Genomic DNA, 288,358 nt, shown 5'->3' with positions numbered 1-288,358 from the left:
ACTTCTTTGAACATATTTACAATCATCCTTTTGAAATCTTTTTCAGGCATTTCCTACAACTTGTTCTCACTGGAGGTCATCTCTGATGCATTAATACTTTTTGGTGGATTTATATTGTCTTGATTTTTGGTGTTTCTTTTGTTATAATGTATATATTTTTCATCTTGGATTAAGATAATGCTTGGATTTTCTAGTTTGCTGGGTATCCTTAGCTGTATCAATTGATCTGATGTTATATATCTTCAGTGTAGGAGATTAAGATGCTAGGTGTGGCTCTTAACACTCTCACAGTATCTAGAAAAGTGTTCCTAGAGGTTGAGTTTGCCTGCTATGAGAGTATTCAAGTAGGCTGAGTGGAACAAAATACAGGTAGATTCTAAAATTTAACTAAATGCTGTATACATTCAATCAACAATAGCACCGAGTATTTATGCAAGAGTAGGGGCCCTTCCGGTTAAGATGGCAGCGTAGGTACCACGCCAAAGCAGCCTAGGGGGGAAAAAAGACCAAAAAAACTCAGCAAAATATACACTTTTACTAAAAAGTGAGGTGTATAGGAAATTGAAGTGGCAGCGGAGAAGTAGAAGAGATCCAGAGCATCCAGAGCCTGCACAGGCCATCAAAAGCGGCTGCGTCAGCTCGGCAAACTGCTGCGGTGACGGCGGCACACCAGAAAGCCGCCAGACTCGGCTTCAGCTGCAGGAAAAGCCAGGTGCGAGAACTTCCACTCACACCGGCGCTCTCCACAACTCAGGAAACGTGAAGGGAGAGCGGCAGTGAGCAATGGAGGAGACCGCGAGGTAGAAGAACACATGGAGCAGCAAGAGAACCAGAGCAGCTGCGGCTCCCTCCCCTCCCCCGCTGCCTGAGCCCAGCTCCAGCGAACAGAGCAGCAGTCCTGGGACCCAGCCACGCCAACTTGAGCTGACAGCTGGACCCAAACAGGAGCAGAGTTTGGCAGCAACATCAGTGGCTCCGGCACCAGTAACAGTGGCCCCAGCAGTAGCAGCTCCAGTCGCAGCAGCAGCGGCAGACCCAGCAGCAGCAGCTTCTGTGGGAGCAGCGGCAATGGACCCAGCAGCAGCAGCTTCAGCAGCAGTGTGGCTCCAGCAGTGGCAGCTACAGCAGCAGCAGAGGCAGCAGCAGCAGCTACAGACCCAGCAGCGGCAGCTTGAGCAGCAGTTCCAGCAGCAGGGGTGCTGATCTGCAGGGCCACACTTGCCAGGCTCGGTTTGCCCCGCAGGAGAAGCCAGTGCCCAGCTGCAGAAATCAGAACAGCAGCCCGATGACCCAGGCAGCAACTTGACTGAGACCAAAATCATCCAAGGTAACTGGGATTGCACCAGGGAAGGGTCTCACTTGGTTGCAAGCTGACTTGGATCCCTCAACAGACCAGAAATCATAACCTCTTTGTTGATAGAGGATCTGGTCGTTATAATAACTACTCTTGCATACATACTCGGGGCTGTTTTTGATTGAATGTGTACAGAGTTTAGTTAAACTTTAGAATCTACCTGTATTTTATTCCACTCAGCCTGCTTGAATACTCCTATAGTAGGGAAACTCAACCCCTAAGAACATCTTTGTAGATACTCTGAGAGTCTTAAGAGCCACACCTAATACCTTAAGCTCCTACCCTGAAAATATATTACATCAAATCAATTAATACAGCTAAGAATACCCAGCTAGCTAGAAAATCCAAGCATTAACTTAATCCAAGATGCAAAAATATATACATTATAACACAAGAAACACTAAAAAGCAAGATGATATAAATCCACCTAAAAGTATTAATGCATCAGAAATGTCGTCCAGCGAGAATGAGTTAGAGGAAATGCCTGAGAAAGAGTTCAAAAGAGTTATCATAAATATGTTCAAAGAGGTCAAAGAACAAATCAAAAGAAACAAAGAAGAAATCAAAGAGGAAATCAAAGGAATCAAAGAAGACACAGGACACCAATTTAATGAAATAAAGAAGGCAATACAAGACATAAATAAGGAAATAGAAATAATAAAGAAAAACCAGTCAGAATTACTAGCAATGAAGAACACAGTTAATGAAATAAAAAACTCTGTAGAAAATCTCACCAGTAGGATGGATGAGGGAGAGGACAGAATATCTAAGCTAGATGACCAGGTGGCAGATCTAAAACAGTCCAACAAAGAGAAAGACAAGCTTATAGAAAGTATGAGTGGGAATTTCAAGATATTCGGGACACTATGAAAAGATCCAATATAAGAATTCCGGGCATAGTAGAAGGAGAAGAAATCCACTCCAAAGGCATAGTAGGCATCTTCAACAAAATCATAGAAGAAAATTTCCCCCAAATTGGGAAAGAGGTGCCAATGCAGATACAGGAAGCCTTTAGAACCCCAGCCAGACAAAACCTGGAAAGAACCTCTCCTTGCCATATTATAATCAAACGTCCAAACACACACACCAAAGAAAAAATATTGAAAGCAGTTAGAGAGAAAAATCAAGTTACCTACAAAAGCAAACCCATCAGGATTACAGCAGATTATTCAACACAAACTTTTAAAGCCAGAAGGGCTTGGAGTGATATATTCCAAGTTCTCAAAGATAACAACTGTCAACCAAGGTTACTTTACCCCACAAAGTTATCCATTCAAATAGACGGAGAAATAAGGACATTCCATGACAAAAGCAGATTAAAGGAGTATTTGAAGACAAAACCAGCTCTATAGAAAATACTTGATAGAATCCACCATGCTGAAGAAAAGGAAAAGCATACATATAAGGAACCTAGAAAAAACAAGCAATGCTCAAATACTAGTTAACAGAAGAAAGCACAGGTAGAACAGGAACTACACACACAAAAAAAATGGCAAACATAAATACACACCTTTAAAAAATATCTCTTAATATCAACGGCCTCAATGCCCCAACGAAAAGACATAGGTTTGCAGACTGGGTTAAAAAGCAGGATCCTACAATTTGTTGTCTCCAAGAAACTCACCTTTCTACAAAGGATAGACATTATCTTAGGGTGATAGGTTGGAAAACGGTGTTTCAAGCAAATGGGCCTAGAAAACAACCAGGGATTGCTATCCTAATATCAGACAAGGTAGACTTTAGTCCAATGTTAGTCAAGAAAGATAAGGAAGGTCACTTTATATTGATTAAGGGCACACTCCAACAGGAGGACATTACAATCCTTAACATATATGCACCTAACATGGGGGGGTCCCAAATTCGTCAAACAAACACTATTAGAACTAAGGTCACAGATAACACCAAACACAGTGGTGGTGGGTGACTTTGACACTCCACTCTCATCAATTTACAGGTCATCCCAGGAAAAAATAAACAGAGAGGCAACTGGACTAAATGAGGTCATAGAAGGAATGGACCTAACAGATATACACAGGACATTTCATCCAAATGCTGCAGAATATACATTCTTTTCAGCAGCACATGGAACATTCTCTACAATAGACCATATATAGGACACAAAGCAAATATTAACACATTCAGGAAAATTGAAATAATTCCTTGCATTCTATCTGACCACAATGGAATCAAACTACAAATCAGTAGCAAGAAAGGCTATAGAGCATACACAAAATCATGGAAACTAAACAATACATTACTAAATGATGAATGGGTCAACGAAGAAATCACGAAGGAAATCAAAAAATTTATAGAGTCAAATGATAATGAGAACACAACATACCAAAATCTCTGGGACACAATACAAATCTATAAAATTTGTCTCAGTTTGTATTAGATACGGAATATGAGCCTATCTCAGTTGAATTTGTTGGCCTAAGGGTCTTTGTAAGATGGACTTCTTCATAGGGCTTCCAATAATACCATAGCACATAGCTATCAGAGGGAATATAAGTTAGAAACTAGAGCCTTTATATAATCTAATCTGAGAAGTAATACCTCATTGTTTTTCACTATGCTGTGAAGATCGCTCTGTTAAAGAGAGGGGATTCCACCTACGCATGGATAGGTAAATCTCTCTTAAGAAGGGAGGGTTAGATTTGCAAGTGAGTAGGTAGAGAGGCTCACAGTTAACTGAGCAGGCAATGATCATTGAGCATCATCTTAGAAACCATTTAGCACCAGCAGTAAAACTCAGCAAGGATGAGCCCTGTTGAAAACTCCCAACTCTGGTCTGGGGACATTAGAGATAGAGGCTGAGGTTGAAGAAGAGAGCACAGGAGAGAGCACTGAAAGTTGAACCCTCCCATGTAGGCATCAGATACAGAGCAGAAAAGAGAGAAATCCAGAAGCTGGTTAAAAAAAAAAAAAAAAAAAAAAAAAAAGCTGTCAGGATTTTTCTAGAAATATGTACAGCATCTGTTGGGTAAAGAATTTTAATATTAGAATTCCATTGTGTTGCTAAATGACTTATTAATCAGAATTTTTCTGCTCCTTGAACATCCTTGTGTTGAAAACTCTCAGCTGGATGCAAGAAGGCTTACTGACAGTTCGGGACTCTTGGACTCTGATTTAATGATCACAATATTTTTCTGCCTGCAATGTACAGAACTGTTTATGTCTATTCTTACTATAATGGTACCCAGGTAGATATAGTTTAACAATTAGCTTCACCTGATACTTGTACCCATTTGTGCAGCTAACACCATGAGCCCATAGCAGTAACTACTACTGTACATGAAATATTTCCACTTTCCTTCTGGGTACCTAGCATTATTACATTGCCTATCCCATTGGAGTGACTTATAGCTATGTGATTTTCCTGACCAATGAAAGTGAACAGAAGTCATGGGTGTCACTTGGATTAGGGCTGAAACTGAGTGATAGAGCCCTCATGTAACATGTGTGAGAGGCCCTGTCTTCAATTCCCAGCACCAGATAAACAAAATAGCCAGCCTAATAAAAATTAGCTTTATTGAGCTATAATTTATATATTGTAGAATATACTGTCTTTAATTGTACAATTACAATTCAGTATTTTTTCACATTTATAGAGTTGTACAGCTCTTATTACTCTTTAAACAATCTAGCATTACAAATACTTATTCAATATATTCATTGTATGCAGTATTATGAGTAATATAAAGATAATTTAGGGGAGGGGCTAGAGAGATGGCTTAGTGATTAAGGTGCTTGCCTGCAAAGCCAAAGGACCCAGGTTCAATTCCCCAGGACCCATGTAAGCACAAGGTGGCACATGTGTCTGGAGTTCATTTTCAGTGGCTGGAGGCCCTGGAGCACCCATTCTCTCTATCTTTCTCTCTATCTCTTTGTCAAATATATAAATAAATAAAAAATAAAAATATTAAAAGAAGACAATTTACTAATGGGAGGATGTGCCTTGGTTAAGTGCAAATATGCCATTTTATATGAGGGACTTTGAACATCCATGGATTTTGGTATCTTCCGGGGATATAGAGCTATCAGGAGATGACCATATTTTACTATCATTCTCTAACCTAGAAGCAGACTATATATTGAAGTTTGCTTTATTGGATGGCAAAGTCCCAGTACGCTGAATGATTGATGTAGGGTATTGAAATGGTCAGGAACCATACTGAACATGGGTTTTAGTTGTTGGATTCATCAAGCCCTTAAAAACAGACTCCAGAGACAAGTGGTAGAAATTACCAGTGAAGGAAATTGAAGATTCAGCCATCTGAATGTGGCAATCACAAGCCATTTTGAGCAAAAGTTAGCAAATACTTTCCCAACTGTCAATCCTCAGAAACAAGCAAGCAGACTCTGTGAGTGCAGCAGTGAACCTGTGTCTCTGTTAAACCAGAGAAATGAAGTAAGCTGATTTTAAATTTTCTAAAGAGAACTTAAACCACCTGCTAAGTTATAGGATTTAATTTGCAAGATGAATACTTGGAAATGTGACACCTCTTTTCATAGCTTCATTTGCTGTTTTAATAACAATGTTCACAATGCTATGGTTCCATCTGTTTGAGAGAGTGAAAACAGCTAACATATCTTCAAACAACAAAAAATACAGCTTTCTAGAAAACTATATCTAGTGCTGCCAAAATGTAAAGAGGTATTTATAAATTTTAAACTGCCTTGCTTCTAAAAAAATGTTGTAGTAATCGCATTGCATCTTTGACTCAACATATAAATAATTTATGCAAAAATTTTAAATTTAAATTACTCCCTTATACTCCAAGTGCAAACAAATGCTTTCAAAGTTATCATGATCATGAATCTTACTGCAGTAGGCTACAGATTTTCATTAAAACAATTTATAAGCAAATATTTGGTTATTTTTATCAGCCACAAATCTGGCTGAAGGGGAAAATGATGTATAATAAACAAAAACTGTACAAACTACAAAGAATGTTTGTTAGTACATTTCCAGATTGAAAATAACAATAAGCTACAGTACAGCCGTCTTCCTGCCTTAGTGATTGAATTCCTATAGTTTTTTTTTTTTTTTAACTTAAAATAGATCAAGATTGTTATAACTTGCAATAGCTATTTCTCAAAGACCAGCTCTAGGATTTAACACTATCTTGGTATAGTCCCAATCTATTGTTTATTGAGTCAAAGAAGTACAATGATATTTAATGTCACATCAGAGACAATGAGAGGAGAGACATAGAAATGGGAACAAAATGTAGGAAAAAGAAAAGAAAGGTAAGTCACAGAGATACACAAGTAATCCCAACATTTGAGAGGACAAAACAGAGAGCTTGCAAGTTTAAGATCAGCCTGGCTTATAGACCTTACATCAAAATGAGAGAGGTAGATACATGGAGGTGCCTGGGAGCTAGAAGGACCAGGCCCACCCAGCACAGGCCTCTGTTCCAGAGAACCTTCTATTTATATATGGAGGCAAATACCAGGAAGACCCAAGACTCATCAAAATGACAAGAAGAAGAGAAATCCCAGGGCTTAATGCTGGATGAGTTATCTCTATCACACCTTCCGTGCTCAGGGAACACTGCAGAGGAAGTGGAAGAGTGAATCTGAGTGTTGCTCTCACAGTTTTCCAGCAAAGCTTCTTAATGGAGGTGGTATCAGACACTGAGAGACTCGAAACTCATCAACGCAGAAACTAAGAGGCTGTTGAGAGCTCAACACTAAACATCATAACTATAACTGCCCTCAAGGCTCAGGGAACAGTGAGGAAGAGGGGGAAGAAAGAATGTAAGAGTGACAGGGTAGGAATGAGCACATTGGGGCACTGTCATCCTGACCACACTTCTTTGCTGTTAGCCCATTATCCCACCTTCAGGTACATCAAAACAATCTTAGAATGGGCAGCAGATATAAGTGTTATTTTTGACAAGGTGAAAGTAAACATTAGCTTTTCATTTCATTCTTAATTGGAATTTTAAATAGAGTAGAATTATATAGTTTGTATTTTTCCATCTACATGAGATTTCAACTGAATAGTCATTTAACCTGTGGGGTTCCAGCCTCATTAATTTTTTTTTTTTTTTTTTTTTTTTTTTTTGGTTTTCTGAGGTAGGGTCTTACTCTAGCTCAGGCTGACCTGGAATTCACTATGTAGCCTCAGGTGGCCTCAAACTCTCAGTAATCCTCATACCTCTGCCTCCCAAGTGCTGCGATTAAAGGCATGCACCACCACATCCAGCTCAGTCTCATTACCTTTAAAGGGACTACACTTAAACTCAAATTTTTTTTTTGTTTTGTTTTGTTTTGTTTTGTTTTGTTTTTCGAGTTAGGGTCTCACTCTGGTCCAGGCTGACCTGGAATTAACTCTGTAGTCTCAGGGTGGCCTTGAACTCATGGCGATCCTCCTACCTCTACCTCCCGAGTGCTGGGATTAAAGGCGTGCACCACCACGCCCAGCTTCAAATTTCTAAAATAAACTCTCTAGGAGACTCTCAGTACCTATTGAACAATGCCATGTTAATAATATCTTAACATGTATCTTAATAAATACATATTCTGGGCTGGAGAGATGGCTTAGCAGTTAAGCGCTTGCCTGTGAAGCCTAAGGACCCTGGTTCGAGGCTCGGTTTCCCAGGACCCACGTTAGCCAGATGCACAAGGGGGCGCACGCATCTGGAGTTCGTTTGCAGTGGCTGAAAGCCCTGGCGTGCCTGTTCTCAATCTCTCTCTCTGTTTCTTTCTCTCTCTCTCTCTCTCTCTCTCTCTGTCACTCTCAAATAAATAAATAGTTAAATAAAAAATGAACAAAAAATTAAATACATATTCTAACATATATAATATGTATGTAATACATATTAATAAACCTAATAAAGTTCCAGATAGAATCACAAGATGAGCTTCATACCTTAACTTTCTATAGTAAACACAGGTACACAGTTTCTTCTAGGAGGAGATGGCATGAGAAAGATCACAGGGCCTTTTCCACACCCTCTTGTGACTTACTATTAGAAGGTAGTTATATCGGGAGTGCGCACACAGGCACATTCCATGCATTGATCTCATCTACATGAATGGTGCTGAATCATTAATAAGCTTCAGCCATTTTGTATGCTTGGCCGGAAGTCAACCCCATTGAAGGTACATGCCCCTACATTTAAAAAAGTATATATTTACAAAGTACATATGCCTTGTCTATGAATGTATATGGTCTTGGAGTAGGTGGACTGTGATAGAGATAGGGAGAAATGAGTGAACTTAGAGGAAATTTTGGAGGTAGATTTACAACATTTGTTAATCTGGAAGCCGAGGGAATGAGAGGAATCAGGGATAATGCTAAAATTTGTGATGCTTCCATCTCAGGAGACAGCAGTGTCATTTATACAGCAGGTAAAAGTGAAGGGGGAAGCAGATAATTTATGTTAAGATCAATGGGTAGAAAGAGTCTTTAGGTAGGTTTGTGCCATTTTGTGTATCTGGCTCCACATGAACAATGGGGAATCAAACCCAAACCATAGGCTTTGCAAACAAGCACCTACAATCACTGAACCACCTCTCCAGTCTCAGCAAGTTGAAGTACTAGGGATCGTGACAATGACAGTTTCAGAGTGGTAGCACAGCGGAAGCCTAGCCCTTAGTTTACTTCTCAGTTTTGTCAGCAGCTTCTGGGAAGGTTTGAGAGGCTCACTTTGGGCTGGAGAGATAGTCTAGTGGTTAAGGCACTTGCCCCACACATAAAGGGATGATGCAAGCCTTTCTCCAGTTCTATAGCAAGTGAAGATGAGCAAAAATTTGGGTAATAACTCCATAGATCCATGGTCAAGGCCTCATACAAGCCATGCTCTAGAGTACATACGCCATAAGTGACAACAACAAAAGGTATCAAGTATTTTAACATTCTTGATTCATCAACTCTTCATAAAAATAGATTTTCTCCTATTATCTTTAATCTAGAGTTAATTTGATTTACTGATCATCTCATAAGCTTATCTAATTCTTGCTTTCAGGTCTCATCCTCTAATATATTATAAACCAGGTGTTCAACTAAGTGAAGAGAATTGTCAGATGAGGATAATAGGTGATTACTTTGAGCACAGTAAGTCCAAGCTAAGCTAACAGTTCTATATCATGTGCTAGTATTTCTCTGAATTAGCTCTTCAAGTGTAGTTAGATGTATTCAATTATAACATATTTAATCCACCTTAAATGAATTAAGACCACTAACTTTCCAATTTGTGTCAGAAGTTAGCCAAATTTGGGCTAAAAGGAAAGAAAGTAAAACAAAAATGATTACATTAATCTTTATATAATTTAACTCTTTTTTTTTTTCTTTTTTTTTGGTTTTCGGAGGTAGGGCCTCACTCTAGCTCAGGCTGAACTGGAATTCACTGTGTAGTCTCAGGATAGCCTTGAACTCACAATGATCCACCTACCTCTTTCTCCTCAGTGCTGGGATTAAAGGTGTGTACCATATAAAATTTAACTCTTTATACCTTAAAATCATTTTGTTTTACCAGTGGTTATTCTATTGAGCACATAGCCCTCTTTCCTTTTTTTAGTTTTTTTTTTCTTATTAAATAGGGAGAGAGAGAGAAAAAGAGAGAGAGAGAGAAAGAATAGGCATTCCAGGGCCTCCAGCCACTGCAATGGAACTCCAGATGTGGGCACCTCCTTGTGCATCTGGCTAATGTGGGTCGTGGGGAGTTGAACCTGAGTCCTTTTGCAGGCAAATGCTTAAACCACTAAGCCATCTCTCCAGCCCCCAGTTTTAGGTTTTAAGAGAAATTGTATTTAAGTAGATTGCTCTAAGAGGAGCACAGTGTGTGGAAGTTGCTGTTTATGTTCACAAGCTCATGATAAAGAAGAGCAATACTAAGAATAGGTTGTGACAGGAGCTGGAGTGATGGCGCACGGACTGCCTGCAAAACCTTACAACCTGGGTTCAGTTACCCAGTACCCACATAAAGCCAGATGCACAAGGTGGCACATGTGTCTGGAGTTTGTTAACAGTGGCTACAGGCCCTGGCGTATCCATCCTCTCTCTCTTTCTTTACCTGCCTCCTTCTTGATCTCAAATAAGTAAATAACATATTTTTTAAAAGGAGGAAACATGTTTTTAAAAATGACTAGGATGTTACAAACATTTCACAGTCTAGATGGACCAGAGAACCTAATGGCAGTTGGTAAAGGATAGGGATGAGCAGGATATACAATTTATATTAAAGAAACTTTCAAGATTACTTTATTATATAAAGCCATGTGATGGAAAAACAATTCTGATGGGCATCCATGCCCTTGCATGTCATGTGCCGCTCACCAACTTTGTTATAATGTAGGCATATTACCAGTCTGCCTTAAAAGAAAAAGAAAAAAAAGCTTCTGCCGGGCATGGTAGTGCATGCCTTTAATCTCAGCACTTGGGAGGCAGAGGTAGGAGGATCACCATGAGTTCGAGGCCACCCTGAGACTATAGAGTGAATTCCAGCTCAGCCTGGGCTAAAGTAAGACTGTATTAGTCAGGGTTCTCTAGAGGAACAGAATTACTAGAATGAATTATTTTATAAAGGGAATTTATTGGATTAGCTTACAGTAGTCCAATAGCAGTTGCAGGCCTGAGAATCACCGAACCTGGTAGCTGCTCAGTCCACGTGGCCAGATGCCTCAGCAGTCCCGACCGGCACTGCAGATGGTGCCGGAAAACCTGGAGGCCTCCTGAGGAGCCGGAAAGCCTGGAGGCTTCCTGAGGAGCCGCTGGGTTTCGATCCACGTGGGTCTTCAGTTGATGTTGGTCTTTAGTCCGTACTGGTCTTCAATCCACGCTAGAAGGTAGGGAGCAGCTCTGGCAGCCAAGTGGAAGGAAGGAAGGAAAAAAAGGGAACTCTTCTACCCAGAGCTTCCTTATATCAAGTCCCTCTCTGAGCGGGACCGCCCACTCTGGGGGAAGGGCTCACCCTGGGAGAAAGACCTCCTCCTTTAGTTGATCCTTCCTAGAAGCAGCCTGTGGATTACTAAACAGATCAAGTTGACAACACCTTAACTATCACAAAGACCCTACCTTGAAAAACAAAAAAACAAAACCAAAACAAAACAAAACAAAAAAAGCTTCTGACTCCACAGATGGGTGCTATAAAGAGTAATCTACTGATACTATGATGGGGTTCATTATTCTTATCATGGGGTCTGAATGGGGAAAGTTCACTTGTCTCCTGTAGATGAATAACTGCAGCTGAGGGATGAAAAAGCTAATTTAATATTGCCTGAGAAGGTCCTAATAGTTGTTCTCCACCACGGGTGCAGGTGGAGATGCATGTGGCAGGGTAGGAGCTGACCTCCGTACTGGCAGGTTCGCTCCAGTGTGCACTCCACTGGATCAAGATACTTTTCCATCCTCTTTCTCAGAAGCATCAGCATTGCCTCTGAGCCTTCATGATCTCTTCGCAGACCGCCTTGCTCTTGTCTGACTGCTCTTGCTCCCTGTTTAGCCTTGCTGTCGTGGATCGACTCACTTGGAACACAGACCTTGATTTATACCTCAGCCAAGGTCAACAGATATTTATTACAACTAAATTTTTTTTAATTTTTTTGTTCATTTTTATTTATTTGAGAGTGACAGAGAGAGAGAGAGAAAGAGAGAGAGAGAGAGAGAGAGAGAGAGGCAGATAGAGAGAGAGTGGGTGCGCCAGGGCTTCCAGCCACTGCAAACGAACTCCAGGCATGTGTGCCCCCTTGTGCATCTGGCTAGCATGGGTCCTGGGGAATCAAGCCTCGAACCAGTGTCCTTAGGCGTCACAGGCAAGTGCCTAACCACTAAGCCATCTCTCCAGCCCACAACTAAATTTTAATAATAACTTTTACTTCATGGTTGTTAAGTGTTTACTTATTTTCTTATTGATATAATTATCTCTGTTATTTCATCTTGTTATAACAACCTTGGAATTTGTGGATAAATCTCTCTCAATATGACTAGAGGTACAAATGCACTTTTCAAGTTGTAGGCATTTAAGTTTCAAAATAACCTACTTTTATAAATATATACATGATTAAAAAAAGAAAAAAAGGAATATTCAGAAGTGTCCACAGTGGAGAACATGTCTCTAACTCCCTTGGTTTACTAGACACTCATCTTCTTTAAGAAACAACAAATCACTTGTTTTCTCTATAATAATTTTTGCTTTTCTTCCTGAAATTACTTTATTTGGCAGCCTCTCTCCAGAATCATTAGAGTTAATCCATGCATGCTTTTTTTTATTGTTATTATTTGAGAGTGACAGACACAGAGAGAAAGACAGATAGAGGGAGAGAGAGAGAGAATGGGTGCGCCAGGGCTTCCAGCCTCTGCAAACGAACTCCAGACACGTGCGCCCCCTTGTGCATCTGGCTAACGTGGGACCTGGGGAACTGAGCCTCGAACTAGGGTCCTTAGGCTTCACAGGCAAGCGCTGAACTGCTAAGCCATCTCTCCAGCTCCCATGCATGCTTTTAAACATAGTCCACATGCCAGTTAGATAGCCATTAGAGATCATGAATATTGTCAGAAGTGGTAGCTCATGCCTGAATCCCTGCTCTTAGGAGGCTAGGACAGGAGGATTTCTTTAAATTCAAGGTCCACCTAAGCTATATACTGGTGTTCCAGGTCAAACAGACCTGTAGAGTAAGGCACTGTCTCAAAAATAATTTTGTTTTAAAAAAAGAAAAATTTCAGGGACTTCCAGGTAAGATGGCAGCATAGGTACCATGCCAAAGAAACATAGGGGGGAAAAAAACCAAAAAAACTTAGCAAAATACTACTTTTGCTAAAAAGTGAAGTGTATAGGAAATTGAAGTGGCAGTGGGGAAGTAGAAGAGATCCAGGGCATCCAGAGCCTGCACAGGTTGGCAAAAGCGGCCCCGGCAGCTCTGCCAACCACGGCGGTGGCAGCGCACCAGAAAGTGGCCAGGCTCGGCTCTAGCCACAGGAAAAGCCAGCTGTGGGAGCTTCCACTCACACTGGTGCTCTCAGCAACTCAAGAAACGTAAAGGGAGAGCAGCAGTGAGTCACGAAGGAGCAGACCACAAGGTAGAAGGAGACGCGGAACAGCGAGAGAACCAGAGTAGCTGTGGCTCCCTCCCCTCCCCACAGCCTGAGCCCAGCTCCAGGAAACAGAGCAGTGGTTCCAGGACCCGGCCACGCCAACCTGAGCTAACAGCGGGACCCAAACAGGAGCAGAATCCGGCAGCAACATCAGTGGCTCTGGCACCGGTAACAGCGGCCCCAGCAACAGCAGATGCAGTAGTGGCAGCAGTGACAGACCCAACAAAAGCAGACCCAGCAGAGCGGTGGCTCCAGCAGTGGCAGCTACAGCAGCAGCAGCCAAGGCAGCAGCAGCAGTGGACCCAGCAGCAGGTGCTTCAGCAGCAGCGGAGACAGACCCAGCAGAGGCAGCTTTAGTAGCAGCAGTTCCAGCAGTCGGTGTGCTGATCTGCAGGGCCACAGTTGCCAGGCTCAGTTTGTCCCACAGGAAAAGCCAGTGGCCAGCTCCAGAAATCAGAACAGCAGCCCGACGACCCAGGCATCAACTTGACTGAGACAAAATCATCCAAGGTAACTGGGATTGCACCAGGGAAGGATCTCACTTGGTCACAAGCTGTCTTGGATCCCACAACACACCAGAAATCTTAACCTCTTTGTTGATACAGAATCTGGTTGTTGTAATAACTACTCTTGCATACATACTTGGGGCTGTTTTTGATTGAATGTGTACAGCGTTTAGTGCAATTTTAGAATCTACCTGTATTTTATTCCACTCAGCATACTTGAATACTCCCATAGCAGGGAAACTCAACCCCTAGGAGCACTTTTGTAGATACTCTGAGAGTCTTAAGAGCTACACCTAACACCTTAAGCTCCTACCCTAAAATATATAACATCAAATCAATTGATACAGCTAAGAATACCCAGCCAGCTAGAAAATCCTAGCATTAACTTAATCCAAGGTGCAAAAATATATATACATTATAACACAAGAAACACTAAAAAGCAAGACGATATAAATCCACCTAAAAGTATTAATGCATCAGAAATGACCTCCAGTGAGAAGGAGTTAGAGGAAATTCCTGAGAAAGATTTCAAAAGAATGATTGTAAATATGTTCAAAGAAGTCAGAGAACAAATCAAAGGAATCAAAGAAGACGCAGGACACCAATTTAATGAAATAAAGAAGGCAATATAAGACATAAATAAGGAAATAGAAATAATAAAGAAAAACCAGTCAGAATTACTAGCAATGAAGAACACAGTTAATGAAATAAAAAACTCTGTAGAAAATCTCACCAGTAGGATGGATGAGGGAGAGGACAGAATATCTAAGCTAGATGACCAGGTGGCAGATCCAAAACAGTCCAACAAAGAGAAAGACAAGCTTATAGAAAAGTATGAGTGGGAATTTCAAGATATTCGGGACACTATGAAAAGATCCAATATAAGAATTCAGGGCATAGTAGAAGGAGAAGAAATCCACTCCAAAGGCATAGTAGGCATCTTCAACAAAATCATAGAAGAAAATTTCCCCCAAATTGGGAAAGAGGTGCCAATGCAGATACAGGAAGCCTTTAGAACCCCAGCCAGACAAAACCTGGAAAGAACCTCTGCTTGCCATATTATAATCAAACTTCCAAACACACACACCAAAGAAAAAATATTGAAAGCAGTTAGAGAGAAAAATCAAGTTACCTATAAAAGCAAGCCCATCAGGATTACAGCCGATTATTCAACACAAACTTTTAAAGCCAGAAGGGCATGGAGTGATATATTCCAAGTTCTGAAAGATAACAAATGTCAACCAAGGTTACTTTATCCTGCAAAGTTATCCATTCAAATAGATGGAGAAATAAGGACATTCCATGACAAAAGCAGATTAAAGGAGTATTTGAAGACAAAACCAGCTCTACAGAAAATACTTGATAGAATCCACCATGCTGAAGAAAAGGAAAAACATACATATAAGGAACCTAGAAAAAACAAGCAATACTCAATTACTAGTTAATAGAAGAAAGCACAGGTAGAACCAGAACTACACACAAAAAAATGGCAAACATAAATACACACCTTTCAAAAATATCTCTTAATATCAACGGCCTCAATGCCCCAACAAAAAGACATAGGTTTGCAGACTGGGTTAAAGAGCAGGATCCTACAATTTGTTGTCTCCAAGAAACTCACTTTTCTACAAAGGATAGACATTATCTTAGGGTGAAAGGTTGGAAGATGGTGTTTCAAGCAAATGGGCCTAGAAAACAAGCAGTGGTTGCTATCCTAATATCTGACAAGGTAGACTTTAGTCCAACGTTAGTCCAGAAAGATAAGGAAGGTCACTTTATATTAATTAAGGGCACACTCAAACAGGAGGACATTACAATCCTAAACATATATGCACTTAACATGGGGGCTCCCAAATTCATCAAACAAACACTATTAGAACTAAGGTCACAGATAACACCAAACACAGTGGTAGTGGGTGACTTTAACACCCCACTCTCATCAATTGACAGGTCATCCCAGGAAAAAATAAACAGAGAGGCAACTGGACTAAATGAGGTCATAGAAGGAATGGACCTAACAGATATACACAGGACATTTCATCCAAAAGCTGCAGAATATACATTCTTTTCAGCAGCACGTGGAACTTTCTCTAAAATAGACCATATATTAGGACACAAAGCAAATCTTAACAAACAGAGGAAAATTGAAATAATTCCTTGCATTCTATCTGACCACAATGGAAGTAAACTACAAATCAATAGCAAGAAAGGCTATAGAGAATACACAAAACCATGGAAACTAAACAATACACTACTAAATGATGAATGGGTCAATGAAGAAATCTAGAAAGAAATCAAAAAATTTATAGAGTCAGGGCTGGAGAGATGGCTTAGCGGTTAAGCACTTGGCTGTGAAGCCTAAGGACCCCGGTTCGAGGCTCGGTTCCCCAGGTCCCACGTTAGCCAGATACACAAGTGGGCGCATGCGTCTGGAGTTCATTTGCAGAGGCTGGAAGCCCTGGCGCGCCCATTCTCTCTCTCCCTCTATCTGTCTTTCTCTCTGTCTGTCACTCTCAAATAAATGAATAAAAAAAATTTTTTTTTAATTTTTAAAAAAAATTTATAGAGTCAAACGATAATGATAACACAACATATCAAAATCTCTGGGACACAATGAAGGCAGTTCCAAGAGGTAAATTTATAGCTTTAAGTGCCTATATTAAGAAATTAGAAATTCGCAAGTAAATGACCTAATGCTTCACCTTAAAGCCTTGGAAAAAGAAGAACAAGGCAAACCAAAAATCAGTAGACGGGAAGAAATAATAAAGATTAGAGCAGAAATTAATGAAATAGAAACAAAAAAAAAATCCAAGGAATTAATGAAACAAAGAGTTGGTTCTTTGAAAGTATAAACAAGAGTGATAAACCCTTAGCAAATCTGATCAAAAGAAAGAGAGAAGAGACACAAATTAATAAAATCAGAGATGAAAAAGGTAACATCACAACAGATTCCAGAGAAATCAAAAATCATAGGGATATATTATAAAAGCATATACTCTACAAAGTATGAAAATATGAAAGAAATGGATGATTTCCTTGATTTATATGACCTACTTAAATTAAATCAAAATGAGATTAATCACTTAAATAGACCTATAACAAACATGGAGTCTCCAGGCGTGGTGGTGCACACCTTTAATCCCAGCACTTGGGAGGCAGAGGTAGGAGTATTACCATGAGTTTGAGGCCACCCTGAGACTACATAATGAATTCCAGTTCAGCCTGAGCCAGAGTGAGACCCTACCTCGGAAAAAAAAAAAAAAAAAAACCATGGAGATCTGAACAGTTATCAATAATCGCCCAACCAAAAAAAGCCCAGGCCCAGATGGATTCACTGCTGAATTTTACCAAACTTTTAAGGAAGAGCTAACACCATTTCTTCTTAAGCTTTTCCAGGAAATAGGAAAAGAAGGAATTCTACCAAACTCCTTCTATGTGGCCAGCATCACCCTGATACCAAAACCAGGCAATGATAGAACCAAAAAAGAAAATTATAGACCAATCTCCCTCATGAACTTAGATGCAAAAATTGTCAACAAAATATTGGCAAATAGAATACAAGAGTATATCAAAAAGATCATTCACGCTGACCAAGTAGGTTTTATCCCAGAGATGCAGGGATGGTTCAATATATGCAAATCTATAAATGTAATACATTATATAAATGGGTTGAAGGACAAAAATCACATGATCATCTCATTGGATACAGAGCATGCATTTGACAAAATCCAACATCCCTTCATGATAAAAGTCCTACAGAGACTGGGAATAGAAGGAACATATCTCAATATAATAAAAGCTACTTATGACAAACCTACAGCCAACATATTACTAAATGGGGAAAAACTGGAAGCTTTTCCACTAAAGTCAGGAACAAGACAAGGGTGTCCACTGTCCCCACTTTTATTTAATATAGTTTTGGAAGTCTTAGCCATAGCAATAAGGGAAGAGACACACATAAAAGGGATACAAATTGGAAAGGAAGAGATCAAGTTATCATTATTTGCAGATGACATGATTCTATACATAAAGGACCCTAAAGACTCTACTAGCAAAGTGTTAGAGCTGATCAAAACCTACAGCCATGTAGCAGGATACAAAATAAATGCACAGAAATCAGTAGCCTTCATATATGCTAACAACAAACACACAGAGGATGAAATCAGAGAATCACTCTTATTCACAATTGCATCCAAAAAAATAAAGCACCTTGGAATAAACCTAACCAAGGAAGTAAAGAATCTCTACAATGAGAACTTTAAAACACTCAAGTGAGAAACTGCAGAAGACACTAGAAAGTGGAGAAACATCCCTTGTTCCTGGATTGGAAGAATCAATATTGTGAAAATGGCAATCTTACCAAAAGCAATCTACACATTTAATGTAATCCCTATCAAAATTCCAAAAGCATTCTTCATGGACATAGAAAAAACAATCCAAAAATTCATTTGGAATCACAAAAAACCTCGAATATCTAAAATAATACTGAGCAACAAAAATAAGGCTGGTGGTATCACCATACCTGATTTTAACCTATACTACAGAGCCATAGTAACAAAAACAGCATGGTACTGGCACAAAAACAGTCATGTAGATCAGTGGAACAGAATAGAGGACCCAGATATAAGCCCAAGTAGCTATAACCACCTGATATTTGATAAAAATACCAAAAATTCTCATTGGAGAAAAGACAGCCTCTTCAGCAAATGGTGTTTTGAAAACTGGATATATATCTGCAGAAGGATGAAAATAGATTCTTCTCTCTCACCATGCACAAGAATTAAGTCCAAATGGATTAAAGACCTTAACATCAGACCTGAAACTGTGAAACTGCTAGAGGAAAAATTAGGGGAAACCCTTCAACATATTGGTCTTGGCAAAGACTTTCTGAATACAACCCCAATTGCTCAGGCAATAAAACCACAGATTAATCACTGGGACCTCATGAAATTACAAAGATTTTGCACTGCAAAGGACACAGTGAAAAAAGCAAAGAGGCAACCTACAGAATGGGAAAAAATCTTCGCCAGCTATATATCTGAAAGAGGGTTAATATCTAGGATATTCAAAGAACTCAAAAAGTTAACTATTAAGGAATCAAACGAGCCAATCAAAAAATGAACTATGGAGCTAAATAGAGCATTCTCAAGGGAAGAAATACGAATGGTATATAAGCATATAAAAAATGTTCTATGGGCTGGAGAGATGGCTTAGCGGTTAAGCGCTCGCCTGTGAAGCCTAAGGACCCCAGTTCGAGGCTCGGTTCCCCAGGTCCCACGTTAGCCAGATGCACAAAGGGGCGCACGCGTCTGGAGTTCGTTTGCAGAGGCTGGAAGCCCTGGCGCGCCCATTCTCTCTCTCCCTCTTATCTGTCTTTCTCTCTGTGTCTGTCACTCTCAAATAAATAAATAAAATATTTTTAAAAAAATGTTCTATGTCACTAGTCATCAGGGAAATGCAGATTAAAACTACATTGAGATTCCATCTCACTCCTGTCTGATTGGGCACCATCATGAAAACAAATGATCATAAATGTTGGTGGAGAGGTGGAAAAAGAGGAACCCTTCTACACTGCTGGTGGGAATGCAATCTTGTCCTGCCATTGTGGAAATCAGTGTGGAGGTTCCTAAAACAGCTAAATATTGATCTACCATATGACCCAGCTATAGCACTCCTAGGCATATATCCTAAGGACTCATCTCATTTCCTTAGAAGTACATGTTCAACCATGTTTATTGCTGCTCAATTTATAATAGCTGGGAAATGGAACCAGTCTAGATGTCCCTCAACTGACGGGTGGATAATGAAGATGTGGCACATTTATACAATGGAGTTCTATTCAGCAGTAAAGAAAAATGAAGTTATGAAATTTGCATAAAAATGGATGGACCTGGAAAGGATTATACTAAGTGAGGTAACCCAGGCCCAGAAAGCCAAGCACCACATGTTCTCTCTCATATGTGGATCCTAGCTACAGATGATTGGGCTTCTGCATGCGAAGGAAAATATTAGTAGCAGAGGCCAGTAAGTTAACAAGGAGACATAAAGGGAAGAGAAAGGATGGGAGGAGGGTACTTAATAGGTTGATATTGTATATATGCAAGTACAATGATTGAGATGGGGAGATAATATGATAGAGAATGGAATTTCAAAGGGGAAATTGTGGGGGGGAGGGAATTACCATGGGATTTTTTTTTTATAATCATGGAAAATGCTAATAAAAATAAAACAAATTAAAAAAATACCAATAAGAAAAAAAGAGAAAATTTTCTATTAATACATGTAATTCCCTTCTCACATTTTTAAAAATATTTTATATATTTAAGAGAGACAATGGGCACGCCAGGGCCTGCAACCACCTTGTCTATTTGGTTTATGTGGGTACTGGGAAATCAAACTTGGATTCTCAGGCTTTGCAGGCAAATGCCTTTAGCCACTAAGTTATCTCTCCAGCCCCACATTTTTTTATTAACCAAAATAAAATATGTACTGCCTAATCTATAGAAACTTTGATATTTAGGTACTTCTGATAGTTAAGTTCTGGTGTCAACTTTATCACATTAGGAATCAAGTAAGAGACACACCTCTTAGGTGGGCTTGTGAGAGTGTTTCCAGGAAGGATTAACTGAGGGAGGAAGTCCTGCCTCCAGAGCGGGCAGCCCTTCCAGTGGTAGACTACATACAAAAAACGTCCAAGAGAAAACAGCCTTTTTCACCTCACTGCCCTTATTGCTTACTAGTGCATGCATCTACCCTGCTTCATAGATCCTTTGTGGACACTGGAACAAGTGTCATCAGCCTTCTATCTGTCAACTCTCCAGCAATGCTCTAGTCCTGCTTGGGACTACTGAGGCATCAAGGCTTGTGGACTGAGAAGTTACTAGGTTCCTTGATGCTCAAGCCTGCAGACAACTATTACTGGACCGTCTAGCTCATATATATGATAATAAATAAAGCCCTTTAATAATACAAATTCATTCCATTAATTTGTTCCTCTAGAGAATGCTAACTAATACAGCATTTAATCACACTTTAATTATATCTTTTTTGTTTTGTTTTCAGATAGCTTTATTTCTTCAAGTTTTTGTTAGAAGTGACTGAAATAAAAAATGTAATTGAGTCCCATCCTGATTATCATGGAAATGGATTTAGGATAAAGCTGGTCAAATGAAGGTTATTGCTTCCCCTTTTTAGTGGGTAAATGGTCGCCATTAATAGACGGCCCAGACTATCTGTCTAGAATACACACGATATGTTATATAAAAATAAGGGGCTGGAGAGATGGCTTAGTGGTTAAGGTGCTTGCCTGCAAAGCCAAAGGATCTTGGTTCAATTCTCCAGGACTCATGTAGGCCAGATGCACAAGGTGGCACATGCATCTGGAGTTTGTTTGCAATGGCTGGAAGCCGTGGCATGCCCATTCTCCCTCTCAATCTCTCTCTCCATCTTTCTCTCTCAAATAAATAATAAAATCAAACAATAAAAAATGTGGAACACTTCATGAATTTTCATGTCATCCTTGCATAGTGGCCATGCTAATCTTCTCTGTATCATTCCAATTTTAGTATATGTGCTGTTGAAGTGAACACATTTAAATTTTATCTTAATTTCCTCAAAGAAGGAACTTTTATCTGAACTTGAGCTCAAAGTGCAACTCCAACTTGTCTTCTCTTGTTCTTTTTCTTCTTTCCTTTTCTTTGCCTCTCTTCTCCTTTCATCTCCTTTACTTTCCTCCTTTCTTTTCTTTCTTATATTCTTTAGATATAGTAACAGTAACTACCTCCTAGAGTTATTTTTTAAAATACTTTATTTATTTGCAAGAGGATACAGAGCAAGAGAGAAAGGGCATGCCAGGACTTCTTGTCACTCTAAACAAATGCTAGATGTATGCACCACTTTGTATAACTGGCTTCATGTGGATACTGAGGAAGTGAACCTGGAATGTTGGGTTTTGCATGAAAGTTCCTTTATCCACTGTACCATCTCCCTAGTCTCCTAGAGTTATTTTATGTTAAGTTAAATATTCCATAAAGAATTATGTATTGGGGTGGCTGGAGAGATGGCTCAGTGGCTAAAGGTGCTTACTTACCAAGCCTGGCAGCCCATGTTTGATCCTTTAGTACCCAAATAACAAGAGATATACAAAGTGGTACATGCATTTGGAGTTCACTTGCAGTGGCAGGATATGATGATGTGCCCATACTTCGATCTCTGTCTCAAATAAAAAATTAAAAATATTTTTAAAAAATAAAAATTAGCTATTGGCTATATATTGTCAAGAAAATTGATAAATTCTGGTGAGAGTGTGGGTAAATGAGGAACTCTTACTGCTGATGGGAGTGCAAACTAGTACAGTGATTATGGAAATCAATATGGAGATATCTAAAACTTTAGAAATAGAACTTCTACATGACCCATCAATACCATTATTGGGCATATACCCCAAGGACTCCATACTCTGCTGCAGAGATACTTGCATATCCATGTTTATTGGTAGTCTATTTATAATAGCTAAGATATGGAATCAGCCTAAGTGCTCATTGACAGATGAATCGATAATAAAAATGTGGAGCATATACACAGTGAAATTCTATTCAGCAGTATTGAAAAATGAAATTATAACATTTGCAAGAAAATGATTGGACCTGGAGAGAATTATATTAAGTGGCCCCAAATTAGAAAGAGCAAAATCTCATATTTCTCTGATATGCAGATCCTAGCTTGAAATATCTGTATGCATGGACATAAGGGGGGCAAACATGGGTTTAGGGGTTTGAATGTGGATGTATGTCCCCCATAACCTGAGGTATTTTTATTAAGATTGAGCCTGTTTTTAAGTTGCCAGCATCCTGCAGGAAGAAGTATGTCACTGGGGGCAGATCTTGAGTCCAGCCCCAAGGATGTGGTAAGTGAGAGTATGTGCTCTGACTGTTCCTGCTTCTGATGTTGGTTTTCTGTCTCTGCTATGGATGTACAGAAATGAGCCAGAGGCTTCTGCCTTGATGGACCTTCCCTATGAGCTGCTCCTGGTCAGGTGTTTTTCCCAGCAATTATGGTAGCTGCAACAATGGTTAAAACCTGTAAACGTAGAAATATAACCAATAGGATAGAGATGAGTAGGAAGAGGGCGTGGGGAGATAGTGAAAGGTCACAAACCACCACACCCAGCTCATAACTATTACTTAAAAAACCAAATGGGGGGTTGGATATGGTGGTGCATGCCTTCAATCCTAGCACTTGGGAGGCAGAGGTAAGAGGATTGCCATGAGTTTGAGGCCACCCCAAGACTACAGAGTGAATTCCAGGTCAGCTTGTGCTAGGGTGAGCCCTGTGTCCAGAAAGAACAATAACAACAATAAACCCAAATGGTACCGAAAAAATTTCAAAAACTGTGACCTTTGTCTCTTAACATACACAATTAAAAACAGTGCATGCCTTTAATCTCAGCACAAAATGTAGGAGGATAGCTGTGAGGTTGAGGCTAGCCTCAGAAAACAAAGTAAGATCCAGGTCAGCCAAGGCTAGAGTAAGAACCTACCTTGAAAAAACCAAAACAAACAATAAAGAAAAATCCCAGCCCATCGTTGTTTCAAATGAAAGGGCTCAAGCCACGTAATTTATAGAAGAAAATGAAATGGACTTCGGATTAACAAAGATTTTCTTTTATGGACAGACTCAAAAATACTACTCATGGGCTGGAGAAATGGCTTAGCAGTTAAGGCACTTGCCTGGGAAGCCTAAGGACCCAGGTTTGATTCCCCAGTCAGTACACATGTAAGCCAGATGCACAAGATGACACATATGTCTGGAGTTTGCTTGCAGTGGCTTGAGACCTTGGTGTGCCCTTTCTCTCCTCTGCTTCTTTATTTTTTTCTCTCTCTCAAATAAATGAGCAAATAACAAAATAAGTAAATAAATAAGAAGTTGTCCCAGAGGCAGGTGGCAGTGTATTTAGAAAAAAAGTAGCACTCATAAAACATACAAAATAGACATCATAAAATCAATATTTTCTCTGCCTCAAAAGTACATTAAATAAATGCAAAAGCATTTTCAGAAAATATGTTCACATCAGTTTTATCTGATGAAGTGCTCACTCATAATTTATAAAGAACTCCCATAAAATTACAATTAAATGATTGCTAAATTTTAATATTTTTATTTATTTACATGAAAAATAAAGGAGAGAGAGAGAATGGGTGTGCCAGGGCCTCTAGCTATTGCAAACCAATTCCGGATGCTTGTGCCACCTTGTGCATCTGGCTTACAGGGGTCCTGGGGAATCAAACTGAGTCCTTAGGCTTCACAGGCAAGTGCCTTAACTGCTAAGCCATCTCTGCAGCCCAATCACTAAATTTTAAAATAGATGAAAAACAGATATTTCATTAAAGAAGAATATAGATGGCCAATAATCATGTGGGAAAGCACTCAATATTATTAGTCTTCAGAGAAAGGCAAAGGTAATATGCCATAAATGTCCTGTATTGTTGGAGTGTCATTTATGTTGGTGTGCATTTTGACAAAACCCATTGAACATTGTGGATTTTTTTTACTTAAAACTTAAAGATTTACAAGCAACTTGTATTTTTATTGATGATTTATTGCTATATGGTTATTTTTACTTGAGAGCAAATTTATGTTGAAATAATTTACCATTTGGTTAAAAAGAATGAGGGTTTTTTTTTAAGTGTTTAATTGAAAACTGTTTTTAATGAGGCTGGAGAGATGGCTTAGTGGTTACGGTGCTTGCCTGAAAAGCCAAAGGATCCAGGTTCAATTCCCCAGGACCCACATATGCCAGATGCACAAGGTGGCACATGCATCTGGAGTTCGTTTGCAGTGGCTAGCGGCCCTGGCATGCCCATTCCTCTCTCTATCTGTCTCTTTCTCTCTCTCAAATAAAATAAGTATTAAAAAATCATATTTATGAAGAACTTAATAGCTGCATAGGGTACTATTCAGAAGTACATTGTTAATTTTCCTAGTATTTGAGTATATTCTGTGTTTTCTTTTGGAGTTCTAGTTTTATTCAACTGTGATCTGATATATACAATAAACAATTTTAATTATTTTGTGTTTGTTAAGGCTTTTTATGATCTAGAATGTGATATATTTTAGCAAATCTCGAGTGACTGCTGAGCAGAATGTGTTTTGCAAATTTGTTAGACGGAACACTATATAAATATCTGTGAAGACCATTTCATTTATGGTGCAATTTTTTGTTTTGTTTTTTGAGGTAGGGTCTCACTCTAGCTCAGGCTGACCTGGAATTCACTATGTAGTCTCAGGCTGGTCTTGAGCTCACAATGATCCTCTTACCTCTGCCTACCAAGTACTGGGATTAAAGGCATGCACCACCATGCTGGCCTTTTATGGTGCACTTTAACTATGGAGCATGTTCAGTGAATTTTAATTTGGATGATGTATGTAAAGATAAAAATAAGACTTTGAAGTCACCTACTCTATAGTATCAGGACATATTTGACCTTTTATGCTCCTTAGTGTTTGTTTTATGAAACTGGGCACCCCAGTGTTGGATGCACATATATTTACAACTGTCATATCTTCTTGATGAATTCTTCCCTTGGTTAGTATGCTATGGTCTTCTTTATCTCTTCTGACTAATTTTTGTTGGAGATCTACTTTATCATCTACAGGAATAGCTATAAGAATAGTTTTCAGCCTTGGTTGACTTGGAAAATTGACTTCTACTGTTCTTTGGGACAATGGATAATTAAACCTCATTTCTTTTGGTTTATTTTGTTTTTGCATGTGTATTTGGTGTGTGTGTGTGTGTGTGCATATGTGCACGTGGAGGCCAGAGGTCAATGTTGGGTGTCTTCCTTAATCATTCTTCACTGTATTTTTTTTTTTTTTTTTTGCATGAAGATCTCACCAATTTCACTAGACTAGCTAGCCATCAAGCCCAGGCCTCCTCCTGGTCTGCCTCCATAACACTGGGATTACAGACGCATGGTACTACATGTGGCTTTTATGTGGGTGCTGGGAATCTGAACTCAGGTCCTCATGCTTGTGTGGCAAGAACTTTACTGATGAAGTCATTTCCCAAGCCTCTGGATCTTGCTTTTAATCCAGTCTGCTTGCCTGTGTCTTTATTGGTGAGCTCAGACCACTCACAGTTAACAGACCACTCACAGTTAAGACTATTACTGAGAAAGATGTGCTAATTCCTTTGATACTGTTGCTTGTTTTATGTTGGTTGGATTCTTGTTTGTGGTTTTCTTTGTTCATATTATAGACTTCTTGAGTTTGTCATAATGGATTTCTTTCTTGCTGTTTTGTTCATCTAGTCTTTACCTAAAATTTATTTTTTCCTAGGGTTGGAGAGAGAGCTTAGCAGTTAAGGCACTTGCCTGTGAAGTCTAAGGACCCAGGTTCAATTCCCCAGTGCCCAGATCAGCCAGATGCACATGGTGACTCCATGCATCTGGAGTTCATTTGTGGTAGCTAGAGGCCCTTGCGTGCCCATTCTCTGTCTCTGTCTCTTCAATAAATAAATATGATTTTAAAAATTTCCCTGGGTTATTCCCTTTGAGATTGTTTTTCTGATTCATGCTCCCTTGTATCTAGGATTTTTGCATAAGTGTCTTCTGGTAATAGTAAGCAAGAAAATTGAAGCACTCACCTAGCAAGGACGACATCCCCGTGACAACCAGAGGCCAGGACCAGAGACTGGGCGCTGATATGCAAATGAGCTAACCCTAAGGTGGCTATCAGCAGCGAGAGTGACTGAGGAAAAAATGGGAATAAAAACCGCAGCAAAAGCTCAGACCATCGTCACTCAAGTCCGAGGGACAGCCTCCACCGTCCCCCTTTGCGGGGAGAGCCCCGGGCCGAGTCAGACCAGGAGCGGAGCAGGGCGCGGAGGGCTGACCCGGTGGTCGCAGGTGAGCTGCCCTGGGCTGTAGTTGAGGGCAGGGTGTAGACGAGAGGTGCTGACCCAAATAATGCAAATGTGAAGTGACTGAAAGTGTGGCCATTGAATTGACGTATCCGCCTCTCGACTACTTAATTCACTGCTCACGATATGGGTGGAATTGGAAAAAATTAGACTGTGAAGAAACCCAAACCCAGAAAGACAAAAATCACATGTTCTCTTTCATGTGTGAATCCAAGCTTTCAGTGATTATATTTATGGTAATGTGGGACGCGAGGCTGAGTATGGGCTATGTTAAGATGGGAGACGACAAGAGCGAAACAAAGGTGACAAGAAGGGGGGAGGACATGAGTACAGCAGAAAGGAGAGTGAGGGGAGCAGCAAGTGGGGAGGAGAGAGGAAGGAACACAATATTTGTTTGGGGCTGGAGAGATGGCGTAGCCGTTAAGGCGTTTGCCAGCAAAGCCAAAGGATCCAGGTTCGAATCCCCAAGACCCACATAAACCAGATGCACAAGAGGGGAACAAGCATCTGGAGTTTGTTTGCAGTGGCTGGAGGTCCTGGTGTGCCTGTTCTCTCTCTCTCCCTCTCTCTAACTGTCTGTTTCTGTATCTCTCTCTCTCTCTCTCTCAAATTAATGAATAAAAATAAAATATAGAACTTTTCCTCTTAACCAAGATTTCTTTTAGTAGAAAAAAATATTTGTTTGAAAACACTATAATCACACCCAAGTCTTTGCATGCTAATAAAAAAAGAAAAATAAGGTCTGGAAGGATTGCTTAGCAATTAAGGTGTTTGCCTGCAAAGCCAAAGGACCCAGGTTTGATTACCCAGGACTTACGTTAGCCAGATACACAGGGGGACTCATGTGTCTGGAGTTCATTTGCAGTGTCTGGAGGGCTTGGCGTGCCCATTCTCTTTCTTTGTTAAATAAATAAATACATAAATAAATAAATAAATATAAAATATTTAGAAAAGAAAAAGAAGCCAAGCATGGTGGTGCACACCTTTAATCCCAGCACTTATGAGAATCAGCATGAGTTCCAGGCCACCTGGAGACTACAAAGTGAGTTCCAGGTCTGCCTGGGCTAGAGTGAAACCCTACCTTGACAAACCAAATAAGTAAGAAATAAATAAATAAAATTAAATAAGCAAAGTAACTTTGATAGATATAGCAATCTTGGTTAGCATTTATTTACTTTTATGCTTTGAATATATCATTCCATGATTTTCTGGCATTTATGAAAAGATCTGATATTATTCTTACATGTTTGTTTTTGTAGCTGAGGGGGTGTTTGTTTCTGCTTTGAAGTTTTTTTGCTTTTATTTTTTGGTTTTTCTAGTTAGGGTTTCACTCTAGCCCAGGCTGTCCTGGAATTAACTATGTAGTCTCAGGGTGGCTTGAACTCAAGGCAATCCTCCTACCTCTGCCTCCCTAGTGCTGGGATTAAAGGCGTGCACCTCCACGCCTGGCTGCTTTGTAGTTTTTAATATTGTTTTTCTTTTTGCTTAATATATTTGACCTCTCCCCTGTATTATGCCATGGAGAAGTTCTGCTCGTTTCTAGTCTATTTGAGGTTCTAAATACCCCTGAGTTTGAATGTCCAATTTGTTCTGTAGATTTAAGGACATTTCTGCTATTATCTCATATAATAGAGTTTCTTTGCCTTTAGTTTCTATTTTACCTTTTTTTTTTCCTACCACATGGATTCTTGGCTTTGGTCTTTAATCCCATCCCAGACTTCTTGGACACTGTGGTCATGGTCATGGTCATTTATTTAGTTTGTTTTCTTCATTGGTATTCTCCTTCTGGTAGTCTTTCTTCTACTTGGTAAAATCTACGGGTGATATTTTGCACTGTATTTTCTTATTTGATTCATTGAGCTTTTAATTTGCAACATTTTAATTCTTTTCAAAATCTCAATTTCAAGTATTAATTTTTCATCCATTTTGCTGATTTCTTTCATCTATGCTGTTAATTTGCTCATTCATTTTGTTGACTTTCTCTTCTGTGTTGCCGGCTTTAGTCTCTGCATCTTGGGTTGATTTCCTTACTTCATTCTTCTTATTGTATCACATTTCATTATAATTGACTTCAGTGGTCCAGGAGTTATGATCATTTGGCGGATTCTTATTGCCTTGCTTTTTCATGTTTCTTGTGTCTTTGTGTTGCAGCGAGTACATCCATCAGTTTAAGAATCTCCTCTGGTTGTATTTGGAGAATGTTTATCATGAGAAACCTACTCCTGAGGCTTAATCTTCAGTACCACTGCTGAAACAACAGCAAACCATACAAACTATAGAAATACATTCAGAATCAGTTAAAATCCACTAATAGCATCACCAATAATCATAACAGTAAAATGGTACAGCAAATGTAGAGTGTCCTATGAGGTTAAAAATTGTTTGTGGGGGCTGGAAAGATGGCTCAGCAGTTAAGGAGCTTACTTGAAAAACCTAACAACCTGAGTTCAGTTCCCCAGTACCCACATGAAGCCAGATGCACAAAGGGGCTCATGCATGCACCACCTTGTGCATCTGGCTTACGAGGTTCCTAGGGAATCAAACCTGGGTTCTTTGGCTTTGCAGGCAAGCACCTTAATTGCTAAGCCATCTCTCTAGACCAGTAAAAAAAAAAATTTAGAAAATTATTTATGGTAAATGCAGAAATCGTAAATGTGTAAGGTAAAGGAAGGAGGCAGGCAGAGAGAAAATACAACAGAAGGAAGGTTAAATAAATAAAAGGGAAAGGAGGAGTGTTGCAGTCAGGTTCACATTGCTGGTAGAAATCACCCAACCAAGAGCAGCTTGTGGGAAAAAGAGGTTTATTTTGGCTTACAGGCTTGGGGGAGAAGCTCCATGATGGCAGGGGACAATGATGGCATGAGCAGAGGGTGGACATCACCCCCTCCCCAACATGAGTGGACAACAGCAACAGGAGAGTGTGCCAAACACTGGCAAGGGGACACTGGTAATAACACCCATAAACCCACCCCCAATAATAACACTGCCTCCAGGAGGTGTTAGTTCCCAAATCTCCATCAGCTGGGAACCTAGCACTCAGAACACCTAAGTTGATGGGAGACGCCTGAATCAGACCACCACAAGGAGTAAAGAAGAATGTTATGGAGGGGAAGAGAAAAGAGCAAGCAATTAGAAGAAATGAAAAAAGAAACTAAAGCATGACACAATGAAAAAAATCCCAGTAATGAAAGTTCATATCTAAAGTCAGATAGATGAGGGCTTAGGAGATAGCAAGCACTTAAGGGACTTGCCTGCAAAGCCTGCTGGCCTGAGTTTGATTCCCCACTACCCATGTAAAGCCAGGTCCACAATGCATCTGGAGTTTGTCTGCAGCAGCAAGAGCCCTGGCATATTTTCTTCTCTCTCACACAAATAAAATAAAATCAAAATATTATTAAAAGTACATTACAAAGAAGAAAGGGAGAAACTGAGGGGCAAAAGGGAAAGAAATAGAAAATCTGGAGCAATGGCTCAGCAGTTAAAGTTGCATACTTTCCAAGCCCCACAGCCTGGGCTTGATTCCCCAGTACCCATGTAAAGCCAGATACACAAAGTAGTGCATGCATTTAGAGTTTATTTGCAATGGCAAGAGGCCCTGGTGTGCACCCCCTCTACACACACACATGCATGCACACACACATGCTCTCTCTCCTTCCCTCTCTACCTCTCTAAACTAACTAAATATTTACAGAAGAAAAGGATTATCCAAAAATAAGTGCATAAATAGCTGGTCATAGTGGCATGTGCCTTTAATCCCAACACTTGGGAGGCAGATTTAGGATTGCCATAAGGTCAAGGCCACATAGTGAAACTTCCTGAGACTACATAGTGAATTCCAGGTCAGCCTGGGCTAGAGTGAGAGCCTACCTTGAAAAAACAAGAGGAAGGAAGGAAGGAAGGAAGGAAGGAAGGAAGGAAGGGAGGGAGGGAGGGAGGGAGGGAGGGAGGGAGGGAGGGAGGGAGGGAGGAAAAGAAATGCATGAATAAAAAGGGAAGGAAAGAAGGAAGATGAAGTATAGTAGCTTTTGGGATCCTTGAAAATTAGAGCAGTGCAGGCGTATGTGAGGGACAGTCAGTTTAACTTGTGATCACTCGTCTTTCCTATGCTCTGTGCTCTGCTGAGGTTTACTGGAGCCAATGTCCACCAGAACTTCTTCAGTGTAATAGCTTTCCTTCTCTATGTCGGCGGGGAATCTTTTGGCCACACTTAGAGGCTTGGCAGTCTGTGGGCTGGGCAGATTCTCTCACCTTCCTGAGACTCCCCAATTTGTAATTCCTGGTACTCTAGCTAGGGGATGTCGTTCAAGTATGTCGGGAATGAGGAAGCCACATAGCACTGAAATATATAGTGGGGGGTGGACCTGTTCTCTTACTTTAAAAAAGTCCCTAAGAGGCCGGGTGTGGTGGCGCACGCCTTTAATCCCAGCACTTGGGAGGCAGAGGTTGGAGGATCGCCGTGAGTTCACGTCCACCCTGAGACTACAGAGTGAATTCCAGGTCAACCTGGACGGGAGTGAGACCCTACCCCGGAAAAAAAAAAAAAAAAAAGTCGCTAAGAATTAATCACCCTGTGGTTGTCAAGGAGCACATTGATGCTTCAGAGTTCTGGACTCTACAGTATAAATCTCGTATCAAACAGCTGATTCCAAAGGCTGAGCCCACAGACCTCAGGCTTAGCACTGACAAACTCCGTTATTCTCATCTGCTGGGGGCAGGTGACCACCTTTCTCTATAACTTTCATTGCCCGGGCCGTCTCTAATTACTTACATTTTCCTTTAAGCTACATCTGGGCCTCCCACGGTCCGTAACTCCCAGTTCTGCCTCACCTGGGGCTTTGGCAGGCTGGATCCAGGCTCCCTGATGGTTTCTATTTTCAGGCCCCCAGGGCGGCACCATTCACAGCCCTTTGAACCAGAGCTGACCCATCCCCCTGAAGTGGATGTCTCAGCAAGACAGGCCTGTTACTGGATTTGAGGCTTGTTAGAGCTGTGGAATTGTCCTGGGGTAGGGCCATCTGTCTGCTCTCCCCAGGACTACCAGGCTTGCCTTTCAGATGAGGGCAGAGCTTTGTTGGGCACGGCTTTCTTGGTTCCTCACCCTGTTGCTCTGCCCTTCCGCGACCCTGTCACTCCTTCGAGGTGGGTTTCTGAAGCCTTCCTCTTGCTGTGTCTTCGGAGGGGTATTTTTGCTGATTTTTCTTCTCACACAGAGACAGATTTTGGTCCACACACCTACATTGTTGAAGAGACTATGTTCCTTCCTGTGATAACAGCCTTAACAATGCATTAAAAAAAATTCAGTTAACCATGAAGGAATTTTTGCTTCCAGAAACCTGGAGTTTGAAATTCATGCCATAATATTTCAGTTAGGTCCATGTGAGTTATTTTGTTTTAAATATTTTATTTTTATTTATGAGACACACAGAGAGAGACAGAAAGAAGTAGTGCCACCTTCTGCATCTGGCTTACGTGGGTCCTGGGGAATTGAACCTGAGTCCTTTGACTTTGTAGGCAAGTGCCTTATAACCACTATATCATCTTTCCAGCCCTGTGTGATTTGTTTTTAAATTATGTGCAGAGTGCTTATGAGTTGTTTACTTTAATATAAAATTATTTTTCTAATCAATGAACTTATATTATTGTGTTCATAAAATAAAGTAAATGCTCAGTAGCCTTTTTCTCCCCTTGAGTTGAATAAAGTAACAAATTCATATGTTAGTGGTGATCTTCAGATTTTCTAGAGATAGGACTTCCTATTCTCTCTAACATATTTTTTTCTCTGTGTTAACAATATCCAGAGTAATTTATTCTAATAAAAGTTACCCTTACAATCTCACACTGTATATTGTCAATATAAGTACTTTGTAGGACTGCCACTTTCCGGAGTTTACCCAGCTTTCATACCTTGCATATTAGCTTTTCTATCTAGCCCTTAAAATGAACACGGAAGCAAAATTATGCTTTCAACTCTAATACACTTCAATAGAATTAAATTCCTTTGATTGTTTATCTTTACATTTTGTTTGTAGGATATATTATTTATAATACAGGCAGTATTACTTTCACCATCTGATATGAGGTAGAAACCTCACTTTTATGTGGTTCCTGGTTGTCCTGGGACCACTGCACATTGATTTCTCAGGGGTGTCCAGGCATCCTTAGAGCAGGGTTTTGAGTGGCCAAAAGTGTGACCAGAAGAAATACCCAGGATACTGTGTCAGAGGACAGCTCCTTTATTTATTGGGGAAAGGGTTGATAAGTGGTCATGTAGTGGCGGGAAAAGGTACTGGGTCACAGGGGGATTGGCTGTGTGAAGGCTGTTGGCTGATACCTCATTAACATATGGGGACCTTCGGGTGAGGAATTAAAGGTCATATAGCCACACCTAAGTCTTATCAGGACGTCCAGGTGCCCCAGGCAAAGGGAGGTAGCCGGCCCCACTCCTGGGAGTCTCAAGGCCGGATTACTGGGTCTAGGCCTGCTGCAACCTCCTGCAGTCTGCGGCCCTTAGACAGCTCAGGCCTACTTTAGCCTCTAGTGGCCTGGGCCCCATAACGGTGCCCGACACTTCCACAAGAATCACAAGACAAGAAGACCACATTACATTACATCAGGAACACTTTCCAAGGGAAACTAAAATTGTCCATAAATTACATCCAGTTTTTGACATGTTTTGCTTAGCTGAATGGTAATTGGCCATAGTTTCTTTAAAAAGTTCCAATTAACTCACAAAACTTAGAAAAAAAAATCAGTTGATTTTACATAAAATTAGTTTCTACTGTCTTTTGAAAAATTAGGATGTTTGGTGACAACTGGAGGGAGCATTGCTATCTTTGGATAGGACAGATAGAGTCTGCTACAGCTGCAGCATTTCTCCTGTCTCTGACTCCATGTGACATAAGCCACTTCTCATGGCTCTCATGTCATTGCTATCCTTAGCGATGTCATGTCTGACTCAGTCAGGTTTCCTGCTGGCTCCTACAGGCACTGGAACATGCAAGCTTTCTTATAGTCTAGCCCAGGCTGAACTGGACCTCACTGTAGTTCCAGGCTAGCCTTTTCCCCAGTGATCCTTTTACCTCTGCCTCCTGAGTGCTCTAGTGCTGGGTTGAAAGGCATGGACCACTGCGTCTGGCAACCTTCACTTTGATCAGCAATCTGATCACCTGATTGTACTGTAGTTGGGCATGAGATCTTGGGTAATTTTTTTTTTTTTTTTTTTTTTTGGTTTTTCAAGGTGGGGTCTCACTCTGGTCCAGGCTGACCTGGAATTCACTCTGTAGTCTCAGGGTGGCCTCGAACTCACGGTGATCCTCCTAATCCCACCCCCCGAGTGTTGGGGTTAAAGGCGTGTGCCACCACACCCAGCTGAGCTACACTAAATGTTGGTTGGATCCTTATCATCATCCTCTTCAGTAGTCTAAAACTATTCTTGCCACCACTGATGCTTAATCAAAGAATAAGAGAAAGTAGGAGTCTTCTGTTGGCTAAGGGCTAGAGAGGAGTGTGCATGCCTTCATTCTCCTGCTAAATCCTGCCATCCACTGCCAGCAGGGGTGGGGGGGGGCTAACCTTCTGTCATTGTCACATCATGTCATTTACAAAAGGGTCTTGTAGTTGTTCAGGATGCACACGCCCCACTGAGTGCAGGTGGAACATGCTGAAGCCTAAAGTTACAGCATCCACAGCTAGTTCACAACCTTCTGTTTGCTCCTGAATATCCTAGTCCCCCCAAAATAATGACACTGTTGAACTTGAAGGGGGTACCTGTACAGGAAATTCTCCCAGGATCTGCCTTGTGCAGTGCTGCAGGGAGGGGAAACAGAGGTTACAGAGTCAACCAGCCAGGTGCCTTCTGAAGGGAGGCAGATGATCGCCAGGGAACTTCAGGAACTGTTTCTTTGCAATTTCCACTCATATATTCTCCAGTGGCACCAAAATTAAATTTGGTCTACTTGAGAGTTCATTTTGTCCTTGCCACTTTTCCGTAGTTTGGGTGAACAGGACAAGCGAGAGATCTGGTTTCTTACACAAGTCATAGGCCACTAACACTCTCGAGTGTTACAATTTTTGAGTTTCAATGCTATTCCACATCACATTGTTTGGGTATTCATAGCTTTAAACCTTAAGCTTTTGGCCTGTTAAATAGTGTAAACTTCTAGTTTTGAACTGTCCTCTGGGTTTTGAGAATTGTTTGTTAGTCTCACTGTATAGATACCCACTGGGGAAAATATCCAACCTGCCATGGAACAGGGTCGTTAACTGAAGCAGCCACCATGAGAGGAGAAGTGCATAATGTTATAAATGAAGTCACCACCATGAAATAATACAGATGTATTCTTTTCAGTGAATTCTGTACAAACACCCAGTCAAGCTGAGACTTCCCTGATTATGCACAGGGAATGTATTCAGAAAATCACCAGCTGGGTTTTTCAATGGTTTAAAAGCTGCTGTGCTATAGCATTCCAGAATAAAATAAGCAAATACCACCTACCAACCCATCAAGTTTTTTTGAGGCAACATCCCTTTACTTCAAAGCTTATAATGAAATTGATTTTCAGTGCTTTTTCATTTCAACTTGCAAGCCCCATGAATAACTACTCTAAAATAATTTCGACTTAGGAATGTTCAGAAAACTGGTGAGAAATTGATAGTGACTGTTATATGCTTAGCCAAAAGTTATTGCATAAAAATGTAAAGGAAGAGCTTGCTGTGTTTAGATGAGAAGAGCCATGTGATGAGGAAGCAAGGAGCCGGAAATGATTTCCCAGGATAACCAGAGCAATTTAAAACTTTCTTTAATTTTTAGTGGGACGGAACCTCAAACAAATGAGCGTTCACTACCCGGGGAATTGATGGAGGCTGCAGATCAGATTCTTGTATGCTTGTACTTGAAATGCCAGTTATTGATTAGGGCTGTCTGACACTGAATGTTCTAAGATTTTTTTTAAAAAATACAATTCAGCAAGTCATCTAGGTATTTGGAAAATCACCTAATGATTACATGCATTATTAATATATATTATTTTGCATTTTGATCAATTGTAATGATATTTTTGAGGTTTATGCTGGTCTAGGTTTTATGTGTACTGAAAGTGATATGTTTTGGGAGTTGAGCAAAAGGAAGCTTCTTTAAGAAGATAAATACAAAATTACTTAAAATAATTAGTAATGAAGGAAGAACAGGAACAAGATAGCTGTTATTTTTTTAAGGCTCCACAAAACATTTGTTTTTATATTTATTTATTTATTTATTTTTGAGAGGGGGGCAGATAGGGAGAGAGAGAGAAAATGGCACACCAGGGCCTCCAGCTGCTGCAAATGAGCTCCAGACCCATGCACCACCTTATGCATTTGGCTTAAGTGGGTCCTGGAGAATCAAATCTGAGTCCTTGGGCTTTGGAGGCAAGTGCCTTCACCACTAAGCCATCTCTCTAGCCAAGGTAGCTTTTTATAAGCAGTCAGACAGAGACTTAGACAGAACATGGATGCCACCTTGCCTGTCCTGGCAAGACTAAAAGCTGCATCTGATCCAGTCTCATCCAAAACAGCTTCAAGTAATTCCTCAGCAAGTTTCTGCCTCTTCCTCAGGTTAGCACACCTGGGTGGGCTAGGCCTTCATGAGTCAGCCTCCTGAACCCACCAATCAATCCAGTCTCTCCCTTCCAAACCTGAGTCTGATGATGTGGATCATTTTAACTGAATGTTTGGGGGCTGGAGAGATGGCTTAGCAGTTAAGGTGTTTGCCTGTGAAGCCCAATGACCCAGGTCATTTCCCTAGAACCCACGTAAACCAGATGCACTAGGTAGCGCATGCATCTGGAGTTTGCAGTGGTTGGAGGCCCTGGTGCACCCATTTTCTCTTTCTATCTGCCCCTTTCTCTCTTTCAAATGAAGTAAATCAATAGATAAAATAAATATAAATTAGATGTTTGATCCATATGAAGGAGCTCTGATGACATGTGCAATTTTTTTTTTTCTTCTTGCTCTTCATCCTCTGGTTCCATCTGAATATGTCTCTCTCCTGCTTTCCAGCCAAGCTGAGAAAGGGGAGGATTTTCTTTTGCATGGGTATTTTCCTGCTTGCTTGTGGCATGCATTTTGTTTCTGGATGCCTTTTTGTTTCGCTGTATGTGGGATCTCTGAGTCTTTTACTTTCTCTTAGCCTTTTCTAATCACCCATGTGAGTGTGGAGGTGAAGGCACCACTTGGGTTGGGCTCTCATGCTTTGCCCTCCACTTCTGTGGGCCTTTTCCAGCGGCCTTTTCCATCTCCCCTCCTCCTTTCTTGCCCAGAAATGAGAATTCTGTTCTTGCTTGAGCCTTTCAGGTAGCCTTCCCCATGGATCATAATTCTCCTGAAAATAAACTTCAAAATTCATAATTTATCCTTCTTAGAAACCATGTTTTTCAACTCTTTGCTAATACTCATAGGAACTCAAAAGTTGGGGTGTGTGAGCCTAGTATCTCCTGCATCTTTATGAAATTTAATCCTTTCCTTGACCCCAAATCCTTCATTAGTTAGAAAGTGTGAACTGATGTTCCTGGGGGAAAAAAAGCTACACCTATGTTAAAGATTCTACAGGGCTGATGAAACAGAACATCATGATTGTAGAAAGCTGGAATTTTACACATGCAGAGCCAAGTTCTCTTAAGGTATTTTTGGTGGGTTTCTATGCACACATACGTGTGTGTACTGGGGGGGGGGGTATTTGCTCCTGTGTGAGCAGATGAGCGTGCCCATGTGTCCTTCTATGTGTAGGGGCCAGAGAAGAATGTCAGGTGTCTTCCTTTATCACTTAAATTTTTTTTTTTATTAGACACAGAGAGAGGGAGAGAGAGAATGGGCATGCCAGCTACTGGAAACAAATTCCAGACATATATGTCACCTTGTGCATCTGGCTTACGTGGGATCTGGAGAATCAATCCTGGGTCCTTAGGCTTCACAGGCAAGTGCCTTAACCTGCTAAGCCATCTCTCCAGCCCCTTTTATCACTTTTGTTTTTTTCCTTGAGATGGAGTCTCTCACGGAACCTAGACCTGCTATCTTTTTTCTATCAGTCAGTCTGGCTAACCAGCAAGTGCCAGATATGCTCCATTCTCAGCTCTGCACAGGGCTGGGCTGGGCTGGTAGGGCTATGGTGGTATAGCCGTACTCAGCTGTGTCTGTGGGTGCAAGGGAATCAACACAGGGCAAACGACTTTCTTCAGGTCTTCATGCTCTGTGGTAAGCACCTTTACCATCTCTCCACACCCATCCTGAGCTATCTTTTAAACCGCTTAATAACAACCAATGAATGACTCCTCTCAGTGTCTGACCTAACACCCTATGGCTATTAGGCAAAACCTTTAAAATGTATTAACAGACCAGTAGCTTCCATCAACCTGAAAACTAAAAATCCATCAGATGATATGTAACATTTTATAGCAGGGGCCTCAGCTCTGCTGTAGCCTGTCTACCTAGTGTTCTCACCAAAGTACATAGAATATGGCTTGGTCCATGCCTTTCTTTTGTTCGGTGTCTATAAAAGCTCATATAGCTGTTTCCACACTAGACATGTTATCTGATGTGCTGAATCTGTGATCCCAGGGTTGCAGTCAGCTCCATGCTGCTGAGATGAACTTCCAAACTAGACACAATATATGGGAAGAAGGGGTTTATTTCAGCTTACATACCCAGGGGAAGTTCCATAATGGTGGAAGAAGCTAGTTCCCTTCCAAAGATCCAAACACAGAGAGAGACAAAGCCCCACACAGCCTCACAAGGAAGGAAGCACAAAACTGATGGCAAAACAGCAGGGAATGCTCAAGTGCTCTGCATAACTTTAGGGTAGAAATTACAACACAATTTAGGCCTGAACCCCAGGCTCCATCCTCTCTGACACCTCTTTCAACCAGGTAGCTGGAGACAAGCTATAAGCTTTAATAAAACATCTTAGTCTATTGGGAGGCAAACATTCAAACTGCCACATTTACATTTTGCCCCTGGCTCCCAGTATCAGTCTCAAATTGTAAATTGTGTTCAGTCCAACTTTAAAGGTCCCCATAATCTTTACCAATTTAAGACTGTTCTAAAGTCCCAGGTCTCTTCTGAGATTTAAGACTGTCTCTTGAGTGTGAGTCCTGTAAAATCAAACAAGTTACATGCTTTCAATACATAATGGCACAAGAGTAAACATTTTTATTGTTATAAGGCACAGGAAGAAGAGACTGAACCAATGTAAGCTTAATAACCATTAGACAAACATCAACATCTATTTCTAGGAGAAGAAACTAAAGGTCTTTTACTTGATTTGATCAGTTCTCTGGGAAGGGTCCTCTGTGCTCTGAGTGAATACTAGCCTAGCTCCTGTACAGCAGATTAATAACAAATGCCCCTGTATTCCCATAGCCCATTAAGTGACTATTTATGCTTCCTGTGAATGTAACAATGAGAACATGAAATGTTAAAGAAACATATTGTTTAGAAAAGAATAAAAGAAAATGTAGGACTGGAGGGATGGCTTAGTGGTTAAAGTGTTTGCCTGAAAAGTCAAAGGACCCAGGTTTGAATCCCCAGGATCCACGTTAGCCAGATACACAAGGGGGTGCATGTGTCTGGAGTTCATCTGCAGTGGTTGGAGGCCCTGGCACACCCATTCTCTCTCTGTCAAATAACTCAATAAGTAAAAACAAAATATTTAAAAAAAAGAAATTGTAGCATGCTTATTCAATGAAAGATCAATATATTTTTATGTTATAGGTTGTTAAATGTAAGGACAGGTATGCAATTTATATGTGGATTGCAATTACCTATATCAAATGATATTTAATCTTTTAAAACATATTTTTATTAAGCATGCATGGTGGCACACACTTCTAAACCCAGTACTCAGGAGACAGGGGTAGGAGGATCACCGTGAATTTGAGGCCACCCTGAGACTACATAGTGAATTCCAGGTCAGCCTGAGCTACAGCAAGACCCTACTTCAAATAACCAAATTTTTTTTAAATTTTATTATTATTTATTTATTTGAGAGAGAAAAAGAGGCAGAGAGAGAGAGAGAGAGAGAGAATGAGCATTGGGCCTCCAGCTGCTGCAAATGAACTCCAGGCACATGCGCCACCTTGTGCTTTCAAGGGTCCTGGGGATTGAGCTTGGGTCCTTTGGCTTTACAGGCAAGTGCCTAACCTGCCAAGCAATTGATCATCTTTAATATAAAAAAGAAGCTCTGTCATAATCAAATTTGTCTTTTCAAGTCTATTTTTGGCATATGTGTGTGTTCGTATGTGACTGTGGGCAGGTGCATGCTGTAGCTTGCATGTGGAAGTCAGAGGATAATTTTAAATGTCTGTCCTTGCCTTTCACCTTGTTTGTAGCAAGTTCTCTCATTCATATTGCTCATGCCTGCACTGGCCAGGCTAGCCAGCGCAACAGCTTCGGGCGATTCTCCTCTCTCTGTGTCTCTTCTTGCCACAGGTGCACTGGAATTAACAGATGTCTGCCATAATGTCCAGTTTGCATGTGGGTTCCAAGGGTCAGGTATTCATGCTTACACACTAGGTACTTTATCTACTGAGCCATTTCCCTAGCTCCAAGACTATTTTGTTAAATAATGGTTTTAAAAGATGTGATTAATATTATTGGAATCATTTGACAAAATGCTAGTGACCAGTACAATCACCTTTGAAGGACACAGTGACAGAAACTGGTTGAAAATATTCCTATGTGTGGAGAAAGGGATATTTTAGTGGAGGGTTTCATTCTCATATTTGACAATGTAACTTATTTAATTATATGACATTTTTATTATCTTGATTTCTGTAGTAACAAAAATGACTCTTAGAATCAAACAAAATTGAATAGAACACAGTAGAAATAAACATTTGATGGCAGTAGAATTTTTGATCATAAGATGACAGGGCTGGGACATTGTCACAGAAACCAGTTACTGTGGAAAAAAAAATTTTCAATTTCTCAGTCTAACTTGGTAAACATGAAATATGTCAGTGTTTATTTCATGCATTAATTTCTGTGGTTTTACAAAAGGCTTCAGTTGGGAAATAAATTAATCAGTATTTTGGGCTGGAGAGATGGCTTAGCGGTTAAGTGCTTGCCTGTGAAGCCTAAGGACCCCGGTTCAAGGCTCGGTTCCCCAGGTCCCACGTTAGCCAGATGCACAAGGGGGCGCACGCGTCTGGAGTTCGTTTGCAGAGGCTGGAAGCCCTGGCGCACCCATTCTCTCTCTCCCTCTTATCTGTCTTTCTCTCTGTGTCTGTCACTCTCAAATAAATAAATAAATAAAATTAAAAAAAATATTAAAAAAATTAATCAGTATTTTGTCTTTCTTAAATGTTATTTATGTGTGATTTTTAAAATGAAACAGTATCATTCTCTTTAACTAAAAAAGTAGATTGTGGCTAAGGGAATTTGATGAAGTGTATTATATTAAAGAATGAAACTTCTCTAATCTATTGAATTTTTTTGTTTTTGGTTTGAAATCTGCAGAGAAGTACTCAACTGGTAGGAAGTAGAAAATCAGATCAAATGGGCTGAAGCAGGATTGCCTTATGCTACAGATTTCTTTAGGTTTGGCTTGATTTGATTTAGGGACTGAAACAAGTCAGATATTTCTTTCAACTATGTTGCCTGTTGTGGGACATCATTTTAATACACAAACTCATGGCAAAACTAGGAAAAAAGAGAAAACATTTCTAACTCTTACTCCAGATATCCTAGATTTTCTTTACACTTGATTAGCTGAGCTTTTCATCCTAAACACATAATGACCCTTTTGTTTTGTTTTCCCAAGGTAGCTCTGTATCTCCAGGCTGGCTTTGAGCTCATGGTGATCCTTTTACCTCAGCCTCTGCAGTACTAGGATTAAAGGTGTGCACCCCCATGCCCAGCTCACAATGACACATTCACATGCACCTACATCCTCTCTGATGCAGAGACAACTCAGCATCTATTCCTGTTACTACCTCTAGCTCTAAATCTAGGATCTATGGAATATGCATATTTTCAGATAGATATAGATATACCTCTCATGTTTGGTAACCTATGGATAAGTGACCTATCACCCTCATTCAAAATATATGATTTTGAATAACTAATTGGTTTTCAATGGGTTAAAATGGGCCAATATCCATTTAAAACTCTTATAGAGAAGATGATAAAATGGGAAATAGCTCAAAGTGGTCAATGACTCAGTAGTATATACTGTAGAAAAACCTTTGGTCTGGGCAGTAAAGAAAACCAGTGGACAGATAATGTGTCTGCCTCTAGTCCTCTGCTGGGAAGACCTCCCAAATCTAGCATTCTCCGTGGATGTCAAGCACTAGAGAAGCTCTGCTGTAGTTCTTTAGCGTCCCACTTCTGGTTGGGGCAGAGGATACAGGAGTGTGAGGGCTAATTGTGTGTAACTCTTCTGAACTCTCCATTCAGTGGCACAGATAGTAACAAGAAAGGGCCGTGGTGGGAGAATTTATGCCACAGAAATCAGCAAATAGAGTCAAACAAGGAAACCCCACCTGATAGCCAATTTTGCCATTTACCAAGACATCACTCACTGAAAGGCAGTCTAGGGATTACTTGAACCTAGAGGCTGAGTGATTACCAATATTGGCTGAGTAAGCCTAAGGTTTATTTTTTAATTTTTTTTCTTTTTTTTATTTATTAGAGACAGACAGATGGAGGGAGAGAGAGAATGAGTGCTCCAGGGCCTTAGCCACTTCAAGCAAACTCCAGATGCATCTGGCTTATGTGGATGGGGCCTGGAGAATTGAACCTGGGTCCTTAGGCTTCGCAGGCAAGTTTCTTAACCACTAAGCCATCTCTCCAGCCCCTAATATTTCTTTAGCCATGGGTTTTATTTCAATATTTGTTTACTCCAAATCTGTACTCATGAGTTTATTGTTGAAAGAGTCAATCTGGAGAAGTTTGAGTCTTTCATCTGAGAATTAGGACAAGGAATTGCTGCTCTTAGTTACTATCTTCAGTTTCTTCTTCACTTGTCCAGACTCAATTTGAAGGCTTTTATGTTGGCTTTTTGTCTCACAGCACAGGGAACATATGGTCTGCAGATGAGGTGACAATAGCTAATCACTTTTTGGCCCCAGGCTGCATGCCCAATATTTGCAATTAAGATAATTATCCCCTTTTGCAGGGAAGGAATTCATAAGAGATATTAGGTAAGAGACTTACCATCAGAATTATATGTGCCAATTTCATCTCAAGCTAGGTTTCTGTGTCTGCTTTGTTTATGTTTGTCTAGTTTGGCACAGAGACTTTTATAATGCTCCAAACCTTCAGAACATGGAACCTTGGGCACCTTGGATGACACAGAATCAACAAAGAATGCCTCCCTAAACACACACACACACACACACACACACACACACACACACACACACGTACACACACTCTTAACTATTTCCAAGGGGTTAGTTTCTGTGACATTGTTGCCTGTCTTACAGGGGAAAAAATCATAAGAATATGGTGTCTTGCAGGCCACTTGAAGAACGAGGATCAGAGAGAAAAATGGCCTCATCTCTGCTCAGTGTTAATACTGACAGGGCAAAATGGCGAGGGAAGATTGAGCACTAGATTGGCAATGTGCAGGTCTGCGGTGACCTTGATAAGAGCAGTTGCAATGAAGTAATTGGGCTAAAATAGAGTGGCTTAAGTAAGAGTGGGGAAATTGGAGGCTATGACTGACAGTTGGGATCTAGAAAAGAAATCCTGGCATTATTTCTACTTCTTGATAAGCTTTTGATTTTATGCCCCTGAATTTTTCTTATGTTTTTAAATTGTTTTGTTTATTTTTATTTATTTATTTGAGAGCGACAGACATAGAAAGAAAGACAGATAGAGGGAGAGAGAATGGGCGCACCAGGTTCTCCAGCCACTGCAAACAAACTCCAGACGCGTGCTCCCCCTTGTGCATCTGGCTAATGTGGGTCCTGGGGAATCAAGCCTCAAACCGGGGTGCTTAGGCTTCACAGGCAAGTGCTTAACCACTAAGCCATCTCTCTAGCCCCTATGTTCTTTTTTGAGGTAGGGTTGCACTCTAGCCCAGGCTGACCTGGAATTCATTATGTAGTCTCAGGCTGGCCTTAAACTCACAGTTATCCTCCTACTTTAACCTCCCAAGTGCTGGGACTAAAGACGTGTGCCACCACATCTAGCCTGAATATATTTTCTTCACTGAGATCAGCATTTATTGATCACACCTGCCATATTCCTGCAACTACTCTAGTGAGCCCTAACTTAATACTACCTGGAGGTACCTATAGATATTACAAAGATAGCTCAGTTGGTAAAGTGGACCAAGGTTCGATTCTCCAGGAACCACATAAGCCAGAGGCACAGGGTAGCATATGTGTTTGAAGTTTGTGACAACTGGAGGCCCTGGTATGCTCATTCTCTATCTCCCCTTCTTTCTCTATGTATGTCTATCAAATAAATAAATAAAAATAAAATATTTTTTAAAAAGACAAGTATACTGGCAAGTGCTTATAATCCCAGTGCATGCAAGCAGAGACAAGTGGGGCTCTCTAGCCTACTTGATGAGCTCCAGGCCAGTGAGAGACCCTGCTTCAAAAAAAGGTAGATGGGCTGGGCATGGGGGCGCACACCTTTAATCCCAGCACTTGGGAGGCCAAGGATTGCTGTGAATTCAAGGCCAGCCTAAGACCACATAGTGAATTCCAGGTCAGCCTGGACCAGAGCGAGACTCGACCTCGAACAAAATAAAACAAACAAGAAAAGATGACACCTGAAGAATGACACCTGAGGTTGTTCTGACACAATGCATATACAAATACATACATGTGCGCGCACGCGCGCGCACACACACACACACACACACACACACACACACACACTTTGTGTACTTCATAATGTAGTACGTGGCCAGGGTGACTGGTTGACATCTAATACATTTTAGTGACCTGATTTGCTCAGGATCCTGGAGTTATCCTTTAACATATTCAAAATCATGCACAGAAGCAGGCACACATCTGCAGTCCCAGCACTGGAAAGGCTGAGGTAGGTAGATCACTGCAAGCTCAAAGCCGGCCAGGGCTACATAGCAAGACACTGTCTTAAAACAATAGCAAGGGCTGGAGAGATGGCCTAGCGGTTAAGCGCTTGCCTGTGAAGCCTAAGGACCCCGGTTCAAGGCTCGGTTCCCCAGGTCCCACGTTAGCCAGATGCACAAGGGGGCGCACGTGTCTGGAGTTCGTTTGCAGAAGCTGGAAGCCCTGGCGCGCCCATTCTCTCTCTCTCCCTCTCTCTGTCTTTCTCTCTGTGTCTATCGCTCTCAAATAAATAAATAAAAATTTAAAAAAAAAAAACAATAGCAAATTACCAGAAACAGTTGTCTGACTTGCCCCCATATATAGATAGATTTCTTCATTAAAATGAAGGTTAAAGAAATACCCATCCAATGCTGCAAGAAGAACATAAGATGATACTAAATAGTTTCAGATCTGAGGAACAAAAATGATTAGCAAATCAAGGCCTTGTCAATCTCTTTACATTTTAGCCACATTTATATTGAATTCTACTTGTTAATACTTACTAGGAAATCTCATTTTACTTAGTTAAAAGCAGAATAATTAGTGTTTAAGCTATCATCTGCTGGAAGGTCTAAATTTCAAAATGACTGAATTTACTTAGGCTTTCCTAAGAGCCTTGAATTTTAAAAGGCTTACAGTTTATATATACTAAGGATCAAACCCCTCTACTATTTGTAGATAGAACATGTACTTGGAGGCAACACCATACTGGCTATTTGCTTGACATTTCCGCAAAGACCTTAAGCACAAGAAGTGATGGATAACATTGACAGTGGAGGAAAATGCTGGACTGTGTTATTATGCATCCCCACCTCCCACCCTGAATACTGTTTTTAAACAGTAGTAGAGGTTCTTAGAGATTCTCTGCCTTTTTCTCTGAAAAAGTGGGGTATACTTCCAATTTAAGACAAAGAAGTTAGCTTGGAAGAAAGGGACAAAGTTCATTTTTTCAGTATTTCTGAAATACCCTGCAGCTCCCCTGGGAAGGACTGGTGACTTTTCTGTTCTCACAGACGTCGGCTCTTCCTTCATCCACTGCCCTGCATTCAGGACGACTTCAGGCAGTTGTCAGCTCACTATTGCTGTCCAGGGCCATGAATGAGGTTAATTTATTATCGGTCAGTTATCCAGGCTAAATTCTTCCTCAGTACAAGTGGTTTTCAGGCAAAACATCTTGGCTCCTGGCACTCCAGCTGGCGCCATCAGATTCCACATGAAGTTTCCATACCCTTCTGTGGGTGGTGCAGTTCACATAGTTTGTGGCTTTTATGTTTCATGTGAGTCTGTAGATATTTTGGAATTAGTGGCTTTCACTTTTAGTAAGGCTTAAGTGTAATGCTGCTAATATTAAGAAAACACAATCAAAAACTATTTTACCATGGTTATTTCTTTACCATTAATCACTATCTCTAAAAATATTAAATCATTAAAAATATTTTGAACTTTTATAGATAATACAATATATAAATATTTGCTGTAATATATCCCCTTTCCTATCTGGATTTTAGCATATTAATTTAAATGTACTTTTACATCAATAAACATAGCAAGGGAATTTAGTATGATTCATAACTATCATGGTGCTGGTGATCATTCTGACACTTTCAGAATGCCCTGAGAGAGATGAAGGTAATGACATAAATAATATTTTTTTGGAATTTTTATTTGTTAAATATTCTTATTTATTTACCAGCAAAGAAGGAGGCAGACAGAGAGAGTATGGGCACACAGGGCCTCTTGCCACTGCAAATGAACTCCAGATGCATCACCACTTTGTGCATCTGGCTTTACGTAAGTACTGGTGAATAGAACCCAGGCTTTGCAATCAAGCACCTTTGGTTCCTGAGTCATCTCTGCAGCCCATATTTTTAATAATTTTTATCTGTTTTCCATGATGCATTGGAGATTTTTTGACTAATATAAGTATATAAACTTCTTTTAATTTTAAAAGGATAAATATTATTACTAAATTAATATTATCCTAATCTAACATAGAGTAAGCATCAAGTTAATTAGATGAATAGATTTATTACATTTGGGAGTAGCAGGAGCTTGAGTTGATTGCTATCTAACAGAAATGAAAAAATTTAGTCTCATTTAATCTCCACAGCAGCTCTAGCAGAAGGTCCAGACGACAGAGCTCTTGCTGGCATGGTGATGCACCCCAGGTCCAGACAACAGAGCTTTTGCTGGCATGGTGATGCACCCCAGGTCCAGACAACAGAGCTCTTGCTGGCATGGTGATGCACCCCAGGTCCAGGAACAGAGCTCTTGCTGGCGTGGTGATGCACCCCAGGTCTAGGCAACAGAGCTCTTGCTGGTGTGGTGATGCACCCCAGGTCTAGGCAACAGAGCTCTTGCTGGTGTGGTGATGCACCCCAGGTCTGGACAACAGAGCTCTTGCTGGTGTGGTGATGCACCCCAGGTCTAAGCAACAGAGCTCTTGCTGGCGTGGTGATGCACCCCAGGTCTAGACAACAGAGCTCTTGCTGGCATGGTGATGCACCCCAGGTCCAGACAACAGAGCTCTTGCTGGCATGGTGATGCACCCCAGGTCCAGGAACAGAGCTCTTGCTGGCGTGGTGATGCACCCCAGGTCTAGGCAACAGAGCTCTTGCTGGTGTGGTGATGCACCCCAGGTCTAGGCAACAGAGCTCTTGCTGGTGTGGTGATGCACCCCAGGTCTGGACAACAGAGCTCTTGCTGGCATGGTGATGCACCCCAGGTCTAAGCAACAGAGCTCTTGCTGGCGTGGTGATGCACCCCAGGTCTAGACAACAGAGCTCTTGCTGGCATGGTGATGCACCCCAGGTCTGGACAACAGAGCTCTTGCTGGTGTGGTGATGCACCCCAGGTCCAGGCAACAGAGCTCTTGCTGGCGTGGTGATGCACCCCAGGTCTAGGCAACAGAGCTCTTGCTGGCATGGTGATGCACCCCAGGTCTGGACAACAGAGCTCTTGCTGGTGTGGTGATGCACCCATGTGATCCTCAAGAGGCTCAAATGGGAGAATAGTAAGCTTAGGTGAACATGGGCTACATAGTGAGATCATGTCTGGAAAATACAACAGAACACATAGAGGAGACAGTGGTCTCTAACTCCCCAGGCCACACCAAGCTAACTGATAAAAGGATGGAATAATGTCAGTCCCTTCAGACCTCAGAGATGAATGCAGGAACACATTAATGATATCAGTGTGGTATTGTGAGAAACATAAAAAATAGATCTACAAAGTGGCTTGCACAAAATATAGGCAGGAGGCAGCAGATACATCTGGGTAAATGAGGTGAGGATTCAGAGAAGTGATGCGTGGGGCAGAGGGCATGAGTAACAAGCCACCAAGGAGGAGAAGACATTTGCATGGGATGGTAATCATGCAGGTGGGTGCTGGAGTGTAAGGGTGCTTGTGGCAGGAGCAGGGAGTTACATTTGTCAAAGCTCTGAATTTATTCTATTGAATAACTGCACACCAGGATGGCCTATAAGGGTCAGAGAGTGTAAGCTAGGGGTTAAGTGACTAAGACAGGACTTATAACTTGCCCAGTTTTAAGTGAGCTCTCTTTCTCTAGCTATCTTAATTACTTTGTCAGCATCCTTGAGAACACATCCTTTCTGTGGATTTTTTGTTTCAGGTCAACAACTCTGTGTGCATTTCAGCTAATGCCTCATTATTATGCTAACTGTATTTTCTTTGTTGAAACTCTATATTATAGTCTGTTACTATATATGGCAGGGTATGATTTGGCCTTGCCGAACTCTGGACCATTACAGTGGCTCCAGATTGAACGGGGTTTTTTTTTTTAAGGTCATACACTGATGCTACAAAGGACTGAATTATTTATGACTTTAATATTCACCAGTGTTTCTAGCTCAAGATCCAATATACCACTGAATATTATCTGTCAACAAAATACTGCATCTGTTCCATTTGTTGATGACTGATAAAAAAAGAGCAGTTTGAATTGCTGCCTTGAACTCAATATGGACTGAATTCTCACCCCAAGTATTTCAATGATACTGACAACAGGATCCATATCAATGGATATTAGTGGTAATCATGTCTGATACTAATTAGTACCAATCATAATTAATGCAAAAATTAAACCTATATGTTAGCATGTATATGTACAAAATCTTGCTGTACTTTTCTATTTGTTATTTTTGTCTAAAAGAGAGTGGGGCAATGAGGTGTCTTACTTAAATACTGGCTATAGACCCCAGCTACCTTTGTGTGACCAACTAGAGTGTGGCCGAAAATAAATTAAGAGAGGACTGTCTGTATCTTCATTTGATTCATTTTCCCTTTACCTGTTACTGTCACCACTATTTCACTAAAAAGGGTATTAGTTATTATGGAGATAAGGTAGGAGAAATATTTAACATAATGATTAAAATTCTTCTTTTTAAAAGGAATCTGAAAAAGAACTATGTTGTTAATTTTATAGAAGTAAACATTAAAGCAGTTTCAAATTTAATTGCAGGGCTGGAGAGATGGCTTAATGGTTTAGGCACTTGCTTGCAAAGCCAAAGGACCCAGACTCGATTTCTCAGGACCCACATAAGTCAGATGCACAAGGTGGCACATGCATCTGGAGTTCATTTGCAGAGGTTTGTGGCCCTAGTGCACCCATTCTCTCTCTCTTTCTTTCTGTCTCTCTCAAATAAATAAAAAAATTGAAAGAGAGAGAGAGAGAGAGAGAGAGAGAGAGAGAGCAAGCGAGCTGGGTGTGATGGCACACACCTTTAATCTCAGCACTCGTGAGGCAGAGATGGGAGGATTGCCATGAGTTTGAGGCCACCCTGAGACTACGCAGTGAATTCTGGGTCAGCCTGGGATAGAGTGATGAGACTCTATCTCAAAAAAACAAAAACAAAAACAAACAAACAAACAAACAAACAAAAAAAGGAAATAACAGAGCTGGGCTTGATAGGGCAGGCCTTTAATCCCAGCACTTGGGAGGCAGAGGTAGAAGGATCTTTATGAGTTCAAGGCCACCCTGAGACTACAGAGTGAATTCCAGGTTAGCCTGGGCTAGAGGGAGACCCTACTTTGAAAAACCATAAATACATAAAATTTAATTACAATTATCATAAAAACAGATTTTACAGAAATTATCAGTATGTGAACATTTATCTCTAAGCATCTCTTCTGAAGTGATCTTCATTAGCTCATGAAGCCCAGGTCACATAGCAGGGGCCATTTCTTAGAACAGCACTGGAGAGTGCAGCATCTTAAAGAAATGATCATTTTCCCTAAAGGACAAAATTGCCATTAAATAAATTGCACATGCATCCAATGTTAAACCATAAAGAAAACATTGAGGCATGATGTAGATGAAAATAAAGGATGTAACTAAGAGTCCAAGCCAAGTGTGGAGGCACACGGCTTTAATCCCAACACTTGGGAGGCAGAAGTGGGAGGATCCCAGAGTTTGAGGCAAGCCTGGGACTATTGCAGCTCACAGTTTGAGGATGAGGAAGGCATGGCAGCAGGAGATGAAGCAGCTAGTCACATGGCATGCACAGGCAGGAAGCAGAGTGATGAACTGCTTGTGCTCAGCAACTTTCTCCTTTTTATACAGTCCAGGACCTTCGTGTAAGGTATGGTGCTGCCTACAGTTAAGGTGGGGCTTCCTTCTTCAATAACCTGATCTAGAAAATCCTTCACAGACATGCCTAGAAATTTGTTTTCATGGTGATTTGTTTCATGGTGATTGTAACAGCCCAGACCACCCATCACAGGGCCTCTCTGTGTACCCCCGTGGTGCCTGAGACTCACAGCAGGGCTTCTCACTCAACAGTCTTGAAAATTCTGTGGAAAATAGCTTTTGCTCCAGGTCTCTGCTTTCCTATGGTACTAACAAGAAGCTACATAGGACAGTGCTGTTTAAAACAAAAGAAATTAAGCAACCATACTTCTACCACATTCTTATAGTCAATAAAATTAAAGATCCAGAGACCTTTAATCCCAGCTTTTGGGAGGCAGAGGTAAGAGGATCGCCGAGAGTTCGAGGCCACCCTGAGACTACGTAGTTAATTCCAGGTCAGCCTGGACCAGAATGAGACCCTACCTCAAAAAAACAAAAGAAAAAAAAGATCCAGGGACCAGGGAGATGGCTTAGCAGTTAAAGACACTTGCTTACAAAGCCTATTGGCCTAGGTTCAATTCCCCAGCCACCCATGTAAAGTTGGCTGGGAATTTGTTTGTAGAATCAAGAGACCGTGACAAACACACACACACACACACACACACACACACATGCGGTGCACATGAAACTCTCCATCACATACAAAATGAATTATTCCATAAGAAAATTAAAAATTATTAAAACTAATATTGAAGGGGTGGAGAGATGGCTGAGCAGTTAAAGCCACTTTTTTGCAAAGCCTGATGGCCTGGGTTCTATTCCCCAATACTCACGTAAAGTCAGATGCACAAAGTGGAACATGTGTTGGGAATCATTTGCAGTAGGAGGAGGTCCTGGTATGCTTATACTCTTGTTCTCTCCCTGTCTGGCTTTTTCTCAAAAAATTTCTCTCAAATGAACACATAAAGTTAGGGACTAGAATGATGACTTAGCTGTTAAGGCTCTTGCCTGCAAAGCCAAAGGACCCAAGTTTTATTCTCCAAGACCCACATAGCGCCAGATACACAAGGTAGCATATGCATCTGGAGTTTGTTTGCAGTGGCTAGAGGCCCTAGTTTGTCCTTTCTCTCTGTCTCTCTCTTTCTCTGTGCCTCATTTTCTGTCTGTTCAATAAATTTTAAAAAAATAAAAATTTCAAAAAAGAGTTAGGAGTCTGAAGTCAAGACTACCTATGAGATAAAACCCAATATTAGAGGAGAATATTTTCTAGCTGCCATGCCTTTCTCGCCCTCAAACTGGAAGATGAAATAACCCCTTCCATCGTTAGTTGCTTTTGTCAGTAATTTGTCACAACAACAAGAAAAGTTCCTAATGTAGGCCCCATTTAAAGAACAAACATTGTGCAGAAAACACACTACCGTGAGAGACAATGAGGTTACACAGGTATGGGAGCAGCATTGCCAAAGAAACACTGCAGCAATTCTGACGACCCAGTTCTTTCCACTAGTAGGTTATAAGTAGTGGACAGAAGCAAGAGACCCAGACAGAAGGAAGTGGAGAAGTGTTCTGAGCATGTGCTGCCTGGCTCCTGTGGATTCCTGGAGAAACTAATGAATGGTGGGAGGGTGGCAGGTATTAGGAAAGTGATGCTTAAAGCCTGCGGTTATGTTGTGAAGAATGACAACAAAATTTGAGTGTAAATGTCCATAAAGTCTCCTGTGAACCTGTCCTTAGATAAAGCCTGAGAACACTTATGACACACTGATAACTTTTCTATAATTAACATTTAAATTGTCAACAATTTACTTGATTTTTCCAAATTTTGAAAGATATTTGGAGGAGTTATTTGGATAGCTTCTGTCTAAAAATCCAAACTGTCACCTCTCTCCCTTCATTCAGAGACAAGGAGAGGCATTACGAAACTATTCTATCTGTCATCTTTACAAAAACACTTAATGAAGCATCTTTCTGCAAATACCCTTATAAGGTTTTTTTGTTGTTGTTCTTGGTAAAATGTGGAGTTCTTTAGCCTCCTAAATCTGAATGTCCTCTTTCCTTACTTATTCTCTGCTGTTCTAAGAATCTTAATCTCCCATAGCCTCTAAGTCTTCTCCTGCTGCCTAAAATATGATATGGTTTTGAAAGTGTGGAAAGTTCCAAAAGAAAAAGTAATTCAGATGGTGGGTATGAGTGGATGGGGATTACATAGGTAGTGGAAGGCAGGTAATATGTTTCTAAAGTTTAGGTATAAATCCCAGCAGGACCTTGGTCATCTACAAAAATTGGAAACCTAAGGGCTGGAGAGATGGCTTAGTGGTTAAGTGCTTGCCTATGAAGTCTAAGGACCCTGGTTTGAGGCTCGATTCCCCAGGACCCACGTTAGCCAGATGCACAAGGGAGCGCACGTGTCTGGAGTTTATTTGCAGTGGCAGGAGGCCCTGGTGCGCCCATTCTTTCTCTCTCTCTCTCTGCCTCTTTCTCTCTCTGTCTGTTGCTCTCAAATAAATAAATAACAATAAACAAAAAAAAAAAATAAGTCATGTAAAACTTGGAAGCTTAGTTTCCTCATTTGCAAAATAAGGACTTTCACCCACCTATGAGGACACAGACAGAATTTTTTTAATGTATGTGTGTGTTTGTGTGCATGCAGACGCATGTGGAAGTGTGCTCATGTGAAGATTAAATTCAGGTCCTTTTGACTCAGGGCAAGCAGTTTACCAGTTTACCAACTGAGCTATCTTCCCAGCCCTTATGAGATAGGCAAGCATACAGAAACAGTTTAGCAACTTGGGGTACCACTTGGCTTGAGCAATAAACATACTCCCTTCATATATATATGTATATGTATCAGAGAGAGTGAGGGGGAGAGGGAATTGGCACACCAGAGACTCTAGCCACTGCAAAGAACTTCAACTTCAGATGTGTGTGCCACCATTTGTATCTGGCTTACATGGGTTTTAGGGAACTGAACCTGGGTCCTTAGGCTTCACAGGCAAGTGCCTTAACTGTTAAACCATTTCTCCAGCCCTGTGGCAGCTATGTTAAGGGGAACTTTTTATTTTTGAGGTAGGATTTCACTCTAGCCCATGCTGACCTGGAATTCACTATGTAGTCTCAGGCTGTCCTCAAACAGCGATCCTACCTCTACCTCCTGAAAGCTGGGATTAAAGGCATGTGCCACCATGGCCAGCCTTAGTGAACTTTTAAGGATGATCTCCTTTTTATCATCTTATGCCTATGCATAATTGGGTGTATAGATGATTAAAATGAGATGTATCATGGGAAGGGACACATGCAGTAGATTGAAAACTTATATAACTCAAGTCTGTCAGTGAAAACAGAGAACCACCTAACTACACCTCCTAGATTACTGTGTCTCCTTCCCTAGACCCCATGAAAAGAAGCCCTAAACGGTAACTCACTACTCTTGGGCAGTCTAACTCAAGTAGCCTTCCTTGTATCACAATCGCTCTCAATCTGTATTTTTGCTTTCATCTCTAATACAATATCTTGTGTATATCTGTGCGTACTTTTTAAATTCTTTGAATAAAATGATAAAAACCTAGAAACACCCACCAATAACACACATACATAGTACTTTTGTTAAGGTTTAATAAGCTAATACTGCAAAAGATATGAAGCTCATTGGAAAATGGCTAGTATATGAATTATAGAATTATGAATCAATATTTAAAAAACAATGCCAGTTATATAGAGTCATATCTACTCACCATCTCCCTTAATTGCTGGTCACACTGTGCTCTTGTGCTTGAACTAATCTGCATCTAAAGGGTATCTCTCAAGAAATGGTGGTGCAGACCTGTAGCCCCAGCACTGGGAAGGAGGAGACAGGAGGATCAGAGTTCAAGACCAGTCTGGGTTTCATAGGGAATGCAAGGCCAGCTTGGTTTACATGAGACCCTGTCTCAAAACAACAACAAAATGAACATGGATGCTATTGGGCAGTTTCAAAGGAGCAGAAAGCTTTAAAAAATACGGTTTGGTGAAAAGCAATAACCATCACTTATTATAGAGGCATTTTAAGTCATGAAAAGGAATGTAAATCTTGTTTCCTCTGGGTATAGAAAATTTCACTTCTTTTTTTTTTGTTTTTTTTTTAATTCTTATTTATTTGATAGCAACAGAGAGAGAAAGAGTCAGAGAGAGAGAGAAAGAAAGAGAGAGAGAAAATGGGTGCGCCAGGGCTTCCAGCCACTGTAAATGAACTCCAGACACATGCGCCTGCTTGTGCATCTGGCTAACGTGGGTCCTGGGGAACTGAGCCTCGAACCAGGGTCCTTAGGCTTCACAGGCAAGCACTTAGCCACTAAGCCATTTCTCCAGCCTGAAAATTTCAGTTCTGGATCTTTTTACAGCAAAAACTAACAGACTTCTGGCTGTCCATTCAAAAGAATCAGACTGCTAATTGTGAGAAAGCCAGTGAAGAGAGATGGACTATGTTAGCAAGGTCTCAAAGCCCAGCTCAAACTTTTTCTGGCTTACTAACATCAACTGAAGCCCAGGATGTTAGCCTACTGTACTCTGACCGTGAGTAGAGATTAAAAAACAAAGAAAGCAAAATGTCTACTGCATGAGAGAGAATCTTCTGGAAGACATGCCTTAGATCAGTGCTACAGAGTTACAGGGGGCTGGAGAGATGGCTAAGTGGTTAAGGCACTTGCTCTTAAAGCCTAAGGACCTGGGCTCTATTACCCCGTTCCCAAGTAAAGCCAGATTCACACAGTAGTGCAAGCATCTTGAGTTCATTTACAGCAGCTAGAGGCCCTGGTATGTCCATTCTCTGTCTGTCTTTTCTCTGTCCCTCTCTGCTTGAAAATAAATGAATAAAGATATATTTTAAAAAGAAAGAGTTTCAGGGATAGAGGGAGAAAAGTAAATCCCTGACCCTGGTCCCAAGGTTATGGTTGAGGATTTCACAGAAAAGGGAGAGATATCTAACATGATGCTATTTTCCCTAAATTTTAATTATCCACAGCTATTCTTTGCTACAACCACATGCTTTCTATATTGCTGTTTGCTCAATGTATGTGTTCAGTCACTTAAAACCATCTGGTGCAGACATGTTAACAATTGTCTGTAATCCCAGCTACTCTGGAGGCTGATGCAAGAGGATGCAAGTTTGAGGCCTGCCTGGGTAATATTCTATCCCTGGCAACTTAGTCTTTAAAGAAAGAGGCAGGGGTGGAGGTGGTTGGAGGGACTGGGGAGAAAAATCAGTGGTATAGCACTTGCCTAGCCAATGTAGCTATGCAATGCCTAGGTTTAATCTTTAGTATAGGGAGAAAAAGACAATTTATAGTTATAATTGTGTTTCCTCATTTTAATTTGAAAAATAGCACTTTTGATTAACATGATGATGAAAGTCATATGAATATTATTATAAATGTTGGGCTAAGGAAAGGGCTGAAAAAATTCTGCTTTATTATGGCTTGTTGCTATGATGTCAAACAAACACATTTTAACTTAGAAATTTATCTATTTAGAAACACATTTGTATTAGTTATTTCTATTGTCGCTATGATCTGATAAGAAGCAGAAGTGCGATGCAGTGGGTTACATTATGTCTGCTGTCAGGAAGCAGAGAGCTCTGGAAACAGGCCCAGTCTACAAGCCTCACTGAGTAACCCCTTCATTCCAGGGACTTCCTCCTAAAGGCTCCACAGCTTCCCAAAATAGTGCCACCCTCCGAGGACCAAGCATTCAAACACATAAGCCTATGGGAGACATTTTCCATCCAATACATAACACCATTTATGTTATTTGCTCTTCTAATGATCCGTGGCTTCTCTCATTCTTGTGGCTGCTTCCAAGTTTGGCTCACTGTGGTTGTTCCTTACTCTCAATCCTTCAGACACTCCTGGATTTTTACACTACTTATCAGACACTTGTTAACTTTTAAAAATTATTTTTAAAATATTTTATTTATGTATTTTATTTGAGAAAAAGAAAGCAGAGAGAGAGAGAGAGAGAGAGAGAGAGAGAGAGAGAGAGAGAGAGAGAATGAATGAATGTGCATGTCAGGGCCTTGACTACTGCAAATGAACTCCAGATGCATGTGCCACTTTGTGCATCTGACTTGTGTGGATACTGGGGAATCGAATCTGGTTTCTTAGGCCTTACAAATTTGGTGGTTTGATTCAGGTGTCCCTCATAAACCTAGGTGTTCTGACTGCTGGGTTCCCAGCTATGGAGATTTGGGAATTAATGCCTCCTGGAGGCAGTGCATTGCTGGGGGCTGGATTATGAGTATTATAGCCAGTTTCCCCTTTCCAGTATTTGGCACACTGTTGCTATTGTCCACCTTATGTTGGTCCAGGGGGTGATGTCCACCCTCTGCTCATGTCATTGTTTCCCCCTACCATCATGGTGCTTCCCCTCGAATCTGTAAGCCAAAATAAACCTTTTTTTTTAAACCACAAGCTGCTTGCTATTTGTTGGGTGGTTTCTGCCAGCAGTGCAAACTGATTGTAACAGCAGGCCATTAACCATTAGGCCATCTCTCCCGCCCCTGATTTACTAATTTAATGGGAAACTACTCATCACCAAGATGATACATATTCAACATTTTGTAATACTTCAAGTGAGCTGGAGAGTAGATTAAATATTGTATAACAAAATGCAGATGTCATATTTTTTTTACTTTGAATTTCATTATTCACTGGACCATTATAGTTACCATTAGTTGAAAGGACTAAGGTGAAAAAGTATTTATATTTTCTTTAACGTTGTTGTGGGATCTTAGTTCTAATACTAAGTCAAGTTAAACAGAAGTTTCATCAGTGTGCTGCAAAGTGGCTAAGTACCAAACAACAAAGACAATGGCACTGGCTGAGTTCTTGGGACTGTCTGAAGAGGAAGCCATACATTAGGTCGGTGTTAACAATGTGCTTTGAAGAGAAGAAAAATTATCTGTAAAATATTTAGAGAATAGTAATTTTGAGGAAAATGAGAGCATAGCAAAACTAATTTTGCAAATTTCATTAGCTATGATAATTATGGAAAAATCTACAAATATCTTGGGGGTAGACATTTTATATTCTCTCTGAAAACAGATTATCCTGAGCAATGTGTCAGATCATGTGACCAAAAAATGCAGTTCTTGGACCTAAGTAGCTTAAAGGGTAAATTCAGAGATTTTAAGGAATATGGCAAGGTGGTAAGCTGAGTGTTTGAAATGCACTAAAGAACTAAAATAAGTGCAGCCTTATCTTAATGTTGTGAAATCAAACAGTGCCAGATTCTCTATACACTTTTGAAAAGCATGTTGGAAAGCTGTTGGAAAGCTGTTGGAAAGTGATTTTTTTTTATTTAAAGAAAAATGAATATGAGTAAATTGAAGTGAATCTAGAAGATACATTACACCGTGGTGACTGATTTTTATAAGTGGGTGCAACTAGATTCTTAGGTGGTTTAAAATATATAATAAGGTTTTTATTTATATACTTTTAAGAGGAATCCATATATAGTGGTATGTTTTGGAGCCATTGCTTTGGTAAACATTTCCTTTGATTGCCTGTTTCTCTTACTTGGTGGTTATCTGGAAGGTTTGTGTAAATATGATTTCACTTGCTGGACATGCTGACCAAACAGGTGTCAGCTCTTTAGTCACTCAGGCCAGAGTGCTTCCCCTGAAATTCCCCTTCAAAGTCAAGAGTCATTGTCTCTGGAGTGGAAACTTAGAAGTCAGTGGTAAATTCTGCCATGAATGCATGAGGCAACAAGAAGAAAGATGATATCCAGAAGAAGTACAGATGCAGAGATAGAATTGTGCTTAGGAATCAATCCAGTGACTTTCTTGTGTTGATTATGGCTCTCCTCTTTCAACTTCTCCCTCCTCTCCCTTTAAATGTAATTGTAACTATAATTTTTTTTGAGATGAGGGTTTTATTATATGTATCAGGCTAGTCTTGAACTCATGATCCTCCTACTTCAGCTTCCCTAGTGCTGGGATCAGAAGCATGCATCACGAAACCCAGCCAACTCCAGCCTTCTTTAACAACCACTTTTATGTTCTTAGGTTCCATGGAATCCTCTGTTACATATTCTATTTCTCTTTTCAAATTAAGTTAAGTATTGGACTTTTAAAACTTTTTATTGATTACTTCCATGAATACAGACAATATTCCATGATCATAATCCCTTCTCACTACTCTTTCTTTTCCCTCTCTACTAAATTTCTTTTTGTTTCCAGTTAGTCTTCCATCTATTTTGATATCATTATTGTTTTTCCCTCCTGTCATGCAGGGCTTATGAAAGTAGCATCAGTCATTGTGAAGTCATAAATATCATGGCCACTTTGCATCTGGAAGACAGTATTGTAAGCACTTCTCCACTTCCTTTGGCTCTTCCACCCTTTCTGCTACCTCTTCTGCAATGGACTCTGAGCCTTGGAGGGTGTGCTAAAGATGTCTCAGTGCTGAACACCTCACTGTCACTTCTCAACAGTTGGATGACTTTTGAGTCTCCTCAGTGGCCATTACTACTCTAAAAAGAGAAGCTTCTCTAACTAAAAGTGAGAGTTATATTAAGTATTATTGAAACCAAATAATTTAGACAACTTTTGGCTTGCTGTACTTCCAGTTTGATATCTATGACATTCATATAGAATGGGAAATGTTCACTGAACTATGAAAGGTATTTCACATATTTAGGCACATAAAAGAAAGGAGTAAAGTAATAGGATATGTGGAATATCTGATCAAGCAAAGCATCAAGTGAGGAAATACTATTTCACATACATATCACCCATGCCATCTGTAACAAAGAACATGAGGAAGGTTTTAGTGTATTAGGCCAATTCTTAATGAAAATATAGGAATTACACACAGACTTGGTACATGCTTATAACCCCAGCACTTGAGAGGCTGATGCAGGAGTATCTCTTGGAGTTCAAGGCCAGCCTAGGTTACACAGCGAGACATTGCCTCAGAAGTTTTTTTTAAAAGATGAATTTTTGTTTTAAAAATATTTTTATTTATTTTCAAGCAGAGAAAAATAGATGAGGGAGAATGGGCCAGGATCTCCAGCTGCTGCAAATGGAATCCAGATGTATGTGCCACTTTGTGCATCTGGCTTTATGTGGTGTGAGGAATTGAACTCAGGTGATTAGTCTCTGCAGGCAAGTGCTTCAACCACTGAGATATCTCTCCATCTCCAAAAGATGAAGTTTTAAATTGTACATGCATGCAAAACCCTAAGATCCCATAGAATAAAATATATATTGCAGTCAGGTTTGCATTGCTGGCAGAAATCACCTGACCAAGAGAAGCTTATGGGAATAAAGGTTTATTTTGGCTTATAGGCTTGAGAGGAAGCTCCATGATGGCAGGGGAAAATGATGGCATGAGCAGAGGGTAGACATTACACCCTGGCCAACATAAGGCGGACAATAGCAACAGGAGAATGTGCAGAACACTAGCAAGGGGGAGCTGGCTATAACACCCATAAGCCCCCTCCCAACAATACACTACCTCCTGGAGGTGTTAATTCCCAAATCTCCATCAGCTGGGAACCTAACATTCCGAACACCTAAGTTTATGGAGGACACCTGAATCAAACCACCACAGTAGCATCTCTCTGTGGTCCAGGCCCACCTGGAATACACTATGTAGTCTCAGGGTGACCTTGAACTCACAGCAATCCTCCTACTTCGGCATCCTAAGCACTCCTGGCTTTCTTTCAGCATTCTTTATATAAATTTCATGTTAAATTCTATTCATATACTCTTAAATTTTTAATAACTATTTCAAAGTACACTAATCCTATAAACCACATTGATTAATGAGTTTAATACTTAAATTACTAAATATGTGGGTTTTTTTTTTTTGCTTAGTGATTTAAATAAAGTCTCCATGAGTGCCAGGATCCTATTTATCACATTCATTGCTATTTCCTCACGCTTGACACTTGGAAAAAAATTGATAAAATGATTTGGTATAAATGCAAAGTCAACAATCTTATTCAAGGACATACATATAATATACAGTACAGAATCAAGTTAAGTGAAAATGAGTCACATTAATGATGAATATATGATTCTCAGGTTTATAAGATCTCTTCAAAGCATTCAGTATAATTTTAACCAATCATTGCATAAGTGATTCAATATTTTTATCTTCTGATTAAGGGGCAGGTCTCATAACTGCTGATTTTACCACTGTGCCTGGTCATATGAATGGTTCATTGAGTAAAATCAGTAAATCCCCACTGAATGAAAGACTGGCTTAATCATCTAGCTTTGGGCTATTAGAATTTCTTTTCCTCTATTATTTTCTTTTTTAAGCAGAGTCTTGCTCTAGCCTAGCCTAACTTGGAACTCACTCTGTAGCCCTGGCCAGCCTCACAGTGATCATCCCCCTGTAGCCTCTGGGATTAAAGGTATGGGCTACCATTCCTGGCTTTATTTGTTGCATTATATGTTCAAAGTAATTCATTCACCATAATGTGGTGAATAAGATGAGGTTAGTGCTGCCATACTCTGAGTGGTACTTGGGATGCTACACTCCAGCTTGCTGAACTTTTCCTTAACCCACTGTTATTTTGAGGTTGCTCCAAGTGGAGCTGTCGGGCTGTTTACAAAATCCCTTCAATTCCAAGCAAAATGGCAGCATTTTAAAATGGCCATGCCAAAGCAGCCTAGGAAGGGAAATAAGCAGAAAAAGAGCAAAATACACTCTTCTACTGAAAAGTGAAGGCATGTAAGGTATTATCAACCATAGCAGAGAAGCAGGATGGACTCAGATCTTCTATAAAGAAGGAATCCAGCCAGAATCTCACTGAGGTGCCAGTGGCCCCAGTCCACACCTGCCTGTCTGCCTGGCAGAGACGCAGGAGCAGAAACCAGGTGGAGGGATTTTCCACTTGCATCAGCCTTCTCACAAAGTTCAAAAATCCTCAAGAGGAAGATAGCAGGAACCAGCTGAGAGCTGCTGAAGGAGAACACAAACGGGACCAGCTGAGCAGTTATAGTACAACGCCAGGCATCCTGCACAGACTCCCATTCCCAAACCACCAGTGCCCCAAACCACCAGAGAACTCATTCAATCCCCAGCTGCATGGCATCCAGCAAAGCTGATCAGAACACCAGACCCACAGAGAAACAGAGAGGGACTGAGGTGGGCACTCAGTATTGGTGAGATTGGAAGGCATCCCAAAAGGTAACAGGGCATACTTACACAAAGCCATGTACCTAGACCTGCACTGGAAGTGCTGATCTCTCTTTCCATGGCAGGGCAGTTTATGTGTTACATTGGAGAGACATATGCTTGGTAGGTTTTACCTCTTTTAAATAATCTATATTTTTGGGCTGGAGAGATGGCTTAGCAGTTAAGCGCTTGCCTGTGAAGCCTAAGGACCCCGGTTCGAGGCTCAGTTCCCTAGGACCCACGTTAGCCAGATGCACAAGGGGCACATGCGTCTGGAGTTCATTTGCAGTGGCTGGAGGCCCTGGCGCGCCCATTCTCTCTCACACACTCTCTCTCTCTGCCTCTTTCTCTGTCTGTCACTTTCTAATCAATAAATAAACATTAAAACAAACAAAAATCTATATTTTTATGGTGACTATTGTTGCATTTGACATTTCCTGATTTATACAGTCCTTGTCTTTTTATTCTGCCATTTTGTGGGCAGGGTCTGACATGGTCCCAGGCTGACCTGAAACTCATTTCAAACCTGAAATCTCAACCTCTCAGTTGACAGGATTAAGGGTGTGGGACAACACTCTTGAATAAATACTCTGTTCTGGTTTTGATTGAATATGTATATTGCTCAGTTAGATTTTGCCAGTGAATTGCTCCCCTTAGGGTTCTAGAATACTTAAATAGCAGGCAAACTCAATACCTAGGGTCACTTCTGCTGTTTCTCTTGGAGTATAAGAGCTACACCTGGCACCTTAAACTCCTACCCTGAAGATATATAAAGCCAGATTTACATAGCCAAGAACACTGCAGGTAATTAGAAAATCCAAGCATCAAATTAACACAAGATGCAAAAATATCTACATTATAATACAAGAAATACAAAAAAATCAAGACAATACAATCCCAACAATTATAAATCCACCAGAAATGACCTCCAGTGAGACTGTTTTAGATAAAATGCTTGACAAAGATTTTTAAAAAAATGATTAGATGAAAACAAAGGAATCAAAGAACAAAATACACTCTTGAAGGAGAACACAGGAAACCAAGTTAATGAAATAAGGAGGTCAATTCAAGACTTGAGGAAGGAAATAGAAATAATGAAAAAATACCAACCAGAAATACTAGAAATGAAAAACAATAAGTCAAATAGAAAACTCTGTAGAAAGTCTCAACCCAATAGAATAGACCAAGGGGAGGAAAGAATATCTAAACTGGAAGACCAAGTAGCAGATCTAATATAGTTCAACAAAGAGAAAGACAAACTAATAAGAAGGTGTGAGTGGGAATTTCAAGACATTCAGGACACTATAAAGAGATCAAACATAAGAATTTAGGGCATAGTAGAATGAGAAGGATTTTATTGCAAAGAAATGGCAGGTATTTCAACAAAACTATAGAAGAAAATTTCCACCAAATAGGGAAAGTGATGCCAATACAGATACAGGAAGCCTTTAGAATGCCAAACACAGGAAAGAGCCTCTCTCTGTCATATTATAATTAAATAACAAAACACACAAACCAAAGAAAAGCAGTTAGAAAGATAAAGTCACATAGAAAGGCAAGCCCATCAGGATGACAGCAGATTAATGAACAGAAACTTTAAAAGCCAAAAGGGCTTGGGATTATGTATTCTAAATTCTGAAAAATAGCAACTGTTAACCAAGATTACTTTATCCACCAAAGCTATCCATCCAAATTGATGGGGAATTAAGGGTATTCCACATACAAAAAAAGGCTAAAGGAATACATAAACGCTAAACCAGCTCTACAGAAAATACTTGAGAGGATCCTCCATGCTGAAGAGAAAGAAAAGAACACACAAGGAAGCAGGAAAAAATAAACCATACTCAAACAATAGTTAATAGAAGAGACTAAAGGAAAAATGGGAAACACTACAAAACAAGAACAATGACAAGAATAAATACACACTTTTCAATAATCACTCTAAATATCAGTGGGCTCAATGCACCAACCAAAGGACACAGATTTGCAGACTGGATTAAAAAGCAGGATCCTTCTATTTGTTGCCTCCAGGAACCTCACCTTTCCATAAAAAATGGGCACTATCTTAGGGTGAAAGGCTGAAAAACTATATTTCAAGCAAATGGGCCTAAAAACAAGCAGGTGTCAGTATATTACCATTTGACACGGTAGACTTCAAAATAACATTAGTCAGGAAAAATAAAGAAGATCACTTTATATTGATTAAAAGAACACTCCAAGAGGAGGATATCATGATTCTAAACACATATGTACCTAACATAAGGGGCTCCCAATTTCATCAAACAAACACTAATAGAATTAAGGTCACAGATATCACCAAACACAATTGGAGTGGGTGACTTCAGTACCCCACTCTTGTCAATCTTGCCAAAAAATAAACAGAGAAGCATCTGGATTAAACAAGGTCATAGAACAATTGGACCTAACAGATATCTACAGAACATTTCATCCAAAATACATATGCTTTTCAGCAGCACATAGAATATACTCTAGAACAGACCAAATATTAGGATACAAAGCAAACCTTAACAAATACAGGAAAACTGAATTAATTCCTTGCATGCTATCTGATCACCATGGGATTAAACTACAAATCATTAGCAAGAAAAGCTATAAAGCATACACAAAATCATGGAAACTAAACAATACACTACTTAATGATGACTGGGTCAATGAAGAAATCAGGAAGGACATCAAAAAATTCATAGAATAAAATGATAATGGGAACATAACATACCACTGGGACACAATGAAGGCAGTCCTAAGAGGGACTATGTTAAGAAATTAGAGCCGGGCATGGTGGCACATGCCTTTAATCCCAGCTCTCTCTCAGAAGGTGGAGGTAGGAGGGTCGCTGTGAGTTCATGGCTATCCTGAGCCTACATAGTGAATTACAGGTCAGCCTGGACTAGAGTGAGACCCTACTTCAAAAAGCCAAACAAACAATGACAACAACAACAAAAAAAAAAAGAAATTAGAGTGCCAGTTGTGGTGGCACATACCTTTAGTCCCAGCATTTGGGAGGCAGAGGTAGGAAGATCGCTGTGAGTTCAAGGCCACCCTGAGACTATGTAGTGAATTCCAGGTCAGCCTGGGCTACAGTGAGACCCTATCTCGAAAAACAAAACAAAACAAACAAACAAACACACACACACAAAACAACAACAACAAAAGAAATTAGAAAGGTCGAAAGGTCAAAGGAAAGAACTTAATGCTTTACCTTAAGGCCTTGGAAAAAGAAAAATAAGGCAATCTAAAAATCAGAAGATGGGAAGAAATAATAAAGATTAGGGCATAAATTTATGAAATAACCCCCCCCCAATACAAAGAATCAATGAAACAAAGAGTGGGTTCTTTGATAAGATAAACAAAATTGACAAACCCTTCACAAATCTGATCAAAAGAAAGAGATAAGAGACACAAATTAATAATATGAAAGATGAAAAGGTACCATTACAACAGATGCCAAAGGACTTCAGAAAAACATAAAGACATACTTTAAGAACATATACTCCACTAGGTTTGAAAATCTGAAAGAAATGGATGGTTTCCTTGATTTATATGACCTACGAAAATTAAATCAAGATGAGATAAACCACTTAATTACACCTATAGCCATGTAGCAAGATACAAAATAAACACATAGAAATCAGTAGCCTTCCTATATGCTAACAATTAACACTCAGAGGATGAAATCAGGGGATCACTCCCATTCACAATTGGCTCAAAAAAAAAAAAAAAAAAAAAAAAGTAAAGTACTGCTGGGCATGGTGGTACATGCCTTTAATCCCAGCACTTGAGAAACAGGTAGGAGGAACACTGTGAGTTCAAGGCCACTCTGAGACTACCTAGTGAATTCCAGGTCAGCCTTGGTTAGAGTGAGACCCTACCTCAAAAATAAAATAGTACCTTGGAATTAACCTAACTAAGTGAAGGATCTCTATATTTAAAAAAATTAAATGCTCAAGACATAAATTGCAGAAGACACTAAGAAATGGAAAGACATCCCCTGTTCTTATATTGGAAGAATCAATATTGTGAAAATGGCAATCTTACCAAAAGCAATCTACACATTTAATACAATCCCCATCAAAATTCCAATGGCATTCTTCACAGAAATAGAAAAAGAATCCAAACATTCATTTGTAAGCACAGTAAACCTTGACTATTCAAAACAATTTTGAGTGTCAAAATTGAGGCTGGTGGTATCATCATACCTGATTTTAACCTATATTACAAAAACATGCATACATTACATAGAACAACAACAAAAAAATCCATTGTACTGACACAAAAACAGAAAAAGTAGATCAATGGAACAGAATTGAGGGCCCAGTTGTAAGTCCAGGCAACTATAGCCACCTGATATTTGACAAAAATGCCAAAAATACTTATTGGAGAAAAGACAGCCTCTTCAGCCCATGGTGCTGGAAAAACAGGATATCTATATGTAGAAGGGTGACAATAGATCCTTATCTCTCTCCACGCACAAGAATTAAGTCCAAATGGATTAAAAATCTTTATATCAGACCTGAAACTCTGAAACTGCTATAGGAAAAAGTAGGGGGAACCCTTCAACATATTGGCATAGGTAAGGACTTTCTGAAAATAACCCCAGTTGCTCAGGCAATAAAATCACTAATTAACCACTGAGGCCTCATGAAATTACAAAGCTTTTGTACATCAAAGGACACTGTGAAGGATAATATCTTTGCCAGCTATACATATGACAGAGGCTTAATATCCTGGATATACAAAGAACACAAAAATAATAATAAAAAAACCTTATTAAAAATGGGCTATGGGACTAAATGGAGAGTTCTCAAAAGAACAAATACAGATGGCATATACACATCTAAACAAATGTTCTACATCCTTAGCCATCAGGGAAATGAAAACTAAAACTATTTTGAGATTCTTATCGCTACTGTCAGAATGGCTATCATTAAGAAAACAAATGACAATTAATGCTGGTGAAGATGAGGAAAAAGAGAAACCCTTTTACATTGTTGGTGGGGATGTAATCTGGTACAACCATCGTGAAAATCACTGTAGAGGTTCCTGAGACAGCTACAAATATATTTATCACATGATGCAGCTATACCACTCCTAGGCATATATCCTAAGGACTCATCACACTCCTTAGAGATACTTGCACATCCATGTTTATTACTGCTTTATTCACAATAACTAGGAAACAGACCAACCTAGATGTCCCTCAACTGATGAGAGAATAATGAACACTTGGTACATTTATACAATGGAGTTCTATTCAGTGGTAATGAAAAATGAAATTATAAAATTTCCAGGGAAATAGATGGACATGGAAAAGATTATACTTAGTGAGGTAATCCAGGCCCAAAAAGCCAAATGTCATATATTCTCCCTCCTATGTGGATCCTAGCTACATATGTTTGTACTTGTATGTGAGTTGGAAGAAAACTCAATAGTAGCTGTCAGTAAGCTACAAATGGGGCTATAAGAGAGGGAGGAGAGAGGTGGACTTAAGGGGATGGCATTGTATATATGTAAATAGAAGAATAGATTCCTGGGGGTGGAAAGGCCTTAAGTGAGATCAGGGGAAGAGATTGAGTAAAGAAAGGAGGGGTGAGGGGATGGTTAATCAAAATCTAAGAAGGTATTAATAAGTCATATAAAACCTGTTTTGGGCAGTGGCACACCCAACAGCTATAGATTGTTACTAGAAAACTTCCAGGGCCAGGAATGGGATACCTTCCAGTGATTTGTTGGCCAGGGAGGTCCCTGATGACCAGCAAACATTATAGGCCATTGCTGACACTTTTGGTTTCCCAGCAGGAATAGATGGTAAGACCCTACTGCTAGAGTCCACATGTTTGGGCTGCAAATTCCCTGAGAAATCTTGCTGGAGCTGAGCTAAAAACCTCCTCTGTGTAGACTAGCTGACAGAAAGTTGGAAAAAGCTATGTTGCATGCAGCTGCATGGGAGAGAGAGAAATCATCAGTGGAGATAAACAACAATGGACACTGTAAGCCTTAAGTTTGACCAGTCAAGCCCAATGAGCCAATGGGTGTATTAGTGGCATATCTGTTATGGGGGAAACAAACCATTCTCTAATTGGACTGGAGAACTGCTCCACAGGAGGGAATACATGCCTGATACTGAAAACCCTATGATGGGGCAAGTCATGACCTCTATGGGTATAACCCCTGCTGTTGTCTGGCTAAACACTTATATTATGCTCACTAAACTGCCTGGTAATCATTTCTCTTAGCGGTCTTACCCATATGTTAATGCTACTCTTACTTTTGTTAGAAAAGCTTCTCTTTAAAAAATTTTTATTAACAACTTCCATGATTATAAAAAAAGCCCATGGTTATACCCTCCCTTCTCCCACACCCCACTTTCCCCTTTGAAACTCCATTCTCATTCATATCCCCTCCCCCTCTCAATCAGTCTCTCTTTTATTTTGATGTCATGGTCTATTCCTCCTATTATGATGGTCTTGTGTGGTAGTATCAGGCACTGTGTCATGGATATCCAGGCCGTTCTGTGTCTCGGGGGAGCATGTTGTAAGGAGTCCTACCCTTCCTTTGGCTCTTACCTTCTTTTCACCACTTCTTCCATAATAGACCCTGAGCCTTGGAAGGTGTGATAGAGATATTGCAGTGTTGAGTACTCCTGTCACTTCTTTCCAGCACCATGATGTCTTCTGAGTTATCCAAAGGCCACTGCCATCTGAAAAGAGAAGATTCTCTGCCAAAAGTGAGAGTAGCATTAATATAAGGCTATGAACATTAAGAGAAGTGCGTACTGGGCAGTTTGGTGAACATAGTATATACATTTAGTGAGACAGCCACAGACATTACACCCCTAGGGCTCATGACTACCCCTGTTTTAAGTTTTCAGTATCAGGCATGTATTCCCTCCCACAGAGCAGGCCTCCAGTCCAATTAGAGGGCAGTTGGTTTCCACCATGACAGACATGCCACTATTGCACCCATTGGCTCATTTGGCCTGGCTGGCCAAATATAAGGCTTGCAGTGTCCACTGTGGAGTATCTTCACTGGTGATTTCTCTCTCTCCCATTGAAGTGCATGAAGAATGGCTTCTTCTAGCTTTCTGTCAGCTGGTCTACATGGAGGAGGTTATCAACCCAGTTCCAGCAGGATTTCTCAGTGGCCTGGCAGCCCAAGTATGTGTTCTCAAATAAATCAATAAAAATTTAAAAAAGGATCCTTTAGCCAATACATACATTTTAAATATTTTTCCATATCTTCTTCTTTTCCACATTTACATATATACATGTATAAACATATTAATATTTATTATACTCATATATGCAATATATGTTTTATAGCTGGGTGTGGTGGTGCACACCTTTAATCCCAGCACTTGGGAGGCAGAGGTAGGAGGATTGCTGTGGGTTTGAGGCCACCCTGAGACCACAGAGTAAATTCCAGGTGAGCCTGGGCTAGAGACCCTACCTCAAAAAACCAAATATATATATGTATATATGTTTTGTAATATAAGGATATATCAAATCACAAATATAAGTTGTAGATACAACTCTATCAGTAAATGCTTTGGCATAGAAGGACCAAGATCACATTATTAGACCTAATGATAATACCATTAATACACCACAATTCCAATATACTATGTATGTAGTATCTGGTTTATATTCAAATATCTGCAATTGGCCACAAATAATTCATTTAGTTTTTAGACTTTGAATTTAATATTTCCTTTTCCCATGCTTCTCTTTAATTTGGAAGAATTCCCTCTTATTTCACCAGTTCTTTGTGTTCTAATGTTTCTAAGTTGTTCTATTATCTCCTATATGTGTTTCATATTTATGCATCCATCTAGACTTGGATTTCTCATTCTTGTATTATTAACATTTTGCATCAGACAATTCTTTTGTCAGGGTTATGGAAGTGTCCAGTGCCTTATAGGTTGATTATTAATGATCCTGGCCTCTACCTATCCACTCTCAAGTTGTGTTCAGGGAGCTGTCGATCTTGCCTTGGCTGAGAGCCACTGTAGAAGCTTAATTAAGTGAAGGTTAATTGCAGTGAGCACACAGTAACATCAGATTGTGCCACTGTGATCTGAACACTTGTCTAAAATTGAGATTTTGTTCCCTGATACAGTTTTCCTTTTGACTTGATATTTGAGACCATGTGAGGACCCAGTGCTCCTATCTATAATCTTTCCTTCAGTGGCTTTAGTATCTTCTGGTGAACTTTACATCAATCAATCATGACTCATTATGGAAATGGTGATTTTTAAAAATTATTTCTTATAATGTGGAATTCCTTAGAAAGAACAGGGTTCACCCCAGCTCTCATTTTAGTACTGAAATCCAGACATCCTCAAAAATCCAATACGGGCCATCAATTATTGTCATTATTTTGTTTGATGCGCATATTGTACCAAATTTCTCCAGTAGGAGTCACATTTTTGAAATAAAGGGATTTTTTGTGGGACATTTTATTGAAGTTATAGGCAACATGCAATAGCGAGTTTTAATTGCATTATAGTGCTAACGTGTAAAAGATTCTCATTTATCCAGAAAGGAATTCTGATATGTTGGGACAGCATATCATTTTCATAGTTAACAAATTACATAAAAATTCTGGCAAGATGGGCTGGATAGATGGCTCCGTAGTTAAAGGCACTTGTTTGCAAAGCCTAATGGCCTGAGGTCATTCCCAGTACCCACGTAAAGCAGATGCACACAGTAGCAAATGTGTCTTGACTTCTTTTGCAGTGGCAGGTAGTCTTGCCATTGCCCTTACACAAACTCTCCCTCTTTCCCTCCCTCTCCCCCTCTCTCTCTCAGCTTCTGTCTTTGTCAAATAAAAATAAATAGAAATATTTAAAATACTGGCAAGCTAATTTTGAGTCATCTATTTACCCTTAAAATGATAAGCTCCCCCCCCCACCGGATCCTGACAAGGATGACCTGTACATATTAAGAGATATACTTGTATCATATACATCTTATAGTACTGTAAATTGTAAGGACCAGGGTGGATTTGCTCTGATTCTAAAAGTGCTTGGAAACATGTTTCATTAAAATTTATTAAAGCAATATGTTTGGAAATAAATTTGATCTAAAGAAAGCATCGGGACTTTACAAGTATAAATCTCGGTAAGGCCGAACAGAATTCCTCAGCTAAAATGAGAAGTCTGTGTATTGAGGAATTCATTCCCCTTCCCTAAGTAACTACTGGTTTCCTCCTGTCCCAGAAGCGGCTGTCAATTACCAGTCTGTTTTTGAAACGACATCAGCTAGCTGTGGTGATGGCGTTTAAGCCGTGTGCCTGCCCTTGGAATTGGCAGCTGGAAGGCTGAGCCACTCTGGCATATTTCTTCAGGCGGTGAGCCGGCGAGAAGACCAACCCAGAAGCTGGTGCAAAACTTTTCAGCCAACATCTCTGGGACAGCGTTACCCATCCGGATGCTGTTTTCCGATTGGCCCGCGCGAATCCGGACTGCCCAATCATGCTGGAGCGTCCTCACGCCTGCGCACTGGGGGAATCCGCGGAGGGCTTCAGCCCTACGGAGCGCTGGCGAAGGGCGCCGGCCAGAGGGCGCTGGCAGCGCGGCCTTAGTGCCTGGGTTGCAGGTCCGCGCTGGGACCAGGGACCCGCCCTGGAGGGAGCAGGGGGGCGCGGCCTGATAAACCTGCCCCAGCACCGCGGCCCGATTTCCCCAAGTGCAGGTTCTGCAGGGTCGCCCGCTCCCTAGGTCAGAGCCCATGTGCCCGGGCGGACTCCGGAGAAGCCGGCGCTGCTGCGCTTCTCTGGAAGGCGACGGGAGCGGCGCAAGCGTGGGCCGGCCGCTTGAGCCCGGTGCGGCGCGGGCCGCGGTGGACCGTCACACACGGGCCTCGGTAGCGCCGTCCCGCTGCGCCCGCACCACCCGTCCCCTCGGCTTGCAGGTGTGCATCTTCCCAAAGTGACCCCGACACGGCGGCACGGAAGGACGACGCCTTCCGCGGGCGGGCGACGCCCCGCGCTCGCCCTCGCCCACTCCCGGCCCACACCCGGTCGGCCCCGCGGCCGCTCGCAAAACGCGGCGAGCGGAACCGCACGCGGACGCGCCGGCCGCACTGAGCATGCCCAGTGCTGGAGCCGACCGCAGGAGTTTTTTCTTTCTTTCTTTCTTTTTCTTTTTTTTAGGGGGGGGTCTCAAGTAAACGACCTGCCCCCCCACCCCACCTCAGTCCCTCCACCGCCCCCCGGGGGCCCCAGCAGCTACCATGGCCGAGCTGCCCGGCGCGGCGTTGTCCCAGGCGGGTTGGTAAGTGCTCCGTACCGCCGGCCGCCGGGCCTCGGCTCCCGGACGCTCGGGGCGAGGGGCTGCGGGCAGCGTGGCGGGGTACTCGGTCGCCGCCGCCCGCCCGCCCCCTCCCCCTCCCGGCCTCTCCGGGGCCCTCGGGGCCGGCTCCGCCCCCGGCGCCACGCGGAACCCCGCGACTCCCGCTCGTCTCGCCGCGGGGCGGCGGCGGCGGCGGCCTGGGCTCCGGCGGCGAGAGCGAGGCCCAGGCCGGAGCCGCGCAGCCCTCCCGGGGACCTGCAGCGCCGTGAGGCCGGCGCGGCGCGGCGCGGCCCGAGCCCGCGGCTCCGCAGGAAGTTGCCGGGCGTCCGGGATCCCAGCCCAGCCCAGCCCAGCCCGCGCCGCCGCCCCGGGGCCGCCTCGATCGGGGTCCCGGTTTCTAGGCTGCCGCTGTCCTTCCTTCACACGCTACTTGCCAAGCCCAGAGTGACCGCCTTGTCCACTCGTGGGGGCGGCGGAAGAGGGGAAAGGGGTGCTCGCTGCAACTTTTCTTGCAAAGATGGCCTTGTGCTGTGTAAAGACGTTTTCATGTCCGAATGTTTGGGCTCAAAGCAAATGACGAGTGACAGGAGATGAAGCCGTTTGGCGAACTGCGGCCATTTCAAGTTGTAAACATCCAGTTGAATTCACAGCCTCGCACGGGCACTGCCTGGTCTGGTGGGTAGGAGCGAGGAGGAAATATTTGCCCCAGCTTTCTGTAGTGAGAAGGCACTGGGAGGTACCGAGACCACAGCCAGGTAGTGTTGGGAACCTGTAAAGAACAGGTGAAGTGCTGTGGAATTGAAGGAGAGTTAATGTCCCAAGGAAGCAGGCTTTCTGGAAGCAGGAAACTGCTTATGGTTTTGCAGAACTGACCTTGACCCACGGCTCTCTTCTTGGAAGTAGGAATGTGTTCATTCAAGATGAAGTCCGAGAAGAAAGGTACTACCAGTGTTTGCAAGATGTAAATCTGACTTTAATCCTAAATTTTTTCATCAGTAGAGTGTGTTTTAACCCCACCAGTGCTCTTGGATTTTCTTATAGACTAGTGCTTATTCGCTCCATTTCATAGGTGCAAGGAATTGAGGCAAGTAACTGTTAGGTAACTTTCCCTAGTGACGTGGCTAAGAAGTGGTGGGACCACAGTCCTGGTACTTCCTTAATGCATGTTTCCTGCAGATTCCCCCCCCCCCCCACATCATCTGTACAGCAAATAGTAGTTAAAAATTCATCTTGCTCTTTTTTTTTGTTCTTTTAGCTGAAATCTCTCTTCAATTTCTTTACTTCCTAAAGCTGTCCTGAATGATCTTGGAACACTCTTCATTTTATTCTCACTATGTAGTCCAGGCTGGTCTTGAACTTACGGTCCTCCTAACTCGGCCTGTCTAGTGTTTGAGCTAAGGGCTTACGCCACCCTGGCCTTGGGTGACTTCTCTGAGTTTATCCCCAGTCCTCGTTACATTGAGCCCAACTCCTACAAACTGGCAATAGTTGATTTATAAATACGGTCTTTCATGCTTTCCAACATATTCCTACTTCCTCTAAAAATGTTAGTTTTCTTGTTTGGATCACCGAACTATTTAAAATTTGTCGTCTTTGGACTCTTAAGCTCCTTAAGTGCAGGAATCCAGGTCTTCCTTTTTTTCTGTAATATTTTTAATGCTAAGGAGTATACTATGAAGCAGTAAAGTCTGGTAGAGTTGACCTTGGAATGCCCTGTCCCCCTGCTTTGTTAGATTATTATAAAACTCCAGCAGTTAATGTATCATTTGCCACTTTATATTGCAACTTAAGTGTTTCCATGTTTCTGTTTTCCACCAGTCGTCTCCTTCTCTGTGGCAGTGACTCCTAAACAGTTCATATCTATAAAGGCAGAGATGAATAGTTTTTTGTAATCCCTGTGGTTAACAAGGAGTTTTCTTCACTGAAAAGAAAACTAATAAATTAAATAAAAAACAAAAAAACAAGGAGTTTTCTATAACTCTTGACAAAGCTTCCCCCAAGTTTGTGCTCTTCGAGGCTTTCAGGGGGCGTGTATTAGGCCTTTAACTAGAGATGGACTGTGTTAAGACAGAACTCCAGAGGTTAAAGTAAAGAAGAGTAAAATGTGTAGACTGGAGAGAAACTTTTTACCAACTCTTCCAATTCTGACGTCTGGAGTTTCCTCTTGCCCCAAAGGTTTTTTCTTATTTTCACTAAAAAACCTTTAAATTTATTTTTCTTACTCCAAGTCTTCTGTGTACTAGATTGACTTTAGGACTTAAATGATATAACATCTATACTATTAAATCTGTTTTATCACTTCATATAAAGTAGTAGATCAGGGGAATAATTAGTTTTGAGTTCTCTTGTTTCTGATGATGTGATCTTTAGGGAGATGCAAAAGATTTATGGAAATTTATGTGGTTTTGTGAGTACATATTTTTATTTTAAATTTTAAATGTTCAGTAGAACTAAAACATATTTTTCCGTTTTATTTATTTATTTCTTTCAGAGGGAGGGAGAGAGAGGTAGTGGGCGCACTAGGGCCTTCAGTAGCTGCAGATGAACTCCAGATGCATGCACCCCCTTGTGCATCTGGCTTACATGGGTTCTGGGGAATTGAACCTGGGTCCTTTGGCTTTGCAGGCAAGTACCTTAACCTGCTAAGCCATCTCCCCAGCCCCAGTAGATTTATTTTTTTTACCCAGTGTTTAAAAAATATAACTTCAACAGTAGTGTAATTCCTGCTTCTCCATCCTAATGACCTGTAACACACAAAGTATAAGGTTTTGTGGAATGTAATGTTTGTTACAAGGACTTCTACAGTAAAGTAGTTATATTTGAATAATGCAATAATTTAGAATTCTTATTTTTTGTATGCATAGACTAAATTCATAGAAGAGATTTGTGTAGAGAATAATAATAATCTTGTTTTCTTCATTTGTCTTTAGAGAGAATTTAGGTTTCTGTCAGTAGTTCTCAGGGATATTGTGGTGGTTTGATTCAGGTGTCCTCTATAAACTTTTGTGTTCTGAATGCTAGGTCCCCAGCTGGTAGCAATTTGGGAATTGAAGCCTCCTAGTAGTGATATATTCTTGGGGGTGGCATTATGGGTATTAGAGTCAGCTTCCTCTTACTGGTGTTTGGCATGCTTTCCTGCTGCTATTGTCTACCTGATGTCCACCCTCTGCTCATGCCATTGTTTTCCCCTGCCATCATAGAGCTTTTCCTCGAGTCTGTAAGCCAAAATAAACCCTTTCTTCCCACAAGCTGCTCTTGGTTGGGTGTTTTCTGCCAGCTAAGCAAAGCTGACTGCAACAGATAGTAATCTTTTAAATTTATTTTTCTTTAAATTGGAAATGTGTCACCATTATATTTTTTTATTTTTATTTTTTATTTCTTGAAGTAGGGGCTCACTCTAGCCATGCTGACCTGGAATTCACTCTGTCATCTCAGGGTGGCCTTGAATTCCTACTTATGAGTGCTGGGATTAAAGGCTGTATTTGTTTTTGAGATCATTCAGTTAGTTTTGCTTATCTATCCTTGTGCAGATGAGGACGTTGAAGCATTGAGAGTAGCAATGATTTGCCCAGCTATAAGTAGCAACACCAAAAACAGCCCAGTACTTACTTCCACTGAGTTGTTGCAGCCACTTCTTGTTTAAATGGTTGATAAAGCTTAGTGGTATATGCCTGTAGTCCCAGCCTGGGCTTCATAGTGAGATTCTGTGGCTCAAACAAAACAAAACACAACACAACAAAACACAACATAACACAACAAAACAAAACAAAACACAAAAGTAACCAATCTAAATCAACAAATGTAAGCAAGGCAAAAACCAAACCAAACCCACATTTTAGAACAGAACATTGTTATTAAAGCATTTTGTAGTATATACATTTACTCTTTTTTTTGGGAGGGGGGCAGAAGCTTATTCTGAGGGTTGGTTATATATGAATAGTCTAATGGGAGGGGGTAGATCACAGATGAGCCTAAATAATGGTACCAAACTGCCTGTATTCACTGAAATGAAAACTAATAAATTAAATTTAAAAATAAATAAATAAATAAATTTTTGTTTTACATTAGACAACCCAAATTGCTGCATTGGCTTCATTTGTGAAGAATGTCATTATATTGTGTGTTTTGTTTCTTTCAGGAGTTTTGAGTTTAAGACTATGAGGTGGATTTAGAAATTGTGTTTTCATGCTGCACATGGCACCTCACACCTGTAATCCCAGCACTGCTGAGGCTGGAGGATTACTGCAAGTTTGGGCTACAAAATTATTTATCATTTCAAAGTATGTTTCAGAACCCCAAAATATCAAACCACAGAGTACTCTAGGTATCTGTTTTTTGAGGAGTGCAGGATAGAGGGGATAGAGCAAGAGGCCAAGGGTATGCCACTTCCTTGAGTTTCTCCTTTGCTTCTGGTTCCTGGTGCTGCTGGCAGCTTCTGTCCTTCTTCTGTTTTACCTTTGAACCGCTAAGAAACTGCAGCTTATGTACTGTAGTAGACTGTGGAGCCCACCACTGGGGTAAGTCAGGAGATAGAAACATAAGCAGCAGTGCAAATCACAAAGGATTCCTATTCTATCTTTCCACATGTTGCCTTGCAGCAGCTACTCTTCAAAAGAAAAGTGCAATAACTTTTGAGCATTTTGCTGGGGTTTTAAATTCCTAACTTTTGATCTTCCATAGATGGAGCTCTTCCTTTCATGTCCTGTCACTCAGAAGCATCTTCGTAGCCCTAGTGATGATCACATTAAGAATTGTCAGATTGCCATTCTGCTGTCCACCTCCTGCATCTTTCTTGTCCACTTGTTCGGTTTTCTGAGAGATAGGATGCTGCAGGAAAATGCTGGTGAATGAATGAGCTCAGTTTTCAGCTTAAACCACCATTTGAGCTGCACTGATACAGCTTCATCAATATTACTGTACCTTATCAGATACCAATGGTGATAGTTATGTAATAGGAACTTATGAAAATGGTAAGAAAGTTTTTTCTCAATACTGTACAAGAACAACTATTTGGCATAGGTACACTTGTGAGGAATATTGGTAGTTCTTCCTCCTACCTCTTCCCCTCCTTTTTACTTTTATTTTTTTCCATAGCCTCTTTTTGTAGCCCAGGCTGACCTTGAACTCGAACTGCTTCTGCCTCCCCAGTGCTGGTATTATGGCCATGTGGCACGACACTCTGTTACTAGTAGTTCTTTGTAAGGTATTAAGTACATGCTCTTTTTGCTACCTAGAATTAAGAAATTCCTTTTACTAGCACTATACTCTTAGTGCGCTATTTTTGCATGGATCAGGACCATTATAACATCTTCTAGATGCCAAAGAACAGTAGAAGAAAGCAATTACTTTTATTTGGTTTTCAGGGACATGTATTGGGATATCTTTTTATTTTGAATTATTTTCTATTTCTTTAGTGACTGTTTGGAGCTATCTCTAGTTTATGTTGTTTGTCAAATTAAAATGCTCAAAGGTAGTGTTCCTTTGCTGACTTTGTCGTGAAACATGTTATGTATTGCCTTGCTGCTTCTGTTGATAGTATAAACTGCTGAAAATGACTGGGTATTTTGTTAAACTGTTCAGGTTTTAAGGTGCTGTTTGCAGTGATTTTTTGGTGACTAGCCTATAAATCTAGTTTCAACTGCCTGTAGACTTGACTGCCTCAGGCATAAAGAAGGTATAAAAAGAAACTTGCTACCTCAGCAGGTTGACAATAATTTTCTTTTTTCACACAGGCGCATTTGCAAAATCAACTAAAAATTGCATAGTAACATTTCAAGAATCATAAAAATAGGACTACATCAACTTATTTTAGCTTATGTTTTCACTTTATAACCGAAGAATATTTGGCATTTTGATTTACGTTACAATTCATCCTATCAGTCTAAAAGTTCCTCCTTTTTGAAGGTAGGCTCTGTAAGTAGCTGGAGAGCATGTGCCTTCCAAGTAATTTTGGGATAAAGTAGATGCCCAACAACAAAGAAGTTTTCATGTAAAAACTTGTGAACTACTGGTGGAACCATAGAACAAAAAAGACAATGACAGAAGGGGATTAGGAATATCTTTTATCAATGTCAAGAGTTAAAAGGGCATCAAATGTTAAAGGTACAGGTAGCAGAAGAGTAGCACCCTATTGATGGGGAGAAGGAAAAAAGCAGTGTCAGGCTTCAGGCCTGGGCCGAGAGCTTTATGTGTAATGTGACCCTCTACATGTCTCCTGGGTGGGTGGGCCTGTGTCTGGGTGTGTACATGTTCTTCTCATTTGTAGAGGAAATAGCCACCTTCAGTGCACTGCTGTTACTGGCTGGTTGCGTTTATATTATAAGTCAGCACAGAGAAATGTAACTATACAAAAACATGTGTACTGAAATGTATGTAGTCAATATTTAAGGCTCCTGTATACAAGGCATTATGTTTGTTTTTGGAATATAATGATGTGTAGCAGGCAGGATTTAAACATTTTATGTATTGGCATTTTACCTACAGGGTGGTGTTGAAACACATCTGAAAGCCATTAATCCAGACTTAGGAAGTCTAGTATATTTATAAGCAAGGCCTGTTGTATATCTTCTCTTAACATTGTGTCTGGGTTTTGCCTGAGAAATACAGGCAGATTCATCAGTATACTTCTCTAGCAAATGGTTATTGAACATTGTGTTGTGGCCAGGCACTTTTGTTAGAAAGGGGAATTTGAGCTCTAATGGTGGCAAAAATGCTTCCTTGAGATGTGGAAGATGACTGGGAATTTACTGGACTGAGTGAGGGAGAGCAGCCTCTGCAGCCCACATGGTACTATGGAGCATGGTGATGTCAGACACTTGAAGAACCAGGGTGGCTGTAAGAGCATCCAAGAGGATTGGGCAGTAAAGTAAGGCTGGGTGAGATTTGTAACTAGGTCCTGTAGCTTGGACTTGTAGGCCATGTTAAGTTTTGTTTTTACTCTGTAGTTAATGGAAATTGATTGAAAGAAGTTTTAATGAGGGATTGAGAGGATTAAGGTAGGGGTGATACAGGTTTTATAATATCCTTGCACTGCAGAAATTGAAGCTGGGCAGGAGTCAATGGAAATAGGAGGTAGAGCAATAGATTGATTAGAAAGATACTTATGAAATAGGTGGATCAACTTTTCATGGATTGGGTATATTAGTGACAAGGGAAGTATCAAGGAATTGATTTCTAGTTTTCAGGCTTGCATACATGTATCAATATTACAATTCAGTTTTATAGGCATTAGAAGATGGTCATACTTTGTGGGGATGGATTGTGAATCAAAATTAGATATTAATTTGAGTTTTGAGGTGCCTTGGGGTCATTTAAAACGAGATGCCAGCTAGGCAGTTAGACTAGAGATATCAACTTGGAGACATTTGATTATAGCTGGTTATTGAGACCATGCATGGATTAAATCTTCTAAGGCTGTGCTGTCCAGAGTGGTGGCATTAAGCACTGAGTCAGGCAGCTTTCCATTGTGTCACAAACTTAAAGGAAAACAGACATTTTGACTCATGCTTTCTGAGATTTCAATCCATGGTCACTTGGCTGTGGATGGGGAATGGTAGGTAGAAAGGGAGGAGATGGAGAGGAAAAGGGTGAGGGAAGGAGGGGAAGAGAGCACCCAGTGCATAAGATTGCTAGGGAAAAGATACACTCCTGTAAGGCACAACTCTAGTAACTTAACTTCCTCTCACTAGGCCCCACTGCCCAGGTTTCTATACCACGTTCTCACAGTCTGTACAATTATGAACCCATCAGTAAATGAATCCACTGAAGAATCAGAGCCCTCTTCATGTAGTTATTTCCTCAAAGACCCACCTCTGAACACTGCCACAGTGGGTCTCAAGCCTTCAACACATAAACGTGTGGAGACACCCACTTCCAAAACATAATAGCCATATTTAGCTGCTGAATACTTAAAAAGTGTGTAGTCCAAGTTCAGATATAGTAGAAATGAAAATTGTTACTGTATTTGGAAAATTGAGTGTAAAAATACAGTTTTCAATTTTATATATTGGTTATATATTGAAATAGTAATTTCAGTATATTGTACTAAGATTAATTTCATCTGTCTCTTCATTTTTTAGATATATTTTATTTATTTATTTATTTGATACAGACAAAGAGGGAGGGGGAGAGAGAGAGAGAGAGAGAGAGGGGGGGGGGAGAATGGGCGTGCCAGGGCTTCCAACCACTGCAAATGAGCTCCAGATGTGTGTACCCCCTTGTGCATCTGGCTTACGTGGGTCCTAGAGAATCAAACCGGGATCCTTTGGCTTTGCAGGCAGACACCTTAACCACTAAGCCATTTCTCCAGCCCTTTCTTCATTTTTCTTCATTTGTGCATCTGGCTTTATATGGGTACTGGGGAATCGAACTTAGGCTTTGCAGGCAAGTACATTAACCACTGAGCCATCTTGTCAACTCCATTTATAGTTATTTGTAATACTCAGAAGGGTTGAGACAGACACACCCTAGGCCACTAAATACTTGTGGAATATATGTTAATGTCATCTTTATTAGTTGGTATACTTTATCAAATTGATTTTGTGTTCTCCAAGTGCATCAAATTTTACTTTTTTTTGTAGAGAATTTTACTTTTTAAATGACCATTTTAAAATTAAAAACAATGTTTTATGATAACTGATCTCAACAGAAAATACTGAAACTAGGGCTGGAGAGATGGCTTAGCGGTTAAGGTGCTTGCCTCTAAAGCCTAATGACCCAAGTTTGATTTGCCAGTACCCATATAAGCCAGATGCATAGGAGCACATGCATCTAGAGTTCATTTGCAGCATCTGGAGGCCCTGGTGTGCCCATTTTTTTTCTACTCTGTCTCTCTTCTCTCTCTGCTTGCAAATTAATAGAAAAATTAAAAGAAAATACAAAAAATAAGTTGCTAGAAAGCTTTCTCTATTATTGATAATTTCTACTTTTGTTGTTATAATTCAGCTGTTATGAGATTTAACTGTTAATGTGAATGATGATCACATGTATAAGTATTTGTATTTAATTAGAAGTAAAATTTGAAACATTACTAGAAGTTCTTTGCTTGAGATGGCCAACTGTAATCTTTGAAATGTTAATAGAAAGTGGTGAATTCCAGGTTAGCCTGGGCTGGAGCAAGACCCTACCTCAATAAACCAAAAATTAAAAAAATGAATAAAATAAAAATAAAGTATAGCTTAATTTAGTATAGTTTATCCTAGTCCTAATTATTATTCTATACATTTGGTATTTTATAAGATATACTACAAAGAATATATATATAGTAATTTAGGATTGTTCATAACTGTGTATTCCAGAGTAGAAAGGCATTTGGATGAAGCAGTTGCAACTCATTGAGGGTCTTTGATGAGGTATGGAAGCAGGCTTCCAGGCATTGTGCAGCCTAGTAAGCTCACATAGGGTCCAATCCGTAGGGGTTTTACCTGGAGACTCTGCTAAGCATAAGTTGCCCTTTTGTTAACTTTTAATTATGGGCAAGGAAAAGGACATCATGTTGTTGGTTAGGACACAAAGAACGTGTAATAAGCTTCTTTGTATCCCTGCTCAGTTCCCTGAACTCAGAATGACAAGTACAGGCAACCCTTTCTGTCTGTGCTGAAAGCCCAAGTTGGTATGCAGGCTTGCGGTTTCTAGGGGGTTTGTCACCATCTTTTGTCCAGGCTACTTGCTGGATTCCCTCAGTACCATTTATTCTAAATTGAATAATGATACATTACTCCATTTATTTTGCTTATAACACAATACCACAGACTGGGTAAATTTTAAAGATATTTATTTTGGCACATGGTTCTAAATGTGCAAGGTTGAGAATCTGCCTCTGGTGATGTCCTTCTTGCTGGTGGCAGAGTCCTGAAGTGGTATAGGGCCTCACATGGCAACAGTCAGGGAGTGTATGTATTTACGCGTCCTTGTCTTTTTTACCCTCTTCTTATAAAGTTGCTAGTATTCATTTGTGGAGGTCTCCACTGTAATGATTTTGTCTTCCAAAGGTCCATTCCTAAATATCTGTCATATTAAATTTCCACCTTCTTTAATACTTTACAGTGGAGATTAAACTCCATTGTGAATTTTAAAGGGGAAAACTATATTCAAAGCATAGCAAGTAAGATTTCCCCATTATTATTTGACCTGTGAGAAAGAATAAAATGTCGTATAAACTTTAATGCCTATGGGGTACTGAGATCGCATTTCATATTTAAATAATCATGACCACATCATGATAGACATACTGAAGTCCAATTATCTTCAAAGTGCAACAGAGCCTTGAGTTTTAGTAGTACTTGTGTGATAATTTAGTGAAAATAAAGAAACAGATTAAATATAAAGCTGCCCTGAGATATATCTTTCTAATATTATAAAAAAGGTCCATGTATTTCTTAGGTTGCTGTCTCAGGAGAGACCCCATAGAATAGTGGCCTGAATAACATTTTTAGCCATTTTTCCCTCTGTCGGAATAGCCCTGAGTATCGTGACAGTCCTGCCTTGTATTTTTTGCCTCTCTGCCCTTGTTGCTTCCATGCGTGAACAGCATTGGGCTCAGCTGGTAGCTTGTCAGAGCTGTAGCTTCAGTTCTGTCTCGTGAGACCTACTTAGTCATCATCTGCAGTGTAATGAGATTTCCTCAGTGATTCTTGTGTACATTCGAGTGTGAGAGGCACTACTCTAGAATATTCTTTGTCTTCATGGTCAAAGATGGTTAGCTGTCACCTCTCAGTTTATATAGCAGCAAAGGAAAGAAAGGAAAGAACAGAGAATCAGAGTCAGTCTTGATGAAAAGTCTTTGACTTCTAAGAATTTCAGTCTGTGCATCTGAGATTCTACGAACTAGCTCAATGATTCTGTGAATTAAAAAAATTCCAGTTTGTCACAGACCAATGTCTTGTAAATTATACAGCCTTGAGGCCATGTCGGATTGCTCCAAGTTTCTGTATGTCTGCCCCAGTTCCTGTACTTTTTCCATCTTGCAGCAGTAACAAAGTGTATGGATTGACGTTGATCTGTGGGCCCCACGTGAAGGAGTGCTACTCTACCTGGTCACAACTTGAATTTTGAATTGATTGTAATCTTTTTATAGTAAATTTCAGTCAACTGATATGAATAAATGAAACCCTACTTTTTGTCTTTTCTACTTTAAAAAATTTTTTTTTGTTGTTTATTTTGTTTATTTATTTGAGAGCAACAGACACAGAGAGAGAAAAAGGCAGAGAGAGAGAATGGGAGCCCCAGGGCCTCCAGCCACTGCAAGCGAATTCCAGATGCGTGTACCCCCTTGTGCATCTGGCTAACGTGGGTCCTGGGGAATTGAGCCTCGAACCGGGATCCTTAGGCTTCACAGGCAAACGCTTAACCACTTAGTCATCTCTCCAGCCCTGTCTTTTCTACTTTTGATTTAATTTAATAACCTTTAAAAAATGTTTGTGACAATCTTATGTTTATGAAGGACTGTTCAGCTTAATAAAGTCCTTCATAGTACATTGTTTACATTTCATAATAGTAAATAGTAGCTATTATATTTGCTCATAAATGGGTATGTTTGCTTTTAAAAGCTGGGCATTGTGGGATGTGCACATAGCCCTAGCATTTGGGAGGCGAAAGCAGGAGGATCTGGAGTTCAAGGCCAGCCTTGGCTACCTACAAGTAGCTGGATGTAGCCTTGGTTACATGAGACCCTACTTCAAAACTCATCAAATAACTTTGTTATGATGTAATGCCTTTTTGTGTTTCCTAACTTCTTGATGCTTTTAATCATGAATTAATATTAGATCAATTTGCTATTCTGACCCTTATCTGTGCCATTGCATTGGCTAGATGCATTCCTGGTCTTGCTGGTTTGTAGGTCCGTACATTAGCATTAGTTATTAGTTCTGCTTCAGCATGTTTTCATGGAAAACAAAATTGAATTGGATTGTTGGTCATCCTTATGTTAACTTTAATGGATAAATTGAATTGTTTATAATTACTGGTACTGCTTTAATACTTTAAGTGGAAATACATGTATACCTATAGATTGTTGTACTTGAGACATAGTCTTTCAGGGAAAAGTAAGCTTGAGCTTGACTGAATAGCTCATTGCTACCACGTATTCTCTGGTATCCTCTGACAGCACCCTCCTTGCTTGCTCCTCTCTCTCTCTCTCTCTCTTTTTATTTTATTTTGCATTTTTTGCCTAAATACTCAATGCAGTTGAACTAATAGGCTAACCAGAAGTCAGGACTGTAAAAGTGTCATGTAGAAATAGGCTCCAAAACTTAAATCAGCTTTTGTTTGAAAGTAAGATTAACAAATTATTTGAATAAATTTATCTTAGAATGAGTTACTTATAGTTATTTAGAATTCTGTCACAGAACTCAGAAAAAGGAAACAGTGATCTTTAGTTAGGTTCACTTATACTTCTTAAGAAGCAGTGTGGTGGGGGCTAAGAGCTTAGGCTCTGAAGCCTAGCTGTGTTGTGCTGAGGCCAGTGTTGGTTTTGCTGTTAATTAGCTATAATGCTGGCCATTTGTCTTTACTGTCCTTTGCCTCAGTCTGCTCATCCATGAAGTGGTGTCTGTGGTGGTAGTGTCTGCATGGTACACAGTGTGTAGTTAGGAAGAGGAAGGGTTAGTTAGTCCACAGAGAGAGTGCTTGGAGCACTGCTTGGCATTTACTAAGAACATCAAGTCTACACTCTCTTCTTGTTGCCAGTTAAGAAATGTCACATGACTTGCACATATGTAGATTTTTGTGTTACTGTTTTATTAGTATTTATTTATTTGCAAATAGAGAAAGAGTGACAGAGAGAATGAGAGTGGGTACACCAGGGCCTCCAGCCACTGCAAACATACTGTGTTACTTTTGCAAAAAGCAGATACTCTTTATTTCAGAGTACTCTCTATTGTTTGAGAGGACCTTCTTAGGGATTTTGAATCTTCTTTTGAGGTTTTTTTTTTTTTTTTTGATAACTTCTGTACATAGAGACAATATGCCATGATCATAATCCTGTTCTGTCACCTTCCCTTCTCCCCCTCCTGAGTCTCCCCTCCACTGAATTTCTTCTTCTTTCCAACTAGTCTCTTTTATATTTTGATGTAATTTTCCCCCCCTTTTGTAGGTAGTTTCAGCCACTGTAAGGTCATGAGTACTATGGCCACTTTGTATCTTGAAACAGTATTGCAAAGCACTGCTCCTCCTCTTTTGCCTCTTAATAGTCTTTCTATCACCTCTTTTGCAATGGTCCTTGAGCCTCGGAGGGGTGTGATAGAGATGTCTCACTTAGTGCTGAATATACCACTGTCATTTCTTCTCAGCATACCCATACACAGTTGAGGCTAGGACCACATATGAGAGAGAACATGTAGCATTTGGCTTTCTGGGTTTGAGTTACTTCACTTAGTATAATCTTTTCCAGATTCATCCATTTCCCTGCAAATTTCATTTTTCTTCACAGTTGAATAAAACTCCATTTTGTATATCTATCACATCTTTATTATCCCTTTGTCAGTTGAAGGGCATCTAGACTAGTTCCATTTCTTAGCTATTGTGAATAGAGCTGCAATAAACATTGTATGAGCAATATCTCTGTAGTAATGAATAGTCCTCAGGGTATATGTCCAGGAGTGGTATACTGAGTCATATGGTAAGTCTGTTCTTAGCTGTCTCAGAAACCTCCATGCCAATTTCTATAATGGTTATACCAGCTTACTACACTCATATCAGTAATGGAGAAGGGTTTCCCCTTTCCCCAGTATTTATTGTCATTTGATTTCTTAATGATAGCCATTGTGACAGAAGTGAGATGGAATCTCAAAGTAGTTTTCAACTCTGGCCAGAATGGTCCATAAAACTCTGCTTATGACACTGCAAAGCATCTCATAGGTCAAGGTTTCAAATCTTCCCATATTCTTCCCACAAATCTGTTCCAAAAGGCCAAAAGCTACACAAGTTTCTAGCAGCAATGACTACACTCCTGGTATCAATTTTATGTTGTAATTATCTTCTCCTTGCTGGTACACAACACTTGACCAAAAGCAGCTGATGGGAGGAAAGTTTTCATTTTGGCTTATAGTCTTGAGGGGTAGCTTCATGATGGTGGGGGACAGTATGGCATGAGCACAGGCTGGATATCACCTATGTCACAATAGGTGGAATAGCAGTAAGAGAGTGAGCCAAGTTCAGGCGAGGGGGAATTGCCTGTAACACCCCCGAAACTTGCCCCCCTAACAAAACACTGCTTCTAGCAAGGCTCTCCTCCCAAATCAGTTTGGCTCCAAGCATTCAGAACACATGAGATTATGGGGGAGACCACTTTTGAACTGCCACACTGGAATAGTCTTTAGGGTCCTTTATGTATATAATCGTACCATCTGCAAATAACACTAATTTGAAAATACAATTAAAACATTTTTTTTTTTTTTGAGGCAAGCCCAACAGACTGGCCTTTTTTTTTTTTTTTAAATGTGAGAGAATGAGAGCAAAAGAGACAGAATTGTCGTGCTGTGGTCTTAGCCACTGTAATCAAACTCCAGATGTGTGTGCCACCTTGTGTGCATGTGCAAACTTGTGTTATTGCATCACCTTTTTTGTGTATGACTTACGTGGGACCTGCCGAGTCAAACATGGATTCTTAGGCTTTGCAGGCAAATGCCTTAACTGGTAAGCCATCTCTCCATCCCGAAAATAGAGTTTGGTTTTTTTTTTTCTTTTTTTGAGGTAGGGTCTCACTCTAGCCTAGGCTGACCTGGAATTCACTGTGTAATCTCAGGGTGACCTCGAACTCACGGTGATCCTCCTACCTCTGCCTCCTGAATGCTGGGAGTAAAGGCGTGTACCACCATGCCTGGCCCAGAAATACAATTTTTAATATTGGTTCCTGTACTTTTGACAATTTTTTGTTTTTTGGATGTGTGCCTCTCAAACTTACAAAATCACCAGATTTAGCATCTAGAGATCCATATTTGCTGGGGTCCTGTCCACAGCTTCAGTTGTAATATTCTGGTAATAGTGGTAATGTTCTCTTTCATCAGAACTTTTATAGTGTAGCCACTTTGGTATATTAATGTCTCATTTAATGCAATGATAATCACAAATATAACAAATATCAATAATATGCACATATCATGCCTTGAATTTACTAATGTAGCAGAACAATGCAATGTATATGAGAAATTTGGAGGATAATTTTTTAAAATAAAGAGTATGATTAACTTTGCATGTCACATTTTGAGATGTATGCATGTAAATTATTTTTTCAAATGGCCAAACTTTGCATGGACATTTGATGGGTCCAGTGGGAACCATGCTGGTCCCATGGTGCACTGAGAGTTCTCGTTTTTTTTTTTGTAGCTTTTTAAAAAACGATTTATTTATTTATTTATTTATGTACCGAGAGTTCTGAATGGTGCATGATAGACCACCCTGGCTTTTACTTCAGGTAACTGATGAAGAGAGAAATTTTTCAAGGAGAGTTTAACAAAAAATGTCTTTTGGAGATAAACCTAATGAATGAATTTTTTCTTCAGAGAAGTTGAAGGAAGACCTCATTCTGTGTGGCTTTCAGCGCTCTTGACTTGGCTTCCTACCCCCCAATATAAAAATATAATTAAATGGTAATGCTTACTCTTTCAGTGTTAGTGTTGGCCACTTCTTTATGCTCTGTAAGAATTAACTTTGGTGCATACGTCACACATTGCACAGTAAGATTTAATGTAGCTTCATATCAAGTCAGTAAAAATGATCCATTGTAGGATTTCACCAATTCCCTCCAAATAAATATCTCGAAGTGTAAAGATTTTAAGGAATAGATTTCTAATGTAGTTCCTAAGCCAAGATGCCTAAAATGTTACAGGAATTTTTCTTAAAGTAAGTTTTAAGAACATATTGACAAAAAAACAGTTGCTGACACATGGGAATACTTGTTCTCATCTTTCCTCCCCAGTCTTCTGAATTCTTCCTAGGTCTAGAAAAAAAAATTAAATTTAAGCTAACCTTAATTATACCCATCATTTTTTCCCTTTTCTTCCTTCCTTCCTTCCTTCCTCCTCCCTCCCTCCCTCCCTCCCTCCCTCCCTCCCTCCCTCCCTCCCTCCCTCCCTCCCTCCCTTCCTTCTTTCTTTCTTTCTTTTTCTTTTTTTTTTTTTTTTCCGAGGTCAGGTTTCACACTAGCCCAGGCTGTCCTAGAACTCACTATATAGTTTCAGAGTGGCCTTGAATTCATGGAGATCCTCCTTCCTCTGCCTCCATTCTGGGATTAAAGTTGTGTGCCACCATGCCTGATTTAAGAATATCCATCATTTTAAAGAGCCACCAACTATTATAAAAAGTCATCTCTGATGGGATGTATGTCCCCTTCTCCAAGGTTTTTATTTATTTTTTTTTTTTCATTTGGTTTTTTGAGGTAGGCTCTCACTCTAGTCCAGGCCGACCTGGGATTCATGCTGCAGTATCAGATGGCCTCGAACTCACGGCAATCCTCCTACCTCTGCCTCCAAGTGCTGGGATTAAAGTCGTGCGCCACCATGCCCGGCTCAAGCTGTTTTTTTTTTTGTGTGTGTGTGTGGTAGTGGGTATATATATGTGTATATTTATGTGTGTGTATGTGTGTGGTGTGCACTGTGTGTGTACACATGTGTAAATGTGGTAGGCAGAGGTTGATTTTAGGTGTCTTCCTGGGTTGCTCAGGGCCTCTCACTTGAGCCCAGAATTTGCTGATTCAACAAGGCCAGCTAGGTACTTTGCCCCCGGGGATCCTCAGCTCGTCCTAGGGAATCTCTTCTTTTGCTTCCTGGTTTCTGGGATTACAGGAGGCCACCAAGTCCTCCCTGCATTTAAGTGGGTACTGGGAAATTGAACTCTGGCAGTCATTGAGTCATTTCAGCCCTCCAAAGCTCTTAACATCTTTTCTCCACTCATTGTACTGTAGTTGTTTGTGTATCACTGGAAGTTAACCATGCTTCATAGAAATGAAACTTATTTGAGGTGAACTACCACATGTTTTTTCACCTTTGGATTTCCATGCCTACCATAACATCTATCACAGAGTAAGGACTCAACAAATACATATTAAATAAGTAAGCTAGTTGAACTTTAAAAATTTTGGCATGATGACCATACATTAAAATTTATGGCTCTTAACTGTTTAATATGGTAGGTTTTGGTTGAACACACATGTGATCACTATCCGTGGTGGTTTGATTCAGGTGTCTCCCATAAACTTAAGTGTTCTGACTGCTAGGTTCCCAGCTGATAGATATTTGGGAATTAATGCCTCCAGGAGGGAATATATTGTTGGGGATGGGCTTATGGGTGTTATAGCCAGTTTTCCCTTGCCAGTGTTTGGCACACTCCCCTGTTGCTACTGTCCACATTATGTTGGCCAGGGGGTGTTGTCCACCCTCTGCTTATGCCATCGTTTTCCCTGCCATCATGTGTTGTGCCAAGACCCCTGACCAGGACCCAAGACCCCCGGTCACCCAGGAGTCACCTAGAGGACCGCCACAGAAGCCGAGACACTCTAATGTAAAAGCAACAGGTTTCTTTTAATGTCAAGCTTAAGCAGGGACTCAATCCACACAGACCGACGCAGCGGGAGTGGGAGAGAGCCCCGACCTTTCTAAAAGTAGGGGTTTATAAAGGAAAAGAGTGGGAAGGGGGAAAAGGGGTTACATCACATCTTTTAAAATGATTGGTTCCAAGAAGGCACGCGCGGGAACATTTCTAGTTGCTCATCTCTGGTCAGCAGACTGCTTGCAGATCCTATCTTTTGCAAGGGGCCGGAGGCCTCCAGAGCTAAGTATTTCTGGAATGTCCTGTTGAGCAAGCGAGCATGAGTTACAGAAACAAAGGTGAGCACTTTAATCAGTTAGTTCCTTATCTGAGCCGAGCCAGGGATCCTCCTTTGTTCACAATGGTTTGTCCTACAATGGCAGTGTCATTGTTTAATTAGTTACGTGTTATTTCTTTTTGGTCTCTCACATGGAGCTTCCTCTTGAGCTTGTAAGCCAAAATCAACCTCTTTTTCCCACAAGCTGTTCTTGGTTGGGTGAATTTTACCAGCAATGCAAACTGGACTGCAACAGTAAAGTGGTACCAAGGAGTGGGATTGCTGCTAGACACCTGACTGTGTGGCTTTGGCCTTTTGCAGCTGATTTTCAAGAGGAATGTGGGAGGATTTGAAACCTTGGCCTAAGAGATGCCTTGTAATGCTATAAGTACAGCTTGATGGACTATTCTGGTCAGAGTTGCAAGACCTGAATGCAGTAAGAACTATGGACTGTGAAGTTTGGCTTATGAGGGTGAGAAAGAGCTTTGCTTGTACTGGGCTAGCAGTTTGTGTGGTAAGCTTGCTGTTAGGCCTGGGTCCTAAGAAGTTGTGCAGGGTTGCTTCACGTGGAAAGGAACTGGTGTGAGCAGAGGGATATGGCACAGAAAAAAGAAAAATCTTTGGGTGAATTGCTGCCCGTTCATCTGCAATTGAGAGATTACAACCTTTAGGTTTGGGTGAGCTGACCTGCACTGGGGCAATATGAAGAATGTAGACTCTTTTGGAGGGGCCCGAGTGCTTAAGAAGTGTCCTGTTCTTCAAAGTCTGTTTTATTCCCCCCTGGATTAACAAATTGGCACCCTTCCTAGTATTGTGGAGTATAAGAAATTCAGGAAAGAGAGGGTCATTGAGTTTGCAACATGGTCTTTTGTTTTGGAAATGGCCATGGGCAATGTGAAGTAGGTTTGCTGGATGCCTGCATGGAGACCCAATGGGGCCATGAGGATGAACTGTGGGTGCAGTACAGACCCAGTGGAGATGCTGGGACCACAGATGGCTGCTAAGGAAAGCTGCCTGAGACTACATAGTGAATTCCAGGTCAGCCTGGGCTAGAGTGAGACCCTACCAATGAAAACAACAGCAACAACAACAACAACAAAAACTACAGTGTTTGAGGGAGACATTGCATCAAAAATTTCAAGGTTGAAAAACACTGTCCACTATAGCAAAGAGATAAGAAAGGAAAGGCCTTGAAATTATGTCACAGCTAGGAACTAATAATATTTCAGCAAAACTTTTCAGGCTGGATATGGCCACACACATCTTTAATCTGAGCACTTAGGAAGCAGAGGTAGGAGGATTGTTAGGAGGATCGTTGTGAGGTCAGTCTGGGACTACAGAATGAGTTCCACATCAACCTGGGCTAGAGTAAAACCCTACCTTGAAACCCACACCCCCCCCCCCCACACAAAAAAGCGCTTCAGTAGTATAGAAGAAACATAAGCCAGACGGCAGCAGACAGCAGAGGGAAACAGCATAAATGAGAAGGTCAAAAGTGATGTAAAGACTGGTGGAAAGAAATATCCACATGAACTTGTTGAGATCGGTGTTCGACACTGAGCAGCAACTTTCAGACCAAAGACGACTGACCAGAAAATGTTTTCTAGAAAAGCAAATAAATTTTGGAGAAAAAGGTTTAATAAATAATTGTTAAATCACATTTTAAATACAGCTTCATTCATGACCTTACAGTGGCTGATGCTATCAATGCAAGACCTGCATAATAGGAGGAAAAAAGTAATTACATCAAAATAGAAGACAGACTAGTTGGAAAGAAGAAAGGATTCAGTGTAAGGGGTTTTGTGAGGGGAAAAGAGGGTATGGTGAGAGGAGATTATGGTCATGGTATGTTGTATATATTTGTGGAATTTGTCAGTAAAAAGTTAAAAAATAAATACGGCTTTCTTCACATGTTGGTTTGGAAATAGAACTAAAATAATATAATTAGTAGTTGATCATATTATATATGAGTGTTGGCAGATACATGCCTGTGAATTTTTTTTTTAAGTCTGTGATTTTTTTTTTCCTGCAAAATTAAGAGATAAATGACCAAAAGCTTGATCAAGAAGTAGGACTAAGATATACCAACGCAATCCACATACACAAGAAATAAAAATGTTCTTAAATAATTTAAAATGAGGGAGGTGGGAAATAAAGATGATAATGTTACACATGTAACATGAAAGCAGAAAGGGAAATTAACTTGGGGAAGAAAGGGAATCATTTGGGTGAAGGGAGGACTGCGGGGGAGGGGAATGAATGAGAACCAATTATAATGACATGTCTGTCCAGATGCCATTATGAAACTCATTATTTTTTATATTTATATTTTAAATATTATATTTATATTATATTTTAAAATTTAAAATGACACTGAGATATGCTTTTTCACAAGAGTGGCAAAAGTTGTGGTGGGAGGGCCACTCATAAGATATGGATGCAAATTGGTGTAACCATTTTAGTTAAGGCTTTGTATTAGTTACTTTCTTGTTTGTTGTGAACAAATACCAGGCCAGAAGTAACTTAAAGAAGGAAAGCTTATTTTGGCTTACATTTTGTCATAGTGGGGAAACAGCAGTTTATCATTTGTCAGGTAGAAAGCAAAGGGCAAACAGGATATGGGGCTGTCCCCTGTGATCCACTTCCTTCAACAAGGTTCCACAACTTTCCTAAACAGCACCACTAGCTGGGGATCAGGTGTTCAAATACATGAGCCTGTATGGGACATTTCTCATTCAAACTATAATATCCTTTATAATGCAAACACCATAGTCTAGGTAGCTTAACAAAATTTTTCACAGTTCTAGATGCTTAGACGTATAAGAACGTAGCAGATGTAGTTCCCCATGTTGACTGTATTTCTCAGTTGCAAATGGACACTCCTTAATGTGTGCTCACTCAGCCGAGAGGGAGGAAGCAAGCTGTGTATGCAATGGCACCACTCCCCACTCCCACTATGAGGTTTCCACCCTCATGGACTCAGTGCTTTCAAAAGGCCACATTTATACCTATCAGCACACAGGAGACTAGAGTTTCAACATGGGAATCTGGGGAGAACAAAACCATCCAGTTCATAAGTTGTTTAGGGAGATTGTATCTGCTGCTTTTCCTAGCTTGCTTCAAGACCTGCAGTGTCTTAGAGTACTTTCTCTTAGTTCTCTCCAGAACTTTAAGGCTTTGAATGGCAGCCAACTTGAATAGGTCAGAAGACTTCTCTCAAGTCTATGTCCTTACTTTCTGTTTTCAGCAGTTGAAAGCATGGAATATTAAACTCATTAGTATAATTATTGATGCAGCTAATTTTGATCTCATTTAATACAATTATTGATTTGGTTGGTTTTAGTTTCTCATTTAATTAAAATTTTTAAAATTTACTTATTTATTTGAGAGAGAGAAAGAGGCAGATCAAGAGAGAGAGAGAGAGAGAGAGAGAGAGAGAATGTGTGAGAATGAGCGAGAGCCCTTAGCTACTGCAAATGAACTCCAGATGCATGTGCCACTTAGTGCATCTGGCTTTATGTGAGTATCGGGGAATCAAACCTAGCTGAGTATGGTGGTGTATGCCTTTAATTTCAGCACTTGGGAGGCAGAGGTAGGAGGAGTATCGTGAGTTCAAAGCCACCCTGAGACCACAGAGTAAATTCCAGGTCACCCTGGGCTAGAGTTTCCTGGCTAGGGGGTGAGGGTGGTGGTGGGATGGACAAAACAAAACAAAACTGAAACCTTTGGCTTTACTGGCAAGCATTGTAACTGCCAAGCCATCTCTTCATCCCTGGTATTACTTTCTGACTTCAAGTTGTCCATATCTTTATTTTTATACCCAGTGTCATGTCTTTAAATCCTATAGTATTTGTACACTTGAGGTAGAATATTGACCATTTCTATTCTTATTTGGAAACACTACAGCCTAGTTTATTGCCCCAGAGTATCACTAAGCAGAAGTCTTTCCAGTGTCCCTTCAGTCATTGTGATGTGGAACTGTTGAGAGGGAAACCATGTGGTCATGTAGTTACTCCTTTTGTTTTTCTGATAGGGGATTTTGTTATGTCCTAGCTAGCCAGGCTTAATGAGGTTCCCTGTGCTTCTTAGTTGTCTGCAGTAGTTGTGTTTTCATTTGCCTTTTAGCAAAGTGTCTTTATATTTTAGTCTGTGGTGGTTATCTTATTTTTCAGACTTAATTTAAAAATGTTTGGAAAAAAATGATTTTTTTCTCTAGATTGCTAATTACTTGTATTTATTTCTTCTGTGACATAAATTGCACTGTAGCCAAAAATGAGTTTAATGTTATATTGGCACTAACTCAAGCTCTTTTAGTATTGTGAATATAGTGCTTTCTTTAAAGTGCAGATTAGTGCTTATAAGTAATGTTTCTATTTAAAAATTATCATATGCAACAAAATGTGTTTTGTCATAAACTTTGTGATAATTTTTTTCTTTGTTTTTCATTTTTTTATACTAATTATTTTTGAAGTATGGTTTTCCAATGTAATAACTTCAATTTCTATTAAAAATAAGAAGCTAAAAGTTATTTCAGGTATGCAAAAAGCAGTTTGAAAATAAGGGCCAGTCTTTGAGTTGGAGAAACATAAATGGTAGATGTAGTCTTCTAGGAACTGGTTCCAGCATTTAAAAAAATATTTTCATTAATTATTACAAACAAGGGTACAGGAAAAATTTCAAGTTGTCAGGAAGTACTAAAACTTTCTTAGCTGGTGTAGCAGACAGCTTCAGGTTCACTGAGATGAGCTTCCAGACCAGGAACAGTTATAGAGGAAGGGATATTTATTGAAGCTCACAGTTCCAGGGGAAGTTCCATAATGGCAGAAGAAGCTGGCCTGCCTTCACAGGTCCAAGCAGAGACAAAGAGAAGCACAAGCGTAAAAGTCAAAAGCCAAAAGCACACTTCAGGAACTCCTGCTAGGCACACTTTGCATATCTTTAGATTGATACCTGAAATCCACCACCACACCTTAAGATCCACCCAGTGACACTGCCTCCAGCCAGGTGGCTGCAGATGCAAACTATAAACAATAAAAAACTGAATATATTGGGGGCCATCTAGTCAAACCACCACAGCTGGCTAAATGCTAAATTCTGTTACTTTATTTTTGCAATTAAAAGTTAATATTTTCAAATGTAATAAAGAACTAATTGATTTAATAGTTTATTAGAGAACAAGGCCAATTTTTCTCAGTATTTTCTAAGAAATGGTGATTTAGGTATAAGTAGCCACAGATAACTATGGTTTCTTGTTCTTATACAAGGAATTTTGCATTTCTTCATGTTGCTTTTTTTTTTTTTAAAAAATCTGGCAGAAATACAGTAGTGGTTTAAAATTTTCTTCCAGTTTCCTTCTTCCTCTTGCCCACTGTGATGTATTTCCTGTTTCATTCCATGGTAGTATGACGAGGGATAGTCTGCTGTTGAGTCAGTATGGAGCTCTGCATTGTTCCCAAGGCAGGTTCAGAAAGTGTTTACCCCTTCCTTTGGACACTTTTACCAAATCTGCCATTTCTCTCTGATGCCATTCTGTTGCCCTCTAACTGAGTAACTTTGGGTAGGTTGATTAACCTGAATTTTCTTAAATATAAAAAAAAGTAAGGATTTTCTTTATAGAGTTACTACGATGGTTAACTGCAAAAATAATTATCAAATGCTTAGAGTGATACCTGTCACTTAAAGGTATAGTAAATGTTTTCTATTATGTGGTTGTCATAATTATAATTATCATCCTTTCCATCCTGAAAGTGACCATTTCTCCTATTCTGACAGTTACCATCATATTCAGTCTACAAATGCTTCTAATTTCACTTTGCACTTATATTGATGCTGGTGCCTCCACCTCCAATTTCTGGTTTACTTACAGTTTCTATACTAATTTGCCTAGAATATAAATTATTTATTTACTTACTTATTAGGGAGGGAAGGAAGGGGAGAGAGAAAAAAGAGAGGGAGGGAGAAAAGCAGGGAAGAGGGGGAAGAAAATGGATGCACCAGAGCCTACAGCTGCTGCAAATGAACTCCAGATGCATACGCCACTTTGTGCACCTGGCTTTATGTGGGTAATGAGGAATTGAACCTGGGCCATCCGGCTTTACAAGCAAGTGGCTTTTACCACCAAGCCATCTCTCCAGCCTTAAAATAGAACTTTTAATCAATTCAAGAATATTTCTACATTTTCCATGGGTTAAACTTTTCTTTGATATTGAAAGAACTCATTTTGTCTACTCAAAATGGTAGGTTTTTTTCCCACTAAATGTTTGTTGACCAGGTTGAATCAATGCCTTTTTTTTTTTTTTTTTTTTGAGGCAGGGTCTCACTGTAGTCCAGGCTGACCTGGAATTCACTATGAACTGTCAGGGTGGCCTTGAACTCATGGAGCTCCTCCTACCTCTGCCTCAGGAATGCTGGGATTAAAGGTGTGCACCGTCATGCCTGACAGAATCAATGCCTTTTGATAGTACTTATAAAATTAAAATATTGTAAAATTTCATTCAGTATATTGGTAGTTGGTGGTATTGATCTATTTACTATTCTATTTTATATTTATTTATTTATGAGAGAGACAGATGGGTATGCCAAGGCCATCATCCACTGCAAGTGAACTCCAGATGCATGTGCCATCGTGTGCATCAGGCTTATGTGGGACCTGGGGAGTTGAACCTGGTTCCTTAAGCTTTGCAGGCAAGCACCTTAACTGCTAAGCCATTTCTTCAGCCCTTTTTTGTTTTAATTTAATGACTTCTTCCTATAATAAATAATCACTGATTTTGGGCTGGAGGGATGGCTTATCAGTTAAGGCACTTACCTGTAAAGCAAAAGAACCCAGATTTGATTCCGCAGGACCTGTTACCCAGATGCACAAGGTGGCGCATACATTTGAAGTTCCTTTGCTGAGGCTAAAAGCCCCAGTGTGCCCATTTTCTCTCTCTGCCTCTTCCTCTTTCTCTGTATCTGTTTAAAAATTGCTGATTTTGAAAGAATTGCTTTAAAAATATATACAAGTAGGATATGTGTAGTGTTAAAAATATCATACAGGAGGATTTACACTGATAAGCCATACGTCCTTTCCTGTTCTTCTAATCTCTTGCGTTAAACTCTTAAATATTTCTAGTGTTTACCTCCCTTTTTCATAATTATATTCTTAGTATCAGTCAACTTATTACTAGGACAAAATATTCAACATGAAGCAGTTAGCAGTATAAGAAGGAAAGGGCTTATTTTTGGCTAACTCTTCTGAGGGGAAAGCTTAGAAGAAGGAGGACACTAGCCTCACATTGTCACACCAGCAGAGAGGAAGTTCTGTTTCTTATCTACCATTGTAACAGATTACATTATTTTATCACTCATTATTTGCTTTAATTAATTGTTTTCAGAATCAAGGGAGATGGCATGAAACTTCTGTCGTACAGCTGCAATTAAATATTCCATATCTTCCTTACTGGTTGGCATTAGAGTCACAATTAAGGCATTTTTGTTATTAACGCTGTAAATTTTCTTTGTAGGAAATCATGTATATAAATTCTGATTTTATTTTTTAATATAATTTCTTTTATATTTCTAACTGCCTTTTTTCTTTTGCATTGCTTTCTTTACTATAGACATTAGTTCTTCTAAAGGTAGCTGTTTCTAATTGGCAGCTTATGATATCTGGGAACATTTGGTTATTGGTAGAGACATTTTTTGGTTATATAATTTAGAGTGAGGACTGTCATCTCTTGAGTACTTAGTGTCCATAAATGCCACTAAATATCTTACTATGCATAAGCTTTCTATAACAAAGAATTGTCTAACCCAAAATATCAATACTTAATAAAAGGAGAGAATAGCAGAAGAGGACATGAGAAAGTAATGGTGAGTAAAATTGTCAAAATCCATGATTTAGCCATGTGGTAGTGCTTGCCTTCAATCCTAGCACTTGGGAGGCAGAGAGGGTCCACCATAAGTTCAAGGCCACTCAGAGACTACATAGTGACTTCCAGGTCAGTCTGGGCTAGAGTGAGACCTTACCTCAAAAATCAAACACCACCACCACCAAAAACAATAAAAATGGAGGCAGCAGGGAATGGAGGGGTGGATGTTGAGGGCCAGGGTTTGGCCAGCCTGTGGCTCCTGGAGGTCTCATCTGGCCTAGTGGTATGCCACAGCAGAGGCTGTGGTAACTCTAGGCCTCACTGGTGACGCCCACAGAGCTGGTCTTGGTGACTGTGCAGTGCTTGCCCACGCTCAGTGCCACCTCCCCATAAGCCAGTAACAGTGAGCTGGAGGCAGTAGCCATGAAGATGGAAAGTCAACCCTCAGCTTAAGCGAGGGCTTTTTCATGGAGAAAAGAGCAGCCCTCTTCTTGCAGCAGGAAAACATCCCTCAGGGCCAGCAGAGTCTTCAGCAGCCCCATTAGCATGCAGGTGACTTGTCCCAACATCTCCAAGTGATGTTCAGTCTCTTGTGTTGTGAGGACCCAATCAAGTTGGCCTGCAGAGCATCAGGACTGGACCGAGTTCACTATGTGTTGGTGGTGGTGTGGTATACAGCAGTGGGCGCCATGACACTGGGAGTTGACTTCTTCAGTAAGGAAAATAAAAGCTGCACCATTGGGATGGTTCTCCAACCATGGAATGACACCAAAATCCACCTTGATGGAGATGGCGCATTCAGTGTGAGCACAGCAGAAAGGATGGTCATACTTAAACACGTGTCTGTCCATGCCATGAGGTCTATCCTGTGGTGATTCACAAGGCCTGGGAAGTGGCATGCGGGCACAACTACTTTGGGAAGGGGTGGCACTCATCTGGGCCACCTAACCAGGAAAGCTGCATCAGCTCTGAGTAGAGCTACATCAATGTGTGGAATGCCATGCAAGACCTAGAGTGCAAGCTGCCTAACTCCCCAGCACTGTTTTTTGACAAGCCAGCGGAGGGGAAGGAGAAAGGATGGAGTGTCTCATCAAAGTTATACTCCAAAGTATCATGATGAGCTAGGCTCTAGAAACGTGGCCTCCAAAAGAAATCCTTAATTGGAGAAACAAATCTGTAATGAATTGGAGAGACAAATGAACTGTAAATTGAAAGAACTTGAGGAGTTCATAAATAATGAAATGCTCCTCATCTTGGGACAAATGGATAGATAAGCCATCCCTTATCTTCCATCCTCTTTATCTTGTCTCTGAATGGAATGCATCCAATCTGGAAGAACTGCAGGGCTCAGGGGTTGACTACATTTTAAATGTCACCAGAGAATTTTTTTTTTTTTTTCTGTCTGGTTTGTGTACCATAACATGAGGATAGACATTCTTGCCCACTGGGATGGAGCATACAATTGTATAAACAAAGCAAAGAACAATTCCAAGTACCTGGTCTGAAGTAAAATGGGTGTCAGATGGTCTGCATCTAAGGTCATAGCTTATGCCAAGAAGGAGTACTGCTGGCCCCTGGAAAAAGCCTGTAACTATGTGAAGCAGAAGCACAGCAATGCAGGCTTTATGAAGCGGCTGAATATGAAGGCACTGTGGATGCAAGCAAGCTGTGGCACCAGCAGACAGATATCTCCAGCAGCCTAGGGATGACACTGCAGAGCCCAGCACCTTCTTGCCAAAGACCCTCTGTGTTAGTCCTCTGGATACCTGGGCTACCCTGCTTGGGTGATGCCACCCAGTTTAGGATTCCAGGAAGCCAGGCCCCAGGATGATCTTCACTCCCCTGTTGTTTCTGAAGACTTTCAGACCTCCTCCTCAACACCTCATGATGACTTGGATAGTCCTGTCTGCTTGGAGGACCTTGAGACTGCCCTGTTGGAGGAAGGAACTTAGCCAGCAGAAGCGCACACACTGGCCCTGAGTCCCCAGGCTGTGTGAGAAGGACAACAAGAAGAAACTAGAGTTTGGGAGTCCCAAAGCCCAGAGTGGCTCCTTGCTCCATGATTGAGAGGGAAGAGGGCTCCAGAGAAGGGAGGTGGAGGCAGGCCTCCACCAGGCTTGATAGAAACTTGACTGTCCCAGAAAACCTAAATGACCGCAAGAAGAGCTGCCCACATGACTTTGAGCACAATGCAGTGTTTGGGATCCTTAATAAAGCGAAGTCTTCCTGCAAGTCCTGTGCTGACTGCATGTACCCTAGGGCTGGCAGGGCTTCACCAAGCAGTGTGAGGACCCCAGAACTCCTGCTCTCTGCACCCCGCCAGCTTTCCTGTCCGGCATGTCTTCCCCCATGGCCCATGAAAGTAGCAGGTTCCGAGCTCTAGAAAGGCAGTGTCTAGCCCAACCAACACCCCATCATTCCTACCACAAGTAGGCTTGAGGAAGCCAGATGTCAGAAGCTCTGGGTCTGGGTCTAGGACAGGCCACTAGTGAGCCATCTAGAATCTTCCAGAGGAACCTGTAAAGTCCTGCCAAAGTACCTCCTGTTGAAGAAGTCTTACTGTGATAAGAAAACTCCCAGCATGGACATGGTGAAGGAGTACTTGTCACCCAAGAGAGATCTGAAGGAATCAGAGAAACCCACAACCAACAGCTACCTGATGCAACATCAGAAGTCCTTTATCCAACTCCAGAAGGCAGGCCTGGTCCACAGGCATACCAAAGAGTTGGAGAGGCTGAAGTGCCTACCCACTGATACAGCATCTGCCTGAACAGGCAGGGCCACCTACAGGCTGGAGACCAGTAAGGAGAGCTAGGAACCCACACTCTTAAGTGGGGAGTGAGGACAAACCAGAGGCCACCTCTGCCTGTAGAAGGAGCCTTGTTGAAGAGCCCCACTCCCATCTCCTCCTGCCTGGATCACACTAGTAACTTCTCAAAAATGGCCTTTTTGAAGATCATCTGCTATACCTGCACCTTCTCTTTTCCTGAGCTCCAACTTGATTCCACAGCAGTGGTAGCATCCACAGTGTCCTTGGGAACCCTGGGGCTGGTGACGCAACAGACACAGGAGATTGAGACTGTTCTGCCTGGCAGGTCTCACAGTCTCGTCCCCATTGAAGCACCCTCATTGTCTTGCCAAGCTTTGAAGTCTCAACTTCTCAAGAAGACCTGTCCAGTGAGGCTGATACATCCACCATTGCTGACTCCCAAGATGCCAAGTGGAGTGATTATTTCTTCTTGCACGACCCCCGGGCTCCCTTGAAGAACCCCACCACAGTCCCCAAATTATTAGGAAAATCTGCTCCTGGACACTTGAAAAGCCCATCCTGCATGAACAGAAGCTGTCCCTCCTTTTGTTGTAGTGGACCTGATACTTTCCTATTGTCCTTCCTGCAATCTCATTGTGGACTCTGATATACCTTTTCCCCACTCCTGTCACAGGGAGGGGGAGAAACAAAATTGGCCTTGAGCACAAGAAGAGGGTATGTATGATACAAATGTGTGTCCCCAGAGATCTGGAGGCTGTCAGCTAGGAGACATAGAACTGATCCCAAGTCCAGTTTTTGAAAAGAATCATGTTCACATCTGCATCCAACATATTCCATTTGCAACATGCAGAAGAAGAGCTGTGGTCACAGACCATGTTCCTTGCTTGTTCCAGACCTCACAGGAAAACTGTTGATGAAAACATAATTTCTACCTCTGTTCTTTGTTTTTTAAATTAGTTATGTACACAGTCTGTGTACAGTCACATTGGTACCATTGTTAGCCTCCTCCCTGTCCTCCCCCCTTCCTCCTCATTGGGGAATATGCATTGTGCATTGTGGGGTTAGCCATCATTGATGGGTAAGAGGCAATGTCTCTTTGCATAATGACCCAATGTGTGGCTGTAACAATCTTTCCGCCCCCTCTTACGCAAATTTCCCCGAGCCATGTTGGGTACGTTTTAGGTCTACTTCAATGGTGAGGTCTTGGGAGCCTTGGTGTCTCTGGATATCTGGTTTGGTAGAAGTTGAATGTTCTCTGTGTGTGTCTCCTTCACCCTTGTGCTGGATAACAGGTTCACCAAGAAAGCAGCACTCTTGCTCATTTCCCCAATTACTCTTGCTTTCAGCTTGGGCCCTGTTGAGGTGTGATGGGTTGATTCTCTTTTCAGGATCTGCATCCATCTGAAAAAGAGAAGCAAATTCTCCAGTGGGGAGTGAAGTCAGCACCAGATAAATGGGATAACCATTGTTATTTTAGAGAGAAGTTAATAGGTGTAGGCCCTCTTGTAGCCCATGGTTGGTGGAAGCTTGATAATGGAGAGCATGCTCATTTTTTGATATGGTTCTGACTTGTTTCCCAGTTCAGCTATGGGTTCTGTTCCACTGAGCGGATCAGTTACCCAAATCAAGAGAGTTAGCACCCACCATGGCTGTGTGCCACTGTTGCACTTCTGTGAGCACCAGGTCAGGTTGTTTGCTGCTGGGTAGCTTAGACCATGAGTTACTTGGACAGATGTTGGTCATTTTCCCCCAGTTGCTCATATAGCACTTTCTAGCACTAGACAAGCTAACTGTCTGGGGACTGAATTCTCTTCCAGATTCCAGCCAGGTCACTCCATGTTCCATATCAACAGCATATGGTGTCTTCAGCAGTAGGGTCTTTCCACTAACCTTTGGTGGCTCATTAAGTACTATGACAGAAATCTGTCTTCTTTTGGGAAACCTTCCAGCTCTCTGATCAACAGCTCATTGTGGACATTAGGCACATGCTGGCACTGGGAGTTACAGGCCAGTGCCAAGGAAAAGAAGGAAGAAAAAGAGAAGAGGGAAGAAGGGAGGGAGGGAAAAAAAAAAAGAGGGAGGAAAAGAGGAAGAGAGACAGACAGGAGAAGATTAGGATTAGTCTTCATTATGCCCTTTCCAAGGCCTTGTGATTTAGGTATTCTCTCTGAGGGTCTGATGAAGGTTCAACCATTAGTCTGTCTTTTAGGATATAGAATTTTATGGTACCATTGCCATTTGGGTCCAGTTCTGTGTTCCCCACCCCCCCTTACCTTGCCCTCCCACCTCACCATTCCTATTGTCCAGTCCTCGATATGCTTATTAGGTATGTCAGCATCTCAGGCAGATTCAGGTTAGGAGCCACAGATGAGTGAGACCATGCGACGATTATCTTTCTGTTTGCGTAAGTTTGATGAGAAGATTTGTACCAGGTTTGACCATTTTTCTTTGAATTTCATTGTGTTATTTTTCCTTACTGCTGTGTAGAATTCTATTGTACAGGATACACCACATCTTGGTTACCCATTTGTCTAATGATGGACATCTGGATTGATTCCAGCTCTTAGCTATTATGAATTGAGCAGTTATAAAAAACATGGTTGAGCAAATCTCTCTGAACTGAGGCATGGAACTTTTAGGATAAATGCCCAGTAAGGGAATAATTGGGTCTGTTGGTAACTCTATAGTGAACCATTTTAGGAGTCTCCATATTGCTTTTCATAATGATTGTACCATCGAATATTCCTACCAACAGTGGATGAGGGTGTTGGTGGTTATGTCTGTTTTGTTGTCTAGTAGGTTTTGTTTTATGAATTGTGATGCACCTGTGTTTGGTGCATAAAGATTGATGATTGTGATATCCTCTTGTTGGATTGTTCTCTCAATAAGTAGGAAGTGAGCTTCTTTTTCTTTTTTGATTATGTATAGTTTGAAGTCTGTTTTATCTGGTATTAGTATAGCTATGCCTGTTTGTTTTTTATTTCTGTTTGCTTGGCATATCATTTTCCACCCTTTCATCCTGCGGAGGTGTCTGTTTTTAGTGGTGAGGTGAGGTTTCTTGAAGAGAACATATTGAGGGGTTTGATTTTCTGATCCACCCTGTTAGCTTATGTCTCTTGTGTTTCTTATGTCTCTTGGTGGGTGAATTAAGGCCATTAATATTTAGGTAATGACTGTGAGGGTTTGATTTAATCCCTGCAATATTGTGGTGATTTATGTGGCTAGGTGTTTTCTTGGACTTTGTAGTTTTTTGTGCCTTCTCTGAGTTTGGTTCTTTTGATCTTGATTATTTCATTCTTCTGTGTGGAGAATTTCCTGACTTTGTATTCATATAATTGTAAAGCTGATTTGTGTGTGTGTGTGTGTGTGTGTGTGTGTGTGTGGAAAGTTTTTCTTTCTTATGAGAGATACTTTTGCTGGATAGAGTAGTTTGGGTTGGAAGCCATAGGTTCTTAGACTTTGCAGTGTTCCATTCCAGGCCCTTCTGGCTTTCAGAATTGAGAATTCTGATTGGGTTACCTTTATATGTGTTGTGTTGTTTATCCCTAGCTGCTTTTAGGACTTTTTCTTTGGTATGGATATTTAGAGTTGGAATGACAATATGCTCAGAAGAAGGAGCCCATGAGGCTTTGGTAGGTGCCTGGGGACCTGATGTAGGAGCTTGTTGTTCCTTCAGTCAGGGCATGGGACTGCGGGGTCAGGTGGCCTGAGGGGACACGGGGTTGGGGAGAATGGGACAAAGCAGATGGTGTTGCAGCTGGGCTGCCCAGGAGAGAAGGATGAGAATGCATGGTGGTTCTGTGATGCTGAAGGGTGAAGGGATGGGATGGCTGGTCCTTTGAGACCTTGTAGCATGGGGTGGATGGGACTGCTTGCTTCTGGGACAGGGCAGGGCAGGGAAGGGATATGGGACTGCTGTGGGTCAGGTGACACATGCGGGAGTCGTAGAGGTCCCCTGTGGTGGGAGAGACGGGTGGGGGTGTGTGAACCCTACCCTGCTGGCCTGAGTCTGCGCATTCAGGGGCAGTGTAATGTGAAGATCCCTGCTGGCGGCTGGGGCAGTGCTAGCCTGTTGACCTGGGTCTGAATAGAGTGGTGGGGGATGGCAGTGAGTGGGAAGGTGTTAGCATGTGGAGGTCCCCTGGGGAAATGCTTGCCTTCTGGCCTGGGTCAGAGCACTGGGGTGAGGTGCAGCAGTGAGTGGGATGTTGCTCCTGGGTGGAGGTCCCCTGCGGGAACACTAGCCTGCTGGCCTGTTTCTGCACATGGGTGTTGGGGGATGGCATGGTTCTCCGAAGCCCTGCAGTGGTGGGAACACCTGGTAGCCTGCTTGCCTGGATTGGCACATGGGGGGTTGGGAGCTGTAGTGCATGGGAAAGTGTTTGAGGTCCCCTGGGGAATGCTAGCCTGAGTCTGCACACTGGGGTGGGGCAGCAGTGGGTGGGATGGCGTTTGTACCTGCTGGCCTGCTGGATTGGGTACGTGCAAGGGGATGGGGGTCAGTGGCAAGTGGGGTGGCATCCTTGAGCCTGGAGGCGCAGGTGGAGCTATGCTGGCTTGCCCTGGTCTGGGCACTGGGGCAGGGGTTGGCGGTGAGTGGAATGGCGTTCACGCATGTGGAAGTGTGATGGAGCTACACTGATGTGCCTGGGACCGCACACAGGGGTACGGGGCAATGGCAAGTGGGATGGTGTTCATGGGTGTGGAAGCTTGAGTAGAGCTACGCTCACTTGCCTGTGTCCCCTTGCCTGCAGTTAGTTCAGGAGGAACCTGTAGCTGGGACTATGGCTAAGAAGGCTGCTTGAGGGGGTTAGGGGACTGCTGGTCTATCTGAGAGTGTGGGAATCAGCTGATTCCCTTTTTAGCTCCTCCACGCCCTCCCAGTGGACGTCTGTTAAGAGTCTATTCCTCCTTAGAAGACATAATGAACCCTCAATGTCTTGCCTTTCCTTCCGTGGGAGGTGTGGTGTGGTTAGGCAGAAGCCATCTTGATCGGAAGTTGTTCTCTACCTCTGTTCTTGTTGTGCTTTTTTATTTAAAAAATATGGTGACAACCATTGCTCATTCCAGGGAATAAAAAAAAAAAAAGAAAAGCCAGACGTGGTGATGCACGCCTTTAATCCCACCATTAGGGAGGCAGAGGTAGGAGGATCGCTGTGAGTTCGAGGCCACCCTGAGATGACCTGGTGAATTTCAGGTCAGCCTGAGCTAAAGCGAAACCCTACCTTGAAAATACAATACAAAACAAAACAAAAAGAAGAAGGAGAAGGAGAATTCCATGATTTATTTGAACAAAAATGTCATGTGCAGGAAATATAAATAAATAAATAAATAAATAAATAAATAAATAAATAAATATAAAAATAAAATTAAAAACAAAAACAAAAAAATGTCAGTAGGGCACGATTAAAGGAAAAAATCAATTGTGTAAAAGTTCTCTTTCTTTTTAATTTTCTTTAGAAGCTAGGTGTTTTATTACTGAAGCTGCTATTGTCAACACATTAGCAATCTTAAGGAAGATGGCCCAACTGCTTTACATTAAAATAATGGAGAGGATGCCTGTGGAAAGACTATGATATAAATGCAAACTCTTTTGGGAAAGAGTTGACTGGAGAAGGAGCCTTTAATCCTCAAACTTGGGAGGCTGAGGTAGGAGGATTGCTGTGAGTTAAGAGGCCACCTTTGAGACTGCATAGTGAATGCCAGGTCTGCCTGGGGTACAGTGAAACCCTACCTCAAAAACCCCAAAATCAGTAAATTTCTTTAGGATATTTCCCTTTGTGCTTTAGTTCTGCTGTACATGTCTTTTGGAATTTCAATTTATTAGTCTTTTGGATTGGATCCAATTTCTTTTCCCATTCTCTTAGTTTATTTCATTTCCTTGCTAGATAATATCCTCATGTAATTTAATTTCCTTTGAATGAGGGGATAAAAGTAAATGCTTTAGCCAGTTCATATCTGGAACTATGGTCCTTTATTCTTATTTTTTAATGATATTTTAGGTGGCTATGGAAACATGAGAGAAAGTAAATTTCTTTCACACTCTTGAGGGATCAGTTTTTGAAGGTCTGATGTCAGCTTCAGTTTTATTCTAATTTAGTAGTGTTTCTGCTTGTAGAACCTTCTGTAATCCACAGATACTTGCATGGGTATTCCTTTCCTGTTTATTTTATTGGGTATTTAAATTTCTTGCTGGGTTCTTTAAATACTATTAATCTCTTAAAGATTTTGAAAATCTCTTGTATTATTTGCTAATTTCCTTTATGTACTCTTTTTATCTTTTTAGAACTTTTACTAGGTGAATGTAGGACTATTTGGATTATTCATATAAGTTATTCTGTTACTTGTCATGGAGTCATGTTCCATGTGATGACATTTTGGTCAATATTGTATGTATGGTGGTTGTCTCATAGAAGTACAGTGGAGCTGAAGGACATTCACTTGTGGCATCATAGCTGTAGTTTGAATAGTTGGCTCCCAATATATTCACTGTTTTATTACTTTGTAGTTTGGATATGCAGCCACCTGGCTAGAGGAGGTAGGTCTTTGGTTCCAGCCCTGAGGTGTGGTGGTAGATTTGAGATTTCATTCTAAAGATACACAAAGTATCTGAGTTCCTGAAGTGTGTTGTGTGGCTTTTTGCTTCTTTCTTCTTGGACCTGTGAAAACAGGGCCAGCTTCTTCTACCATTATGGAACTTGCCCTGAATCTGTAAGCTTCAATAAATATCCCTTCCTCCATAACTGTGCCTGGTTTGTAAGTTCATCTCTTCAAACCTGAAGCTGTCTGCAACAGAAATTGGTACCAGGTGTGGGGTGAGATGAACTTGACTGTGTGGATTTTGGTGTTTTGGAACTTTTCTTTTGGTGGAACTGTCATGGACTTGGTATTTATAACTGAAGATGCCTTCTGGAGTGGTTAGCCAAGTATTATGGACTATTCTGATGAGAGTTGGAGAATGCTAAATTAAGAGAGGCTTGAACTTAGAGGCTTGTCTTATGAGGTTTCTAAGGGGAAGGAAAGACTGCAGAGGACTTTTTTGGAACTGGCCTACTGGCATAAGGGCTGGCTGTATTCTGCTGCCCAGGCCCAGAGTGTTTGATCAAGGTTAAATTTGTTATGGACTGATGTGCTTGGCTAAAGATACTGGACTGAGAGATTTAAAATTTTAAGTTGTAAAACCTCTAGAAAGTTAAAATTATAGGCACTGAGACTGGTTTTAGCTTACTGAAGCTGCTAGTCAACACATTAGCAACCTTAAGGAAGATGGCCCAACTGCTTTACATTAAAATAATGGAGAGGATGCCTGTGGAAAGACTATGATAGAAATGCAAACTCTTTTGGGAAAGAGTTGACTGGAGAAGGAACCTACTTTTCAAGGTTATGATTTATATCATCCCTGAATTAAGAATATGGCTATGTCCTATACACCTGGTATTAGTTTTGGAAGCATGAAAAATGCAAGGAATGGGGCAAGAAGTGCATACACAGTTCCAGGAGCCACTGCTGAGATGTGGAATGAGGCAGAGCACTCATGACCCTAATAGGCTGGAGAGCCATTGGAAGATGGACCATTGTTTCCATGGAGATCCTAAGACGTTTTGGATATACCAGGACTGTACAAGGGCTACCACAAGGCTAGTAGCTAGGGATGGAAATTATCCCTGGTTACTCTGCCCAGCTGGATGGGCGGAAATGGTAAATCCAGAGACTGCCAGTCACTGGACTTGAACTACAGAAGTTTGATGATTGCTTGATGATTGAGTTTGCATTGTTCTAGTCTGTCCTTGCTTTGCCTTATACCAGTTGAAAATGTTTACTCTGTGCCTTTATATGGTGAAAATATATAACTTGTTTGGTTTTACAGGACTTATAGCTAAGAGACAATCAAATCTCAGAGGACCCTTGGGACTTTGGAACTATCTTAAGTTGGTAGAGACTGTAGTGACCTTTGAAATTAGACTGAATATAGTTTACAATGTGTGATGGTTTTGAATCTATTGGTGGCAAGGGGCAGAATGTGGTAGTTTGAATAGATGGCCCCCAATATATAAAGTGTTTATCTAATTTTTGTTTTATTTAGTTTGTAGTTTGGATCTGTAGCCACCTGGCTGGAGGAGGTGGATCTTTGGGTCCAGCCTTGAGGTGTGGTGGTGGGTTTGAGATCCCAATCTAAAGATACAAAGTGCCTGAGTTCCTTCTGAAGTTCCTGAAGTGGACTGTGTGGCTTTTGGCTTGTGGCTTCTCTCTCTATTTGGACCTGTGAAAACAGGGCCAGCTTCTTCGGCTATTATGGAACTTCCCTGTATCTGTAAGCTTCAATGAATATCCCTTGCTCCATAACTGTGCCTGGTCTGGAAGTTCATCTCAGTGAACCTTTAAGTTATTCTATTACTTGTGGTAGGGTCATGTTCCATGTGTTAACATTTTGGTCAGTATTGCATATATGGTGGTTGTCTCATAAAAGTACAGTAGAGCTGAAGGACATTTACTTGTGACATCATAACCATGTAAATGTCATAGTACAATGCATTACATGCATGTTTGTGGCATTGCTGATATGAACCAGCCTACTTCATTTCTAGCCTAGACAAGTATAATAAATGTGATTAAACTGGTGAGAACAGATACTATACTTGATGTTAGCCAAAAGGCCGAGAAGTGATAATACCATGTGATTATAAATAAAACATAAGATTTGATAATAAAAAATGATCATGTCACTGGTATATTTATTTACTATTTTCTCATTATTTTCCAATATTTCTCATTGTATTTTCAACATCACAAATATAGTTCTATTTATTAAAATAATTACTGTAAAACATCAAGCTAAGTTAAGTAGATGGCATTCTCATAGACTCACGTTTTATATGCATCATTTTTTTCTTGTGTTTCATTTTTGTGGTTTTATTCATTATGGTCCCAGAAGTTTTGTTTTTTTTTTAAATTTTTTTGTTCCTTTTCTTTATTTGAGAGCGACAGACAGAGAAAGAGGCAGAGAGAGAGAGAGAGAGAGAGAGAGAGAGAGAGAGAGAGAGAGAGAGAGAGAATGGGCACGCCAGGGCCTCCAGCCACTGCAAACTAACTGTGCGCCCCCTTATGCATCTACCCAGACTGGGTGCGGCAGAATCCAGACTCACATGTGTCCCTGTGGCCAGATATGAGAGAGGCAGAGCAGAGCCAAAAACAACAACCACAACAAAAAACCTGAGTGAAGCAGGGTAGAGTTAGTGACAGGAAGATGACAGGAGCCTTTATAGGCAAGGGGAAGACCCAGTTGATTGGTAAGTTTGTAGGTCAGATCCCAGAGCCAGACCACTGTCTGCCCAGGTAACATGCTAGACTGTGGGCAAAAGGGGGCGCTGTAGATCAGTCTCGATCAGTCATAAGTTTTATTTCTGCTAGGTATTCCATTTTTGTGTCAGGGCAAGGTGGCATAAAGGTGGCATCTCCTACTTCTCTTTGGGCCTCAATCTCTAATTACAACTGCCTTAAAAAATTGCTTTCTCTTTTTTTTTTTTAAATATATTTTAAAAAAATTTTATTTACTTGAGAGTGACACAGAGAGAAAGAGGCAGAGAGAGAGAGAGAGAGAGAGAGAGAGAGAGAGAGAGAGAGAGAGAGGGAGAGAGAGAGAATGGGCACGCCAGGGCTTCCAGCTACTGCAGATGTACTCCAGACGCATGTGCCCCCTTGTGCATCTGGCTAACATGGGTCCTGGGGAATCGATCTTCAAACCAGGGTCCTTAGGCTTCACAGGCAAATGCTTAACCACTAAGCCATCTCCCCAGCCCTGGTCCCAGAAGTTTTTATAAATAGAGATACCTTACATAGATTGTACCAGGGCAGAATTTAACATTTTGAAATGCAGCTTGAACTGACAGGCTTACACACACACACACACACACACACACACACACAGAGGCACACATTCATAAATACACATACACCCTAAATAGCTTAGTTGAGTATTAACACTGTGTTAGTACACTTAATGTTGTTTACACAGTAACAAGATCATTTTACAATGTACTTCTCATACCTATGTCTTGAGTATTTTATTTTATTTCCCTCCGAGGTAAGGTCTTACTCTAGCCCAAGCTGACCTGGAACTCATCTGTAGTTCCAGGCTGTCATAGAATCACAGGGATCCTCCCTCCTCTGCCTCCTGAGTGCTAAGATTAAAGGTGTGCATCACCACACTTGACTCTATGTCTGCAGATTTATCAAATGCTTATCTAGATAGGGAATAGGTTAAAAGAAATAACTTTAACATTTTTCTAGATGATCACCTTCTAGGAATGCTCCTCCCCAGGGAAGGGCTCAGGTTGTTTCTGGAAAAACATCTAGGGAACTCCTTTCCCAATAACTGTTAAGAAGCCAGATCCTCCTCTGATGTTTAGCAAGTGGAGACTACAAGGGCAGGCTCAAGGACACCCTAAACTGCCTCAGTCCCCCTCTGAAGAAGTAACCACAGCTGCCAGAAGGGAGTTGGGGTGGTGACTGGTCTGGCTTCTTCAAACTAAGTGGGGATGTTGGGTGTGGCAGCTGGGAAACTTTCCAGTAAATTTATCTAAGGGACCCCAAAAGTGCACAGTCCTGGAAGAAAATGTTGGGGAGAAAGAATGAAACAAAGGAGTCAAGTGAGCATGTTGGGGCTCTTTAGGGTTCTCCGGTTTCTAGATTTTTCAGGCCTTGGGGAGTGATGAGGGAACCCATGTAAATGGAGTTAGATGATCAGAGATCTGAGAGTGGGCTAACTGTAGATGAGAGGATATAAGATTAAAATCACAGTAAAACACAATGCCCCCAAATTAACAGAATTAGTGAGCACATCTATCTCAAGTTATAGTCTGGACTGTTAGAAAAAGTCAGAAGCATGTAGGGATCTCTACAGCAAAAGAATTAAGCTTTGTTGGTGGCCAGTGGTAGAAGGATACTTTGCATCTCAACAGTAGGAATACTGGGAGTGTGAGGTTTGGCATAGCTGTCAGCCAGGGAATCAAGTTGATCTTGCATAGAGTTGATCTGGTCTGAGATTTCTTTTAGGCTTTCTAACAGCTGTTGTGACAGAGTAGATACTTCTTTTATGGATACTACAAGTCCAGCTGCTTCTGTGGCCATGCCTTTGCATACACCCAGTGCTGCGAACAGTGGAAGAACAATTACATTTCTTTTGGATCTTATATTACTAGTTAAGGGGATTGGGATGGGGGAGTCAGGAGGCATAAGAGATAGCAGGGAAAAGAAAGTTGAGAGCACCTGTGCCTGTACAGTTAGTGGGGAGACATATATAAGCTGAATTCCCACATAGTCCAAGGCCACCTATTCTGTAGAAAAGACAGGGAATTGTGTATAAGCTGGCTAATTTGTGAAACTCTCCTGCTCCAGATTGTCTTTTACTTTGTCGGGTGTGCCATGTGGAAAAGGAGAGGTCTCAAGACAGGACAGTGAGGGATTGGTTGTAAGAGAATTGAGGTATATCATGGCTATGTCTTGTGTTAGGCTGACAGTGTTATTAATATCAAGGAAAATTGGTAGGGTGTAGGAGCTGTATTTTTTTTTTTTTTTTTTCCCGAGGTAGGGTCTTGCACTAGCTCAAACTGACGTGGAATTCACTATGTAGTCTCAAGGCAGCCTCAAACTCATGGTGATCCTCCTGAGTGCTGGGATTAAAGGCGTGCGCCACCATGTGTGGCCGAGCTTTTTTTTTTTTTTTAATTTTTTTATTAAGTAGAAACTTTGTATGGACACATCATGTACAGTGATTTCCCTTCTCCCTGTCCCCACTCCACTGAGGGCCCTCCTTAACGGGATTGCTGGTATTCACCATGTAGTTGTAGGTTATAAGTTGTGAGAGCAGCAGCCAGTCATTGTGGGAAGGGCTATGTCTCTGGATATTCCTTTCCACACTGTTACTCTTACATTCTTTCCACCAGCTCTTCTGCAAACTTCCCTGAGCCTTGGTGGGTGTGCTTTAATTCTATTTTAGTGTTGGGTTCTCACCAGCTTCTGGATTTCTGCTTTGCTGTGTTTTGAGTATCTTCTGTGTTTGTATCATCCTGTACCATGTTACCAGGCTCACTGTGGAAGCAGCACCCTTGCTCATCTCACCTCTTCCTCTGTGGTTTAACCTTGGCTGTGGCTGCTATGTCAGGGAGTCAGCTATCCTTGTCTTTTTAGTAGATTTGGTTGTCCTTGGTGTTTGTTACTTTCTGAAAAAGAAAAAAAAAAACCAGATTCTCCAAAGGGAGTGAGATCAGGATAAGTTAAAGTAGACAAGCATTGTAGTTTTTAAGAGCTGACAGGTAGCTGTAGAGTCCGTCAGAAAGGAAAAGGCTTGTTTCAAAGCTGAAAAGGTCCTCCAAAAGCTGGGAATTCAGGCCTTTCTCCCCATCCCCACCAATACAGGGATCCAGGATTAGTTTCAGAGAGATTAAGAGTAGGTATGTTGATAAGGCAGTTGGTAAGGGGCAAACTTGGCAAGAGTGAGCTCATATCGGTGAGGTAGAAGAGAATGCACTGGATGGGCTGCTGGGAAGGGTGATCTAGAAATACATAAAGGGGCTTTTTGAGCCAGGGTTAATTTTGTCTTTTAAGGGCCCTCAAATGGTTTTGGGGGAAGTTTGAGTTTTATAAGGTTGTGGGAAAATCTACATACCGTATCCCTTATTATTGTATCAAGACCAGGACTTGTTCATTGGTTTGTCATATTCGGGGGTGTCATGATGAGTGTAATTGAAATGTGAAGGTTTAGTGAGCCAGATAGAGACTGGTGCTGTGAAGGCCTGGTCAGTTATTCGAGACAGGTGTAGATGGACTCAACAGTTGTGGATAAGAAGGAGTTATATTTCTTAAAGAACTGAGTACTGAGGCTTATAGTTTGGTTTAGGTATTTGGGGACAGTTGGGTTAAAGGGAATGGATTGTCACCCTGTATTTTATTTAGAGAAGTAAACAATGTTAGGAGCAGTAGATAGCTATGCCTACACTCATAGTGATGATGATTGTGAAGAGGGGGGAAGAGTAGAAACTACAAGACTAGTGTGAAAAATTGCCTTTGATTATGGGAAAAGGAGAGAAAGGTGTCCTTTAACCAGAGGATGTTGATGGCTTCTAGGAGGTCATTCTTAATGGTTGAGGAACCAGCCAGAGGTCTTTTAGTATATCCGTTAAGAACTGATTTAGCTGTGGCAGGGTGAAACTCATTTGAGAAGTTTTCTTCTGGAACAGGAGGAAGTCTGGAAATATGGAGAGAAATTGGACCAGTAGCAATAGACTGATAAGAAGATTGGGGGCTATCTTAGGCTTGGATATATGTATCAAAATAGGGAGGCCTTGGAGTCTAATTGCTGCTCAGTATGACCTTATGGTCCTTTCCACTTCTGTTGTGAAGTGTATGGTGTGTAGGGCATTGGCATTGCCATTACCTATTGACCTATGTCATGGCATGATTTGGGGTTTGGTGAGGGGTGTGGTAGTTTCTGGTCCACATACACTCTGAGAGTTTGTCTAAGATGTTGTAGGAGCAGGAGGTGTATTGGAAATGGTAATTGTTTGAAGGGAGGAGTTGGCAGTTCTGGAGTTACTAGGGTCCTGTCATATAGGAGTTCAAAGGGACTTAGGTTTAGGTCTTGTTGCAGTCAGGTTTGCATTGCTGGTAGAGATCATCCAACCAAGAGCAGCTTGTGGGAAAAAGAGGTTTATTTTAGCTTACAGGCTTGAGGGGAACCTCCATGATGGTAGGGGAAAACGATGGCATGAGCAGAGAGGGTGGACATGATCCCATGGCCAACATAAAGTGGACAATAACAACAGGAGAGGGTGCCAACACTGCCATGGGGAAACTGGCTATAACACCCAAAAGCCCGCCTCCAACAATACACTCCCTCCAGGAGGCATTAATTCCCAAATCAACATCAGCTGGGAACCTAGCATTCAGAACACCTAAGTTTATGGGGGCCACCTTAATTAAACCACCACATTCTGCCTCTCGCCCCCATAAACTGATAACCATCCATGATATAAAATGCAATGCATTCAGTTCAACTTTAAAAGTCCCCATAATTTTTATAAGTTCCAGTGATGTTCAAACATCCCCCTAGTCCAAGATCTTCTAACTGAGCCATAATACCAAAAACTCCCCCCCAAAACCCATAATGGCACAGAATAAACATTCACACTGTAAAAGATAGCACTGGACATAGCAGAGGGATATTCAGCCAATACAAGATTTAAAACAACCAAGGCAAACATCAAACTCTGTAGCTTCAAGTCCAACAACTCTAACCAATGACAAGTCTCCAAGTTTGATAATTCTGACCAGCAATAAGTCTCTGGCATTCCAATTTCTCCCCTCCAGCTAGGCAACTCACAGTCCTGGAAAACTTCATCGGGACCAGCTGCTTTCCTTAGCAGCCATCTCATAGTCCCAGCATCAGCACTGGGTCTTCACTGCAATCTATGGTTCATCCTCATGGCCCCATGGGGCCTGTATGCAGGCATCCAACAAACCTGCTTCACACTGCCCATGGCCATTTCCAAAACACAAGACCATGTTGCAAACTCAATGACCCTCTCTTTCCTGCATTTCTTATACTTCACCATACCAGGAAGGGTGCCAATTTGCTAATCCAGGGGGGAATACAGCAGACTTTGAAGAACATGACACTCCTTGAGCATTCAGGCCCCTTCAGAAGAGTCTACATTCTTCCTTTTGCCCTAGTGCAGGTCAGCTAGCCCAGTCTCAAAGGTTGTAATCTCGCAATTGCAGATGAACGGGCAACAATTCACCCATCGAGTTTCCTTTCTGTGCCATATCCCTCTGCTCATACCAGTTCATTTCTACGCAAAGTAACCCTGTACAAATTCTCAGGACCCAGGCATAACAGCAAACTTCCCACACAAATGACTAGTCAAGTCCAGGCAAAGCTCTTTCTCACCCTTGAACCTCACAGTCCATAGCTCTTACTGCACTCAGGTCTTGCAACTCTGACCAGAATAGTCCATCAAGCTGTACTTACAGCACTGCAAAGTATCTCTTAGGTCAAGATTTCAAATCCTTGCACATTCCTCTTGAAAATTAGTTGCAAAAGGACAAAGCCACACAGTCAGATGTTTAGCAGCAACCCAACTCCTTGGTACCACTTAACTGTTGCAGTCAGGTTCACATTGCTGGTATAAATCACCCAACCAAGAACAGCTTGTGGGAAAAAAGAGATTGATTTTGGCTTACAGGCTTGAGTGGAAGCTGTACAATGGCAGGGGAAAATGATGGCATGAGCAGAGGGTGGCTATCATGAACATCACCCCCTGGCCAACATAAGGTGGACAACAGAAATACGAGAGTGTGTCCAAACTCTGGCATGGGGAAACTGGCTCTAACACCCATAAGCCCACCCCCAACAATACACTCCCTCCTGGAGGCATTAATTCCCAAATATCCATCAGCTGGGAACCTAGCATTCAGAACTCCTAAATTGATGGGGGACACTTTAATCAAACCACCACAGAGGTTCTCATGGAAGTGAATGAATTTTAATTAGAGACAAGGGTAGGAGTTTCATTCAATCTAAATGTAAAGTGATACAAAGTTTGGTTAGGAATGTTTTTTAAATTTTTTAAATTCATTTTTATTTATTTATTTGAGAGTGACAGAGAGAAAGAGGCAGAGAGAAAGAATGGGCACACCAGGGCCTCCAGCCACTGTAAATGAACTCCAGACACGTGCGCCCCCTTGTGCATCTGGCTAATGTGGGTTCTGGGGAATTGAGCCTCGAACGGGGTCCTTAGGCTTCACAGGCAAGCCCTTAACCACTAAGCCATCTCTCCAGCCCAAGGTTAGGAATTTTTTAAAATGCACGGTTCACATGTTCTATTTTGCCTGAGGATTGAGGCTAATAGGAGATGTGTAAGTGCCATGTGATGTTTTGGGTAGAGTCTAGGGCCTTTGATATCTGAGAGATGTATTCGGGGGCTGTTATCTGATTGTAAGGAAGAGGGAAGGCCAAATCTTGGAATATGTCTGTAATGAGGATGTAGGTGACCTTGGAAGCCCTTTTGTTATTTGTGGGTAAAGCTGGTACCCACCCAGTGAAGGTGTCTACCAGGACTAAAGGTATTTTAAGTCTGTCTAAAGGAGGCATATGGATGAAATATTGTTGCCAGTCCAAGGCAGGAAAAAATCCTCTGGCCTGGTGTGTTGGTAAGGATGGGGCCTAATGCTGGAATTAAAGTTAGTAAACAAGTTTTGCAAGAGGAGGACATTAGTTGTTTATATAATGGGAATAAAAAGCAGAAATAATGTGTTTTTAGGAATTGAGTAAGGACTTGGGAGACTGGATGGAAGAGGTTATGAGGGGTAAGCAAAATTTTATATCTGAGATTTTCAGGTAGAATTAAAAGCTGATTTTGGTACTACCAGGTGGCCACACTGAGAGATGATTTTATCTTGTTCTGTTTTGGTATAAAAAGGGGAGAGGGTTAATATTAAGAGAGGTGAGTGTGAGGCAGTGTGTTTGGCATGCTTGTCTGCCAGGTTGTTGGAGACAGAAGTGTATTGCGAACTATGTTGTTGTCTCCGGCCATGGATGGCAGCAATCAGCTTTAGTTCTTGAGATGCCTTTAGCAACTTATGTATAAAAGCACAACTGTGAATTGGGGTATGTAGCAGACAGCTTCAGGTTCGCTGAGATGAGCTTCCAGACCAGGCACAGTTATGGAGGAAGGGATATTTATTGAAACTGACAGATACAGGGAAAGTTCCATAATGCCTTCACAGGTCCAAGAAGAGAGAGAGAAGCATAAGTCAAAAGCCACACCACACTGCACACTGTAGGAACTCTAGTTAGGCACGCTGTGTATATCTTTAGATTGGAATTTAAAACCTACCATCACACTTAAGATCCACGGTGACACCTCCTCCAGCCAGGTGGCTGCAGATCCAAACTACAAATTAATAAAACAGTGATTATATTGGGGGCCAACTATTCAAACTACCACAGGGTGTTACCCTTGGTGAGGTACCCTTATTTTTGTCAAATGGCTGCATTTGAGTGTCTCATATGCCCAATTTGAATGGCTATATGAACACACACACACACACACACACACACACACACACACACACTTTTCTCTTTGGCTAGCAGGAGAGCTCTGGTAAGAGGTATGAGCTTGGCCTGCTGGTAGGTTGTAGATGGAGAAAGGAAGTGGGATTCTATAATGGTGGCAGGGTGCTTTTGGGTGTTAGGAGGGGGTGCTGGTTGGATAATGGCACAGCCAGGTTTTTTTTTTTTTTGCCTTTCTATTGAAGAGCTCCCATCTGTGAGCCAATTAGGGACATTGGGGATGGGCTCCTTTAGGAGTGATTAAAGGGGTGGAGAGTAGAGTCTATCACAGAACCACAGGAGTGAGAGGGAGGCGAATTGAGGTTCATAGTATTAGTAGGAAGGGGGGTAGCTGAATTTAGGATCACACATCTGTGAAAGGAAATGTGGAGATCTAAGAAGTAAAAGTGGATAACTTGAACTTGGGAAGGAGAAAATGATAGGCTTTGTGACTGAGTTCACTGAGGTTATGACAGGACCAGACCTGAAGGGGCGCACTAGGGTAAATTTGTTAACTTTGCATACTAATAATGTCTACTGCTTGTGTAAATACTGATGCCAGCCTTTCCAGATCATATCTAGCTGTTTTGAAAGATATGCGATGGGTTGAATTGCGTTTCCTGCTGCCTTTCCCAAAAGGGCCAGGCTTGTTTCCCATTTGTGTGTAAATAGAGACAAAATGGTTTTGATGGGTTAGGGAGAAAAAAGGCTGAGGTTTGGTATAGGCTTAGTTTGAACTTGTTGAAAAAGTAGGAAAGAGAGGTGGGAGAGGTTAGTGGCTCATCAAGGTTGCCTCTTGTGGCCTCATAAAGGGGTTTTGCTTTGAGAGAGAAATTGGAGATCTAAATTTGAGAAAAAAAAAAAAACCAAAAACTTTATTAATCCCAGGAAAGATATCTCTTTTAGTACTGGGGAGTGGTAATTTTTGGATTAAAGCTATTTGATGAGAGGGAATACATCTCAGTTTAGGAGTGAGGGTAATTTCTAGATAAGTAACAGGAAGTGACAAGTGGGGCCTCATGTTTAGATGCCTGGTAACCCCAAACAGAGAGAGTTGTGGATGGTGGAGTGATTCATGTACTCCAAAGCAGAGTGCCTACAGAGAAGTAAATCATCTACATATTGGAGTAGGGTGCTAGGATGCAGATCTAAAGTGGCAAGGTCTGGTTGTATGGTCTGGCTAAAGAAATGAGGGCTGTCTTGAAACCCTTGAGGTTAGTTGTGAGCAGTAGGTACAGGGTCAGTCCATGTCAAAGCAGAGAGGCTGAGCGATAGGGGGCCTGGAAGAAGGACTCTGCAATATTCTGGGAGTGATAAAACAGAAACCCCAGTGATAGTCAGAAACAAGATCTTTCTGCTGGACACAATCCCACTTATCCTGGGTTTGGGGGACTCACTCATGGTGGCAGGGCCTCCTGAACCTAGGTCTCCTTATTCCAAATAAGGAGATCTTGTGGCTCACTGGGCTCCAATGAGGAGGGTCTATTTTCCATTGTCCCCATTGTTCACAGCTGGGGCAAGGCTTGGTAGAAGAGCTGGGATTGGGATGGACGTTTGTTAGTCTTATTTCCTGCTGCTCCACAAAAGAAATAGTTTCCAGGAGGCACCTGGGTCTGTCAGCCTGAACTCAGTGACTGTCCTTTGGATTGAGTGCTTATGCAGATACCAGAAGTTGGAATTTAAGTTTTAAATGTTTTCCTTTCTCCCATTTAGATTCCTTCTCTTGATTATTAAAGACCTTGAAGGGCAAGTTGAGACGTTTGTGTTGGGGTGTTTGTAGCCCTAGTTCAAGTTTTGGAGATTTTGTGGACATCTGGGGCTGACTGGGAAATAAATTGTACATGAAGAAAAAGCTGTCTTTCTGGTCAGATGGGGTCCAAACAGGTGTATTTAGTAGACATGTGTATAAGATGAGCCATAAAAAGAGAGATTTTCATTAGGTTCTTATATTATTTCCTGTATTTCATCTTAGTTGACTTGATTTGTGGGCATTGTTCTCCATACCTGTTAGGAGGCAAGAGATCATATGATCTCTTCTTTGGAGGTTTGGGTAGCCTGGTTGGTAATTTCAATTTGAGTTCTGAAGTGGAGCAGTCTATTGGCCTGCGGATTATTGTTTTGGTTTGATGATGAAGATGCTCAGTAGCAGCCTGCCAGATAGGAGTCTTTTCATCAGGGGTTAGTGAACTTCTTTGTTCTGGGATTGCAGGCCAGGTAGGTTCCACTTTCAGATAGCAGAGGGGCTAATGGGCTGAATTCTTACATAAAAGGATTTGTTAACTCTTACATGGGCTGTGATGTTTAGACTTTGTAAGGTATACTTTACTTTCTGGCTATACTTTTCTGCTGAGTGCTTAAGACCAAGTAGGCAACCAAAGTTTATATTGTAATTAAAAAAATTAATTTATTTGAGAGAGAGAAAGAGAGAAGGAGAGATAAAGAGACAGATAGGGAATGGCTCTCAGGGCCTCCAGCCACTGCAAATGAACTCCAGATGCATGTGCCCTCTTGTGGATCTGGTTTATGTAGGTCCTGGGGAGTTGAAACTGGATCCTTTGGCTTTGCAGGCAAAAAAATCTTAATGGCTAAGCCCTATATTGTAATTTTGAAGGTCAGTTGTGGCTGTTTAGGAGCCTTGGAGGAGCTATATGGCTCTCTTAGCATTTGTGCTGTCTGTTGGAATGAGTCAGGGCCATGCTGACTACGTCAATTTCCTTAGAAGCATTGAGGGTTTGCCCCCATTCTGACTCCTTCTGCAGACTGTATGTTGATTGGAATTCAATCTCTGGGTCTCCATGTCCTCCCTGTTTGTGAAGATAAGTGATTTACCAAGAGCTGTAGGACCCTCTTGAAATGTCCTGTCATCTTCTGGGCCTTTCTGACCTGGAGGGACTGGGACCAAAATACTTTCTACCCTTTTTGGCCAAAAGTCTTCTTTTATTTTTATTACTACATCTGGTTGTTGAGCACCCAAAAGAAAAATAGGAATGTAGAGAGTGTACCTTTTGTCTTTAGCAAGACAAATCTAGTTAAATGAAGGCATTAAAATACCTTAATATGGGCTAGTGAAATTTCTCAGTAATTAATGATGCTTGTTTGCAACATCAGCTGCTGCTCCAGGTTCAGTTCCCCAGTACCTGCATAAAGCCAGATGCACAAAGTGGTGCATGTGTCTGGAGTTTGTTTGCACTGGCATGTAGACCTGGCCTACCCATACTCCCTCTCTTTCTGTCTGCCTCTTTGTTTCTGTCACTCAAATAAATATATAAAAAATCCTTAACATTATTTTGTAATATTTAACTTTAGTCTGATGACACAGTAAGCCATATCTGAGAAAGAGAACATAATGTATTATATGACATTTGTAAATATAGCTAAAACATGTTAACAATCTTGGAGACAATTTTTATCAACAAAAACATAAATATTAATTATAACGTTCATTTGCTCCTGGAGCCCTGATGAGTGCCACCACTTTTTTTTCTTTTTTCTTTTTTCTTTTTTTCTGAGCACTACAAAGGAGTTGTACCTCTAATCTTACAGGAACTTCTAGGATGAAAACCTGTTGTCTCAGGGGACAGTTAGTTATTAAATAGCCAAAAAATTTCCCTAGAGAATAGCACTTAGCATATCATGGATGTACACACAGTCAGATTGTTGCTCCAAGTTTAGAAGGGCCATAATTGTCAATGCCTGGAAGTGGCTGGCCTCAAATTGTGGATTTTCTTGTCTGTGCTTCTTGAGTAATTGTTTACTGACATGTTCTACCGCATCTGGCAGAACCTTGTGAATCTTAAGAATGTCCTGAGTTGCTTGCGAGTTCTAGAGAGTGAACAAGAGGTAATAAGCTTTATCTCCTTTCTGCTTAATGTCACAATTTCTCTGACAAAAACTGATCTTAAATACTTTATATTGTCTTAGCATAGTTGAGCCCTGCCCTGGAATTTAAAGTCTTGTCTGTCAGGAAATTGAGAAGCTTGAGTGTCTAACCAATGGCTCTGGGTCAGTTCTGGATGGCCTCAGAGATAAAAAGAATTGAACATAGTACAACTCAGCCAATTTCTTTCTCTTTTCTTATAAAACAGGTCTAGCTGAAGAATGGTACTGTCGTGTGTGGGTGTGGGTGTGGTCCTTATCTCTTAGAGGGTCTGTTACCCTGGACAAAGAAAACCAGGGTGTCTCATGTAGGACAGATGAGTCCCTGGTGGAGCCCTAATGTGAAGTTGACTCATGATAAACATTGTTTCCCTGTTAAATCTCCTCAGTAGAGACACAGAAAAGGATGTCATTTATATATTAGACCACCATTTTATTTTTTCTGTTTCCTCAACTTCTTGAAATGCTTTCTTTCTTGCTTACAAATGTAAAAAAATCTTTTTCTCATATTTCTTCTGTAGGAAGGTGTTGCAGTCAGGATTGCATTGCTTGTAGAAATCACCCAACCCAGAACAGCTTGGGGCAAAAAGGAGGTTTATTTTGGCTTACAGGCTTGAGGGGGAAACTCCATGATGTCAGGAGAAAACAATGGCATGAGCGGAGGGTGGACATCATCCCTTGGCTAACATCAGGTGGACAACAGGAATAGGAGAGTGTGCCAAACACTGGTAAGGGGACACTGGCTATAATACCCATAAGCCCACCCCCAACAATGCACTGCCTCCAGGAGGTGTTAATTTCCAAATCTCCATCCGCTGGGAACCTAGCATTAGAGCACCTAAGTTTATGGAGGACACCTGAATCAAACCACCACATTCCACCACTGGCCCCCATAAAATGATAACCATGCATGTTAGAAATACAATACATTCAGTTCTTTAAAAGTACCCATAGTTTTTATCCTAATGATGTTCAAACATCCCCATTATCCAAGGTCTTTTAAGTGAGCCATAATACCAAAAAAACCCCACCCCAAACCCATAATAGCATAGAATAAACATTCATATTGCAAGAGATGTCACTGAGCATAGCAAAGAAATATTCAACTAATACAAAATTTAAACAGGGGAAACATCAAACTCTGTAGTTCCAAGGCCAACAACTCCAGTCAGTAAGAAGTCTCCAAATTTGATAACTAACCAGCAACAAGACTCTGAAGTTCCAGTTTTACCCCTCCATCTAGGCTACTCACAGTCTTCGAAAACTTCATCTGGGGCCTGCAGCACTCCAAAGCCGTCTCGTGGTTCTGGCATCTCCACTGGTTCTCCACTGCAAGCCATGGTTCATCCTCATGGCTCCATTGGGTCTTCATGCAGGCATCCTGCAAACCTGCTTCACACTGCCCATGGCCATTTCCAAAACACAAGGCTGGCTGCATTGCAAAATCCATGACCCTCTCCTGCATTTCTTATACTCCATAATACCAGAATGGCTGCCAATTTGTTAGTCTAGGTTGAAATAAAGCAGATTTTGAAGATCAGGATACTCCTTAAGCACTCAGGCCCCTTCAAAAGTGTCTACATTCTTCCTGTTGTCTCAGTGCAGGTCAGCTGGCCCCGTCTCAATGATTGTAATTTCTCAATTGCAGCTGAATAGCCAGCAGTTCACCCAAAGATTTCATTCTTTTCTCTGCCATATCCCTCTGCTCACCTCAGTCTGTTTCTGTGCATAGCAGTCCTGCACAGTTTCTCAGGACACAGGCATAATAGCAATCCTCTCACATAAACTGTTTCTAGCCCAATCCAGACAAAGCTCCTTTTCACCCTCATAAGCCAAACCTCATAGTTCATAGCTCTTACTGCATTCAGGTTTTGCAACTCTGACCAAATTGGTCTATAAAGCTGCACTTAACAGCAATGCAAGGCATCTCTTAGGCCAAGGTTTCAAATCCTCCCACATTCCTCTTGAAAATCAGCTCTAAAAGGCCCAAACCACAGAGTCAGGTGTCTAGCAGCAATCTCATTCTTCAGTACCACTTTACTACTATTACAGTCAGGTTTGCATTGCTGGCAGAAATCACCTGGCAGCTTGTAGGAAAAAAGAGGCTTATATTTTGGCTTACAGCCTTGAGGGGCCAGCCCCATCATGTCAGGAGAAAACAATGGCATGAGTCCAGAGGGTGGACATCACCCCTTGGCCAACATAAGGTGGACAATTAGCAAGGAACAGGAGGGTGTGCCAAACACTGGCAAGGAGACACTGGCTGTAATACCCATAAGCCCGCCCCCAACAATACACTGCCGCCAAGAGGTGTTAATTCCCAAATCTCCATCAGCTGGGAACCTAGCATTTAGAACACCTAAATTTATGGGAGACACCTGAATCAAACTACCACAGAAGGTGAGATGGATCCTCTCTCCTACTGAATTTTTTTTTTTTTTTTGTGCTAAGTGGCAGGCTTTGTTGTAAATGGTTTATATATACTAATATTTTGATATTTAGCCTATTCTTTTATTATTATGAATATACTTTGGACACATCATAGTTGGTACAATCATTTCTCTCCTCCCTATCCTCATTCTGCTGAGGGGCTTTCTTAGTGGGGTTGCTGGTATTCCCCAGGGGTTGTGGGTTATTAGTTGTGAGAACCACAGTCAGTCATTGGGGAGGTTCTGCAGTGCCTCTGGTGTAACATCCCAACCTATGGCTCTTACAATCTTTCTGCCCCTCTTCTGCAAAATACCCTGAGCCTTGGTGGGTGTGTTTTAAGACTTCTTCAGTTGAAAGTTCTCAGGAGCTTCTGGATTTCTGCTTTGGTATGTGTTGAGTATCCTCTGCATCAATCTCCTTCACCCTGGCGCTGATTCTCAGGTGTGCGCCATGGAAGTGGCTCTCTAGCTCATCTTACCTATTCCTCTGTGGTTTAACCTGTCCCTTGGTTGAAGTTCAAGGGGGTGGTTCATCTTCTCGGGTCTTACTGCTTTCTGAAAAACAGGTTCTCCAGTGGAGAATGAAGTCAGCATAGGTTAAATGGGGTATAAGCGTTGCTAACTTGGGAAAATTTTGATGGACGTAGCCCCTCTATTGGCCAAAGACTAGTGAGAACTTGTTCTTGGAGACTACAATCTTTTTCTCCCTAAAATTCTGACCAGGGTCCCAGTTTGCAGGTATTGGATCCTAACACTGAGTGAATGTTTTAGCCAATCAGAAAGCCATTGGTTACCCACCAAGGCTGTGTGGCTCCATGAAACTGTTGTGTACATCTTGTCAGGCTGGTTCTGAGTATCTTTGACCCCTGCTTGCTCACACCATCATGGGATGCTTTCCCATAGCAACTCATATAGTGCTTTCCAGAACTACATGGGTTAACCATTTGGGGACTGGCTCCCTTCTGGATTCTGTCCAGATCTGTTGGTGTTTTGTGACAGCAGCATATGGTGTCTTCAGTAATAGAGTCTTACCTTTTACTTCAGGTGGATAGTTTTTTTGACAGAAGCCTGTATTATTTTGGGGACCTGATAGCTCTTAGATCAACAGCTCAATGTGGGTAGCAACTGATTTCTGGTACTGGGAGTTATAAGCCAGAGCCAAATGTTCCAAGATTAGGCTTCATCCCACCCTCTCCAGGGCCTTTCTTTCCAGGAGATCCCTGATACTCCTGTTGAGGGTTCAGGATTTAGTCTACCATCAAGGAAAAAGGCGTCTATGGTACCACTTCATTTAGGGTTTAGTTTTGTGTTTATTTTTCCCCTGTTTTCCAGTGCCCTCCCCCACAGCATTGTATCCATATTGTCTGGGCTTTACATTGCCTGTCAGATATGGCAGCAACTCAAGCTATTCCAGGTTAGGAACCACAGATGAGTGAGACCATCTAGCATTTGTCTTTCTATGATTGTGTGAGTTCACTGAGTCTGATCTATTCCAAGTCCATCCATTTTCCTACAAATTTCATTGTATCATTTGCTCCTATAGCAGAGTAGAATTCCATTGTGTATATTTACCATGTCTTCATTACCTATTCATGCAATGATGGGCTCTTGGGCTGATTCAAGTTCTTAGCTATTATGAATTGAGCAGCTCTAAACATGGGAGAGCAAATATCTCTGTGGTGAAGTGAGGAGCCTTTAGGGTAGATGCCCAGTAGGGGAGTAATTGAGTCTGTTGGTAGTTCTATTTTCATCTTTTTCAGGAATCTCCGTATTGATTTCTGTAGTGGTTGTAAAAGTTTGCATTCCTGCCAACAGTGAATGAGATTTCCTCTTTTCCCACTTCCTTGCCAACATTTATTGTTATTTGCTTTTTAATGATTTCCATCCTTACTGCAGTAAGGTGGAATCTCATAGCTGTTTTGATTTGCTTTTCCCTGATGGTAAAGGATGTTTCCTTAAGGGTGTATTACTCATTTGTATTTCTACCTGTGATAACTTCCCATTCAACTCTTTGCCCCATCTTTTGAATGGGTTGTTTGACATTTTATTGTTCTATTGGTTTTTTGAGTTCTTTGTAGATTCTAGACATTAGGCTTCTATCAGTGATATAGCTGGCAAAGATTTTCTGTGATTCTGTGGCTTTGGTAATGGTGTGCTTATGCAGAAACTTTTTAGCTTCATGAAGACACACTGGTTGAGAGATAACTTCCTGGGCTACTGGCATTTTGTTCAGGAAGTCTTTCTTCACTCCTCCATCGTGGAGAGTTCCTCCTATTCTTCTTCCAGCAGGAGAAAACTTTCAGGTTTAATTTTGAGGTCTTTAATCCATTTAGATTTGTTATTTGTGTATGCTGACATGAGTGGTACTTGTTTCGTTTTCCTACATGTTACCTGATTTGTCTAGCACCATTTGTTGAAGATGCTGTCTTTTCTCTAGTGTACATTGCTGGTTCCTTTGTCAAAGATCAAGTAGCTATATTTACTTGACCTATATGCCAATTCTTCAGTTTTGTTGCATTGGTTTATATATCTGTTTTTATGCCAGTACCATGCTGTTTTTGTTACTATGGCTTTGTAGTATAGTTTTACATTGTGTTTGGTGATACCTCTAGAGGTATTTCTTTTGCTAAGGATATGTTTAGATATATGAGGCCTGCTTCCATTACATGTGAATTTTGAGATTCTTTTTTCTACTTCTGTGAAGAATTGTGCTGGATATTTTATTGGTATTGCATTTAATCTCCACATTATTTTTGGTAGAATTGCCATTGTTACAATAATAATAATACCTATCCAGGAGTATGGAAGATCTCTCCATTGGCTCAAGTCCTCAACAATTTCTTTCTTTATTTTGTTTTTATTATATACATTATATAGTTCTTTCACATCCTTGGTTGCTGTTCTTCCAAGGTATTTGATATTTTTTCTGCAGCTATTGAAAATGTGACATCTTCACTAATTTATTTCTCCATATGTTTGTCCTTTGCGTATAGACATGATACTGATTTTTTTTTTTTAAATTTTTATTAACATTTTCCATGATTATAAAATATATCCCATGGTAATTCCCTCCCTCCCCACCCCCACACTTTCCCGTTTGAAATTCCATTCTCAATCATATTACCTCCCCATTACAATCATTGTAATTACATATATACAATATCAACCTATTAAGTATCCTCCTCCCTTCCTTTCTCCACCCTTTATGTCTCCTTTTCAACTTACTGGCCTCTGCTACTAAGTATTTTCATTCTCACACAGAAGCCCAGTCATCTGTAGCTAGGATCCCCATATGAGGGAGAACATGTGGCGCTTGGCTTTCTGGGCCTGGGTTACCTCACTTAGTATAATACTTTCCAGGTCCATCCATTTTTCTGCAAATTTCATAACTTCATTTTTCTTTACCGCTGAGTAGAACTCCATTGTATAAATGTACCACATCTTCATTATCCACTCATCTGTTGAGGGACATCTAGGCTGGTTCCATTTCCCAGCTATTATAAATTGAGCAGCAATAAACATGGTTGAGCATGTACTTCTAAGGAAATGAGATGAATCCTTTGGATATATGCCTAGGAGTGCTATAGCTGGGTCATATGGTAGATCAATCTCTAGCTGCTTTAGGAACCTCCACACTGTTTTCCATAATGGCTGGACCAGATTGCATTCCCACCAGCAGTGCAGAAGGGTTCCTTTTTTTCCACATCCCCGCCAACATTTATGATCATTTGTTTTCATGATGGTGGCCAATCTGACAGGAGTGAGATGGAATCTCAATGTAGTTTTAATCTGCATTTCCCTGATGACTAGTGACGTAGAACATTTTTTTAGGTGCTTATATGCCCTTCGTATTTCTTCCTTTGAGAACTCTCTATTTAGCTCCTTAGCCCATTTTTTGATTGGCCTGTTTGATTCCTTATTAGTTATCTTTTTGAGTTCTTTGTATATCCTAGATATTAATCCTTTATCAGATATATAGCTGGCGAAGATTTTTTCCCATTCTGTAGGTTGCCTCTTTGCTTTTTTCACTGTGTCCTTTGCGGTGCAAAATCTTTGTAATTTCATTAGGTCCCAGTGGTTAATCTGTGGTTTTATTGCCTGAGCAATTGGGGTTGTATTTAGAAAGTCTTTGCCAAGACCAATATGTTGGAGGGTTTCCCCAACTTTTTCCTCTAGCAGTTTCAAAGTTTCCGGTCTGATGTTAAGGTCTTTAATCCATTTGGACTTAATTCTTGTGCATGGCGAGAGAGAAGAATCTATTTTCATCCTTCTGCAGATATTTATCCAGTTTTCAAAACACCATTTGCTGAAGAGGCTGTCTCTTCTCCAATGAGTATTTTTGGCATTTTTATCGAATATCAGGTGGCTATAGCTACTTGGGCTTACATCTGGGTCCTCTATTCTGTTCCACTGATCTACATGTCTGTTTTTGTGCCAGTACCATGCTGTTTTTGTTACTATGGCTCTGTAGTATAGGTTAAAATCAGGTATGGTGATACCACCAGCCTCTTTTTTGTTGCTCAGTATTATTTTAGATATTCGAGGTTTTTTATGATTCCAAATGAATTTTTGGATTGTTTTTTCTATTTCCATGAAGAAAGCCTTTGGAATTTTGATAGGGATTGCATTAAATGTGTAGATTGCTTTAGGTAAGATTGCCATTTTCACGATATTGATTCTTCCAAGCCAGGAACAAGGGATGTTTCTCCACTTTCTAGTGTCTTCTGCAATTTCTCGCTTGAGTGTCTTAAAGTTCTCATTGTATAGATTCTTTACTTCCTTAGTTAGGTTTATTCCAAGGTATTTTATTTTTTTTGATGCAATTGTGAATGGGAGTGATTCTCTGATTTCATCCTCTGTGTGTTTGTTGTTAGCATATATGAAGGCTACTGATTTCTGTGTATTTATTTTGTATCCTGCTACATTGCTGTAGGTTTTGATTAGCTCTAACAGCTTGCTAGTAGAGTCATTAGGGTCCTTTATGTATAGAATCATGTCATCTGCAAATAATGATAGCTTGATTTCTTCCTTTCCAATTTGTATCCCTTTTATGTGTGTCTCTTGCCTTATTGCTATGGCTAAGACTTCCAAAACTATATTAAATAGAAGTGGAGACAGTGGACACCCTTGTCTTGTTCCTGATTTTAGTGGAAAAGCTTCCAGTTTTTCCCCATTTAGTAATATGTTGGCTGTAGGCTTGTCATAAATAGCCTTTATTATATTGAGATATGTTCCTTCTATTCCCAGTCTCTGTAGGACTTTTATCATGAAGGGATGTTGGATTTTGTCAAATGCTTTCTCTGCATCTAATGAGATGATCATGTGATTTTTGTCCTTCAACCCATTTATGTAATGTATTACATTTATAGATTTGTGTATGTTGAACCATCCCTGCATCTTTGGGATAAAGCCTACTTGGTCAGGGTGAATGATCTTTTTGATATACTCTTGTATTCTGTTTGCCAATATTTTGTTGAGAATTTTTGCATCTATGTTCATGAGGGAGATTGGTCTGTAATTTTCTTTTTTTGTTCTATCTTTGCCTGGTTTTGGTATCAGGGTGATGCTGGCCTCATAGAAGGAGTTTGGTAGGATTCTTTCTTTTTCTGTTTCCTGGAAAAGCTTAAGAAGCAATGGTGTTAGCTCTTCCTTAAAAGTCTGGTAAAATTCAGCAGTGAATCCATCCGGGCCTGGGCTTTTTTTAGTTGGGAGATTATTGATAACTGCTCGGATCTCCATGTTTGTTATAGGTCTATTTAAGTGATTAATCTCATTTTGATTTAATTTAGGTAGGTCATATAGATCAAGGAAATCATCCATTTCTGTCAGATTTTCATACTTTGTGGAGTATATGCTTTTATAGTATGTCCCTATAATTTTTTGAATTTCTCTGGAGTCTGTTGTGATGTTACCTTGTTCATCTCTGATTTTATTAATTTGTGTCTCTTCTCTCTTTCTTTTGGTCAGATTTGCTAAGGGTTTATCAATCTTGTTTATCCTTTCAAAGAACCAACTCTTTGTTTCATTAATTCTTTGGATTGTTCTTTTTGTTTCTATTTCATTAATTTCTGCCCTAATCTTTATTATTTCTTCCCGTCTACTACTTTTTGGTTTGCCTTGTTCTTCTTTTTCCAAGGCTTTAAGGCGAAGCATTAGGTCGTTTACTTGCGACCTTTCTAATTTCTTAATATAGGCACTTAAGGCTATAAGTTTACCTCTTAGAACTGCCTTCATTGTGTCCCAGAGATTTTGGTATGTTGTGTTCTCATTATCATTTGACTCTATAAATTTTTTGATTTCCTTTTTGATTTCTTCATTGACCCACTCATCATTTAGTAGTGTATTGTTTAGCTTCCATGATTTTGTGTATGCTCTATAGCCTTTCTTGCTACTGATTTGTAATTTAATTCCATTGTGGTCAGATAGAATGCAAGGAATTATTTCAATTTTCCTGAATTTGTTAAGATTTGCTTTGTGTCCTAATATATGGTCTATTTTAGAGAATGTTCCATGTGCTGCTGAAAAGAATGTATATTCTGCAGCCTTTGGATGAAATGTCCTGTATATATCTGTTAGGTCCATATCTTCTATGACCTCATTTAGTCCAGATGCCTCTCTGTTTATTCTTTCCCTGGATGACCTGTCAATTGATGAGAGTGGGGTGTTAAAGTCACCCACCACCACCGTGTTTGGTGTTATCTGTGACCTTAGTTCTAATAGTGTTTGTTTGACGAATTTGGGAGCCCCCATGTTAGGTGCATATATGTTTAGGATTGTAATGTCCTCCTGTTGGAGTGTGCCCTTAATCAATATAAAGTGACCTTCCTTATCTTTTTTGACTAACTTCGGACTAAAGTCCACCCTGTCTGATATTAGGATAGCAACCCCTGCTTGTTTTCTAGGCCCATTTGCTTGAAACACCGTCTTCCAACCTTTCACCCTAAGATAATGTCTGTCCTTTGTAGAAAGGTGAGTTTCTTGAAGACAACAAATTGTAGGATCCTGCTTTTTAACCCAGTCTGCAAATCTATGTCTTTTCGTTGGGGCATTGAGACCGTTGATATTAAGAGATATTATTGAAAGGTGTGTATTTATGTTTGCCATTTTTGTGTGTGTGTGTGTGTGTTACTGGTTCTACCTGTGCTCTCTTCTGTTAACTGGTATTTGAGTATGGCTGGTTTTTTCTAGGTTCCTTATATGTGTGCTTTTCCTTTTGTTCAGCATGGAGGATTCTATCAAGTATTTTCTGTAGAGCTGGTTTTGTCTTCAGATATTCCTTTAACCTGCTTTTGTCATGGAATGTCTTTATTTCTCCATCTATTTGGATGGATAACTTTGCAGGATAAAGTAACCTTGGTTGACAGTTGTTATCTTTCAGAACTTGGAATATATCACTCCAGGCCCTTCTGGCTTTAAAAGTTTGTGTTGAATAATCTGCTGTAATCCTGATGGGCTTGCTTTTGTAGGTAACTTGATTTTTCTCTCTAACTGCTTTCAATATTTTTTCTTTGGTTTGTGTGTTTGGAAGTTTGAGTATAATGTGGCGAGGAGAGTTTCTTTCTGGGTTTTGTCTGGCTGGGGTTCTAAAGGCTTCCTGTATCTGTATTGGCACCTCTTTCCCAATTTGGGGAAAATTTTCCTCTATGATTTTGTTGAAGATGCCTACTATGCCTCTGGAGTGGAATTCTTCTCTTTCTACTATGCCCTGAATTCTTATATTGGATCTTTTCATAGTGTCCCGAATATCTTGAAATTCCCACTCATACTTTTCTATAAGTTTGTTTTTCTCTTTGTTGGACTGCATTAGGTCTGCCACCTGATCTTCTAGCTTAGATATTCTGTCCTCTCCCTCATCCATCCTACTGGTGAGATTTTCTACAGAGTTTTTTATTTCATTAACTGTGTTCTTCATTGCTAGTAATTCTGACTGGTTTTTCTTTATTATTTCTATTTCTCTATTTATGTCTTGTATTGCCTTCTTTATTTCATTAAATTGGTGTCCTGCCTCTTCTTTGATTCCTTTGATTTCCTCTTTGATTTCCTCTTTGATTTCTTCTTTGATTGTTTTCATGTGTTCTTTGACCTCTTTGAACATATTTATAATTATTCTTTTGAACTCTTTCTCAGGCATTTCCTCTAACTCTTTCTCACTGGAGGACATTTCTGATGCATTAATACTTTTAGGTGGATTTATATCGTCTTGCTTTTTAGTGTTTCTTGTGTTATAATGTATATATTTTTGCATCTTGGATTAAGTTAATGCTTGGATTTTCTAGCTAGCTGTGTATTCTTAGCTGTATCAATTGATTTGGTGTAAAATATTTTCAGGGTATGACCTTAAGGTATTAGGTGTGGCTCTTAAGACTCTCAGAGTATCTACAAAGATGTTCTTAGGGGTTGAGTTTCCCTGCTATAGGAGTATTCAAGCAGGCTGAGTGGAATAATATACTGGTAGATTCTAAAATTTAGCTAAACACTGTACCCATTCCATCAAAAACAGCCCCGAGTATGTATGCAAGAGTAGTTATTATAATGACCAGATCCTCTATCAACAAAGAGGTTTAGATTTCTGGTCTGTTGAGGTATCCAAGTCAGCTTGTGACCAGGTGAGACCCTTCCCTGGTGCAATCCCAGTTACCTTGGGTGATTGTGGTCTCAGTCAAATTGCTGCCTGGGTCGTCGGGCTGCTGTTCTGATTTCTGGAGCTGGGCACTTGCTTTTCCTACGGGGCAAACTGAGCCGCTGCCGCCGCCTCTGCAGCTGTTGTAGGTGTCACCGCCGGAGCCCCCACCACTGCTGAAGCTGCCGTTGTCGTGTCCACCGCTGCTGCTCACCCCGAAGCCGCTGCTCTCCTGGGTCCGCTGCTGCTGGGGCCACTGGTACCGGTGCTGGAGCCGCTGAAGTTGCTGCCAAATTCTGCTCCTGCTTGGGTCCCGCCGTCAGCCCAAGTTGGCGTGGCCGGGTCCCGGGCTGCTGCTGTGTTCGCTGGAGCTGGGTTCAGGCGGCAGGGGAGGGGAGGGAGCCGCGGCTGTTCTGGTTGTATCGTGTGCTTTTACCTCGCGGTCTGCTCCTCCCTCCGTTGCTCGCTGCCACTCTCCCCTCACGTTTCCCGAGTTGCGGAGAGCGCGGTGTGAGGGGAAAATCCCGCACCTGGCTTGTCCTGTGGCTCGAGCCGAGAGTCCGGCGGTTTTCTGCCGCTCCGCGGTTGCGGCGGGTAGCTGAGCCGCCCCGGAGCCGCTGTTCCCGCCTGTGCAGGCTCTGGATGCTCTATAACTCTTCCACTTCTCCGCTGCCGCCTCAACTTCCTATACACCTTACTTTTTAGTAAAAGTGTGTATTTTGCTGAGTTTTTTTTGGTCTTCCCCCCCCAGGCTGTTTTGGCGTGGTACCTACGCCGCCATCTTAACCGGAAGTCCCCCCATGATACTGATTTTTATGTGTTGATTTTGTATCTGACACTTGGCTGAAAGAATCATCTTTAGAAGGTTTGAGGTGGAGTCTTTCAGGTTGCTTATGTATAGAGTCATGTCATGTGAAAATAGAGCTAACTTGACTTCTTCCTTTCCAATTTGTATCCTTTTTACTTCTTACTCCTGTCTTGTTGCTTGAGCTAGTACTTCTAGTACTGTGTTGAAGAGCAGTGGTGAGAGTGTATACCCCTGTCTTGTTCCTGATCTCATTGGGAACTCATTGAGTCTTTCCCCCTTAAGTATTATTTTGGCTGTAGTTGCTTTATATATAACTTTGATTGTGTTGAGATATAAACCCTCCATGCATGTTTTGTCCAGTGTTTTGGTCATGAAGTGGGGTTGTATTTTGTTGAAGGCCTTCTCTGCATCTATGGAAGTGATCATGTGGTTCTTGTGATTAAGTTTATATTTGTTGTGAAAAATTTCTGAATATTGAACGTTTCCTGCATCTGTGGAAAGAAGTCTACTTCATCAAGGTGGATAATGCTTTTTTTGTCTTGTTGAATTCAGTTTGTGAGGATTTTGTACAGGATATTTGCATCTAAGTTCATTACGGATGTAGGCCTATAATCTTCTTTTTTGTTGTATGTCTGTTAGGTTTTGGTATTAGGGTGATACTATCTTCATTAAGAGTTGGGAAGCATTCCCTGCTCTCTGATTGTATGAAACAGTTTGAGAAAATTTGGTTTAAGTTCTTCAAGGAAGGTTTGATAGTATTTGGCCAAGAAGCTACCTGGTCCTGGACTTTTCTTTTTGGGGAGGTTTCTGATTATCTTTTCAATCTCAATGAATGTGATAGGTTTGTTTAGGAGATTAATGTGCTCTGAGTTTAGTTTTGGTGGGTGGTATGTGGCTAGGAATAAATCCATTTCTTCCAGATTATCCAGTTTTGTGGAATAGAGGTTTTAGAAGTATGTCTTGATGTTTCTTCCAATTTTATTGCTATCTTTTATGATATCTTCCTTTTCATTTCTAATTTTGTTAAGTTGAAACATGGGTGTGTGTGTATTTGATCAAATTGGCCATGGGTTTATCATCTTTGTTTACTTTTTCAAAGAACCCACTCTTCATTTCATTGATTTTCTTAATTGTTTTCTTAGTTGCTAATTCATTAATTTCTGCTCTGATCTTGATTATTTCTTTCCATCTGGAGTTTTTAGGATCAAAATTTTTTTTTTTTGTTTTTTTGTAATGCCTTTAGGTGGATGGTTTGGTTATTAATTTGACAGCTCTCTCTTCTTTGTTATGATAGCAGTCAGTGCTATGAATTTTCCTCTTAGGACTGCCTTTGTTGTGTCCCATAAGTTTTGATATCTTCTGTTTTGTTCTCATTCAGTTCAAGAAATTTTGAAATTTCTTTTTTGATTTCTTTCACAACCCATTCACTATTTAAAAGTGAATTTTTTAGTCTCCTGAAGTGGGTAGAATTTCTGTTGTGTCTCATTAATTTCTAGTTTAAAGCATTGTGATCGGATATGATGCAGGAAGTTTCATCAATTTTTCTGAATTTATGAAGGCATACTTTATAGCCTAATATATGATTTATTTGGGAGAAGGCTCCATGGGCTACTGAGAAGAATGTGCATTGTGTAGAATTTGGGGAGAATATTCTGTGTATGTTTGTTAGGTCTAGTTGGTCTATGGTATTGTTAAATTCTATTATTTCCCTTTTGCTTTTCTGTTTAGATGATCTGTCAGTTGATGATAGTGGAGCAATGAAGTCCCCAAGTATAGTGGTGTTGGGAGTTATTTCTGTTTTGTTGTCTAGTTGGTTTTATTTTATAAACTGTGGTGTAACTGTATTTTGTGCATATATATTTATGATTATGATGTGCCCTTGTTCGATCATTCCTTTGATGAGTAATGTGTACCCTTCTTTGTCATTTTTGATCACTTTTAGTTTGGTCTATTTTGTCAGACATTAATATTGCAATACCTGCTTGTTTCCTATTTCCACTTGCTTAGAATATTATTTTCCATCCTTTCACCCTGAAGAGGAGTCTGTCTTTAGTGGCGAGATAGGTTTCTTGAAAACATCAGATAGAAGGGTTCATTTTTCGTATCTACCCTGTTAACTTGTTTCATTTGCTGTGTGAGTTTAGGCCATTAATATTGAAGGTTGTAATGGTGTGGATCCATTTAATTCCTGCCATGTTTGAGTTTTATAGAGTTTGGTGATTTCTTGGGCTTTGTACCTTTTGAACGTGCTCTAGTTTTGGTTATTGTCATCTTTTTGCAGGCTCTTGAGATTTTCTGTGTGGAGAATTCCCTGAAGTAATCTCTGTAGGTTTGGCTTGTATTTACATAATGGCTTTTTATGATGGAAGGGTTTCATTTTTCCAGCTATTGTGAGGGATACTTTTGCTGGGTACAGAAGTTTGAGTTAGAAGCCATAATTTTTTAGACTTTGAAGTGCTTTGCTTTATTCCAGGCCCTTCTAGCTTTCATGGTTTCCTTTGGGAAATCTGAGGTAATTCTGATGGGATTGCCTTTGTATGTAATCACTTGTTTCTCTGTGGTTTTTAGCACTCTCTTTGTTTTCAACTTTAATGATGATGTGCCTTGGAAAGTTTCTTCCTCGGTCCAGTCTGTTGGGAGTTTTATTAGTTTTTATATCTGAATGGGTATGTCTTTTAAGGGGGTGGGGAATCTTTCTTCAGTAATTTTGTTGAATAACTTCTTGATGCCTTTGGTGTGAGTTACTTTCCCCTCTGGTATACCAATTATCCAGATGTTAGGTCATTTTAGTTTATCACACAGTTTACTCATGTTCTGGTCACACGATTTTTTTGAACTTTTCATAAACTTTGGGCTCTTGAACTTTTTATTTTGTTTTCTCTTCCAGCTCTGAGCTTATGTTCTCCACATAATTAACTTTTGTTATTGAGGGTTTCTAGAGAAGTTTTCACCAGCTCTAGTTGGTTTGTATTTTCTGTTGCCTTTATCTGTATAGTATCTATCTCTTTGGTCAAGTTCCAATTTCAGGTCATGTTTTGAGTTTTTTAATACTTCTTAGAATTCATTCTTGCCTTTAATCATTGGTCCATTTTTTTTTTCAGTCAGCTGATTATTGAGATCCTCTATTTTTTGGCTCACTTTCAGTTCATTTGTTTCTCTTTTTATGTCCCTCTGACTTTTGTCAATTAATTTAAGCCTAGTAAAAAAGCTGTGTGTATTTCATTTCTGTGATTGTTGATTTTCTTGCAGATCTGCAATTTGCTTGGTCAGGGTCACATTGCTTGTTTTGTTTTTGCTTTGGGATTCTATTCATGTTGTCTAGTGTATGCTTTCATAGGGTATTTCCATTGTGGGTGTAGGCAGCCTGGTTGGAAACCTCTCAGTTTGTTGTTTAGAATTGTGCTTTCTGTGTTGAAGGTCTACCCATGTCATTGTGGGAACCTTATTTAGTTCAGGAAGAGGTAAGAATTTCCCCTGTTGTGTCTTCATTGAATGTTTTGTTTTGTATTGGAATAGAATAGGGTGTTATGGCTTTGCTTTTAGGGATACACAGGCTACGCAGGATGTAAGTCCACCAGCTGCTCTGGGCTGGTGCTTAATACCAAAAGGGAGGTTGGAGGTCTGGAACTTCTTTGACTTGTTCTCAGCTCTGTGTCTTAGGGATCATAGCACTTGCTGTTGCTTCCCTAATGGACATGACTGCAGCATAACGTGTTAGTCTCTAATATCTATAACTTAAATATAGTTTGTTTTCATATTTCTGTATTTTCAAAGGATAGAGGTAGAAAATAGGAGAGAAAATTATCTTTTTGATATACTTCACTTTTTCCTATCTGCAGGTATCTTTGAATACCTATTTAATGAGTTTTTTGGTAAATTTTTAGTTATAATTTAAAATAAATTTAAAAAGTCTTACCCATCTTTTTAACTGTCTTTTCTGGTCCTACTTTGGACAACCACAGCAAAAACTGTCAGAAGCATTTAGTACATCTTGGGGTCTTGGGTTCCTTTATTGGTGTAGTTTTATTTGTGAAGCAAGGCTGTCATCTAGTGGTATTTTCAAGTAAGTACAGCCTTTTGGAGTAGGGTCTCATTCTATCCCAGCCTGACCTGGAATTCATTTTACAGTCTCAGTGATCCTCCTACCTCTGCCTCCCGAGTGCTGGGATTAAAGGCGTGCGCCACCATGCCCGGCTTAGCAATATTCTTTTTTTTTTTTTAAATTATTTATTTATTTATTTGAGAGCGACAGACACAGAAAGACAGAGAGAGGGAGAGAGAGAATGGGCGCGCCAGGGCTTCCAGCCTCTGCAAACGAACTCCAGACGCGTGCACCCCCTTGTGCATCTGGCTAACGTGGGACCTGGGGAACCGAGCCTCGAACCGAGGTCCTTAGGCTTCACAGGCAAGCGCTTAACCACTAAGCCATCTCTCCAGCCCTTAGCAATATTCTTAATTCAGGAACAAAACAAGTCATAGCCTTGAAAAGCAGGTTCCTTCTCCAGTCAACTCTTTCCAAAAGTGTTTGCATTTCTATGATACTCTTTCCTTAGGCATCCTTTCTATGGTAAAGCAATTGGACTATCTTCCTTTAAGATTGCTAATGTGTTTGACAATAGCAGCTTTAGTAATCTAAAGCCAGTCTCTGTGCCAGTAAATTTAACTTGCTTAAAGTTTTCTAGCTGAAAATCTTAAATCTCTCAGTCCAGTATCTCTAGCCAAGCATATCAGTCCATTGCAAATTTAACCTTGATCAAACTCTCTAGGCCTGTACAGCAGGATGCAGCCAGCCCTTATGCCAGTAGCCCAGTTCCAACAAAGTCCTGTGTAGTCTTTCATTCCCCTTAGGAAGCTCATAAGCCAAGCCTCGAAGTTCAATGATGTCTGCACTTTCATTCTCAGACTGTCATCAGAATAGTCCATAAAACTTGGCTTACCACTCCAGAAGACATCTTCAGTTGCAAGCACCATGTCCATGCCTATGCCTCCAAAACAAAGGTTCCAAAAGATCAACATCCACATGGTCAGGTTCATCTCAACCCACTCCTCAGTACTAGGTTCTGTAGCAGACAGCTTCAGGTTCACTGAGATGAACTTCCAGACAAGGCACAGTTATGGAAGAAGGGATTTATTGAAGCTTACAGATCCAGGGGAAGTTCCATAATGGCAGAAGAAGCTGGCCTGCCTTCACAGAACCAAGCAGAGAGAGAGAGAAGCACAAGCCTAAAGGTCAAAAGCCACAGCACACTTCAGGAACTCCAGCTAGGCACACTTTGCATGTCTTTAGATTGAAACCTGAAACCCATCACAACAACTTAAGATCCACCCAGTGATATTGCCTCCAGCCAGGTGGCTACAGATGGAAACTACAAACAAACAACTGAATATATTGGGGGCCATCTATTCATACCACCACGGTCATAAAAATAATTTTTTGATTTATTGTTACCTATGATTAATTGTCTTCAAACATGTTATTTTATTATTGTCATTTTTAAACATCAGAGAGGAATAACTGTTGAAATAATATTGAAATATCCTTAGTAACATGTCGTCAGCATGTGTTAGTCTCTAATATCTATAACTTAAATATAGTTTGTTTTCATATTTCTGTATTTTCAAAGGATAGATGTAGAAAATTGAGAAAATTATCTTTTTGATATACTTCACTTTTTCCTATCTAGGTGTCTTTGAATACCTACTTAGTGAGTTTTTTGGTAAATTTTGAGTTTTAATTTTATTTTTTTAAATTTTTATTTATTTGAGAGTGACAGAGAAAGAAGGAGAGAGGGAGGGAAGGAGGGAGGGAGGGAGGGGTGAGGGAAGGGAGAGAGAAATGGTGCCAGGGCCTCCAGCCACTGCAAATGAACTCCAGACGTGTACACCCCCTTGTGCATCTGGCTAATGTGGGTCCTGGGTAACCGATCCTCGAACCAGGGTCCTTAGGCTTCATAGGCAAGTGCTTAACCACTAAGCCATCTCTCCACCCTGAGTTATAATTTAAAAAAATAAGAAAGTCTTCCCCATCTGTTTTAATGTCTTTTCTGGTCCTTCTTCGGACAACCTCAGCAAAAACTGTCAGAAGCCTTTAGTACATTTTGGGGTCTTGGCTTCCTTTATTGTTGTAGTTTTATTTGTGAAGCAAGGCTGTCATCTAGTGGTGTTTTTAAGTAGTACAGCCTTTAGAATTGATTACCAATGTCAACCCTTTTTAAAGGAAAGCCCTTAACAAAAGGTAATCTAGGTTTTGAGTTTTCAAAATTTAAGCAATTTTAAGTGTTCTTGAATTAGATAAAGATTTTTAAAATATCTTCCCCAGAACTTTCCTGGTTATGTCCTTGCATCTTAAAACATTATTTTCCAATCTGGCTAGTGAAAAACTGACAGTTGACTAGTAGGAACATTAATTATTATGTATAGCAGGCATTTCATGTCCAGAAATGGATTATTTGGCATAACAGATGCTTCTGTAGCATTTGGTGACACTTAAAGAAGTTTTCCTTAATATTCATGATTTCAGTCTGGTGCAGATTAATTTTATGAAACACATGTCTTTAGTATTTGTTGTTTCTTTGATTTTTTGATTTAGATGTTTTTATTTTTATAATACTATAAACTGAAAAGTTAGCACACAAGAAGTTAAAGTGGATTTTGTGTTGAATATGTTTGAGTCTATGCAGAAAGATTGGTATCATAGGTTAGCAAATTGGTTAAAAATCGAAACATAGGCCAGGCATGGTGGCGCATGCCTTTAATACCAGAAGTCAGGAGGATCCCCTTGAGTTCAAGGCCACCCTGAGACTACATAGTGAATTCCATGTCAGTCTGACCTAGAGTGAGACCGTGAAAAACTGAAACAAACAAACAAAACGAAACATGAAAAGTAACATTTTAAAGGTAGTTTATTATTGAATAAAGTAAATCTTGTATCAAATACAGTTTACTCAAATAAGATTAGCCCTGGTGGTTTATAGTTAGAGGCACTTTAAATGATGCATAACTTTGGTCCATTTATTTTTGAACTCTAAAGAAAACTGACTTTTAAGCAAGCGTTGATCCAGACCCTTACTATAATTGTTGGCAGTAACTCTTGTTCCTTTCATTTTGGGGTAGCGGGTGGCCACAGCAGCTAAAGAAGAAAGCAGTGGTTGTGTCACAAGGGACAACTGTTAAGCAAAGGCGAGAAAGGGGAGAAAGGATCTTTTTCATTTCTGTGATTTGCCATGGTATTTTCTCTTTTGAAGTATACTTAGTACAATTCTGACCTTATTGTTTGCAAGCCTTAATAGAGATTTTGCCATGAAATCCCATGGACTCATTCAGGTTACCACTGGTATGCCAGTTTTTATTCTTGTCTGTGATTTCCTCCCCCTATGTATCTGTAGGCTACATTAGAATATATTGTTTTTATCTGTATAAAGTTATTTCTTGTATGTTTTTGTCTCATTTCTTAGCCTTATTATTAGCTTTTGATATGCTATACAAGTCAGTATTGTCACATCGAGTTATATTCAAAATAAGGACTTCTATGCCATTTCTTTCTATTCTAGAGGAAGAATTCACAGTTATTGGCATAGCAACAATCTATAACTCAGATATATCAGTTTTTGGTAGGTTTATTTAGTTGAGATAAACAATATAGATAGAAACATGATAGAGTGACTAGAGATCATTATATGGGTAAAACATTTTTAATGTTTAAACAGTTTATAGATAAGAACTTTCATATTTTTTAAGATCAAAAATACCTTTTAACATAAGAGGGTTTTAAATTATGTGTCTATTTCACATCCACATATTATCTAGTTTGTTTTTTTTCTCATTGACATTTTAAAGTTTCCAATTATGAATGTATGAGTGTTCAGAATTGCCTCGGCCAGTGGGAAGTTGAACATGGACCTCCAAGGGGAAGGTAACCTGAGTGGGAGAAGGCAAACAGATACAAGAAGGAGAACATGCTAGGTGTTTGTCAAGGCCTCAAGAGTTTATTCTTACATGTAGGTTTATATAAGGTTGTAGGGGGAAGGGGACGTAATCAGGCCAAAGATCACAGAGTTACCAGTTAAGCCGCAATGCCATTGTTTCTTATCAGCTACTGGCAGCATGGGGGAGTACGATCCCTTTGTTTCTGGTAGTTGAATATTAGGTGATGAAGTAGAAACTTAATTTGCTACATGGCAGTCTTTGTTTCTGGTAGTTGAATATTAGGTGAGGAAGTAGAAACTTAACTTGCTATATGGCAGTTTCTGTTAACATAGCCGAGGTTTGGTACATAGCTCCCAACATTGCCTCCTTTCTTTCATACAAAAGGAGGGCAAGGCCCACTTTGCAGCGGTGGCCATTAACCAACTGGGGGAGTAGGGACCTGACTCCTCCCTTGAGATGTCTTTTTCCCACAGTCTTTGGCCCTTGGTACCTTTTGGGGAACAGGCAGGGCCTATGTGGCCAGAGAGCAAGGCACGGCCTTAGTGGTAACAGTTGTGGTAACAACCTCCATGTAAGTCAAGTTTTTCTCTCAGGGAATCCAGAAGCAGTCAGAAAGGGACCTTCCCTTGCGGTGCTTTGCCTCGCACCCACATTGGTGCCCGATTGCACTCACTTCATTGTGAGCCAATATGCATTGATCTGAATCCTATGTAGCTCCTAAAGGAGGGGTAGCTATTTGGCCAAGACAGATAGACCGCAGTGATAGCAGAGGTGTAGAGGACAGTAGTAAAGTAAATAAGTACAGAATGTAAGATCAAGGGAGAGTGACAGCTGCAGGTGGTAGGTCTTCAATTGCAATGCCTTGATCCCCCAGCTCCAGTCTGTGATGATGGACCTGTAAAGGCTGCATCTTAATGGCTTCAATTTGTTGACGTACAAAAGACATGATTTTATTTATAATAATGGGTCCAATTGTGAGTAAGAGAATTAAGATAAGTAGAGGTCCTTCCAGCTTTCTCCTGCTAGGAAAACAGGGAGGTTTTTCTCTGGGACGTGTTTCTTCCCTGGATATGTGAGATGACATTGGAGGATCATCAGCCTGTTTTACAAGTCTCTCTGGCAGCCATCTCGCAGCTTTTTCTTTGGTGTCAAACAAGCATACTGATCCTTGGCCCCAAATGAGTACTGGGTCTGAGCCATTCACTTCATGGTTAAAGGATCTTTCCACATGGCTTTGGCACAGGTATTTTTTGTATTTGTGTGCCAAAAGCGATCAGCAGTTGAATTTCCCTGAGTATCAAGGGTTAAAAAGTTTAGGTCAAACAAGGCATGATGAAAGATATTTCTTGGAGAGCCTTTTATGAGATATAAATCTCCTGTTTTTAACTTTTGGAGGGTATGTTTAATAGTTGAATGGGCTTGCTGAACAATTCAGGGCAGGAGAGGTTAATGTAGGAAAAACAAATGGCTGAATTCTCAGAAAGTGGAGAAGTTTGTTAGCAGGGTTGTGGTTATCAAGGGATCCCTGAAAAGAGGTGCAAGATATTGCCCATTCGTCATCATTTTGTATTAACCATTGTATTTGGGAAGTAGAGTAGGGTAGAATGTTTTTTATCAGGATCTTTACCAAATATTTTTATGCTTTGATCACATCCAATTTTTATTAACTCTGCCACCCATGAGGTGTAAGGGGTAAGGACTCTGGGTGGTGAAGCGGGTAAATGGACCCAGAAAAGGGGCCCCTCCTGCCAGAACACCCCAGTGGGTGTAAAGTCAATGGCACAAATGACCAGGAGAAGAGGCTTCTCATAGGAGATATAAGTGACCCTTTGGCTCAGAATTGCAGCCTCCACTATCTTCATGGCCTCTAGGGCAGGGGCCATTAATGAATGGCTGGAGGCAGGGTCTGGGTCTCCTTTGAGGATGTCAAACAAGGGTTTAATCTCTCCAGTAGTTAGTTTAAGATAAGGCCTGAGCCAATTGTTATCTCCTATGAATTTTTGAAAATCATTTAAAGTTTTTAGATGATTAGTTCTAAGCTGAATCTTTTGTGAAGGAATTTTGTTATAAAAAAGTTCAAAGCCTAAGAACAAGTAAGGAGGTTTTAATTGAATTTTATCAGGAGCTATCTGAAGACCAGCTCTGGTAAGGGCCCTAGAAAGCTCTTGAGAGCAAGTAAGGCGTTCAGTGGGATCAGGACTGGCCAAGAGGATGTCATCCATATAATGAATGATATATAAAGAAGGCCAACTATGTCTAAATAGATCTATAATTTGGGCCACAAATTTTTGACACAGTGTAGGGCTGTTAGCATCCATTGGGGCAATACTTTCCATTGGAATCTCTGTATAGGGCCTCTAAAATTTACCACAGGTAAACTCAATGCAAAATGCTGATGATCCTCAGGGTGTAAGGGAATTGTAAAAAAGCAATCCTTTAGGTCAATAATGATTTTACAGTATCCTGCAAGAATTGCTACTGGAGTGGGGAGGCCTGGTTGTAGGGCCCCCATAGGCACCATGGCCTTATTAATTTCTCTAAGGTCCTGGAACAATCTTCATTTTCCAGACTTTTTCTTTATAACAAAGGTTGAAGTATTCCAAGGAGAGGTGGTAGGTTCAATATGACCTGCAGGAAGTTGTTCCTGCACTAACATTGTGGCTGCAGCTAATTTTTCAGAAGATAAGGGCCTTTGATCAACCCACACAGCTTTTTTTTTTTAAAGATATTTTATCTGTATGGGGTACAGGCATATCAACAGCAATTAGGATAAATTTTTATAGATTATTCCAGTATGATCAGTCTTTATAGTAACTGAGATTGGCTTTTTTGTTTCCTGAGAATGTTTGCCCAATCCTTGTCTTGGGCAGAAGCCTTGATTAAGCATTTGGCGAGCTATCAGCTCATTAGGGCTGCACATAATGAGTTTCATTTGAGAGAGGATGTCTCGCCCCATAGATTAATGGGCAAGCCTGTGACCGCATAAGGCTGAATGGTGCCTTGATTGCCTTCTTCGTTCTCCCACTGAATAACTTCAGAACTTTTTAAGGGGTTAGAGACCTGTCCAATTCCTTTGAGATGGGTCATGGAGGCCGTGAGAGGCCAAGATGAAGGCCAATTTTTACTGGAAATAATTGTGGCATCTGCACCAGTGTCTATAAGACCTTTAAATTTTTTTTTTTTTTAAACTTTAAGAAGGGGTCTTGCTTGAGTGATCTCTTGTGCCCAGTAAATATCTGATGACCCAAACCCATGGAGGCGTCTCTTTTGTTCCTGGCAGGCTACTTTATCACTGAGGGGCAGTAGTATTAACTGAGCAATCCGTTGGCCAGGAAGTATGGTAATAGGCCCCTGAAGGGCAGTGGCCATGACTTTAATTTCCCCAGTATAATCATTATAAACAACTCCTAGAGAAATGGTGAGGCCCTGAATGGTTGAACTGGCATGTCCCAAGATAAGACCAAAAGTGTTTATTGACAAGGGACAAAAAACTCCTGTAGTGAGGACTTGAGTCCCCAACTCTGGCACTAGTTTTATTCTGGAGGTGGAACAGAGGTCCAGTCCTACACTGCCAGTGGTTGTCCAGGAGTGGGCAGAGATGTAACATTTTGTGTACACTGGGGGATGAACCTTATAGCCCCAGGGTTCTGTCTGGGGATCTTCCTTGGGCCCTGGGGTAGACCTTGTGTTAAGTTTCCCTGCTTTTGTGGTAAGGGGTTTCCCTGGATATCCGATTTAGAACAGCACTCGGGCCCAGTGTTTGCCACACTTACAACATGGACAGAGGGAGGAAGAAGGTGGGTGTGTAGCCTTTAGGGTGGTACATCCTCAAGACAAATGACCTGACATTTTACAGTTAAAGCAAGTTTTATTGTTATCTCCCTGTGTGAAGCTCTACAGGGCAGCCCATATTGCTAGCCCAGTGCTGCAAGAGACAGGGTCCACATCTGCACATAATTGGATAAAGTCAGAGATACTTTTACCATGGCGAGACGGGCGGATGGCTGCCTGGCAAGCCAAATTGGCGTTCTAAAAGGCGAGATGTCTTATGAATTCATTATCTGTTTCTTCCCTTCCCATAAGCCATTCTGCAGCCTCAGTGAGCCACCCAATAAAGTTGCTGTATGGCTCGTTAGGCCCCTGCCGTACTTTAATCAAGGAAGTCACAGCCGATCCTTTAGATGGAAGATTTTGCCAAGCCTTAAGGGCAGCATATTGGATTTGTGAGAGTAATCCAGGGGAGAATTTTGCCTGGTCCTGATTAGTATCATAAGGAGCGTTGCCCAAAAGTTTATCTAGCATCCAGGACTTAGAAGAGGATCCAGTGGACACATTGTGGCAGGCAGCATCTCAACATCTCTCAGTATAATCAACCTACCACAGGAGAAAGTCCCCACATGTCAGGACAGCCTTTGCATGCATTTTCCAATCATTTACTAAAATCCAGTTATCACTAAGGGCTTTTAGTAGGGTCATGGTAAAGGGAGCAGTAGGTCCATAAGAGGAAACAGCACTTTTTAATTCCTTGATATGTTTACATTTTAAATGGTGTTAAATGCCACCAGGTGGCTCACTGTCCTCATACAAACAGGAAGGTTGTTCAGAGGGTTCCTCTTTTTCAGATTCTGTTTCCTCTGATTCAGAGTTAGCCCTGCTTGATTCAGGTGGTAGGCTGGCTAAGGAATTGGTTTTAGTTTTAGCTTCAGCACACGTTATAGGAAATACATGAAGGGTCTTAGGAAGTTTGATCTTAGTCTTTGTATGTTGGATGGGGGTGGAAGCAGGGGAATGGACCTCTAGTTTTAAGTCATGGAGTGTTTAAGTAAGGCAGCATTTTCTTTTTAGCTGCAAGGAGAGTTTTTAGTGATTGGGCTTCCCAGGAAAGTTGGCAAGTCACCTGTCGAGTGACCGTTTCTAAATCACAATCAAGGGTTACAGGGGCACAGAAGTGACGCAGCTTAGGCTTGTAAAGATAAGGTGGAGGGTCTGTTATGGGCGCCGTAGGAGGCGGTCAGTCAGGGTTATTATATCTGGCAGCCTCACCCTCTAGCTCTGATTCCTCACCTGGGGAAAGATGGGCATTAGGGGAAGGGGTAACTCTAGATTTGGAGAGAATAGGATAAATAGATTTAGGGGCAGGTGGGTCAAGTGGGTCATCCTCGGGCATAGGAACAATGACAGAAGGGAATGGCAAAAGGGACCATTTGTCCTGCCCATTGCCTTTCCTTCGGGAGTGACTCCACGATGTCCACCTGGGCAGTTTGAGGGGGGGAGCTGCCCAAAACTCTTTAGAAGCTCTCAAGAATAGAGTCAGCTATGTGGAGGATAGAAACTCAGATCTGGAAGACAAGACAGAAGAAACAGTTTGAGAGTTCCAAAGTTTCAAAAATTTCTGTGAACAGTACATGAGGGAATTGTGGGATACCCTTAAACGTCCTAACATCTGGATCATGGGAATACCAGAAGGGGAAGAAATTCAGACCAAAGGCATGGAGAACTTATCTAACAAAATTATCAAAGAAGATTTTCCCACTCTCTCAAAAGAAAGGCCCATCAATATACAAGCAGCTAAAAGAACTCCAAACAGATTGGACCAAAGGATAAACCTTCCAAGACATACTGTCATTAAGACTCAAAACATTGACACTAAAGAGAAAAATCCTAAAAGCAGCTAAGGAAAAACAGCATATCACATTTAAAGGTAACCCCATAAGAATTACTTCAGACTTCTCAGTGGAAACACTGAAAACCAGAAGGGCCTGGAAAGGAACACTGCAAAGCCTAAGAACCTATGGCTTTCAATGCAAAGTACTCTACCCAGCAAAGTCTCCCTCATAATAGATAGTGAAAGAAAAACTTTCTATGACAGAACTCAGCTTTACAATTGTATGAACATAAAAGCAAACCTACAGAGAGTATTTCAGGAAATTCTTCACACAGAAAAATCAAATAATCAACCTCAAGTGCCTACAAGAAGTAGATCACAATAACCAAACTCAGAGAAGGCATAAAAAAACTTCAAAGTCCATGAAAACACCAAATGACTTATAACAAATAATACAAAATATGGCAGGGATCAAATCAGACCTCACAGTCATTACCCTAAACATGAATGGCCTTAATTCATGCATCAAGAGAAACAAGCTAACAGGGTGAATCAGAAAATTAGAACCCTCACTCTGTTGTCTTTAAGAAACCTACCTCACTAAAGACAGACAGCTCCTTAGGGTGAAAGGGTGGAAAATGATGTTCCAAGAAAAGCAGGCATGGCTATACTAATATTGGATAAAATAGACTTCAAACCAAAAATAATTAAAAAAGACAAAGAAGGCCACTTCCTACTTATCAAGAGAATGATCTATAAAGAGGATATCACAATCATAAATCTGTATGCACCAAACACAGGGTCATCACAGTTCATAAAACAAAACCTACTTGACAATAAAACAGAAATAACCACCAACACCATCATAGCTGGGGACTAAAATATACCATTATCAGTACTAGACAGATCATCCAAACAGAAACCAACAAGGAAGTGAGAGAGCTCAACAAAACCATAGAACATTTACATCTAATGGGTATCTACAGAACATTCCATCCCAAGTCCACAGACTTCTCACAGTCTTCTCAGCAGCCCATGGAACATTCTATAAAATAGATCATCCACTGGGTCACAAAGCCTGCTTCCATGTATTTAGGAAGTTTGACATATTTCCTGCATGATATCAAATCACAATATATATTGCTAGAAATTAATAAAAGACCCACCAAGAATCCCATCGGCTCCTGGAAACTGAACAGCACACTTTTAAAAAGTAAATGGGTAGTGGATGAAATAAATGACATTGTGAATTTTCTAGAAAGGAATGACAATGAGAACACATTGTACCAAAACTTATGGGACACAATGAAGGCAGTCCTCAGGGGAAAACTTGTAACACTCCATACCTTCATAACAAAGACAGAGAGAGCCCAAATCAATAACCTAACCATCCACCTAAAGGCACTGGAAAAGCAAAAAGAATACTGTCCCAAAAGCTCCAGACAGAAAGAAACAATTAAGATCATTGTAGAAATTAATGAATTGGAAACGAAGAAAGCAATCAAGAAAATTGATGAAGCAAAGAGCTGGTTCTTTGAATGAAACATGACAAAACAGGGCTGGAGAGATGGCTTAGCGGTTAAGCGCTTGCCTGTGAAGCCTAAGGACCCCGGTTCGAGGCTTGGTTCCCCAGGTCCCATGTTAGCCAGATGCACAAGGGGGCGCATGCGTCTGGAGTTCGTTTGCAGAGACTGGAAGCCCTGGCGTGCCCATTCTCTCTCTCTCCCTCTATCTGTCTTTCTCTCTGTGTCTGTCGCTCTCAAATAAATAAATAAAAATTAAAAACAACAACAACAAAAAAAAATGACAAAACAAAAAGATTGACAAGCCACTGATCAATTTGATCAAGGAAAAAAAGATGCTTCAAATTAACAAAAGTAGAAATGAAAAAAGAGAGATCACAACAGATATAAGTGAAATTGGGAGAATTATCATGACTTATTTCAAAAACCTCTACTCCATAAAACTGGATAATATGGAGGAAATGGAAAAATACCTGGACAACTCCGATCTACCAAAGCTAAACTCAAAGCGGATTAATCTCCTAAACAAACCCGTCACATCCATGGAGATTGAGAAGGTAATGAAAAACCTTCCCCAGGTGGCCTCTCAGCTGAATTCTACCAAACTTCCATGGAAGAACTCAAACCAGTCTTTCTCAAACTGTGTCACAAAATTGGAGAACAGGGAAAGTTCCCACCTCATTCTATGAAGTTAGTATCACCCTAATACTAAAACCAGACTGATAGGACACAAGAAAAGAAAACTACAGGCCTATTTCCCTGATGAACTTGGACATAAAGAGCCTGAACAGAATCTTCGCAAACCGAATCCAACAACACATCAAAAGCATCCACCTTGGTCAAGTGGGATTCATCCCAGGAACACAGGGGTGGTTCAACATACAGAAATCTGTCAATGTAATACACCACATAAACAATGTTAAACAAACAAACCACATTATCATTTCGATAGATGCAGAAAAGGCCTTTGACAAAATACAACATCACTTCATGATCAAAACATTGGAGGGAATTTTCATGGTTGGTTCATATCTTAACATATACAATATGACAATATGGCAATATACAAAACTTCTAAAGCCCAAATAATACGTAATGGAGAGAGACGGGAGGAATTCCCATTGAGATCAGGAACAAGACAGGGTTGTCCTCTCTCACCTCTGCTTTTCAATATAGTACTGGAAGTCCTAGCTCAAGCAATCAGAAAGGAGAAAGAAATAAAAGGGATACAATTTGGAAAGGAAGAATTTAAGTTAGTTCCATTCACAGACAACATGATTCTGTATGTAAGAGACCCGAGAGCCTCCATCCCAAAACTCTTGAAGGTGATCAACTCTTTTAGCAAAGTAGCAGGATATAAATCAATGCACAAAAATCAGTAGCCTTTTTATATGCAAATGACAAAGGCACAGAGAAAGAAATAAGGGACATTGTGCCATTTTCAATAGCAACAACAACAAGAAGAAATATGTTGGAATAACATTAGCCAAGAAAGTGAAAGATCTATACAATGAAAACATAAAAACACTCAAAAAAGAAATTGAGGAGGACTTGAGAAAATGGAAAGACCTCCCATGCTCCTGGATAGGCAGAATTAACATTGTGAAGATGGCAATCCTACCAAAGGCAATATACAGATTTAATGCAATTCCAATTAAAATCCCAACATTGATCTTCACAGAGATAGAAAAAATGATTTCAAAGGTCATATGGAAATGTAGAAGGCCTCAGATACCCAAGCATATCCTCAGCAAAAGAAACACCTCTGGAGGCATCACCATACCTGATCTAAAGTTATATTACAAAGCCATAGTAATAAAAACAGCATGATACTGGCATAGAAACAGTATAGACCAATGGAATAGAATTGAGGACCTGGAGTTTTGGTGAGGCGACTACAGCTACTTGATATTTGACAAAGGCCCTAATAACATAGGCTGCAAAAAAAGACAGCATCTTCAACAAATGGTGCTGGATAACTGTTTAACCCTATGTAGGAAATTGAGACTTGATCCACATATCTCACCATGCACAACACTCAAGTCCAAATGGATCAAAGACCTCAATAAAAGACCAAAACTCTTATACTTCTGGAAGAAAATATAGGAGGAACCTTCCATGATATAGGATTAGAAAAAGACTTCCTGAACAAAACCCCAGTAGCTCAGGATCTTAAACAATCACTCAACCAATAGGATCACATGAAGTGGAAGAGTTTCTTCACAGACAAGCATATAATAAGCAAAGCCAATATATTACCCACAGAATGGGAGAAAGTATTTGCTGGATATCCCATTGACTGAGGCCTATTCTTTAGAATCTATAAAGAACTCAAAAACCTAAACAATAAAAAGTCAGACAACCTACTCACAAAATGGGGCAAAGAACTGGACAGGTGGTTCTCAGAGAAAGAAATAAAATTGGCAAACACACACTTACGAAAACGTTCAGCATCCCTAATCATTGGGGAAATGCACAGTAAAAGTACTATGAGTTTTCACCTTACCCCAGTAAGGATAGAAAACATTAAATAAACAAATGTAAATAAATGCTGACAAGGATGTGGAGAAATAGGAATCCTCATATGCTGGTGTGAATGTAAGATGGTACAATCACTTTGGAAAGCAATATGGAGACTCCTAAAGACGCTGAATATAAAGCTGGCTGTAGTGGGGCACACCTTTAATCCCAGCACTCGGGAGGCAGAGGTAGGAGGATTGCCATGAGTTTGAGGCCACCCTGCGACTACATAATGAATTCCAGGTCAGCCTGGGCTAGAGTGAGACACTACCTCGAAACAATAACAGCAAAACAGAAACAAAGAAACAAAACCAAAAAAGCTGACTATAGTGTTACCAGCAAACCCACTTATTCCTTTACTGGGTATGTACCCTAAAATCTCCAAGCCTCAGTCCAGAGAGATTTGCACAACCATGTTTATAGCTGCTCAATTCATAATAGCTAATAGCTGGAATCAACCCAGATGTCCATCATTAGATGAATGGATAGCTAAGATGTGGTTTATCTACATGATGCAATTCTATATAGCAGTAAGAAAGAAAATGACACAATGAAATTTGAAGAAAAATGGTCGAACCTGGGACAGATCATTCTCGGTGAACTCACCTAATCAAAGAAAGATAATCACCCCATTGTCTCACTCATCTACAGACCTAACCTGAATCTACCCAAGATGCAGACATACCTAGCAAGCATCTGGAGGACTGGACAATAGGAGTATGGGTTTGGAGGGAGGGGAGTGTAAATGAGGGTGTTGGGAACACAAATATGTACCCAAACAGCAGTGGTACCATAAAATTCTACATCCTAAAAGACAGACCAAATAGTTGAATCTTCCCCAGGCCCTTAGAGGGAACACCAGAGTCACAAGGCCTGGAAAGGGTATGATGAAGACTGTCCTTAATCTTCCACTGCTTCTCTCTCTTGTATTCTTTTTTATTACTTGTCTTTTTCTTCCTTCTCTTCATGGGCACTGATCTGTAACTTCCAGTACCAGCAGGTGGCTGTCATACACAGTGAGCTTTTGATCAAAGAGACCTATAAGGTTTCCTAAAAGAATGACAGATTTCTGTAAGAGTACTTTATTACCCACCAGAGGTTAGTAGTAAGACCCTACTGCTGAAGACACCATATGCTATTGGCATGTAACATGGAATGACATGGCTGAAAGCTAAAAGAGAGTCAGTCCTCAGATAGTCAACACATCTAATGCCAGAAGGTGCTACATGGGCTATTGGGGGAAAATGACCAATATCTATCCAAGCAACTCATGGTCTAACCTACTTAGCAGCAAATAACCTGTCAGGATGCTCACACAAGCACCATGGTGGGAAACCAACTGCTTTTGATTTGACTAACTGATCCACTCAGTGGAATGGAACCCTTAGCTGGAGCTTGGAAAGAAGCAGAACCAGATCCAAAAATGAACCTGCTCTCCATTATCAAGCTACCACCAATCATGGGCTACAAGAGGGTGTACCCCTATCAAATTCTCTCTAAAACAATAGTGGTTATCCTATTTATCTGCTGCTAACTTTATTCTCCATCAGAGAGTCTGCTTCTCTTTTTCAGATAGATGCAGATCCCATCATACCTCAAAAGGCCCCAGGTAAAACTAAGAATAATTGGCAAAACAAGCAAGTGTGCTGTTTTCTTGGTGAACCTGGTACAGCACAAGGGTGAAGGAGATAGGCACAGAGAACAATCAACTCCTACCAAATCAGATATCCAGAGACACAGAGGCTTCCAAGACCTCATCACTGAAGCTGACCTAAAATAAACTCAACATAGCTCAGGGAAATTTGCGGATGAGGGGGTGGAAAAAATGTCAGAGGCACACGTTGGGTCGTGATACACAGAGACATTTTCTCTAAACATAACTGATGGCTGTTCTCACAATGCATGGCCCATGTATTCCAACAAGGAGGATCCAAGTAGAAGGGGGAAGACAGGGAGGATAACCATGGTACCAACTTGACTGTATTCACTGAGTACAAAACTAATTAAAAAATATTAAAAAATTATGGCAATCTTCAGCTTCTTTCTTCTTTTTAAAATTTTTTTTCATTGATGACTTCCACGGATGTACACAATATATCATGAACATGATCCTCTCCTTTAACCTCTCCCCCTTACAAAAGCCCCTCCACTGAGTCACTTCTTTCCAAATAATCCTTATTATATTTTGATATAGTTTTTCCCCTCCTAATATGCAGGTCTTTTATAGGTAGCATCTAGTATATTAGCTACCATGAGGTCATGAATGTCATGTGTGTCTAGAAGACAATATTATAAGCAGTTCTTCCTTTCTTTTGGCTCTGTCATTCTTTATGCCATCTCTTCACAATGGTCCCTGTATCTTGGAGAGTGGCATAGAGATGTCTCACTTAGGGTTGAACAATCCACTGTCCCTTCTCAGCACCTTGAGTCACCTCAGTGGTAACCACCATCTGCAAAGAGAAGCATTAATATTTGGGTGTACACATTGGTATTTAGAGGGCAGTTTGGTGGACATAATATATCCCTTTGACCAAACCACAGTAGTAGTCTCCCTGCTAGGGCTTATGACTTCCTTAGCCATAGGCAAAGTTTGACTGGGTTTTCAGTACCAGGCATGAATTCCCCTCCTGTGGAGAGGGCTTCAAGTTCAACCAGAGAGCAGTTTGTTTCCCTATAACAAGCATGCCACCATTGTATCAGTTGGTACATTTGGCCTGACTGGCCAGCCATAAAACTTGTAGGGTTCGCTGCTAGTTAGGACTGTTAATAACTTTTCTCCTTCAATGGACTGTATAGGTTTTTTCCTGTATCCTGATAGCTAGTCAATAGGGAGGAAGCTTCTAGCTCAGTTCCGGCTTGCCTTCTTTGCTTTTTTTTTTTTCCTTAATATTTTATTTCTAATTATTTGTTTGAGAGGGAGGGAGGGCGGAAGGGAGGGAGTGAAGGAGAGAGAGAGAGAGAGAGAGAGAGAGAGAGAGAAGAAAATGAGAATATAAATGAGAGGGCACACCAGGGTCTCCAATCACTGCAGACTCCAGACGCATGCACCAACTTGTGCATCTGGCTTACGTGGGTCTTGGGGAATCCAACCTGGTTCTATGGGCTTTGGAGGCAAGCACTTTAACTGCTAAATCATCTCTCCAGGCCTCTTCTTTGCTTCTTAAAACATAGGTGTGCATGTGTGTGAAGCTGTATGTATGTGTTTGCAGGTATGAATAGGGACCAGAGAACAACATTGGCTATCATTTCTCAGGAAATTTGTCCAGTTTATTTGAGACAGGGTCTTTCATTGGCTTAGATCTCACCAGTTAGGCTGTACTGTCTGATCAGTGAACTCAGGAATCCTCTTATCTCCACCTCCTCAGTGCTGTGATTAACAGGTGTGTGCTACTGTGCCCAGTGTTTTTTCAGGGATACTGGAGATTGAACTTTAGTCTTCATATTTGCAAGGCTTTACTGACTGAGTTATCCCTTAGCAACTTCTTTGCTTCTTAAAGTAATGTTCTTTTTTATTTCTGTGTTTAGAAATGATTTGCATTGCTAAATATTAGAATCAATGCAGTTTTAAAGGTTGGTGGTAGGGCTGTTGACCTTCTAGAAAGAGCTTGATATAACTCTGTTGGGACTATCAATCCCAGATCCTTTCCTACTGGGAGAATGATATGAGAGCATTTGCAGATTTTATTGATGGACAGTTTTTCACAGGTGGATTTGTAAGTGGCTGATACTTGAATTACAGAATTTATCAAAATGACCATGTTTATGGTTGGTCTCAATAAGTCTTCCATTTTTGAATTAATTATTCTTGATTCCAGATGCAAGGCTGATTGACAGTGAATAAATGAGCAGAGGGATAATAATATACTATTGAGTAAAAAGACAGGAAAGAGACAGGAAAATAAAAGATGTATTGTAAATGTTATCCTTTTTGTATCTCTTAGTTTCAGTAGCATTTATTGAAGGATTCTTGACATTATGTTAAAGTAGAGGTACTTGAGAAGATAATGCAAAAACATCCCCCAGAGAAGATGTCTACTAAATATAAAACAATATGCTTTAGTCTTCTTTTTATAGTGTATCTTAACTTCCCTTAGGAATTTACTATATTCCCAAATACTTATTAGGCTAGATACTGTTTGTATAAAAGCAGAACAGCTCATGTGTTTTCTAAAAAGCATATTGACATTTAAATTGCTTTTCTCAGGAAGGATATGTGAATGATTTTATGGGCACAATATTCCTTCAAGGGTATAGAGAGAATTTGAGATACCCGTTTTGTTCTGTCACAGTAATACACAAACTTGGATTTATGCTTTCCCCCTAATATTTGTAGGAGATGCATTTTATAGTTGAGAAGAAAATTGCATGTTGTTTTAAAAGGCTTGATTAATTTTGATTTTAGATAATATTAATCTATTTGTTTTTAACAGGTATCTTTCAGATGAAGGCATTGAAGCTTGTATGAGTTCTCCGGACAAAGTCAATATCAACGACATCATCCTGATTGCTCTCAATGTAGGTTAAATTTACTAACATAAACATTTTTAATCTTAAAGATATGTAAATGAAAAATATCTAAGTATAAATTGGAATTTGTGATAAGTAATACATAGAAAAGCTTTAATTTTTGTCCATTTTAATTTATAGTGATTATTTAATTTGGTGATTTCAAATTAGCCAGATGTAAGCATCTATTACACAGAATGCAATGGAAATAGGAGAAAGTTCAAACAACATTCATTGATTCCTAATTATAGAATTCATAATATTCTTAGGGATTATATAGTATTATAAGTAACAGTTCTTTAACAACTTTATATTTAATTTGCATGGAAATCTTAGCTATATTACCCTTTGACAATTGTATTTTTTTGTTTTAAAATTACTTTTCCTAATGGCAAGCATAATACTTAATTTCCAACGTTTCAGAAAAGCAAAATAATAAAACTAAATATATTTATAGTTACTCTTAAAGGCTTAGTTTCTTGGTATCTTTTTATTTCCAACTTTCTTTTACTTGAGTAACTTTAGTTTTCCCATAACTAGATTGGAATTTTTTCAGAAGTTTTAAAGTTTGAAATATTCTGCATTTACTTCTCTGTTATTTTTCCATATTGCCTTACAGTAGCAAAAGTCAGATTTTCCAGGCGTAGTGGCGTACGCCTTTAATCCTAGCATTCGGGAGGCTGAGGTGGGAGGATTGCTTTGAGTTCAAGGCCAACCTGAGACTACATAATGAATTCCAAGTCAGCTTAGGCTAGAATGAGACCCTCCCTTGAAAAACCAAGCAAAACAAAAGTCAGATTTATGCATTGTGATACACAATCAGTGGCTCGTGAAGGAGCCACTGTCTGGCAAAGCTTTCGTCACAGCACCTGCCATACTAAAGCCCAAAGCAGGGCCACTCAGAACATTAAAATACACACAGCAGTATCACCATGTAACTTCTTCTACTAAAATCTCCTTAGTTTGTATTATAGACTTACACAGATTTTAACAGATAAAATTTATATTCTGACCTATAACTAATGTCTTTATACCATCTTTGAATTTTATTGAGTAAGATTTATTGGTTTTGAGGCTCTAGAGTTTTCGGTGCTTTTCTCTTTGTGGTGCTGAGGATCAAGCCAGGATCTTGTGCATGCTAGGCAAGTGCTTGACCACTAAGCTATTCCTCAGCCTCAGGTTGCTTCTGTAGTAAGCATTACTTGGAGATTATATGTGTTACCTCTGCTACGGTAGCAATATTCTGTAGGCACTGTTTGATTTGCACCTAAATTAATTTATAAAATGTTGTAAAGAAGTTTATTTAAGAATCATTTTCTAAAGATTATGATGTGAGAGTGGTTATATGACAATATGTTGCTATCATTACTTATTTGTATACATGTTGTAGAAACAGAAGGGGTCTGTCTACAATTGGTATGGTTAATTTTTTTTGGTGATACATACATAAAAAGTGTCTGTTGATTTTTACTTGAATATACAAATTGGCTTCTTTAACTTTCTCCAAAATATATAATTGAACATGCCAGTTTATATGATAATATATTAGACCACATGCTATTAGGAAGACAAAAACAACAATTTCTTTCTTTTTAAAGCTCTAGGACAATTTTCTCAGCATTTGACAGAAATACAATAACACAGGCAAATGTAAGTCTCAGAAGCTGCTGGGAGGGGGAGATGAATAGCAGGAAGAGAAAAAAATCAGGTCTCTAAAGTTAGGGTCCAGAAAGCCAGCAGGCTCAGCAGTGTGAGTTGGCAACAGCACCTGCATGGGTGCTGGGGGATCTTTAGAGAAGCAATGAGAAAACCCAGAGTTCTGGGACATGTATGTGTAGGACTTTGGCCAGGATCCAAAGAAGAGATAGGAAGGGAAAAAATGGAAAGTCATGCTTTTTGAGTTAAGACTTAAAAGTGTGCAGCCTTAGCAGAGATGATTTGAAAGCAACTGCCCAAAACAATTTCTTTTTTTTTTTAATTATAATTAAAAATGTTTTATTATTGTTAGTCCTGGGGTGAGTATCCTGATAGACCTTCAGAAAGTAAGTAGACAGAGCTGAAAAACCACAGGGGAAAATAAAAGATACATGTGACTACATTAAAACAAATTCTGGGGATGGGGAGATGGTTCAGTGCTTAAAGTACTTATTATACAAGCCTGAAAGTTCAGATCTCCAATACAGACACAAAGTGACACACATCTGTAATCTTAGTATGTCTATGGCAATGGGAGGTAGCGTCAGAATCCCAAAGTTCTCAGACCAGCTAGTCTTGCCTTCTCAGCAGCAAAAAACAAGAGAGACCTTGTCTCAAATCAAGGTGGAAGGAGATGACCAATATCCCAAGGTTGTTCTCTGATCTCCACACATTTGCCATGTACCCCACTGCCATAAACATATATGATTTTAAAAGTTCCAAATTCTGTAGGGAGAAAGTCACTCTAGCCAGTGGTAAAAGACAAATGATAGCCTGGAATGGATATTTTCAACTTAAATCACAATTTAGTACATAAAGAACTCTAATAAGTCAACATGAAAAAGACCAACTTAATGAAACAATAAATAAGTATGAAATAATACCTAGAAGAGGCAGTACAGGTTACTTATTTTCTTTTATTCTTTAGGTTTTCATGACAGGATCTCCATATATAACCCAGGCTGGCATTGAACTAATAGTAATCCTCCTGTCTTTTGTGTTGAGACTGTGAGTGCACCACCACACCTGGGTTAGTACAAGTAATTTAAACATGTGATAAGATAATTAGGCTTCCTTGTAAGAACAGCTATCAAAATTAAATCTTTCTGAATTCCATTTTGTCTGTTAGCTTAATAGAAAGCTGAATATTTGGTAATACATAATGGTAACTGTTGTGTTCCAAAGAGGCACATTCAACAATTGCTGGTTGCAAACTATGGTCACCATTAATAAAGACAGTTAGATAGTATCAATCACAAAACTATACATACTTTATAATTCTTCTAGGATTTTGTTCTATATAATATAGCTTAATACAGTTTTTAGAAAACTATTTATTGATTGATTTATTTTTGGCTCTGAGATAGAGTCTTTATGTAGCCCAGACTGGTTTCAAACTCTATGTAGCCAAGGATGACCTTGAACTCCTAATCCTCCTGCCTTCACTTCACAAGTGTTGGAATCACAGGCCTACACCACCACACCTGGCTTAATACAGTCAAAATGATGCATTTATTGGAACTTTTTAAAAATCACAGCATTATTTGCAAGTAAGTGCCTTTAACCACTGAAGCATCTTCCCACACAGGGCTTTTGGTTGTGGGCTCTGAATAGTCTTCTGGAAGCAGAGCGTCTGGGCATCTCTGAGCTCTTCTCTGAGTTCTAGGATGACCGACCTCACAGCACTGCACCACTGACTGGCCTGACTCTGTGGGGTGAAAGCACAACCCAAGCCACAGTTCTGAAAGAATCAGCATCAAGTTAGAGCCTTGTGTCCCAAGTCCACTGCTAATAGCCAGCTGCCCTCTGCCTCCATCCCCTTTTGTCTCCATCTCTGTCTTCTGTAGGCCAAATGTATTGCCCTTCATAAAACATGGGAACAATTTCTTTTCTTTTATTTTATTGGCAACCTCCATAACTGTGCACAATGTACCATGATCCTAATCCCCATTTTTGTCCCCCTTGCCCCTTCCACTGAATTCAACTAATTCCTTCACTACTTTGGTGTCATTTGTCTTTCGTGATAGCATGTTCATGAGCCCATACTGGAGGACAGTATGACAAAACACTCCCCACCATCCTTTGCTCTTTCATTCTTTTTGCTACCTGTTCTGCAGTGGATAATAGAATCACATTGTTGCAGTCATATTTGCATTGCTGGCAGAAATCACCCAAGGAAGAGCAGCTTGTGGGAATAAAAAGGGTTTATTTTGGCTTACAGGCTTGAGCGGAAGCTCCATGATGGTAGGGCAAAATAATGGCATGAGCAGAGGGTGGACATCACCCCCTGGCAAACATCAGATGGTAATAGGAGAGTGTGCCAAACACTGGTATGGGGACAGTGGTTATGATACCCATAAGCCACCCCCAATATTGCACTGCCTCCAGGAGGCATTAATTCCCAAATCTCCATCCACTGGGAACCTAGCTAGCATTCAGAACACCTAAGTTTATGGAGAAAACCGAATCAAACCATAACACAAATGTATGCAGTGTTTCATCCTATTAAACACTCATTCCCAAAGCTGTTATTGAGCTGCTGAAAAAGATAGCACCTGTCTGGCATGTGCCATAATTCCTCACACTTCCCACATGTGCTTCTCTCCACAAAAAAGCAGGAATTCCTATTGTTATGCCAACATTGAGGCAGTGAACCATAATTTCAATTAGGGAGTAGTTCAAGTGCCAACTTTGCAGATGCCAGCCTAGGGCTAACCTTGGAACCAAGCCATTTTTAACAGATGGCTGCATCAGATTTACTGAGGACTCCTTTATGCTCAACTTTTTATGTTGGAAAAGGCCATTCTTATTTTTTTTCCTTGCAAAGTGGGGAGTAAGCATATTAGGAAATGATATTGAGGGCTGGAGAGATGGCTCAGTGACTAAGAACCCTTTGCAAACATGAGGCCCCGTGGAGGCCTCAGAGACAACTCAAATTCTATCTATGACCCGCATAAACAGCTGGGCATTGCAACATGTATCTGGAACCCCAGTTTGGAAGGGGAGTAGAGGCCCAATAATTGCTAGAGCTTGCAAAAAATCTAGTCAGCTCTTGGATCAGCAAGATACTAGCTCAAATGAGAACAAGTGGAAGAGTGATGGGGTGGAATATGTGATTAAATGCACTCTATTGTGTTTTGTTCTTAGACTTGAAGAGCTTACCTTTTACTGTTTTAAGGAATAACAAAGCAATAGAACCTTCCTACTCAAATCTCACTGTCAGTCATCCAGATTATTAAGAAATTGGGCCTTGTCATGAGTACTGATTGTTTTGCTCTAAGCAAATTTCTTGCATTCCTTTAGATTTTTGCTTCCTTGAGAAGACACAACCCTTGTGCTTTTTACATGGACTTGTGCTTGATGATTTCTCTGTCACACATACTATACCTTCTTTTATGTTGGTCCCTGCTTTTCTTTTTAATTCTATTGATTTTAATGGAATATATGTTCAGATGGTAACAAAGATAGCATATGAATTATATGTATTTCTTTTCATACAATCATTTGTTCATCAGTTTCTATTTCTGTAATTTGCATAAGCAAATGAAATAATGCCTCATTGCAGTACTATACTCTTGCCTTACTGTACCAGCAATACTGTTTCTGGCTGCATTTGCTGTTCAGTACCCTGTTATCTTACAAATATCATAGCCAGTAAGGTAATGTTTTCATGTCTCTGGATATTAAGATTATGTGCATTTATTTATTAAAATATGTTGTGTATTCAAATGTGTCATTCATTTTTGGATTATGGCATTAATATTTGTTAAACTATAATTTATATACACTCAAGTTGGGATTTTAATAAAAAAGAGTTAGTGAAGTTAAAAGGTTACCTAAGGAAATATAATATTATTATACATTACTTACATACTTTAAATAACATGGATGTGGCTAACATATTTTAAATGCTTGACTGTGTACATCTTCTCAATACATTTATTTAATCTTTGTTCCATAAACCTTAAGCAATTTCATCTTTTATTCATGATATTAAATTTAGTTTTATTTTTTATATATTTTAATCATGAAATTTTTATTTTAGACAGATTTGAGAACAATTGGCAAGAAATTCCTTCCCAGTGACATCAATGGTGGAAAGGTGGAAAAGGTAAAGAAAATCATTAATTTCTTAAAGTTTGCCAACCTTAAAAAGTGGATATGTACTAAATTACAAAAATTAAAATTTGTTTTCATTTGTAAGGAGAGAGACAGACAGACAGAACAGGCCCTCTGCTAGGGCCTCTTGCAAACAAACTTCAAATACATAAGCTACTTTGTGCATCTGGTTTTATGGGGGTACTAGGGAATTGAACCCAGGCTGTCAGGCTTTGCATACAAGCACCTTTAAACTGCTGAGCCATCTTTACAGACCAAGTTTTTTCAGTAGACTGCAATTGCAAGATATTTTTTTTCTTTTATAAAAAATTAAATCATGGATATTCCTGTATGAACAAATCACATCTTGGCCATATTCCCATTGGATTATACTCTTATCCCCTCTCCATAGCTCCTAATCCACAGAGGGCCTTCCTCAATGGGATTATTGATATTAACCTTGGGGTCATGACTGCATCAGTCTTGGGGGTGAGAGACAACAGTGTCTAAGGATATGCCATCTCACCCTGTGGCTCTTACAGTCTTTCCATCCCTTCTTCCACAGTGACCCCTAAGCCTTGGTGGGTATGTCATAAATTTACGTTAGTGTTTAGCTCTCTTCAACCGTGAGGAAGTCAGATCACACAATTATTAGATGCCTTTCTGCACTGTATATATGGAAAATTATTAAAAGTTAAAATTTGATGACTTAAGCATTAAATAAATCTTTGTCTCAAGAGTTATAAATATGGTTTATTTACTGTGTATGAAAGATTTGACATGTTTTCAAAGCACTGGATAAGTACCTTTTCCTATCTTTTTGTTCCCTTAATAGACTATTGTTCTTTTTTTTTGAAAAATTTACGACTATAAAAGTGTAAGATTGTGCTGGGTGTTGTGGCACAAACCTTTAATCCCAGCATTTAGGAGATAGAAGTAGGAGGATTTCTGTGAGTTCGAGGGCACCTTGAGACTGCCGAGTGAATTCCAGGTCTGCCTGGGCTAGAGCGAGACCCTACCTCAAAAACAAAACAAAAGAATAAGATTATAAGAATGTTAGTAATTTGGGAAAGCTGTACATTTGTTTGTTGTTTTTATTGCACAGATAGACACTCATGTTAGGGATTTTTCATTGGCCTCTTTTTAAGTACAAAGATACTTTTATTTTTTTTTTCTTTTGAGGCAAGCTGAACACTCTGGCCTTTTTTATGAGAGAGAGAGAATTGGTGCACCAGGACTTCCTTCCACTGTAATTGAACTCCAGACATGTGTGCTACCTTGTGTACACGTGTGACCTTGCGCATACATCACCTTGTACTTCTGGCTTACATGGGATCTAGGAGTTGAACATGGGTCCTTAGGCTTCACAGGCAAGCTCCTAACTGAAATCATCTCTCTAGCCCCAAGGACACATTTTTAAGATATCATCCATGTTGGGAATCTTTTTAACTATTATAGAATATTGTAATTAAAGAAACACTTTTCATGTAGATATTTTGTTTGAATAAATATTCTTACTTTTTATTTATATTTATTTATTTAAATGAGAGGGGGGGCATACAGAGAAAATGGGTGTGCCAGGGCCTCTAGTCACTGCAGATGAATGCCACATGCATGTACCATCTTTTCTATCTGGCTTACTTGGGTCCTGGGGAATCGAACCTAGGTCCTTTGGCTTTGCAGGTAAGTGCCTTGATCACTAAGCCAGTTCTCCAACTCTACTCTTATTTTTAAAATTCAAATATTTGAAATAGTTATACCTCAGATATTTTAAATTCTGGACAATTTAAAAAGTTTTCTTATATATCAACATTTTTCACATTTTCCAAATATTAATATATTTTCTTCAAGTAGTGGTTAGTACCATTGTAAAGGGTTACTTATCCATTCTGGTTTTCGAAACATGTAGTCAAAGAAGAGGATTCTATACCTCTGTGAGCAAGCCTTGATTATATTTCAACCTGATTTTTATGTTGCTATTGAAGTCTGTAATGTCTTCTTTTGATTATCTCAGGGAAAACAGAGAACATATTGTTACTTGCGTTTGTTATAGTTTTTTTTATAGACTTGTAAATGTCACTGTTTTCTTTTTGCTTAAGGCACCTCCATTGGTACTGTTTACTTTTTGCCTCAGACTCAGTTCTGAGTTTCAGTGTGTTTATTTTTCAGAGTCCTCTCCAGTTCATTTATTTTTTTAACATTTCTTTTTGGTTATAGTAGAACTAAACTTGGTTGTACACCAGAATTGTCCTGAGATCAGGCTAGAGCAGTTCTCTGGGTGCTAACCATCTTACTCCTTCCTAAGTGACTACACTCATGGAATGAATATTGAGCCTGGCAAATTTGTGCTTTAAGTTTTCAGGAGAGGTTGGCTTTGCTAGTTCAGGAAACATAGAAAATACTGAATTACAGCCAGGTGTGGCAGCACATGCCTTTAATCCCAGCACTTAGGGGGCAGAGGTAGGAGGATCTCCATGAGTTCGAGGCCACCCTGAGACTACATAGTGAATTCCAGGTCAGCCTGGGCTAGAGCAAGACCCTACCTTGAAAAACCAAAAAGAAAACACTGAATTATAGAGCCCCAGATTGGACAGTGGTTTTGGATAGGTCTGATGATTCTCTATAGGGAGTGCAAGTAATACCAGAATAATGTGTGCACATTTGACACTTTCTGGATTATTGCTTTTTAAAATTTTTTTTTTTCTTTGTGTCCTGAACACTCTGAAAGCCCACTGCTGCTATGAGCTTCCCAGATGTTGGCTGTCTTCTCTACTTTTTAGACTAGCTTTTGCTTCTGAAAGCTTTATGCTTGGAGTCTCAACAGGGTTTACTTTGAATGTAGCTAATAAGAGTAACTAAAAACTTCTGATGTACTCTGTGTTAAATTTTATCATTTAAGATATTATTCATGCCAATGTGATGTTAGTTTATACATAAAATGAATAATTTCTTTTCACATGAAACATGAATTGCTAAATATCTCTTTGTTTTGTTCTCATTAATTATATTTTCCTTGCATTACTTACTTCTGACACCAAAAATAATTACCCTCACAGTATGAATAAAAATGTTTTAAAATATATTTTTAATAGAAATTTAAAAAGCTGACACACAGATATTACTTATTTTGTTTACCATCAGTTAAAATTCTATATACTACATAAAAAGGTAGCTGTATTTAGGTTAAATGTTCAACAAATATGTTTGACATAAATTCAGTTACTTTGGCTTCTTTTTAAATAAGATGAGTATAGTGAAATCTTTGTGACTTACTAGAAATCTTTATTAACCAGAATTTATCATGTTAGTGATTACTCTTATTAATACATGATTCTAGAATCATCAGTCACTAAGTTACATATATTGCAACTCTAGTTTAAAATATACTATTTTTTAATTTATAGAACATTAAGTTAAACAGAAAACTTACAGCGGTCTGTGTTTTTATTTATTTATTTGAGAGGGAAAGAATGAGAATGGGCGTTTCAGGACCTCCAGCTGCTGCAGATGAATTTCAGATGCATGTGCCATCTTGTGGATCTGTCTGGCTTATAAGGGTCCTGGGGAATTGGACCTGGGTCCTTTGGCTTTACTGGCAAACACCTTAACTTTTTAGCCATCTCTCTAGCCCTACAGTGATCTTAAGAAGTAGAGGAGCCACAGTTCACACTGGAATAGAGGGAGAGGATGTAATAGGGTCAGTAACATATTAGAAAGATACAGACAGATATAATCATTGGTCTGGATTTAAATTTTCTTCTGCTTAGTAAGTTTTGTGATTTTAGGCAAGTTACTTAATCATTTTATATTTTAATATTCTTATCATATAAATATCATTATCTTATGACTTTGAAGAATTGAATACGATATTGAACATGAATTACTAAGGGTGGTACAGTGCATGGGGCAACTTCTAAGGATGATGAGCAATTTAAGATGGTATTTTTGTCTAAAACTCTGAAACTTTAAATCTAATCAAGTCAAAGTTAAAGTCCTTATTACCTCAGTTGCCTTTCTTTTTGTTTTTTTTTTTTTTGGTTTTTCGAGGTAGGGTCTCACTGGAGCCCAGGCTGACCTGGAATTCACTATGGAGTCTCAGGGTGGCCTCAAACTCACAATCCTCCCACCTCTGCCTCCCGAGTGCTGGGATTAAAGGCGTGCGCCACCACGCCTGGCTCTCAGTTGCCTTTCTTGTTACAGAGAGTGCCAAGGGGGTTCAGTGCAAGAAGTAAGCAAATGGGTACATCATTATTGTCTTAAATCTGGCTCTAAGCCCAGTGTATAACTCAACTACCTGATCTGGACTGAGTTCTGTAATAGTATCAAAGCTCACCCAAAGCCCTTCTCTCACTGAATTTTGTTTTAAATGTTGTTATTGTTTATTTGAGAGAGCCTGAGAGAGATGGGGGAAGGTAGGGAGGGTATTGCTACACTAGGGTCTCCTGTGACCACAAATGAATACATGCACCATTTTGTGTATCTGAATTTTACATGGGCACTGGGCAATCCAGTCGAGGTGTCAGACTTTAAGCAAGAGCCTTTACTCACTAAGCCATCTCTCTAGCCCCAAGATATCATTTCTAAGAGAGAGAGGAAGCCATAGGACAAAAAACTTGCCTGGCGTGGTGGCATACACCTTTAATCCCAGCACTTGGGGAGGCAGAGAATCGCTGTGCGTTCGAGGCTACCCTGAGACTACATAGTGAATTTCAGGTCATCCTGGGCTAGAGTGAGACCCTACCTTGAAAAACAAAAAACAAAAGACAAACAAACAAAAAGCCCTCCCAAAACAACAACTAAAACAAAAACAACAAACAAAAAATACTTTAAGTCTGGGGAGCATTTCTCTCTGCATTTAGGAAGCCAGAGAGAAGTGGGTGTCATCTTAGGACCTGCCTCCATTGACCTTTTGTGGTCTCTCTGAATGGGCCTCCCCCAGGTGTGTTTCAGTCTTTCGAAGCTCATTCACTATCCTACAGTTCAGTATAATGTTCTAGAGCTTCCCCAGAACAGCCCAGCGGTCCTCTTTGGAGATAAAGGAGGTATAGAGAGGAGTGTTAATTTTTTCTCCTGGAAATGTCCAAAGTAATTGTTCCCATGGTCTGCTCTGCCACCATTGTAATTAATTAAGGTTTAGGTGACACCATTTTCAGAATCGGGGAATTTGCGAGTGGAAATAATATGGCGAGCTGATAGATTTATAATCAGGTAAGAGAGATGGTGAGTTTACAAGTTAGAAAAGGCCCCTAATTCTGGATATGTTGCATTTATAGTCTTACTCTGTTTTACATCTCAGGCCTTCAGAAGGGCACTGGCATCTGGATTTTAGAACTAAAAATTAATTTCAACTATCACTGATTATTTTAGGAGAAAAAAAGAATGCTAAGAAGTGTAAATAACTTTTCTCTTAACTAATATAGTGATTTTTCTTGAGGTTCTTTTCTGCCATTCCCTCCCTAACATTATTTTGAAATTCTATATTTTCTTCATAGGGTTCCACCATAACTTGAATCAAAAATCTAGACAGAAATTTTAAAAAGTGGTGACTGTAAAGTGCAACTTACTCCAGGCTTCACAGCTCAAGGTACATTTTCTCATAGGCAGTTCATGCTGATTCTAAGGCCATAATGAAGAGAGAGGAAAGAAAGAGTATAGGTGCAGTATAGTTTAATATTTTCTTGATTTATTATTTTTAATTTTTAACTTTTTATTGAAAACTTCTATACATATAGACAATATGCCATTATTATAATACTCTCCCACCACCATCCCTTTTCTCTGTCCCCAATTCCCCCATCCATGAATAATTCCTTCTTTCTAGCTAGTCTCTCTTCTATTTTGATGTCATCATTTCCCCCTTTATTATTCTGCTCTGGTGTAGGTAGCACCACACACTGTGAGGTCATGAATATAAAGGCCACTTTGTGTCTGGAAGACAGCATTGTAAGCACTCCTCCCCTTCCTTTGGCTCTTACATTCTTTCTACTACCTCTTATGCAGTGTTTGGTCAGTCTCTCTCTCTTTCTGTCTCTGTCACTCTTTCTGTCTCTCTCTCTCTCTACTGTTTTTGTTGCATTTTAAACCAAGGTATGAATATTAACTTTAAAATATTGGTTAATATAAAAGTTTTGTTACTAATTAAGCTCCTTGACTAGCTTTGCCTTACTAGGAAATGTGTTAGATTCTGTGTTTATTTTTCAGTTTTAATTCTAGGACTTTACAGGTTGTATATGACTTTAAAATGATAAAGACCTAATTTTTGTTAGAATGAGTGGCTAGAGCCTCTGCAATACCAACATGAACCACAAGATGGCTGTAGCACCTCAAAATTCAAAGTGTAGCAGCTCAGGTCTCAGTCCAGAAAGGGAATGTTTTCAGGAAGAAAACTAACGAGAAAAAGATTCAGGTCTTAATCTAAAATTGTTTTCTATATAAATTTGTTAGTTTATTCTTTACAAAATAATAGTTTATCAGTGTTCTTTTTAGCGATTCATTAAGCATGTGTACTTTTTACCAAAATAATAAAACTATTTCAATATTTTATTGACTAGTGCTTAGTAATAATAGAATTTCTGTAGAATTTGAACTATTGTGGAAAATGTTATGTATTAGGTAGACGACTTATGAAAATAAAAGTAAACTTAAAAATAGATTCTTTCAGGGAGCAAAAAGTTACTGCAGTAAAGGATAGCCTTCTAGAAACTGCTGGGGGGAGTGTTACCTTGGTCTAGGATTCTCTCCTTGCATTTCATTTGCTATAATGACCCAAAGTAATTAAGAGCAGTGTTATTATTGTGCTGTATACCATGAAAGTGACCATCTGAATTAGCAGACATTTGTTAACTATTCTTAAAACTCCTAAAGGATAGAAACTTTAAAATTTTATAGTAAATGAACCATCATATTTATGATTCAGAGACTATTCCCTGTGCTGTTATTACTTTACTATTTTCATTTTAAGTCTCTTGCTCTCTGTTAATGCTACTTGAAAATTTGAGATCACAATTGTAGAGTGGCTTAGCCAAACTGTTCTTTTGCTGTCCTTCATTCTTGCGGACTTATTTTCTTTTGATCCTTTTTGTATATTAACCTTTAGTCTTTTCATAAAATCACCATCACCTTCTTTAGTCATTTGTTGAGAACCACTCCTGACTGATGTTACATCATTAGTCTTTATTACTGTACAGTCCTAGGACAGTCATAACAACTCTTTTGCCTTCCCTTTTACTTTAGAGAGGAGAAATTGCAGTGTGCTGGAAGTCATGTTCTTGTTGCTAGAGTCCCTGAATATCTTCCCTCTTCTGCCAGGAAAACTGTTTATTCTTGAGTTTCTAATTCAAGTGTTACTTCTGTAATTTTTTCTTGACCTCTTTCGAGTATTTTTTTTTTTTTTTTTACAGATTATATTCTCATTACTCTTCATGCACACATCTATTTTATTTTTCAAGGTAGGGCCTCACTTTAGCCCAGGCTGACCTGGAATTTACTATGTAGTCTTAGGGTGACCTCGAAGTCATAGTGATCCTACCTCTGTCTCCTGAACGCTGGGATTAAAGGCATGCACCACTGTGCTCTGCTGTTTTAATGATAGAATGTATAACAATAGAAAACAGGCCACTTTCATGTGAGACAGACCCAAGTTTAATTCTGATTCTGCTTCACAGCAACTAAGTACATTATTTACCCTCTGTCCTATGTTTTCTGGTTTAGATGCATGCATTACCCCAGTGTACTTTTATAGTTTGTCATTTGTGGAAAGATCTTGTGACATGTTCTAGTTTGTCAAGTAAGTGCTAAATAATTTATTATTTAGACAATGGGGGATAATTTTTAATTTGTCATTGTTTTTATTTTGTGGCAGGGTCTTCCCATGTGTAACAAACAGGCTTGCTTGGAACTTGTTGTGTAGCCTAGGTTATCCTCAAATGTGTGATCATCCTGCCATAGCCTTCCTCATAGCTAATATTAACAGGTGTATGCTACCATTCCCAGCTAGAAGATAATTTTGTTTTTATTCAAGTAGTGTTTTAATGTGTACATGGGCTAAGCAGAAGAGACATAGAGCTCTACAAGACAGCTCTGTGTTCTTTTAGTCCTTAGCCTAATAAGAAATTAGGAAATAATCAATGTCAGTATACTGAAACAAATGTTATGTTGGAAATAAATGCAAGACAGGTAAAGCCATCTCATCTTAGTAAGATGCAGGAGAGGTTGCTTTCCTTTCTAGATTGTTGACTTTAAGAGATGTGTTTTTCAATCAGGGAATTGTGATCAGCTCTCCATATGGAAGGCATATTTAACGTCTTCAAGTATCCCTACTTTTTGCACAACATATCTACCTTTCGTCAGATGTTACATATATATTATGTAAATATATCTTTGATACATATTGATAGTATACACACACATATATATACATAACTTATGTATGTATATGTAGGGGTACACAGAAACAACATACTTAATATTATTTTTGTTTGAAAGCACAAAAAGATGGGCTGGAGAGGTGGCTTAGCAGTTAAGGCGCTTGCCTGCAAAGCCTAAGGACCCGTGTTCAATTCTCCAGATTCCACATGTACAAGATGACATAAGAACACAAGGTTGCACATGAGCGCAAGGTGGCACACTCATCTGTTGTTTATTGCAGTGGCTGGAGGCCCTGCCATGCCAGTTCTCTCTCTCTCTCTCATAAAAATATAAAAGCTATTTTTAGATGAAATATAAGAAATAGGGACTGACCAACTGTCTTGACTGGTAATTGTGCATGGAGGAAAAGTGTGAGTGAAATCCTCTTCCTCAGTTTGGGGCGTTCCATCTTGAGGTACATACTGGTGCAGAAGGAAAAGCATGGCAAATCCTCTCCTTCCAGGTTTCTTTGCAGCTATATCTTGTGCACCCATCTCAACTCTGTGGGGGAGGATAGCTGCTGTGAACTTGGGGTGCATTCCACACAGGACAAAAGGAACTGTGGAGAATTGCATCTGGTAGTAGGAGAACTTCAGCAAGACTGAATCTCTGGGTTGGCAGTGCAGCAGTGCTACTTCAGTGTCCAGAGCCCGTGAAATCAAAGCGCAAAGTGAGATGCTTGTTGTGAGCTGGGCCTTAGCTTATAAATGCTGATTGTTAGCACGTCTCTTCTCAGCTTACAGTGTAGCAATACTTTGTTGGTTGTTGAACTTGGTAAATGCTATAAATTATGCCTTTTCCTTCACCTCTGGCATCAAACCAGTTATTTGGCATGAGTTTGTGTTCTTGCTGTGTAGGTAATAGACCTAGTTCTCTAGTTTTCTTGAAGTTGCAGTGCACTTTCTAATGTCTTGATTTTAAAACATTTGTAAGTTATTTAAAATATTTGAGTTATATATGTAGGTATGCTTTGAAGCTTAACATAGAAGTGAACACTTCTGAGACTTCTTTCTGGTGTGAGAACTAGAGCCTCTCAATGGTGCTGTGGGTCCTGGGTCTCTTTCCCATTCACATACCAAGAAACCACTGGTGTTAATGTTGAAGGGTCTTCTCTTTGAAAAGTATTTTCATTACATATATAATTATTTCTATGTAACAATTGTTTTGCTTCAAATGTGTTTAAAACTGTAACATATATTTATCATTTAGTATTATAACTGCAATGCATGCTTATATTGCATATAGTTATCTATTCCTTTTCTTTAATATTAAATTAACTAAATATAACTATAGACTAATAAGTAAATGCTTATCAATTCTGTTGATGGCTACTTAGCTTATTATTATTTATAATGGATTCTACTTCTAGGAACAAATGTATAAATCTCCTGATGCCCATATGAAATAGTTTTTCTAGGGACTATTACTAATAATTGAATTGCTGTATGATACATTAAGACCTGTTCAACTTTATAAAGATAATGCCAAATTATGTTGCCAGGCAATTTTACCAGTGGATGTGTCTAGTAGTGTGAACAAGATCTACCTGAACCATTTATTTTCTACAGAGTTTTTTATTTCATTAACTGTGTTCTTCATTGCTAGTAATTAGACTGGTTTTTCTTTATTATTTCTATTTCCTATTTATGTCTTGTATTGCCTTCTTTATTTCATTAAATTGGTGTCTGTGTCGTCTTTGATTCCTTTGATTTCCTCTTTGATTCCTTTGATTTGTTCTTTGACCTCTTTGAACATATTTACAATCCTTCTTGTAAAATCTTTTTCAGGCATTTCCTCTAACTCATTCTCACTGGAGGTCATTTCTGATGCATTAATACTTTTAGGTGGATTTATATCATCTTGCTTTTTAGTGTTTCTTGTGTTATAATGTATATATTTTTGCATCTTGGATTAAGTTAATGTTTGGATTTTTTAGCTAGCTGGGTATTCTTAGCTGTATCAGTTGATTTGATGTTATATATTTTCAGGGTAGGAGCTTAAGGTGTTAGGTGTGGCTCTTAAGACTCTCAGAGTATCTACAAAGGTGTTCCTAGGGGTTGAGTTTCCCTGCTATGGGAATATTCAAGTAGGCTGAGTGGAGTAAAATACAGGTAGATTCTAAAAGTTAACTAAACACTGTACACATTCAATCAAAAACAGCCCCAAGTATGTATGCAAGAGTAGTTATTATAAGAACCAGATCCTCTATCAACAAAGAGGTTAAGATTTCTGGTCTGTTGAGGGATCCAAGTCAGCTTGCGACCAAGTGAGACCCTTCCCTGGTGCAATCCCAGTTACCTTGGATGATTTTGGTCTCAGTCAAGTTGCTGCCTGGGTTGTCGGGCTGCTCTTCTGATTTCTGGAGCTGGCCACTGGCTTTTCCTGCAGGGCAAACTGAGGCTGGCAACTGTGGCCCTGCAGATCAGCACACCTGCTGCTGGAACTGCTGCTGCTGGGTCCACCGCTGCTGCTGCTGTAGCTGCCACCGATGGAGCCATGCTGCTGGTGAAGCTGCTGCTGCCACTGAATCTACTGCTGCTGCTACTGAATCTACTGCTGCTGGATCTGCTGCTGCTGCCTCTGCTGCTGCTGCCGTTACTGGATCTGCTGCTGCTGGGGCCGCTGTTACCGGTGCTGGAGCCGCTAATGTTGCTGCCGGACTCTGCTCCTGCTTGGGTCCCAATGTCGGCTCAAGTTGACGTGGCCGGGTCCTGGGACCACTGCTCTGTTTGCTGGAGCTGGGCTCAGGCGGTGGGGGAGGGGAGAGAGCCGCAGCTGCTCTCGTTCTCTCACTGTTCCATGTGTGCTTCTACCTCGTGGTCTGCTCCTCCGTTGCTCACTGCCGCTCTCCCTTCACGTTTCCTGAGTTGCGGAGAGCACGGTGTGAGGGGAAGCTCCCGCACCTGGCTTTTCCTGCAGCTGCAGCCGAGCCTGGCAGCTTTCTGGTGTGCTGCTGCCGCGGTTGGCAGAGCTGCCAGGGCTGCTTTTGCCGGCCTGTGCAGGCTTTGGATGTTCTGGATCTCTTCTACTTCTCTGCTGCCACTTCAATTTCCTATATACCTCACTTTTGGTCTTTTTCCCCCCTAGGTTGCTTTGGCATGGTACCTACGCTACTATCTTAACCAGAAGTCCTCTCCTGAGCCATTTATTTTATGGCACCCGGAATTACCAAATCTTTCTCATGTTGTGGTTGAAAATTATAGCAATTTTCTCTAGGCTGTTATTTTTTTTCTCCCATATAAATATTAGAGACAGGGCTGGAGCAATGGCTTAGTGGTTAAGGTACATGCCTGCAAAGCCAACAGACCCAGGTTTGATCCCCCAGGACCCATGTGAATCAGATGCACAAAGTGGCACATGTGTCTGGAGTTCATAGGCAGTGGCTGGGGGCCCTGGCATGCCCACTCTCTTGATCTGCCTCTTTCTTTCTCCCTCAAATAAACAAATTAAAATATAAATATTAAAAAATCTTAGAATCAAATTACTACATCTTTTAAAATTTGCTATTATTATTGAAGATGCATTTAATCTGTGGATCATAAAGACAATTGACATAATGATATGATATGATATGATATGATATGATATGATATGATATGATAGGATAGATACATGATAATCATCAGTAAAATGGTTGTAAACTGTATCTGAAGACAAAAGAAGAGTCCCAAGGCTCAGTGTATAGCCTTTACTACTTTGTGTAGTAAATGATTCCCATTAAGCCCATTTGTAAACTACAATATGAAGCCACTCTAGCTGTAGTTTGGAAGACATGGACACCATAATGTCTTGTGAACTAGTATGAGATGATTCCAGCACACACTGCATATGTCATTTCGTTTCATTTTCCAATAATTTTAGGATTTCTTTTTTTTACAAAATCTTTTTGGTTTATTTTTATTTATTTATTTGAGAGTGACAGACAGAGAAAGAGGCAGAGAGAGAGAGAGAAAGAGGGAGAGAGAGAGAGGGAGAGAGGGAGAGAGGGAGAGAATGGGCATGCCAGGGCTTCCAGCCACTGCAGATGAATCCCAGATGCATGCACCCCCTTGTGCATCTGGCTAACATGGGTCCTGGGGAATTGGGCCTCGAACTGGTGTCCTTAGGCTTCATAGGCAAGTGCTTAACTGCTAAGCCATCTCTCCAGCCCAATTTTAGGGTTTCTTAATAGCATATATGTTGTAAACTTTTTTATAAACTTTCTCCTGGAACTGTTTTTGTTACTATAAATGGTAGTTTCAAATCACTGTTATTTCTGTATGTTATTGGTACATTTAGAAGGGCTAGTGATAGTTCTGCATTGATTTTGTTTTTATTTAATTTAAAAAATTTTTTTTAATTTATTTGAAAGAGATAGAAAGAGGCAAATAGAGAGGGAGGGAGAGAGAGGATACACTGGGGCCTCTCGCTGCTGCAAATGAACTGTAGATGCATGTGCCACCTTGTGTATCTGACTTACATGGGTCTTGGGAATCAAACATGGGTCCTTTGGCTTTGCAGGCAAGTGCCTTAACTGCTAAGCCCTCTCTCCAGCCCTATTTTAAGATATTGTTAAATACTTTCATTTGTTTACAATAAGAAAGAGAAAATAACAGTGAAGGAGTATATGATTATATATGGGCACTGTCCAAGGCCTCTTCTCACTGCAGATGAGCTCCAGACACATGTGCTACTTTATGCATCTGACGGCATTTGGGTGCTGGGGAATCAAACCCAGGCAGTCAGGCTTTGCAAATAAGCATCTTTAACCACTGAGCAATCTCTCCATTCCTGCATTGATTTCAAATTCCTGTATCTTATACATCTCATTCTTAATATGTTTTCTCTAAGTTTGCCTTTTTGGACATTCACTGTGAATGGATTCACCCAACACATATTCTGGTATCTTTTTACTGACTGGAAAACATTTTTATACTAATTCATGATGTGGCATATGTCAATAGGGTCCTAGTTGTTGCTGAGTTATATTCTCAGTAGCTTGTAGACATTTAGTTTTTATGTTTTTTTTTTTTTTTTTTTTTGAGCTAGGTTCTTGCTATGAAGCTCAGGTTGACATCACACTTACTGTTCTCCTGCTGGGCCTTAACAGCTGTGCACATTTAGATTGCTGTCCTTGGTTCTCTAACTTTTTTATTGCTAAATATGTATTTGTATTATATTACTGGTCCTTAAATTATTGATTTGTGCCCTTACTCTTTCCCTCCCTCCATCCCTACTCCCTTCTTCTCCCTCTATCTCTCCCCATCCTTTTATGTCCCTTCCCTTCTCTTTTCCCTTTCTGCTTCCTCCTGTCATTTCCCTTTCCCCTTTTCCTTGACTATCTTCCCTCCCCTCCCTGCCCTTCTCATCCCTTTCCTTCCCTTCTTTTCCCTGGTGGATTGAATCAGATGTCCTCTATAAACTCATGTGTTTTCAATGCTTAGTCTCCAGCTGGTGTTAAGTTGGAGGGGGAGTTGGCTGGAGGAGGTGTGTTTCTGGGAGAAAGGTAGGGTTGTTTTAGCCAGCACCTCCTTGCAAGGGCTTAGCTTACTTTCCTGCTACTGTTTTTCACTTGCTGTGGCAGAGGTGATGTTCAGCCTCTACTAATGCCATGATTTTTTAAACATATTTTATTTATTTATTTATTTGAGAGAGAGAAAGAGGCAGAGAGAGAGATAGAATAGATGCTCCAGGGCTTCCAGTCACTGCAAAGGAATTCCACATGCATGCATCACCTGGTGCATCTGGCTTATGTGGGTCCTGGGGTATCGAACCTTGGTCCTTTGGCTTTGCAGGCAAGAGCCTTAACTATTAAGCCATCTCTCCAGCCCCTTAATGCCAGGATTTTGATGCCATCATGGAGCTTCCCTTCAAGAGTGCAATCCAAAATAAATCCTTTCCTCCCATCAGCTGTTTGTTTGGTCAGGTGTTTTGTCCCAGCAACAAGAAGGTAACTACCTTCCTCCCTTTCTCCCCGCTCCCCCTCCCTCCTTCTTTAAGATAGGTTCTTACTATATATCCCTCCCTGCTGGCCTGGTTCTCATTATGTGGCCCAGGATGGCCTAACTCATGACAATTGTGCCTCAGCCTCCCCAGTATATACTCTATAAACTCCCAGGGTTTATAGATAAATACCACCATGTGTAGCTTTACTCTCTGCCCTTTGATCACTTGTGCCAGGTATCCATTTCATTGTTTTTATAAATAAAAGCTTTATTAGGCCCAATCACACTACTTTTTAGTTTATTTTAGTAATGTATCTTTATTTTATCTAATTTCTATTCGTTCAGTTTTTCTTTTCCCATTGTGTTCATTCAGTTAATTGGATTTCCCTCTTTTCTAGTATAATGAGTGTCTTAAGGCTCATAACTTTCCTCACAGCACTACTTTATATCTCAGAGGTTTTATATATGATATTTTCATTAACGTTTAGTTCTAGTTTTCACTTCATATGTGATTTTTTCTCTGCCTGTTGTAACTATGAAATATCATGCATTGTTTTTTATATAAATTTCTAATTCAGATTTATTATGTGACTAGAAAATTTGGGTGAAGTAATAGGTGTATCTTGAAATTTGCAAAGGATTATTTTAGAGTATGATATGTATTTTTAAGAGGCACATGTTTTTTTATAAGAGGGATATTTGCTCATTTGTTGGATTCAGAGTTTGTATAAATTCTTCATACTAAGTTTATTGTTACATACTTTGTGTTTGATAACTGAAATTTCAAGGCCTTAAGGGCTCCTATTTCATTTGAATTTTTATTGATAATTTACCTACACATAGACAATATAGCATGATCATAATCCCCTTCTACCACCCTACTTTTATCCCTCCCATATTCCCCCCCCACACACACTGAATCTGTTATTTCTAACTATTTTCCTATTTTATGTCATCATTTACCCCTCCTATTATACAGGTAATGTATAGATAAGTGTCAGCCACTGTGAGGTCATGATGCCACTGTCACTTTGTATCTTAAAGACAGTATTAAAAAGCACTTTTCCCCTTCCTTTGGCTCTTAATTTTCTCCACCACCTCTTCCACAGTGGTCTTCTGAGCCTTGGAGGGTATAATAAAGGTATCTTGCTTAGTGATGAACATGCCCTTGTCACTTCTTCTCAGCCTTTTGGTGAGTTTGGGTCATCCCAGTGGTCACTGTTATCTGAAAACAGAAGCTTCTGTAACCAGAAGTGAGGGTATCATCAATATATTGGGCATAAACATGAGTATTTAGAGGGCAGTTTGGTGGAAATAATATAGCCATTTAGCCAGATAGTAGTAGTAGATTACCTTCTGGCACTTATGACCTCCCCAGCCATAAGCTTTTTATTAGGTTTTCAGTACCATGCAGGAATTCCTTCCCATGGAGTAGACTTCAAATCCAATCAGAAATCCTAAAATTTTATTTAATCTATGTTTGTGGTTGGTTTCTTTGTGCATAGTCCCCAGCTAGAAGAAGAAGGATGAGTCTTAGTGTTTAATTTTTCCCAAACAACTCATCTCTTATGGGGCTGTTTTAGTTTGTTAAGGCTGCTGTTAAAACGTTATCATAACTTGGCTTAAAACAATGCAAACATATTTTCTCACATTTCTGTAGGCATGGCATCAAAAATCAAGGTGTTATCAGAGTTGATACCTTTTAGAGGCCTTGGCAGAGTATCTGTTCCATGCTTTTTTTAAGGTTTTTATAGTTGCAAGGCAGTGTTTTGTCTCTTGGCTTATAGATGCATGACTTCTAATTTCTGCCTCCATTTTCATAACATTTTATACTCTGCCTGGGTTTGGTTCCCTTTCTAAGGCTATTTATCATTGGACTTAAGCTGCAGTCTCTTTCTAGGTCCTGACTTTTGAAAAGACCCTTTATGAAGGAAGGTCACATTTACAGGTTCCAGATAGGCCTGTCTTATGGATCCTTACACCTAGTCACATCTGAAAAGATTCTTTTCCAATGTAAAGTGACATTCATAGATTCTAGCAGAACCATATTTTGATTCTATTTCTGTTAGCTGAAAGAAAGGAACAAGAGGCCAGCAGTCCACTAGTGAAGTGGCTGCTTTCCAGGGATAGCAGTTGAGGAGAGGATCTTCCTTACCATCTCCAGACTGCTCTCATGATGGACATCAGCTTAAGCTTACTAGTGTTTTCATCATTGGTTTAATTTATTGTTCTCTGGCAGCATCTTTAAAAGTAGTGTGTACATTTTGTGAGCCTTCATGGTTAAAACTAATCAAAATTATCTATATTTCTATCTGCGTGTGTACAAATAAAAGACAGTTTGTCACAGCATGGTAAAAACAAACACACTAGTGAAGGTGCCATGTCAACACTCGTGTGCTTTAGAACTGCTAGCATTCTGACATACCCATTGGCCTGAATGCCATGTAGACTGAGAGAGGGTGGCTTCTGGGCTTTGGGCGTTATATTGAAGGTGAATTTTTTGTTGTTGCTGTTAAAAATTAAATAGAGGGCTGGAGAGATGGCTTAGTAGCTAAAGTGCTTGCCTGCAAATCCAAAGGGGCTTGGTTCAGTTCCCCAGGACCCTTGTAAGCCATATGCACAAGGTGGCACTTGCATCTAGAGTTTGTTTGCAGTGGCTGGACACCCTGGTGCGCTCATTCTCTCCCTCCCTCCCTCTGTCTGCCTGCCTGCCTCTCTCTCTCAAATTAATAAATAATAAAATATTTAAAAAATTAAATAGAAGCAAGTGTTTTCTTGTGAAAATGAAAGTGTGCAGTCCCTAAGATGCATTGAAACACTTAAGACTAGATCAGCACTGATGGTTTAGCAAACGTTTAAATGATGTAATGGTCTATTTCTGTACTTCCAGATATAGAACACTTGAGATATAGTTAGTGAAATTTGAGAATTAAAATTTGATGGTTTTTTTTTTTGTTGTTGTTGTTTTAAAGTAGGGTCTCACTCTAGCCCAGGCTGACCTGGAACTCACAGTTATTTTCCTACCTCTGCCTCTGGAGTACTGGGATTAAATTTAGGCATGCACCACCATGCGTGGCCAAGAATTGACATATTATTTTCTTCACTTTTATTTAATTGAAATTCAGAGTTAAATAGCCACAATTGGTGTGTCCTATTAAGCCGCATATTAGACAAGGTATTTTAAAATATTTAGCCTAAAATATCAGATATGCTAAAATAGTGATGAACATTATAATAACCATAACTTGTTTATAATTTAGTTTAAAGGTCCTTATTTTCATGGTTTTAATGACATTAATAAAAGCCAAAGGAAAAGTTGATATAGAATTATTAGCTTATCTGTACTTTTTAGGTGTTTCAGATTTCCTTCAGCTTATTATTTTTTTCTTTTTTTTAATGTTTGCATCAAAAGTAATGGGCTTCATCGTGGTGTCTTTATTCATGAGTGTTGTTATACTTCTCACACATTCTCTTCCTCACTACCCTTCCTGTGCTTTCACCTCTGCTCTGACTGGTTCCCTTTCTTTTGTGTTCTCCTTCCATCTGCCTTCCGATTACATGTACTTCTCCATTTCCTACTTCCTTTAAGGTGCCTTCTTTCCCTCTTATCATCCCCTCTCTAATTTTGTGACCTACAATCAAACATGTAAAAATAGATATTTACACACACAAACACACAAGATATAGGCTGTCATTTTGAGGCTGGCTTATCTCATTTGACATAATGATTTCATTACAGCCGCTTGTCTCCAAATATCATAATGTTGTCCTTTGCAACTGCATAGAATTTTCTTTTTTTTTTAATATTTTTATCTCCTTGAGAGTGAGACAGAGAGTGGTTTTTGGTGTACCAGGTTCTCGTGCTACTGCAAAAAAAAAAAAAAAAAAAAAAAGCAAAGAAAACCTCCAGTAGCATGCACCACTTTGTGCATCTGGCTTTATGTGGGTGCTGGGGAATCAAACTATGGCTGTCAGGCTTTACAAGCAAGCACCTTTAACTGCTAAGTCATCTCTGCAGCTCTTTTTTAAAATTTATCATTATTTTTGGAGGTAGTGTTTCACTCTAGCCCCTGCTGTCCTGAAACTGAGTCTGTAATCTCAGGCTAGTCTCTAACAGCAGTCCTCCTGCCTTTGCCTTCTGCATGCTGGGAATAAAGGCATGGACCACCATGCCTCTGCAGCATTATAACGTTTTCATTATGTATACATGCCACATTTTCTTTACATATTCATCTGTTAATGGACATTTAGACTAATACCATTTCCTGGCTGCTGTGAATAGTGCAGCTCTACATATGGATATACAAGTATCTCTGTGGTGTATTTACTTAGAATCCTTCGGTATATACCCGAGTGGCATACGTGTGACATATGGTAGTTCTGTTTTAAGTTTTTTGAGGAACTTCTATACTGATATTCATAGTGGCTGCACAAGTTTACATTCCCACTAGCAATAAATAAGAGTTCCTCTTTTCACACATTCTCTACAACATTTGTTGTCACTCACTTATTTTCTAAATGATTGCCCTTTTGAATGGGGTGGGACTGAATTTTAGTCTTTAAAATGGTTATAATTTGCATTTTCTGGATGGCTCTAGGGATGATGAATTCTTTCTAAATATTTATTGGTCATTTATATTTCTTCTTTTGAAAACTGTTCATTTTGTTAGCCCATTTATTGGTTGGCTAATTTAGTTTTTTGTGTATGTGTTTACTTTTGGCAGTTCTTTAAATATTCTGGATATTAATCTCCCACCTGATGCTAGTTGGCAATTCCCCACCTCCCCAGGTTTATAGGCTGTCACTTCACTCTGGTGATTGTTGGTCAGAGAAATTGGTTTAGTTTTCTTTTGTGTCCTAGTCAGGGCTTGGGATCAGGGTAATGCTGGCTGTGTAGAATGAGTTTAGTAGTATCTTTTCCTGTCTACTTTATAGAACAGTTTAAAGAGCATTGGTGTCAGCTCTTTTGACAAGGTTTAGTAGTGATTGCATCTGACTCCAGTTTTTTCTTTGGGGGCTTTTTACTACTGCTTCAATCTTATTGATCATTATTAAGTTGCTTATTTTTTTCCTTTTCTTAGCTTCTCTCCCTCCTTCTCCTTCTGCCTCCCTCCCTTCCCCTCTCTGCTCCTCTCTTTTTCATTTCTTTATTGATGCATTCAGAAATTTACATTTCAGGTTAATTCTGAGATATGTACTGGTTCCCGTAGTTGCATTTTCTGTTGTGGGTTGTTGTATTCTTGTTTTGTTCTTTCTGCCATTAGTATCAGGTTTGCTGGCCCACTGTGTTGGACCTGATGGATTTCTTACCCCCACCCCCAGGTAGGGTCTCACTGTAGCCCAGGCCAACCCAGAATTCACCATGTAGTCTCAGGATGACCTCAGACTGATGGCAATCCTTGGCTACCTTTGTCTTCAGAGTGCTGAGATTAAATGTGTGCGCCACCATGCCTGATTAATGGATTTCTTGTAACTCTCCTGTTGAACAGTTTTTCCTCATGAAATTCATTCTTTCCTATAATCTTGTGATTGGGACTTATTTTCTTACTCCTCTAGATAGTATTCCTTTAAGTATCTTCTGCAGTGCTGGCTTGGTGGTCGGGAACTGAATTAGTTTATGCTTGTCTTAAAATGTCTGTACTTTTCTGTCAATTTTGAAAGATAGCTTTGCTGGATATAACACTCTTAGTTGGCAGTTATATACTTTCAAGGCTTGAAATACATTATTCTATGTTTTCTGGATTTGAAGATTGCTGACAAGGGATCTGATATTAATCTTTTTTTCTGCCTTTGTAAATGAATTAACTTTCTGTCTTGTAGCTTGTAATACTATTTCTTTGGCTTTACAATTTTAGTATATTGACTATAGCATATTATGAGGAGGTTCTTCTGTAGGCATGTCTGTTTAAGGCCTCTTGTTTCTTTGTCTGGATTTGGGATTTGTTTTTACTATAGTTTCATTAGGTAGATTCTCTTTGACTGTAACGCTTATCTTGTCTCCTTCTTCTGTCCATGATTGCTTTTTTTATTTTATTTTAGAGAGCGAGAGAGACAGACAGACAGAGGGAAAGACGGGGAGAGAGAGAGAGAGAGAGAGGGAGGGAGGGGGGATTGGTATGATGCCAGGGCCTCAGCCACTGCAGTTGAACTCCTGACACTTGTACCACCTAGTGGGCATGTGCAACCTTGCACTTGCCTCATGTTTGTATATCTGGTTCATGCTGGACCTGGAGAGTAGAACATGGGTCCTTAGGCTTTGCAGGCAAGCACTTTAACTGCTAAGCTTTCTCTCTAGATCAGGTATGATTACTTGATTGTGTCCCAGAGTTCTTGGACATTGTGGCCATGCTCATTTAGGTTTTTTCTTCTTTGTTGATGTTTGAGTGTAGTATTTTGTCAACCTTGCCTACGATCCATGCTATTATCCTGCTTGGTTAGTTCTGTTGGTGATGCTTTCTACTGTGTTTTTGAGATTTTTATTTTCAACCTTCTATTATTCTTTAGAATCTAAATTTCCTTGCTGTTTTTCTTTCTTTCATGTTACCAATTTTCTCATCTATTGATTTTGCTGAGCTTCCTCTTTGGGTCTTTGACTGAATCCATCTGCTTGTGTGAATCATCTTTCAGATCTTTCATCATTTTTACCAGAGTACTCTTGAAATCTTCATCTGGAATTTTACCTGTTTCATTGTCTTTGATATTAATTGAGGAGTTATGTTTTAAAGGAGTCATGTTGCCTTTCTTTGCTATGTCTCTTGTGTCTCTGCTGCTGTGATGTTTGCATCTGTTTGTTTAGATAGCTATTCTGGATTTTTCCACACTGCACAGTTTACACATTGGGGATTGTATTCTTCCTCACAGCAGCAGAGGGCAGCCTTAGTGAGCATCCTACTCAGGAAGGCTGAGCCCCCGCCCCACTGCTGGGAACTATGCAGTGGAGGCCATGTATAGTTGGCTTGTCTGAGCCTTAAAAAATTTTTTTTCCTGCTCTTGTCCAGTATCACTTCCTTTGTGGATTTCTAAGGCATTTCTTTCTTTTGTTCCTTGCAGCAGTCTAATTTTTCTTATTTTCTTTCTCCACTGGTTTTCACAGTGGCAGCATCTAAACCAGAAGTGAACTTTTTTCACAACTGAAATTAGTTGAAAATGTGTGCTTTTTTTGTAATTATTTAATCTAGATATTAATATAGATCAGAATAATTCCTGTGCAGGCAAAATACTGGTACATGTAGAATAGAAAACTATTGGTTAGAAGTCTTTTTTGCTTAAGAAATAAAGTGTATGTTTTACAGTTGCTTACATTTCTTTTTACTGAAATTGTGAATTAATTTTATATTCCTAGAAATATTTTACTTAAATAATTATGTGTTTGAAATATATGATTTTTATTTACTTATTTGAGAGAAAAAGAGAAGAGAAAGGGAGAGGGAGAGGTGGAGGAGAGAGAGAATGGGCATGCCAAGGCATCTACCCACTGAAATAAACTCCACATGCATGTGCCACCTTATACATCTGGCTTACGTGGAACCTGGGGAATTGAACCTGGGTCCTTTGGCTTTGTAGGCAAGTGCCTTGACTGTTAAGCCATCTCTCCAGCTGGATTATTTATTTTAAAAGTAACCATTTTCAGCTAAAGTATGATGTTACTTAAAAATCTATTATTGGAAATTGACATTTTTTAAATTTTATTTTTCTTAGTCCTATTTCACTGTCATTTCCCAGCTTTGTCCTAGTATTTTTGTTGTTGTTTGGTTGGTTTTTCAAGGTGGTGTCTCACTCTAGCTCAGGCTGACCTGGAATTCACTATGTAGTCTCAGGGTGGCCTCGAACTCACAGTGATCCTCCTACGTCTGCCTGCTGAGTCCTGAGATTAAAGGAATGTGCCACTATGCCTGAGCTTGTCCTAGTACTTTTTAACAAATATATTCATTATTTATTTACTTTAGAGAGAGAAAGAGGGAGACATAGAGTGGATATGGGCATGCAAACAAACTCCAGATGCATGTTCCACTTTATGCATCTGGCTTTATGTGGTATTGGGGACTTGAACCCGGTCATCAGGCTTTGCAAGCAAGTGCCTTCAATGGCACAGTCATCTCTCCAGCCCTTTCGTAGTATTTTGTTATATGAAACTTTTAACTATAGCCAATTAGTCTATTGATGTAGTTTTACCTTGATTGAAACTTGGCAAGGCAGGATGTGTCTTCTCTGGCATTCATTATATATAGCATTAGATTTCATTTTATTTTAATGAGCTAGGGAGATTATTTCTGTCAGTGCTTGCAGTGCAAGTATGCAGTCCCAGAACCCACACTTAAAAAAAAAAGTGAAGCCGGGCATGGTGGCACACGCCTTTAATCCCAGCACCCGAGAGGCAGAGGTAGGAGGATTGCTATGAGTTCGAGACCACCCTGAGACTCCATAGTGAATTCCAGGTCAGCCAAAAGAAAAAAAAAAAAAAATCAACCCACAAAATCAAAATGAGTGTGGTGGTGTATTTGTAATTACAGCACTGGCCAGATGTAGAGTAGGAATGTTCCTGGGGCTTTCTGACTAGCCATTCTACCCTAATTAGAAGTCTGCCAGTAAGAGGCATGTATCTAAAAAAATGTGGATGGCACCTGAGGGGAATGACTTTGAGCTTGTCCTCTGACCTGCACACACATGTACCCCACTCTTTCTCACACATACCCCACACATTTTGAAAGAAAATGTGAAATAAGTCAGTTGTTGAACTTCATGTAGTTAACTCTGGGGGATTTTATTCTTCATTGTGCCACAAGAGGGTGCACTTTAAAGTTGATGTGAATAGGAAGCATTCATGTGAACTGCTGCATTAACACTTGTCAAGTTGTTCATGTACCGGGGAGAGGAGGGTTTTATGTGAACGATTCATTCAGTTTTACTTGTGCTTTTCCTTATCACTATCTGAAAATGGATTCAGATATCTTTTTTAAATTGTTTATTAGCACATCTTGAAATTTTATCTTTATGTTCCAAAGTATAATTTTAGTCTTGACCTTAATTGATATTATCTTTATAAATCAGAAAGTATAACCATTAAGGAGAACAAAAATCCTGTAAATGAAAAGACAACCATGATTAGAATGTGACTTTTATTCTTTTGTTCCAACAGCTTGAAGGTCCATGTGTTCTACAAATTCAAAAAATTCGCAATGTTGCTGCACCAAAGGATAACGAGGAATCCCAGGCTGCACCGAGGATGCTGCGGCTGCAGATGACTGATGGTCACGTAAATTGTACAGCAGTAGAATTCAGTTATATTTCAAAAATCAGGTGATTGCTACTTTATATCACTTGTTAAAGAGAATTTAGTGTTACTCAAAAATAACTTCATTTTAAGAACTTAGAAAAGAAGAAATACACTCAAGTGCACATTTTAATTTTCACAAGAGATTATATATTTCATTTCTGTTTTGTTTGTCAAGAAAATAGTTAAGAATGAAGTTAGTTGCCCCTTATTTATTGTTAGTTATGCAAACAAATTTATATATTCTTTCATAAAGATTTCATAAAGATATTCTTTCATAAAGATTAATATTTTCATTTTTTCCCTTAAAGTTTTAGAATGTAATTTCATATCTTTAAATATGTGTTAATCTCTTCCTTATAGCCCAGTAACCAACTGTGGGTATAATAGTGTGTCCATGACACTTTAAGATTCACCCAGAGTTGTAGGCCAGTTCAGGAAGGGGTGTGTGTTCCCTGCTTCTTAAGATAAGGAAAAACTCACTAATGAACAACCTTCAAAATTCCTTTGGCTATTTTTTAAAGAGATCGTTAGAGACATGCCTGTTAAAATGGAGAAGAGAGTGAGAAGGAAGAGAAAGTGTTTAATCTTCACCATCCCTAGTACGCCAGCTTAAAGTCTGTTCTGCAAGGCAAGAGCTTTTATGGACATTTGTAGGCTTCCTTTTTTCTCTTCTGAGACATTTTACATGTGGTATTGTCTGCTTTAGGCACTTTGAACTTTTTTACAAAAGTGAAACTCCTAGACCATACTTTGTCCCCAGCAAGATTTTAGTCTCTGTATCATTTCGGTATTCTGATTGCTGGGACCAAACCCAGTCAGAAGCAACATGTGGAAGGAAAGGGTGTATTTACAGTTTGCAGTGCTAAGGGGTGTTTTACTGTGGTGGGACAGCATGGTGAGAACAGAAGGCTGAGTGTCACATGTTCACACTAGCAGGGAGAAAATGAAAAGCAGCTGAGTATAGCAAGCAGGGCTGGGCTGGGCTATATCATCCCAAGATCTGCTCTTAGTGACACACTTCCCCAGCCAGGTCCCATCTCCCAAAGGCCCCACAGCCTTCCTGGACAGTGCCACCACCTGAAGAAGAAGTGTACAAGCACAAGAGGCTATGGGGGACATTTAACATTTCAAACCATGGAAGCATTTCTCTCTGGAAGCCAATACATAGAGTTAGATTTGTTTTACAATAGCTCAAACCTAAAGACAAAGGTAAATAATTACTTTTTGGGAGTCTAGACAATTCCCAATTCCTCTACCTGGAGGAGCAGGAATGTGGCTTCAATGAGCAGTTTTGAGAAATGGAATACTGTATATTTCTCTGAAGTAAATGAAATCATAAGGTTAATCTAGAGTAGAAGGTTCTGCCTAGTACTCTCTAATGTCCACTTCTGCTGAATTTATTGTGGTTTGATACCTGAGAAAGTTATTTGCTTATTTATTTACCATTGAAGCAGCATCATAAAAATGATAGCTTACAAAACTGTCTACACATTTGAATAATTTGTAAAGTCTTTTAATGTTTGGTTTCTGGTTATCTTAGGACAGCGAAAAATTCTCTAGACAGAATAAACCCCATGAAATTAGGGGCTGCATTGCCCCAAATAGATACTGCATTTCTCTGAGCTCTTCTTCATAGTCTCTACCTCCTCCTGCCCCACTTAGTGGGTTGTTGTTTCTAATTACAATTAAGAAAGAATAATGCCTCCTTGGAGCACAAATTGGAAGCAATTGAACTGAAATATGCTATCTCAACAGAAGTCCTGAAGTCAGTTTAGTAAACATCATATAATTTTAGCCCAAATTTTCATTTATGGAAGTGAGATTAAAACTGAATCCAATGATACTCTATCAGTTGTCCATATAGTTCCATCTTCAAATTATCTGTTAAGGAAATTTTGGGAAGTGTTATTTAACATGAAAATTAGTTCATCTCCTGATATATCTTTTAGTCATAAAATTGTATCATTATATTTTAAAATTGTCTATAGTTTTCATCTTGTTTAAGGTCTTACTTAGTTCCCTGTCTTTCTAATTGCATATGCTCATGCATTCTCATGCATTTTCCAATTTTACCAGTTTTTAAGAAATTACAGGGTAATTACTCGATAAGTTTTAAATGCATTTTTTGTTTATTTATTTATTTGAGAGCGACAGACAGAGAAAGAGGCAGATAGAGAGAAATAGAGAGAATGGACACATCAGGGCCTCCAGCCACTGCAAACAAATTCTAGATGCATGCATCCCCTTGTGCATCTGGCTAACATGGGTCCTGAGGAATCGAGCCTTGAGCCGGGGCTCTTAGGCTTCACAGGCAAGTGCTTAACTGCTAAGCCATCTCTCCATCCCATTACTGGGTATTTTGAAGAACGCACATAGGTTATAGATGAATAATATATTTAGTAATGTCTTTGAAAGTAAAAAGTACAGCAGACTGGGGTGTTTGGTGTTTTCCTTTTTGATTCATCCTCAAATGGTGAAGTACAGAGTTATGGAAATTTGAATTTGCTGATTGCCTGGAATTAATGAAAACTTCTTAGTGTAGCTGTATTCAGTTGTTAATGACCTTGAAGACTGGCCATTTTTCTAGGTTTACTACATTTAACACAGAGCTCTCTACATAAGGGTTGTACATAGGCTACTCATGACCATTTGTTCAGCAAGTTTTGAGTTATTATGAAGAGTCCTTAAACTTTGGAATCTCAGAATAATTTTAATGTCTTCTTTGAAATTTCAGTGGCATATATTGTATCATCCATATTAGATATTCCAAATATACAATCTAGCCTCTTTATGGGCCCTTTGAAGCTTCATGAACCTATATATTCTTTTTAAAAATCTTACTATATCAGTTGGGTTATGATAGTCACTGTGGGGTAATGAAGGCCTCAGTCAGTCCCTATGGGATAGTGGGGGACCATGCCTTGGAGTATTCCTGCTCCCTCTGTGGCTCTTACAATCTTTCCATTCCTTCTTCCTCAACGTTTCTTGAGCCATGACAGGCCTGTTGGTAGTCTGTTTTAGTGTTGAGTTCTTTGTAGTCTCTGGATCTGCTTGCATAGGTTTTATTATTCTACCTGTCTGTGACCATCAACCTGGGACTGGTTGTTAGGCTTGCAGTAAAAGCAATATTCATGAAGTTACTTCCTCTGAATTTTCTCCTGGGCCCTGGCAGATTTGGTAGAAGTGGAAAGTCTCATGGTGGCCAGGTGTTTATCTTCTTGTCTTATCAGTGGATCTAGACTCTCCCCTGTTTTCTCTGCTATCTGTAAAATAAAACAGATTCCCTAACCAGGTGTGAGAGCAATTTGGGTTAAATGGGGTAAACAGAGTTGTTTGGGAAATTTTTGGTATGCCAGCCCACTCCTTCCTGACTCCAGGATTCTGACTTGGTTTCCAGTGCAAAACATGAGTTCCCTCACATTGAGCGGGCCTCCTGTCCAATCAGAGAACAAGTGGTTACCTATAAAGTCTACCTGCCGTGGGGGTGGGGAGGGAGGGAATTACCATGGGATATATTTTATAATCATGGAAAATGTTAATAAAAATTAAAAAAAAATAAAGTCTACCTGCCACTATTGCACAAGTATACATCTTGTCTGGCTGGTTAATTTCATAGTCTTCTGGGTCCCCTGCTTTTTCATGTTGTTGGAGAGTCCTGTTGGAGTTGCCACAGGACAACAATCACCAAGAACCTACATATTCTTATTTCTTTTCAGTAATGTTTATTGATTGTCTTCAAAAAAGATGTGATATTAATAAGCATGGATTTGATGTTGTATATATCAACATTTGATGTTTTAAAATGTGAATAATGAAGCCATTTTAGAATACTTTTCTAATTCATCCTACGTATTTTAGTGCAGGCTGTTTTAGGAGTCCCTTGTTCTGTGTGGCAAGAGGTGGGGTAGAGTTTGGTATATATGCTTTTACTTTAGAACAAACTGGTGTGATTAAATGAATTTATTCCTGTGTTTACTTTCTCCAAGTTGTATGAAGGGAAACATGTTGTTTTTATTTTTCTGTGGAAGGGGTCATAGTGTAAAGTTAGCCTCAGGTATGACAATTGTCTTATAGAAAAGTCCTTTAAAGTTAGTGTATAAGTTTTTTAACATTTCGTGCCAACAAAAAGACCATTTTAATGGATTTCTGCAGTTCATATGGGATCCTGGTTAGATTTCTTTCCCTGAATTAAAATTATTTTATAGCTATATTTTTGCCATCTATAACCAAAGCTGAGCAGAAAAAAAGAAAGACAAATATGTTTGTGTATCCTACAGTTAAGAAACTTATTTTAACACATCTTTGTGAGGTATGATTAATTATTGTTCACATTTGTTTTAAACTTGTTAAAACTCTGTCATTAAGCTGACAAAATGAGCATAATATATCTGGTTTTCCTGTATGGTAAAGTATTTATACTTTACAGCTAGTCTCCTGAAAAAAAAACAGTTTTGGTGTTTGTATCAGTTAAGATACCCAATCAGAAACAGCTTAAGGAAGGAAAAGGTTTATTTTTCAACTTCCAGATTTGAGGGTCATTTTATCTTTACAGAAAGCATGGCAGGACCAGGAAGTTGGCTCACATTGTCACATCAGGGAGGAAGTAGTGAGACCAAGAAAACTGGATATAACCTCAAGGCCTACTCCCCAGTGACATGCTTCCTTCAGTAAGGCTGCACCTCCTAAATGTCCACACCCTTGAACAGTGCCACTAGCTAGGAATCAGGTACTCAAACACAGGAGGATGTGAAAATCATTTACATTCAAACCATTGGAGTGTTAAGTGACCTTGATTAAGTCTGTAAGATTTAATTCTAGTTTTGAGGATGAGCTTCAGTGTATTTTTAACTTTATATTTTTCTTTTGTAATAGCCTGAACACACCACCTGGTACTAAGGTTAAGCTCTCAGGCATTGTTGACATAAAGAATGGATTCCTGCTCTTGAATGAAGCTAACACCACAGTGCTTGGTGGTGAAGTGGAACACCTTATTGACAAGTGGGAGTTACAGAGAGTAAGTGTAAAATAAGAACGGCTTCAGTGTTTAATGTTCCACAGGGTTTTTTAAAAAAAATTTTATTATTTCAGCTCTTATAGAGCTCATCTCATTAGTAAATAGTAGTAAAATTATAATATATAATTAAATTAAATTAAATTAAATATATAATAATATAATTCCAGGTCAGCCTGGATTGAGTGAGACACTACCTTGAAAAACAAAAACAACAAAATAATCCATTACTTCTTTGTGTCAGAATTATTAGGATGGATTGTGATGATCCTTAGAGAAGCTATATTCCATCTGTCTAAGCATATTCTTCTATAAAAGCACATATAAGTTCTAGTACTTACTACCTTTTATTCATACTTTTAAGTATCCTTCCTTATCTTACTACTAGTAACTTGGCAAGTTTAAAAGTTGAACTTGTTGATAAAAAAATCAGACCAACACATTAACATAATTTTCTTGCATTCTGGCCACTTGTAACCATTAAATCTGGTATATTTTTACAAGTAAACATTTATGTGTTAACCAGAATAGATAATATATGAAATGATGACTTGTGCTTTTATTCACTTTGGCAAATTGTTACAATATAGGTATAGTAATTTATGTAAAAATTATTGATGTTTTCTTTAAAAAAATCTGGAAAATTTTGTAGGAATGTTCTCTGTCCAAGCTAGCTTTCTCATTCTCTTATGAATATAGTGTGTGTACACCCCCCCCCACACACACACAGAGTTTAGGTATACTTTGATAGTACTGCTTGTTAAGGCATGATGATAAAAGTGTAAAAAAACCTTAAAAGAATTACAGTTTCTTATTTTACAGGATATTTTACATGTGTGTATGTGGTATGCATGTGTATGTATGTTCATATGTGTGAGGTGCGTGTGTGTACATGTATGTGGAATACAAAGGTTGATGTCAATATCTTATTGTTTCTTGTAAGATTTAATATTCTTTTCAGAGCAGTGGATTCCTGATGCCTTGTATATGTGGTTTCTATTTTATGTCTGATTTTTTTTCAGAGTTTATCAAAACACAATCGAAGTAATATTGGAACTGAAGGTGGACCACCTCCTTTTGTGCCCTTTGGACAGGTAATGATGGCATCTCTGTTAGCAGATGAATTCAATTCAGGACAGAGTATTGTTCATGAATGTGAGCTGTGCTTAGTTCTGTGCATAACTATTTATGTAGAGGTGATAGAGTTGTACTGAAATACGAAGTTCAAGGAATTTAGTAATTTTGCTGTTAACTCAAAGATTTGAGCAGTTCAGAGCCATATCCGAAGAACAACTTACAATTAATTAAAAGAGAGTAAGAGAAAGGATTTTTTAAAAAAGGAGACATTCAAATATATGGAAATAAAATATGCTGTAATCTTATTCAGGATTTTTATCCTTTGCCTCAATCCAAAACCTCACTTCAGCCAGGAAGTTCTTTTATTTCCAGTTGGTATTTTTCTTTTCAATCACAACCCTTCTTATACCCAAACTAAAGAATTTTGTATCTGTTCCTTATTTTCTATTCCCTGTCTGTGCGAAGTGCTGCCTTGTGAGGCAGCTCCTCGTGGGCCAGTACCATCTGTCTCTGGAGAGAATCTTGTTCACACAGTCTCACTTTGCCTTACTTTCCCCTCATGATGCCACTGAAATTTAATTACATTTGTTCCCTCATTTTCTTGGAGAATGCTGGCTATCAGCAAATGTGAGTTGGGAGATAAAAGTTGGAAACTGAAGTCTACATTTCAATAAGTTTTGTTTTGTGTATTTTTTAAAAAATTTTGGTAGAGTTCCGTTTGATTAGAAGATGCATGTGATAGAATTAGTTGATTTGCATACTCTTAAAAGTCTTTTATAAGCTCCACACAAATTAAATTAGTTATTTCTGTATCATGACTTTTTTGTTACTGTTTGTAATTTTAATTTTATTATTGACAACTTCTATACTTACAGACAATGAACCACTTCCCCTTCCCCACTTTGCCCTCACAACTCCACTTTCCATCATAGCCCCTCCCTCTCTCCATTAGTTTCTTTTTTATTTTGATGTCATCATCTTTTTCTCCTATTACGAGAGTCTTGTGAAGATAATGTTAGGCACTGCGAGGTCATGGATATCAAGGCCAATTTCTGTCTGGACAGTTGCATTGTAGGGAGTCGTATCCTTCCTTTGGCTCTTACATTCTTTCCACCATCTCTTCTGCCATGGACCCTGAGCCTTAGAGGGTGTGATAGAGATGTTTCAGTGCTGAATACCCTTCTGTCACTTCTTCTCAGCACTATGTTGCCTTTTGGGTCCTCCCAGTGGCCACTGTCATCTGAAAAGAGAAGGTTCTCTAACCACAAGTGAGAGTAGCAAGGTCACTGAGAAATCAAGGTGGGACTGAGCTGCTGTTGTTTTTTGAGGCAAGGTCTCACTCCAGTCCAAGCTGACCTGAAACTATCTCTTAGCCTCAGGCAGTCCTCATACTTTTGCTACACCTCCTACTTTAGCCTCCTGAATGCTGGGACTAAAGGTGTGTACCACCGTAACTGCTGGATTTCTTTCTTTTCTTTTCTTTTTTCTTTTTCTTTTTCTTTTTTTTTTTGGACTGATAGAATTTTTAAAAACATGTTTTTTTGGTATGCATGCTTTGGAATAATAGTTAAGGGGAAAGGAAATAGGAAGCTCTACAGTGTGGTTCATGCTAATGATATTATGCCTATAATAAATCCCCCAGAATGAAAAGAAAGTGAAAATGTTGTAGTAATTTATTCTTGAAAAGAATATATATTACTAAATTACATACATAGTTATAAAAATGACTTTGTTCTGACATATGTGATACTATTTCTTTCATAGATTATTTCAGATATAAAAATGGCTTCTTTCCTGTTCTTTCTTTCTTTATTTAATTTTTCTGGTTTTAAGAGGTAGGGTCTCAGTCTAGGCCAGGCTGACCTGGAATTCACTCTGTATTCTCAGGGTGGCCTCAAATTCATGGTACTCCTCCTGCCTCTGCCTCCTTAGTGCTGGGATTAAAGGCATGCACCATCATGCCTAGCTTTTGCTTTTTAATTTTTTAAAGTTGTTATTATTTATTTATTTATTACTTATTTAATGCTTTCCAGTATGAACATTATTGCATAGTGAACATACTTTCATCAGGTTGTACTCTTATATCCCCTCTCTCCTACACCCATTCACCTAGGGCCCTCTTCATTGTCGGGATAAAATTAAACATTGAATTACTTTTTAAATAGACACTTATTATTTAATTATTGTTTAAAATTTGAAGTATGTTTTATAAGTTTTTGAGGGTTAGGAAGTGTTGAAAGGTGTTGTTTCCATAATAATATTCATTTATATCTAAAATATTGGTTTAGACAGCAAACTGCAGTGGTGTCTGTGGATTAAAATAGATAATGCTGGCTGTGTTGATAATGATAATAGATATGAGGGGAGACATACTGTTTGTGTCACACATTAGTTTGACAGCATCCCTTCTCTTTTCTAATAGTGAGCTAGGAAAAGATTCATTTTAGAGGATTGTTACTTAATGGAGGTGAGAATTTAGGGATTATTGTTAGACAGTGGTGCTATTATTGAATTAAAAATATAAACAACAATGAATAAAACTTTACCTCCTGGTGAGTGCAGAGGCCATATTTTAGTGCCTGGCTTGTAAATTCAACCACCTTTTGTTACATGTTTTAAGTTATGGCCAGCTTAGATGTGGATATTGTGGGGTGATGTGGAAATTGAGCTGTCAATCATCAAATCAGATTCACCTAATTTGGGTAGTCTAGAGATATAACTAAAATTATTTTATTACCCTAAGTGAAATGAAGATCTCTTGGTCCAGTGTGTGTTCTAGCATGTGGTCTGGTGCAGATGACTGCATTTTGTATAGCTTTCTAATTTCACTTACTGGTTATGTTACATTAAAAATTACTTTTGGGCTGGAGAGATGGCTTAGTGGTTGAGGCATTTGTTCAACTCTCCAGGACCCACCTAAGGCAGATACATGGGGGAGGTCACATGCATCTGGAGTTCATTTGTAGTGGCTAAAGGCCCTAGTTCACCATTCTCTCCATCTTTCTCTCTGTCTCTCTCTCTCTCTCTCTCTCTCTGACTGTTTCTCTCTCAAATAAATAAATAAAATATGTTTAAAAAAATTACTTGTAAGTTAGTTTTCTGCCTGTTTTATAAGTCTATGGGTAGAATTTTATTTATTGTGCACTCAGCTATTACAATGGATGGATTCACTTCTTTTTAAGAAATAAACCTTCTATTTAAAACTTTAGTCTCTTTTGTAATTACTGAATTATTTTTATTTATTTTTCCAGAAATGTTCATCTCATGCCCAAGTAGATAGCAGAGAGCTTGATAGAAGAAAGACTTTGCAAGTCTCAATGCCAGCTAAATCTACAAATGACAATGATGAATTTGAAAAACAAAGGACAGCTGCTATTGCAGAAGTTGCGAAGAGCAAAGAAGTAAGGAGTTCATTTTTATAGTTTCTCACATTCTCTTCAAATTACTCAGTCATGATGATGTTTTCACATAAGATAACTAATACCAAATCTCTTTACATTATTCTACATGTCATTTTATGGTGTTTTAAGCTTATACGTTTTATTTATATGTTTTATTTTGTTTTTCCAAATCTCCTTGGCAATTAAATTTTTCTTGCTATCAAGTCACCTTTCTGTTCCTCTATTTCCCTTTCCTCTTAATAACTGAACAACTGAATACAGTGCTTTTTTTTTTTTAATTATAAAAGGAGGACTACTGTTATCCATTGAGGTTTTACTACTTTTTCAGAATAATTTGCCCTTATTATAAATGCTTCTGAGGAGTAACAACTTCTGTGGGATGAGTAAAAAACAGAAGATATAATTGGGTTAAAATTAACATTTTTGGGCTGGAGAGATAGCTTAGCCTTTAAGCGCTTGCCTGTGAAGCCTAAGGACCCCGGTTCGAGGCTCGGCTCCCCAGGACCCACGTTAGCCAGATGCACAAGGGGGCGCATGTGTCTGGAGTTTGTTTGCAGTGGCTGGAGGCCCTGGTGTGCCCATTCTCTCTCCCTCTCTCTATCTGCCTCCTTCTGTCCCTCTCTGTCTCTCGCAAATAAATAAACAAAAATAATTTTTTTAAATTAACATTTTTGTCAGTTTTCTTTATTTATAGCAAAAATGTTTGTTTTTTGGATTATATCTATACTTATAAACACATATACACATAAATGTCTCCATCTGACACTATGGTTAGCCAAAGATTCTCTTTGTTTTGAATTCCTTGGTAACTTGGCATAGGTGTTTTCTCTGTATTTATTGATCCTTAGAGTTTGATAGTGAATTTCAGTTTCTGAGTTAGTTATTTGGACTGACTTTTCTTAATGATTAAAATTGAAATAGCTTCCTTTTTTTCAAAATGGGTAATGAAGCCTAGTGAATAATTACTTTCTTATTTACTTTATTTTTATTTTTATTTTTTATTTTATTTTTATTTGAGAGCGACAGACACAGAGAGAAAGACAGATAGAGGGAGAAAGAGAGAATGGGCGTGCCAGGGCTTCCAGCCTCTGCGTGCGCCCCCTTGTGCATCTGGCTAACGTAGGACCTGGGGAACGAGCCTCGAACCGGGGTCCTTAGGCTTCATAGGCAAGCGCTTAACCACTAAACCATCTCCCCAGCCCTCTTATTTACTTTTTGAAGTTTAAGTTGAAGACTGCCTGAAACTTGGTTGGTCTTTCCAGTATTTTTGTATGGTTAGTCTAGGGTAGGGCTCTAGAATCAGTGGCCTTGAAGCCTATCTTGATGACAACCTGGAATTGAAAACTTAGTATGGGAACAGTAGTGCTATCTGCCATGGGTGGTATGGGAATTAAAATTGCTCATGCCTAAAACATTTAGGACTATTAGTACTATTCATGTCACTACCTACCACTGCTTGTTTCAGATCATGACACTCTTCACGCAGAGCTCTTGCTAACCAAAACTATTGCACTTTTGCAATAAGTCCTTTACTTTAAGGCACCTTAAAAAGACAACACTTGATTTAAATATGTTTACATAGTTATATGAAATATACTTAGTTTTCCCCTAATAGATAGTATAATTGTGACATTTTAGAAGACATTGGTGTGTGTGTGTGTGTGTGTGTGTGTGTGTGTGTGTGTGTGTCTGAGGAGTAACAACTTCTGCTAAACAGCCATGAAAAGAAAATCTGAAAATTTGTATTTTATCTTATTTTTTAATTCACAAAATGGAAAGAAAATGATAAGGACATGGGCATACCCAGGAAATGGAACTGTTTCATTGACACCCAAAGAAAAATCACTTTTGGAGTTACGGAATATAAACTGCAGAAATGTATACAATTTGGAAGAGGTTAGGCTACAGACTCATTTAACAAAGTGTAATAGCTATTTGTTTGGGAGTATTTGCCTTGTGCAATAATACTCAAGTAGTAGCATAATTTATTCCTATTGTTGATGCTATTAAGTCCTCAAGAGGTAGGTTTTTCTCATCTCTCTTTTAAGGATGACAACCTGAGCTCAATGGAAGGTAAAAGCTGAGTGATTTGCCTGAGGATAGGAGATAGTAAGTGGCTGAGCCAAGACCAGTTCAAACAAGACTTGTCTAGCTAGTCCACAGCCTACATGTTTAGCTATGCCAGTCTCCCATCTAATGAGCTTTGCATTGCATTCATGTAAGCCACAGGTATATTTTGACAGTTAAACAAATAATAACCATGAAGATACTGTTTTTGCTGAAATTCTGCAAGGCAGAGATTGAACACTGTATATTAGTCAGGGTTCTCTAGAGGAACAGAACTGCTAGAATGAATTATTTTTAAAAGGCAATTTATTGGATTAGTTTAGGGTAGTCCAATAGCAGTTGCAGGCCGGAGATTCACGGAACCTGGTAGCTGCTCAGTCCACGTGGCTAGATGCCTCAGAAGTCCTGATCCGTCACTGCACATGGCACTGGAAGGCCTGGAGGCTTCCTGAGAAGCCTCTGGGTTTAGATGCATGTGGGTCTTCAGTCTGCGCTGGTCTTCAATCCACGCTGGAAGGCAGCAAGCAGGTCTGGCAGCCTAGTGGAAGAAAGGGGCTCTTTTTACCCAGAGCTTCCTATGAAGTTCCCCTCTGAGCGGGGCATCGCTTTGGGGGAAGGGCTCACTCAGGGGGAAGGACTTCCTCCTTCAGTTAGTTAATCCTTCCTGGAAGCAAGCTGGGAGACCCACCTGAAAGGGATTTCTGTGGATTACTAAACAGATCACAATATCTGGTTGTTAAAGTTACTTTTCTAATATTGAATGAAATTTAAATAAGATGGTATATCAGCTACCTCCTAGAAATATAAAATGTAGTCCACTAATATACCTCTAACATGATTTTCCCATGCTTTTTCAGTTGTGGATTTGTATCTTTACACATTCGTGATCTTTTTGTTCTTTTTAAAATTATTTTAAAAAGTGTGTGTGTGTGTGTGTGTGTGTGTGTGTGTGTGTGTGCGTGCGCGCGCTTGCTTGCATGTGCCTGAGGCCAAGGTCTGTTGCCTGCTGTAAAGCAACATCAGAAACTTGTGCCACTTTTTATGTATGGCTTTATGTGGGTGGCTGGAGGAGTTGAACCTGGCTCAGCAGGTTTTGCAAGTAAACACTTTTAACCATTGATCTATATTTTCAGCCCCTCAATTGTTTTGAAAGGCCAAAAAATGAGATTAAATCAAATTAAAAATTTACCTGCACATATAGTCATTCAAATATATCAGCAAATGCAGAATATAGATTCAGGCATTTATATGTAGTTTGTAAGAAATGATGCAAGGAACGTAAATGATGGATTAATAAGAGTTGTAATCCACTGTTCATATCATCTTATTTGTTTACATACTGAGATTATAGAATGAAATATGAGGCATTGACATACTTTAGTTGATTCTTACCACAGTCTAATATCTTGCTTAGGATAACTTTGCATGTAGCTGGCTACATTGACATACTTACTTATTTATTTTTTGTTTTTTTGAAGTAAGGTCTTGCTCTAGCTGAAGCTGGCCAGGAATTCACTATGTAGTCTCAGGCTGGCCTCGAACTCACAGCAGTCCTCCTACCTCTGCCTCCCAAGTACTGGGATTAAAGGTGTGCACCATGCCTGGCACTATATTCTCCTCCCTCCCTCCCTCCCTTCCTCTGGGTGTGCTAAGGCCTCTTGCCACTGCAAACAAACTCCTGACTCTCTACTTTGTACATTTGGCTTTATAGGGCTATTGAGGAATCATACCTGGCCTGGTAGGCTTTGCAAGCAAGCTTTTAACTGATGAACCATCTCTCCAGTTTTATAGCTGTACTTAGAATGCAGATTTAAAACATCATTCAGATATTTTGACCCTAGAATCTTTTTTTTTTTTTTTTTTTTGGTTTTTCTAGGTAGGGTCTCCCTCTAGCCCAGGCTGACCTGGAATTCACTATGGAGTCTCAGGGTTGCCTCGAACTCACGGCAATCCTCCTACCTCTGCTTCCCGAGTGCTGGGATTAAAGGCATGTGCCACCATGCCTGGCCCTAGAATCATTTTGATGGCACACATATATACATACATACATGAATGATGGTTTCCATATTGTATATTATGTCATTGGTTTGGCCTAGGTTCTAGTGACTTGATTATAATTTGGTGATTTGCCCTACCTTGTGAAAAGAAGATATAATGGATATTAGATGTCTGTGATATATGCTATTATTAAAAGATTAGTTATTTTATACATGTGGAAATAATTGAGGTTTGAGTGATGGCTCAGTGAAGATTCTTACTCTGTAAGCCTGCCAGTCTGAGTTCTATCCTTAGTACTCACATAAATCCAGATGCAAAATGATATCTTCAATTCCAACAGGCCTATGGCATTGGGAGGTGGAGAAGCTTGCAGGCCAGCTAGACTAGTCTTCCCAGTGGCAAATGAATAAATAAATAGTAAAAAAGGAACCCTGTCTCAAACAAGGTGGAAGGAGAGGACTGACATCCTGAGACTGTCCTCTGTCTGCCACATATGCACTGTGGCACTTGCATTCCCATACACACACACACACACACACACACACACACACACACACACACACACTTTCCTTTACTTAGTTTTGCCAGCTTTAAATAGTATTTAAGTTTTTATAACTGTTTAAAAATACTGTTTGCTTACATCTGTCTTATCTAAAGACCAAGACATTTGGAGGAGGTGGAGGTGGTGCCAGAAGCAATCTTAATATGGGCTCCAGTGGTAACCGAAACAGGGAAGCTTTACAGAAAGAAAAGTCTTCCAAACTGGAGGGGAAACATGAAGGTGTCTACAGAGAACTGGTAAGGGTGAAGAATTAGCCACAAAGCTCATATTCCAATTTTAAAGCATTTTCAACCTTTCTCCTTTCTTTGCATTTTGGAGGGTTATTTTACCCGTTATATTTTCTTTATTGGATGGAGAAGTATTGCTGGTATTCCATTTATTGCTTTGATTTTTTTTCATGAGGTAATTTTCTCTCAGCTATATTTTCAAGAAGCTTATTATGGTATAACATAAGATTTTATTTTATTTATTTTGCATTTTCAGTGGTATTTGCCAAGTTAGGCACAACCCCATCTATTATTAGATTCATCCTTGACCATTCATATAGAAAAGGAGCCAAGTTCAGAATGTTGCATTAGTGTATTTTTTCCTGGCTATGCAATAAAATTTTGAATTAAAAGAAAGTGTATCATTAAAAATGTACACTTAGTTTTATTTAAGATGGTGAACATAGCTTTCTTTTCATTCTTTACAGGTTGATGAGAAGGCACTGAAGCACATAACAGAAATGGGATTCAGTAAAGAGGCATCGAGGCAAGCTCTTATGGATAATGGCAACAACTTAGAAGCAGCGTTGAATGTGCTTCTTAACAGCAGTAAACAGAAACCTGTTCTAGGTCCTCCACCTCGAGGTATAATTCATATGCCAGACAGTGTTGTTTGCTTTCCAGAGCAAGACATGGTATGACACAAGCTGGGCTGTATGGCTGTGAGGGCTGTAACTTTGTGTAACACAGTGATAAATACAAGAAGCATGAGGTTTTTAGCTTTGGAGGTGCTTACAGGTTAATTATTTTGAGTCTTTCTGTGAGACTAATGAAGCAGAGTTGTTATGAGTAATAGGGGAAAATATGGTATAAAGTAACTGGTTGTATTACTTATTTCTACAACTTGCAACCTTTATAAAAGACAGCCTGTGAACTTTCTAAAATTAAGCAATAACTTTGCATAGGTTTTTTTTATTTTTTTTCCATGTATATAATGTATTTTGATCTTTTCCTCCCAATTACTCTCTCTTATTCCCTTCCCTCTTCTGTTAATATCTACTTCCCTGTTAATCCCCATCTTACTTTCATGCTCACCCTCCCCACCAGAGCTAAATTATGGTTACTTGTTTGATCATGAGTGCAAGGTTATTTGCTGAGGAATGGCCACCTTATCCAGTGGCTACAGTGCTGATGAGCCTGACTCCCCCTTTCCCAACAACAAGCAGCTGCTATTAGGTTGTCTGGGTCTGAGGCCTCATGTAGCCTTTCTCCATCAATAATGAAGTATTAATAAGCTTAATCTTGTGCTGGAAACCTCAGCTGCTGTGAGTTCATGAGTGTCATGGCATGCGTATCCAGATAACAGCAATTTGTATCCTTCCTCCTTATCGTACTGCTCTTGCATTCTCTCTGCCCCATCTTCCATGAGGTTTCCTGAACCTTGGAAAGATGGTTAAATGTCTTGTTTGAAGCTGAGTACTTAGTAATCACTTATTCTTAATGATTTTGCCAGCTATTCATTTCTGCATTAGTCATTACTCATTGTAGCAAGAAAATTCTATGATTGAGGCTGCAAGCAGTGCTAATCTATGGGAACAAATACAGATATTAGGGCCAGGCGTGGTGGCGCATGCCTTTAATTCCAGCACTTGGGAAGTAGAGGTAGGAGGACTGCTGCAAGTTTGAGGCTAGCCTGGGACTACATAAAGGTCAGCCTGGGCTAGAGTGAGACCTTACCTCAAAATACCAAATACACACACACATATATACACATACATATATATAATACACACACACACACACATACACACATGCACATACATACATACATACATACATATAATGTTTAATTTATATAATATTTATATTATTATATTATATTAGAAGGTAAGTTTGACCTGCTGTCTGTTTAACATAACTACACTAGTGGCTTACCCCACTAGGGCCTATGCTTCTAGCCATAGGTTTTTCTATTGTATCAATGGTCATATCTTGCCTGGCAGGTCATTTGTGGAATACACAGGATTGATAATTGAGTAGAACTGTTTTTTAACTTGTTTAAATCTTTAGCCATTGCATGGTCAAAAGTATTAAGATAATTTTGATGAACCAGCTCAATTATCTGGATAGATTATATAAAGGAATGCAAGTATTGCTTAATATAATAATTTAAAAACTTTTTAATATAATAGAAGTAGAATACATTGAAATATGCGAGAAGAAATATATATGTAATCTAACTTACAAAGATTGCTGGTTATGTTTTAGTGTGTTTTCTCCTTTTACTTTACCACTTACTATATATGCATATGCATGCATTTAAACTTTAAGGCAGAGGAAAAGGCAGGGGTCGAGTAAGATCTGAAGAGGAAGAGGACCTAGGAAATGCCAGACCTTCAGCGCCAAGCACGTTATTTGACTTCTTGGAATCCAAGATGGGGACGTTGAATGTGGAAGGTAAGCTAACTTCAATTTCTTTTTTTTTTTTTAACATAATATCTCTTTTTACAAGACCAAGTTCTAATTGGAATTGTACAAAATGACCTAATAAATCAACTGATAATATGAGCCTATATTCTGATTCTGAATGTTTGTTTAGAAATTTAAGTAGTGCATTTCCTATCACCAAAACTTCCCCAACTCTTTCTAGTTGACAACAGGTTTAACAGTGTGAAGTAATGGAAAATGTGTTGCATATTCTTTCATAATATATATTTGTGAAGTTGGTCTGTCTTCTTTACGTATTGTTACATCTTGTGTGAAAATGTTCTGTGGGGAATATGCCTCACAATGTAATATGTTTTTTCACATGACATACTTTAATAAGAAATGTAAGTACAAAAGAGAAATAAATGTTAAAAATATATCATTTTATGAATATAGATATGTTAAGTGTTTTATAAAATAATAAGCTTTTACTATATGATTCCAAAGATTAAGGATTAAATTCAGCTTTTCTTTTAAACTCATTTTTTTAAAAATTTTTGTTGTTGTTGTTCATTTTTTATTTGTTTATTTGAGAGCGACAGTCATAGAGAGAAAGACAGATAGAGGGAGAGAGAGAGAATGCGCGCGCCAGGGCTTCCAGCCACTGCAAACGAACTCCAGACGCGTGCGCCCCCTTGTGCATCTGGCTAACGTGGGACCTGGGGAACCTAGCCTCGAACCGGGGTCCTTAGGCTTCACAGGCAAGCGCTTAACTGCTAAGCCATCTCGCCAGCCCTAAACTCATTTTTTAAATCAACCAAATAAGTATGGGAGTAAAATGCTTTTCTTTCAAAATTTAAATGGCCAAATAGAATGTAAAACCAGAGCTCATTTGCTAGATTATATAGAAAAAGAATTGTATTGTTTGAGAAAATAAATGTTCGATATAGATAAGATTTGTAGACAGTGGCAGGGAACAGCAGTATTTTCTTGGTCACAAAGACTGATGTATTAGTGTTATGTTGTAACAAGTTATCACAGTCTGCAGCTTGAAACTATGCAGGTTTATTATCAAAGATCTACATGTCACTGGGCGTGGTGATGCACACCTTTAATCCTAGTACTAGGGAGGCAGAGGTAGGAGGATTGCCATGAGTTTGAGGCCACCCTGAGACTACATAGTGAATTCCAGGTCAGCCTTGGCTAGAGTGAGACCCTATGTCAAAAAATAAATAAAATAAAATAAAAGATCCTATGTGCCTATGTGTCTGACTTTAGTTGAGGCTTTGACTAGCCTGAAGCTCCAGGGCCGCTTATAAGCTCTCTGGTTTTTAGCAGTTCAGTGCCTTGTTAATGTAAGACTGATTTTTAAAAAATGTTTTTTATTTTTATTTATTTGAGAGAGAGGAAGAGGCTGAGAGAGGGAGAGAAAGAGAGAGACAATTGAGCATGCCAGGGCATTTAGTCACTGAAAACAAACTCCAGATGCATGTGCCATCTTGTGCATCTGGTTTATGTGGGTTATGGGGAATTGAGAGAGGGAAAGAGGGAGGGAGGGAGGGAGGGAGGGAAGGAGAGAGAAAGAGAGAGAGAGAGAGAGAGAAAAATAGGCATGCCAGGGCTTGCACTACAAACGAACTCCAGATGCATCTGGCTTATGTGGGTACTGGGGAATCAAACTGAGGTCCTTTGGCTTTGCAGGCAAGCACCTTAATGGCTAGGCTATCTCTCCAGCCCTAGAGCCAACATTTTTCAAGATCAGGCTTCATCCCACCCTCTCCAGGGTCCTTCTTTTCAGGCACTACTACCATATTCCTGTTGAGGGTTATATCTTTCAGTCAGCCTTCAAGGAGAACGGTTTCTGTGGTACCAGTTCATTTTGGATTTAGTTTTGTGTTTATTTCCACCCAACCTCCTATTCCCCTCACAACTCAAGACCTTCCATCTCTCTTGTCTAGCCGTCAAGTTGCCTATCCTGTATGCCTGCAACTCAAGCTAATTCAGGTTAAGAACCACATATGAGTGAAAATGTGTGGTATTTGTCTTTTTGTTAATGTGTGTGTTAGCTGAGTGTGATCTTTTCTAAGTCCATCCACTTTCCTACAAATTTCCTTGTATCGTTTCTTCTTACTGCTTAGTATAATTCTGTTGTGTACATGTAGCACAACTTTATTATCCATTCATCCATTGATAGGCACCTGGGTTGATTCCAGTTCTTACCTATTATGAATTAAGCAGCTATAAACATAGATGAGCAAATATCTTGGTAGTGAAGCATGGAGCATTTAAGTTAAATGCCCAGTAAGGGAATAACTGGGTCTATTGGTAGTTTATATTCATCTTTTTCAGGAATCTCCATATTGATTCCCACAGTGGTTGTACAAGTTTACATATCCACCAACAGTGAATGAAGGTTCCTTTTTCCCTTGCCAACATTTGTTGCCATTTGATTTTTTTTTTGTTGTTTTTATTTTTTTTGCGGTAGGGTCTCACTCTAGCCCAGGCTGACCTGGAATTTACTATGGAGTCTCAGGGTGGCCTCGAACTCATGGCAGTCCTCCTACCTCTGCCTCCCAAGTGCTGGGATTAAAGGCGTGCGCCACCACACCCAACTCATTTGATTTTTTTTGAATGATTGCCATTCTTACTGGGGTAAGGTGGAATCTCATAGTTGTTTTAATTTGCATTTCCCTGATGGGTAGGCATGTTGTACATTTTCTTAACTGTAGACTGCCTTCATTGTGCCCTATAAGTTTTGTTAAGTTGCATTTTTTTTTTACTTTATTTTTAAAAAAATGATTTTATTTTTATTTATTTACTAGAGACAGAGAGGGAGATAGAGAGAGAGAGAGAGAGAGATTGAGAAAGTGAATGGGCACATCAAGGCCTCTTGCCACTGCAGACAAACTCCTGATGCCCGTGCCACCATGTGCATCTGTCTTACTTGGGACCTGAAGAATTGAACTTGGGTCCTTAGGCTTTGCAGGCATATACCTTAACTGCTAAGTCATCTCTCCAGCCCAAGTTGTGTTTTTATTATCATTCAGTTTTAGAAATTTTACAGTTTGTTTTTTTTAAATTTCTTCTACAGCCCTTTCATTATTTAAAAGTGTATTGTTCAGTTTCCAGGAGCTGGTGGAATTCCTGATGTGATTCCTGTTAATTTCTGGCTTTGCAGCACTGTGATCTGATATGATGCAGGAAGTTATGTCAGTTTTCTTGAATTTATGAAGGCATGCTTTATGGCCTAACATATGATCTGTTTTGGAGAAGGTTCTGTGTATTCTGTAGAATTGGGGTGGAATGTTCTGTAGATGTCCATTAGGTCTAGTTCATCTGTGGTGTTGTTGAGCTCTATTATTTCTCTGTTGATTTTCTGCTTGAATGATCTGTCTGTTGATGATAGTGGAGTATTAAAGTCCCCGACTGTGATCGTTTTGGTATTTACTTTTTTTTGTTGTTGTCAAATAGGTTTTGTTTTATAAACTGTGTTTGGTGCATACACATTTATGATTGTGATGTATTCTTGTTGGATAATTCCCTTGACGAGTAAGGAATACCCTCCTTTGTCTTTTTTGATTATTTTTGGTTTGAAATGTACTTTATCAGATATAGCAGTACTTGCTTGTTTCATATTTCCATTGCTTGGAATATCATTTTCCATCCTTTTACCTTGAGGAGGTATTTGTCTTTAGTGGTGAGGTGGGTTTTTTGAAGACAGTAGATAGAAGGGTTCATTTTTCTGATCCTTCCTGTTAACTTGGTTTTTGATGGGTGAGTTAAGACCATTAATATTTAAGGTTATAACTGTAAGGTTTAATTTAATCCCTGCCATGATGCAGTGCTTTATGGAGTTTGATGCTTTCTTCTTCTTTTTTTTTTTTTTTTTTTTTTGAGCATTGTCTAGTTTTGGTTATTGTGATCTTCTTTTTTTGATTAAATTTTTATTTTATTTCATTTATTTGAGAGAGAGAGAGAGAAAAGAAGAGGCCGATTGAGAATGGGTGTGCCAGGGCTTCTAGCTATTGCAAATAAACTCCAGATGCATGTATGACATTGTGCATGTGGCTTATATGGTACTAGGGATTTGAACCTAAGTCCTTAGGCTTCGTAGGAAAGCACCATATCTGCTAAACTGTCTGTCCGGCCCATGATCTTCTTGTAAGCTCTTGAGATTGGTTGTTTGACTGTTCTATGTGGAGTATTCCCTGGAGTATTCTCTGTGGGCTTGGTTTTGTGTTCATATAATCATAGAGTTTACTTTTTTCATGGAAAGTTTTCCTTTCACCATCTATTATGAGGGATACTTACACTATGTCCAGTAATTTGGGTTGAAGCCATAGTTTTTTTAGACTTTGACATGTTCCATTCCAGGCCCTTCTGTCTTTGAGGGTTTCATTTGATAAATCTGAGGTAATTCTGATGGGATTGCTTTCTATGTAGTGAGCTGTTTCTCTCTTGCTGCTTTTAGCACTCTCTTTGTTTTCGTTGTTAAGAGGTTTTAACTATGATGTTCCTTGGAGAGTTTCTTCTTTGATCCTTTTTCTTTGGAGTTCTGTAATCTTCTTGTATGTGGACAGGCCTCTCTTTTGTGAGATTGGGAGAATTTTCCTCAATAATTTGTTGAATATGTTCTCTATGTCTCTGGCTTGGATTTCTTCCCCTTCTGGTATACCCATGATTTGGGTATTGGTCATTTTTGGCTATCACACAGTTCCTTATATTCTCTTTGCATGATTTTCTGAACTTAGCAAAGGTTTTGGGCTCCTGATAATTTCTTCTGTCTTTTCTTCTAGTGCAGAGGTTTTGTCTTCAATATGAGTGACTATTAGTGGGGGGAGGAGGGGTTCCAGATGGGTTTTTAAAAGCCCGATTTTTGTTTTCTATTGTGTTATTTTGCATCGTGTATATCTCTTCTGTGAAGAATGATTTTAGTTTGAGGTCTGGATCTATTCTTGCATTTCAACATGTCTTTGTTAAACTTCATCATTTGGTAAGTAAGATCCTATTTCTCTTGATTTATCTTCAATTCATTAATTCACTTATCTCTCCTTTGAGGCTTCTTTGATTTTTTTTTTCACTTAAGCCTAGTGACAAAAGCTGAGTGCTCTAAGAGACGGTTCTGCTCAATTTCATTTGTGCAATTGTTGTTTTTTAAAAAAAATTGTTTATTTTTATTTATTTACTTGAGAGCAGCAGAAAGAGAGAGAGAGAGGCAGGTAGAGAGAGAGAAAGAGAGAGAGAGAGAGAGAGAGAGAGAGAGAGAATGGGCACGCCAGGGCCTCCAGCCACTGTAAATGAACTCCAGACGTGTGCACCCCCTTGTGCATCTGGCTAATGTGGGTCCTGGGTATTGGAGCCTTGAACCGGGGTCCTTAGGCTTCACAGGCAAGTGTTTAACCGCTAAGCCATCTCTCCAGCCCCAGTTGTTTTTTTTTTTTTTTTTTGTTACTCATCTATCATTTATTTAAACTGAAAATAGATATTTCTATGGAAAGGTGATAATGGGATAGGATGTGAAAAAGTCATGTTTTTTTTTTTTTTTAAAACACACACATTCATAGTTGTTTTTTTGATGGCTTGCTTCCAGTTTGCTAATTCTCTTTAATCAGAGTAGCATAGCTTGTTGTGTTTCATTTTGGGATTCCATTTCTGTTGTTTTCTCTATGATTTTATTGGAGGCTTCCATGGTGGAACTAAGTATCCTTGGTGGAGATCTGTCAATTCTCTGACTTTGATTGTTTTTTTGCATTGTGGTCTACCTATCTCTGGGTAAAAGTCTTACTTTATTGAGGAGGAAGCAAGCATTTGTCTCTGTAGTTTCTTCAGTGAGTGTTCTGTTTTAAATAAGAACCTGATTGGAGTAGGATGGACTTACAACTGCAGATGTGCAGATTGTATAGATTGCAAGTACATCAAAGGGTACCTGGGGAACTTGGAGGTGGGGAACTGGGAGCTCTTGCGTAATCATGTCACGTCTGTACACTCTTTAGCACAGTGGAATCAAGGCTTAGCGTACCAAGAGCTGGGAAGCTTAGGAACCAGGGCAAGAGGCCAGCTCCCAAAGTGGCCCATGCACCCTCTAGCTCAGGCGAACAGGGATGTGGAGATCCAGGGGCAGGCCAATCAGGAAGCTAGAACAAAAAGCCTGCTTCTGCAGCACACATGCTGGGTCAGGGCAGCCCCAAGCAGGCAGCAGGGGTACTGGGACTAGGAACTGGGAGGTGGGGAACTAACTGGGAGCGCTGGCCCACTTACTCTGTGCCTCTACCATCTGCAGCAGGGGATCCAGGAGTTGGGGACCCAGAGGCAATTCAACCAGAAAGGCAGAGCACAGGGTGTGCTTCTGCAGGGTGTGTGAGTGCAGGGTCCCTGCTTCAGTGTTTCTATCAGTCCCGTCTATATGAGGATTTTGTTCTGGTTTTGAAGTCAAAAATTTGCCTAGTAAGTCTGAGTCTCTATGGACTTTTGTTTGTTTGTTTGTTTGTTTTTGAGGTAGGGTTTCATTCCAGCCCAGGCTGACTTGGAATTCACTCTGTAGTCTCAGGGTGGCCTTGAACTCATGGTGATCCTCCTACCTCTGCCTCCTGAGTGCTGGGATTAATTAAAGGCATGTGCCACCATGCCCGGCTCTGTGGACTTTTTATTTCATAAAGTTATACATATCTTTCAAAATACATTTTCATTCATGTCATGGCAGAATGAAAAAGATAGAAAATATGGGTGTGCCAGGGCCTTTAGCCACTGCAAAGGCATGGGTCCCTTTGTGCTTGGGCTTTATATGGGTATTGGAGAATTGAACCCTGGCCATTAGGCTTTATAGGCAAGTGCCTTAACCACTGAGCCATTTCTCCAGCCTATGGTCATGCATCTTTAACCCTAAACTCTAATATACAGAACACCACAAAATCTGCATATTTCATTTTATGAATGTGTGTGTTTGTGTGTTTTCGGGAGTAAGTGTGTATGTGTAAAATGAAGATTGCTTTCTCCTTTTTCCTTTTATATTCAGTCAGGGCTCCAGACCATAGGATGGTGCAGGTCCACATTTAGGAAGGGTTTTCCCCTTCAGTTAACCCACTGAAGAAATTACCCCCTATTGACATAAATAATTCCTTCCCAATAATGTCTCTCTGAATTCCATCAAGCTGATAACCAAAATTAACAGCTGTATATCAATTTAGGTTGGTGGGTTATTTCTCTTCTTGTCTACCCTAAAAGAGTTTTTTTTTTTTTAAAGATTTTACTTATATGTGTGCAAAACACAATTATTTTTAAACTCTTTATCTTTAAATATACTTGGTAGAAATTATAGTTTCCACTTGGTTGAAGTGATAGTTTCCTAGTTTAATGCTTTATACCCTAAGCCAGAATCATACAGAATATATAGAGGAGATACTTTAAATAGACAAAACAAAATAAGTGAATTGCTAAAAATATTTCATTTATTTACTTACAGATCAAACGGGAGAGTGAGTTTGGGGTATCTGGGTCTTGAACTGCAAACAAACTCCAGAAATATGAGCCACTTGGTGCATCTGGCTTACGTGGGTACTGGGGAATCAAACCTGGGCTGTCATGCTTTCTGAGTTTGTGCCTTTAACTGCTGAGCCATCTATCTTACCCCAAACATGTAAATTTTGAGCTGATAAATTTTTAGAGCCAATGGATCATATGATCATCATAGTAAGTACTGAGTACTTAAAGATTTTTATACATGACATCCTGATGTGTAAAATTGAAAAAGAAACTAGTTTTGAATTTTAAGTTAAAAAATGTGTGTAAACTCGTTTACATATGGCTACAGGAATATTAGGAGGTATTCTCCTTCTGCTTGATGTGCATTTACATACTAATCAGTTGTTAATAACTTCTATACTTACAATAAACCATGACTTTCCCTCCCCTCCCTATTTCCCTTCACAACTCTACTCTCCATCATATCCACTCCCTCTCTCCATTAGTCTCTTTTATTTGGATGTCATCACCTTTTTCTCCTATTATGAGGGTTTTCTGTAGGTATTGCTAGGTACTGTGAAGTCATGGATATCGAGGCCAATTTCTGTCTGGGCAGTTGCATTGTAAGGAGTGGTACCCTTCCTTTGGCTCTTACATTCTTTCTGCCACCTTTTCTGCAATGGACCCTGAGCCTTGGAGGGTGTGATAGAGGTGTTTCAGTGCTGAGCATTCTGCAGTCACTTCTTCTTTAGCACTATGTCGCCTTTTGAGACCATCTTTTTGTATGTTACAAGTATTTTCAACAGCTTGTTTTTGCTTTGCTTTACTTGTTGAAGAGTTCCAGTCATTCTACTTGACTCAGCTTTTATATTAGTTGGTAACCTGTTACAGTGTGTTCCCATTTGTTGAGAACAATAGTTCATCCCACAAGTGGATATTCCTTTGGAATTTCAGTATATAAATCTTCTTTATTTTAATTTTTATGCACCTTAAAATAGCTTCTAGTTTCACTGGTGTGTTTTGACTCTAAATTGTAACATTTTTGATTTTTTTGTCTTGCATGTATTTTAGTTTGAAGTTATAAGAATATATATTGCAGGGAAAATATTGAATCTACAGTTGTACTTTTGATACTGAAAAATGTCAATCAACTTAAAAGATCATACAAGTTAAATTTAATATTTGCACTGGATTTTTTTTTACTATAGTTCTCATACTTTAAACCTTTAATTTTTTAATTTTTAAATTTTTTTGTTCATTTTTTATTTATTTATTTGAAAGTGACAGAGAGAGAGGGAGAGAAAGAGACAGATAGAGAGGGAATGAGTGCGCCGGGGCTTCCAGCCACTGCAAACGAACTCCAGATACGTGCACCCCCTTGTGCATCTGGCTAACGTTGGTCCTGGGGAAACAAGCCTCGAAGCGGGGTCCTTAGGCTTGCACAGGCAAGCGCTTAACCGCTAAGCCATCTCTCCAGCCCTAAGCCTTTAATTTTTATAAGTTCAGCAGCAAATAACAATGGCTTATGTTTTGTTATGATTTTTTCTACTATTTTCTTCAGTAAACATTAGTGTTTGAATTAAAGCAAATTAATGAAAGTTATTATTTCTCAGTGTTTCTGACCCATTGAGTGCAGCAAGTCATGCCTCACTTATCAGTAGAGGGGCTTTGACCACCTTGCGCACATCCACCACAGCCCAGCTGCATGGCAGATTGATGGCAGAGGGCATTCATGATAGAAGCATGGGAATGGCACTAACACTGTGGTATTATGTTTGGTTCGTAATCCCTATGTTATGTTACATTCTGTATATGGTAGAAAGTTGAACCTAATCCATTTGAGAAGAGCTTTATAGATTACAGAGAACTGCAATTAGAATTCTTATGTATAATCAGGCTGGCTGGAGGATAGAAATGAGGAGTAGCTGTCCATACCTTGGAATATCAGGGGCTCTACAGAGAAGTTTCTTCTGCTTTAAATCTTCCTTGGAGGTGGAAAATATACCTGTAGAGGAATGACATGGGTAATATTTTTCTCATTAAGTTACAAGGAAAACACACAAACTTATTGTAAAAGGTTTTGCTACCACAGTAGTATGAGTGCAAGTAGTTACAAATAAGCTTTATTTTAAAATTTTAACTTTTTCATAAAAATCAATTCACTGTAAGATGCACTGGAGAGTGTTCATTTATCCATTCCACGTGTTAATTTGGGGCTTTATATATGCTAGACACTATTATAAGAAATGTAGTGGTAAACAAAACATGGGACAGAGATCTTCTAGTCTCTGAAGACAGCAAACTGTTGGAGCAGTTCTGCTTTGTGGCTGTAACTGAGGTATTAGGCACAGTCTTAGAAAGGACCAGGAAGATGTCTTTCCCAAAGTGGTGGGGTCTGAGCTGAAAGGTGAGGAGACACCCAAAGGAAGATGCTGGGCACATGACAGCATGTATGTGTTCAGAGTGTAATCAAGTGAAATGCTTGCAACAAGGCTTACCTCTTTCACAAGAAAACAAAACCCCATTTAAGTGTGACAATTAGTAAGTAATGGAAAAAAGGCAAAGCTGCAAGAAATTAAAGTTCCTTCATTTTAATACCCGGTATGAAATTAGTCATATTACCATATTCCTACAATATGTTTAAAGAGAAGGAAAAAGAGGCAACAGCAAAGTCATCCAGAGATGTTTTCTCATTTAATATACTTTTGTGTAAATGATACTTTATTTTCCTGGCCAAAATTCCATGGAAAAAATGAAAAAATAGACTATGATTATTAATGAAAACAACTCACTTTTTAATTTATTCACACATGTGTATGTTGGGGCTGGTGGTGCACCAGGATCTTGCGACTGTAGTTGAATGCCTGTCCAGCTTTATATGGGTGGCTGGGGAATTGAACCTGGACTTTGCAAACTTTTAACCATTCAGCCATGTTCCCAGGCCCATAATTTGTGATTGTTAATGATTTAATGCTATAGAATTAGAGGAGTTTTGCTTGAGGGGGGGAATAGGAGGTGTTTGGATTTGTTTGCTTGGTTTTCCTAGCTGTGACCTATGCCTCTTAACTTTCTTGTCTGCAAAATGGACTTGGGATCATAATTGTAGCCTAATGTAATTTTATTTTGTGTTTTCAGTATCTAGAGAGTTTTTATTTGTTTACTGTACCTATAAGAACCAACATGGTGTGCATTTTGAGCCAGGACATGGCTGGTAGGAGCCTCACTACAGGTGTTGATGCTGTCTGTTGCACTGTTTCTCAGAATCTTATCACTTATTTACTTGTGCAACAGTGATTTGCTTTATGACCCTAATTTTCTAGTTTATTTTTATCTCTCCTTCTAAGGAAGTTTGAGATATCAAAAAAATAAATGAATTATGTGAATTATCTGAACATTGAGCATAGTAAATGTTTACCTTTAGCTTAGTCTTCAGTTTAATGTCTGTCAATGTGTAGCTGTTAAGTCATTAATAAAGGAAATAAGCCATAACAGATAAAAAGCATTAATTTTTGTATGATTAGTTTTTCTGGATTTGGTGTTTTTATTTATCACAAATGAATACTGGTTTTGGGGTTTGGGAACACAATATTAATTCTTGGTGATAATGTTTTTAGAATTCATGATCCATTATATTTCTTCTCATCCTTTAGGGCTCAACTAAAGCCCAGCTTCTCTTTTATTATGACAATCAGTTTTATCTCTGTTATTGTGTTTCCTTATTTGATGTCTACCTCTTTCTATTACAACTGAAGCATCCCAAGCTAGAGGGGTCTGGTTCCTACCCACTGCTTCATAGACAGTGAGAGTAGGACTGTACTGACACCATCTACAGTCAGTTTAGTAACCAGTGAGTAGCTGAAAAGAATTAAAAGACAAACAGTATTATCCCAGTTTTAAAGTGGCACAACTTGCTCAAAGATGGGACTGGGTGGTCATTGTACTTTAAAATACCCTATGTACATCCAGGAGACAATAATGTTACATATAAAGATTCAAGTGGAATCTTCATTATGCATTATCCACACTATAAATTGAGGAAGCTGAGGTTCTTTGTGACCTCATCAGACACATGGCTAGGAAGTAGATTCTCTTTATTTGGTTTCAAGTTCAGTGTTGTTCTGTGAAACATCGAAGAGCCTTTTGTGAACTTACTTTTACGTGTTTTGCCAGTCATTTTCCTGTAATCATTTGAACTCAGTCTAAATCTGTCCTTGTTGCTTTGATGCACACCTCACCTACGGAAGACAGAAGACTGGATTTTCTTTTTTTTTTTCTTTTAAGAAAAAGTTGTTTACTAACTTTAGTTTTAGAAATTGTACTAAACATTTCTCATTTTCAAAATCCACATTTCACAGAGAAGATAAGAAGTTTCTGAAGTCCAGCTTTGGATTCTGTTGGGATTCATTCTGATGAAGCAGTGTTTTTAGCTGAGAGAAGTGCTTCTTTCTTCTGCTTGCATTCTTTGAGGAGCAAATGGGTGTTGACTGTACTGATGTAGGTGTTCTGAAAGCCAATGCTGGGCTCTTGCCTTTGGAGCCAGTCATCTGATTTAGGTTTGCAGAATGTGGAGTTTTTTTCTCTGGTGTCTTCAGGCTGAGTTTACTTGCAGGAGTGGTGGGACTGCTCTTCAGTGCTTCTAGGAAGCTTCTACCTTTAGCATGATGCTTCACTGTTCAATATACTTTTGGAGGCATTATACTTTTTCACAATTTTTGCTTCTTTAAAACTGAGTGTATAATTTCTTGCTTCTCGACAAAGTAGTTTCTGTATTTGGGGTGTCAATTTAGCCTTGGGTTTGAGACGCACTGGAGAGTTATCCAGAATCAACAGCTGGAAACAGTATGGGCATGTTTCTTCAAAAGTCCTATTTTACTAGAAGGTAGCGGGGCCTGGCCTGGGAAGCTTCCACTCAGATTATGAGCCACAGCTTCCAGGTAGTGTTTCTGCCACATTGCTGAAGCCAACGCCACTTTCCCGCCGCTGAAAATGGAGATGCCGGAAGTCAGTTTCCCCTGTTTTAATGTCCACCTTTAGCTAAGAAAAGGTGAAGCATGAAACAACCAGTAACCTTAAACTTGGAGGCCCTGCCATTCTCAGTGTTTTCAGTAATTCTTTCAGGAACTATTTATTGTCTCTCATTTGCCAGAAATGACAGTAGCAAAACACTGGAGAAAACAATAGTAAGACTCAGACCCATCATAAGCTTGATTATCTAATGACAATATTTAATGTAACACCTTTAAAAAACTTGTACTGAACTAAATGAGACAGTTCTAATTACTGCCTTGGAAAGATATCCATGAGATACTATTAATTCCTAAATACACTGTAGCCCCTAAGGGATTACATGAGTGTATTTTTGTTGTTTATAGAAATGTGCATAAATTATGTAAAAAGATAACCTCTGAAACCGTTAAAATGTGGCTGTGGGGGGGGGTCGGTAAGGATGGCATAGGCGTTTTCTAGCGATAGGATTATGAGTTTTAAAAATTCTAAATATTTCTTACCATTTTAAAAATATTTCACTTATTTGAGAGAGAGAAAAAGAGAGGGGCAGGTAGGAAGATACACAGAGAATGGGCATGTCAAGGCCTCTATCCACTGCAAAGGAACTGCAGATACATATTCCACCTTGTGCATCTGGCTTTACATTGGTACTAGGAAATTGAACCTCGGTCCTTTGGCTTTTCCAGCAAGTGCTTTAACCTCTAAGCCATCTCTTTACCCCTCTCACCACTTTTAATGTTAAAAAAAATTGTAAAGGATATATTGGCTTTTATCTGGAGAATGTATTTTAAGTGAAAAACAATATTAAGGGGAGATGTTTGCTTTCACATATATGTTTTTTATAACATCACAGTAATTTTTTTAAATTTTGTGTGTCTGTATGTGGTATGTGAACGAACATGTAATTATGTGCATGTGGAGGTTAAATATCAACATTCTCTACCTTACCCTTTGAGACAACCTAGAGTTCACACTCAAGGCTAGCTAGCCCATGAGCCTCAGGGATCCCTGTCTCTGCCTCCCCAACCTGGGATTACAGGCATGTTGCCACCATGCCCAGCATTGTCTATGTTATTTTACATGGGCACTGGAGGTCCCGACTCAGGTCATCATGCTTGGGCAGTAACTACTTTGCCCACTGAGCCATCTTCCCAGCCCCAGTCTAGTATTCTTTTTTTTTTTTTTAAGTTAACAACATATTTTACATGGATACATCATGTGTTGGTTCCTTCTTTTCCCTCTTCCGTGTCCCCATTTTGCTGGGGACTCTCCTCAGTGGGGTTGTACCCATGGGGTTGTGGAAGCAGCCGTCTTTTTTTTTTTTTTAAGTTGAGGGAATATCTCTGGGCATAATGTTTCACCCTATGGCTCTTAAAATCTTTCTTTCCCCTCTCCCACAAATTCCCTAAGTCATGTTGGGTGTGTTTTAAGTCTACTTCAGTGATGAGCTCTTAGGAGCCTCTGGATCTCTACTTTGGTAGGTGTTGAGTATCCTCAGGGTCTGTCTCCTATACCCTGGTGCTTATTATCAGGAACAGCATGGAAGCAGCACTCTTGCTCTTTTCCCCATCCCTCTGTGGATTCAGTTGTGGCTTGGTTGAAGTGCAAGGGGTAGTGTATCTCCTCTGGTCTCACTCCTTCTGAAAAAGGAGAACAGATTCTCCAAGGGAGAGTAAAGTCAGAATAGTTTGAATGTGATAATAGGGAGAATTTGATGTATGTAACCACTCTTTTAGCCAAAGACTAGTAAGAGCTTGACACTGGAGAACATAAACTTTGTCTCCATAGGATTGTGATCTGGCTCCCAATTCTAGATATGGGTTCCTTTACACTGAGTGGATCTCTTAGCCAATCAGAAAGCTGTTGGTTACCCACTGAGGGTGTGTACCACTATTGCACTGGCATGGACATCCTGTCAGGGTGTTTGCTTCTGAGTAGCTTAGACCATTGGTTGCTCAGACTGTCATTGGCCACTTTCCCCAGTAGCTCATGTATCACTTTCCAGAACTAGTCCAGTCTAGTATTTTTTTTTTTTTTTTTTGGTTTTTCGAGTTAGGGTCTCACTCTTGTCCAGGCTGACCTGGAATTCACTATGGAGTCTCAGGGTGGCCTTGAACTCACGGCAATCCTCCTACCTCTGCCTCCCGAGTGCTGGGATTAAAGGCGTGCGCCACCACGCCCGGCTCCAGTCTAGTATTTTTTAAAAATCAGTCTTCCTTCTGTATTTTCAAAAACAAATATAGAATGATACTTAAATCTATCTATGATAACGAAATGAATAAAATTTGTTAAAAACTAGTTTTCCCATTCTACCTTTAGAAAGAAGCAAATATGATAAGCAAAGTTAACATCCTAACCAAAGGTGGATGTTGGTGGTAATGAGAATGTGTAGCTAGAGCTAAGCCCCTTATCATCCAATTACTGGTATTTCTTGGGTGTGATTAATTAAATTTGTTTGCATAATTGCAATACTGAAATGTCATAACAATGACAACAAATGTTTATGTGTGCTTATTAAAGCAGATACTATTGTACATATTTTACATATGTTGAGTAATCCTGTGAAGTACATACTTTATTTACTTTTTTTATCTTAAAAAGTGAAACTCAGAAAAGTTAGTATTTTGCCTAAGACCTAGTTAATGGCTAGTCTGTGTTGTAAAGTATACACTCTTGATGTGGGGCTTTTGGGTTCAGGGAGGGCTTAACTTCCTTAGTAGTGATGTAGGAGATCCCAGACCCATGAGCCCCAACTTTGGTTATTGTCCAAGTTAACAAAGAATTGAAATCATAGACTCAGAGGAGGGTAAGGTTTTATTTTAAGGAGAGTTATAATCTAGAGAGAAGGCTAGCCAGAAGCCCAAGCCAAAAGATACTCAGGCTGGGAAAGGGAAGGACGACCAAGAAACTTTCACTTAGAGAAAGTTTACACACACACACACACACACACACACACACACACACACACACACGGTAAGCAAGGCAGGAGAGCCCATGCAACAAGATCCTGTTCATATAGGGGTCAGAGAAGGCTAAGAGAGAAAAGGAACTCAAAGCTTACAGAGAGAACACAGGTAGCAAAGCAGGAATGCACTCAAAAATGGAAGATGAAATTGCCCAGAAAAATGGAAACTCTGCTAGAGAGGTCCTGTCCCTCACATAGTAAAGAGCCAAGGGGGTAAGGACCAAGAAAGAGACTTATACACCCATGTCAAGAGGCATGAAGTAGTGATTGACACACATGTATCAATCCCATTTATGTATCCAACATCCAATTTGGATGAGCCTTATCATCATACTCAGGTGTATAGTGGAGAGATCTGATTGGTTGATGGGCTTAAGAAACTGACTCAACAAAGGCCAGCCCACAGGTGTGCTAAACTCAGGAAAACCTGTAGAAGCTGGAAGCTACTACTGAGAAATTGCTTGCAACCATCGTGGATGAGACTGGATCAGAAGCAGGTTCTAGTCCTGCTAAGGAAGGCAAGGTGGTATCTCTTGGCCCTCTGTCCCTGACTGGCTACCTTATTCCTGTTGTCTATCACTGCTATTTCTACATGCCAGCCTGTAGGCTTTTAAGTAGCCCAGTTATTAATAGAAGATTTAGTTTTTCTGCTATAATCAAAAGAGAAGATTAACTTTGGTTAGGATTTTGGCAGTCCTAGCATCAAAGTTATTTTTCAGTCTTCCAGAGATGATTACAGAGCATTTGTCATTCATGCTTTAAAATGTATCACTGGGCATGGTGGCGCGCGCCTTTAATCCCAGCACTTGGGAGGCAGAAGTGGGAGGATCATCCACAGCTCGAGGCCACCCTGAGACTACATAGTTAATTCTAGGTCAGCCTGGACCAGAATGAGACTCTACCTCGAAAAACCAAAAAAAAAAAAAAGTTTGTGTGTGTGTGTGTGTGTGTGTGTGTGTGTGTACACATACATACATTACATGCATACATATATATGTATACACACACACACACAATTAGAGAGAGAGCGAGCGAGAGAGAGAGAATTGGGTACCCCAGGCCTCTGCCCTCTGCAAATAAACTCCAGATACGTGGACCACCTTGTACACCTGGCTTTATGTGGGTACTAGGGACTCAAACTCAGGTCCTTAGGCTTTACAGGCAAGTGCCTTAACTGCTGAGCCATTTCTCCAGTCTCATTGTTGCATTTTACCTTATCAAGTTGTTAGCAAGGATAACATTGATTACATTCACATTTATTATTATTATTGGTAGTTCAGTGGTGAAAAATATCACCAACCTTTGCTTCCAGTAGATTTCAGCTTAATTCTGGCAATTTTTTAGTTATGGTAGATTATTTTTTTCTTCACTTATAAAACAAGAATAACAGTATTACCCTTTCAGGCTAGCTATAAGAAATACATGGCAAAAAGACATTTAATGTAGAGAGGTGCATGATAAGACCATAATAAATATTCAGGCACTTCTCCAGGGAAGTATTTCAAAAGAAAATGACCAATTTTGGAAAATAAACGATACCTGTTTGCTATAAAACACAAGTCTAACTGCTGGTGGAGAATGAATATTTTGCAAAAAATTATTAATATTTTAATATGGCTGATAATGATTAATTCAACAACCTTATTACAGATGAAAGTGGCTGATCTTTGACAGTTAATAAATTCATCCTAGCATGTGGTCATATGTGATATTGCACATTGTTTAGAATTCTGATATTTTCTCAGAGTGTCAGAGAAAAGGGGTGGGAGATGCCCCAGTGGTTAAATGTACTTGTTTGCAAAGCCTGCTGGCCCGGGTTCAATTCCATAACACTCACCTAAAGTCAGAGGCACAAAATGGCTCATGAGTCTGCAGTTCCTTTACAGTGGCAAGAGGCCCTAGCACTCCTATTCTGTCTCCTTCTCTTTCTTTTCCTCTCGCTCTCTCTTCCTCTCCCTCTCTAATCTTTCGTTTCAAATAATGTATTTTTTTTTTAAGAATGGCAGAAATCAGCTAGATTCTGACTAGAGAACTGAGGATAGACACTTCCAATTTTGAGGGGAATTCCCTCTCACCATTTAGTAATAAAGTGTATATTTCATTGTTTATGCATCCTGTGAGCTTAGTTTTAAAATACTCTGTATTTGACTTTATTCTGTGTACTTGAATTTATTCCTTAAATACTTGAGATAAAGGGTGTTCAGTGTGAGGAAGTTTGAAGATGAAGAAACATGTTTGAGCCTCCCTTTTGTGGCTATATTTCATTTTGGAGTGACATGGATGCACATTCATATGGAAACTGTCTTTTTTTCATTTTTTTATTGTTAGATATGGACATATTTTGTATGTAAACACCACATGTTGGTACCATCCTTTCCCTCCTCCCTGCCCCTTTTCTGAAGAGGCCTTCCTCAATGGGGATGCAGGTCAACCCCATGGGGATTGTGGGTCATGCATTATGGGGGCAGCAGTTAGTTATGAGGGAGAGGCAATGTCTCTGTGCAAAATGTCCCAACTTGTGGCTGTAACAATCTTTCTGCCCCTCTTCACAAAATTCCCTGAGCTAGGCTGGGAGCATTTTAATTCTGCTTCAGTAATGTGCCCTTAAGAGCATCTAGATGTCTGGTTTGGTAGGTGTAGAGTGTCCTCAGTATCTTTCTCCATCACCCTTGTGCTGATATCAGTCAGCTTGACTAAGAGAGCAGCATTCTTGCTCATTTCTCCAATTCCTCTGTGGTTTCAGCTGGGGCTGGGGTGGAGTGCGCTGGGTTGTCTCCTCAAGTCTGAAAAAGAGAAGCAGGATCTCCAATGAAGAGTGAAGTCAGAGCCAGTTAAATGGGATAACCGTTATTAATTTAGAGAGAATTATAAGGGTTTAGACACTTTTTTTTGTACTCAGTGAATACAGACAAGTTGGTGGTTTAGACACTTTTATAGTTTAAAGTTAGTGGGAGCTTGACAATGGAAAGCAGAATCATTATTTGGATATGATTCTTACTTTTTTCCTAGTTCCAGGTATGGTTTCCTTTCCACTGAGCAGATCTGTTAGCCAATACAAGAGCAGTTGGTTACCCATCATGGCTGTGTGCCAGTAGTGCACTTGTGTGAGCATCATGTCAGGTTGTTTTGCTTCTGAGTCTCTTAGACTTTGAGTTGCTCAGACAGATGTTGGCCACTTCCCCCTGGTAGCTCATGTAGCATCTTCCAGCCCTAGATGGGCTAATTGTCTGAGGACTCGCTCTCCTCTGGATTCCAATCAGGTTTCTCCATGATTGGTGTCTTCAGCAGTAGGGTCTTACCATTAGCCTCTGGTGAGTAATCAAGTGCTCTGACAGAAATTTGTCTTGTTTGTTTGTTTTGGAAGATCTGGTAGGTCTCTCTGTTCAATATCACATTGTGGATGTAGACCACATCCTGGTACAGGGAATTACAGGCCAGTGCCAAGGGAAAAGATACAAGCAGAATGCAGAGAAGAAAGAAAAACAGGAGAATTTTGAGGTTAGGTTTCATCTCACTCTCTCCAGGTCCCTTCGGTTCAGGTGCTCCCTCTAAGGTTTGCTTGAGGGTTCCACTTTTTAGTCTGATTTCCAGGATATAGGATTCTATGGTGCCAGTTCAATTTGGGTTCAAACTTTTTGTCCCTCCCTCTACCCTTTCTCCTTCCCCACCCTTTCCCTTCCCCCAAGCCCTACCCTCCCTATTGTCCAAGCCTCAAGATGCTATTTTAGTTATATCAGCAACTTGGACTGATCTAGATTAGGAACTGCAAATAAGTGAGATCATGTGACAATTGTGTTTCTGTGATTGTGTGAGTTCACTTAAAATGATCTGTTCCAAGTTCAATAATTTTTCTCAAATTTCAATCTCTCTCTCTCTCTCTCTCTCTCTCTCTCTCTCTCTCTCTCTCTCTCTTTAACTGCTGAGTAGATTTCCATCATGTAGATAATACCAAATCTTGGTTGCCCATTCATCCAGTAATAGGTACCTGTGTTGATTCCAGTTTTTAGTTGTTATGAATTGAGCAGCTATAAACATAGTTAAGCAAATATTTCTGAACTGAGATGTGAAGCTTTTAGGGTAAATGCTCAGTAAGGGAATAACAGGATCTGTTGGTATATCTGTATTTATCCCTTTCAGGGGTCTCCAAATTGACTTCCATAGTGGATGTACTAGCTTACCTTCCTGCTAACATTGAATGAGGGTTACTATTTCTCCACATCCTTACCAACATTTGTTTTCATTTTATTTTTTAATGTTTGCTGTCCTTACTGGGGTGAGGTGGAATATTATAGTTGTTGTAATTTGCATTTCCTTAATGGTTAGGGATGTTGAACATTTTCTTAAGTGTGTGTTAGCCATTTGTAATTCTTTTTTTTTTTTTGAGAACTCCCTAGTTAGTTCTCTGCCCCATTTATGGAGTGGGTTGTTTGCTTTTTTTATTGTTTAGTTTTTTTTGTTCTTTGTAGATTCTAGGTATTAGGCTTCTGTCAGTGTTATAGCTGGCAAAGATTTTCTCCCATTCAGTCTATAATCTGTTGGCTGTGCTTATGGTGTGTTTGTCTGTGGAACAACTTTTTAGCTTCATGAGATCCCATTAGTTAAGTGCTTATTTAATTTCCTTGGCTACTGGGGTTTTGTTCATGAAGTCTTTTCCCAGTCCTACATTGTGGAGTATGCTTCCTGTTTTTTTCTTCTAGTAGTTAAAGTGTTCCAGGTCTTATATTGAAGTCTTTAATCCATTTGGACTTGATTTTTTGTGTATGGTGAAATGAGTGGGTCTAATTTCATTTTTCTGCATATGGTTATCCATTTTGTCCAACAGCATTTGTTGAAGATGCTGTCTTTTCTCCTGTCTATATTATTGGCACCTTTGTCAAAAATCAAGCAGCTGTAGTTGTGTGACCTAAAGTCTGGGTCTTCAGTTCTGTTCTACTGATCTATGTTTCTGTTTTTATTCCAGAACCATGCTGTTTTTTTGTCACTATATCTTTGTAATATAGCTTTAGATCAGGTATGGTGATACCACTAGTGGTGTTTGTTTGACTGAGGATATGTTTGCATATCCTAGGCCTTCTGCCATTCCATAAGAATTTTGAGGTCATTTTTTCAGTCTCTGTGAAGAATGAAGCTGGTATTTTTATTGGTATTGTGTTAAATCTGTATATAGCTTTTGGTAGAATTGCCATTTTCACAATATTAATTCTACCTATCCAAGAACATGGGAGGTCCTTCCATCTTTTTAAGTCCTCTTCTGTTTCTTTCTTGAGTATTTTTATGTTTTCATTATATAGTTTCTCCATATCCTTTGTTAGTATTATGCCAAGTTATTTAAATTTTTGTTGTTATTGAAAATGGGAGTCTCACTGATTTCTTTCTCTGTATATTTATCCTTTGCATATAGAAAAGCTACTAATTTTTGTGCATTAATTTTGTATCCTGCCACTTTGCTGAGGGATTTATCACCTTTAGAAGTTTTAGGATGGAGACTTTCGGGTTACTTCTATATAGGATCATGTCATCTGCAACTAGGGCTAACTTGACTTCTTCCTTTCCAATCTGAATCTCTTTTATTTCTCTCTCCTGTCTTATTCCTTGGGCTACTACTTCTAGAACTATGTTGAAGAACAATGGTGAGAGTGGGCACCCCTGTCTTATTCCTGATCTCACTGGAAACTCCTTGAGTTTTTCCCCATTAAGAATTATTTGGGCTTTAGGAGCTTTATATATAGCCTTTATTGTGTTGAGATATAAATCATCCATGCCTGTTCTGTCCAGTGTTTTGGTCATGAAGTGGTGTTATATTTTGTCAAAAGCCTTCTCTGCATTAATGAGATGATCATGTGGTTCTTAGGTTCAGTTTATTTCTGTGGTGTATTACAATGACCAATTTCCATATGTTAAACCATCCCTGCATCCCTAGAATGAAGCCTACTTGATCAAGGCAAATAATGCTTTTGATGCATTGTTGAGTGCAGTTTGCAAGGATTTGTTCAGGATCTTTGCATCTAACTTCATTAGGGGTATAGTCCTATAGTTTTCTTTCCTTGTTACATCTCTGTCTGGTTTTGGTATTAGCTTGATGCTACCTTCATAAAAGGAGCCAGGGAGGAATCCCTGGTCTCCAATTATGCGGAATAGTTTGAGAAAAATTTGCTTCAATTTTTCTATGAAGGTTTCATAGAATTCACCTTAGAAGTCATCTGGTCCTGGACTTTTCTTTTGGGGAAGGTTTTTGATTACCTTTTCAATCACCATGGATATGATAGGTTTGCTTAGAAGATTAATCTGCTTTGCATTTAGTTTTGGTAGGCGGTATGTGTCTAGGAATTCATCCATTTCTTCCAGATTATTTAATTTTGTGAAGTAGAGGTTTTTGAAATATGCTCTGATTATTCTTCCAATTTCATGGATGTATGTAGTGATGTCTCCTTTTTCATTTCTGATTTTGTTAATTTGAGACTTCCCTTTTTTGTGTTTTATCACTTTGGCAAGTGTTTTGCTAATCTTGTTTATTTTTCAAAGAAACAGCTCTTCATTTCATTGATTTTTAAAAAATTGTTTTCCTAGTTTCCAATTCATTAATTTCTGCTCTAATCTTGAATATTTCTTTCCATCTGGAGCTGTTTGGGTTGGATACTTCTTGTTTTTCCAGAGCTTTTAGTTGGACAGTCAGGTTATTGAATTGTGATCTCTCTGTCTTTGTAATGAAGACATTTATGGCTATGAATTTTCCTCTTATGATTGCCTTCATTGAGTCCCATAGGTTTTGTGAGGTTGTGTTTTCATTATCATTAAAATTTAGGAGTTTTACAGTTTCTTTTTTGATTTCTTCCACGACTTATTCATTGTTTAAAAGTGTGTTTTTTCTTTTCCAAGAATTGGTAGCATTCTTGATGTGTCTCTTGTTAATTTCTAGCTTTAAAGCATTGGGATCTGACTTGGTGCAGGAAGTTACTTCAATTTTCCTGATTTTATGATAGCATGCTTTATGGCCTAATATATGGTCAGTTTTGGAGAAGGTTCCATGGGCTGCTGAGAAGAATGTGTATTCTGTAGAGTTTGGGTGGAAAGTTCTGTATATATTCTTCAGGTCTCTTTGATCTATGATGTTGTTGAGCTCTATTATTTTCCTGTTATGTTTTGTTTGGATGATCTGTCTACTGATGATAGTAGAATATTGAAGTCTCCAACTATGATGGTGTTGGTGTTTATTTCTGTTTTATTGTCGAATAGATTTTGTTTTATAAACTGTGGTGTCCCTGTGTTTGAGGCATATATATTTATGGTTGTAATGTGCTCATGTTGTATCATTCCCTTGATGAGTAAGAAGTAGCCTTGTCCTTTTTATTACTTTTGTTTGGAAGTCTATTTTATCAGGTATTAATATATCAACCACTGCTTGCTTTTTATTTCCATTTTCTTGGAATATCATTTCCTAACCTATCACCCTGAGGAGGTGTCTATCTTTAGTGGTAAAGTGGGTTTTTTGAAGATAGCAGATAAAAGGGTCCAATCTTTTCATCTATCCTGATAGCCTATGTCTTTTTATGGGTGAGTTAAGACCATTAATATGTAAAGTTATTACTGTGAGGTTTGAATTAATCCCTGCCATGATGAGGTGTTTTATGGGGTTGGGTGCTTACTTGTGTTATATACTGTTTTGAGCCTGGTCTGTTTTGGTTATTGTGACCTTCTTGATAGCTCCTGAGATTGGTTGCCTGACTATTCTGTGTGGAGTATTCTGTCAAGTATTCTCTGCAGGTTTGGCTTTGTGTTCATATAATTATAACATTAACTTTATTCTTGGAAAGTTTTTGTTTCACCATCTATTATGGGGGAAACTTTTGCTGGGTAGAGTAGCTTGGGTTGGAAACCATAGTTTTTCAGACTTTGAAGTGTTCCATTCCAGGCCCTTCTGGTTTTCAGGGTTTCCATTGAGAAGTCTGATGTTATTCTAATGGGATTGCCTTTGTATGTTGTGAATTGCTTCTCTCATGCTGCTTTTAACATACTCTCTTTGTTTTAATTGTCAAGGGTTTTAAATATGATGTGTCTTAGAGAGTTTCTTCTTTGGTTCTGTCTGTTTGGTGTTCTGTGGGCTTCTTGTATCTGGATGAGCCACTGTTTTGCCAGATGCAGGAAATTTTATTCAATAATTTTGTTGAGTATATTTTCTATGTCTGTGGTCTGGATTTCCTCTCCTTCTAGTATGCCCATGATCTGGATGGTTGGTTGTTTTAGAGTGTCCCACAGTTCCCTCATGTCCTATTCACTTGATTTTTTGAACATAGCAAAATTTTTGGCTTTCCAATCAATTTCTTCTGTTCTATCTTCCAGGTTAGAGGTTCTGTCTTCCACATGAGTAACTCTGTTGGTGAGTGGTTGTAGAGAGGTTTTCATCAATTCTATTTGATTTTTTGTTTTCTGTTCTGTTGTTTTGTGTAATGTCCATCTCTGTTTTGAGGTATAATTTCAATTTGAATTCTGAGTTTTTTTGATGCCTGTTGTGGTTCATTCTTGCATTTGATCAAGTCTTCATTAAGCTTAGTTAAGCAGTTGTTGAGGTCTTCCATTTCTTGACTTACCTTCAATTTACTCATACTTCTTTGTAGGGTTCTAACATTTTCTTCTATCAAGTTAAGCCTACTGTCAAAAGTTGAATGCTCTAGAAGACAATTCTGTTCAATTTAATTGATATGATTGTTGGTTCTTTGATAGTTTGCTTCAAGTTCAGTGATTTTTTTGGGGGGGGGTTTCAAGGTAGGGTCTCATGCTGGTTCAGGCTGACCTAGAATTCACTATGTAGTCTCAGGGTGGCCTCGAACTCATGGCGATCCTCCTGCCTTTGCCTCCCAAGTGCTAGGATTAAAGGTGTGCACCACCACGCCAGGCTTTAGTGAGTTTTTTTTTAAAATCAGGTTCTCATTAGTTGTTGTATTTTCATTTTGGGAATTAATTTCTGTTGATTTCTCTATGATTTCACTGGAGGCTTCTGTAGTAAGACTAGGCATCCTTGGTGGAGATCTCTCAGTTTTCTGAATTACATTGGCTTTTTTGCACTGTTGTCTACCCATTTTAGGAAGACACTTTATTTTATTTTATTTTTTATTATTTATTTAATTTTTTTTGAGGTAGGGTTTCAGGCTTACCTGGAATTCACTATGTAGTGTCAGGGTGGCCTCAAATTCATAGTGGTCCACCTACCTCTGCCTTCCAAGTGCTGGGATTAAAGGTGTGTGCCATCATGCCCAGCTAAGGAAGACTCTTTGTTTTATTGAGGGTGAAGCAAATTTTTGTCCTTTGGCTTGTTCACCCTCTGACTCAGGTGAACAGGAGGGATGTTGTTACCCAGTGGCCAGTCAGGATATCAGAGCAAAAAGCCTGATTCCATAGCTCACACAGGAACCAGGCCTCCCCAAGCAAGGCACAATGGGACCCACCAGGACCAAGGGACTGGGAGGAACAAGGGAACAGGGATCTGGTCTACTTCTTGATGCACCGTCCAGCACACAGACCAGTGCAGGGAACCCAGACCATGGAGGTGGGAGCAACCCAGAAACAGGGGTCTGGCCTACTCACTCCAGACCACCAGGCCTGTTCACACACTGTGGTTACAAGGAAATCAGATTAGGGAGGTGAGAGTAGCCCAGAAATTCTGGCCTACTTACTCCAGACCACTGTGCCCACCCACACACTGTCTGTCCAAGGAACTCAAACCAGGGAGGTGAGAATCAATGGTCTGCTTACTCCAGACTCAGGCAGTAGGAGGGGGCCAAAATGGGTCCAGCCTACTCACTCCAGACCTCGTGCCTGCCCACACACTGCCTTGCAAGGAACTCAGGGAAACTGTTTTGTATGTATGTATATGGAGACTGTGTGGTATGTGGTGTATGCACATGTATGTGCAGATGTGCATGCCCATGTGTGTGAGTGCAGAGGTCAGAGGAAAATGTCAGGTGTCTTCTCATTGCCCATCAGTATATTTCTTCCCTTGAGACTAGGCCTATTCCACACACCAGAGCTGCTGTTCATCAGCAGTGAGCACCAGTGATTCTCCAGTATCCATTGCCCTCTCCCTCCCCCTCCCATATTGAGGTTACAGAATTGTGCGATTTAGTTAGTTTGCTTCCTTCCTTCTTTCTTTTTTCTTTGGTTGAGATAGAGTTTCATTCTAGCCCAGGCTGACCTAGAATTCACTATTTAGTCTCAGGGTAACCTCGAACTTACAGCGATCCTCCTACCTCTGCTTCCCAAGTGCTGGGATTATAGGTGGGTACCATTATGCCTGGCTGGACATAGTATTTTAACAGTTAAATAGAATTATACTTCCTCTTTCTTATCAGGCATTTTCCTGAGCTTGTTTGTTAAAAATGATAAGTTGAATTCCTGTATTTTATACAAATAACTCCCCTTATAAATTTTATTCTATTTATATTATCTCAGCATTATAATGAAATTGAAATATGCACAGTATTATTAAACTTTCTCATTTATTTTATATATTACATTATAATTTAAGTTATTAATTCAATATGGAAATAATATTTTAACAGTTAAATGGAAAAAGTTTTCCTCCTACTATCACGCATTTTCCTAAACTTGCTTAATAAGCTGCAAGGAAATTTCTTGTTATTTTTCCAGAACTGTACTCTTGTAGAAGCAAGCTGGTTTATGAGAATGATTAATTATCTAAATTAAGACATTTAGGTGTTTGTAAGAACTGTATTAGAAAAGTCCTAGATCTGGAGCTAGTAGTGAGTTTGGGTTTTTCCTATTAATGATAGTATCCAGTGGACTCAAAATGCCACTTAATCCTAAATTGTAGCCTAGAAACTTTTTCATTTTTCTTCTTTTAGAAGAACTAAAATTAAATCCTCCCACATGATCAATCCTAGTGGATCTTCTTTATATATGGTGATCTAGTCTTTGTCTGTAATCTAGGATTTTAGTTTTCTGTCATGATGAACTTTTTTTTCTTTTTTAGTATCTTTTGTCCATTATAGGTATCTGTGAAAGTTAAAGAAAAACTGATCTCTAAATATAGCAGTTCTGGAAACTTACACCCCCAATATCTATTCAACTCCAGTTGGTAGCAAATCACCTTCATGTGTGATTTGTTTTAGAAAGGGAAAGATTTCCTCCGTTACTATATGAGTAAGGTTATCCTTCTCTTCTTCTGTTTAATGTATGCTGTATGACACCAGCAGTCTCATATTCCTGAATCTTTATTCTTAAACAAAGTAGATGTGTCAAGGAAAACTGAAAATCACCATCCCTATCTAGAGAAGAATTTAAAATTGAGTACAGATGTTAAAATATGGCATTCATGTTATGCTTATAAGGCAGGTATTCTTACGGGAAATTTCCTTTAAGTGAAGTCTTGGCTTAGGGTGTGAAGTTGTGGTGAGGGTAATCTGAGCTAGGGATGGAAGTCTTGAGTATTTGAAAACTCTTTGTTCTTTGCCATAATTTAATGGGTGGTTTCTTTGGTGCAGATTCTACTTAGAAAATATTTCTGTTTTACTTTAAATGGATTTAAAGTCTATTAGTCTGGCTTCTTGCTTCCAGTGACAGTTGAATTTTGATGTTTTTCTTTTATTTTTTTATTCATCTTGCTATTTTGATTCTCAAAAAAATTTTTTTGGTCTCCTGACCTGTTTTATCATTCAGAACCTTTAACTATCTCATTTATTCCTATTCTAAACCATTTATTTGATTGCTTCCATTAGGGTGTTGGAAACATAGGAATAGTTTTGCCACAGTGACTGGGGAGGAGGAAGGGAAGGTGCTTTTGCATTTATTATCAGAGAGCAACAAAGTTAGTTTCCTTTGAATACTGTGGATAGGCTCAGCCAAATGTCAGTATTGTGAATGTCTTTGAAAATGTTGTGACCTTGAGGAAATGTAGGAAACATTATGATCTGCTTGTTGACTGATAAATAACAAAAGAAACATTATTCACGAAAGATAAATTGATGTTACAGACATTCTTTGTGAAACAACAGAATAAAGTACAAATAATGTTAATTTATTTAAAAAAAAAATTGAGGCAAGCCCAACAGACTGCCTTTTTTTTCTTTTTAAAGGCATGTGCCACTATGCCTGGCCCATTTTTTCAAATTTATTTTTATTTGAAAGAGAGAGGGAAGGAGAGAATGATCATACCAGGGCCATTAACCACTGCAAACAAACATCAGACACATGCACCACCTTGTGCATTTGACTTATATGGTTCCTGGGGAATTGAACCTGGGTCCTTTGGCTTGGCAGGCAAACACCTTAATTGCTAAGCCATCTCTTCAGCCCCCCCTACTCTTAATTTTTATTTATTTATTTATTTATTTATTTATTTTGTTTTTTCGAGGTAGGGTCTCACTTTAACTCAGGCTGATCTGGAATTCTCTGTGTAGTCTCAAGGTGGCCTCGAACTCATGGTGATCCTCCTACCTCTGACTCCAGAGTGCTGGGATTAAAGACATGTGCCAGCATGCCTGGCTCCCTCTCTTTATTTTTAATGCAAGAGTGGAAGAGTGAGAGTGAATGAGAGAATTTATGTGCCAGGGCCTCCAGCCACTGCAATCAAACTCCAGATGCGTGTGACCCTTTGTGTACATGTGCAACCTTGTAAGCTTGCATCACTGTGCATCTGTCTTATATGGGACCTGGAAAATTGAACATGAGTCCATAGGCTTTGCAGGCAAGTACCTTAACCACCAAGCCATTTCTCCAACCCTAAGTAATGTTTATAAATTGAAATAGAATAGAAATTACTATGTGATATACAGCCATTTGTATAATGATCTATTATATACAGCGATCTATTAGTATATATTTACCATGTCACTGCTTTTGTTCCTGTGTTGTTAGGGCTTGTAATATTTTTTGACACTTTTCTTCTGTATTTCCAAGTATTACTTCCCTTACTTAATTGCTTTGATATAGCACAAAGTTCTTTTTTATAGTAGGTTATCTATAATACAAGCTGCAATTTCACTTTGAGAAAACAGTTTTGCTAGTTAGACTGTGACTGGTTATGAGAGCTGTGCTATTCTGAATGAGTAGGATTCAGGAGAGCACTGGCCCAGTTTAATGACTTCCTAAGTTAGCAGTGTGCAGTGCTCTTTGGAAATTGCATACCTAGATTGGAATAGTGTAGACATTCAGTAACCAAGATAAATGAGCTGGGGCACAGTGCCTCTTGCCTTTAATCTCATCTCTATAGAGGCTGGGACTGAGGTAACAGGATCACCATGAGTTACAGCTCACCCTGGCTAGAATAAGATCCTTTCTCAAAATAACCAGGAAAAAAAAAAAAAGACATATGGCTGAAGGTATCCACTATTTTTTCTTGGTTTATACTATTTCATTACTTTTCTAGTGTAACTAACTAAGATAACTTTATATTAGATATGAAGAAAAGCAGACAAGTAAGCTAGCAAGGTATAGAAATGTTAAAAAATTGTTCAGTAATATGTTAGTGGACTGGTAGAGTGCTTGCCTAATGTATATGAGATCCCAGGTTCCTTCCTAGAACTATGGAAAAAAAAAGGTATTTGGGGGCTGGGGAAATGGCTCAGTGCTTTAAGGTGCTTCCTTGCAAAGCCTGCTGGTCAGGTTCAGTTCCCCAATACACACATAAAGCCAGATACAAAATGTAGCCAAAGCATCGAGCACTTGTCTGCAGCAGTGTGAGAACCTGGCATGCGCACGCACGCGCACACACACACATGCATGCAAGAATTAATAAAATCTTGTGTTATTGCAAGTAGACATTTTAAGATAATTGCTATTGATAATCTTTAGTTTGACATGTATGATGTATGTTTACTTTTCAGAATCCAAGTCTCAATCACAGTACCTTCATCAAGGACAACACAGAATGACAACTACTGAGCAGAATGGAATTAAAGATGCTAATCAACCAAGACATCTTCCTCGAAACGATGCCAGGCAGCTAAGAAATGAAAAACCTCCTCGTTTTCAAAGAGACCCCCAAAACTCAAAGTCAGCTTTAGAAAGCAGTGGATTACCTAGAAATAGAGGTTCTGAAAGACCAAGCAGTTCTTCAGGATCTGACGTCTGGGTTGAGGAGAGAATTAGGTGTGATAGACCATATTCTTCTAGATATGACAGGACGAAAGACCCTTCATATCCTCTAAGTACTCAGCACAGTGACAGTGCTTTTAGAAAGAGAGAGAACTCTATGCAAAGCAGATCAGGAAAAGGTCCATCCTACACAGAGGCAAAAGAAAATCCACTTCCTCAAGATTCCATAGATTATAACAATCAAAAACGTGGGAAAAGAGAGAACCAAACAGGCACTCCCAGTCATTTTTATGATAGGAACTCACGGACAATAAATAATGAAGCTTTCAGTGGTGTCAGAATTGAAAAACATTTTAGTGTGAATACTGACTACCAGAATCCTGTCCGAAGTAGTACTTTTGTTGGTGTTCCAAATGGAGAGCCGGAAATGCCACTGAAAGGAAGACGAGTAGGACCGATTAAACCAGCAGGACCTGTCTCAGCAGTACCTTATGATGACAAAATATATTATAATAATGGGCCCAAAAGACGATCTGGGCCAATTAAGCCAGAAAAAATGATAGATTCATCCATTCCTCTCGAGTATACAAAAGTATGGAAACCTGGAGATGAATGTTTTGCACTTTATTGGGAAGACAACAAGGTACAAATGCTTTAACATGTTCAGTACTAATATTGCTGAATACCGTACATGGTAGAATATAGAGAGAGGCAGTCACTTCAGGAATAAGTTTTATTCTATAACTATTCCTGTTTAAAGTCTTTAAAGAGATTTATAGCTATCTAACTGATACTTGTAAAGTAAAATATTTAACATGTTTTGTGGATGCGTAGGCAAAATTTTTCATGATATTTGGTTAAGTTTAGTTTTAGCCTATAAATGAGAAATGCACTGTGAAGGTTATTTATGCTTGGTCCAGTTTCATTTCACTTGTCATTTGCTGAATTATAAATATATATTTTTGTTCTTGCAAATTTTACTCATTTGCATGGAAAAATAATATGTTCAGTGGTACAAAATTATACAAATTTTTATTTGAAGAGAATACATACATTCAACCTACTTAGAAGAGTATATAAGTTAATTCTGTATCTTGTAATAATTTATAATCATTAGGCCAATAATTTAGACATTCTTTAGTTCCATACTATATGGTGGCTTACGGGGAAGAGAAGAGTTGTGGAGGAAAGGAAAAGACAAAAAGAGGACAAGGAGGAGTGCAGTAGTGCAGGCGGGAGCTCGGAGACAGTGCAGAGCCCTCTCACAGAGGCACGCTTTCTCTTCGGTGCAAGTCATCCTTACAGTTCTTTATTACGAATGCGTTGGCTCAAGGATCACTGTGGAAGCATGGTTGACCTGCTGCCTCCTTTTCAATCAGTCCATTATTCACTTTGTTACTACAATTTGTGTTTGCGTTTTATTTTTCAGAATTAATAACTTTCCCCACCACAGTACTAAATTCTTTGAAGACAGGACTACATATGGTTTTCTTCTGTAGCTCTGCTTTCTTCACAGGACAGAGGTTTCATAATGACTTATGTAATTTAGGAGGGGACATTTATGCAGGAAAAATAGTGTGGCCAGAGGACTAGAGATATTAGTAAAAGCAGATGTAAGGGAGTTATACAGTGAGGACTTTCAGTAGATTTGAGGTTCATGCCAAAAAAGAAAAAAAAAACCTATGTGATAAATATTTCCTAGTTAAAGTAATTTTAGTTGATAACAGACATACCCATAAGAATGTGTGGTTAAAGGGAGAGGTAGAAGGCTGGGGAGATTGCTCAGTGGTTAAAGGTACTTGTTTGGAAAGCCTGATGGCCCAGGTTTGTTTCTTAAGTACATACATAAAACCAAATGCACAAAGTGGGACATGCATGTGGAGTTTGTTTGCAGTGGGAAGAAACCTTGGCATGCCAATTCACATTTATTCTCTCTCTCTCTCTGCTTGAAAATAAACAGACATTTTTTTAAGTGAGTGGTCGAACTAAGGTATTTGAAGATTTCAAGGAGCTGAAATTCAGTTGAGGGAGTTTGGAAGAATCCTTTATAAGGACACTTTCAGACTTGGGATGTGGGGCCAGGCCCTGATGTGTTCAGAGGATAATGAGGTATTAACAAGGTGTTAGTTGTTACAAGAGAATAGCAGCAAGGGGTTGGAGAGATGGTTTACCAGTTTAAAGTAATTGCTTGCAAAACCTGATGGCTTGAGTTTGATTCCCTAGTACCCACATAAAGCCAGACAGACAAAGTGGTACATACATCCGGAGTTCATTTGCAGTGGCAGAAGGACCTTGCATGCCCATATTCACTCTCTCTGTGTCTCACATAAATATAATATTAAAAAAAAAAACAGTTAACAAGAATAGCAGCAAGGAGCAAAAAGGAGGAAACAGAGTTGAAAAGAAAGATGGCATTGACTTCAAATTTTTTATATGAACTGGGGATATTCATTTAGAGATAGAATTTCTGGCTATTAAATCTTTCTTCAAGGATAGAAGAAAGAACACTGTGTCTTCTTGAAAAGCTGCCTCAGGAACACTGTCTCACTGGCTGGAACTTCAGTACTGCCTGTTTAGGCAGGTCTGGGAGCAGATACAGGTGTCCTCATGTATATGCTTCAGACCACTGACTTTACAAAGTCAAAGAAATCCTGCTTTGGATAGTGAGGAATTCCTAATACTTACTTACCTTTCCCACATTTTAGTGGCAAGAAAAGTGGAGGGGTTGTAAATTAGTCTTATACCTTAGACAAATGCTCTCTGTGTCCAGTGCTTTTGTGTAAAGTTAGGAAGAACATTTCTGTATTGGGTGCCATGAGGTTGTTATGAGTTGACCTGGACAATAGCCAGTAAAGTAAGAGACTGGAGTTGAGAAAGGTTTGGTCTTTCTGTTTAGGCTTTCCACTGAACTTCCATGATGAATGTACTTCAAGCAGTAAAAGCACCCTTACCACAGTCAACCCTTACAAAGCAAATAAATAAGTAAATAAATAAATCAGCCCTCCTTTGGAGCAAGGATATCTCCATGGTACTCTGTCTGCTTGCCAGAAGAGCACAGATGAATTGTTGACCAGAAAGAAATGAAAGAACAGAGAAGAAAAAACCTGCTTGTGTTCAGAGAGTTGCATGTGGCAGACAAGTTTGTTCACTGTAGCCCACACTCTGTAGTCCGAGGCTGGCCTCCAACTCACAGTCATCCTTCTCCCTCTTTGCCTTCTGATTGTTGAAATTAAAGGTGTACACCATCACACCTGGCTTGATAAAATTTTTAAAACTTTAATCTTAATTGTAATTGTCTATGAAACTCAGTGATACTGAATCTGTTACCCATATTGAAGATGTTTAAAATAATATCAAAAGTATCTAAAACATAGTACTTAGTACTGCATACTTTTGTGCTGTTACTGTATTCTTATAGTAACTGGGTGATCTCAGATAGCTATTTTGATTTATGCCAGTGTGGATCCTTTTAGTTTAGAAAGAGAGTCTTTGGACTGTAGATTACGCTATTAAGTATTGGAAATAAATTAAGCAATCGATATTCTGTCTGGGGGAGAGATGGAACTATTTACCTCCTGAAGCTACATATTGTAAGAGGTACCTTTCAAATGCCTAAGCAACTTGCCTTTTTTTTTTCTAGAATAAAGGCAGAAATTTAAGGAAATGAACCAACTATGATTGTCATTAACACTACCTTAATTACATTGTAATGATAGCTTAGAGTTATTCAATTACATATCTTGCCCTTTCTCTAGCATTTTGTCCACAGAAGAACTGAGAATTGAAGGCAGTTTTTCCTCATTCTTCCACACTACAAAGTGAATTCCAGCTTTTTCTTCTTTCAACTGGGTTATTCTAAAACCCTGACAATGGCTTCTGTAAGGTTCAGAAGTGACCAAGGAACACGGAGATCACTCTAAGGCAAAGATGGAAGTTTTTATTTGGTGGGTCGGGGGAGACACAAGCTACCAGGGCTGACTCTCAAGAGTGGTACAGTCAGCTTGGGGTTGCAGATAGTAGACTTTATAGGCTCTTCAGTTGGGGGAAGGTGAGGAAGGGAAGGAATTTCTTTGTTGGGGCAGTAAATCTGTGTTCTTTATATTAGTCATAGGGTGAGACCAGAAGTGACCCAGGGAGAGATAAGGGGACAGAAAATCCAGACCTGGAGCCTTGTTAGGCAGGGGAGGGATAATGGCTAAACAATTTCTTGAGGAATGTGGGTGACTCCTCTGTCTGAATCTGTTACCCATATTGAAGATGTTTAAAATAATATCAAAAGTATCTAAAACATAGTACTTAGTACTGCATACTTTTGTGCTGTTACTGTATTCTTATAGTAACTGGGTGATCTCAGATAGCTATTTTGATTTATGCCAGTGTGGATCCTTTTAGTTTAGAAAGAGAGTCTTTGGACTGTAGATTACGCTATTAAGTATTGGAAATAAATTAAGCAATCGATATTCTGTCTGGGGGAGAGATGGAACTATTTACCTCCTGAAGCTACATATTGTAAGAGGTACCTTTCAAATGCCTAAGCAACTTGCCTTTTTTTTTTCTAGAATAAAGGCAGAAATTTAAGGAAATGAACCAACTATGATTGTCATTAACACTACCTTAATTACATTGTAATGATAGCTTAGAGTTATTCAATTACATATCTTGCCCTTTCTCTAGCATTTTGTCCACAGAAGAACTGAGAATTGAAGGCAGTTTTTCCTCATTCTTCCACACTACAAAGTGAATTCCAGCTTTTTCTTCTTTCAACTGGGTTATTCTAAAACCCTGACAATGGCTTCTGTAAGGTTCAGAAGTGACCAAGGAACACGGAGATCACTCTAAGGCAAAGATGGAAGTTTTTATTTGGTGGGTCGGGGGAGACACAAGCTACCAGGGCTGACTCTCAAGAGTGGTACAGTCAGCTTGGGGTTGCAGATAGTAGACTTTATAGGCTCTTCAGTTGGGGGAAGGTGAGGAAGGGAAGGAATTTCTTTGTTGGGGCAGTAAATCTGTGTTCTTTATATTAGTCATAGGGTGAGACCAGAAGTGACCCAGGGAGAGATAAGGGGACAGAAAATCCAGACCTGGAGCCTTGTTAGGCAGGGGAGGGATAATGGTTAAACAATTTCTTGAGGAATGTGGGTGACTCCTCTGTCACCCTCCTGCTGTAACACCATTTTGTCTGACCTAACAGTTTCCTTGCCTCCAACCTTATTCCTCTTAAATTTGTCATTGCTACAGCCACCACTATGATCCTGGTTGTAGACCATGTTATTCTTCCTACTTAAAATCTGTCACCTATAGATGAAGTACTCTCAAGTATGTAGACAGACCCTCCCTTATCTGACCTTTCTTTACTGAATCTGACTTAATTTGTTGATTTGTTAATTTGTTGATTCAAGTGATCATCTCCCATCAAAATATAGTTGACCTAAAACTGATTTCAGTTTCTTATGCAGTTTCATGTCTCTGTAACTGACTTCCCCTGGGACATCTTTATCAGCTTTTTACTTGGCAAAGCACTAATCTTCTCTGAATCCAGTGTGCACATTTCAGGAAACTCTTCTGAGCTCCTCAGCTTTATTGACTACTACAGCTTACTTAAAATGCTCTCCACAGTATGCAAAGTTATGTTTTAGTTTTTACAGATATTTTTATTTATATATTTGCAAGCAGAGAGGAATATGGAAGGAGGGAGAGAAGAGAGAGACAAAAGAGAGAGAAAGAAAATGGAAATGCCAGGACCTCAAACTGCATACAGACTATAGCTTCATGCATCACTTTGTGCATCTGACTGTATGTAGCTACTGGGGAATTGAGTCAGGGTTAGTAGACTTTGCAAGTAAGCTTCCTTAATTAACCACTGAGCAATCTCCCCAGCTCAGAAGTTATTTTTTCACAAGGATCGTTTTTTATTAAACTATAGAGGGCTTTGTTTTTTTAAATATTTTTATTTATTTATTTGAGACAGGAAGAAAGAGAGAGAGAAACAGAGAGAGGAAGAATGGGTGTGCCAGGGCCTCGAGCCACTGCCAATGAACCAGGCACATGTGCTACCTTGTGCATCTGGCTTACATGGGTCCTGGGGAATTGAACCAAGGTCCTTTGGTTTTGCAGGCAAGTGCCTTAACTGCTAAGCCATCTCTCCAGCCTGAAGGCTTTTTGTTTTTAAGGTTTTAAATATGTAGTTTTATTTTGGACTGGGTTTCTTTTTATAAAAATAATTTTATTTATTTGTTAACAGAGGGGCTCTGGGTTTCTTAAATAAAGCATTTTAAAACTGATTTCTATGTCAGGACTATATTTTGGAGAGTTGAAGATATAAACTAAACAACTGATATATTATACTCTTTCAGTAACCCTGTAGAATTATAAGAGCTAAAGGCTATCCTCTGAGTTCGTAGGGCATAAGCCTCTTTTCCTAGCATTGCTCAAGATAATTCATACAACATAATACTTTGAGGCCAAAAAGTCCATAAAAAGAAAATATATACCAAAGCCCTATAATAACATATAATTCTGGCATGGAGCTCTAAACTTGTTAGCATCTAGACTTGGGAAGAAAGCATCATGAAATCATTTAATACTTTTGTAACATAAAATGTACTAGTTGCTAGCTAAATATATGAGTTAGAAATAAGTTCCTACTGTACTTGAAATAGCCTGTCTGTTAGAAGGATCTGAGGAATACGAAATTTGTTCCCTTTAGCATTTCCAAATTCTGATGATCTAGTGAAGAGATACTGTTAGAATACATAATACCCTTGCAGGCAACATTGAACATCATGTTTAAAACTGCTTTTTGCTTCCTCAGTTTTACCGAGCAGAAGTTGAAGCTCTCCACTCTTCCGGCATGACAGCAGTTGTTAAGTTCATTGATTATGGAAACTATGAAGAGGTGCTGCTAAGTAATATGAAGCCCATTCAAACAGAGGCATGGGTATGTGATTCAAATTCTGTACAAAGGCTACTTTGAAGAAAATCTATAGTTCTAAAAGATTAGTCATAATCATATAAAATTTACAAATGAAAAATATACCAAATTAAAAAATATATATACCAAATTTGTTTAAAAGTAGCTGCTCTAATTTAATGGTTATATTTAATAAAAAAATAGAAATTAATGTATTGAAATTGCTTTGATTGTATAACGTATTCTTGTATTATGGTTTGGAAATAGGTACTCTTAATTTTGTATTTGCTAAAAAATTATATGTGTAAAATAATTTTTTATTCATATTTTGTTTTCCAAATTGTTACTTTAAATTTGATTAAATTATATTGAACAGTTAAGAAATTTAATCACTTATTATTTAGTTACCTGTAAAATAAAGAACAACACCTTAAATTAAGAGTTCATACTTTATTTACCACACATGTTTTTAAGCACATGTTTATGTACTGAGTACCTATAAATATCCACTTAGTAATTATTTGATTAGTTTTATTGCCATTTGTTTATCAAAGCTGTGTAGTAACTTTTGATGATATAATTTTGAATTTATTGGCCTTACAGAGTCCATTTTTTATAGGACTACAATAACTTTATATAGATTATCAATCACATTTAGGCAGAAACACACATATAAGACAGAAGTCGTATAATTATTTTTTTCACTAATTTGTGGGTAGCTGTTAATAAATTTTTATAAACCCAATTTGTTACTATTTCCCTAAAATGCCAAAATATGCCATAAAATTATGTCATCCAGCTGGTAGTCTTTATCATTGAAGCCATATATTATTTTCTTATTTGCTGCTTTTAGATTTGGTCTCTCGAGTTTTTTGTGTTATGCCTTCTCTGGTATACCACCATCAACCATGAATAAAGGCAACCACACAGACACAGAAGCATTCGTGTGTGAGGCCATGGCTTTTTGAGCTAGCCTTTGTAATTCCAGAAAAATGATTATTTTCTAAGGTGACTTATGTCACATTTTACTATATAAAGACCATTTCTCTCACTCTCATCTTTTCTCTGGAAGACTGAAATACCGTCAATTTCTAATTGATGTCTTTTTTTCCTTGGGCAAACTTGTTTTAACCTTATTTCACTCTTCTTAATTTCATATAATAGCTGTTTCCATTGTCCTTTTAAATTGTTTACTGTGTCTGTATTTCTAGAACTTGAATCCTATGTTGCTATTCATTATATTCTTCTAGTTGGTTGTAGCCACACCTATCAGAGTCAACGTAGAGTTGTGTTTTGTTTTTTTTTTTTTTTTTTTTTTTTTCTCTTCGTGGCAGGGTCTCACATAGCTCAGAAGGATGACCTTGACCTCTTTTTTTTTGGGGGGGTTTTTCAAAGTAGGGTCACATTCTAGCTCAGGCTGACCTGGAATTTACTCTGTATTCTCAGGGTGGCCTCGAACTCACAGTGATCCCCCTACCTCTGCCTCCTGAGTCCTGGGATTAAATGTGTGTGCCACCATGCCTGGCTGACCTTGAACTCTTGATCCTCCTGCCTCCACCTCTCAAGTGCTGGCAAGCATGTGGCACTATGACCAGCTTCAAAATAGAATTATACATTATTTAGTTTTTATGTTTTTAGAAGTCATGGTAAGGAATTAATTTTACTCCTTTCTCCTAAAAGAAAACTACAGTTTTCTTCCTTTCTGTCTCCTTCCTTTTGGTATATTAGAGAGAAGTGATGAGTGCTTTTTGTTGTCCCTTCCGGTAGCTCTTCCTTTAGAGGTGTCAGGTCCCAAAATGATTGTGTTCATTCTACTGCTGTGACTTTGTTTTCTCTCTGTCCTTGGGTTTTGGTTTGCACAAAGGAAGCTGGACAGTAAACTTCCCTGATGTCATTCCTCTGTCAGTGACTCTGATTTAGACCACACTGTATATTCTGCTAGTTTGTTCATTCTCATCTCTGCCTTGTTATTTTCCTACATGAGTTCATTTTTCAATAAATGCTAGTAATAGGATGCTTAAATTCTTTTATAGACAGAGTAGAATCATGAAATCTTTGAAGACTTTAGCATTTCTTTTCTTTTGTTTATAGATAATCAAGTATTTTTCATGTTTTATGATCTTGTATGAATCAATATATCATTTTTGGTCATATACATCATTATTAAGGAAAAGATCAGCCATTCAGTCTTGTCTGCATGCATAGTAACCTGAGAGAACTATTTCCTTGAAAGAGAGGCCAGCAGCTGAACACTTCCTCATGTGTCACCATATATCTGTATTGATGCATACATACATGTAAAGTCATAGAAGTTCAACCTTTGCAGATGTCAGTCAGTACATGTAATGTAGGGTTAATGTAGAGTTCTCTGAGCCTCTAAGAGCATTACTGTTACAGTCTGAGCACTGTTTCTTTCTGTCACTTGGGACTGCAACAAGGTTAAATTAATCAATACTATAGAATTATAAGAAACAAAATATTTACTGTACCAATAAGAGGATTACTCTAGTTGATTCAATCATACTGGAAAAATTAAAGGGCTGCAAAGGTGCAGGGAAGTTGTTAGAAGCCTTAACACAATTACTTATTTATAGCACAGGTTATGGAATTTTTAGTTTTTTAATTCTTACACTATATAGGTGCATTCTTTTTATTGTGAAATAGTAATGTATATTTTATTATGGTTCATGCTTGTTAGTGTACATTGGAAAACCTCTTACGTTTTCCAAAAAATTACAATGATCATTAACTGAGGATTTTTCTCAAATGATATGCAGAACAATTTTTAAAAGCCTGCCTATAAACCAAAAGGCTTTATAAAAATCAGCTGCTTGTATTATTTTCCAAAGATGTAAGGATGAATCACTAAAAAGCATGAAATATTAAAGATTTAATGACTATGTTAATAGTCTGTTGTATTGAAAATGAAAATAAAAATCATGTTAAAAGCTTAAATCTAAGTGTTAATGTTTTTCTTACAAAGGTTAGGGATTATTTGTCTTACATCTATTGGTAGGCCACATAGTTCCCATTTAGATATACCATTTTTATTTCCAGAACACACTCAGGGATCACAATATATACAAAATATATGGTCTGATTATGATTAAATACCTTATGTCCTTAAAAATTATTTATATTGGGCTGGAGAGATGGCTTAGCGGTTAAGCGCTTGCCTGTGAAGCCTAAGGACCCCGGTTCGAGGCTTGGTTCCCCAGGTCCCACGTTAGCCAGATGCACAAGGGGGCGCACGTGTCTGGAGTTCGTTTGCAGAGGCTGGAAGCCCTGGCGCGCCCATTCTCTCTCTCTCCCTCTGTCTGTCACTTTCAAATAAATTAATTAATTAAAAAAATTATTTATATTAAACTTTATTGTTGAGTTACACTTGTTTGTTGTTATTCTAGCTAGTTTTCACCTGGCTCTTTTCACTACTGTTAAGATATACTGTCTTAATCCCAGCACTTGGGAGGCAGAGGTAGGAGGATCGCTGTGAGTTCGAGGCCACCCTGAGACTCCATAGTGAATTCCAGGTCAGCCTGGGCTAGAGTGAAACCTTACCTTGAAAATCCATAAAAAAACAAAGATATACTGTCTTAATTTTCATGTCTATGTTATATTGAATTTTCTAATTACAATGTATAACATGAGATTTACAGTTTATTATGAACTGGATAATTGCTATAGTTTTATCTAGTTTTCCATTTTTAAAGAATGTGTTCTTGGGCTATTGTAGAATTTTCCTTATTTTAGCAAATAAATGCAACATTATGGGTATATAAATAAAAAAAATGTATTTCTCACTACTGTATGAGAAAATAATTAGAGATAAGAAAACTTGCTACTTGTGTCCTCTGAAAATACTTTCCTAACTGGTTCCTTAGCTAGTACTAGGAAAGATATACAGGCAATTTGCAGACCTTATAAAATACCTTGACACTGCTTCAGACAAATCTATTGTTTTTTCCTGGTGTTGGTTCTGAATTTCTCCCCCAAACTTGGAAAGGTATTGCTGGTTTCTAATCTTCTAAGTGTACTTGGGGCTTGGAGTCTATATTGAGTCCAAGAAATGTTTTAGAATTATAGATAGCCAAACTTTCTTCTTAATATAAATTTTATAATAACTTATTTAAAATTTTTGCTTAGTACTAGGAAATGATAACTATTTAACTGCTGTTCCAACTGGAAGTTGATGATGGCATAGATCGTGGTTACCTCTAAAACCATACATGTATATGATGTTAGGTAGTAGTTCTGGAAACTGACAGGCACATTGTGTTTTTCTGTGGGTTTATTTAGTCAGCGGATATTCCTTGCACATCTTCTAAATGCTAGACTATATTTAGGGGATAAACATCACACACACATACACACACACACACACACACACACACACACACACACACATCCCTATCTCCTAAAAAAGTAATTGTTTCCATTTTATAAGAAATAACCTTAGACATGAGTCTTTGTTCTTAACCTCTCCAAATTTTATAATGAAATACTAGTAGAGAAAATTATTTGCTGAAGTTTTACTTTAAATAATGTAAAGGTCTTTAATTTATTCCATTTTAGTTTAATGACAAAATTGTTGTGGAAGATAATATAATAAAATCTATTTTTAAAATTCTTTGTAATTTGTCTATTTTTTAAATTTATTTATTTGATTTTTAATTCAGGGTTTGTTGTGTTACTCAGGCTGGCCTTGAATTCCTGGGCATAAGTGATTCTCTTGATTCAGCTACCTGAGTAGCTAAAAGTACACATATGGTTCATTGAAGCTGGCTGGATTCTCTATTTGAAAAGTAAAATTTAGCCCTATTTGGTGGCACATGACAGTAATCATAGTATTCAGGAGGCTAACACAGAAGAATCACAAGTTCAAGTCTACCCAGGGTAACTTACTCCAGTCTAACTTTAGCTATATATTGAGACCCTATGTCATGATTTAGTTTTGAAGTAACTTTGCACAGGTTTATATTTTAAATGATGACATCCTGGGAAACACATTTGAAAGCTATCCTTTCAAATTCACATAGCATTCATAAAAAGCCACTAATAAAAATATGAAAAAGAAGCATAATAAAAATACTGCTAACTTATTTAATGAGAAGAGAAATAAAGCTAATATATGTAAGTTAATGTGTTAAAAATGAATCCTAAATGTATTAGAGCAAGGTTATGTTAGCAATTTTAATGGCATAGTGATAAAATTAGGGTATATTTAATTTGTACTTGTTATCAAAGTTCATAGTACATATTAAAATGAGGACAGTTGTTATAGAAACTATTAACTTCATAGGAAGATTAGAATTATATAACAGTGAAGTTCTGATGACTAGAATTAAGAAAAAGCCTAGGCACAGTCCAGATTTTTCATTCTTGCAAATGAATTCTTAAATAAATTAGTGCATACAATTTAATCAGTCTTAAATTTCTGTGCTAAGTGCATAATTTGATTAGGTCATTGAAAAAAATGTTCCACCATACGTATTTTCGAAAACTTCCAAACTTATCACATGCGTGGCGTCCATTTTATTTTGCAGCATAATTACAGAGTAAGTCAGAAGCAAGCTGTATGACTGATTTGAACGTAGTTAGAACATACTTTCAATTTTTTTATGAGCCACCAAACTTGAGGATTCTGTGTTTCTTTTTTTCCACTTTTTTTTTTTTTTTTTTTGGTTGTTGTTATTGTAGTTATTTTTCTAGGTAGGGTCTCACCTGGAACTCACTCTTTAGTCCCAGGCTGGCCTCAAACTCCCAACAGTCCTCCTACCTTTGCATCCCAAGTGCTGGGATTCAAGGCATGCACCATTGTGCCTACCTCATTTTTAAATTTTTAATTAATGTTTGTGATACTATGAATTGAACTAAGGCCTTGTACATGCTAATAAGCATGTATTCTACCACTGAACTAAAAACCTGTAGTCTTTTAAGTTTCTTTATGCTAAATTTGATTGTATTAGATGTGCTTGATTTCTTCATCTGTTACCTGGCATCCTGTGACTCCTGTAGGAGGTTGTGGATTATACATAAGTGTTTATTGGATATGTGAGAGCTGCTGACATGGGGGAAAAATTCTTTCATAGATGTATTCCAGTGGAGGAGAGACCACTCATTCATAAATATATTCCAGGTGTATAAATAAGTATGCCACCTTAAAATTTTTCATCTAAGCCAGGCGTGGTGGCACATGCCTTTAATCCTAGTACTCAGGAGGCAGAGGTAGAAGAATTACCATGAGTTCAAGGCTGCCCTGAGACTATATAGTGAATTCCAGGTCAGCCTGAGCTAGAGTGAGACCCTACCTCGAAAAAAAAAAAAAAAATATTCCTCTAACTTTTAAAACTCAATTCAGCTGTGACAGCTGAATCTAATGTAATTATGAATATCTTGAAATTTAGTTTTGACCTAGTTATGTTTCATAGAAATATTCTATTTCATCATTTAAATTAATGCTGAGAGTAACTGCTATTTTAGGGGCCTATAAAAATATGGTTAATTTTTGATACTTTATACTATATTATGATCTCTTTACCTTGCATGTAAAAATCTTTTTAAATAGATTCAGGTTTTTCTTTATTGAAAAAGTAAAGTACAGATTATGTTATTATTTTATGTTTGTTTTCTGAAGATGAAATAACTCCTAAAGTAAAGTAATATGGCAAGGAATATTTCTAAGATATGATGTCTTTATTTTAAGGTTATTTTTTTCCTATTTTAACTAGGGTTTATAAATCGATTTTAAGTGTGAAGTTACTTAAATACTAATATCATGCATCAAGCTAGCATAACTTAAAAGTTGATATGCTCTTTTTATACGTATGCACTATATCAGGAGATTATACTTAGTCTTTTTTTTTCACCTCCCTTGTATTAATGGTAGCCTAAAGTAAGGACTTACGAATATATTGTCTAGGGCATTTAAGAAGTAAACTTAATATGCTTTACCCTTATGCTGACGATAACATAATTTGGCATTTTTTCTTCAAAATCAGATATCTCAGTAGGGCATCCTCAGTGAGAGTCATGGCAGCAGGGGTTTGGAATTGCCGGTCCCTTGTGTTGTTCTTTGATGCTTGAGTCTGCTGGCATAGGGCTTGTTCTGTCTAAGTGGACATATTATCGTTACTTTACTTGTAGGGACTTCTTAAACCATAATTTAGACTTACTGAATTTACCACTCCTTTTCAAACGGATATAGAGCACTTGCTAGTTTGCTCATTACCTTGGAAATGAAATAGAAGTAAATGAATCTGCACGATATATATATTTTTTTTTATTTCTGTGTTCCCAATGAAATCAATCGTATATGGGGCCTGTGCCTTGACAATATAAATATCATTGTATTTTAAAGATTTTTATATACTGAAAGAGGCATTCTACTTCAATAGAAGAAAATACAATCCTCTGATTCAGGGGAAATTCTGAGTGTGTTTAATCTGCATCTATAATACTAGAAATTAATGTTGCTTATTGTATAGAGCCTCTGTTCCCTTTCTATTGGAATTCTTCAGTGAAGTTCTCTTTCCTGCAGTCAGTGATGTTGAATCTTGACAATGATGTGGTAAAAGTGGCTTGTGTTGTGCATATTTAATTTCATACTATAATGAGTTATCAGTTACCAATTCTTTTTAAATTTTATGTGGTTCTCTGTGTTTCTCTACCTAATGCTATATACATTCCCTTCCTTATTAGTCATCTCTGTTTTTCTTCTGTTCCTTATTACACCTTTTAGGATTTCTTAAAACTTATTTTAAAGAACCTCTGGTGGTGATGTCTTTTAATGTAAACTCACCACCCTTCTTACAGATTATAATTTCCTGGACTTTACTGGATCTTGCTGTCTATTCTACAATCATGCATTCTAGGTTCGGTCACCATACCAGTAGTTGATCTGTTTGATCTTGTGAGAACTGGTTTGATGTTAAAAATTTCCAGTTTCATGAAACTTGCGAACTATTGGCAAGAGTTTACCTTGGCGTGAAATAACTCACTTAGTGGCCTGTCACTGATTGTGAGCTCCACTCAGAAGGGAAAGGAAGTACTACAACAGTGAGTACATCGGTATATTGTATCTGCCTTTACAAATATCACATAATGTATTAAGGGTAAAAGAGTTCTGGATACGACCTTAGAGCATTATAAGAAAGCAAATGTAATTGTTTTATATATATTTCTTTATGTCTAACCCATAAGTTTTTTTAAATGTGTTCTGAGGCCATGAGTTAGTTCTACTTAATGGTTAGAGAAATGTGGAAAACACCAACAGGTTAAAACAATTTAAGTACACTTTTATATCACAGAACTTCCTTGAATTCATAACAAATTAGTAAGCACTTTTAAGTATTCAAGAAGCAGAGGTATTTGCTTGTGGAACTTGTACTTTTCTCCTGTGTAAATCCTGCTACTATAGAAAACATCTGAAGGAGATGCTTGGGAAGCATCTTAACTGTTTTCTTAGCTTGCTTGCAAATTTCCCATCTACAAAATGGGTAAAGATTTTCCTCTAACGTGCATTATGTAAGATTTTCCAAACTTCTAATACTGTGAGGTTTGTTTTTTTTTTTATAAAGACTTAAGTGTATCAAAATTTCTCTTCCAACATTCCAAGACTTTTTCATGAATAAAGAACAATTTATATTCCTAAATTTTTATGTTCTTATGTTATTTATTGCATAGGAGACTTTATATGTAATTATTCATGACTCATTGATCTTTTAATTTACTTTTATCCCATTCTAGAAGTTTTTATGTGTTAACTTTTAGAAAATTTCCACTTTAAAAATTTCCAATACTGCCATCTTTTTCTGAAATTGTGCCAAATAGCTCACATGATATTTATATGTTCTAGCAGCAAAGTATTTTCATTATTTCTTTGAATTTTTGTATTCTTTATTAACCCAGTCTGAAATAGATTTGAAGTCTCTACCACCACTTTTAGTGTCAAAGCAAGTTAATTTAGTTGGATTTATGAGCATTACTAAAAGAGAAAAGGACTCTTAAAAGATCAGAATTTCTGTTTTATAGCCACATTTGTATTGTTCTTTGACTAGTAGGCTAGTGTATTTTCTCACAAGCCTTCACATAATTGTGATTGGTTACAAGGTTGATGTTCTAAGCCTTGTAGTAAAGAAGCACATGCCTCCTCATCTTCCCGAGATTGCTGTCCTTATCTTCCTGGTACCATCCACTAAATCAGTTACTGTGGAATCTAATTCCAGAGTTTACTTTAAGAAATATGGATGGGGGTGGGGGAGTTTCTGATTTTAAGAAATAACTTCTTCCCAGGCGCTTAGAATGAGGGAAGAATTTGCTGTTTATAGAAACACAAAAGAACTACGTAAATAATCAGTGAAAATGTACTACTATAAGTGCCTTCTCTTCTAAAAGTTGTTGGTATCAGTTTAAGTAAGTGTAAAAACTAGGCTATACTTAAAAGAGAAGGCAGTCATTAATCATTTGTTTAGTGTTTAATATAGTTTTAGTGACCTTCATTACTGAAGACTCCTTCCTAGATATAATGCCTAAATGTCACAGCACAACATGATAGATTTTACCAAATTCTCCTTGCATATAAAACCTTCAGTGGAGAGTAGATTGGCTAACATGTAGATTGAAAGGATATAAGAGAAATGGGAGATATATTTTCTTCCCTTCAGTAGTTACTTAGTAAATATGGGAAAGACCATCAGGCTGAAATGGTACCAGATTGGGAACTGTTGCTGGTTTGAAGAAAGTAACTTGAGAAGCCCATTGTAAAATCTAATTTTCTTTAATAACTATTTGCTGGCACTTTAAATTAAACATAAATATGCTTGCTTTTCCCAGATTGCTTAACTAGGAAATAACTAACAAAGAGCTCATTAGTGAAAGCATGATATTAGAATCAGTTTAATTCTATTCCTATATGGTTCAAAGTCTAAAATTTATGAACACATTTTTTTCAAGTGTTGATTTTGGTACCATTAAAAAATGACAGGACCACATAAGAGGTTATTATAAAAGACTTGGGTAAATTAAACTTACAGAGATGTGGAAAAAGTACAGAAATTTACTTTTTCTCACAGGTGTTTTAATAATGTATTATTGCCAGGAAATTGTGAAGTTGGTTATCTGTATACAAAAGACAGATTTAATAAAAAATTTTAAGTATATAACTAGTCTTAAAGCAATATGAATAGGGAAATACATCAAGAACTTGAGAGAATTACTACATTAAATTTGTTATGTCTTTTAAGAGAATGTTTCTTCTTACTGTTCCCCTTCTCTGCCTCTCTTCTTTGTCATCTAGGCCCCATTTCCTTTATTTGTTAATTTATTTGTTAATGTGTGTCACCTTACTCATCTTAAGTATGTCAAATTGGATACTTTCCAGTTCAGACAGCTCACTCTAGTCAAATGAAGTCTGGATAAATGCAATATTTTGAGACGCAGCCTCTGAAAGCTTTGGGCACAAGTGTCTTGATATCCCTAGTTGATTTTTCACATGCCCTGGTTTGTATAAATGCTTACTCCATACTTGGCCTTTCTTAGAGTTGTCCTCATAAGCAGAAAGATTTTTAAGAATCTGAAATGTTTGAAGACTCATTGCAAAAAGATCTAGAAATGACAAAAAGTTGGACACATGCCCAGTTCATTTGAATTGCGCCCTTATGTTCTTAGGACATTAGAATAAGGAATAAATTTTTATCAGACGTACACATATTTTGTTAGAAATTAAGATGTAATTCCTTTAAGCAAATCTAAAGTATTACTCTGCAGACTAGATACTAGAAAAATCTAAATTTTGTTGTAAAAATTAAATTCTAAAAGGCTATTAAAATATTGTTAACATAATTTTTTAAAGAATATAGCAATTAAAGGTAATGCATACATATTTCTATTTTTAGAAAGTACCTAAATTGTTCTATAAATAGACTGAATACATCATATATTTTTATTTTAAAGATTATAATTGCTTTAATGACTGTAATCACCAAGGGAAGATGATTAAAATAGCTGAAAAGTGGCCTCTGAACATGAGTTACAGGTAGATAAGTGTCTTGGTTCTTCAGCAGTTTTCAAAATCACTTTTATGTTCGTATAATATAAAAGGTATACTTGAACTTGCCAAACAAAAATTGGTGTAAACTGCTTTAAATAATTGAAATTATAAAAAGTTTTACTTTCTGAAATGAAAATTGTTGTGCTTGAGGTTCCAATGAGTTTCACATACATACCATTTTTTGTCATTCTTGAACCCATGGCTGAGAAACATTTGCAGATTCTATGTGCTTTATCCTGAAAGGATTTGGTGCAAAGGGTCATCAGAGAGTTAATGTGTGCTCTACATGGCCTTTTCAAAAGGGAAAGGGCAAGGCTGGTCATGGGCAAATTTCTTCCACCTCCCTTTTTGCCCCTGCTTCAGCTCCAGGGGAGCTGGGAATGCACAGAAGTCAGAAGACCTGGGTTCCAGTCCCGGCTCTGCCACTTACTACCTATGTGACTTTGGGTAAGTTACTTAACATCTCTGAGTGTCAATTTCAGTACAAGATGTTGTGAGGATTCAGTAATACGATCTATGTAAATGTGTTCTGCAGCCTCCCAACATCTAGAGACACAGTTTATGACCATAGGCTTGGCCACTTCCCCATTCTTCTGAAGTTGGGTTCTCACCTATGTATTTGTGAAGTACCCTGGAATGACTTAACTCCTTTTGCTTCTCCCTATGCCCTTTCTATACTGGAACTATTAGTCTTACCTTCTGCATGCTTCTAAGAGTGTAAAACCAAGTGAATTAATTTTTACTCTGGAGTGTGGGTCACTCTTATCCCTTCTCTGTCACCTTTCTTTAATCTTCCCAGAGTAGTGTGCTTGAAAACCCCAAGGAAGTAATCACTAATGCATGAAAATTCTGACACTGTTGAGGAGAAAGACTTGGATAGAGGGAACCTCTCCCAGTCCTGTTTCCAGCTCACTCACTAGCTTGACTAGGAAAACCAGAATGTAAATATGCATCAGTCCTTACATTTTCTCTGGGAGATGAAGGGAACTGGAAATAGTTCAGAGTTGAAAGTTCCCTAGTGGTCTTACTGGAAACTAGACCCTTAACCTGAGGAGCAATTGTAGAGGAACAATAAGTGCTCTGATGGCCATTTCCTTGGCCAGCTCTTCCATGAATAACATGTGACTTGGCCTCATCTCAGTAAAGTCCTGGCTTGTTGCTCAGCTAGGCTTACCTTATAGAGCTTGACTTCCTGGGAGACAGTTTATAGAGGGTCTATGGAGTTGATAGAGAATTGACCTTCTGGATCACATCTGCTTTCAGATCAAGCCATCTTTATACGAGCTTAAGAAGAGCCTGAAGCTCTGTGTGGCTGTACCCTCCCCCCACTGTCTACAAATGCTTAGCCTGGCTTTGAGTAAATAGTAACAATAGCCCCTTAACAGGAACTGCTTGCCCGCTATTAATGCCTAATAGTAACAGCTTCTCATATCATTATTAGATTAATTTTGTTCAAAATTTTGTTTTGTCTTAGCCTTGAACCACTGACTTATGCTTAATATGGTTTCTTGCTGAAGTGGCAGTGTCATCTCTTACACCTAAAAATCGGTTATAAATGTAAATTTAAACAATTTCTTTTAAAATGGTACAGTTTTAAGTTTATCAACAGATGGTGAAAATTATAAATAGTTATACTCATGCTGGTAAGGCTGTGAGTGCTCTCATGCATTGCTAGTGGTGGTGTCAATTGCCATTATCTTTGGACTTTTCTCCTAAGAATTAAAAATACACACGTTTGAAAGCAGTAGTCTTATAGTTGCTAATGTCTCCTAAGAAAACAAGAGAGAATAAAAGTAGGCAGCTAGGAGGTGATCATTGCAACATTATCAATATAGTGAGAAACTAAAGGCTACCTAAGCATTCAATAATGAAAAAATAATAAGGTGTCATTTACTTGAAATATTAAATAGCATGATAAAAGATCACAATGAAGACTGTAGTATAGGGGAAATATTTATAGATGGATAAAAACAATTTATAGACTTGAATGAAAATATTTCACTATGGTTCTTTTTACAGTAATAAAGTTACATATAGTCTGTGTATAAATTCAGTTTGATAAACGGTCTTATTTTCTGTATTACACTTTTTTTCTTTTTGTTTGTTTGGGTTTTTCGAGGTAGGGTCTCACTCTAGCCCAGGCTGACCTGGAATTCACTATGGAGTCTCAGGGTGGCCTCGAACTCACAGCGATCCTCCTACCTCTACCTCCTGAGTGCTGGGATTAAAGGTGTGCGCCACCACGCCCGACTACATTTTTTTTTTCTTTTTGAGATAAAGTCTTAATCTAGCCTAGGCTGACCTGGCACAAACTCTGTAGTCCCAGGCTGACTCACTCTGATCCCCCTACCTATGCCTGCACTACCAGGCCTGGCCTTGTATTATACTTTTAACTGGAAAAGGCAAAAGCAAATAAATGATTAAGAATTGTTTGTGACATTCATTCTCAGTTTCTGGTTTTTGTGTCCTTGCAAGGAAAGCACTGAGACAGCCTTTTTGTGCTTATTAAGCACAAGCTAACACCTACCACTCATCCAGTTTTTAATGGAAAGTCTCATTAGAAATAACATTCAATAGACAAATATGTTAGGTACCTGAGTGATCAGAGATACACTGTATATGTGTCTATGAATATACACATTCACTTATACATTAACATGTGAGATATTTTTGAATTGTACTTTTTGCTAAATAGTCCTTTTTAATTTTTTTCAATTTAATTTAAAAAATTTATGAGAGAGAGAGAGAAATGGGTGTGGCAGGGCCTCCAGCCACTGCAAACCAAGTCCAGACACATGCGCCACCTTTTGCATCTGGCTTACATGGATTCTGGGGAATTGAACCTGGGTTCTTTGGTTTTACAGGCAAGTACCTTAACTGCTAAGCCATCTCTCCAGCCCTAAATAGTCCTTTCGAGATTACTATCTCAATTAAATAAGAAAATAAGATAGAAAATCATTTTTTAACTGCTATTTAGCTGGATGTGGTGATGCATAGACAATAGCCTCACTAAGGGGGGTGAGGCAGGAGAATCACTTGAGTTTAGGAGTTCAAGATTAGCCTAGGTAACATGATGAGACCCTTGAGACCCTATCTTAAGAAAAATAAAAGCCAAAAAAATGAACAAACCTGGAAAAACTATTACATAATCCCATGATTTCAGCCTAACCTGTAGACCTGTTTATTACTAACTGAAGAGAAATTTTCTTAACATGGAAAGTAAGGAACTGGAAATATTTTTTAAATAGATGAGGAAATACTTTTTAAACAGTTATCACAAGTTCTATGTGGCATTTAGAAACTATTGTCCACCAGTACCTATAAAATTATAAAATGAAATCCAATAGAAACCTAGGAAAACTTATTCTGAGCAGTGTTTTATGATCAGAGAGGTAGTTTGTACAACCATGGAATAGTCTTCTGTCACTGCAGGGTGGAACCCCACCTTGGATAGTTGAGCTGTAATTCCTACCATACCAAAACATTGGCAAAATTTCTAAAAAGAACCCAAATAAGCTTACAATCTTTCACTAAGACCAGAGACAGTGTAGAAGAGTAGCTTGTCTCAAAGTTCGTATTATTGAATGTTGTAACACTCACTAAAATAGAAATGCATTATTATGGGATTTATCAAATTATAAAATCAGTGAAATTCCCTTATTTAAGATGTATTATAGTGACAAAATCTTGAGTAAATGTTGGAGTTTGCCTGTTAAAGTATTCATCTAAGCTTTTGAAAATAAATGTCTTAGAATCTACAACAGTTACTATGAAGAACTTTGAAAATAAGTACAACAGTGAGTTTTACTGCTTTATTTGACTTTCCAGTAATCATGTTCTTGGAGGAGTTAATGCTCCATGTCTATACACACCAAAGGAAAGAAAAACTTTAACTTGGATGAGTTTTATGAAGGTGATTACTGTGTTCCATAATCTGGTATGGTTTGTCTCAGTAAAACAGAGTGCCTCTGGTTCTTTCTTCATTGTAAGAAAAATGAGCATGTTACTAGCTGTCCAAATTCTTTCACTCGTTGGTATTAGGTGTAGTTTAAAATGTTAATAAGTTATAAAAATCATCTTGCTGGGGCTGAGAAGATGGTTCAGCAGATAAGAATGCTTGCTATGCAAGCACGAGGATGAATTTGACCCCAGAGCCCAGGCAAAAGGCTGGATGAAATGTCCCAGGGCAGAGGCGACAGACACAAAAAATTGAGTGAAACTTCCTGGTGAGCAAATCTAACCAAAAGAACATGGAGCTGCACGTTCAATGAGAGACTGTATCTCGGGGAAATGAGATAGAAGAGAGACAGAGGAAGACATCTTTCTCTGGCCTCCACATGCATACTCATGGAGCAAATATATTTGTACACATGAGCATCTACCATATGTATCCACATGCTATAGTACTATACACATACATAAACTAAAAACATTTTTAAAGTTTTTTTTTAAAGATTTATTTATTTTTTTGAGACACAAAAAGAGAGAGAGAATGGGCACACCAGGGCCTCTAGCCACTGCAAACAAACTCCATATGCCTGTGCCACCATGTGTATCTGGCTTATGTGGGACATGGAGAATCAAACCTGGGTCCTTAGGCTTTGCAGGCAAGCACCTGAACTGCTAAGTTATCTCTCCAGCCCTAGAACATTCTTATACAAACTATTGTTTATATAAAATGTCACATAAGAGCCAGTTTGGCTTTGTGTGCTAGGTTCTACACCTCCAATTCACTAGAATATTCTAATAGTTTGACTCAAAAAAATAAAAGAAGAAATGTTCATGTTACATTTCACATCATAAGGAATAGAATTTTACACTTGGGAACTAATACCACCTCACTCTAGGGAGCACTTAGTTTTTAATACCAGAAATTAGCTTTTTATTTATATTAATTTATTTTCATAGCTGCTTATGGATAATGTAGGCGTTGCAGTCAGTTGAGAGAGTAGATTGTGCTCAGAGTAAATAGGATTGTGGATAATTTGGGTTTTATAGTAAGAGACTCATATCGTTGGCATAATACCATTTTAGTAGTTCAATTATGCATTTAGAGTGAGATTTCTAAATTTTTATAAACCATACTTGCATACTTGAGTTTAAGATGACCTCATATTCTCCAGCCTCTGCATGCACTGTGCTAGTGGAAAGTACATGAACTGTAGCATTCAGCATAGCCTAGATAGACAATCTTTCTTAATGTATTTGTTTCTCTCTGAAAAATAGCAGCTAAAACAAGTAGCTTCATAAGGTTTGTTTCATAGGGTTTTGTGAGGAACATAGAAACTACTCAAACATTTCTATAGGTCACTGGATGATTGAAATGCCTGGTATATAAGGTCCGTTCTATTTTTGTAGTTTTCCTTGGAGGCTTTGGAAGGAATAGTGTCTCTGATTGTTTTCTGATTGTTTGATTCCCAGAGCTGCGGTAACAGCTACTGATCGGAGTTAGGAGTTTCATATCCATCTTAAATGACTTCTCTTGGAAGGAAACCCTGACTGATTCTTTGTACCATGCTTTTCTTCCGAATTTCTTTCCCTTTCCTACTATGAAGCTACTAATAAAATGAAGTTATACATGGACTCTTAAAATGTAAGTTTAATATAAAATTCACAAATCTGGGCTGGAGAGATGGCTTAGCGGTTAAGCACTTGCCTGTGAAGCCTAAGGACCCCGGTTTGAGGCTCGGTTTCCCAGGTCCCACGTTAGCCAGATGCACAAGGGGGCGCACGCGTCTGGAGTTCGTTTGCAGAGGCTGGAAGCCTTGGCGCGCCCATTCTCTCTCTCTCTCCCTCTATCTGTCTTTCTCTCTGTGTCTGTCGCTCTCAAATAAATAAAAAATGAACAAAAAATATTTAAAAAATTCACAAATCTTTTAAAATAAATTAGTTTTTCTTGTAACACGTATTCCTTTGTGCTAATGGTATTGATCACAACATTACAAAAATTGCTATTTTCCTCCACACTTGAATTCTTGTAGTTATAGCAGCTTTCATAAAAGAACAGCACTTGCTTTCACTCTGACACCAACTTCTCATCTCCACAGTCAGTGGACCTGCTGCATGCCACTCACAGGAATCTTGTCAAAACCCAGGCTTTGCACAAATTAGCCTTTTGTCCTGGATAAGCATTTGCTCCTTCCTCAGTGTGACTATCATGTCCTTCAGAGATAATGAAATTGAAATTTGACTATTGTGTCACATATTTTATAGTTTATGAACTACTAGACTATCATGAACTGTCTTGGTAAGGGAATCTCATGTATATCAGGCTGGCCTCAAACTAATCATGTAGCTATAGATGTTCTTGAACTCTTCATCAGTTTGCATGTACCTCTCAAGTGCTGGGATTATAGGCACACACCACCACATGCTGCTATTTGCTGTACTTTTTTTTTTTTTTTCAATTTCAGAGAGAGAAAGAGAAACAGAACTGGCATTCTAGGGCTTCAGCCAGTACAGTTGAACTCCAGATGCTTGTGCCACCTAGTGGGTGTATGCGACCTTGTGCTGTCTCATCTTTGTGTGTCTGGCTAATGTGGGATCTGGACAGCTAAACATGGTTCCTTAGATTCACAGGACAGGCTAGTGCCTTAACTGATAAGCCATCTTTCCAGCTCTTTGCTGTACTTTTTGCTATACAGCTTACATTCATTGAAGGGATTTAAAAATTATACAAGGAGAAAGACTTTAGTCTTAAAAGATGAATTTAAAATAAAACGACCGATTGCTTTTCAGTTATTTACACATCAAATATTTAGGCTAGGAATATAGCTCAGTGGCACTATGCACGAGGCTTTGTGTTAAATTTCTTGGTACCACCAAGAATAAAATAAATAAATATTTTAAAACCCCCAAAGACTCTTTGATCATATAATACAGAACTTCATGCTTTCTTAACTTGTTCTTGCTGTTACTTTTCCCTGCATGACAAATGAGCAAAACTTCATTTGTGGGTAACATCAAGACCAAAACAGTTAATAGGACCCTATTCTATTACGTTCTTTCTTTGAGAAAGATGATAAGCAGATTACTCTCCAGAGTATATGTCAGTTTTCCCAACAATCTCTGTTGACTATCTCAAATGCTCAGGTTTGGAATTACAGTGATTGAACATGGTTCCTCGATTTCAATAAACCTAAAACAATGAGTCATTGTAGCAAAATATGTTTGTCTTGTAAAAATGCTATTTTTCTCTTCCCTGAGTTGATGGAAATAAGGTAGTTTCTCTTTTTTTAATATTTTCATTTTTTTAAGAGAGAGAGAAAGGGGGGCAGACAGAGAGAATGAGTATGGGTATGCTAGAGCCTCCTGCCACTGTGAGCAACCTTCTGATGCATGCACCACTTTGTATATATGGGTCCTGGGGACTTGATCCTGAACTGTCAGGCACAGCAAGCTTTTAACTTCTGAGCCATCTCTCCAGCCCAGTCTCTACTATTTGAAGAAAATTGTCAAGAAGGTTTCTTATGTTTAAAAAGGAATATTTTCTTATTCCTAAAAAAAGAAACTCCTTACATATTCAAATTGGAAATTAAGGAGGATATACATAAATTTAAGTACATCAAATGAAATCCATACTTAGATAACAGCAAGATGGTATGTTGCCACTCTGTTAAGTATGAGGTAAAAGAAGTGTGTGTGGCTGAGACTAGGTGCAAGATGCTCTTCACTTCTATGTTGTTATCTTAGAACACTTCTTGTGTGTCAAACACTAACTTTTTAAAATATTTTTTTGTTCATTTGAGAGCAACAGACAGAGAGAGAAGGGGGCAAAGAAAGAATGAGCACACCAGGGCCTGCTGCTACTGCAAATGAACTCCAGATGCATGCGCCACCTTGTACATCTGGCTTACGTGGGTACTGGGAAATCAAGCCTTGAACCAGATAATCCAATTCTTCATCTCCACGAATAGCAAGTTGCAAGTGTCGTGGGGTGATACATTTTACCTTCAAGTCTTTTGAGGCATTTTCTGCCAATTCAAGTACCTCTGTGGTGAGGTACTCCAGGATGGCAGCTCCCTACACAGCAGCAGTCACACAGACACATCCATGGCTGGTTGTCCTAGATTTCAGGTGTTGATGGGTACAGCCCGCAGGGAACTGCAAGCGGCTAGTGGGAAACTGCCTTTGTCTTGTCCTTTGCCGAGTCCTTTCCAGCCTTGCCACCAGCCATCTTCCAGTGTGCTGGTGCTCGCAGAAGCAAGGGAGAGAAGAGGCTAAGTCAGTGAGCCTGGGAGACTCCCCAACACCTACTCCCTCCTCGCACCGCAATTCAAACCTCCCTTTCCTAGCTTTGTGTTTAGAGTTGTAAGTCATTCTCTACAAATATGGAGTGAGTTATGGGGATTTCACTTGATGGCAAGCATGACATGAATGAACAGTGATTGAACAGTGGATAGAAATATTAAAGCAAATGGCTATAGATTTTTATATATTTCCTAGGAGAGTATTACATCAGAAAAATGTAATAGCATCATATGCTAGGCAGGTCATACTTGAACTGTTGTTCTGAATTCTAGTTTATGTAGAATATTAAACACTAAATTGTATAAAAGATCTATGATTATGGAGATCCTGCCAGTGTTTTCATTTGATAAATGGGTAAATTAAAAGAAAAAGGAGGTAAATACTTCCTTCTTAAATAATTTAGACTTGTATGCAGCCGACAAAACAGACTGAATTAGAACAGCCATTGTAGAAATGCAGACACAGGGTAGTAGTGGCTGCCCAGGCAATTGAATGCCCATCATGTTACCCAAAAAAAGTCAGTCACCATCCTGTGTGAGTCACTATGTGGTGTGGGGACAGGCTCTATGATACAGAGGCTCCTGCTGGTGCCCTGTGTTTCTGAAATTCTACTAGTTAGACTAATAATGGGTGAGGGTTTTACCACTTGTTTTCATTATGTCTAAAGCAAGTGACTACAGGTTGTGAGAGGCAACAGTTACAGTGAGGAATTGGATATGAATTTGGAGATTGAATGTGATACCTTGTGTTATACTTGTCCTGGTTTTGTTTTTTTATTTTTTTCTTGTTCGTTTTAAGACCCTTAATTCTGAACAAAAGAAAAAACCTTCAGCAAATCATTTTAATTCTCTGTCATTTGGAATTGAGTAGTTTTCTTCTCATTGTACCAAACATTTCACATTTCCCTTTCCCATTCTAACCTTCAGTATTTTCTAAAAGCAAAGATCTGGCTTATAGTTTATCAATTTGACATAAAATTTTAAAAAGAAATATTTATTTCCTTGCATCTGTATTTCAGGTCACTGCAGCATACCATATACAACTACCTTGGAGTAAAAATTTTATGATTGTTTCTTTCAGAGAATTAGGGTTAATCCATTTTAAGTTCTGTTAAGCTCCAAATTTGAGATATACCAATTATGAGAATAAGTAAACCACTTATAGTTAATATATGTTCTAATCATAACATATTCTAAGTTACATGCTTAGCTAGCACATTTGGGGTTGCATTGCTTTTGCAAACATAAATTAAAGACATAGAACTGAAAAACTTATTAACAGGCATTGATAGACATATGAATTTCCCATTACTTATCATCATTGCTGTCCTTCCACTTTTAAATAATTGTTTTTAACTTGCTTCTCTTTATGACATTTAGTATTAATTTTAAGGGTATGGGCCAAAGGCAAGATGTTTAAAGAGTTTATTCATGTGTATTTATTTTTAACTTCATCTTAAAATAGTGAGATTTTATACAAACTGTGTATCTTCTGAGGGATCATTTTCAGTCATGATCTTTTGCTAATTTCCTCCCTCATTTTTGTTCTTTAAACCCTTGTCCTTAATACATGAGAAAATTACCCACCAAATGAAAGAAAAACAGTAGAGGAAATGGGTCAGTGGTTAAAGGGGCTTGCTTGCAAAAGAAAGAAAAAAGGCAATAATAGTAGAATAAATTATAATGAAAATTACTCCATTTTATTCATTTTTTATTTTATTAGGAAATGTTAATATAGAAGTGAAATTATTCATTTCATTTTGTTTGTTCTTTTTGAACTTCTGAACAAATAAAAGAAAGGTTAGTGGTATAATCTTTCTGTTTGCATGGTCCCATTTCATTTACTGCAGACCAACTTACTTTCTTTACCCAAAGCAATTTGAGCAATTTCTTTTAAATATATACATAGAGGTTTTTTGAGGTAGAGTCTTGCTCTAGTCCAGGATGACCTGGAATTCACTGTGTAGTCTCAGCGTGGCCTTGAACTCAAGGGGATTTTCAACTACCTCTGCCTCTTGAGTGCTGAGATTAAGGGTGTGTGCCACTATGCCCGGCCTTTTAAAAAGTGAGATCCTATCTTGAAAAACTGTGTGTGTGTGTGTGTGTGTGTGTGTATGTGTATTGATGTATATATATTACTTATTTATTTAATTGTAAGCAGAGAGAGAATAGGTATGCCAGGACCTCTAACCACTGCAAACAAATCCCAGATGTCACTTTGTGTATCTGGCTTTTATGTGGGTACTGGGGAATTAAATTTGGGTAGTTAGGCTTTGCAGGCAAGCTCCTAAACTACTGAGCCATCTCTCCAGCCCAAGCAGTACTCTTTATCAGGACCTAAGGTACAAGTTTTCAACCAACTCTCTAAATCTAAAAAGTTTAATAGAAAGGAGCATGGTATGTTTTATTTGCAGCTATTTAGAATATTAGCCAACATAATTGCCTATTTGCTAGGACCTTTGTGATTTCATGTAACTATTCTAGTAAATTTTATGAGGATTATTACTGTTTTCTACCTGAAAAACTTAAAAGTAGTTTGAGTAGTATGCTTAGATGTGGGGGATTCTATACTGAGACTCAGATCTGATTTAAGAGACAAAGTTCTTAAATTCTAGTGTCTTGATGGAGTGTCTCTTATGACAATCTTTGATTGATGACTTTTGGAGCAGGTATATGCTTCCTATTTTGACTTATGAAATGCTTGTCATCTATTTAACCTTTGAGTAAAACAGGCAGTGGTTTTTAGAGAGAGATACACTTTTTTTTGGCTTTTCAAGGTAGGGTCTCACTCTTACCCAGGCTGACGTGAAATTCACTCTGTATTCTTAGGGTGGCCTTGAACTTACAGCAATCCTCCTACCTTGGCCTTCCAAGATTGAGGGTATGTGCCAACATGCCTGGCAAGATAGACATTTTTGCAAGTGACATATTCACTGTTGTCACCACAAAGGAGGACAAAGACAGGAAAAGAATGGTTTATAATGCAAAGTGATGGGTATGTTGATTGGCTTGATTATGAGTATGTCATGTTGTGCACATATGTCAGATCATCAGGTTATATACCTTAAATATATGCTGCTACATGTTGACTACATTTTATTAATGAACAGTATCTATAGCGAGAAATGTGAACCTGCTGCTATGTGATGCAATGGAATGGCTTTGGGGTTATACACTTTCAGTGTCTTATTGATGCATAGCCATTTACATAGCTGAGCAGATTACTCTGAGACTTAATTTCTTCTCTAAAATGCTAAGATTAATTAATTCAAAGCATTATTGCAAGTACTAAATGAGATAAAATGCAAACTTCGAGATACATAAAATAATCATTCATCTTCTTTGTATTTATTTGATTCTCCTCCCTTATCTTTTCCATCTCCCTTTCCCCCTTTGTATCCTCCCGTTCACCCCCCCCCTTTCTGTTCATATGCCACATATATCCTTTACCCTTCTCCACTCCTTATCTTTAACTTGTGCTATAATTGGCAGAGCATAGAATAAACCCTTGAGCTATATACTCACATGACTTGATGTTCAGATGATAGATTCAACAATTTTAATTTGATTTTAATGCAACTTCAGAAAAAAAATGTTGCTTTTGTTTATTGAGACAGGGTCTCATGTAGCTCAGGGTAGCTGAGGCTGGCTTCATATTCCTGATGATTCCTCCTGTCTCCACCTCCTGAGTTTTGGGATTATAGGTATGAGCCAGCATACCAGACTTGAAAAGATAGTCTTTAAGAAGAAAAGAAAATCAAAAACTTGGTAAAATGACCCACAGTTCTTTTGAAATTCTGTGTTTTACATGAATGAAATCACTTTATGTATATAAAATCAGGAGTACAATTTGGATAGCTGTGTGGTAAATAGATTTTGAATCTGATTTTTCTTTTGTCTTGAATTGCTTATTTTTTTTTCCTGACACAGGATGATTTAGTTTAAATAAAGTCATGTCAGACATAGTATATAAAAGAGATGGCCTTAGAGCTGCTCTGGGAGAAAGGAGACTATAATTCTCTATCATATTCTTTTTCTCTATCATATTTTTTTCTAAAGTGGATTTTTATTTTATTCAAAGTTTTAAAAACTAAGGTAAATTTGTCTAGTAATATCTCCTGTATTTGGTTATATATAATAATAGCATTCTTATATGCTAATGAATCCAAGAGGTTTTTTTTTTTTTTCCTATTTAGTCTTATAAGGTGAATTTTAAAATGAGACATTTAATTTATGGAAATTATGAGTATAGATTTTCTTTGTGATCAGATTTAGAAAGGGCCTTGAATATAAGAACTGGATCTATGTTACAGGTCCTGATCCTCCTCTAGCTCACTCTCTTACATGAATCAGGTCCTCCATCCAATAAAAATAGTTTGTAGTATATAGCAGGAGGTAAAATAATGTTCATGCTATGAAGTAATGAAACTTGGTGGCACTGAGGAAGGTAAGGGGTCCTTCTCACCAATGTGCAAAAACATTCACTGTAATCTGAACTCACCTGTATTATATTGGTAGTCTATATAAAACTTCATTTGAAAAAAGCTCCATTTGCTACCCAATAGGAATAATCACATATGCTGCATGCAGGTGTCTCTGGTGTGTCTTCCAGTAACGAAACAAATGGTGTGTGCAATTCAGAAGCAGAGCATGTAGCAGCAGGACTGTGAAGTCACCCTGTGCTCCAGCTCAAGTGTGGAACAAATAATAACCTCTTTAGTTAGCTGGAATAGTTGACTATTGCTTATAAAAACTTTGCTTCATAATATGTAGTTTGTGGTGGTTTGATTCTGGTGTCTCCCATTAACTTATGTGTTCTGAATGCTAGGTCCCCAGCTGGTGACATTTTGGGAATTGGAGCTTCCTGAAGGTGATATATTGTTGGGGTATGCTTAGAGTTGTCATGACTGGCTTCCCCTTGCCAATGTTTAGCACACTCTCCTGGTGGTATTGTCCACCTGGTGTTGGCCAGGAGGTCATAGCCACTCTCTACTCATGCCATCATTTTCGCTGCCATCGTGGAGTTTTCCCTCTAGTCTATAAGCCAAAATAAATCCTTTCATCCCACAAGCTGCTCTTGGTTGGGTGTATTCTGACAGCACCTTGAAGCTGACTACAACATGGTTCTAACCTATCATAGGCCTGGCTATTTGTGGTAGAATTATAAATACTGGAATAGAATACATGTCTCAAAAAGAGAATTGACTATGGTCAGTGTTGATGACATATGGCCACGATCTTCACAGAAAATAAGAGCTGGTTCAGCTTTGGGTTTTAAATTTTACCTGTTCTAGTATAATATAACATTATTCTAGACATGTAAAGTACTTTACGTTCTACCTTGAGTGTCCATTGTATAATGTACTGTGAAGGTAGATTTATTTTATCAGCGATGGTTTGCTTGGATTCCACACTGAATGTAATTGTGTTTACATACGTGTAAGCTAACTGGACAAGCAGAATGTAGCATGGTAATTTATCGAGTAGGTGACTATATGTGAAACCATGAAGGATGTGTGTTCTTATTTCCATTGAATCATGCAGATTACCCTAACTTTCAGGATGACTGTAAAAGATATATTGAATTTCATATGCAGTTTATTAAACATCTACTCAAATTAAAAGTTGAAGAAATTTTATTGTTACATACAAAATAGCTGTTAAAGGCCAGGCATGAAAATTTTGGGGAAGTTTTTGTAACAAAGAGAATTGCCATCCCTGCTCCCCATTCATTCCAACAAAGCAGTCTGTCATTGTCTCCTTGTTTTATGACTGAAAAATACAGGAGGAGGGGTAACTTAAGATAACTGATTCATTAGGCTGGGACAGAGGGAAAACATTATAAATATTGCCAACAAAGTGATCCTTCTCTCTGAAAAAGTTCCCTAGGCTATTGGGTAGGCATTTAGGCCTTATAGGCAGAGTTAGAAACAAATGTTCAACAAGGAAAGAAAATGTCCCCAAAATTGTGTTGATAGTGGCATATAACATGAATCTAAATTCAGTTCCTGAATTTTAGAATCTTCTATAGGTTGCTTGCACTTAGGACTAGGATGTGTTCTTGTCTACTCCTGGGTTTCACAACTGAATGTTGGCATTTGGACAGTATAATTTTTTATTGTGTTGTCTGCTTGTGTATCATGGGGTGTTTATGAGAGCTCTATCTTCTATCCACTCGGTACACTAACAACTTCTTCTGGGTACAACACCACGTCTCCTGAGTGATGAAAGAGCTCCCAGCCGAGAGTTGCTGCGTGAGTTCCTTCTTGGTGTCTTTGTATGCCTAGCTGCATCTTACCTCAGTGTTTGCAGAGCAGAAACTCTAGTCCATAAGTGTGTTTCACCCCTTCTGCCGAAATATGTTGCAGGTTCCAAGTGACCTATTTGCAATGAACTTTCATCACTACTCATTTATGAAAAGGAATAATGTAGGTGGTCTGTTGTCTTCCAGTACAGTGTACAGTGATGAGAGGCTAAAAATGACTTACAGAAGAGATGCAGTTGAGATTTGTCCAGTGTTTTCTTTTTTAAGTTGTTTGTCACTTATTTCTATCAGTAGTTACTTGGTTTTGGTTGCAAATGCCACCTGATTCATGCTTAAAATCACAGTAGTTCTACAGTTTTGTATCTTTCCATGAAAAAAGAGTAGTGGGCTAGTGAATAATATTAACATGAAGAAGGCTTGTGTGAATATGTTGGTTTTTCTTTTTTTCTTTCTTAAATTCAAGGTTTTATCTGCTAATATAGCTGAGGTGAGCTAAAAGCTGAGTCCTAATGTAATGGTCCTCAGTCTCACAATCTTAGGTGATGCTGAAATGGACAGTCCCAACTCATCTTAAAAAATATATATAAAATATATATATATATCCGAGACAGAGAGCAAGAGGAAGGTAGAGATTAGGCACACAGGGGCCTTTAGCTACTGCAAACGAATTCCAGATGCTTGTACCACCTTGTGCATCTGGCTTATATGGGGAGTCCAACCTGGGTCTTTAAGCTTCACAGGCAAGTGCCTTAACTATTAAGCCGTCTCTCCAGCCCAGCCCCATCTTATGGTAGTTATGACAAGCCTCATAAAGAACTTTACCCAAGAATTCTGTCCTACTAGGACTGTTCCTCTATTAAATTGTGTAATGCAGGGAAGTCTCTTCATATCTCTGTCTAAGTGTAAAGGGGTGGACTACATGGCCTTGCAGGACTGTACTAGCTCTATTGCATCATCAGAGATTTTAAGATGCTCATAAGTTATGAAATTATTATTTTTTGAGTTTTAGTTCTAATATAGTGGAACATAGACTAGAAGAACACCATATATATTTCATACAAAGATAGCTCAAACCAGTCTATTAAACTGAGCAGTGTGGTGTGTGAAATGGGGAGAGGTACCCATTCAGTGCTCCAGATTTCTAGCTGTAGACCCTAAGACGTAGGTGCTGTGAGTAAACAAGATTTCCCTTTAGTGGTGGTGCCGAAGGAACTTAAAGGTTAAAGATTGTACATTTGAGTATAATTGAAAACTCAACTATCAGTGCCATTTTTTTATTGTCACTTTGTATAAAAAAATTGTGAAGACATCAAATTATATGAAAGAAATATCATGGTCGGTCATCTCTATAAAATTAATTGGCTCTACTTAATATAGTCTGAATCTTTTAAGCCCAGAAGAGAATCAATGTCATTTTCATTAGGCAGTCACTCAGCAAACACTGTGTCCTTCCTCTAATGTGTACTTTATTGGTAAGGTAAGGATGTTCAGATAGTCCTCCAGCCAGTTCTGCAGCTGGTGGAAAAAATTAACATTCCATTCTACTTCCTGCATAATTGGCTTCCTCTCCTATAGGCCAGATATATTTTCATCCATTTCAGTTAATATGCAAAGTTTTAAATGTTGTCATTGGTCATGAAATTAAGTATTTCTCCTTTCAAACTTTGCAGTGATATTTGATAATCATCATTCAGGACAGTGACAGAATAATAAAAAGATGTCTGTCTTCCTGAATACTTTTGTACTTTTCTTTTTTGCATTTTAATTACTGTGCTTAACGATACAGATCTTACACTTCTAAACAGTTTTCAAATTGACTGTCAATCATAGGGGCATGGGAAAAGGATAGCTGAAAGAGATGGTTACTGAATTGTGATGTTAGATTTCCCCATTCTCTTATTTACATTATGACGGGCCCTTGAAAAATGATCATTAATTTTTGGCTTATGGCTTATTTCTTTTATATGCAGGCTGAGAGTTAAAGTGTTTGTTTGCATAACCAAATGCTGTTGTCTTAGATGTATTAGGGCAAAATAACAGGAACCTTCCTGAATTTTTGTATCCTCTTTGTAAAGTGTAAATAATAGTTGTTTTCTTATAAGTACTATGGTATCCACTAATATATGTTCATGCCAACTATTAAATATCATTGCTAACTCATAAGATTTGTTCAAATAATCTTATCATCTTTCTGTTTCCATTAAATAAAATTACAATAGTTGTGTATTTGTAAAAACTTAGGGGACATAGCTCATTTTCTCTGTCATTAGTAGTGTTAAAGAAAAGCAATATTTTGGAAAAGATTCATAAAGTGAAGAGGAAGAAGAATAAAGAATAAATTACAAGATTATGCAAATTAGTGTGCTCTGATAATTCAGCTGGAATTTAAAGTCAAGAAAATAGCTGGTACCTTTTCTATAGACAAAACAAAGCTGTTTTTTCCACCCCTAGTAAGGCACCTGTTTTATAGCTGAAATAATTTAAAGACCCTGATAACAGGGTGACAACACTCAGTAAGAAACCAGTGTGGATTTTGCTATATTTTGTTGCTTTAAATCTTTCAAAAATATTATAATTAATTATACTTTCTCTGCTGGTTAACCTGCTTATCCTAACTTTTCTGGGCTGTTCATGCATTAGTAGATTTATCCCATCAGTAAGAAAGGAAATAAGAATAAAGCATTTTACTACAACCTCTCCTGCATGAAGCTTTCTGTATATTTAAATTGCATATCCCCCCATTCCAACTTATTATGTTTCTCTGTCTTTAGGGGTAAGGTTTTTAATGATGCTAGAGATTTCATCAGATGAGGGCAAACAGCTGGTGACTAACTGCTCTCTGGCTATACAACCCTTTTATATAACTTATCAAGACTGCTTTGTGTGACATATTCCTGAACAAATTAAGAAGTCCAAATATTCAAGAAAATTGTCATAATATTGAATCTTCTATGTTTTTACCACATTTTATCACCACATTTTATATGATTGTCATGCTCTTCTTTAGAAATAGTTTTCTAAAATTAAATTTGCTTCTAATTGTGCCTCTGTATAGTATATTCTTATCTTACCAAATGATCAAAAAAGTTTGATCAACATCCCTGGCTTTTATTCCCTGCTTCCCCTAGCCTCCCTCTGTTTTGAGAATTGACAAATGAGAATTCCCCAGGGAGCTGAAGTGGGTATATTAAAATGAGGACCTGTTAAACATAGGGAAGTTGGAACTATTTGAACATATTGAATCATTGTTCTTTGCAAACAGGAAGAAGAAGGCACCTATGACCAAACTCTTGAGTTCCGTCGAGGAGGTGATGGCCAGCCAAGGAGATCCACTCGGCCAACCCAGCAGTTTTATCAACCTCCACGGGCTCGGAACTAATATGAAAAGGTAAAATTTACATTGCGAGGTGATTTCCATATAAAGAAATAAGTTCTTCTTATTGAGTACGAGTTTGGTTACTGGTATTTGATAACACAAACACAACAAAACCTGATTCTTTGTACAAACTTTAATTACAAAATATTTGACATTATTCTACAGTAGTATAGAGCTTTCCTCAGAAATGCTATTTCTGTTCTCTCTTTTTCTCGATACCAATTCTCTTTTGTAATGAAGGTGATGATAATATGTGAAATGGCTAAACTTTAGAAAGCACAAAGGAAAGAAAGACCTCAAAGGACTACATAGTCACTAACCCAGAAAATTGAGTCCATTGGTATTCTTCATTTATTTGAGTTTTTTTGTTTTGTTTTGTTTTGTTTTGTTTTAAGAAAAATGAACTGTTTCCTAACACATCTCCCAAAGTTTGAGGAAAATCCTATCCCAAGCCAGCAGCTCTCTGTTGCAGCCATTCCATAGTCCTGGAATATCCAAAACATCTTCAGGTCTAAACTACAAACCATGCTTTGTTTTAATACTGTGGCCTTATGTCAACCCTGCCTCACATTACCATATCTCAGTTGCTTTTGAAATCATGTGCACTACCTAACCTACTTCCTTTCATTTTTCAATATTCCAAAACCAGATGACATAGCCACATTTGCAAATCCATGGTGGAATAATGATTGACCTTAAGGAGCAGGATATTCTTCCACTAGAATTCCTTCAAGCCACCTCCTTTCAAAATAATTTGCATTCTAAATAGCTTGAGCCTTGCGTGGCTCTTTCTCAGAGCCTCACTTCCATTGTCATGATGCAAAACAGTTGTCCCACCTTCAATGGTGGTGATCTCCTTAACAATTGCAGATTAAGTAACCAAAAACCAGTCTCTGTGCCTGGAATTTCAAACTTGCTTGAATTTTTCCTTTGCTAAACCATGCATCTTTCATATCATTTTGTTCTGTACCTTATTGCAAGCACACTAGTTCATTAGTTTTAAAACCAACTGTGATCAAGTTTTCAGGGCATGGTTGGTATACAACCAGCCTTTCTACCACTAGCCAAGTTCCAACAAAGATCTTTCTTTCCCCTTTGAAAGGTCATAAGTCATGCCTTCATAGTCCACAATTCTCTCTGCATTTAGCATTTTTGACCTGTCATGAGAATAGCCCATCAAGTTCTGCTTACAGCACTGCAAGGCTTCTCCAGTCCAAAGTACCAAATCCTTTTACCTTCCTCCCACAAACACATTCCAAAAGACCAAAAGCCTCATGGTCAGATTCATTGCAACAAAGACCCTACTTCTCAGTAACAATTTTCTGTCACAGTTACCTTTTCGTTGGTTGAATAAGCATCCGACCAGAAGCAGCTTATGTGATAATGGGTTTATTTCAGGCTTACGGATTCCAAGGGAAGTTTCATCATGGTAGAAGAAGCTAGCACTCTCTAGCACACATGCACAGAAGTGAAACAGAACCAACACGAGCAAACATGAACAGCTAGAGCTCCACCTGCCTCTCTAAACATGTAGTAGGACTGGACTCAAGATCTGCCCCTAGTGACATGTGTCTTCCAGCAGGGCTCCACCTGCTGAAGACCAAGAAGGAAGCTTAATCAAAGATTAAGTCTATGGGGTATACGTTCAAACCACTACACTAAGTGAAGACATTTTTAATATTTATTTTACGAGAGACAGAGAGAATTGGTGCATCAGGACCTCTAGCCACTTCAATTGAACTCCAGACATGTGTGTCACCTTGTGCAACCTTGGGTGCTTGTACATCTGGCTTATGTGGGACCTGGAGAGTCCAACATGGTCCTTTGGCTTTTCAAGCAAGTACCTTAACCACTAAGCAATCTTTCCAGCCCAAGGAAAGACATTTTGTATTTTTCTAACCCTTAGCTTCATTTTTGGTAGTCTGCCTAAAATTGAAGCCTAGTTAGTACTGACTTCTAAAAAAGCATTGCAAGTCAGCATGCAACCTTTTCCTTTCATCACTACCTTGCCTTTGTGCTCAATACACAATCATAAAACAAACAGTCCTGACCTGCTATCTGAGGATCAGTTACTTCTTGACCCGAGGCATTTTTCTATAACATGTAAGAACTGGTTTTTCAGTTAACACCATGACTGCTTTTAGGCAGAATCAAAGTACATATATGGAAGGGCTTGAGGAACTTTGCATTATATAAGAATGAATATACACTTTTTAATGTAAGCTTACAATTAAACATTATTTTAAAGTGAATGAGAACTGAGATCTTCCTCTTAGCTTCCTGAGGTCTTTTCAATTCATAAACAAAGGTTTGAACCTAAATGTTTTCAGCACCCTAGTTGCTGGAGGACAATAGTTTTCCAACAGTTAGCCCCAGGAATCCAGATTTCTTGGGGCTATTGGAGGAGGGTAAGATTATGCAGGGCTGGAAGTGGGGAAAGTGGGAAATGTAAGTGAGGGCACGCCCGGTGAGGTGGGGTTTTCTTAGTCTTTTCAGCCTTCTTATAGTTTCTCTTATGCATTTTCTTATATTAGGTTCTGTAGAATATTTTATTTGAGAAAAAAAATGCTGTTTAAACATATTATAGCTGGGCATGGTGGCACACACCTTTAATCCCAGCACTTGGGAGGCAGAGGTAGGAGGATTGCCATGATTTTGAGGCCACCCTGAGACTACATAATGAATTCCAGGCTAGCCTGGGCCAGAGTGAGACCCTACCTCGAGAAAAAAAATAAATAAGACCTCTGGTCCCCTTGCACAGAACCTGTGCAGTTGTGAGAGCCACATATTGTCTCACTGCCTGAGCATGATGCAGGGCCTCTTCCCTTCTCACCTGATGTGGGGTGCCCACAGTAAAGTAATGCTAATCCTGGGAAACAGACTGAAATGGGTTGACAGTCTCAAGTGGTCCTGGTCACCAACCACTGCACCTGACTCCACTACGAAAGTTTTCATTAGGGATGGTTACTTATGAAAGGTACATATAAAGTGCATTAAAAAATTTTTTTTGTTTATTTTAATTTATTTGAGAGTGACAGAGAGAGAAAGAGGCACAGATAGAGAGAACGGGTGTGCCTGGACCTCCAGCCATTGCAAACAAACTCCAAATGTGTGCGCCCCCTTGTTTATCTTTCTAACATGAGTCCTTGGGAATTGAGCCTTGAACCAGGGTCCTTAGGCTTTACAGGCAAGCGCTTAACCACTAAGCCATCTCTCCAGCCCTAAAGTGCATTTTTCTGATCCTAACATTCCACATTGCTTTCAGCTAACTGAAATCCCAGATGACGGTGATTATCAAGATGGAAAATTTTAGTTTGAAGTTGTTAATGCATCCAACATGGTGCCTCCTAAGGTGAAATGCTTGACCTGGCATCCCAGAATCTCTGAAACAGGGGAAATACGTCTAAGTTGACTAAGAGGACATTTGATTGGTGACACTAACTGGGCTCCCACAGGAAGGTTACAGGATATTGCTTGGGAATTTTATTTACTTGTCTTCTGAATTTTGATGATCCACTGAACTTTAGCCTCAGAGAATCATTGTGGGACAAAGAGGACTTCTTAAATAAAGTGGATGACTACATCAAGCACTATAGCAGATGATAAAAGGAGATGATTGCAGGCCTGTGGACTGTGTATCTTAGTTTTTTTTCTAATGTAAAACAACTGAGGTAGTCCTCCTCATCCTCACTTCCTGTCAGCCTCTTGGGATTGTCTCAGTCCTGCAAACATGTTGCCCTGAAGAAAACAATCCTCCCAGTGGCCCCATTGTAGGTGGGAATGCAAGACAATACAGTAAGAGTATCTGCTTTCCTGAACACATTTACTCTCCAAACCATACTGTCTGGGCTATGGGTGAAATTTTCCCAAAGTTGTAATGAGCTCATCTACAAAAGGTATAGTGACATGTTTAGTGTACCCAGTGGATTGGCTATAAGAAACTTGCTATGAACTGTGATTGGGTGTGCATTCTCTTAGCTTCTTTTCCCAGTATTGGCCCTGCCTATATAGGAAGCTTCTCCGAAGGCATGGTAATTCACCATAGATATTACTGCAGTGTGTATCTTATTGAATGCAAGTATATTTTGGAACAGATTTATAATTTGTACAATTTAATGTATTTTTTTCTATTCTTGCTTAGTTTGTATTTTCATTGTATAGAGCAGACACAAAGATGTTGTGTCAAGCAACTATTGAAGGGAAATTTAACAAAATAAAACCTGCAAAAGACATATTAATTACTCTGTCCAAACACAGCAGGAATCTGGCTTCTAAGCAATAGCTCTTGTTTCCAGATCCAGATGTGGCAAGTACATTTTGGAGCCCTGAGCAGCTAGATGTGAGTGATAGGAAAAACTGAAGGTAGGGAGTCTTTCCTCATATGCTACCCAGAGGAAGTAAGCTGGCTGCTCAGACCCGTCAGGGTTGGCACTCTTTCAGTGGTTTATGAGTGTGAACCATACCAGAGCCACATCCTTGCTATGCTGTGAGATGAGAGATGCCTTGGGAATCAGCTAAATGCCTGCTGCCACCACTACTGTGCTATGGCTGTCTTCTGACTTGGCTGTGATTCCAGTCCCTGGTGGCATGAGCCTGGTAGGACTTGAGGACCAGGAGTTGGCAGCAGAATATGCTGCACTTAGTCAGGGTGGTGAACTTCAAAAAGAGTCTTGGACAGAGATGAGTGCATTTATTCCAGCATTTAGACATTTGAAACATGAAATCGAATGCAAAATATTCATCTAGTTTCATTTGCTTAAAAGATAAATAAAAGGATGTTCTCAACTATAACCCTGGAGTGACTGGATTGTTGCTGTCACATGGTACAAAGCAAAAAGGTCCCAGTCAACTTAAATGTGTCATTCTTTTCATGTCCACTAAGTTAAGAGTCTCATGTTCTACCAGTTGAGCTAGCTGGGCACATATGTCTCCCAAGTTACAACTTTTATCTTGGAGGCTGGGGGCATACCTCAGGGATAGAGCTCATATGAAAGACTGGATTCACCTGGCACCAGAATAAAACCTATTTTCCTCCCTGTTTATCTATCTGCCCGTCTGTTTTATCATGACTAAATGCTTACTTTGGAGTGTACTGTTTACATGAAAGATTTATAGCACAGAAATTTTGGATTTTTGACATCAGGAAGAAAATTAATTTTGGAGAGCTGTTGCAGTCAGCTTTGAATTGCTGGTAGAAATCACACAAGCATAAGCAGCTTTTAGGGGAAAAAAAGGGGGTTATTTTGGCTTACAGACTTGAGGGGAAGGTCCACGATGGCAGGGAAAATGATGGCATAAGCAGAGGGTAGACATAAGGTAGACAATAGCAACAGGAGAGTGTGCCAAATACTAGTAAGGGGACACTGGCTATAATACCCATAAGCCTGACCCCAACAATAGCACTGCCTCCAGGAGGCATTAATTTCCAAATCTCCATCAGCTGGGAATGTAGCATTCAGAACACCTAAGTTTATGGGGGATTCTTGGATCAAACTACCACATTCTATCCCTGGCCCCCATAAACTGACACCCGTACATGATGTAAAATGCAATGCATTCATTCATCCAACTTTAAAGTCCCCATGTTGTTTTGTCAATTCTAATGTTCAAACATCCCCCCAAAACCCATAATGGCACAGAATAAACATTCACACAGCAAAGGATGGCATTGAGCATAGAAAAGAAATAGTCAAGCAATACATGATTTAAACAGGGCCAACACCAAACTCTGTAAGCTCTAAATCCAACAACTCAAGTCTCCAAGTCAAACAATTCTAACCAGCAACAAGTCTCTGGATATCCAATTCCACCCCTCCAGCTAGGCTACTCACAGTCCTGGAAAACTTCATCCGGGCTGGCAGCTTTCCCTGGCAGCCATATCGTGGTCCTGGCATCTCCACTGGGTCTCTACTGCAAGTCATGGTTCATCCTCATGGTCCCATGGGGTCTCCATGCAGGCATCCAGCAAACCTGCTTCACACTGCCCATGGCCATTTCCAAAACACAAGAAAGCTTTGCAAACACAATGACCCTCTCTTTCCTGCATTTCTTATACTCCACAATACCAGTCAGGGTGCCAGTTTGTTAATCCACAGGGGAATAAAGCAGACTTTAAAGAACAGGACACTCCTTGAGCACTCAGGCCCCTTCAAAAATGTCTACCTTCTTGTTGGCCCAGAGCAGGTCTGTTCACCCAGTCTCAAAGGTTGTATCTCTCATTTGCATTTGTTCAGTTCTACACAAAGCAACCATATACCACTTCTCAGGACATGGGCATAATAGCAAGCTTCTCACACAAACTGCCTATAGCCCAGTCCACCCTCGTAAGCCTAACCTCACAGTCCCTAGTTCTTATTGCATTCAGGTCTTTCAACTGGATGGAATAGAACATTCCATCAAGTTGTCCTTACAGCAATGCAGGGCATCTCTTTGGCCAATGTTTCAAATCATTCCACATTCCTCTTGAAAATCAGCTTCAAAAGGCCAAAGTCACACAGTCAGGTGCCTAGCAGCAATTCCATTCCTTGTTACCTCTTTACTGTTGCAGTCAGGTTCGCATTGCTGGTAGAAATCACCTGACCAAGAGCAGCTTTGGGGAAAAAAAGGGTTTATTTTGGCTTACAGACTTGAGGGGAAGCTCCATGTTGACAGGAAAGTGATGGCATGAGTAGAGGGTGAACACTCCCTGGCCAACATAAGGTGGACAATAGCAACAAGATAATGTGCCAAACATTGGTAAGGGGACACAGGCTATAATACCTATAAGTCCCCCCCCCAAAAAAATAATGCTGCTTCCAAGAGGCATTAATTCCCAAATCTCCATCAGGTGGGAATGTAGCATTCAGAACACCTAAGTCTATGGGGGACACTTGAATCAAATCACCACAAGAGCATTCTCATTATAGTGTCACAAAAAGAAAAATAACTCTCATGGGGGTTGGGATTTAGGTTAGTGGCAGAACACTTGCTCAGCAAGCACAAAACTCTGTGTCTAGTCTCCAAAACTAGGGAAAAAACCTCTCATGTAAAGTTTACATAAAAATAGGAAGGGAGGAAGAAAATGATGGTACTAACACATGATGTATCCTCATATGAAGATCCGACTTCATAAAAAAAATAATAAAGTAAGCAAAACATGTGACCATTGCTGAGGAAAATTATTTTTGAAACTGTCTTGGAAACCTTTGTACATATAGACAATATAACATGATCCTTATTATTTTTGCATTTTAACTAAGAAGTATCTTATAGAAGATTTTGCAATAGAATGAAATAACTGAGATACTGCCTTCGAACAGGAAGTTCTATATGATGCAGTTTTTACTCTTGCTACAAAATTGAATATATTATTATATGGAAAAAAATATTTTATTCTTACTCCTCACGACTGAATGTTTATATTAACTGGGACATCTGAGAAGAAGGTAACCAGGAGATTTTTCAGTCAATATAAATATATTCACCATGGAGATGTGGGTTGTGAGTTCTGAGAGTAATAGTCTGCCATTGTGGGGAGGGCAGTGCCTCTGGATACTCTCTCCCAACCTATGGCTCTTACAGTCATTATGTGTGCTGAAATTTTTCTAAGTTTTCCTTCTCTAAAGTTACTCTGGTCTTCAAGAAGTTTGTCTTTTTATTTGTACTTTTTTTTGAAAAACATAATTTTATATTCTCTGGTATTTTGTATTTTGAGTACTTTACTAGGTTGTAAATAGCTCATAGTTGTCAGCATATAACTTGCAATTTTTTGTCCAAGAAAGGATTTTCAAGGTCTTTACACCATCATGCTCCCTACCCTACCCCACTGTGGAGAGAACAGGATCCTCTGAGCCTGGCATTAAGACAAACACAGTGACTAACACAGTAGAGATACCTGGGCATCGGGGCTAAGTGAAGTAAGAGAAGCTCATGTCGGAGACAAAGGGCTGACAAGTTAGCTCTGAGACTGGAGTGGAGGTAGATCCAAACTTCTAGTTCCTGGACATTGTCTTAATTGTTATGAACAGGTATCAAAAACAGAAGTTGTGCATACTCTTTGGTCAGTAAAACTGACCAAAATTTTGCACATTTGGTGGGATTTCTGACATGGAGTCTTAGCAGCTTGATACCAGTTGGTAGGACCTGCCCTTATAAGGGGATTTTAAGCTATACATTCATTGTAAGGTGGAATCCTCTGATGATAGATACTGTGAAGGTGGTGAAACATGGTTCTCAGTAGCTGTATATGGTATAAACCAAAAGCAGATGTCCAAAATATGTATTGCTGCTGTCAGAAGAGTATAGCTTATAGAAGCTCGAGTTTTAACTTGATGTGCTGATGCCATCCTGAACTCTTGAATAAATGATAAGATCAGAAATAGGTCTGAGAAATACTCTGCTAGTTGGAGGGTGGATTTTGGAGCAGGAGGGAGAGAATTCTAACAGCTACTGCACTGATTCTCTGGCTGTGCCATTAGAATGACGCCTGACAGGTCCGACCTTGCAGGAGGAGGTGGAAGGGCAAATCCTCAGGGAATTTCTGTTGCCATAGGGCTTGAGGCTGAGACTGTGCAGCACTTTCACAGTATGTACAGAGCTCCACCACTCTGAATGGTGGTTCTAGTTCCTTGTTTAATGGAAGAGTGAATGATCTTCACTTGAAACCAATAGCTGAACATAGAAGCTACATAAACTGTGATCTTGTTTATTTTCTTTCTTTTTTATTAAGTAGAAACTTTGTATGGACACATCATATGTTGGTACCATCATTTCCTACCTCCTTGTCCCCACTCCACTGAGGACCCTCCTTAGTGGGATTACTGGTATTCACCATGAAGATGTGGGTTGAGTTCTGAGAGCAAGAATCTGTCATTGTGGGGAGGGCAGTGCCTCTGAATACTCTCTCCCAACCTATGGCTCTTACAGTTATTCCTCCCCCTTCTTCTGCAAAATCCCCTCAGCCATGGTGGGTGTGTTTTAAGTCTACTTTAGTCTTGAGTCCTTAGGAACTTCTGGACTCCTGTTTTAGTTTGAATTGATGAGCCTCAGTGTCTGTCTCCATCACCCTGGCACAGGTTGCCTGACTCACCTTGGAAGCAGCACTTTTGTTCATCTAACCATTCCTCTGTGGTTCCACTTGGGCCCTAGCTGCCATGCTAAGGGTGGTTCATCTCCTGTCTGGGATCAGCTATCCTTGTCTTGTTAATAGATTTTGGTTGTCCTCAGTTTGTGCTGCTTTCTGAAAAAGAAAAGCAGATTCTGCAATGGAAAGGGAGAGAGATCAGGATAAGTTAAAGGGGATAAGCACTGTTAGTTTAGAGAGATTTTGATGTGCATAGCCTCATGTTTGGACAAAGACTAGTGGGAGCTTCTCATTGTAGTCCATAATCTTGGTCTCCATAGGATTCTGACATGGTTCCCAGTTCCAGTTATGGGTTCCTTTCCACTGAACAGATCTTGTAGCCAATCAGAGAGCCATTGATTACCCACCTCGGTTGTGTGCCACTATTGCACAGGTGTGTGTATCTTGTCAGGCTGGTTGCTTTCATATAGCAGTGTGCCCTGCTTGCTGTCAACATTGTTGGCAATTCTCCCCCCGCAGCTCAGGTAGCACTTTCCAGTACTATATAGGCCAACCATCTGAGAATTGGCTTTCTTCCAGATTCAGCTGGATTTCTTGATAGTCTTCATTAGCAGAATCTGGTGTCTTCAGCAATATGGTCTTACCTTTTACCTCAAGAAGGTAACCAAATGCTTTCACAAAAGCCTGTCATGTTTTGGGGATTTTGTAGGTCTCTTTGATCAATAGCTCAGTGTGGAATGTAACCAGTTTTTGGTACTAGGTGTTGTAAACCATAGCCAAATGTTTTAGTGTTAAGCTTCATCCCACCCTCTCCTTAGACCTTCTTACCAGATGATCCCTCCATCCTTCTATTGAGGGGTCATATCTTTTAGTTGCTATCCAGGGGGAAGGTTTCCATGGTACCAATTCATTTTAGATTTGGTTTTGTGTATATCTCTCCCCTCCCTCCTACTCCCCCAACCCCAAGCCCTTCCATCCCTCTTGCCTGTCCCTCAAGTCTGTCAGGTATGTCTGCAACTCAAGCTATTCCAGGTTAGGAAATGCAGATGAGGGAAAACATGCAGCATTTGTCTTTCTATGCTTGTGTGAGTTTGCTTAGTATAATCTCTTCCAAGTCTTCCCATTTTCCTGCAAATTTCATTGTATCATTTTCCTTTACTGCTGAGTAGAATTTCATTGTGTATAGGTACCACTTCTTCGTTATTCATTTGTCAAATGATGGGCATCTGGGTTGATTCCAGTTCTAAGTTATTGTAAATTGAGCAGCTAGAAACATGGTTGAGCAAATGTCTCTGCAGTGAAGAGTGAAGACTAGGGTAGATGCCCAGTAGAGGAATAGGTGGGTCAGTTGGTAGCTCTCTTTTCATCTTTTGCAGGAGTTTCCATATTGATTTCCACAGTGGTTGTTCAAGTTTGCACTCCCACCAGCAGTGAATGAAGGTTCCTCTTTTCCCACATCCTCTCCAACTATTTTTTAACATTTTTAGCTAGTAATAGATAGGTTTTTTAGTGATTTTTACCCTTAAATCTAGTCCAGTATCCTTTTGCAGAATTCTTCAAATTAAAGTTAAAAAATGGTCACTATAAAGAAGGCTGTTATCTTGTAATCTGAACAGGGCTGGCCTGAAGTCAGGATAATTGTAAGCTTGTTTTCTGATCAGGAGAATACCTTCTTTGGAAGATGGAGGAGCTGCTTTGGTGCAGCCATGGGGACTACTAGTCCCTGCCCAAGCACCCCTTCATACACGAGACTGAGAAAACAGTGGTACCTGACAATATGGGAAACAGATAGAGGGGGGAAACAGAGCAAAATAAATAACATACATGGACTTACTCAATTCACAGCATTTTGAAGAGGAATCCAAGGTGGGAGTTCATTGATGGCCTGTATTTTAAGTCTCCTTTGTTAAAGACAATTCAATTAATCTAAATTCCTAAAATCACCATGCTGGCAAAAAAAAAAAAAAAAAAAAAAAAAAAAGGCACTAGCAGTGTTAGCAACATAACTTTAAAAGAAAATAATTTAAGTTTTCTCTTTATGTTGATTTTTATAGAGATTTAAGCTGGTGAGTTAGATAACAGTGTCCAGATTGTTCTACTTGAGATCAATAGTATTTATGGAAACTTTACATGTTTACAAGTAAGTTTCAACATAAGCATATATTAACAAAGTATAGAAAAGTTAATGTAAGGATCTAATGTTATTTTCTCCCTTGCCTTTTAGAATAGAGTCTTTTTGAAGAAAGGAGCCATTGACTGAAGCATCCCAGTCAGAGCCTGCTAGTAGACCTTTTTTTCCTTCAGAGTAAGATACAGCCAAGCCAGATGTTATTTGAAGAAAGAAAGAAAAAAAAAAAAACACTCTAGATGGAAAAATGGAACCTGCACAAAGAATATACTGAGTTACGTGAAGCAAATGCCTTCACCAATGAAAAGGAGAACTTTTTCTTCTGCCATCAATAAAACCATTCTGTTACTATATGTACTCTTGACTGTATGTCTTTTTAACTGTTATTTTTCTTATATTTGGTAAGAGTTCTATACTAATTGCCTTCGATAGGACAGCAGTTACAGCATATGGAAACCTTCTTCTATAATGATAGAATAAACTGATGTTATAGTTTTGCCTATTTCCTAGAAAAATAACATGAAGCCAAATGGCAGTTCTCAGAATAGCTAACAAATATTGAATTGAAAAGTGAACATGTGATTCATAACATTCAGATAGGCTTTTCAAATATAACTCAAGTAATTGTTAAGTGTACAGTCGTTCCTGGCATGAATCGGGTTGCAGATAACAGAAAATACATCTCAAATGCCTTAACCACTGACTCACTTCACTGTCAGGAGGGCAGAGGGTCTCAGAGTGGGTTCAGTTCATGAGTGACATTTGGGGTAGGTCTGGTACTGATGTTTCAATTCTGATGTGTGTCCCAGGTTGCCCGTGGTATTTCTATGAGTTTGACAACCTAAGTCAGTCCAGGGAAGAGGCAGAGGAACTTTCACACCCCAAGGTCTGAGGGTATTTTGGAGAAGAACTACTTAAACTTCACATTCATGAATCCTTATCACCTAAAAATTTTTGCACAATCCCAAGTATATAGGTTTCTAAAATAGGCATACAAGTCAAACATTCCTTGTAAATAAACCATAAAGGAATTTATTTTAAAACAGTTTTTTGGCATACATGTAATTTGACCATTTATTAAAGAAGAAACCAAGTTTGCATACTAATGAGATTAATGTATTTTTTTTCATAGAGTTATTAGGGTCAGGTGTGGTGCCACATGCCATTAATCTCAGAACACTGTTAGTTTGAGGCCACCCTGAGACTGCATAGTTAATTCCAGGTAAGCCTGGGCTATAGAATGAGACTCTACCTTGACACACACACACATGCACACACATATATATATATAAATAAAATTTGGACTGAGGAGATAACTCATTTGGTAAAGTACCTGCCTTGCAAGCATAAGGACTTGAGTTTGATCCCCAGAACCTACATAGAAGTGCTGGACATAGTGTGAGTTGTAATCCCAGCTGGGAGGTGGAGAAAGGAGGATCCCTGGGGTTTGGCTGTCTATTCTATTGTAATCCAGTGAGCTTCAGGTCAGTTGAGAGAGACTGCTGCAAAAAAGATGATCTTCCTGAGAAATGACACCTGAGGTTTTCCTCTGACCTCCAGCTGCACCAGTGCCAGCACACACACACTAAATCTTGACTGGATTTTTGATAATTGAAGATGTCCAGTAACTTTGGCATTTTATAGAATTGACAAATACTTTGATTTTATAATTATCAGTGCTGAGAACTCTTTCACATAAATACATAGTAGACAGTGACAGAAATATGTTTAGGATCATTTCTGAAAATAATAGAAATTCATTCCTAACCCTACACCAAAAGCTAATTATTTTTTATAAAACTCAAATCAGCAACTCAAAACATCAAATTTTAAAATTAAACATTCTAACATAACATAAACATAGATAAGTCTGATATATAATAGGAAAAATCTTCATTATGCAAAGTTAAACCGTTAGTTTCCCTAAGAGCAGAAAACTGTATAGTAAAATCACTGCATTTCATAACCTGCAGTGTCTGGAATTTGACTCAGGTGTTTCAGGCAACATTTGTTGCCATGTGGGTGAGGACGTGAGCAGCGCACAGTGTTGTATGCTCAGAAGGCTGCGATGAACTTATGTGACGCGACCTCACATTAATTACATTTGATTTTGCTTATTTTTATTTATTTATTTGAAAGTGACAGAGAAAGAGGCAGAGAGGGAGAGAGAGAATGGGTGCACCAGGGTCTCCAGCCACTGCAGATGAACTTGAGATGCATTCATTGCCTTGTGCATCTGGCTAACGTGGGTCCTGGGGAATTGAGCCTCGAACTGGGGTCCTTAGGCTTCCAGGCAGCGCTTAACCGCTAAACCATCTCTTCAAGGCACGTGTTTGATTTTGAATTAATTCTTGGGCATTGCCTACTCAGAAACTTTACTGCTGCCAAATTTTCCCCAAAGCCCACATTCATTTTCATAATCCCATGTAAGGTTGAGTTTAAGAAGCTGTGGGTTGTGTCCCTGCAAGCTGGGGCAGCAGTACCACATACAGTGGTTATCTTATAATAGAAACCACTAGTATTGGACAGTAGTTATCATTGCTTATCATCCATAGGAAGAGCTTTGCATGATAACCTGTTACATACATTGTGGCCAGAGACACCAAGAAAAGTTAAAACAAATCTCAACTCAATTGTACTGACTGCTGGTAACTGGGCTATGGTAAGAGCCCATTTCTGATTACAACAAGCTATATTGGCCAACTATATCAAAAAGTAAGTTCCAGTGTAGTTATTTAAGACAGCTGTGTGCCTGGATGTGTGGACAGAATGTGTAATAATTACCACAGATATTTACCAAGGTTTTCCTATGCCCAGCCCTACATTAATACTCTTCATTCATAATTTCCTCTAACCACATAGCTGTTTTCATTCCACAGCTAACATAGCAGCAGGTGAACTTACTCAAGGTCACCAGGTAGAAGAGTGAGAGCCAGGAGCCAAAGCAGATGAACCAGAAAGTGCCCCAAAGGAAGCCAGCCCACCAGTCTGGAGGGTTGGCAGGGAGCTTTTGCTCTTCTCTCCTCTCCTGTTTTTAACTTCAAATTGGCTTGGTTAGGTTAGGAGTGTATTCTGTCACTGATGTAAAGTATGTGGCTCATCTCTCTGTTTTCTGCCTCCTGGCTCCATGGCAGAGGTATCACTTTCCCGCTGGCTTCTCTCTCCCCACCCCTGCCTTGTCTCCTCTTTCATCTCTCCATGTTTCAAACATCTGCTTTCCCTTTGACTTGGCTACAGTTGTTCTTATTCTTTTAAGCACAAAGTATTATATTATTGTTAAAATATTTTGCATATGAATGTAATCAGTACTTACTGATTTCTCATGTTCTAGGCATTGTACTGTATTAGCAGGTTGCATAGGGTTTATGATTGAGTTCCTTTGCCAATTTGTTTTAATATCTACATAGTATTGTTTTCATATTACTTTTATTTATTCAAAACTTTATTTATTTTTTAAAATATTTATTTATTTGAGAGAGAGAGAAAGGAAGACACAGAGAGTGAGTATAGATGCACCAGGGCCTTCTGCCACTGCAAACAAACTCCAAACACATGTACTGCTTTGTGTATCTGGCTTTATGTGGGTACTGGGGGATGGAACTCAGGCTGTCAGGCTTTGCAAGCAAGAGCCTTTAAGCACTGAGCCATCTTGCTAGCCCTAGAAACTTTATTTTATTTATTTATTAAGTTTTTGTTATTTCCTCTTATTTTAAAAAACAATATTTTCAATGTTAACTTATTCTTCATCACTGGACTGTGAGTATTAATTTTCAGGGTGCAGCATGCTGGCCATTACACCATGGGAGTATTAGTTTGCTAAAGAAAATGCCCAACCTATGGGGAAATTTTCAGGTTCAGTCTCCAAACTTTTGCCATTCCCTAAAGTAAAATCCATCCTGAAGCATGGTTGGGATTACTATGGAAACAACCATGGGCTAATAAGGAAAACCAAGGGGCCGGGGTGCTCAAAGATGCCCAAGGGCCTTTCTTTCCAAGCAAAGCTCCATTTTATTGCTATTATCATCATTATCATTATTAGGTCATGAAATTGACTCCCTCCTTCCTATATGCCTTCTCTCTACCCCCTTTCTCCCACTTTGCTCCCTTTAAAAATATTTTCACCTCTAGGACTATGATTATGGAAAGGCTGCCTTTGTCCTATGAAGTATGGAGTTTGTATTTGATCTCCCAGGCTTGGGCCATAATGACACCACCTCAGGTGCTCCGAATCTGCTGCTCTGCACTGGGCCTTTGTGACTCTTAACTACACATGGTAGCTAACCTCAAGTATGGTGAACAGAAATAACAAAAGGAAAACAGATTGACAGGTTTTGCATACGAATGAGGGGGAAATAGAGGTGGTGGGAGGTGATTATGATCATGTTAGTAGGTTTCTAGGCTCAGCCACGGCAACAACAGGCTTGCCAGCACTAGCCCTTGACTAGCACACACAGCAGGACCACGAGATCATGTCCTGGGTGAGAAAAGTTGGGCCTTGGTACATGGCTTGAGCAGATTTTCTGGCTTATCATCTCTGAAGTGGTGGTGATGTTTGAATGTAAAAATGTCCCCCCTAGGCTCATGTATTTGAACAATTGATTCCAAGCTGGCAAAGATGTTTGGGAAGGTTGTGGGGTCTTTTGGAGGTGGAACCTAGCTAGAAGAAGTGGTCATTGGAGGCAAGCCATGAGGATTATTTTCTTTTTATTAACTTTTTATTGACAACTTCCATACATATAGACAATATTCCATGATCATAATTCCTTCTCACCATCATCTCTTTTCCTTTTTCCAAATCTCCCTCCACCAAATCCCTTCCTTACAACCAGTCTCTCTTCTCTTTTGATATCATCATGGTTTTTCCTTTCATATAGGTAGTAGCAACCACTGTGAGGTCATGAATATCATAGTCACTTTGTGTCTGGAAGACAGTATGATAAGCACTCCTCCCCTCTGCTTTGGCTCTTACAGTTTTTCTGTCACCTCTTTGGCAATGGTCCCTAAGCCTTGGATAATGTGATAAAGTTGTCTCACTTAGTGCTGAACATACCACTGTCATTTCTTCTCAGCACTTTAATGAATTTTAAGTCCCCATTTATCTCCACCATTTGGAGAAAGCTTCTCTAACTGAGTGAGTGTAGCATTAATGTATGGGCAGGCCTTGAGGCTCTAAAGCCTTAACCCACTTGCAGTTCAACATTCAGTTTCCTGACTATGGATGCAACGCGACCAAATGGCCTCCTGCTCCTGCCACCATATCTTCCCTGACTTGATGGACTAGACCTCCTAAGCTTCTTGTCAGTATTTGGCCATAGCAACATGGAAGGTAATTAATACAGGTGGGCAGATACTGTGTGTCTTTGATTTAATTACTGTTCTTCAGAAGTAAAAAGTATGCTGGGATACACATTATTCTTCTTATTGCTCATTCCAGTAGTACATATTGAGGTAAAATACTAGAGATTAAAATGTTGATTAAACTGTCTTACAGAGAGAGGGGATGTGCTGCTTATGACCTCACATTGACTGATGCTACCTACACAATACCTGCATAATAGAAAAGGGAAAATGATGACATCAAAATAGAAGAGAGACTAGTTGGAAAGAAGGAGGAATGCAGTGGAGGGGGAGTTTGGTGGGAGGGAGAAAAGAGAGTGGTGGGAATTGTTATGATCATGTTATATTGTCTGTATGTTTGGAAATCAGTAAATTTTAAATATCGTTCATTAAGATAATACTTGCAGAAATAAAAAACATAATACTTATCAAATATGTTTTTTTTTTAAATAGAAAAAGCACAAGGCTAACTCAATTTTTAACATGAAGGAAAGACTTTAGGTTTGTTTCATATAATTTCTGCACAATGGGAAGGAGAAAGTTCAGCTTAGGAAGTATGCGTTAGGCCAGAGGCCTTCTCCATATACCTTAAAGGTCTCAGGAATTATTCCTTTCAGTACAATCTATGGCAAATTTTTAGAGCCCAATCCTCAGAGAACTCAAGGCAAGCAGTACTTGCTTACTCGGCGTATCAAGGACATATCCTCTTGCTTAGTTGGGTTTTCTTGAGTTCAATTATTTCTACTTTCGCTACAGAACTCAGTTCAATATGTACATTTTAGATGCCAATAGCAGAAAAACCTCCATATTGTCTCAGTAACACTACAAACAATGCATCCACGGACCAACTTACTAATTTTCTTGAGCATATGTATAGAATATTGAAAATCTTTTGAACCATTTGTATAATGTTGGACTTTGGCTATGGGATGTCCTCCAAAGGCTCCTGTGTTGAAAGCTTGCACCCCAACTGTTTGTGCTGTTGGAATATGGTTCCTAGATGGAGGGAGTAGGTTATCAGAAGCTTGCCCTTGAGTGAATATTGGGACCCTGGACTACTATCTCTCTGTCTCTCTCTTTCCCCACTTCCCAAATATCATGCAATGAGTAGTTCTGGTTATCCATGTGTTTGCTGTCATAAAGTACTGCCTGGCTAAAGGCCCACAGCAATGGAATCAAGCAACTGTTGGACTAAAACCTCTGAAACCAGTGGCAAAATAAGCCTTTCCTTCTTTTTTTTTTTTTCTTTTTTTCGCTCCCTCCTAAATGAGTCAGAACTTCTATTTGGCATAAACCTTTCTTTCTTTAAGATGACTTCTGCCAGGTGTTTTGTCAAAGATGACTAGCCTATTTCTCCTTTGTCAGCATTGTTTACTTTCTGTTTTCAGCCAGAAACCTTAACCAAGAATAACCATGTTTGTACTATGCTGGAGGCAGAGAGGACTTGCTGAATCACGTTTGCCCTGTACTCACAGCAGAAAGGACTTGCTGGGAGTGGAGGCTCCGCCTCTTCTTCCTTTTTGACTTTTGTCTTGCAGCTTAGTCTTTCAAAATCTGTTCCCACTGGGAAAATGAACATTGATACTACTTTGGTACTACTTACCTTGTAGGGTTATTAGAGAGAAAAGAAAAAGCTGACATACAAAAGCTGGCCTGGCACTCAACCCAGTATCCAACATGGTCACTGAGAAAAAGTAAATCACTCGTATCTTGTCTAAACTTAGAAATGAATAAACATAAGACAAAAAGCCAAAACCAGAAGAAGAGTATGGTCCACACCACAACAATGAGCAAGCATCTTCTCTGATGGCCAGCATGCCTTGCTTCTTTATGTTTTGTGTTCTTGTCTAGATAAACTTGTTCAGGTTCCCAACTCTGCTTCTTCACAGCCTCCAATGCTGGGCAAAGCCCACTTCTCTTAAGCCATCTTTGACATTTTCCAACATAAGACCCATCCTAGTCTCTGTGATGTTTGGACAGCTGAGGCTTTGCTGACTGGGGAAAACTGCCCATTGCTGAGTTAGTCACAGACTCTCTTGAGTTTGCCGCTCATATGCAACTTCCATCTAGAGCCCAATTAATCCTTGAGAAACACCACCCCTCAGCCCTAAGCACTCAAAGGCCATGAATCTAGTGTGCTTCCTCTGTCCCATTTATTCCCTTCTGGGAACACCACTGCCAAGGCTTCCAGTTCCCTCTTTCTTTATTTCTTGTTTTTCTTTCTCTTTCCCTCTCTCTGTCTCTCCAACACCTATAGTTCTGAATGGGATGGCATGGCCCATCCCCTCCTCTTTGGATACTGTGAGTAATACACCATATTTTCAATGGTTATCATCTCTGGATTTTCTAAGCTCACCAAACCTAATAAAACCAAAAATCCAGGCACATTTCCTAACACCTTCAAGTCCTTCCCTGCATACTGCCACTTAGAAACTCCACAATTTCCATGGCATGCACTCTTTCACTGAAATCAGTCAACTCATGTTTATTCTAGGATTGATGTGTTTCTAATGGTCTTCCACTGCATGAAATAGATATAAATTAAAGGAGGTGATGAATGGAAAGGACAGTGACTGGAAACATTAAAAACCTCAATTATACTAGGTAAAGGTGATCTGATTCCTTTACCAATGATTCATTGGCTCAGAAGAGGTTCCAGTGATTCAGTCCATATTTCTCTTCTAACAAAAAGACCCATAACAAGTGAGATTCAGAAGTTATGGGAAGTATTTTGCCATGTGGCCTGAAACAGGACATCCATCTATGATGGCAGAGAGACAAGAGCCTAGTGCTTACAGAGCAGCACAGGGAAGAGAAAAAGACAATGGCCTAGGATTCTCACAAGTGGCTGGACTCAAGGGGCATCACCCATGCCTCTATCCTAAAGCTATTTCTTCCTTTAGAACCCTGTGAGGTGTCCCAGGATCTGTCTATATGGAGCCAAAAGATGGCAGAGAAGGCATAGTGGCAAGGATAGGAAGTCCACAGTCAGGGAGAAGAGAGATAAGTGCTGGCTCTGCTTCCTTTTTGTTCAATCCAGGATGCCAGCCCATGATACGGTGCCCCCACCTCCCCATTTAGGACTTGTCTTCCATCCTCAGTTAGAGGAGTCTAATAATGCATTCATTGATATACTTGGAGGTGTGTTTCCATGGTGATTCTAAATCTAGTCAAATTGACAAAGAATAACTATCACAGCAATTTTACTAGACATTTATTTGTAAGTTGCAAAGAATATAATTTCTGCCACATTAGGTTTGTGGTTTAAGTATGTTTATGTATTTTATCCAGAGCCTGGGAGATGAGAAATTACTCATCTCATTTTTGAACAATATTTACCATTGTCTGATGGTTAGTAAAAGGCAGTTCTCTTTGTCACACCAGTCAGCTAAAAAGAAGTATGGTTGTTTGGATCAAGAAGCATCTACATGCTTGCTTTGGCAGCACATATACTAAAATTGGGACGATACAGAGAAGATTAGCATGGCCCCTGCAAAAGGATGACACAAAATTGTGAAGCGTTCCATATTTTTTTTTTTAAAAAGAAGCATCTAACTTTATTTTTACCCCTAAATCAAACACAGCAAACCACCTGCCCATTCAACAGCCATTTTATTCTTGAACTTAAAAGTCATTGTCTGCTATGCTTATTGTCATGATAAAAGATGTGTTCCAGAACTCACTCTCAGCAGTAATTTTTTATTGAATTTTTTTCCTCTGCATACACTGCTCCATCCCAACAGAGAAAGAGGCATCATTTTAATAATGATGGTACTGAAGAGACATGTCTTTAAAAAATAACAATTATTTATTTATGTTCCATTGCTACCAGGCTCGTGTGCCATTCTGGCTTTATGTGAATCCTAGGAAATTGAATTCAGGCTGGCAGGATTTCCAAGCAAGTGCCTTTCACATCTGAGCCATGTCCCAAAGCCTATGCCTTTCTTTTGTGATACTAAATTTTTTTAATGTGTGTGCATGTTTATGATGTATTTGTGTATGGGTGTGTGTATGCCACAGCACACATGTAGAAGTCAGAAAAAACCTTGGAGCATCTTTCCACCTTCTTTATGGAATGGGGTTTCTCTTGTTTTATTACTAGATGTGTGCCTGTCTAGCTAACCCACAAACTTCTGGATTATTCTGGTCCCACCTCCCATTGCTGTAGGCATATTGAGACCATAGATGCATGTGCCACTTCTGCTTCCAGCTTTGTGGGGTTACAACTCTGGCTATTAGGCTTGGAAGCAAGTACCTTTTGTCAGGTCTGGCTGGGCTCCCACAATGGAGTCACCAAGGACAGCAGAATTGTGATAGGCATAAGAAAGTGGATTATCCACATTCCTCAAGAAACTGCCCAGCCTTTATTCCTTCCTTGCCTAACAGTGCTCCCAGGTCATGGTTTCCTGTTCCTTATCTCATGAGTCACCTGATAACTGTTCTGGTGTCACACCCTGGCTGTCTTAGAGCCCCCCCCCCCCCGCAAAGAAATCTTTTTTATTCAGCCTTTTCCCTTCCTCACTTTCCCCCAACTGAAGCCCTATAAAGCCCACTATCTGAAAACTCAGGATGGCTGTGCTCCTCTCTTGTGAGCCAGCCATGGCAGCTTGTGTTTTTCCCAAATAAAAGCTTTCATCTTTGCCTCAGAGTGGTTCACATGGTTTTGGTCACTCCCAAACCTTTCATCTGGTGTCCTGACTCAGATAAGAGGCTTCCAGTTGTGCTCTTGGGTGGCCAGACTTCCTTACCCCTGACCAGATTGCTGAGCTGCCATTGACCCTCTGAAGGCTTCGGACCATCTCTGCCTAATACTGACTTTCACACCCACCACAATTTGGCCTCGCTCTTCTTCTCTTCTCCTCCTTCCTCAGTAAGTGTCCCTCTCGGATTGGCCTGCTCTTGGATTGAATCCCTCCACATGGAAGCCATGCTGGCATGCCAGGCTATACCCCTCTTCCACTTTTGGGCCCTAACCCTAGGTCTCAAGAAAGACACACTCTCAATACCTCTGGGTCTCTTGCTCTCCGGTCTACTGTACCCTAAAGGGTGCCTTTTGGTTTGGTTGCACTATC

The 288,358-nt window shown here is 39.3% G+C and overlaps 1 protein-coding gene, 1 non-coding gene and 4 pseudogenes across 5 annotated transcripts; 3 read left to right on the top strand and 3 right to left on the bottom strand.

The window, feature by feature from the left end:
- Positions 1 to 21,388: 21,388 nt before the first annotated feature.
- Positions 21,389 to 21,495, bottom strand: LOC123459655. The gene has a single exon (XR_006636413.1). It is a non-coding gene; the product is annotated as a U6 spliceosomal RNA (small nuclear RNA).
- Positions 21,496 to 71,531: 50,036 nt separating this feature from the next.
- On the top strand, positions 71,532 to 278,302 carry Tdrd3 (tudor domain containing 3). 4 transcript variants are annotated; one of them, XM_045145435.1, is made up of 14 exons: positions 71,532 to 71,571; positions 155,216 to 155,300; positions 161,032 to 161,097; positions 184,551 to 184,711; positions 189,561 to 189,702; positions 190,722 to 190,793; positions 194,028 to 194,177; positions 198,900 to 199,040; positions 199,499 to 199,655; positions 201,342 to 201,467; positions 230,703 to 231,556; positions 237,725 to 237,850; positions 266,647 to 266,772; positions 278,046 to 278,302. In XM_045145435.1, exons 2-13 carry the CDS (start codon positions 155,247 to 155,249, stop codon positions 266,761 to 266,763), a joined length of 2,166 nt encoding a protein of 721 aa, XP_045001370.1. In that variant the 5' UTR covers positions 71,532 to 71,571; positions 155,216 to 155,246; the 3' UTR covers positions 266,764 to 266,772; positions 278,046 to 278,302. The 4 variants fall into 4 exon arrangements, with proteins under 4 accessions (XP_045001370.1, XP_045001368.1, XP_045001371.1 ...); XM_045145433.1 differs by lacking the exon at positions 71,532 to 71,571 and adding an exon at positions 71,796 to 71,933; XM_045145436.1 differs by lacking the exon at positions 71,532 to 71,571 and adding an exon at positions 71,916 to 71,933 and having other exon boundaries at positions 161,036 to 161,097.
- Positions 72,542 to 101,017, top strand: LOC101608356 (annotated as a pseudogene).
- On the bottom strand, positions 108,833 to 109,037 carry LOC123459588 (annotated as a pseudogene).
- LOC101615886 lies at positions 213,220 to 213,847 on the bottom strand (annotated as a pseudogene).
- An 8,416-nt stretch (positions 278,303 to 286,718) lies between the features above and the next one.
- On the top strand, positions 286,719 to 286,819 carry LOC123459652 (annotated as a pseudogene).
- The last annotated feature ends 1,539 nt before the right edge of the window (positions 286,820 to 288,358 follow it).

Source organism: Jaculus jaculus, chromosome 3, assembly GCF_020740685.1.
Source record: "Jaculus jaculus isolate mJacJac1 chromosome 3, mJacJac1.mat.Y.cur, whole genome shotgun sequence".
In the NCBI taxonomy this organism is placed as follows: domain Eukaryota; kingdom Metazoa; phylum Chordata; class Mammalia; order Rodentia; family Dipodidae; genus Jaculus; species Jaculus jaculus.
Note: the sequence above shows the minus strand (reverse complement) of the source record. Positions and strands in the feature narration are given on the sequence as shown.

Coding starts and splice junctions, on each gene's coding strand:
- Tdrd3 (XM_045145433.1), top strand. CDS start 71,893: ATGGCCGAGCTGCCCGGCGCGGCGTTGTCCCAGGCGGGTTG. Junction 161,098..184,550: donor ATGGTGGAAAGGTGGAAAAG/GTAAAGAAAATC, acceptor TTGTTCCAACAG/CTTGAAGGTCCATGTGTTCT. Junction 237,851..266,646: donor CCATTCAAACAGAGGCATGG/GTATGTGATTCA, acceptor CTTTGCAAACAG/GAAGAAGAAGGCACCTATGA.